At 41.4% G+C, this 215902-nt stretch overlaps 24 protein-coding genes and 3 long non-coding RNA genes across 40 annotated transcripts in view; 14 read left to right on the plus strand and 13 right to left on the minus strand.

Moving 5' to 3' along the window:
* Positions 1 to 698, minus strand: part of LOC116804378 — a 15462-nt gene extending 14764 nt beyond the window's left edge. Inside the window, exon 1 of one of the 2 annotated variants that reach the window (XR_006357642.1) lies at positions 641 to 698. This is a non-coding gene — a long non-coding RNA (uncharacterized LOC116804378). Of the gene's footprint in view, positions 1 to 157; positions 307 to 640 lie in introns of those variants that run through there. The other variant, XR_006357641.1, reaches the window with a different exon arrangement.
* A 17827-nt stretch (positions 699 to 18525) lies between these two features.
* Positions 18526 to 19774, minus strand: LOC6581671 (signal recognition particle receptor subunit beta). The gene is made up of 4 exons (XM_032730966.2): positions 19587 to 19774; positions 19205 to 19511; positions 19023 to 19148; positions 18526 to 18964 (listed from the first exon to the last, which is right to left on the minus strand). The coding sequence occupies exons 1-4, from the start codon at positions 19690 to 19692 to the stop codon at positions 18769 to 18771; spliced, it is 735 nt and encodes a 244-aa protein (XP_032586857.1). The 5' UTR covers positions 19693 to 19774; the 3' UTR covers positions 18526 to 18768.
* A 218-nt stretch (positions 19775 to 19992) lies between these two features.
* LOC6581672 (guided entry of tail-anchored proteins factor 1) lies at positions 19993 to 20870 on the minus strand. The gene is made up of 2 exons (XM_002007358.4): positions 20710 to 20870; positions 19993 to 20648 (listed from the first exon to the last, which is right to left on the minus strand). Exons 1-2 carry the CDS (start codon positions 20779 to 20781, stop codon positions 20199 to 20201), a joined length of 522 nt encoding a protein of 173 aa, XP_002007394.1. The 5' UTR covers positions 20782 to 20870; the 3' UTR covers positions 19993 to 20198.
* Positions 20871 to 20952: 82 nt separating this feature from the next.
* On the plus strand, positions 20953 to 25838 carry LOC6581673 (erythroid differentiation-related factor 1). 2 transcript variants are annotated; one of them, XM_002007359.4, is made up of 6 exons: positions 20953 to 21063; positions 21116 to 23612; positions 23675 to 23942; positions 24002 to 24313; positions 24379 to 24572; positions 24640 to 25838. In XM_002007359.4, exons 1-6 carry the CDS (start codon positions 21043 to 21045, stop codon positions 25023 to 25025), a joined length of 3678 nt encoding a protein of 1225 aa, XP_002007395.1. In that variant the 5' UTR covers positions 20953 to 21042; the 3' UTR covers positions 25026 to 25838. The 2 variants fall into 2 exon arrangements, with proteins under 2 accessions (XP_002007395.1, XP_043865500.1); XM_044009565.1 differs by having other exon boundaries at positions 20958 to 21063; positions 21133 to 23612.
* On the minus strand, positions 25082 to 26017 carry LOC122757463. The gene is made up of 2 exons (XR_006357499.1): positions 25356 to 26017; positions 25082 to 25285 (listed from the first exon to the last, which is right to left on the minus strand). It is a non-coding gene; the product is annotated as an uncharacterized LOC122757463 (long non-coding RNA).
* A 566-nt stretch (positions 26018 to 26583) lies between these two features.
* On the plus strand, positions 26584 to 27365 carry LOC6581674 (chorion protein S18). The gene is made up of 2 exons (XM_002007360.4): positions 26584 to 26688; positions 26763 to 27365. The coding sequence occupies exons 1-2, from the start codon at positions 26674 to 26676 to the stop codon at positions 27258 to 27260; spliced, it is 513 nt and encodes a 170-aa protein (XP_002007396.1). The 5' UTR covers positions 26584 to 26673; the 3' UTR covers positions 27261 to 27365.
* Positions 27366 to 28185: 820 nt separating this feature from the next.
* Positions 28186 to 28781, plus strand: LOC6581675 (chorion protein S15). Its single transcript, XM_002007361.4, has 2 exons — positions 28186 to 28279; positions 28356 to 28781. The coding sequence occupies exons 1-2, from the start codon at positions 28268 to 28270 to the stop codon at positions 28692 to 28694; spliced, it is 351 nt and encodes a 116-aa protein (XP_002007397.1). The 5' UTR covers positions 28186 to 28267; the 3' UTR covers positions 28695 to 28781.
* A 1238-nt stretch (positions 28782 to 30019) lies between these two features.
* Positions 30020 to 30903, plus strand: LOC6581676 (chorion protein S19). The gene is made up of 2 exons (XM_002007362.4): positions 30020 to 30127; positions 30222 to 30903. The coding sequence occupies exons 1-2, from the start codon at positions 30113 to 30115 to the stop codon at positions 30792 to 30794; spliced, it is 588 nt and encodes a 195-aa protein (XP_002007398.1). The 5' UTR covers positions 30020 to 30112; the 3' UTR covers positions 30795 to 30903.
* Positions 30904 to 32842: 1939 nt separating this feature from the next.
* LOC6581677 (chorion protein S16) lies at positions 32843 to 33464 on the plus strand. Its single transcript, XM_002007363.4, has 2 exons — positions 32843 to 33224; positions 33300 to 33464. The coding sequence occupies exons 1-2, from the start codon at positions 32882 to 32884 to the stop codon at positions 33386 to 33388; spliced, it is 432 nt and encodes a 143-aa protein (XP_002007399.3). The 5' UTR covers positions 32843 to 32881; the 3' UTR covers positions 33389 to 33464.
* Positions 33465 to 34171: 707 nt separating this feature from the next.
* LOC6581678 (paramyosin, long form) lies at positions 34172 to 47778 on the minus strand. 3 transcript variants are annotated; one of them, XM_002007364.4, is made up of 9 exons: positions 47411 to 47778; positions 46886 to 46942; positions 44514 to 44600; positions 44281 to 44447; positions 41467 to 42338; positions 41270 to 41397; positions 41085 to 41197; positions 35403 to 36018; positions 34172 to 35335 (listed from the first exon to the last, which is right to left on the minus strand). In XM_002007364.4, the coding sequence occupies exons 1-9, from the start codon at positions 47531 to 47533 to the stop codon at positions 34859 to 34861; spliced, it is 2640 nt and encodes an 879-aa protein (XP_002007400.1). In that variant the 5' UTR covers positions 47534 to 47778; the 3' UTR covers positions 34172 to 34858. The 3 variants fall into 3 exon arrangements, with proteins under 3 accessions (XP_002007400.1, XP_015017472.1, XP_015017471.1); XM_015161986.3 differs by lacking the exons at positions 41085 to 41197; positions 41270 to 41397; positions 41467 to 42338; ... (2 more) ...; positions 46886 to 46942; positions 47411 to 47778 and adding exons at positions 39160 to 40265; positions 40572 to 40678; positions 40734 to 40867; XM_015161985.3 differs by lacking the exons at positions 41085 to 41197; positions 41270 to 41397; positions 41467 to 42338; ... (2 more) ...; positions 46886 to 46942; positions 47411 to 47778 and adding exons at positions 39160 to 40265; positions 40568 to 40678; positions 40734 to 40867.
* Positions 47779 to 52965: 5187 nt separating this feature from the next.
* On the minus strand, positions 52966 to 53506 carry LOC6581679. Of its 2 annotated transcripts, none has more exons than XM_002007365.4 (2): positions 53378 to 53506; positions 52966 to 53285 (listed from the first exon to the last, which is right to left on the minus strand). In XM_002007365.4, the coding sequence occupies exon 2, from the start codon at positions 53277 to 53279 to the stop codon at positions 52998 to 53000; it is 282 nt and encodes a 93-aa protein (XP_002007401.1). In that variant the 5' UTR covers positions 53280 to 53285; positions 53378 to 53506; the 3' UTR covers positions 52966 to 52997. The 2 variants fall into 2 exon arrangements, with proteins under 2 accessions (XP_002007401.1, XP_032587235.1); XM_032731344.2 differs by having other exon boundaries at positions 53345 to 53503.
* Positions 53507 to 59679: 6173 nt separating this feature from the next.
* LOC6581682 (FH1/FH2 domain-containing protein 3) lies at positions 59680 to 105357 on the plus strand. Of its 8 annotated transcripts, none has more exons than XR_006357726.1 (20): positions 59682 to 59842; positions 66208 to 66261; positions 66345 to 69829; positions 69946 to 70024; positions 93874 to 93983; positions 96771 to 96829; positions 96890 to 97074; positions 97251 to 97474; positions 97547 to 97768; positions 97835 to 98097; positions 98156 to 98293; positions 98469 to 99260; positions 99479 to 99674; positions 101375 to 101759; positions 101817 to 101963; positions 102739 to 103077; positions 103133 to 103848; positions 103910 to 104136; positions 104581 to 104701; positions 105087 to 105162. XR_006357726.1 is itself a non-coding variant. In XM_044010386.1 (20 exons), the coding sequence occupies exons 1-19, from the start codon at positions 59822 to 59824 to the stop codon at positions 104634 to 104636; spliced, it is 7701 nt and encodes a 2566-aa protein (XP_043866321.1). In that variant the 5' UTR covers positions 59682 to 59821; the 3' UTR covers positions 104637 to 104680; positions 105087 to 105162. The 8 variants fall into 8 exon arrangements, 6 of the variants coding, with proteins under 6 accessions (XP_043866322.1, XP_043866323.1, XP_043866321.1 ...); XM_044010386.1 differs by having other exon boundaries at positions 101817 to 101964; positions 102737 to 103077; positions 104581 to 104680; XM_044010387.1 differs by lacking the exons at positions 104581 to 104701; positions 105087 to 105162 and adding an exon at positions 104207 to 104496 and having other exon boundaries at positions 59680 to 59842; positions 101817 to 101964; positions 102737 to 103077.
* LOC6581680 lies at positions 61328 to 63127 on the plus strand. The gene has a single exon (XM_002007366.4). The coding sequence runs from the start codon at positions 61477 to 61479 to the stop codon at positions 62548 to 62550; it is 1074 nt and encodes a 357-aa protein (XP_002007402.2). The 5' UTR covers positions 61328 to 61476; the 3' UTR covers positions 62551 to 63127.
* LOC122757631 (acyl-CoA-binding protein homolog) lies at positions 99846 to 100350 on the minus strand. Its single transcript, XM_044010391.1, has 2 exons — positions 100243 to 100350; positions 99846 to 100162 (listed from the first exon to the last, which is right to left on the minus strand). Exons 1-2 carry the CDS (start codon positions 100246 to 100248, stop codon positions 99917 to 99919), a joined length of 252 nt encoding a protein of 83 aa, XP_043866326.1. The 5' UTR covers positions 100249 to 100350; the 3' UTR covers positions 99846 to 99916.
* On the minus strand, positions 100517 to 100979 carry LOC122757632 (acyl-CoA-binding protein). Its single transcript, XM_044010392.1, has 2 exons — positions 100881 to 100979; positions 100517 to 100814 (listed from the first exon to the last, which is right to left on the minus strand). The coding sequence occupies exons 1-2, from the start codon at positions 100884 to 100886 to the stop codon at positions 100575 to 100577; spliced, it is 246 nt and encodes an 81-aa protein (XP_043866327.1). The 5' UTR covers positions 100887 to 100979; the 3' UTR covers positions 100517 to 100574.
* A 256-nt stretch (positions 105358 to 105613) lies between the features above and the next one.
* LOC6581683 lies at positions 105614 to 107740 on the minus strand. The gene is made up of 5 exons (XM_002007369.3): positions 107553 to 107740; positions 107318 to 107470; positions 106522 to 106785; positions 105932 to 106459; positions 105614 to 105872 (listed from the first exon to the last, which is right to left on the minus strand). The coding sequence occupies exons 1-5, from the start codon at positions 107725 to 107727 to the stop codon at positions 105754 to 105756; spliced, it is 1239 nt and encodes a 412-aa protein (XP_002007405.1). The 5' UTR covers positions 107728 to 107740; the 3' UTR covers positions 105614 to 105753.
* A 1322-nt stretch (positions 107741 to 109062) lies between these two features.
* On the minus strand, positions 109063 to 109741 carry LOC6581684. The gene is made up of 2 exons (XM_002007370.4): positions 109633 to 109741; positions 109063 to 109570 (listed from the first exon to the last, which is right to left on the minus strand). Exons 1-2 carry the CDS (start codon positions 109648 to 109650, stop codon positions 109118 to 109120), a joined length of 471 nt encoding a protein of 156 aa, XP_002007406.1. The 5' UTR covers positions 109651 to 109741; the 3' UTR covers positions 109063 to 109117.
* A 220-nt stretch (positions 109742 to 109961) lies between these two features.
* Positions 109962 to 111237, plus strand: LOC6581685. 2 transcript variants are annotated; one of them, XM_044009930.1, is made up of 4 exons: positions 109962 to 110131; positions 110200 to 110570; positions 110607 to 110809; positions 110877 to 111237. In XM_044009930.1, exons 1-4 carry the CDS (start codon positions 109990 to 109992, stop codon positions 111004 to 111006), a joined length of 846 nt encoding a protein of 281 aa, XP_043865865.1. In that variant the 5' UTR covers positions 109962 to 109989; the 3' UTR covers positions 111007 to 111237. The 2 variants fall into 2 exon arrangements, with proteins under 2 accessions (XP_043865865.1, XP_002007407.1); XM_002007371.4 differs by having other exon boundaries at positions 110200 to 110809.
* A 453-nt stretch (positions 111238 to 111690) lies between these two features.
* Positions 111691 to 112803, plus strand: LOC6581686. The gene is made up of 4 exons (XM_002007372.4): positions 111691 to 111799; positions 111872 to 111977; positions 112039 to 112546; positions 112610 to 112803. Exons 1-4 carry the CDS (start codon positions 111770 to 111772, stop codon positions 112743 to 112745), a joined length of 780 nt encoding a protein of 259 aa, XP_002007408.2. The 5' UTR covers positions 111691 to 111769; the 3' UTR covers positions 112746 to 112803.
* A 1177-nt stretch (positions 112804 to 113980) lies between these two features.
* Positions 113981 to 115018, plus strand: LOC6581687. The gene is made up of 2 exons (XM_002007373.3): positions 113981 to 114546; positions 114619 to 115018. Exons 1-2 carry the CDS (start codon positions 113993 to 113995, stop codon positions 114755 to 114757), a joined length of 693 nt encoding a protein of 230 aa, XP_002007409.1. The 5' UTR covers positions 113981 to 113992; the 3' UTR covers positions 114758 to 115018.
* A 282-nt stretch (positions 115019 to 115300) lies between these two features.
* LOC6581688 (mucin-5AC) lies at positions 115301 to 116464 on the minus strand. Its single transcript, XM_002007374.3, has one exon. It carries the CDS (start codon positions 116439 to 116441, stop codon positions 115410 to 115412), a length of 1032 nt encoding a protein of 343 aa, XP_002007410.1. The 5' UTR covers positions 116442 to 116464; the 3' UTR covers positions 115301 to 115409.
* A 6429-nt stretch (positions 116465 to 122893) lies between these two features.
* Positions 122894 to 124068, plus strand: LOC6581689 (cuticle protein 7). Its single transcript, XM_002007375.3, has 3 exons — positions 122894 to 122975; positions 123080 to 123211; positions 123276 to 124068. The coding sequence occupies exons 1-3, from the start codon at positions 122961 to 122963 to the stop codon at positions 123618 to 123620; spliced, it is 492 nt and encodes a 163-aa protein (XP_002007411.1). The 5' UTR covers positions 122894 to 122960; the 3' UTR covers positions 123621 to 124068.
* A 949-nt stretch (positions 124069 to 125017) lies between these two features.
* LOC6581690 lies at positions 125018 to 125806 on the plus strand. Its single transcript, XM_002007376.4, has 2 exons — positions 125018 to 125541; positions 125599 to 125806. The coding sequence occupies exons 1-2, from the start codon at positions 125027 to 125029 to the stop codon at positions 125732 to 125734; spliced, it is 651 nt and encodes a 216-aa protein (XP_002007412.1). The 5' UTR covers positions 125018 to 125026; the 3' UTR covers positions 125735 to 125806.
* Positions 125807 to 144971: 19165 nt separating this feature from the next.
* LOC6581691 (division abnormally delayed protein) lies at positions 144972 to 215430 on the plus strand. The gene is made up of 9 exons (XM_002007377.4): positions 144972 to 146293; positions 201406 to 201549; positions 211523 to 211646; positions 211719 to 212180; positions 212246 to 212435; positions 213880 to 214052; positions 214741 to 214948; positions 215025 to 215181; positions 215246 to 215430. Exons 1-9 carry the CDS (start codon positions 145951 to 145953, stop codon positions 215398 to 215400), a joined length of 1956 nt encoding a protein of 651 aa, XP_002007413.1. The 5' UTR covers positions 144972 to 145950; the 3' UTR covers positions 215401 to 215430.
* Positions 157330 to 159365, plus strand: LOC26527813 (probable isocitrate dehydrogenase [NAD] subunit alpha, mitochondrial). Its single transcript, XM_015161987.3, has one exon. It carries the CDS (start codon positions 157426 to 157428, stop codon positions 159085 to 159087), a length of 1662 nt encoding a protein of 553 aa, XP_015017473.1. The 5' UTR covers positions 157330 to 157425; the 3' UTR covers positions 159088 to 159365.
* On the minus strand, positions 212406 to 213228 carry LOC122757454. The gene is made up of 2 exons (XR_006357494.1): positions 212931 to 213228; positions 212406 to 212870 (listed from the first exon to the last, which is right to left on the minus strand). It is a non-coding gene; the product is annotated as an uncharacterized LOC122757454 (long non-coding RNA).
* On the minus strand, positions 214094 to 214683 carry LOC26527711. Its single transcript, XM_015161988.3, has 2 exons — positions 214466 to 214683; positions 214094 to 214390 (listed from the first exon to the last, which is right to left on the minus strand). The coding sequence occupies exons 1-2, from the start codon at positions 214547 to 214549 to the stop codon at positions 214244 to 214246; spliced, it is 231 nt and encodes a 76-aa protein (XP_015017474.1). The 5' UTR covers positions 214550 to 214683; the 3' UTR covers positions 214094 to 214243.
* Positions 215431 to 215902: the final 472 nt, after the last annotated feature.

Consider the following 215902-nt stretch of genomic DNA (forward strand, 5'->3'; position numbering starts at 1 on the left):
AAGTGACTAGCAAATATTGACAAGATCGTGTGTGTGTGTGTGTGTGATAAAGACATGGCAGACGACAGGCAGCAGCTGAAACGTGCATCTATATGTATGTGTGTGTGTATGTGTATGTATGTATTTATATCAAATTAATAAAGTATCTGCGCCTCACCTGGCGGCCTGGGCAACGCCTTCTTCTCTGCGCACTACGATATGCTGCTATTGACGTAAATGCTGTGCGCTCCTTTTACACGGGCATATTTCAAATGACGCGTGCTGTGCCGGCAACACCACCGCCAGCACCACCGACGCCTGTTGCTATTCCTCTCTGATAAAAGTGTTTAACATTCATTAAGATTAATAAACGCAACGGCACAAAACGAGTTTCAAATACATACATACATATATATATATATATATATATATATATATATATATATATATATATATATATATATATATATATATATATATATATATATATATATGTTGATATATATTTAAGTATATATACATATATATACTTATATATATCTACATTTTGTTCCCTGTTCCTTCTATCTACCGAACCTCTGACAAATATTTACACACAAATACGCTCGCTCTCCTAAAATATATATTATATTATATATTTTTTAAAATGCACGCGACATACCCCATAAAGCACAAAATTGTTGTTGTTGTCCACATTTGTACGGCCCAACTGGTTCTCGTCTCGATTTTAATATGCGCCAGACAAATTTCTGTGCGGGTTATTTATTTCGCTGCGAAAAGCAATTTTATGGAGTTTTCGGGCATTGAATACTTGCGAATATTTAGCATTAGTTGGTTAACTTCAAGTGAATTGAATGGGCTCTACATACATATGTATGGAGATGCATATATAACATATAGACCGATCGCGAAGACTTTACGTGCTTCGCTTTATTTATGCCTGAATTGAGTTTCTTATCTATTTACAGTTATTGATCTCATTTGGAAACTATATATGTATATATATAAAACTATTTAATCAATTAGATTTTTGTTTTGCTGTTTATATAGTCAACTTTCCGCAGCAGAAGCAAAACAAACTCAGTTTACAGTTCTTATCAACTTCCTGACCCAAAATCTGATTTTTTAATTCCATTAACTCGGGTTCGCTGCGATTATATCTACCGAGTATTTGATATAGGTAAATTTAGACTGAAAATTCAAAATAAATTCTGTTTTTAGTTTACCAAAAACTTCCGGCCTTGGGCTTTGCTGTTTTGCTGGTATTTGGTTTGTAATCACAAATGAATTGGAATCGGACAGAAAATACGGTTTCTAGAAGGTTCTCTCTTGCTTGGGCTCGGATTGCGTTGGTTTTTTAAACTGGAGCTACGAGCAAATTGAAGTCAAAAAACAAAGGGAAAACTTTTCATCTTACTTCAATTTATTTAGTCCAACTAAAAATCATATATGTAAGTTCGCCAGCAAACGTAATACATATTCGTAGTTTCTATTATTTATCTCAATTCACATATCTAATATATCCTCTCTCTATTCATTCAATATTGATTCCCATATTTATACATATCTAATTGTTTCTAGTTCTAAATCTAATTTGATCAATAAAATTGTCGCGTACATTCCTTGAATTCTTTAACAACAATCATCATATTGATCGAAAATGTAGGCCAGTAACACCAAGCTGAATGACGCAGGTAAAACCAACAACAACAACAACAACAACAAGAACTGCTAAGCGAATACAACAAGTATTTTGAGGCGCCAATGAATATTCATAAACACTCATCAAGTTTTTCATTTTGTTTTAAAATCACATCACATACATACGTACATATACTATATAGATTTATACATGTACATGTTTTTCATATGTATGTATTTGAATTGAATTTATTCCTCACTTTGAAGCGACAAATCGACGCCCTTCGCTTTACGTTTAGCGACTTAAAATATTGTATGATATTTATCATAAATATGTAAATGAAACTAGTAAAAGCGATGTAAGAGGGATCTTATCAACTACATGATACTTGCTCAGGGCTAAAAAGAGAGCAGGATTGATTACAAAAATTATACCTAAAGTTTTTTATACTGCCTAGATCAATGCTAGGCGTTCCCCGCTCTGAAAACTACGATAGACTTAATCTTTACTGATCTGCTACGGCTTTAGTGGGCGTATCGAAGAAAATTGAGCTATATTATCCGAAGAGTTCACACACGATTAAATATATATTCCATATCAAGAGTCTAGCTTCAGTAGAGACGAACAAACAGTCTGCAAAGCCGATATGCTCTCATTTCTAGCGCACTAGCAAGTATATAGAATAGTAACCAATTTGTGTATTATCATAAATATTTATAAGGGTATTAAGGTAGTAAAATGCTATATAGTTTATAGAAGTCCTCTTCCAGTTCGGCCGTTGATCACCTGGCTAAACGGGCTGCCAGACAGGCGACTTAATATCTCGAGACTTTTTTGTTGTTGTTGCTTTGTTTTCGCGAATTCCATTTCAATTGTTTTGGATGAACCATTTTGGTTTGACGTCAATGGCATTATAAAAACAAATACAACCAGACTATATAATAGATAAACTGGTTCTGGTTCTATTCAACTCAATCCTAGTTCAGGTTCTAGACCTTAGTTAAGAGATCTGCGAGATCTGTTGATTGGCAGCTAATGAGGAATGAGAATCGTGACACTGTTTACAGCACGAACTGTTGCATCTACAACTACAACTATTTTCTCGGATGGGGGGCAATCGGTCCATGTGACTAGATGCGACTATGCGAACTATATATATATATATAAATAAATATATATATACACAGTGTATCGCACTTGTTTGCTTGATTTGATTGCTCTGGCGACGCGATTTCTGTCAGCGTTTCGTTTGGGTAAATTTCCATAGCGTCAAAAATTTTATTTGTTTGTTTGTTGGTTCGTTTGCAGGCACTGTATATATGTATATAGTTCTGTATATACGTGCAGGCGCACTTGATGTGCTAGAGACTCTGTGAGATAGACCTATCTGTGCGACAACGAAACCTAGTTACTCTCCGTGTGTCAAATAGAGCTCGGAAATATGTAAGCGAAATTGCTGAAAGCGAAATTTCAGACAAAGCTCGGGAAGTTGCGATTATCCTCAGGCTATGTTGGTTCTAGATTAGCTAGATTGCATTAAACTATATTTAAATCTCATTTATTTATAGTCATTATTTAGCTTGTAAACTGAAAGCTTTGTTTTAACAGAAGGATAAATATTGTTATTATGGCGACTTCAAGCAGCATTTGCTATACTATTTATATTTGTCTTTGCAGTCATACTAATTTTATTGAAAACAGCCCAATATGTGCTATAATTTTTATATTAGTAATATAGTGCTAATAATATAGTTCAACTGTATTTGCTATAATATTCATATTTATCCTCAAGCTAAGCTCGAGCTGTGAACTTCAGTTTATTTTTACAATAACCATATATTCTTGGTTCATTCGAAGATCTTGGCATATTTAAGTTAAGTTCTTTGTTAATTTGCGATATTATTTTCTTCATAAACTTATCCTTTCCTCTGCTTTCTATGTTCTGTATAATATTCTCTGAGTCCTTAAATTCAACACATATATTTTTCATCATGGTAAATGTTTGATATATTCTTGAATTATCATTTTTAAGACTTTTCGTTTATTCTCTCAGCCTTATATTATCTTCCATACTTATATCTAGCCTCAGCTCAAGTTGCTTTGCTATTCCCTATAATAACGTTTCTCATATGTCCAACTTTTCCATGATTTTCTTCAACAATAGTATCATTATTGAAAGCAGCCTTCACCATCGCTTGGCTGTACTGCTGCTTGATTAGAGTAGAATTGGACCTTGCTATCAGGGCGTACGCCCGATCGCAAGTCCCAAAGCGAACGCGCTGCCTGATTGGTGGCTATAAAAAGCAAATTGTGATATTGCGCTAGTCGCTCGCTCGCTTATCACTAGCTCAACCTCAACTGATGATAGTATGTGGCTATGTGTGCGAGTGTGTGTGTGTGTGTGTGTGTGTGCGTGTGCGGGTGTCTGCGTGTGCCTGTGCTCATACGAATTATGTTATTGTCACGCGACCTTCGTCTGTGCTGGCTTCACGTGCTGCCGTTTGCCACACGATCTGCGCGTGATCCGCAAAGTCGGCCGAGCTCCACTAAAAATGTGCATTGTGGTTGGCTTGGCTGGTTGAGTGTTTGATAAAGGCAATTTGTGAACGCTGATTATAAATTCTGTTTATTTTTTTTTTTCTTTTTATGATTTGTCGCTTTTTGTACTTTAATGATGATATAGACATACAATACATATATATTTTTATAAATATATAAATTTTATTTTATTGAGATAGTGCGTGGTTGGGTTCTCGCTGAATTGAAAATCTTCCATTGTAGAATTGGAAAACGTGACAAACACACGGCTATGAAAATTGTGCGAGATCTTTCGGAAAGCTTCCAAAAACGTTACCGCGATGATGGAAAATTTCTGTAAACGTTGTAGGCCTTTTGATGCTGTTCCATTAGCACATCCAGCCTCAAGTCTCTCTCTCGGCGCGGCGCACTGTATGTCAGCGGTCGAACGGGCCCCATAAACTGTTCGCACAAATTCTAATTTGTGTCATCGTAAATAGCGTTGGGTTATCAATTAAGCTAATGATTTATGTGCCGTAAATCGAAAACAATAACAGCAAAGTGGGCAACCCGGTATAGGCAGCGATACACAACGAGTAGCTTGTTATGACAAGCCGTTAATAGCTTTTCCATTACAGACAAGGCGCAGTGCAGCCCCACCTGTCGCCCTTACCCCTCTCGCACTCTCTCTATCTTGGAGTCTGGACTCTGCGACTTGGACCTTCGCAATTAAGGCTGCAAGGGAAGCAGGTACCGTTGCCTGCCCATGCCTTCGGTATCCTTTAAGGTTTCTTTTTAATTAAATTTTACATGTTCGGCCTTTTTAATTGAAATGTGTTAAAATTACTTTGAAAGTGTGAAGTTGCAGTCCGCACTCCAGTCCGAGCTCCATGCTCCATGCTCCATGGCTCTCCCTTTCGCACCTGCCAACGCCCGCTGTCTCGAACGTTGGCTTTTGCAATTTACGTTGTCAATTTTCACGCCCCAAAACTTCAACGGCTCCAAAGCTAACTTCAAGTCAGACGGCTCCTCTATATGGAGTGTTGCTCCACCGACTCTCCTTCTCTCGCCCTCTCTCTCCTTATCTCACTTTCTGTTTGCTGTTTCCCCCTATTTGGTGTGAAGTCCGAAAGTCAACTGCGGCGGCTGCCTGCAAAGTAAAAGTTTTGCTTAATTGTTATTGCATTTGGCCGTAATGAATATTTTGTGGCTTATATACATAGCTAATCGACATCTGACTAATGTGCATTTACCATTTATAAGATGGGCTTAAGATATGTTTGAGCTTGCAAAATTCATGAAAACTATTCAATTATTGTGTTTTCGAGGCTATTAATATGAAATTTTATTCACTTCTTCACTTCACTTCTTTATGAAAGAGCCATACGCAATATGCTGTGTGGCGCTTGTTTATTTTTTAACAAATTTGTGTATTCCTCGTAGGCATGAGTTTCATAGGTAATGCCCGGAGTTTTGGTTGCTGGGTTTTTACCAAGAGCTTTTTAGGAATTGGTTGGATTTCCCCGAACTATGTATTTTTTGTTTACCAATTTTAGTTCTTGACAAACTTGCAAATATTTAGATTTATGCGTGCATTAAAAGAAATTTAAATTTATGTTTGATATGAAAGTAGCTACTGTTGGTTTTCTTAAGGGGAATATAATCCGTTGACAAGAAGAGACAGATAAACAGAAATTTTGACATAGATCGGTAGTGCACTTTGAATCGCCTTTAGATCTCGATCAAGCGTATATAGCGTATATCATATAAACTGATATCATTTATGAAGTTGATCATGCCTCTATCACACATTAAAAAAAAATTCATTTAATTTAATTATCGCCCTCTTGTAAGGGGTTTCATTGATCTTAATATATATGCTCCACTCTTCATGATATCGCATTTAAATCGGATGATGAACTTCAGTACCAGAAATCATTGTACGAATGACCTAGTTGTGAGCTTGATATTACCTAGTATAGATGTTACTTGTAAATAACTCAAACTCAACTGATAACACAGTATATGTATATACATCGTACCTCGCTTAAAATCATACGATATTTTCATATCAACTGATAGTAAACCCCTACCTATATCTACAGCTACTGCGGCATATTTCTTTTGTTATTCACAATTGATGCCGCTGAGTTCCATTCCTGCTTTCCATTCATAGTTTCTTTGTATACATATGTATATACATACATAAATAATACTGTGTAAATTCCGTGCCAAAATGTTTGTTATTGCATCAAAGCGGACATCCCACTCGTATACAAACATACACAAGCGAACAGAGGGAGGGAGGGAGGTAGAGGAAGATGAGCTAATAAATATGATCATAAACAAATGAAAAATTCCATGCAGCAAAAATTCCAAATTACACAAAAAGCTGCCAATCGCAATTGAGGCAAAATTACAAAAATATTTGCCTTTTGACGCACAGCAAAAAGTAAATTAAAACTAGAAGAAGCAGAGAAACAATAACAATTTGCGCGTTAGTTGGAGCGGGCTAGGGCTTGACAAGGGGGTGGGAGGGGCAGGTGGGCCGGCATGGAGACAAGGTTACAAATATCATATAGTGCTGATAAAAACAGCAGAAAGGCGAGCCCTAAAAAACAATAGAAACTGAATCGAAATTGAAAATGAAAATGAAACCATTCGTCGTTAATAGATAGATATATCGCTATCTCTGACAAATTCTATTGATAAACTTGACCTAGTTAGACGACTTGGCAACAGGCGACCTTGGCGCTGGGAGTGAAATATATAGAAGAACACGATAGACGGATCGCTGCGGGTGCGTGACTAGCAGATACCCTAAACTATATCATATTTATCATAGTCTTAGTATTATATCGTATGTACAATAATATTTGGTGTATTTAGATGAAATGGGTTTAAAAATAATTATTTAAAAAGTGAGAGCTTATAAAAATAGACACTAATACAGAAGAAGGACTAATCAGACCCAAAGAGAATGAAAGATGGACAGACCTAACTACAAAGGAGAATCCAGACGAATCTAAGCAGAGAAGAGAGAGAGAGAGATAGATAGATAGACATACAGAGAAAGAGAGAGAGAGAGATAGAGAGAATGAGATAGAGGGCGAGAGAGACCGAGAGAAAGTCATGTTTTACTAGTTGAATAGACCCGATCATAATATACTTAATGAGATCAAATATTCCTTCTTCTTCTTACAAGTACTCGTCTTTTTCTTGTTTTATCCTTTCTGTCTAAGATCTACTTTAAATATCCATTGATCCTCGCATTGTCAACACAATTCTTGTGTTCCAGATATTTAACTGAAAACTAAAACCAGGATCATCATCAACGTCTCGATTGCGTGACTGTTGCACGTTTGCTGGCTGGAGCCCAACGCAGGTGGGCCAATCGAAACTCTGTGTGAGCTTTCGCTTTGAACTGCTGCTCATTTCCATATTTGGACCATTCCGTTGGCGACCTCGTGTGCGGCGACCGCCAACAGACCAGCATCCAGAGCGACAGCCCCAGCCGCTGCCGCAGAAGCAACCAGATCCAGTCGAGCTCGGGAACCGCTGCCAGTCAGCCACCCAGCACTTGTTCCCCATTTCATGTGCCGCGTTTGGCAGTTGCAGCTTGCAGTTTGCAGCTTCCCATCGCCGCGGCGCACTCAATTACTATAATTTGCCTGCGAGGAGAGTCTTCAGAGAGTCTGTGCCCCCTCTGTAGACTGGGCCATGTTTGAGGCGCTGGCTTGCAGCTACTGATTGAATTTCAAATTGCTCAATTTTTCGGCCGCACAGATTTGCCGGCCATCTTCGTTCCCAAAAAGCGAAATTATGTTATTCCAGCGATAAACTGTTTGTTCCTGCGGCATCCGCCAGCGCCAGCCAGCGACCACCATGTCAGCCCAGCATCCAGCATACAGCATTCACATATCTTACGTGCGCTCTCTCTCCCTGTCTCTCCCTCTCTCTGTCTGTCTCTCTCTCTCGCGCTTTGCGTTGGGTAATTAAACAGGGACCCAAAAAATGTTGCTCTTATCTGGCAGAAAGCTGCCAGCTCTAGATACTCTGCATGAGTGGGCATATTAACGATCGATTAAAGTTGACAACAGCATGAAGTGCTAGAAATAGAGCTCGAACTAAGAGTTTATTCAGTTCTTAATCAAGTTTTCTATTCGTTGTACAATGGGGGGTAAATAATATATAATATATAAGAGATTAGTAGTATGTTCGTATAACAACTTAAAAGAAATTAGTATAGTATGAAAATCTAGTATAGTATTTGAGTATTAAAGTCTAATATAACAGATTGGTAGCTAAGTCAAATTTACAAGTATTAGTATAGTAACAGTTTCGCGTTATATTGTCGTATAACACTTATGTGTTATAGTCTAGTATAACAGATTGGTATTGATGTTATAGTATAAAAGTTTTTAATTCTTATTATAGTATAAAAAATCTAGTGCCATCTTTGATTTAGTATAACAGTTTAGTAGTCTAGTATAACAGTTTAGTATTATCAATTTATTGAATTTCACTATTGCATGAATGCACAGGAGATTAGTTTTATTATACCGTATAATAGTTTAGTATTTGCAATCAATATAACGGATTAGCACATTAGCAGAGTATCCCTTTTGAGACTATCGATATCATAAGCTAATCCTTAATGTTTTCCCTGATTTTGGGGCGCCGGATGTTATTAATTAATGCATGAAGCCAAATCTGGCAACCGGCGGCTGGCAATCGGCAATCGGCGCTTGGCGACTGGCGACTTGCTTTTGGGGATATATGTATATACATACACATATCTGAGAGTCTGGCGTTATATGGAATTTATTTGTTAGAGGCAGCGACTAATCAGCTAACAAGCCGCTCACGCCGCAGACAGCGACGGCCGACGAGAAAGGAGTCCGTGGGGCGGAGTGCCCACACACACACACACACACACAGATAGAGTAAAAGACTTTATAAAGTTGTTGTTCCGCATGCGCCTCGAAAATTGTTTTATTTTTTATTTTTTTTGGCGGCGGTTTTGCTTTGACGCGGTTTTTTCTCATTCATTTGCATACATCGGCATTTGGCTGTGTGCACATGGCGAACAGACGCGGATGCGGAGTCAAAGCTACTCCCATTACTTGGACACACGCTCCAGACGCAATCCGCGAGATGTTGGCCTGTCGGCAGGGGACGGGGGCGGGAAGAAACCCTTTGAAGCTCGTAAATGGCAACCGCAAGTGCATTTGTAGCGTTTTTCGCATATTGTAGCTAATTTTTTTCTGTTTGTCGGTTTCCACACACAAACAGCAAATCAGTAAATTTTTTTTTTTTTTGCAAAAATTTTAATTTTCTTTGTTCGCTCTTAACTGCATTTATGCGAAATATTTTCAATAGTGTGGGAATGAGAGTTGGTTGGAATTCGGATTGGTTGACTGCGCCGACTGCAGTCAGTCGACGAGGGGCACTTAGGCAACTTTGTTAGCATGTAGACATGTATAGATGTATGTATATGATTCATTCATGCATTCAGTGTGATATTGCGGCAGCGGAGTTTTATAAGTGAGAAAAAAAAAAAACCTTTGGACACATATCAAGTAATCAGCAGATGCTTAACAGCTGTTAATAACAGTATCTTCATATACTTAACAGCCATATATTTGTAAGCTAAATATCTCTTGGGTCATCAATCAAATATCAATCTAGGAAATATCTGCTAATTATTGTAATGTATTCACAAATCTAGGAAAACATTTTAACAGCTCTGGGCGCATTTTATTAACAGCTGTATAAAACGTATAATAATAGTCTTCTATAAATAGTCAAGACTATATTTAGTATCAAAAGAGTTTTTCAACCTTTATTGCTGAATATTAACAAACGAAGATTCACCTAAGTAAATACAACCAAATTAATGGAGACAAAAAAAGGAGTGTTTGCCTAACAGCTATGACGTGCTGTTAATAACAGCTGTCTTAGTAAACCTGACATAGAAATGGCCATGACTATATTTAAGCTAAGTTAAGAGTTGCTCCAGCGATTAAAAACTAGCTATAAGAAATCCATAAGCTTTCATTAGAAACATAGAAAGAGAGTGCGTACTCCACAAGTATTAACAGCTGACTGTTATGCCTAACAGACAATGACTATTAAATAGTAATACAAAATAGGGTTTGCTCAAGACCATTTGCTACGTGAAATCAATAAAACAGTGGCTAATAAAATTCAAAAAATTCATTAAAACCAAATAGGGGAAGCGATTTGTTAACAGCTGTTATTAACAGCTGTCTGTTAAGCCTAACAGCTAATTGTTATTCATACAAAAATTCACTTCCCAATTCACTCAAGATCAACTGCCCAAAAAATAAATCCGCATTTAGCCTTCCAGCGTTTTGGCGGGTTTTTAGCGGGTTTTTGGTTTTTCTGAATCACAAATTTGGTTAGCGACGCGACGCGACGCAACGCGTCTTTCATGCTTGGCTGCCAGCTGGCTTGTGGCTCTAAACAAATGCGTTAAAATGTGGTAAACAAACGTGCTCAGATATTTTGCTGGCCTTTGCCTAATAGCACATAGATATAGTATATATATTTGCTTTATTATAAAAATGTGCCCGGACAGCAGCAGTCTGTCAATTAAATGGAGACTTGTATTAGTCAGCGCCTAAAAATTCCACTCTGCGTTGATCGTGTGGATTTGATAAGTCGCGCTGCAAGTGATAATTAGCGAAGCGTGGCACGGCACGCTCTGTAAACAAGGCTGAGCCATAAATTGGTAATTGCCATGGACGTGTATCTATTGTATATTCATATGGAGAGGGAGAGTGCGCACTTGATAATGGATCATCAGCAGAGTTCATCTGCTTCAACTGATTATGACAATTGGCCCTAGCATACTTATTGGGGCACACCACAGCTAGAAATATTCCAATTGGATTTTAGCCTAGGAATATTATAGTTATTAGCATTGAATTTGTTTTGCATACAGAAACTGGATTTATTTCTTATACTCTATCAAATTGTGTTGTTAGGATACTAAATTTGAATGATATAAATTGAACAATTAATAAATGGGTAGAAAAAAGATTTTGTGCAAATATGTTTAACATGCGGAATAATATCTATAATTTCTTGATGATATCTATATATGATATATCTCTTTTCATCTTAGCTAAGCTAACTTTGGAGCATGCCCATATTCCATATTCCCTCTCTGTAGAGATTAGCTAAGACCTTCAGATAGTAAAGCCTGTTTGGCTATGGCCTCAGTCTTTGGCTCTCGCGGCTTTAGTCATATCATCAGGTAGCATCGTCTGCCGCTTGCCTTATGCAATTGGCTCGAACGCAGGGCTCAACCTCGCTGCGCGCTGTCGGCAGAAGGCAAAAGTATAGACCAAAAAAAGAAAAGAAGAAGATGAAGAGAAGCTAACTACATACAACGTGCTACTATTAACGCTCCACTGACAGCAGCAAAACACGCAGCACTCTACCAGATATACACACACACACATATCTGTGTATATGTATTTAGGTATAAAAACCTTAAAGCCGAAACATATACAAATCAGCCGAATGAAACATCGACAGAGAGCCAAAGAAGCAGCCAACGGGCGTAGAACGAAATGCGAATCAGCGATGCGATTTGATGGATATTAAAATGACCGTAAAAAGGAATTAAGGTCTGCCAGACTTGGCGTTCAGTTGCAATTGAGTGAATATGCTGCAAAACGACGATGAAGAAGCAGCAGAGGCAAAGCCGAAGCAGAAGAAGAAGAAAATAAAGAATGATTTTTACATATTAAGAGAACAAATATGCCACATAAAAAGCCAAAAAATGAGCCCCGACTCACGTCTCATGTCTCAATGTCGGCAAAGTTGCAAAGGGCCAAAGAGACGACACAAATCACACGCAAAGCCAGTGACAAGACGAGCCATAGCAAATGGCAACAGTGGCAGAGGCACGAGCAGAGGGGCAGGGGCAGAGCCGGGCACATGCGGCACACAGAAACCGCAGAACTTAATTAGTGTCATGTTGTACGCAGGGCGAGACAACGGAAATCGGCGCAACTAACTGCAGGACGCCAAATGTCCGACGCTGATGACGAGTGCCACACATCATTTTGGGCAAGTGTCAGCGGAGAAAATGCCAGGGTTGGATAACCAAGAAAAACTGGAAAAGAAATATATACATTAAATCAAATATACTCTAGCTTGAGCAAAGTTCGTTAAGTGAGTTATGCAAGTGGACTGAGGCAAGTGAAGTGAAGTTCCTCTCTCCCTCTCTCCTACTCTCTTTCACTGACTCCGTCTTGCTTTATTCCTTTCTCTTTTCCCCCTCTCTTACTCCAAAGCAGCTACTACATTGACTGCTTAATTGATTCAATTCTTTGGAAAGGGTATTCCGTGGTCAGCAAAGTGTAGCCAATTCTCTTGGTCGATAAGATTGCATAGCAGTCGCAGCTGAAGACGTCTGTGCCACGTAGCGAGAGAGAGAGTGATTGCGATTGCAGTCAATTTGACTGATGAGCGAGCGACCCACACAACAGCGCCGCAGGCTGTCAGTCGCTCGTAGATGTGTGCCACAGATAGCCATCATTTGCTTGGCCAGCGAGCAACGTGTGAAGTCCATCAATCGTGTTGTCTGTGGCTGCGGCTCAGGCTGTGGCTGTGGCTGTTGCTGCGGCTGTGTCTGGCGTGCGACTCGACTACCTGTCTCCGTGCCCTGCCTCGGCCGCCTGGTCAGCCAATGCCAAAAGCCGTGTTTACCTGGGTGGGCATGAGTTTCGTTTTCATTTTTATGTTTGCTGTCGTTGCCGCTGCTGCTGCTGCTGCGACTTCTGCTGCGGCTGCCCTTCATACGGAACTCACACGTTGTCGCGGGCGCATTAATCATGGACGGTGGACGTGGCTTTCAAAAAGTAAACAAAAAACCGTATCCCCAATTAGCCGAAGCCCGACTAGAAGCAACAGGACTCCCAATGTCGCTCTCAGTGTGTGTGGTCGCTGCAAATTGTTTTTGACACTGCCAGCTGAAAATTTTCAAGTTTGTGGAATGATTTGCTTTGACTTTGTTAAGGCAAACATGGAGTATCCCTGTCTCTTTCATACACACACTTTACTGTGGCTACTAATAGCCCATAGTAATTGGGTAATTGCTCTCTTAGGCTAGCAGTTAGAAGGAGTGGGATGTCCTCTCTCAAGTTTTTTATTATGCTTCCCCCATTACGCACTCTGTCTTTTTCACACACACACGTTTGCATGCAGATAGCTAGTCGACTAGCTATTCAAATCAAAGCTCTCTCACATTCTCGCTCCCACTCTGCAGCCTTCAGTAAATTATTGTTGTGCTATGTTTGATTTCTATTCTCTTTACACACATACTGTGTCAGCCTGTGCAGGACTCTCTCATTCTCTCTCCAGCTTTTTTCTGCATGTGGTCGCTGCTAATTGTTTTTGTTTTCAATTTTGGGTGCTGCCAACAGAATTTTCGAGGTTTTTGGTTCGCTTTGCTGTAAAATTTGCTGATGCAAAACGTTCGTCTCAATGGTTTGGCATTTGCTTTTGGTTGCGCCTCGCTTGTCGCCTCCTTTATGGCAAGCTGGCCACGCGTGCGCTGCTATTGAAGCCGCTGCTTGCCAACCCCCACCAAGCAACCCTATTTGCTGACTATTATACACACACACACACGCACACTCATATACAATTGCATACACATGACTAATTTTCCAATTGGAAAATCATGTGCTTTACATATGAAAAAAGGCTGTTGCGCGTGTCGCTCGGCCAACCATGTTTAGATATAGACTCTGTGTGTGTGAATGTATGTGAATATATTCACGAAAAACGCAATTATATCGGTCGGTTGCATTTCGATACATTTGGTTGCCTTACGCCGCACACGACTGACCGCGCATGTTTTCGGCTGGTAGAGCAACGATCCAAGCCAAGCCTCAAATTATAGAAAATCAAAAGTGTGACCGACACACATACAAACAGACACACACACAGATAAACACAAATGTACTTGCGCGCCGGCGCTTTGGACATACGAATTACCCCAATAGCCAACCCGCTCGTCTCGAACTTCCTCTCCCTCCTCCTCTTCCCCCTTCGACTGTCCGTCGATTAATTTGCCAAAGTCAAAAGCCTTTTGATAGTCAGTAGCGTGCCGCAACGTTGGACCTCTAACATAACCATATCGTACCCGTTTAGACCCCTCCCCCGCTTGGGCTGCCTGTAAAGCGTGTTTAAGTAATTTTGTTGCGCATTTGCATTTAGATGACGGAGGCCGCACTTGTTTATGGCCCACACGTTAGCAGAGAGATCATCGTTTTTAGCCTAAGGTGGTTCCAACTAAATGCCAGCGATTATGTAGTAGTATTAGAGAGAGAGAACGAGAGAGAGAGAGAGAGCAGGACTTATTCAATAATTTTGTGTAACTCATGGCATTGAGAGAGAAAATGTCTTCGAGTTCGTTTTTGCTTCCTCTCCCTTTCTAGTAACTACTCATCCATGTTTACTGTACCACAGCTTCAGCTTCAGCTGGAACTCCAATCAGATTAAGCAAGTTGGAAGCAGCACTTCACGACGGAGAGAGCTTTCGTCTATGCTCGCATCTCTCACTCGTTCTCTCTCTCTGTCTACACTCTAAGCTAGCACTCTAACTACGACATCTTCCAATTGGACAATATAAGAAATACATTAAACTGCCAAGTCTCATGGTATGCAGCTGAGTAAATCAAAGTTTAACCTTGAAATAACTTTATATCTTTTGCTACTGGCTACTGCAGTGCGCGCCAAGGTTTCATTGTGGAGCACAAATTATTGTATTTAAATATAATTTCGCATATAAAATTAAAGTTAATGAAACAGCGCGCGAGATGTGCTATTGACATGAAGCGCAGGAAGCAGATTTACCAACAGCTACCACATTGCCTGCCTGCATTCCCAGGCCCAAATGCAAACAAAAACTCACCATGGGCGCTGAGCACGCACAGCCAAGAGTTTGCCAAAGATGCGCTGCTCCTGCTGTTGCAGCTTCTGCTTTGGCCTAAACCCATAATTAGGAATTGGAGCTGAGACGATCCTTTAGTTCGGTTCGATGCGGTTCGCTTCGGGTTCGGTTCGGTGTCACGTGAAACGTTTATGGCCAACAAAAGCTTCCACTTTTTGGCCACAAAGGCGCACAGCTGCCGCTGGCTGCTGGGGTTGGAGCCGCATTATAATTAATCAAGAAATTGTATGCACAAAAATCAAAAATGTTGGCTTAAAGCGAACGCACCCGATGAGAAAGTCCAATGGAGGCTGCCAATCTTCTTGCGGGCAACAGCCTCCATCAGCTGCCAGCAGGCGCTATAATTTTTGGCATTACATGAAAATTCAGCTGAAAAAGATGAGCAGGAGGCGAAGCAGAAGTGGAAGAAGAAGAAGCGGAGCTGCATTTAATTAGATGCCGCGCGTCAACAAGGTGCTAAATGGACTGCCATTATACACTCACACACAGACACAGACACACACACATACAGTCACACAGTATATGCAGCTCCACATACGCTTCACACTTGGGCCGCGTGGGTCGAGCCCCAAAAAATGGAAAGGAAAGCTAACAGGAGGCGGCTGTTGTGGCAGCTGTCGCTGCCGTTGCTGCTGCCGCTGCTGATGTTGCTGCTGCCTTCAGTTCTTCAGTTGAAGCTTCGAAGCGGTTTCGGTACCTTGTCGCACGCCCGTGGGGCATGCGTTGCTCTCGTTGTTCGATGCTTGCCTCCTGCCTTGTTGCTCAATTTGCCGCTGATGTTGCTGCTGATGTTGCACTGCTGATTATGCAGAGGTGATAATTGCAGTGTCCGACGCGTCAAGATTTATTTTTGTGAGCTTTAACGATGTGTTAAAATAAATTGCATATGTGCAACACAGCGTTGTCCACTTCGGCCCTGCCAGCCACACCCCCTGCCGCTACCCCTGGCCCCTGCTCCTGCCCGTGCACTCATCTCGTTTGCCAGCTCAAAACCCACAAAACGTCGCAAGCTGTGTACATAAAAAGCAGAAACAACAGAAAATACTTTTAACGGGCGCCCGCTCCAGTCAGCTCCAAGCTCTGCGTAATTGCGGTCTGCGCCTTATTAAAGTATCAAAGTGAGAAGGGAAACTCAATACATTCGTATATGTTCATATGTGTGTAATATTTACAGACATGCGCATACGTATAGATACATATACATACACTCACATATACATATATGTATTTGTAGTAGATTTGTTTGTGTATAACATATTTATATGCTTTCTATAATAAAACCGATTTATTGGCCAGTCAATTTCAGTTAGCTAAGATTTAGTCCACTAACGGTTGGTCTACTACGCTCGTAATTCAATCGCCCAACATAGCTTAAACTCGGCTTGTCTGCTCTTCCAATGAATTTGTTGGCAGCAATCGTCTCTCTTTTTTGCCATTTATTATTATTTTTTTCTTTTCCTGGGTAATCGGAGCCGGGCGTATCGTATTTTTTTGGGCAAACTGTTCACCCCACAAAACACGAGAGCAAAAAAAGAAAAGAGAAGAGAGTAGAGAACGTCGCCTGTTGCATTTGTCTGCCTAATCAGCTGTGCATAATTAACAACAGCTACTGTGTACGCGACGACCAGCCGAGCAGTCGACCGACCAGTCGACCATTCGACCAGACGAGCAGCCGACCAGCCGAGCCGTCGAGCAATCGGTTCTTCCGCTTGGCTAAAGCGTGTCTGAAACATATGGGTCTGTCTGCAGCTGTAAAAAGTACCTTATGCCTCTCTTAAATTTGTTCTTCTTGTCTTTTGTATATGTGTGTAGCACGTGCTCCAATGCACATGACACCGAATCACAGCAGCCACATGTTGCAGCTATAGAGAAAAAGTGGAGGCGGCAACAATGCCAGGAAGTGTGGAAACTGAAGCATGATGCAAGATGAGGAGGCGGCTGTAAGAGAGGCAACAAGTGGTACAAAGTAGACGTAGTATATTTAAGCAATAGAAGCTAGAGAGCTGAAAGCATTATAAAGAGAATTAAATTTCCCTTACCTCTTCAAAGGAAGTGCAGCAGCAATAGAAGCTAGATAGAGAAAGGGAAATGAAGAGATAATTTTCCCTTTCTAATTGTTGAAATGAATAACTGCTACAGCTGCTGCTAGACACGATGAGCGGGTGATTAGGGAGTAAGCGAGCTACAGTTTAGTGTGTTAGACAAGGGACTTATATATATTTCCCTTGAACAAACTCATCTCTCAAGGGAAATCTATACTTTGTATGCCAAATAAAACAATTTAGTCCCGTTTGGTGATCAGTCAGCCAGTGAACAGTCATGGCGCTTGTGTCCTCGCTGAATCCTCGCGCTTTTCCTCGAAATTCATGGCTTCGATCCATCAAGTCGAGCTGCCACCAACGTTGCCCACGAACATCAGGGATGGATGGCAGCTGGCAGCCAACACGAGACTTGGGCCTGGCCTGTGTTAAGCATCCGCCCCGGATCTTTGTTCGGCAAATCTTAAAAGCTAACAATTCTTAGAATTTCTCTTAGCCTAGAAATTCTATCTAGTCAGCGAAGATGAGCGCCAAACGACGAGTTCATTGATTTCTTCATTTTTTATTTTTTAGGGCGGCTGTTTGATCTTTGGCCGGTCAATTGATCGATGGATTAGGCAGCTCATCGACAGCTGCTGCTGCTGCTATGTTCATAAAAGGTTTCAAATCGCTAAAAAGGTTTGAAAGCTTGCGCATGCGCCAAACATTTGGCTAATACGTTAATGGACCAGTTGGCTGTGACTTTTGCTGGAATTGAATTAATAGCTCATTTTCAGATGAATGAGAATCAGAAAGAGGTTGACTTTAGGTTGGGCAGTAAAATAATAGTTAACTTGATAAAGGTATTATTGGAGTATAATAGATAAAGAATTGTAGATTAGTAGAAAAGTGGCTTAGGAGTATAAAAGTAGTAAAGTATTTGTAATATTAATATTAGTAGGAAACAAATATAATATAATAGAAGTACAAAAGTAGTATAGTAATATAATTGGGGATAGGAGAACAGAATAGTAAACAGCAGGAGTATAATATTATAGAATAAGTGTTAAGTTAAAGAGGCCTTACCCACGCCTTCCTTCGCTTTAAAAACAACTTTAGTTCAGCTTTCCTCTTGCTTATTGTTTTCAGGTCAGCATTATACTCTGCTTTTCGTAGCATACTTTCAGGCAGCAATAAAATTTTTTTTTCATGTCAAAAAGCAGTGCAGCAAGCAGATTTCAAGCAGTTGATCTGCCGCGGCCCATAAACAATCTCGTTTTTTAACAATGCGCATAAATTTGAAATATTTAATAGACTTTGATATATAAGCAACCCCTGCTACCCTGAAATTCCATTGTCTTTTCGAAACTCAATTATAAACAATAAAAAACATTTTATTTCGCATGTTAAAATCTTATTGTAAAAAATTCATTATAAGCCTAAATGTGGATTTTCAGGATAAGCGGGAACAATGCAGGATCTATTTGGAAAGGATTTAACAGGTTGTGAGCTTTGAGTCTTGAGACTAAGTAGAAAAATTACATATATAAATGTCAATATCAATTAAATATTTGATGATATTTCAGTGCCCATAGCTAGTCAGTCAGCTAGTATTCCTATAGCATGCGATCTATCCAATCTCTAAGATCATTTAATTGTTTTTCCTTGGCTGAGCTTTCGAAGAACTGTACATTCTGTGAAATGTGCGAAAATTCGAAATCGCGCCCCACTTTGCCCAGTGTAATGGATTTGTTTAGTTCATCGTCGCCAACGGACTGGAGTTTTCGACTCCTCGTGTCACGCACTGTGTTGCTATGGATATCAGAAATTGAACATTAGATGAGGACAGGAAAGATGTGCAGTAACTTACAGTTCCTTCTCAAGCAAGCTCTTGATAACCTGTGAGCTCTTGGCAGTCGTCAGATCCTGCTTGTTGCACAGTATCAGCACTGAGCATGGCTGAGTAGCACTGTCTGCCAGAATGGTGTACAAGGTGCTGTAAGAGCAGTTGATTAGGAGAAAGTGAATGAATATTTTGAGATGTCTACTTACTCAGCCACGTCACGAATGTCCTTTTGGATGGTCACGGAGTCCACCACGAATATTATTCCCTTCGCATTGTGTTTGTACCGCTCAAAACATTTGTCTCTCACGCGATAATGTCCAGGTATGTCCACAAGTCGTCCAGAAACATGTCCCGAGCGGTATTCGCCGACATTCTCTTTCATGGATGTGAATGTGTCGGGAAATTTGTTATGCACCAGCTGCATGAATATGGCGCTTTTACCTGCCTCGGTCAGACCGGTTAGCAGAAAATCATGTCGGGTAGCCGAGCGTCGTCGGAAAATTACAAAAAGTGCTGAAATTTAAATTGATTTTGTAGCATGATCGCAAACTGTTGTTGTTTATCGACGTGGCGTGCTCTCGCTCTTACCAACTGCAATGAATCCAACTATGAGTGCCGCTAATATAGGCGTCACGTCGATATTATCCAACTTAATTTCCTTTTTTTCGCGTGCATTTTGATTTAGTTTGTCCATTTTGTAGCTGAGTTTGGAATAATTCACAATTTTCCACAGCTCAACTAAAACTCAAATAACTTTTAACTAGGGATGATAAACAAATCGATATGCACTTACTCGATTCTTATTCCAGGGATGGAAAGCAAGTTACTCACAAAACAACAAAATTGTTTGTTGAACATGTATAATTTCGCATTATCTAGACATTTTAGATGTGAAAAGCAAAATTATAAAATAGTCCAGCCTTTGTTAGCCCTTTATCTGATTACAAATTTTGCCTAACTTAAATGTGCAACAGTTTGATAAACTATTCGATAATTATCAATTGACGATAAGAAGCGCGTGCTTTTAAATTATATTTTCATATAATATAAAGTACTTTTTTCTTATATGAAAAAATACAATTATTCTGTTAATGCGTTAGATGTTAAAAGGTTGATAAAGCTATGTGAACTATATCGAGCATTTTTACAATTAAATCTTATTGCAATAAATTACAAAATTACAATTCAATTTGTGACACCTTAGTTTTTGACCAGATCGTACAGAAGTCGAAACGTGAAATTACATGACAGTGCCCAGGTAGGCACAGAAATTGCATTGTAAATGCCAGTAGGAAAACTGAGCAGTCCGCTCAGCGGCTGTAGACTAAAACTCTCGTCGAAAATCATCACAGCCGAGTACCGATGGCGGGCACACACAATGATGACGACCAGCGAGAAGACGACCTTCGTCACATAGTAGGCCACCGTATCAATAGTTGACTGTTTAAGCTTCTGCATTTGACTGGCCCTCAAAATTTTGCTCTCAGCATCGGCGACTTTGCGCTCGGCACGCATGGTCTTGATTTTCCTTGCATATTCCCCGGAATGCTCTGCATTTTGTACTTGAGTAAGCTCTTCGCGGGCTGCTTGCAGCGCTGCTTGATCCTCTGGCTTTACCTTGGGTCCTTTCCAAAAACGGGATATTTTAACCTAAGGAGTGAATGTGTTTTTGACTACGGCAGCTCACTGGTGAATAAGATGATCCACTTACCCAGTTGCGAATGATGTCGGGAAGGATTGTGTTGATCAGGCACAGCAGTGCTATTAGTACGAACAATTCCATCTTTTGTTTTGAGTTAATTTTATAAAAATGATCCAATAATTTGTTTTCCTTTGCTGATGAAAAAAAAAAAAACAACTAAATGCAGCCAGCAGCTGATAGCTGCGTGTGATTTTTGTGCTCTTTGGCGAATATGGGCAACCCTGCCGTAACCAGGGATGGCTGCTATTGCACAGCTGTTTGCCGGCATAACAAAAGCCAACCTTGTGGAATATTCGTGAACAATTTGTATTAGTGTGAAAATTGAAATGACTAAACAACGCAATGGAAGATAGCAATGAAGAGGTAAGTGAAAGTGATTTGTAAAGCCAAAAAAATGAATATGCCCGCCTTATAGATTGAACCCTGTCGCAGCATTGGCCCGCATGAGCTGGAAGCTGTGAAAAGCCAAGCCATCATCAAACTTTCGCCCGTTCAAGTGCCTGCGCACTTTAAGCGCTTAGAATGCAACACAAATCTCAATCTACCGCCTCTCAACTGGCTGACCACCTCGCACAGCAGCCATGGACTGCATCAGGCGTTGTATCAGAGCGGCGGCTTCGCCAGCTTCCGTCTGGGGCAAATGTTTCCCGATTGTGTGGGCGAGGTGGACGTTGTCTCGGATGCCGAGAATATCAAACAGCTACTAAAACTGCCATACAGTGCGAAGAGCGCCATCAGCATGGTTGTGCATAAGGTCGGCAACACGTTGTTGCTGGACGAGTTCGATATACAGAAGTATTTGCTGCGCAAGTCGGACGATGATTGGAAATGGTTGCGCAGCTTCATACTCGAGCACATTCTGGCCTACGGCGATGAGCAGCACAATTTCTGTATTAAGGAGCGTTCCCGTGAGGCGCTGCAGACAAAGAACTTGCTCTCGAAGTTTCTGTACCATAGCCTGAAGCCAAGTAGCGATACGGACTACGATGCCAATGAACCTCCATTGCTGACCAGCAGGCGAGCAAGTCTGCCCATTATTGGACCTGTGCTGCCGGAACCGAAGATCGAAGAGAATGTGCCTGATCCCAAATCAAGCCATGCCTTCAACCGCAATGTTGTGTGGACGTTCGAGGATATTCGCATGCTGATTGGCACTGATATGCCCATCTTTGGTGGTCCGAACAGGCCCTGCATTAGTCTACGACTACGTGATGCTGCACAGCCTATCAATGTCCTAACTGGCATCGACTACTGGCTGGACAATCTAATGTGCAATGTGCCGGAGGTAGTGATGTGCTACCATTTGGATGGCATTGTGCAGAAATACGAGATCATTAAGACTGAGGATCTGCCCTATCTGGAGAACTCGCAGTTCTCACCACAGGTGGTGCGTAATGTGGCTCAAAATATTTTAGCATTTCTGAAAGCGAATGCGACCAAGGCGGGTCACACCTATTGGTTGTTCAAGGGTCGCAACGATGATGTGGTCAAGCTCTACGATTTGACCACCCTATATCAGAATCAAAACAAAGCAGCGGAGGAACCGGAGCATCCACAGCAACAGAAGGAAAAGGAAATGAATCCGTTTACGGTGCCTGTGGGCATGTTGCTCTACTCTGTGGCGCGCAACATGAAGAACACGCTGGAACACATAACACCGAAGACAGCGGGCAATATACGCGCTTTGCTGGACAACTGCATCAAGCTGTTGCCGAAGGAGCAGTATCCACAGATTGTCAGCTCATCCCACTATATACTCTCTGATTTGCATGTTCCCGCTGGAATTGACCCAAAGGCTCCCAAATTCAATGAATCGCCAACGCTGTTTAATGACGACGAAGACGAGATTGAGGATGAAGATGAGGAGGAGGAAGACAACTACAATGACGATCCCTTAAATAACTTTGGAAGCGACAAGTACTACCAGAGTGCGGCTGAAAGCGGTGGCAAAGCGAATGTAGCAGTGCGTCACATCTGCGATGCTTTGCGAGACTTCAAATCGCATGCCAAGCAACCCAAGCCGGCGCCTCTGATCGCCAGCACGGTCGATCGCTGCAAAATATCGCTGCAGCACATCAGTGCGGGTCTCTCTTGCCTGCAGTACTTCAATGGCAACCAGGAGGAGAAGCTGAAGGAGTCGGAAATGCACGCCAAGCAGGAGGAGAAGCAGCGCATACTACACGAAGAGCAGAATCCCAACATGGCGAAGCCCTTCAATGCTATACCACTGCCCTACGAGCAGCTAAAGATTGCTCAGCCGCAGGCCCAGGCGCAGGCACAGCAGTCCAAGAAACGTTCCACCAAGACAAAGACTAAACGCAGCAAATCCAAAGATTTGACCAGCAACAACAACACCAAGCCGGCAACCGTGGCTACTCAGAAACTCAGTGCCAAGTTTAATACTCAAAACTTTGGCTCGTGGAATGTGCATTTGAAGCTGCTGCTGCTGGAGAAGGCCTGCCTGACGTATGCCACTCTAGCGGAGTACTACTACGAGGCCCAGGTCTATGGCAGCACGCTGCGCGCCATCGAGCTAGCCTGCCGCTGCCAGCAGGTGCTCAACAAGTACATGGCCAACGTGGTCAGCCAGCAGAGCTGTCTGCTGGGACGCGCCGGGGATTGTTTCTTTCAAATGTCGAAGCACTGGAGCGCCATCGATCAGTATGTGCAGCAATATGAGCAGCTGGATGAGCACTCAAGCTTGATTAACGCTGAGCTGACACAGGAACTGGAGGATGCAGATCTGCTCACGCTAGTGCCCGTTAAGAATGTCGAGCAGGTGATGCTGCACAGCTGCAAATGCTACGAAGATGCACTGGAGCACGCGCAGACCGATGAGAGCAACGAGCTGCTGCGTCGCCTGGGCAATGTGCGCAACGAACTGGGTCTCAAGTATATGTATTCCGCTCAAGGTAAATTTTCTCTCTGTCTCTCTCCGTTCTGAACTACTCTTAACATTTCTCTTGTCTTGCAGAGGAGTACAGCCAAATGAAGCGCAAGAAAGAAGAAGCCGCCAATGGCTCTTCAGAGCAATCGAAAGCTGAATTAGATAATGCAACTGAAACACTAGCCTCTGCAGCAGAGCCTCTATATGTGAAGCTGACAATCAATTCATATGACTGCCTACGCCGTGGCATCGCAGCCTTTACAGCGGTGAAGGATAATGTCAATCTTGCATTCCTCTACTGCAACATGGGCAGATTCATGCGGCTGCGTGCTCATCTGACTATGCCAAATGAGAGGTATGCTGAGCATTCATATTTTACTCCATTTCTAGCTATTAATCTTATATAATCTGCAGCACCATTGGCCTGGATGTACAGAAAACATTTTATAACGAAGCCTTTGACTACTATGAGAAGGCTAAGGATTGCCTGGATACTAGAAAAGCCAATCCCGAACTGTGGGATCTTGTGCAGTGGGAGCTGTCGACAGCCACGTTCACGTTGGCCAAGCAGCTGCAGGATTACAGCGCCGCCGATAAGAGCAGCCTGGCCGAGGCGTCCAAGGAGGTGCTGGACCTGCTGCAGAAATCTCTAAAGCTGTGCGATGTGGAACACGCAGGCGCACGCCAAGTGCTCTATAGCTTTCGCTCTGGCCTTATACACAAACGGTAACAGAATATCGCCTTGACTTATAAATAGATCTTAAAACTGATAAACCGATTTCCATTTTCAGCATTGCATCCTTCCACTATGCGCAGCTGCGTAGCTATAGCGTTTCAGATGCATCTCAGCTGCCCAAAGCGACGCTGCAGCTATGCAAATACCACTATGAGAAGGCGACGCACATCTTGGAAAGCCTGAAGGAGGTGCGCGATTTGCTGGTGGTGCAACTGGAGCGTATATCGTTGTACGAGTTTCTATCGGATGGTGGGTGTCAGAGGGACAACCTAGTAATAATATCTATATAACTTATGGTTTTCTTTTGCTATTGCAGTTTCCAGTCATGCAACGCAGAAGGTGAAGCATATGCAAGCGGCTTTAGACATTTGTTTCCAGTGCCAGCTCATTTTCGGGCACGTCATCGATAGCAACAGCAGCGTGAACGTCGACGACGATGACGAGTTCAAAGCACATTTGACGCTCTACGAGAGCCGATTGCAGAATGCATTAAAAACGCTCATCAAACTGCTGTTAACCACCGGCAAGGATCCAAAACAGCTGTCGGCCTTGTACAAGCGCATGTATATGGAAACCTTGACTGGGAAACATGGCATAGGCGCACAGCAATCGACAGCAGAGTCTGTCGCGCGTTCACACCATTTGCACACGCTGCTTACCCGGCTGAAAGCCATGTGCGGCGCTCAGCTTGCTAGCAACTAGTCGACTAGCTAGCTGGTCAGTACGTGTCGTCTACGAGTTTATGAAAACAGTTCAAATTTTGTATATATGCATCGACATCGACCTGCCCTGTTTATTGATGTGTGCTGCTATATTCGTCTCAATTACACTGCAGTTCAGCTAACCAAAGCTTAGCCCCGCCTCTGGCAGCGACAATCGCTCTCGAATTGCTTGGCATCGGCAACGCTTCCAATATGCTTCTGGTAGACGACCACGGCGAAGAGCAGGGCAAACTGCAAGATCTGTAAAAGGATCACACACACACACCACACACATTAGCATCACACCACACACAAATCTAAATCTACTCACCTTAAAGCACAGACTACGAAGCATTTTGGAGCTGTGTGTGTGTTTGTTGTGAACTAGTTTTCTGTACGGGCTGACGGGCGCGCGTCTCTTATAAGGTCGCGTGGCCGCCAGCCAGACGTGTCGCTCATCAAGATTAGGCTTAGCTCCACACTGTTGAGTGCGCCAATCTTGGTCAGCTTCTGTTAAATATGTTGTTGAACAAGCTGGGCCAGATCGAGAGCGCAAGCCAACACAAATGGGGGATAATACTTAATGATGAATGTTGATTTGAATAATTGCTTTTACCTGCATACATACCTATGTATGTATATGCGACAATATTGATACAATGCTCTATGGCTTTACACAAGTTTATTGATTGCTATCCTAATGTTATTTCAAAATATGATATGCTGAAGTTTTCGACGCGAAGTTAGTCGCTATTAAAATTTGTATTTGTTTAAATGTTGAGTGAATAATAAAGAACTGAACTAATAGACTGTATGTGAGGAGTTACTAGTATAATATATATAATAATAATCATAATAATAAATGTAGCTCCAACTCTTCATGCTAACCAATGTGCCCTGTGCGAATGTGTGTAGCGGATGCAAAGTATTATTATTTTATTTGAGTTATTTAAAGTGCTTGGCATTGCAATTTTGAAAAACTGTTTATAGTTTATTATTTTATTGTAATTTTATCGTAACTTTTTTTGCTTTTGTATATAAATTGTACCAACGCAGCAGAAAGTGGCAGTCAATGCCTTGGCTGAAAAACTGTGTCAAGCTCGCTAGCCACAGTGGTGCAAGCGGTGACGAATCGTGGATCAAAATGACGCCCGCACGGGCGCATCAGACTCACAGCTGGGCACGCACGAGTCAGCTGGCTTGCGTAATGAGTGTGTGGTGGCCGTGGTCGTGGTCGTGGTCGTGGCCGAGGCCATGGTCGTGGGGAGCACTCTCCAGTAGACGATGGCGTAAGCACAGACGCCTGCTATCTGGACCCGCGCCGAATTGAGGTTCAAGTTTGGACGGCCGCCCCATTGGGGTGGGGCAGCGGCCAGTGCAATGTTGTTAGCATGCACGTCGAATCGAGCGGCGAGCGGTGAGCAACGAGCGGTGAGCGGTGAGCGACGTCTTCAGATTGCGGCTGGAACACAAAGAACTTGGCTACATGGAACAGACGATCGTCTAGAGCCCAACTTGCATCATATTCGTCACGTAAGCGAGAAATTTGTTGGCATTGCCTGGATTTTTAGTATATAAGCAAAACGGGTCGCTCCAGTCAGACATTAGTTAGCAGCCCAACTAAACCCAAACCCAACTAAGCCATCAAAATGATGAAGTTCATGGTAAGTGTCTGCGCATCCTGCCCCAGTATCCCTCCAGGCCATTGGCTCATCTTCCCACTATTCTTATTCTGCAGTGCATTTTCGTCTGCGCCCTCGCCGCTGTCTCGGCCAGTTCGTACAATCGCGGCTACGGCAGTGCACCCGTCGGCGGCTATGCCTACCAGGTGCAGCCTGCTCTCACCGTGAAGGCTATCGTCCCCGCTGGCGGTTATGGCAGTGGCGGCTATGGTGGCGGCTATGGCGGCGGCTACGGCAAGAGCATTGAGGTCCCAGTCTCTGCCCACTACACCTACAGCCGCAACTATGGCTATGGCGCCGCACCCGTCGATCGTCAGGCTGTGTCGCTGGCCAAGCTTGGCCTGGCCGCACCCAAGGCTGGTGCTCCTCTGCTCTGGAAGGAGCCCCAGCGCCTGGTGGAGCGCTCTTACGGCCCCCGCCAGAGCTACAACCAGCAGTCCAGCTACGGCTACGGCGAGGAGGCACAGGGTGGCTCAGCTGCCGCCGCCGCCAGCTCCGTGGCTGGCCAGAACAATGGCTACAAGAACTCCGGCTACAAGAGCTCCGGCTACTAAGCGAGCTCAACTACAGTGAAATAAAAGCTACCAAAGCTTAAGACTTATAGGCGAATAAGAAGAAACTAGGAAGTAATAAATGCCACCAAACTTAAGAAACTTAAACAAGAACTTGAATATTTATTCCTAACGGGGTTTTGGGGTACCGTGAAAAACTGCGAGTTTTTGCCATTTTCCAGCTATGTTTAGCTTAAAAGCTGAATGAAGAAGTGAGCTGAAGAACGAACATATATTGTAGACTTATTCTTAAAATAAATTAAATTTTATATAAAATTTGTATATTATATCGTATACTATTGTATATTCTTTTCTACATATATAAAGAATTTCAAGAAAAATTCTTCTATTCTTTACTATGGCAATTTAGCATTTTCCTTTAACTCTACCCTTATAGTATGCCCCATTTTTTTGTAGTCCTTAGCTTTGGCCAGCTTAAAGCTCATGCTAGTAGAGCTCATGTTGACAGCTCCATTTACAGCTATAGACTGTTCTATATTTTTTGTATTTTAACGCGAGGAATGCATACACACATATCGGAAATAAAATATATAAAAAATAACTTATATTTAAACTGGGGCTACGAAAGTCGCGCGCCTTTGCCTAGGGGTGTTTTCATTGAGAGCTCACGAAGTGCTCGTTGTTTTTGCACATGTCGGGGCAAAAGGGGCGGGGCCAGGCATTATCAGAAGTCGGAAACAATGGAACATCGCGTAACCGAACGATTTTATAATTTGTTGTAGACACGACAACGAAATGCGAGTAAATACTAAATGCGAGAATGTACATAATGTTGTCTTATGTACACGAGACACTTATGAAATATCACAGCAATAGAAATTTATTAAATATGAATATATGCATATATACAATATACTTATGTAGATATGTGTGTCTGGGCTGTCACGTAACCATATCCAGTCTAATTTTCGCATATAAAAGCGAACGCTTGTGCCAAGCAAATCATAGTTTGATTGATTTCTACAACTAGCAAAGCCAAATAACTCAACATGAAGTTCCTGGTAAGTGATCCTTCACCAGTACCAGTGCTCTAGACCCAACCAGCTGACTAATCCTTGACCTGTTTCATTTCATCAGATTGCATTCGCTCTGTGCGCTCTGGCTGCCTGCATCAATGCCAATCCCTATGGCAACATCGGTTATGGCAGCGATCTTGGCCAAGTTGCCTACGTTCAGGATATTGGCTATGGCGGCGGCTGGGGCCGTGGTATCGGCGGCGGCCGTGGTCTGATCGGCGGCTATCGCCAGCCCCTGATCTCGCGCTCATCCAATCCCTCGGCTGCTGCCGCCGCTTCCGCTGCCTCTGCTGGCATCCGCCCTGGCAACTACCGCCAGGCTGCCGTCATTGGCTACGATCTGGACGCCAGCTGGCATGGCAACAACTACGGACGTGGCGGTTACGGACGTGGCTACTAATTCCAATCGAACCAACACCAGTTGAAACAGTGAATAAAAAGAAAAAACCGCTGAAAGCCGCGGAGAATGTTGAACAACAAAAAAATACGAAATTCTTTTAATTGACTCAAGTCTAGTGGGCTGAATGGGTGTGAAGAATGTGTGACATACTTTTGAGCGTGGGGCTTAAATGTAGCTGGGACTATGTAGTAGTGACTAGGCCAAGATGGGTGGCAATTGTTCCATGGAACTAGCTTCAAGTTCAAACAATGAAAAATAAGTCAAGAAAAAACTACTTAGCCTAACTTTAGAACTGGCCCGGATGGGTTAAAGCATTGATTGCTGAGGCATGTGGTTTAAATAGTTTAGCAAATGCATAGGCAGCAGAAAAATAAATCAGCATGGGTAGAATAAAATATACTTTAACTTACTTATATTAAGAAAGAAACAAAGAATATTAAGAATACAAAAAAAGAGAGAAAGTTTAATCGTAAAATATATTAAAATAATTATAATAGATCATAAACTATGTTAAGTATGCTCTTGTGTTGTAGGAGCTTTAGAGGATTTAGGTACCGTATTTATATAGATATGATTTATATTCCATCCATTTTCAGGACTTTGCTTTAGAGCACATTTTAAGTTTAGCTCTAGGTTTTAGTCCCACTTCATGTGTTCTAAATAAAAGTTTTATAAAAGTCCTCTAAGGCAAAGTCCTGCAGCTAGCTATTATAGAAGATAGCTAACATATAGCCGAATATCAAATCAAGCAAAGTTGTTTCCACATATTTCCATATATAATATATATCTTCTATATATAAAAAATTGAGCTATTGTATAGCCAATCTTTAAATAGTAAACAACTTTTCAAAAGAGAGAGAGAGAGAGAGAGAGAGAGGCCTAGTTAGCAACAGCTGTTGATGCTGTCGCTGCTGCTGCTGCTGCTGCTGCTGTTGCTTATCCAGCTGCATGCTCACACGAAGCTGCGGCTGTGCGTTTTGAGCCACCCTAAAGTGTGAGCAGCATCCACCCCACATTGTGGGCGGCTGCTGCATTCAAATGTGGGCGATATCAGCGCCAGCAGCAGCTTGAAGTGTGAAGCTGCTCGAGTGGTGATATCGAGCCACGATTTGGACAAGCAGCGGCAGCCGCTTGCTGGACTGAGCCGCCCTCAACGTTGACGAGATGCGAGACGACGCCGTTGAACCTGAGCTGAGCCAAACCAAGCCAAGCTGAGCTGAACTGAACTGAGCTGAGCCAAGCTGAGCTGGGCTGGGGCGAGCTGCAGCCAGCGGCGTGATAAATTCGCAGCGAGATCACGTTTCGAGTGCTTCAATTCTTTTGCTTATATAAAGAAGTGTGCTTGGCATTTGGTTTGTTAATTGTGCCAACTGTTTCGAGCAGCGAGCGCCCCCCAAATACAACACGAAAGTACAGCCATGAACAAGTTCGCCGTAAGTACCATGACGAAGATCACTTCCCGTTCCCGTTACCGTTCCCGTTACCCATTGGCATCGATCTCTGACCCGTCGCATCTTCCACTCACAGACCCTTGCGGTATTCATCTGCGCCTATTTGGCCGTCGGCAGCTGCAGCTACGGCAGCGGACCCATCTACGGCGGACTCCGCAGAGTCTCCAACTACGCTCATCGCTCGGAGGGTGGCGGCGCCGCGGCCGCATCCAGCGCCGCTGCTGCCGGTGGCAATGACAGTCCCGTTGAGATCATTGCCGGTCCCCGTTATGGCGGCAGCGAGCAACTGCGCCCCATCCTGATCGACTCCGGCTATGGTCATGGCGGCATCAGCGGCATCAGCGGACATGGCCGTGGACACGGCAAGATCGGACACATTGGCGGTCTCGGCCTGGGCGGTTTGGGCGGTCTGGGTGGTCTGGGCGGCTGGTCCAGCGGTTACCGCCAGCGCGGCTACAACCAGCCTCGCTACTCGGTGGAGCCCGCTGGCGCCACTCTGCTGTACCCTGGCCGCAACCACTACCGCCGCATCGTCTCGCCCGTCGAGTACTCGAAGGTGGTGCTGCCCGTGCGCGCCGCTCCCCCAGTTGCCAAGCTGTACTTGCCCGAGAACAACTACGGCAGCTACAACGAGGGACTCAGGTACTAAGAGCTTGATCCTCCGTTCCGAGAACTCTTCCCTCAACATCCGTTCGAATCTCAAAGCTGGATGAGTTCGTTGTGCCAAAAGCGCTAAATAAAATTGTGACAAACAGAAAGCCAGAAAATTGTTTTTACTGATAATACGGTCATACTGAAGTGTGTGGCCTTGAGTGGGTTGTCTGAGTCTGAGTGTGTGTATGAGTGTGTGTATGAGTGCGTCTGATAAGTGGTTCCGGTCGCCGCCGATGTTTGGCAGCTGCAGCTGCTGCTGTTTTTGTTTTTGACTTGAAGCTTAGCTTTGATTGTAGCGAAAACGACGGCCGGGAATGCCGTGCGTGCTTAATGCCTATGCCAACGTATAAAGCCAATCGTTGCTTTAAAAGAAGAAGAATATAAATAATATAAAATGTTGTATTTATTTATATTATTTTTGGCAGAATAATCAATAGAGTTGTAGAGTTTTGTTGGGAGCTTTATTATAAAACAAAGTAGTTTTATCATAGAGCCCCTAGATCGATTTGTATTCGAGTAGGTACAAAAGTTTAGTATGAATATTGCATATGTTTTATCTCATATGTTTTGATACTCTAGTAAGTACTGTATATGGACGATAGTATAGCATTCGATACTATACCACACAATATATTGTAATATACTATACTATACCATACTATAATATACTATATTATATTATATTTAATTATACTATATTAATATGTACTGTCCTACACTATGCTGTACTAAATATAGCACAGATGTCATACTGTCCTACCATAATTTAAGTTAGAGTGCAGTGTATATACTCTAACTAGTTCTCAATATATACTCATTCACAAAGCAAAGCGAGTATATTGGCTTTGCTAATATTAGACACAGACTTGACTTTGAAATTGGGGAAATATCATAATGCCTAATCCAATTTATAACTCTCAATCAAATATTTTTCTTCTCATTGAGAGCCAAATTTAGATCATTACATATAAGCTTTTAAGCTTCATATCAGTAGGTACGTGTGACATCTTTAACTACATACCACACACTCCATAAACTGTGTCAGTTGCTGTCATACGAGTACCCACTGTACATTGATTAAAACAAGCTTAAAGCTCTCATATTTCATGGCAGCTCAAGTTGAGCTACAAAAAAAGCAATTCGTTGTGTGGATCACACACACATGGAACTCTCTGTCCCTCTCTCTCTTCCTCTCTTTACTCATCACCCTTTCTCACACAATCTCTCTCTCTCTCTCTCTCTCTGCTCATCCCAAGTTAAGCTCGCTTATCAGTTCAACCACTTTGCATGCAGCCAGATTAAAAGTAACCAGAGCTAGACTCATGGACATGGTTAGACTGCGCTGGAGTCCAAATGCAGCAGAGTCTTGCGCATACCAAGCGCAGACTATCAATGCGCCATTAGAGCTGCTGACTACGTATGCGGCCACATGACACAGAGGTGATGAATGTGCGCTCGAATGCATCCACACAGCCCACATGATGCTGCTGCGACGACGGGGTTCATTGAGCAGCAATGAGAGATGCTGCTGCGGCAGCAGGTAGCCAAGTCAAAGACCTGATACCGCACACGCGAAAAGCGGGCCGAGCGTGCCAAGCAGAGGGGTGCAACCAATTAGATATCAATGGGAGCTACTTGCTCTTTGGCTTGTCGTCATTGTCATTGTTATTGTCATTGTCGTAGTCGTGGTTGTGGTTGTGGTCGTGGTTGTGGCTGAGTTGAATTTACTTTTGGCGCGCAATTTCAAGCGTAAACTGACACCGACTGCCCCAAACTGTAACCCGAAGACAGCATCTCTCTCTCTCCCTCTCCCTCTCTCTCTTTCACTCTCGCTGCCACCTTATCTGTGGCACACGGCAGTGGGATTTTGGTGCAGCGATGCAGCCACCACTCTGGGTTAGCTAGCCGGCCCCCCTAAAGTTTCGTCATGAGTCGTCGGTCTGACTGGGCATTTGGTCACGTAAAGCGCACACACAAATCGCTGGCCAACACAAATAACATGGCTATAAAAGCAATTTGGCCATGCGCAATTGTCAATTAGTTTGGAAAACAGTCGCTTCCTCGCACCATCGAACCAACAAAATGTCCGCCAGCTCAATGCGTTTGCTCTGCCTGATGGCCTGCTGCATCAGCGTCTGCTTGGCCTACAGACCCAACCTGGCCTACCGCAGCAATGACTATAGCCATGGCAGCTATGCCGACTACGTCAAGCCCTCCGATACCGCCGAGGCTCAGGCCGCTGCTCTGACCAATGCCGCTGGCGCCGCCGCCGCCTCAGCCAAATTGGACGGCACCGACTGGTATGCCCTGAACCGTTATGGCTGGGAGCAGGGCAAGCCTCTGCTGGCCAAGCCCTACGGCCCACTGGACAAGCTCTACGCTGCTGCTCTGCCACCACGTTCCTTCGTTGCCGAGATCGATCCAGGTTAGTTACTACTACGAAATCTCTATCAATCTGTGCGGCTTGCTAAAGATCTCTCTCTTCCTATTCTCATTGCAGTCTTCAAGAAGAGCAGCTACGGCGGTCTCTACGGCGATAAGACTGTCATCCTGAACACTGGCTCCAAGCTGGCAGTCTCTGCTGCCTAATTTGTTTGGACACTCAACTTGTCCCCAACCAGTTGAAAGTCTTAATAAATAGTGATTAGTTTAAACAAAACAAAAATTTTTCTTTTGTGTATGTTTTCATGAAGGGAAATGGGGCTAAAGCAGTTACTAGTCTAAGTGTGTTTCTGGAAGTTTCCTCTACAAACTTCCCCGAAATGCTTGTGAATTTCATACTGATATCTTTCTTTATGCACTATTATAGCTCTAAGTTTTTCTTGCCCTCAACATGAGCCAGCTAAATTTCTGTCTGAGATAATTCGAGCTGAGATAATGAAATGTTCTTATAAAAACATTGAATGCTAAAGTTTAATCACGAAATAATACATGAATGAAATTTGCAAAATATTTTGATTTCAACTCAACTCTCAGCATAAGTCATATCAGAGTTCTCTTAAAGCTCTAATTGTGGCAAGAGCAGAAAAACTTTTATCTATATAGTATCTTTGCTCAATTTTATTTGAACTCTTTATGCCTTGTATCTATACAGAACAAAAATTTGTTTTTAATGTAGTTTTGTTTCTAATAACTAAAGTTCTATTCATATTCAGATTTTTATTAAAAATTTTTTTTGATTGGAATTGATATACCTTATTACTGATTGAAAGCAAAGCTAGTACCTGGATTCTCTAACCAATTTCTCATTCTCTAACATACCCCAATTAGTAAAAACTCTTCTAGAGCAAATTCAGTTTTCTTTTTAGTTATTATTATATAAGTAAAATTCAGTTTTTATTGCAAAATACAAAGTAAAAATATGAAAATTGCTCAGTTTTTCTTAATCGTTTTTGTTTTAATCATCGAAAATGAATTCGTTACGAGCACACAGATATTTACCTACTAAACATAAAATGAACTAAAAACAAGTAGAAGCGGTTGTAACTCGGGTAACTCGTTTTCATAGTGTTTTGAATTTATTTTTATTTTATTTTTATATATTTTTGGGGTCGATCATTGATTTGTTTTAGGTCAGCCAAACTCTATAAGTAAACACTCTCTCTCTTTCTCTTTCTCTCTCTCTCTCTCTCTCTCTCTCTTTCGCTGCAAAACCGCTGTAGTTTTACTTTTGTAATTTTATTGGTTTTTTTTTAGGTTTTAGGTTCATTATTTTAATTAAATTACATGAACTTCAAAATATTATTATTATTATAAAATAGATAGGAGATGTGTAGTGTTATGTATTTATAATGTATAACCTATACGAACTCTCGCAAGCTCTGAAAAAAATTTAAATTATAAAAGTTTCTCTCAAGCAAATATTCAATTCAATCTCAAGATCTTCTTCTTCTTCTACATTTTCATTTTCTGCATACTGATGGCTGTTCTTATTGCCTTTTTCATAAATTATAAAATGTTTCTGCTGGGACTGTGTTTGTGTGTGTTTCAGTGTGGGTGTGTATGTGTATTTGTGTGGGTGTGGTGTGTGTGTGTGGGGGGTGGATCAGTGAGATTGATCTATTCGGTGATCGTTCTTGTTGTCTCCTGAATGTACACCTGAGAGCCGGGCACAGTGGAGGTGGTGACGAATGTGCGGTGCTTGGCGCGGATCAGATTCAAATTGGATTCGGCAACATCGGCACGATCCTCGGCCGCCTCCAGTTCGCGCTGGAAACGGCGGACACGGGTGGTCGTCTGCTGGGAGACGCCCTCCTGCTCGCACAGCTGGCGTCTGTAGATGTTGATCTTGGCAGTGGTCTTGTCCAGCGCATCCTGCAGCAAGATGATGTTCTTCTGGTCCTCCTCGCACTGTACCATCACCTCCTTGACGGTGCGCTCCTTCTTGCGCAAGATCTTGATGGTCTCGGCATGACGGCGCTTCTCCTCCTCCAGCTCCAGTTCCAGATCACGAATGCGTGCCTCCAGTTTGCTGATGATGCGCTTGCTACCGGCAACGGCGTTCAGCTCAACTTCCTCCAGGCGAATGGACAAGTTCTGTGCGGAAGATAACGATATACATATATAGTAAGAGAATATTTAAGAGTTTTCGTCTGGCGCCTACCTTGACTTCGACTTCCAAAGACTTCTTGATGGTCTCCAGCTTGACGCAGCGCTCCTGCTCCTCATGCACCTGCTCGACGACATGCTTCAGCTCGACCTGGATCTTCTGGTAGCGCTCGTCGCTGATGCGCAGCTCCTTGGACACCTCCTCGTAGTCGGAAGCGACAACGCTCAATTCCTGTTCCAGCTTCGACTTGAGCGACACCAGGTTCACGTTGGCGCTGGTCAGCTCGTTGATGCGTGTGTTGGCCTCCTCGTACTGGATCTCCACGGTGCGCTTGGCACGGTTGGCGCTATCCAGATGCGAGCGCACCTCCTCCAGCTCGCCATTGAGGCCGGCCAGACGGCGCTGGGCAACGCCGTACTGATCGAGGGTGGCCTGCAGCTGGCGCTGAACATCTTCGTAGTGGGCCTGGAGTTCGGTCAGCTGCAGCGACTGCTTCTTGATCACCTTCTGCAGATCAATGTTGGTCTTGTTGGCCACATCCAGGGACATCTCCAGCTCGGTGATCTGGATCTGCAGCTTCTTCTTGATGCGTGTCACCTCGGTCTTCAGCCGGGTCTCGGCCTCAACGACGCGAGCATTCAGCTGCTCGATCTCAATGCTGGTCTGCTTGCTAAGGAAGTCATATAGAACAGCAATTGCACAATAGAGTTACATATCAATTCATTCATTTAGTTGGTCTCTGTTTGGAAGTTGCCCCCAGAAAAGTCGCTTAAGTTTAACTTAAAGCCGTCACCTCGACGTCGCTTTCATTCGCTTGCTTCAGTCTGCGCTTTATTTTTGGCCCCAATGCTCTGACCCACAAAATTGAATTTTTCTCAACACTCAGCATTCAGCGTTCAGTGTTCAGCTCGCTGGCCGATGTTTTGTGGCATTGTCAAAAATCGCATTGTTCGGCGAAAATTTTTAAATTTATTTATACGCTTGATAAAGACATCGAACTTGTCACAAATAGCGCGTTTACATGCCTAGCATTGCTGCCTGAGTGCCCCATCGTGGGGTACACAGAATCTGCCACTCGCATCATGCGTCTAATTTTAGGCGTAGGTGAATTCTACTTTGGTTTATACTAACATACATATATTTAAATATACATGCATACATCTATTTAAAATCGGCTTGCAAATGCATTTGCTATGTCGCTGAGGGCTGCCAACTAATTGCAATCAAACTGTTGATTCATCTAATAAGGTTTAGTATACGACTAGGAGCTGTAGATCATATTAAGTGAACTGAGAGCTGTAGGTCTTAAGTGAGCTTATTTCTACTGGCCTAAGAACTGTAGATCTACATTAAGCTCTAGTTTATACTTTTGTAGTAGCTTAAAATATATATTATAATTTATGAATGAACTGAATTTATTATGAACTGTACATTTGTATCATTTGAATAGCTCTCAGTTGAGCTAAATCTATTAACAAACTATTTATAGATACTCTTCAGACAATGATTGAGTCTTGAAGAACTCTTTTTAAACGCTCAATGTGTCATAATCGCAATTTCAGCTCTCACTTCAGCTTTTATGCTTTCAATTCTAAAAGTTCTTTGGCTTGAGACAAAGTTAAAGAATCTTAGATCTTTTAGTTCATATGTAAATCATATATCTAATATCTCTATTATAAATGAATATATGCCTATATATCTATATATTATACTTTTTCTATATTTCTATATTCAGCATTTTACTAATTAGCTATATTCTTATCAGCTATGTATTAAGTTTAGTCCATTATAATATTATGTTATCTATATCACCTAATGAATGTACATGTATACCAAAGCTACAAGCATGATCTTAGACTCACTCTTGGGTTATCTTTACATAGCCCTTCAATCAAAATAACATTAACATTGTCAGCTTTATATCTTGCCAGCTGTTATCCAAGCTCTAACTGTCATATCTATAAATGCTTCATAAAATACTCTCTAAGTACCTCTCCACAGTTCTTAAATAATTTTCATTTCTACTAAAACCAATTTATATTTAACTTTTCAGTTTCATGTGATCCCACCTCCTGCCACCTTTGCTACGCATCAATAGTTCATCATCTTTATTTTGCTGTCTTTATTTATATTCTCTGCTCATTTTTCTCGCTGTGTACTAGCCCATTTCTTAGTTACTTAATCTATGTGTGCTCATTGTTGTCGCTTTGCCAAGGTATTTAGCTTGAGTTTCGCTTGCAAACGTAAGTATTTTTTCATTTTAATTTTAATTCTTTTTCATTTCTTTCTTCTTTTTTTTTGTTTGCCTCATTTTGCAATGTTTATTGTCTACGCAGAAATGTGATGAATTTTTTTTCTTTTCATTTATATATACATTTTATTTATTTTTCTGGCTTTTTGCTGTCATGCACATCAATTTTTAGTGCGAGAAAAACAAAGTGAGATATTCGTTCGTGAAGGACACGTCAAACAATGGCCAAACACTTTGCCAAACGCAGCCAACAGAAATACCTGAAAGGTATTTCAACATGTGTGTGGGTGGGATTAGTTTAATGGATCTTACACTAAGTGAATTATAAAGTGCACAAAATGTGTCTATATGAAATGCAGATGTATAGAACACTATAATGCCAAGACAATTTCATTTGGGCTTGGAAATCTAATTGAAAGAGCCAGCAGTTGGCAAATGTCTGATCTGATGGAATCTGCATATGTCAACTGTCTAATTGGATTGAAGTGAACCCAATTGGGAACATATGATAATCATATGTTACAAAGTCAGATATTTTCTTGCTGAACTGCTTATATCATGTATTAAATTCATATAAATGGGAGTCTAATAAGAAATTCTGATTCTGATTCATATACACAATTTCAGTTGGAATCAATGAATATGAGATTCTTGTTTAGCCTCAACAGCTGTTTATAGAATGAAGTTTGGTATGATTTGTATATAGAATGAGTGAGTCTAGTTAAAATTTTTATTTCCCATCTATTCAGCTTAAGGGCTCTTCTTACTTCTTCATATGAACCCCATCAAAAAAACTCTATGACGATTCTCTGCCAATACATATTATCCAATATTTGCTCAATCGTTCATAGATTTAAAAATTCTCAATTCCCATTTACTCATCGGATTGTGACAATTATGATGGTCAGCTGCAAATGGCATTAGCCAAATAGTCTGCGTTGCATTGCAATTAGCCAAGACGAAAATTTGTGGCAGAAAATAATTTCGACACGAGCAAGAAACAATGGACACAATGCCAGAGTTGATCATCGGCGAACGCAGAAAACATTAGACCATAATTCAAGCCAAAAAGCCAAGGGAAATAAGCGAAAAGAAGCGTCTAGAAACGAAAATAAATTTTGTTGCAAAAACCAGACAACATCGTCCCAAGTGAGAGAGAGATATACGATTTGTGTGGGCATTAGAAAAAGAACAAATTATAGAAGAAAATTGAGCTAAACGTTCAAAAAGAAAAATAAAAAATGAAAAGAAAATATTCGCATTTATTCAGAAATTTGTCTGGGGCAGAATCTCAATTGAAATTCACCCGAGATTCGTTCGTAGCAAACTTATTAATGATGCGAAATTTATGAGATGCTGAGATGCAGGATTTGTATGGTTGGACTAGAGACTAGATCAGGTCGTTTGTTATTTAGTGGAATTTATGTGGGCTCTATTTGGGGCTTGGGGCTTTGGGACTTGGGAATTTAGTGCTGCCAATAGACATAGGTATAGTCCTTGAGCTTGGGATGTGTGCGCATCACTTTGCGACAGATCCAACACTTATCCTCTATACCGCACCTGCTATCCGCATAGAATTCGACGGTGCGCTGATTGAGGGTCGACAGCTGACGCTTGACATTGTGCAGCGAGGAGGAGACACGATGGTCGAGCTTGTCGACCAGGCGCTCGTCCATCAGCTCCATGTGCACGGCATGGGCACGTAACGAACCGCCGCCGGTTCCATCGAACGGTGAGGTGGAACGAGCACGAGACGCGGCACGACTCGAACGAATCATGGTTTGGGCTATATAGTCCTCCTCCTCCTTTTTGGCACTTTTGATATTGCGCTCCGATTCGGAGAGCAGCGCCTGGGCGATGGCACTGGCGGACTTGCCGCGTATCGAACGCTTGAAATCGTCGGACATTTTATCGTATTCGTTATCTAGCTCGATTTTTCGTATGCGCTGCAATATCTTTAACGTATCGCGCTTGATTAAATCCTCGAGCTCTTCCTGACGGCGACGACGACGCTGGCGCGATCTCTCAACGACTGTGTCCGGTTCAATGTGCTTGGCCACACGCGTTGCGTCGACGAGCTTCTGCACACTGAACGGCGATCGTTTCTGCGCCCGAAAGCTAAGCAGAATTTCATCAGCCCTCGCGGCGCAGGTGCGCGATAGGCGCACGATCTCATCGGCATTATACTGCCGGACGGCGTTCGAGGAGCGATACTGCTTGAGGCCCCGCTCGCTCACCCACGGCAGATGCGGCTGCTGCACTTTCAGCCCTTTTGCCTTAGCATCCAAATAGTCCAGCATTGGCTGATAGAAATTCATCGTATAGCCATAATTATCATCGTATGTGGTGCCATGACGGAAGCGCGATGGACGCTGCTTCAAGGCGAGCGACATTTTAGCTTATATCAAAGGCAGGCAAATGGGAGATTCAACTAGGGAGTATGGATTAGGAAGAGAGAGTTGATGGATGATGCGTTTGCTTTGCTACTTAGTGTATAAATATCTCTTATTAAAGGTAGTAAAGGAATATGGCCAGTCGCTTTGTCGCTTTGTCGCTGCTGCTGCTTTTGGCTTCCTCAGTTTTGGCAACAGTCGCTGCTGCTGCTGCTGCTGCGGCTCTGCTGCGCCTCTGCTGCCTCGCAAATAAATTTTCAAATTTGTCGAAATCTATAAAAAGATTGCAATTTCTTGTTCAGCTGTTGTTGCGGCAAAAAGGTATCAACATAATGACGACAATGTACGTGCAAAACATCATCATTATCATCATCATGAGCATCGCTGGCGTTGGCAGTCAATGTTTTTTCTTGGTGCTTTTCTCGGGCTATGATTGATCCATTTTGGCAGCCAGCGCATAGACTATGACAAAATGTCACACACTTTTTACGCAATAGCCGAACTTTGGGTGATCAGTCAAAGCCAGCAAAACACCTGCCAAGCTCAACAAATGCTTCACAGAGATCCAGACTCACCTACCTAGCTGGCACTCGACCAGTCCTAGGACTGGCTAACTTTACGTCCGGCAGCTCTCACTCGGACACTAAGTACTTCCGATTATGTAATCACAACAACTGCGCAATTTTCTGTTGAAAATTTCTTTGATTTTTGATGATTAAAGAAAGCGAGGTCTTTGTGTACCTCATTCGGGTTGCTTTTCGTATGCGAACCAACTTCGACTTCAAGCGGCTGGACAGGACTTAAGGATCTGGCAGCGGTCTGTGACGAGAAACTAATGCCGTTGCTTTGGGCGCGACTATTGAATTCGTACTGACTGGCTAAATGGGTCAATTTGATATCAATTGTTGGCAACGGCTAGCCGACGATTGCAAATCAATCGATTGACTTGCATTGACTGCATTGAATCGAATCACTTCCGTTTTGGCAGAGCTAGCCGCAAGGTTTGTGCCAGCGGCGTCGTTCACAGAGGCAACTTCCCCAGGGGGCGAGACGATCGAACCCATTGAATGTATAGGTGGTTAGCACACTTACCGAATAGCCTCAATCTCCTCATCCTTCTCGGACAGACGACGCTCGGCGTCGTGACGGTATTGGTTGAAGTCAGCGGACAGACGCTGTCCACGCTGTTCCTCAGCCTTGCGGCCCTATAGAGTAGATGGTCATTGAGAGGATCAGTAATATATTGTGGTAGAAGATAAAGTTCCTCGAGTACTTACAGCCTCGGCTTCCTTGTAGGCAGAGGTCAGCTCATCACGCTCGTTCTCCAAGCGACGTAGCTCCAGTTCCAGCTCGTGCAGACGACGGTTCAGCTCGTTAATGACGCTCTTGGCCTCATGCAGATCATCTAGTGGAGGGAAGGGGAAAAGTTCAATTGGCTGAGCACTTCAAGTAGATCTGCTGCGCTTCCACTTACCGCCCAGCTTCTTGTTCTCGCGGCCCAGCTGACCGTTGGCATCCTTGACCTTGTCCAGCTCGTGGACGGTGCGCTGCAGATCGGCTTGCTTGTTCTTCAGATCGCGCTGGCTGGTCTCGTACAGTACGATGGTTTCATCCAGACGGCTCTTCAGTTCGACATTGTGCTTCTCGAGGGTGTTGACGGCCTTCTGCAGTTCGCGGCAGCTGTTGTTGGACTTCTCCAGATCGATGATGAGCACCTCAACTTCGCTGGCCAGGCGGGTCTTGGTCTTCTCCAGATTGTTGACCTTGACAATGAGGGTTTCGATATGCTCCTCCAGTTCGGTGATGCGCACTTGGTACTTGCGACGAATCTCCTCAACCTCTTCGGCACGGGCTGCCACTTCGGCATTCCATTTGTTTTGCCACGAAGTGGCATCGGCATTGGCCTTGACCAACTGACGTTCCAAGTCAATGCGCGCCTCAGACTCTTCCTCGAGTTGAGAACGAGTTGAATCCAAATCGATCTCAACCTGATGCAGCGAAGATTCGAGCATTGAGCGACGACGGTCTTCGTCTTCCAGGCGGCGGCGTGCATCTTCCAGCTGGGAGATGACTTGGCTCTTGGAAAACGAGACTGTGTCCAATTGAACTTTGAGATCTTGGACGTCCTTGATCAGCTCAATGTTTTCCTGCGAGAGGCGAGATTTGTGCGAAGTGATATCGATGACGGTGCGATTCAGTTCCTCGATCTTCACATTCAGCTCAGAGATGGAGACTTCCAATTTCTGGATATGTTTCTCCGATACGATTTTCTCCTTGTTGTAGGATTCGATTTGGGAGAGCAGCTCGTAGACTTCGGCCTGGAATTTGGCCTTGTCCTTTTCGGCTCTGTAAGCATTCGATCAAATTTTGTTTGTTTTCGTGTTCAATACTAGCTCAGTTCGCTGAAACTGTCAATACTTAGGCATGGTTTTGTGAGATCGGCATTGGTGATCGACCAAGCTGTGATTTCTTTATATTTATGTATATAGATATTGATTGCATTTAGCGCATAGCCAAGCTGAAAATGTTTTGCTAGGAGCAAGCTAAGGCAGAGATCGGTCCAAGCTCACAGAAAGAACGTGACGCTCGAAAGCTTTTGCTAGTCGATCGATAAAAGCGATCTGTGGCCGTTTTGCCAATTGTTGGCAGGCGAAAGCACAGGCTGGAGCCAAAGCTTTTGCTAGCAACATGTACAGAAAGCTTTTCGATCGACATGCAAAAGCTCTGGAAAGGTTTAAGGTTAAGTGCATGTGCCTGGAAGCAAGCTATTTTAATTTCAATAAAATAATTCGATTTTATAGTAGTTGAAGAAATTCCAAACATTTTTCACTTTTCGCTTGTGAGGAGGAGGCTGGGGCATTTGTTTAAATAATTAGATTAATTAGCAGAAAAACATATATGTACATACATACATATATTGAGGATATATGTACATATGTACATATATATGTATATTGACCAGCTACAAGTTGCAAAAGCGAAAAACGTATCGAATTTCCATAAAATTCAATTGGACGAAAAGAGACAGCAACAACAACAATCATCACATTTTGAATATGATTCAATCAAAGACATATTTGGATCGGGCGTTGGTGCAAATGAGAGAGCAATAACAACAACAACAACAACAACGAAAACAACAACGACAACAACGAAACAAGAGCAATGCGGCTCTCTTCTACTTAACGCTCAAGAATGTAGATGAAAATTAAAAATTTTGTTCTTCTAAAAATAAATGCCGAAATATGCGCTACTCTTCTAAGTTGTTGTAGTAGTAGTGGTTGTAGTTGTTGTTGTTGTTTTTGCTGTTGATGTTGCTGTGGAATAACATATGGTTGCGTGCGTGCGGAAAACGTTGAAAACTTTTCTTCTATTTCTCAATTCGTTCAGTTCTCAAAAAAAGCTTCCTTTAAGCTTCGCGACGAGCGAGCGAGAAAACTGCTTTGTCTGTGGTCGAAAACTGCGCAAACTCGGGCGCACCTCAGCTACTAGAAGAAGAAGAGGAAGAAGCAGCAGCAGCAACATTTGATGTGGATATTCCGAATTTTGGTATACCTGAGCACAACGAACTGTTTAGTTAAGCCCATAAGGGCTAACTGGCTTAGCCAGAAGGGATTAAAAAGCAGTTGACATTACGCATACGCCGCATGCGCCGCTTTGACTTTGATCGTGCGACAGCCTTGAATTTGATTTGATTTTGAAATACGAAAATTCCTTTGCAATTTATTTTTGGATATTTGATTTGGAAATATGAGTAGCGAAAGCAAAAGCAAAAAAAAAATCTCTCTGTGTCAGTGTGTGTGTGTTTGAGTATATATTTTTTTTTGCTTTTGCTTATTTTACATTCGTCTGAGAAATTTGTGTCAATAGAACTTGCAAGCGATGCAAGTTGGAATATTTTCCGTAGCGGCTTTTGCGGCTTTCAGCTTTTCTGCTTGTCATGGCATTTTGATGAATTGTTTATGATCTGATTTCAGTTTTGGTGTCAGCGGGGCAAGCAAGGTTGCTGCTGCTGCTGCTGTTATTGTTGTTGTTGTTGTTTGGTATTTAACATATTACTATTGTGAGAGACATTGAAGAGTCAGCGCCAGCTGATGGCACTTCATCAAACACAGCATCAGAACGATAAACAATCAAACATGGATAGATGTACGTATGTATATGCAATGTTTATGTATGGCCAAAACAAGGTCAAAGCATGAGAGAATGAGGTCGTTAAAGATGAAGTGCATATGCATGTACATGTGTGGTTGCATGTGTGTGTGTGTTTGTGTTTGTGTTTGCCTACCTAGCCTTATTTTTCGTTAGGATTTCAATTTGTTCCTGGAAATCCGAAATAATTTCGTTGTGCTTTTTCTTCAAAAGCGTGGCGGTCTCCTCCGATTCAAGATGAACATCCTCAAGCAGCTTGCGCAGCTTCAACAGCTCAGCATCGCGCTTGCGATTGGCTTCAAACTGCAATGGAGAAGCGTGCTCTAGAGTAGAGTTATTATGGTATATATATGTATATGCTCAACTCACTTGATGTTCAGCACCACCCTCAGCTTCCTCGAGACGCTCGGACATCTGTATGACCTGAACGCTGAGGTCGGCTTTCTCGCGCTCGATCTGCAAAGAGGTAAGAGGATTTATGGATATATATTAATCTATATTTATATCATTATATCATTTTTTAATGCGCTATAATATGTGACTTATTGTGTAATTGATTTGGACATAATTTATAGACACACCTTTCATAATGTTTCATAATTTTCTCTCTCTCTTTCTATATTTCCCTGATTTTTTCATAATTTTCTTTGCATCTATTTCTGATGGCATTTTCAGCCATCCCACACGCAGTGCACAGACCATGATGCATTGCAGCTAATTCAAACGGCCCATAAAATATATAAATCAAATTAATCAGTCAAAAATAATTATGCGCATGTAACACCCAAAATAACAATGGCAAAATGCCAACAGATCGCCAGAGGTAAGCGAGCAACTACCTATAACTGAGTGCAGATATGGATATATCTATATATTATATATATGCATGCTTATACCTATCTATCTATATATATATATACATTGCATTTCCAAATAAAAATTGCATGAAGGAATTTTTATTAGATGCTATTCAGTCGAACTCTAAATATATTTCCAAAAATGAAAGACAAGAAAAACAAAAACGTTCCTTTGCGCTGACCCAATTTAAGATCTGCAAATTTGCGAATAGTTTGCATCTGCTTCTTCTTGGTAATTAAAAAGAATTTTATATATTTTCAGTGTTTTTCTCGGGCAAAACGAAATTGGGTGCTGTCAGATGCAATTTCGTATAGCTGGACGGGCGGATGAGCGCATTTTTTTCATTGGCGAAAAACTTTTGAAAATAATTTTCGTTGCTTTTAGCTGAAACTCAAATAGAATTTCCAGGTGTTTCCAGCTAAGGTAAAAACTAAAGTTATATAGTTTTTCTTTTGCTTTAAACAAAGTGTGTGTATAATGGTGTTTTTTTTTTTTATTATAATAACAAAAAGAAGGCTGGCCAAAGGCCACGTAAGTACAAACGTAAATCCATTTGCGCCATATGTATCTTGTAGATACTTTTGCCGCATAGATACATTTGCATGTGTGTGTATGTGTGTGTGGCAGACTCTGTCTGTGCTGTGAAAACTTTTAATGTGCAAGAAAATTATTTAATTTTCCCACACATTTAAAGGCAACACACATACACACACAGACGCACATACACACTCATATATGAAGGCAGCCCACATAGAAAAATGTTCAGCTGTGCCAGCGAATTTTCTTTTGGTTTTGCTGATGAGCAGGATGATGATCATCATCATGCTCATGATTATCATGTTTTTGTGGCTACTTTATTTTCTATTCTTTTTGTTGTTGTTGTTGCTGCTGCTGTGGCTCATATTTTTGTTGTTTTGCTTCAAGTTAATCATTGCTTATGTATTGAATGTCGTGCGCTAATTTTAGCCATTTTGTTCCATATTGTGAGTGTGTGAGTGAGTGAGAGTATGTGTTGAAGTATGTGTGTAGGCTTGCTGATCCATAAAGCAAAAGTAATTAAAATTATTTCCACAAAATATATGCATAGAGAGAGACAAAGAGTGACAGAGAGAGAGAGAGTGAGAGATATTTACAAATACTTTTGCCCTGGCCATGCCTCTGTCTCTGGCCCTGCCTTTGCCTTTGCCTTTGCCTCGGCCAGGCCGGGCCGGGCGCATTTTCTAAATTTGTAAAGACCCAAACAGGAACAGACTAGGTGTCCAACAACCAAAACAACAACAACAACAACAAGAACGCGTCGCCTGCAACTGAATGAAGTGCGCGCGGCAAATGCAAAAATGCAAAGTTAGAAAAGAGCGAAAGGCGAAAAGCGAAAAGCAAAATGCAATTGCATTTGCTTTTGCTTCTGCCTTTGCAAAGACAGACAAACACACACGACACGAGGCAAAAGCAAATAAAAACCATTTATCAAATGTTATAGAGCCAAGCAGCGATTGAAGTTCAATGCACATCATTATCATTCGGTTCGACGCACAAAACTCTCGAAGGGTAATTTATTCTTAGCCTCTCTCTAAGTGCAACAATTTGTGGTTCTATTCTATTGTTTTTGCCCGCTTTTCTATTTTGACGTCTCTTTTTTCTACTTTTGTTTTCTCTGCCTTTGCTTTTCCACATATTTTGCTGTTTTTAGGGTGACATTTGCGCAGAGCGACAAAAGTGAAATTTCATTTGCATGGCGCTTGCTCGACGCAACAAGGAATTTCCAACTTGCCGCCTTCCAAAGCAGGTGAGAACTGTCCCAATAGACAGTTGTTGTTGTTTTAAGTATTCTATCTTAACTTATGTCTAGCTTATACTAACTGTAGTTAGTAAACCACACTTACCCTTTGGCGCAGCTCACGTTCAACTTCAAGATCATCTTGGAGCAAACGGATCTTATCCTGCAAGAAAATTCATATTTTGTATTCAGTTTTAGCTTCAATTTTTATATTCAATATTTTTCAGCAATTTTTTCTTGAAATATTTTCACACCAATTTTCAGAGTTTTTCGCACAAAATTTAAGTATATATATGTATTTTTTTTATCGCATTTTTCAATGTGTATCTCGAGGTGCTTGTTACATAATTTTCACCGACGCATATATATATGTATGTATAGGTATGTATATCTAGATATTTTTGTTCGCACGAATTTTATTTTTCCACGGCACAGTCACACACACACACAGATACATACATATGCATACTCAGATACACATTTGTACATATCTTAGATAGATTTCGCAGTCACAGATACTTTTCAACTTTTCGAGATACTTTTGCGAGTTTTATTGCACATTTGAATTTTTTCTTTTTTTTTCAGATTTTTGTTAACAGTTGTCTTCCTGGTTTGTTGCCTCGATCCTTACCTCCAAGCGGGAGAGCGAGCTCATGTCGGTAATGTATTCGATGTTCACATCGGCCGCACCGGGTCCGGTGGATGTGGCCCGGTAGGAGTATTTCGAGGAGCGTACAGCTTGCGATGACGACATTTTATGTCAGATTTTCCAAAATTGCGCTAATCGAGATATTTGATTTAGATGCGTTACGCGCTTCTTTCAATTCAATGGATTGATTTTTGGTTGCTTCAAATGAAAATCTCTACAGCACCGCACGCAGTTGTGTAGTTGTCACCGAGTCACCGAATAAATTCGTAATTAACGTCGGAGTAAGGCTGGTGATCTACTGAACAAGAGATCCCGTTGTCGTTCGAATAAAGAGTATTTCGTTTATTTGGTCGCGGGTCGCTAGTGAATTCGTCTATTTCAACGAATCCGAACAGCTTTGGCCGCTCGGCTCGACGATTTTCTAATTTTCTGCTCGTTTCTTTTTTCGTTTTTTTTTTTTTTTTTCTGAGTGTGCTTTTTGCTCGACGCGCTTATTTTCGTCAGTATTTTCCTTTGAGTGAAACTCTGTCGAGTGAGTTTTTCCTCCTCTGTTCTATGCGCGTGTTAATTGCTCAGTTGTGTGGAAAATTCTTTGATTTTGAATTTTCTTTTCGGGTTTTTTGTTTTTGATTTTGTTTTTTTGGCTGCCTGCCGCCCGAGTGTGAACGCATTTTCACGTCAGTTGGCGGAGCAACCAAAATAAACTCCAATGTTGTTTTTGTTCTCTTATTTTTGCTTACCTGTAATTAGCCGATGTCATACACACACACGCGCACACCTTTCCCCGTGCACATGTGTGAGTGCGTGTGTTTGGGCTTTGCGGCTTTCATTTTGTGTATCTGCCTTTCCAATTCTGTGCTTCCTACATGATAGAAATATCGAACAAATTCTTTTATTTTATTTATATATATATATATATTTATATTTTTAAAATTCTCTTTAAGTTTATATATACAGTTTGTTTTTCTAGTTGGAACCTACAGGTGAAATACTAATTTATATATATACAAAACTAATATAGACAAATGAATATATTTATATTTAGATAGTTATATACTTTTTCAATAAATCAGAATATTTTGCAAATATAAAAACAGTGTATATGTATATGTATTTTATTTATTCCCTTAAAATATTTTTAAAAATTTTTCATACCCAATTAATTATTAATTCATATTGTACAATAATTTTTTATTTAGTTTTTTTTTTTTTTAATTCCTATAATTTTATAACATTTTTATTTTATATTTTACATTCTCTGATTTTATTTGTATTTTTATTTTTATTTTTTAGAAATTTGATTGTTCCTATATTATATATTTATTGGTTTAATTTACAGTAAGCTTTCTTTGTTTTTACTTGCATGCATGAATTTTGTATCACACATTTCATCTACTATTAATAAATTTCGACATTTCTTTTTTTTTAATTTGAACTTTTTCATTTGCAAAATTTCTATTCTTTTATTGCAAGGTCTGCTAAAAAACATTTGGCAGCTGATACATTATTTTGTGTGCTTATAAATATTAGATAAAAAACACAAGTACAAAGTTTTATTGACTGAATAATACTCGTTCATAGTTAACCGACAAATGTTAAATATACGATATATGTAATACGATATACGATATTGCGGTTAGTTATTACTACGATGTAAGAAATTTATTCTATACGATATATGTATGTTAATATGTATATGTATGTATGATGTATGATGTAAGATGTAAGATGTAAGATGTAAGATGTAAGATGTAAGATGTAAGATGTAAGATGTAAGATGTAAGATGTAAGATGTAAGATGTAAGATGTAAGATGTAAGATGTAAGATGTAAGATGTAAGATGTAAGATGTAAGATGTATGATGTATGATGTATGATGTATGATGTATGATGTATGATGTAAGATGTATGATGTATGATGTATGATGTATGATGTATGATGTATGATGTATGATGTATGATGTATGATGTATGATGTTTGATGTATGATGTATGATGTATGATGTATGATGTATGATGTATGATGTATGATGAATACATATGATATATATATGATATATTGCGGCTACTATGTATACTTGACGATGTACGACACACGATAAATCATATATGAACTACTACATACAATGTGCGATATACGATATAGAGAGATTTAGAGAGGAGCTCCGCTGATCTACGAATCTCCACTTCTTCTTCATTAGAGTTCGACTTATTTGTGTCGCATACAAATTCAACCAATACGCTCCCATCATCACTCTGCGAGCGGGTATAAGACATGCTGGCATGCTCGCATTGAGCGAATCCTTGGCCATGCTATGCGATCTGTTTGGTCTGGCTCATTAGCTGCTTTTATTGGCCAATATGGCCGAGCAGACAACTGGCTGTCATATTTACAATTGTTATTTAATGGGCAGCCGACAAGATATAGATAATGCACAGATTTATCTATATGTGAATCTAATAGCTACATATATCTTTAGCTATAGCTAGTTCGAGCGACTCGTTGGTTGGCTCAGTTTTCCAAAAAAAGCTTTTCTTTTGAGTTGAATTCGAATTCGACTCAATAAGCAAACTCTCACACCTGTGCAAAGTGTGCTACACACACACGCACGCACGCACACACACACGCTATACTTAAGAATGATTTTTCGCTTATTTTTAGCACTTGAATTTAGCGTTATTTTCAAATATGTTTTTTTTCCTCCCCCTTTTCGCCTTTGCTCATAATCATCTACATTTTCCACACACATTTCACCTGAGTGTATAGATACACAGCAGCAGAGGCCATATAGATACGACTATACTCACATACAAGATGTATGTATGTATTTAGGTATGTGTGTATGTATGTGTGTATATAGAGTTGGCTGGCCATTTCGTATCTTCTAGATACTTAGTGCTGGCCATAATTTTATTTATTTTATGCATGTGTATATACTTTTCTGGGCTCTCGAATAATATTTAAGATTTTGTGCGCTTGCCACATTTTGGAATGTGTAATAATTTAAAAATAACATGGCGAATATGTAGCAAAGCACTAGAAAAAACAAAAAAAGATAAATAACTCAGCTAAATATAGCTGAGTGCTTTATCAAAAAAACTAAAATATTGAGGTGAGAATAACGTGAATTTTGAAGGAAATTGCAGGTAAATACAATAAGTTTTGATAGCGCACACCTGTCTTCGAGTATCCGGCTCATTGCTCAGCATTTTACAGATGCGCTGAGGTCAGTGCTGAGCAGGAGAGCCGATGCAGCAGCAGCAGTAGCAATAGCAGGAGCTGAGGTGTGCAGGAGGTGGAGTGACAGCAGGAGGAGTAGAGGGGGCGTAGCTGTCTCCTCACTCACACTCACACTCACTCGCTTGATCTTCTTTGTGTTTCATGTTTCGTGAGCTACGACAAAATTGGGTCAAAATTGTTATGATCACACACACACACACACACGCACAGGCACGCCTGCTATGCAGTTATATATAGCGAACAGCTTCTATGAGGTGTTTTCCTGATTTATATTGTGTGTGTGTGTGTGTGTGTGTGCGTGAGTGTGTGTGCCCATTTGACGAGTGCTGCACCGCGCTTCGCTTTTATATGCTATTTATTTTTCGACTTTCGACTTTTCGCATGGCTCACTTGAAGTCTCACTCACTCACCTCGGCTGCCGCACCAAGATCACACTTGGGGCATGCCCCATCGAGCCCCATCGTGTGCTAAGTGCCAGCCAACTACCAGCTAACCAGCTCAGCTCAAGTGAGGGGGCGTGCTCCACTCGAAATTCCAACAGAGTTGCCATAAATAAACGCCACTTAATGCATTTGGGAAAACAAACAAAGAGCATTTTCCCAAACGCACCTTAATGCATTTTCCCATTTTCGCGAACAATTTGTTTTGCTCTTCTCTCTCTCTCAGCGTTGACAACTTCAAATCAAAATTCTAGATGATTCACATGCATATAGATACATATGTCGTCTATACAATATATATATACTTATGTCTATATATTTGTTTATTTGATTTTTCAACACATTGTGACGTGTGCCCTGCCAAGGCGAAAGCCTGTGAGTCACTTGCCTGTTTAGTCGTGTCTATATGGCTCAGATACTATATGGTTTAGTGGCTTGGTATAAATATCTAATGTCTATGTGGGTGCTGCTGCTGCTGCTGCTGCTACAAACTTGGCCAAAAGCACATGAAAATGCAATAAACAGCGTTAATTGAAAATTTGTGTATAAATAAATTCGATTTTGTAATTTCAATTTCTTGTATATGATATGATCGATCTTATTGATACATAAAAATATTATAATAAATTTTAAAATGATGTGTACAATAATTACAGAATAAATAGTAAAGTTAATCAAACTCATGATGGAGTCTGCAAAAGTCATCATTGCACAATCTTCAAGCACCTGCTCACACCTGAGCATTGTAGGTGATTTCCCTTAAATAATCTCACCTGCTATCTCAGGTTTTGTAAATTTTTGTATATAATAATCAATCCACAAAAATTTTAGCTCCTGCTGAGACAGCCGAAACAACAACAAGACGAACGTCTCACCAAAGAAATTTCATCTTTTCAGCTCATAAATGTGTATAAAAATTATTTAACTTATGTAAACATTCTATTTTGCTATCTACCTGCGAAGCTGCATGTTTTTCTACACTAAATAAAAAATATATTTATGAAAGTCTATATTTCGCTATATCTCTCTAATTCTATATTTATATAATATCTGTCGGATCGATTTTGTATCTCAGCTGCACACATGTTGGATTATAAATTATATTTTTATGCAATTCGAATTTTCTTTAGCGCTGCACACATTTTCGGACAGCCTGATTAATCATCAAAACATATTTGCGATTGTCAGCGATAAATGCAATGGGAATTTAATTAATGTCAGCGGATTGCATTTTTTCTCTGTCGATTTGAATCAAAATGCAAAAAACTTGCCCAAAGAGTTTGATTTTATTTTTATTTGTTTGCCTTTCTTTTTTTTCGATTGGACATTAGCTTTTGCGTCATTGGATTCTTAAATAGACTATGGCATATAAATTTGGATTTGCATTGCTATAGAATAGGCAGGATACATATCGTATATGTCTGAATCTGTCTGTTTATAAATAGGCAAATCGAATGAATCTTTTGTTTATTTATGCTATAAAAAGCTATTCCAAAAATAGCCATTAGAAATGATTGCTTAATCAAATAGAGAATTATATTGCTCATTTGAATATATATATTATTTTATATTTATTTAGTGTATTTCAAATTCGGTGTTTTGGCGCATTTATTTTATATTTATTTTCATAAGCTTTAGCTCTACAGCTTTAGCAAAGACACAAACCAGCGCCGCTGTCGGCTCACAGCTAAGACAGCAGCCCAACGCAGTTCAAGCATTGACACATAGGTGGCGCTGTGCGTGGCAGCAAGATATTTTGACGTAGCAAAACGATCTTTATTATCTAAGAAATCTGATATCTTTGTAAACATGCATCTTTCTTATAATTAACATGTTCTACTAATAATTTTAATTGCATAAGCACAACAATTTGATATATTTAACTTATGTTAAGTGAAGAAAAACTCAATTAGATTGGTCAAACGTCGCATGCTCACATAGTTGACCAGCACCACGTACGCATAGCAGGTGTAAATGTAGGCCCACCACTGAAAGTGCAACGGATCCTTGGCCCAACGGCCACCGCCAGCCATCAGGCCGCCCAGTCCGTTGGGCTGCAGCACATGGGCATGGTGCCGTTCGGTGAGCAGGCGGCGAAACACGGCGCCGCTCAGGTAGACAACGCTCAGCAGCAGAATGAGGCGACGCAGGTGAATCAGGAGCAGCACCATCGCCAACTGTTAGTGGGCACATTTGTAAATATATATATAGAAAGATCTGTTACTGTCTAATTTACTTAGGATTTTCTCATTCTTTATCTGGCACGCACTTTTCCACACTTGAGATTTTTTTTCGCAATTTCCTCGCCCAGTTGCGTCTGAATCTCGCAATTTTATTTATAATTTTCACGTTCGTTTCAACTTGTTCTTTTCGCTTTGCTTTGTTTTCGTCGCAATTTTCTGATTTCGCTGCTGGCAACGCCTGGGCAAAACTTTTCTTGAATAAATTTTTGTGGCTAAATTTAAACAAAAGTTTGTCAAGCTTTTGGCGGCATATTTGAGGTGCAAAAAAAGCTACTTAAAATAAATCAAAATAATGCACAGAAGTTTGCCCATTAAATCTTTAGGCAGCCAAAGATCTAAAACTCTTTTTTACTGCTCGCCATAAATTTCGAATGCGAATCGAATCCACTTGAGGAAGGGCCATAAGCATAACAAACTTGAAACGCTTCAAATGCCTTTCAGCAGCCTGGTTCATCGCATCAACAAAGAATCGAATAGAATAGAATAGAATAGAGAATAGCATAAACTAGCCATGACTATGTTGCGTATACTTAATGCGTATGCGCAATATTTGAGGCGAGGCACTTCAGCTCCAGCGCACGGCTAACCTTGAACAAATCCAAACAAATTAGACGTCGTCCATTGCAACACAGTGCGTGAGGCTGGTTAAGAACAATATTTAAATTAAATATTGGCACACAGAAGCAGTGGAGGCAGCCGCCAAATGCCATGAAAGATGAAAATGTTGCAATGCCCCACAAGAAAAAAAAAAAAAAGCTGTAAAACCGAATGAAATGTTTGTAGTCCACAAAGAAGAGGAAGATCAAGAAGACTACGTAAATAAAGCAAAGCAGAGCAGAGAGAAGCAAACAAATAAATGGTATTAACTGCATTTCTCGATTTTCATTTATTATTTTTAGCAGTGACACGGATAAATGGAACAATCGACACGCGGCGTTTTATCGGCTAAAAGCCAAAGAGATTTACTCGACCCGCTTCACAATGTGGCACCACCACCGAGTGAGGCAAGACAAAGGCGAAAACAACAACAACAACAGCAACAAGATGAACTGATGGAGCAGCAGCAGCTCTGACTTTTGATGGAATTTAACTAGGTTAAATGCAGTTTGATCTTTGATGACTCTGAATTTCTATGATATTGTGCTATCGATTGGCATAACAGAAATCTAAATCAAATTGGAGAGAATATTTGAAAAGAATATAAACAAGTAAGCAATCTCTAATAGAGACTGCTCGACTGCGAGATTCTCTAAACGCTTTTTACAAATTTGGTTGGCAGAGTGTGGATTTAGGGTGTGGGGATAAATTGTAACAAAATCCGAAATTCTATGAAATAAACACGCCTCTATGCTTAAAATTTAGATACTGCAGTAAATATAATTTTATAAGCAATAATTTTTAATCGATACTAAATGAGCGTGAGTAGTTATCGATTTTTGGAAACAAACTCGATATGCGCACAGTGTATACGGAATTACCAAAAAGAAATTTTAGTTTCTAGTTTTCATATCTTCAGAGATCGACGCATTCAAGAATATGGCCACACGAACAAAAGGACGGACGAATAGATAAACAGAGCTAAGTCGACTTCATTCGTCACCCTTATCAATCATATACATATATAGTTTATGGGTTCTGTCACGCCTCCTTCAGCCTCTTACAAAGATTTTTTCGTTATTCTGTCTATCTGATTTCCCATTTTCCATAGGTTTAGGGTATAGAACGGAGTTTTTTTGAATGCGAACTCATCTGTTCTCAGTATTTCAAACTGCAAAATTGTACAAGCAATGTTACGTCTCTCTATCATTCACCTGTTCTACCTGAAGTTTTCTCAGGCCTCAATCAAATTTGTTTGCCGGCGACAACAACTCCGAGTGTCATTCGGCTGCATTCTGCAGCATTAGTAAAAATGTTACGACATAATATACAACTTGGGGCAACAATTTGATGGTGTTTTATGGGCAGGCAAACAAATTGCTGCAATGCCTCACTCGATGCATCCGATGCAGCCACGCCCCTTCGCCGCCTCACACCCGCCGCGCTATTAGTTTTATTAACTTGTGCGTTGGGTCGCTTGATTGCATAATCTGTTTGCTGTTTGGCTAAGGCCAAGCATAAATTACAAATTCAAAATCGTAGAAATGATTGAAAGGCCTGCCCCTGCCCATTTGTCCCCTCCCCACTCCACCGATCATCTACCAGCCGGCAGATCCCCATGGCCAACAGCTCCCGTTTTCCTCTAGCTTTCCCAGTTCCCAGTTTTCCCCAGTTGCATCTCGATTGCCCACTGGCTGCTCCCGTGGATTGCCGGGTCTGACTTTTATGGCTGTCGGTGTATTTTTTATGGCCTACCCAAAATTCATTTCTCGTTTTGAGGCAAACGATTTTTTTTTCTCGATTTTTTTTTTTTTTTTTTTAATACTTGCTTGCGATTTGAAGCGGGTATATTGGTTTAATGTTGATGCAAAGAGGAGAAATGTGAATGATCTTTTTGTTTGCATTAACGTATATAAAAGGTGAAGGGTTTTGGTTTTTGCATATGAATACTGTGGGCGTGGCAAGAATATAATTTCTTAAGTATTTACATATTATTAAAACTAAAAACTTGAGGTATACAATTTATTCGTATATTCTTAGCATACATAAATCAGGCATACTCATATGTAGGCGTGGCAGATCAGTAAAATAACTAAAATAAATCGATAGAACTTGATACATATATTAAATGTATAATATATATTCGTATATACTAAGGATCCGTAAGGCTTTCAGGATGCTAAAAAGTGGGCGTACTCATTCTTGCAGCTGAAGCTACTCAATGCGGCAGTAGACATACTACTCAGATAGTTATCGCCCTTTGGGGCGTGGCATTTTATGTGAAACTAATTCATCATCATTAAAATTTAGCCTTTTCTATACTCTGAGCGCGCATTATGCAGTCATGCATGCCCGTTTGCAGTGTTCTCACTTGTTTTCTCTTTCTGTATTTTTTTTCCTGCTCAATTTTTCGATTTGTTTGCATTTATTTCTGGGGCTGCGTTGGCGTTGCATTTGTTGTTGTTGTTGTTGTTGTTGGCGTCTCTCACGCACTGTTAAAAAATATTTGTGGAAAGCATGCAAAATGCACGCGCCTTTTTTTTTCTTGTTTTTTTTTTTTCTGTTGACTGCAGCGCTGAAAGCTATTTGTATCTGTCGGTCAGATTAGGTTAAGTTTCCGCAGCCCCGGCGTCAGCATCCATTGCAACCACTGCATGTCTTTCATCAAAGTGTCGAGCCACTTTGCCCCGCCCCCAGCCCATTTACTGGCTACCCTTTCCACTGGCTGGCTATTAGCTATTGATGGCCGCTGGGCCTGACGCTGCCTCAGCTCAACTCTTCTTCGACTTTTCTCAGGCAATTTGGCGTCTTTGTCGCGGCGTTCTCTGATTTATGTGCAGGCCGGGCAGCATTTGCTTACACTCGTTTTTGGCACATATTTAGATATTTAGTATTTAAATGCCCACTAAAATATATATATTTAATATGTATATAACAAAAAGCCAAATACTCGCACGTTCGAGCCGTTCGCCATGTGCAGGCCAAACGGCAATCTTTTGTTTCAGATATACCGAATAGCTAAATTTTTGAATGGACGTCATCTCAGCTAGCCGCATGCTTCCGGTGCCCCATTCAATATATATCTCTGTCTCTATGCGTATGTGTGTGTGTGTGTGTGTGTGGCCGGCAAAAGTGGCACACAGTTCGTTATTTTTAAATGAAGAACAAAATATCAGTGCAGAGAGATGCGATTCTAGTATATGCATGGATGTCTGTCCGTATGTACTTGTTGCTCATATCATATGCACGATATACATACGATATACATACGTGTATATTCACAGCAAATATGTGTAATAAATTAATGACACTTGCTCTAGAGGGGGAGGGCGCTGTGAGTGGATAGGCAGATCTACAAACACATATATACACACATACCAAATATACGAGCAAGTATGCGCTTATGAAGCAGAGTTGTTGATGGAGGCAAGAGTTTATAATGGGAATTGTAGGAGCATAGAACTGACTTATGAGAACTAATGTATATAGAGAGACTGTGTAATTAGCAGCAGCATACTCGGAGAAAGTCTATAAGTCTGGTATTGCAATAGCTTGAATTGAGCTTTAGTTTCAGGCAGTTGGTCAAAGGCGGCTTAAGTTACAGTTCTATCTAATACTTAATGGGTTTAGTTTATCACCTATATTGATAACACTTGGCAGTAATTATATTATAAATAAAATATATATATTATTTGCCTCGTTACAGATCAAATCTTAGTCGCCTGATGCCTTAGAGCCTTAGACAATATAGTTTAACTGAAAGCTAACTAAGGGAAATAGTTAATGATTAAGATTTTTTTACTTTTTATTTTTTCTATAATTATTAACTATAATTAAAATAAATACTAAGTAGAGCTACAGCGTCAGCTGCTGGGGTCTTTGGCTTGGTTGAACTAATTAAATAAAAGAAGAACTTGACATTTATTTAAATTAAATACTGAATTAATACTGAATACTCTTAGAATTTATCTAATTTCAGGCTACTTTTAGAGCTTGAATACTTAGTATTAATGCAGCTTTTAAGGAAGGACCTGATTTTTTTTTTTTTAAAATTAAGTACTGAATTATAACTGAATAAACAAGCCTCAAATGTTTTGTCTGTAGCCTGACAATACAAAAAGTTGAGGCATCTGACGAAGTAGCAAAAAATTCTGTTAAAATAAAGTATATAGATTATATCATAGTCGGGATCTTAATTCGGCTCAAATTAATATCCCAAAAATAAACATGAATTTTTCTATTATTTCTTATGATTAAGATTTTTGTTCATAGTTCAAAAGTTTCCCTGCTTAAATCCCGAATACAACCTATATTAACGAGGCCAAATGCGATGGCATAAACATATAAACAAATATCATATATCTAATCAAGATCTTCCAGTAAATTATTGTGCCTCATGCTCTCTCTATATATAAATAAATATAAATATGTAATATATAAATAAATATAAATATGTAATATATACATATTTAAATATAAATATATATATATATATATATATATATATATATATATATATATATATATATATATATATATATATATATATATATATATGTATTTCTTATTCACTCTCGCCCACTCATATGATTACTCACAATTTTAAATATACCCAAAATCATATTTAGAATAAAATTTATTAAAGCCCAAAATATTTATTTTATTCTATTTTAAGGCATATTTCGATGCTAATCAGAATCGAAAATTAAGGCAAAATTTGTACTTTCAATTCGATTTCAGAAATCGTTTGCAACTAAATAAACTCTAACAGATGTCGAAAGACGAACCTCATTACGTACGAATTTTGTGAATTTTTTTTTTTTGCCAGATCTACGCGTGGCTATATACAACAACAACAGCAACAACAACAACCACTGAAATTTGTATTTATTTGTTTCATTATTGCAATTTACAAACGCAACTAAGAGAGAGACAGAGAGAGAGAGAGAGAGAGAGGGAGAGAGGACTGCCTGAGCGCGAGAGGGCAATGGGCGATCTCTCGATACCAAAATACACACACGCACAACTCAAACACAAAAGAAGAAAAACACACAGAAATTTTTGTTGTCGGGCTAAAAATCTCAGCGCAAGATTTTCCACAACAGTTTTCCTTTGACAACGCGCCGAGTCGCACACGAATTTAACGCAAACGCGCGACAATTTCTGTGCTGCGTTTTTTGCTAAATTTAAAAATAATCGAGAGAAAAAAAAAAAACACAAAACAAAAAAGTTAAATTTGTATTAAAAAAAAAAAAAAAGAAAGGGAAATCGAAGCGACTCCGCGCCACAGAATATATATCAGCGCATAAATAAAACGAGCCCGTGACGTGCGTTGCATTTCGCCGTGTTGCGCCGCTGCCTCAGCTGACGTCTCTGCCTCCTGCCACTGCCTCTGCCGGCTGCAGTCAATGCTGCTCCTAGGGCATGGCTGCCACACGCTCTCCTTTAGCTGCCACCGATGCTGCTGCGTGCCGGCGGATTATGTAAAGTGTAATACGCTTGCTCACAGTGCCTGCGAAAATGCAGCCGACACAATGCTTAGCCCGCAGTAAATTGATCGAGTTTATTTTGCATCTCTGGCAATTGCGAGGCCAGCACTAATTGTCAAACGGCAGTTAATTTATCGCGCGCGCGCCTGTGTGTGTGTGTGAGTGAGTGTAAGTGTGCACAATCAAACAAAAAGAAAATATATATAAATATATATGTATAGATACAAATATCTATGCAAATCTATCGAGCTGTGTTAAATGTCATGAATCGCTGAATAAACAAAGGCAGAGAAAACGAAACGTTGAATAAAAAAGAATCGAAGGAATTGAAAAGCAAACGCAATTGCTGCCAGCAGCGGCAGATGCCAAAATAACGTAATCAGCATGTCATCCTATCGCAGTTATGTAAGTCAATTTGTATCTGTATCTGTGTATCTGTATCTGTGTATCTGCATCTGTATCTGTTGCTTTGCAATTTTGTTTGTTTCTAATTGTTGCAGCAGCTCATGTATTTAGTATCTAGTTTTTGCGTCGCACACACCAGCACACCCACACACTCACACCAACACTCCCACACACACACACACACACATTTGCTGGCATATTACGTATACGTATGGCCAAACACTCGCCTAATTGTATCCGCAACAAAAATTTAGTTTTTCCTTTGGGCAACTTTTGTTTTCGCCAACTTTTGTTGTTGTTGCCTTTAGTTGTTGTTGCTGCTTTGCGTTGGGGCGTGTTAATGGCCCAGTTCCATGATAAACAATTCCCTCTCCCCCCAGCCCGCACAACTTTTTGCATAGCTGTTTTTTTTTTTTTTTTTTCTTTTATTGGTAATTGATATTTTCTGTTCTGTTTTCCTTTACTCAACGAATCATGGAAAATTGCTTGGGAAAATTATTTGAAAATGTTTCGATGTATCGAAAACATGAATTGTAATTGTATATCATTTAGAGATATTCCAGTGATTTATGATTGATGTTTGTTAGATTTGATGAGACTTGTAGAGGGAGCTGTGTAGATTTTAGATATTGGATATTGTTTATTGAATACAGAATTAAAAGCAACTTGGTATTTTTTGTATTTATTTGATCTTATTTTTGCTGTGTTTACTTATTGCATAATATAATGACTGCCAGCTGCTTAGAACAGTATTTGGTTAGATTTTCATAATGTTTAAGATTAGCAAAGGCATTTTATGGGAGACTAAGGTGAGAGAAGACTACAGACCTATCTAGCATATGAATTTACTTTTTCAAATATGGTACACGAGTTGGATAATTCTGAATTTTACTCTCTTTTTCTCTCTCTCTCATCCCCTCTCTCTTTCTCCATTGCCTGCGATTATGGCAAGGGACGAAAGAGAGAAAAATGAGCTTTGGAGACAAAAATTTTTATCACATATAAAAATCAATAATAAGCCTGCTTGATATCACAGATGACAATCGATAACAATTCTATTTTACATCACTGATAATAATCGATACTAATTGTATTTGATATCACAGATAAAATCGATACATAACAAGTAAACAGATCGATAGCACTATACCCTATCTCATGCAATATGCAATCATGTATCAATAGCTAGATCTATATAAACATGTACCACTACAATCAACTACTAGAACTTGGTATTCCACGCTCTCCACTTCTATGGCTCCAGTTTATGCGCCTCTTTTCACACTTTCAATCCATTTGAAGCAGCCTCCTATTATCGCATCAGCTTCTGTAGTCTTAAATGTCTTTGTTCACGACTTTATGTGACCTTTTGATGCTGGCTAAGCTCCTGAGCCATAAATCAATTAAAGATTGCGCCCCGACAACTGTGTTTCGATTGATGGGGCACCGACAAGTTTACCGAGTCGGAGTCGAAATACTGGAGGCTGTTTATTTTTAGACAGTTTCGTTTCGAAAAATGCTCGAAAAAGGGAAAAAAATTCGTTTTTTATTATTGTCGTGTCGTTTGTGCGTTGAGGAGTCGTCGTCAACTGTCCAGCTGCAGTGCGACTTTTATGGCCCGAAGGAAGCTGTAAATGCGAACGCGTGCCCCATCAAGCGGAAAGTGGATTGCGGCAAGTGGGTGGCGCATTGGCCACCTAATTGATAAGCCAAAGTGTGAATATATGCATATGCATATATCTGAATATATTATATATATATACATATATATATACATTATACATCTGATATCTGCTGCCCCGGGCGTAGGCATGTGTATGGGGGGAGGCTGGGCGACAGTTAACAATTGTTTCTCAAGTCTATTTGAAAGTCGGTTTTTAGTACACAATATGCCCAGACGACGACGACCCCGTTGCAAGGTGAAACCGTTGTTAGCGCTGCACGAGGATCCAGCCGGCGACAGCGAGGCCAGTCAGGAGGAGCAGATCGAGAGCAAGAGCGACGATGTGGATATGCCCACCGAGACGCATGATGTGCCGGTCAGTGTGTCGCCCAACGACTGGGAGTATCGCCTATTCCCGGAGCTGCACAATCAGCTGCCGCCGTTGCCCACGTTCACGGACATCTTTGGCCAGCACTCGGATGTGATGTATCAGGAGAATGGGCCAGCGCTGCTGCCCGATGCCGAGCAGAGGCAGGCAACAGGGCAGCAGCAACAGCAGCAACAGCAACAGCAGCAGCAGCAGGAGCAGCAGGAGGCGGATTCCGCTCCGGCTGCGGTTCCGGCACCGGCCAGCCAGCTGAACGGAACGACGCGCACATTGCAGCCGGACATCTTCGGCTTGGGCGGCCTCGTGGCCAATTTGCGTGCCTCGCGCAGCAGCACTGCCAATGCCATCCAGATGGTCACCGGCGAGGATCTGACCACGTATGGCCTGGACCTGGCCAGCCAGGGCGACATCTACGTCCACTTCAATGGCCCGTTCACCCAGCAGCCGGCCGGCCGCAGCTCGGCCAACTGCGCCCTGGAGCTGGGCATGCGAGGCATGCGCGATGCCATGGACAAGTATCCATCGCGGCCGCCCATCTGGGATCCCTTTGTGCCGGAGACACGCAACCTGGGCCTGATCATGCCGCTCAACTCCCAGGCGCCCAAGCTATCCGTAACGAAGTTGTCGCAGCCGTCGTCACACGAGAAATCTGCCTAGTTTTGATATCAATGATTTGGCAAACATTCAAATTGCTGTTCGCTTGTATTCGGTTTCTTGTCAACAACAACAGCAACAACAACAATCACCATGAACAACAACAACAACGACATCGCTTAAACTTAGCTCACTTATATACTAGACACGACTGCATCTATATATATATGTGTATATATATATTTCAATTGTATCTATATCCATATATATATGTGTGTATGCATATAGATAACGGTATATATGTCTGAACGAACTGCAATGCTGACGATAACTGAAACAATCCAAAGAACTGAGTGCAATATAGAAGAATTTTAATTTTAATTCACTGAATGAATATGTATGTATACGTATATATATATGTGTGTGTATATATGCATGTATATGTACGTATAGTTCTGGGTACCTTTTGCTACATATATATTTTATACGATCCCAATCACTCTATTTTTCACTCCATCCCTTTTCTACTATCTCGCTTTTGGATACTTAATTCATACTCCTCTCAAATGTATCTCAACTTTCCTTTAAATTCAACTTTGTCAACTACTTTTTCAAATAATAAACCCTAAACAGATAATAATTGTCTATCGTTTCTTTAAGTTGATTTTATTCAGGAATTTTACAGTCATCTATGTATTATAATACACTACTATTACTTACTACTTATTTTTTAGAGAGCTAATATAGATTTAACTAAGCTTATTAGAGTTCAGCTTATCGAAAATGGTATTTTATTTGGAAATATTTAGGTTTTTATTTATTTTTAAGTTCCCTTATTTTATATAAAATACCTAAGAAATTTTTGTTGAGGAATGTCACCTAAAAAATCGAGGGAACCAAGCATTTTTTAGAGACACGATTATTTGGCAGACACTCAAACAGGGGATGAGTAGTACCTGTTGGCTTAAAATATGTTGACAATAATCATTTATGTAGGCCAATTTGAAAGTGCAATTTTATTTACCGGTTTTCTGTATTATTTTCTCTCTATGTTTCTATTTCAATTTTCTATTTTTTTTTTTTTTCATATCTGGGTTTGGGATAGATAGATGATATTTCATTTATGATATTTCCTAATTGATTCACATACCTGGGTCTTTCACTATTTTAACTCTTCTACATTAATCTCTCATTCTCTCTTCCCTCTTTCTCCTTTACACATATTTCTATATCGTTTACTTCTTTATTCATTGCTATGTCTGTACCCCTGCAGCCTCTCTCTCTTTCAAAGCAGACCCTGCCTGTTTTACCCATTTCTGTCTCTCCTCTCTCTGTCTCTCTCTATCTTGTTCTATAATAACTTTATATATATAATAATTCTACATATTAAGAATCAACTTAATCAATCATTCCTCGCATTCATTTCCGTTTACAGGGTATTTCCCAGGCTATCACACATGCTCGCACTTTTGCTTTATTACTTGTTCGCGATTGCGTTTATTCAACTTTTATAGCACTTTGTAAAATTTCTATGCCGCTGGCATCCAAGCAGATTGCGTATATACATATATCTGAGGCGTATATACATACATACATACATACATATATATATATGCTCTATGCATTTCTATCAGATACGCGCGTATATATATGTATAAATTTTTGACACCAAAACTAAAAATATTTTGAGAAACAGAAGAGAAAATAAATCATATGTCTGCTGCGATGGCACGCGAATGTTTTTGTTTTTTTTTTCTCAATTTATTTTTTGCCTTCAAGTAATTTGATTTCGTTGGCCGCATTTGCTGCAGTTGCTGCCACATTTTGTTGCATTTCGCTAAATGCACATTTGCTCGATCTCTTCGACTTTATGGGCATTACCGACTGACAGATAGGGCCGACGTTTTATATCCTGCCTGGGCAGCGCCTAATTGAGTTCGCATAATAACGCTGTCAAATGAGAGAGAGTGAGACGAGGAGAGAGTGAGAGCAGGAGAGAGAGAGATCGATTTAGAGTGGAAGAGACTGGCTGAGACAGCACTCTCTGTTTTGTGGCATGCCACATGGCAAAAATCAGCCGCCTCTACCGCCTCCTGCTCCCCAGCTTCCTCCTCTCCCACTTCTTCGTTTACTTTGCACATTGTTGCGCTATTTGCGTTTGGCATTCCATTTCGCTAACAGCAACAACAACAACAACAACAGCAGCTAAAACAATTAAATGCCTCACTATCCCACCCTCCTGTCACGCCCCTGCTCTCAACGCCCACCTCATGCTGGGCGGGCGGTACTTAGGCACTGGAGAAATATGCACTTTTTATGGCACATGTCATTTGTGTAGGCAACGCAGGCGCCAGCCCAGCGCTCAAAGGGGAGCTAACAGAGGGGCAACAGAGGGGTAACAGAGGCAGAGCCTAGCGCCAGGTAGAGCGGGAGCCGTAACAGCGGGATAGCAAAGGGACAACGTAAGCGCCAGTCGAGCGAGGGCGAGAGGTAACAGAGGCATAGCAGAGCTCTAACAGAGGAGGAGGCAAAGGGGCGAGGGTAAGGTAGAACTAGAGTAGGGGTATTCCAATAGTCATCTAGACTGGAATTTCATGCACGATTCAGAGTCGAGCATTCGCTGTGGCATTCAGGTAAATCGTTGATTTTTATGGCCACTTTAACTGCGACTTCATTTGCCCTCAGATTTCCAATTTGGAATTTTCATTCGAGCATTTTCCCCTCGACATTCCTCGACATTTAATAGCTCAGGCATATCTAGAACCTAAGTACTATTAATATTAATTGGGGATTCGCTTGCCAAATTTCTATAAAAAGCTGACATGGATTTCGCAATATGAATTCGCTGTCTGCCAGATCGAAAGAGATATGCAAAGAGACAAAGAGAGAGAGAGAGATATATAGAGAGAGAAAGAGTGAGGGAGAGGGTAAAAGGCAAGGGTTTTTCTAATGCACGTAGATGTTGAAATTTCGATAAACGAATCTGTTTACACGTCGAAATTTATTGAAATGAAATGAGAAAATAGAATAAAATGCGTGCCGCAGCGCCATTTAATTGAAATTGAAATTGAAAAGAAAATGCGAACGAGTTCAAAGCAAGCCAAAAGCCATATGGGGGAACGCCGCTCTGCCCTATCGAGGGGGACTGGGGCCAGTTGATGGCGTTGATGTGTCTGGGATGCCTGCCGCCCTCTGTCAGAGTCCGTTGCAGATAATGAAATGAGCTGGCGAATAATTGTCGAACGCATCTCGAGTTTGCAGCGATTGCCTTCCATGTGGAAAATCTGAGTGCGCCTATCAATCAAACTGAGCTGCAGCTCGATTTTCTGCTCTTTGTATTTTCGTTGCAGTGAAATGATCTGTGGAGTAAATATTATAGGAAATTTATAGCAACTTCGTTTTGAGTGAGTGGGATGATATCTTAGATGAAGTATGGGTTTAAATGGGAACTAAGGAGTTCGAAAATGGTGGAAAGCTAGAAAGTCTCTACATCTATGATATATGAAGCCTCAACCTATACAAGATATCATTAGGAATTACATTAAATTTCGTTTATGTTTTTCCTTTTTTCTCTCCCTTTCTCTCTTTCTTCACCTGCCTCTCTTTCTCACTGTCACTAAAAAGCTAACTCACTCATATATCTCGAGCCGTTATTTACTACCATACGACATTCATCTATATCCAAATTTCTAATACAATCATTTCCTCTATATATTACAGGCGCCCTGGAAATCGAACTTGGGCAGTTCTTCATACAAGCCGACCAGCTCAGCAGTAAGTTCGAAACTCTCTCTCTCTCTCTCTCTCTCTCTCTCTCTCTCTCGGCAAGCCAACTAATTCTCCTTTCCATTTCGCAGTATACGCTGGGATCCGATTTGGGCGGGGGTGCCACATCGCGCTACAGTTCGCTGGCCACGCCCAGCTCCTACAGACCGTCGTTCTCTGGCGGCACATATCGCATCAAGCGTGATCCTCCTGCCCCGACGCCCGTCACCAGCTACGTGAGTCGCTATGCCAAGACGGAGCCCAGCAAGCCAGAAGTCGCCAGCAGCGATCGCAGCAGTCCCATCAAGCGGTACACGGGAGCCAGCACAAAGCTGAGCAAGTATGGACGCTCGCGGGATCCCAGTCCTGTGGCGCTGGAGCACACGAATCGAGCGACGTCCAAGTCGCGAGATCCCAGTCCACAGCTAAGCGGAGCTGGTTATCGGAGCAGCGTCTCGAGGAATGGCTACAACAGTCGCTATGCGCCGAGTGGAACGAGACTGAATGGAGCGCTGGACAAGTCCATCTCCTATTTGACCACGAGTGACTTCCATGCGAGGACCGCCAGTCGCAAGGCGAGCAGGGAGAAGGAGGTGGAGGAGCAGCAGCAGCAGCAGCCAAAGGCGGAAAATGTGAAGGAAATAGAAGATGAGCTGAACACCAATGAGGGGCAGCCGAAAGAGCAGCAGAAGGAGGAACAGGAGCAGCAGGAGGCGGAAGAGCCAGAAGAGACCTTCGTCTCTGTGCTGGTGGTGACCAGAGCCACCTCGCCCACACCGCCAGGCAGCACCACCGTACAACGCACACGACGCATCGACATAGCCAAGACCATCGAGAAGACCATTCAGCGATCCACAAGGAAGCGTCAAACGCTGGAGAAGGAGATTCAGTCGGATCGGCTGGACGACTCCACACGCTATCTGCGCTACAGCGCCGGCGGCAGCAGCTCCATCAGCTCCAACTACAGCACGCACAGGGATCGCATTAGCAGTCTGCGCTACAGCGCCAGTCCCCAAGCCAGCAGCTCCCCCAAGTCCAGCTCCCCCAGCGTGGAGAGCAAGAGCAACGGAGCCGTGAGCCTGGCTAGCAGCAAGTCCTCAAGCAAGTCCAAGCTATCGCCGCCTAAGGCAGTTCGCCTGAACTCACGGCAATCCTCAGTGGAGAATCTGGTGAATAAGCCGCCGGCGGTGCCCGCCAAGGCGGAGTCACCCACCAAGAGCTGCAACGGCAGCAGCAGCTCGGGCAGCTCCTTGGCCAAGTGGCCCTGGCCCAACAAGGACTTCCGCAAGAGCTCCCTGAATGTGGGTCCCACGGACAGGCCCAGGCAGTCCCGGACGCCCAGTAGCGGCGGCGAGTCGGAGGAGGCGGTCCTGGAACGCTCACCCAGCGCAGGATCCGACTGTGCTGCCTCCAAGCCGGCCAAGCTGGCCAATGGCAAGACAGCGGCTCGACAGCTCAAGGCGCACAAGTCGTGCAACGGGAGCAAGGAGAGCAGTGAGAGCAACGGGAGCAAGGAGAGCAGCCTATGCAATGGCAGCAATAGGAGCAACCGAAGCAATGGGAGCAATGGAAGCAATGGCAGCAGTGAGAGCAAGGAGAGCAGCAAATGCAATGCCAATGGATACAGTGGCAGCAAGGAGAGCAGCGTCAGCTGTTCGACTACCTCCGCCTGCTCCTCCTCCGATAGCGAACAGCGGGCGAAGACAACCAAGAAACAGGGCAAGAAGAAGTCGCCAGCGAATGGCAGCCAAAACAAAGTGAAAGAGAAGGCAAAGGCAAAGGCAATGCAGAGAGAGGAGCAGCCGACGCCAGAGAGCGAGAGCCAGAGCCAGAACCAGAGAGAGGCAGAGAGCGAGAGCGTCGAATTGGCATTGGGCAACCAAAATAGCAACAAGTCGTCGCTTGACTCACCCGAAGAGGGGGCCGTGGGGGTGGAGGTGGCCGTGGGGGTGTCAGTGGGTGCGGATCGGTCGCAGTCGCGTCTGCAGAAGCTGTCGAAGGTATCGAATTTTTTGGCCACTCGTCAGCACGACGCAAATAGTGAGCCGATCTTCCTCGAAAGCTCCGAGAGCGCTGGCAGCGAAGCGGAATCCCAACCAGCTTTGGCCAGTCTCTTGCTAGACACGCAAACGAACGAACCAGCGACAACGACAACGACAACGACGACGCCAGCCACGTCGACGACGACAACGACGAATCCTACGACAAGTCCCAATCAAACGACCACGAGGCAGGAGAGCCTGACCAGCGAGGCGCAGCAGGAGGATACGGAGGAGCCCAGTTGGTGGCAGGATACGAGCTTACAGATCAATACGGCGTCCGCCTTGGACAACAACAATCGCAGCGAAATGCCCTACAGGCTGAGGCACATCGATTCGGGCGAGGATCACGCCTGGTGGCTGCGTCCCGATGAGGATGATACGCTGGCGGAGACCACGCTGAATGCGCTGGATGATGAGCAGGATGCGAGTGTGGCGACCATCTCGCAGGGAGAATCTGCTTACAGATGGAGCAGCAGCAAAGACGAACACGAACGAGAGCGGGAGGAGGAGCAGGAGTCGAGAGTGGAGGAGTTTGAGCAGGAGGAGCAAGTGAAGCGCATGCCGCGCAGTCGCATCTCACCCGAGCAGGATGCCTGGTGGCTAGACGAGGAGCAGCAGCAGCCGCAGGAGCCGCAGGAGCCCACGTCGAATGGCTACCACGAGGACTGCAACAATGTGGAGGTGACCTTGAAACTGCCCAGCAGCAGCGGCAACAGCAGCAGCAACAAGAGCAGCCAATCATCCGCAGCAAAGTCACCTTCCTGGTGGCAAGCGGGACCCGCCAAGAAGCTCTTCAATGTGCAGCGCGTGGAGTCCGGGGAGCGCGCCTGGTGGCAGGAACAGGAACAGGTGGAGCCACAACCGCAACCGCAGCTGCAGCCGCCGTCAGTGAAACTGCCAACGCCGCCGCCGACACCGCCGCCGCGCATCATCAAGCCCTGGGATTCAGGCGAGCGAGCCTGGTGGTTGGAGGAGGAGCAGCCAGAGCAGCCGGAGCAACCACAGGCAACAAGTGGCGACCAGGTCGACGCACAGGTGCTTAGTCAGCCCTGTGAGATGAGCACCTCCTTCGACTTTGCCTACTCGGTGCGCCCAAATCCGTTAGGCCAATGCGCCAGTCCGCTGCCGGCAGAGCAAATCGAGCAGATTGATCAGCGAAAGCTTTGCACGTCACCTTACGATAACATTCCAATGTCAAAAGTTCAAATGGCAGCGCCGCCGTTGCAGTTGCAGTCGACGTCGCAGTCGCCGCCAATGCCGCCAACACCGCCGCCGCGTTACTCTTATACGCCGCCCACGTGCCGTGTGGGCGATAAGCTTTTCATTTCGCGTCATCAAAACATTGACGAGCTTTTGGGTGGCGCATGCCGGCCGCTCAGTCCGCTCTTCTACAGCGGTGGCGGCGCAGCTGAGAGCGATGCGACAGCGCTGCCGCTGGCGAGCAAAAATATGTTTCTGCTGGAAGAGATAACGCCGGATCAAGTGCGCATTCACGACAGCACCGCACAGTTGCCGGTTATACAGCGCATGCAGCGGTGAGTACGATGAGCACGAAGAGAGCGCGAGAGCGCTGGCTTTTGTTTGTTGTGTGGTGAATTTCGTTCAACATGTGGTTGATTACGTTCCCTCTCTCTCTCATTTGATCTTGTAGCGATGTGGAATGGCTAGGGAACGGCAGCAGCAGCAGCAACTTTTACGAGCAGCAGAAGCAGCAACCGCAGCAGCGCAGGGTAAGTGGCATGTCTATCTCCTCCTCACTCCCCCACCCTTTCCACAGCTCTTTTTCTTTTACACACCCTCGACATATTGCAACAATTTTGATTTTGGCAACCTGCCCGGCTCGTTACGTTATCGACTGCGCGTCGCCAGAGACGCCCACGCGTGTGTTTATTTACCAAAGCAATGTACTAACTAGTGGCGGGAGTCTCTTGGCTATGCCAAGGAATTTGAGACAAAGAAATTTTGTCACATCTAGCGTCCGTTTTCATTTTGTGACTAATGTCAAGTATATATTCTAAATTTATTTATAAATCTCTCAAATATGACGAAGAACCCAACTGTATGCCAGGTACGCCAGGTGAGCTATGCCATACCATTTGCGAATGTGTTACACAGCGTAAGCGATCTGCGATCTGTAAGTGGGATATGCCAAAGGGCACACCCAATTCCTTATCTCCTGCATCTTCGACGAGCTGCCAAGTCTCAAGTGTGGCCCTCACTCCGTGAGTCACAAAGCGCAGTACACGAAATGCGGAAGAGTCGAAAACGTTATCTTAATTACATGCAGGCGGGCGGGCAGGCAGCAGCTCGAACTTGAAGTCGAACTGGAAGTTGAAGTCGAATTCGGTTACAGAATTCTTGCTTCTGCTCCAGTTACGAACTCTTTTTTTCGGCGAAATGGGTCAGAAGGCAATTAGCATGTAATCACAGAGCGCAGAGAGCAACGAGCTGAGCTTTAACTGTAAAGCCGACAAAGGTTAGCGCCGGCAGCGGCGGCGTCGGCTTCGTCGGCGACTTCATTAACTTTGCCTTGGCACGAAACAAAAGAAAACGAAAAAAAAAACTCATAATGATTGCAAATATTTATTTTGTTTACGCTCTTGCGCAATTGTCTTGACCATAAAAAAAAGAATGAATAAAACTGAAAGTGCATTCAACTCACAGAATCGTCGCCTCTCCACTGATTGAGTCAGTGAAATCATTTCGGCCATAAAAATAGATAGCTGGCATTGATGCGTGAAAACAAATACCCAAATTACATTATAAAAGACATTTTGTTTCAGCTCGCACAGCTGCCATTTGCAAAAGCTAAACAACAAAAGTTCGTGTGTAAATACGCAATTGTCTCTTTCAATGACATCAACAGTCGTAGTTGTCTATCTCGCTCACACTAGCTAGATGAGTCACACGGCCTGAACTTCTTTCTGTACTGCGGCTCAAGGCTATTTATTTATTTCCCAACGCCAGAGAAAAAAGACTTACTTGTACAATTGCATATCTTCATTTATGATAAATATTTCCCATTTGAGTAAACAACTGTTTAAAAATTTGTCCGATAAGACGTCAAGGGAATTTCTGAAAATTGAATTTTTGTCATACACTTAAGTCAGTCAAATATAAATTTAAGCTGCATACATATGCATATGCATATTTTATACTGCTTCCTCTCTTCACTTTCCTTTGCTCTCTTATAAAAATGCAGCAGTTAATAATAAATAAATATTTGATTAAGGCTTTTAAAGAGTCTATAACAATTAAGCTTAACATACATGTACGTATACATATGTACATTACTTCTTTTTTATTTCGCTTTATTGCATATCATATTCCTCTCAACATTTCCCTCTGCTCTCTTCTAAAATCACATCACTTAATCCACACCATAAGCATGCAAGCAGCCACCCTTGTAATGTAAAACTCAATTGCCAATTCAAACACTTCACTCTCATACAGACACACTCACACACACATAAGCGCACACAATTTAAAGAGCAAAATGTCCAGCTAATGATAGGCTAACGCTCAATCAACGATAAAACTAAATTGTGGCACACGCGCCTCCAAAGCTCCGAGGCGCAGCTATTTATAGCTCAGCTGCCAGTGCGAGTGCGAATGCGAGTGCGGGTTCGCCTATCAGCTGCAGTCTCAATGCACGTTCAATTAAAAAAGAGCAACAACAAGAACAACAACAGAAAGAACAAGAATAGAGTCTTGCAGAAGGTGCAGCGAACGCAAACTCACCTGGCCACTAAACACGCATCGCTGAGAGACAAACAGCCTGCAAATCTCACCACAGCGTTCCAACCTGCCTCAAGCAGCCTAACGTCACGTTAGCGCTGGCGTCATCTACCTTTTGGCTAGCCAAGGTGGCTACGCATTACGTTACGTTACATTACGTTACGTTTGCTCGCTTCTCACTTGTGCCTCTTGCACATTTGTCGCTGCGCCGACGTCTTCTTCTTTGCCGCCGTGGTGTATTGTTGCTTTGACGATTTTGGCGCTTCGTGGGGCCCACAAGCCGCACGACAATATTTGTGGCTTTCAGTTGCTAGCCGAACGCGCTTATGTGTGGACGTGTGTTTCGGAGAGAGTTGAAGTCGTGTATAACAGTCTAACGGATATTCCAGCTGCCGCTCAGCTGCGCGCGTCGCGCTCTCGTCTGTGTGTTCGTCTTAACGCGTGTGTTTGTTTGTGTATATTTATTGTTGTTGCTACCATTGGCAACAGCGTTTATTAAGTATTTAAACTGCATTAGTGGCTAAGCAAATTGGTAATTATTTGCGTGAAGAAAAAATAAAACGAAAAGAAAAATAAATCGAAATATATACAAATATTTATTTCGTCAAATGGCGTTAAATAGACAACATTAGCAGCCAAATGAATTTGTTTAATTGCAATTTATTTTCAATATTGATTTTTTGCGTGTCACTGTGTCAGTGTCAATGGACAACGAGTTAAATGAAGTGCTTAAAACTTTAAAGTCTTCATGGATGGCTCGATGTGGGCGCCTCTTAAGGTTTCAGTGTCAGTGTTTCTGCATGAAAAGCAAAAACAACAAAATAATGGGAAATAACTGAGGAGAAGAGGCAATGCAACAACAAACAGCTGTCATCGATTTGGTTGTTTTGTCTGCACTTCCTCTTTGTCAACTGTTTCGCCTTGTTATCATATGCAGCACTCCTGCAAGTCTCTCTCTTTCTCCCTCTCGCTTGCTGTCTCTTTTTCGCTTGCTCCTTAGCGATGAGCTCGTTCTTTCGTAGGAGACATAGAGCAAATGTTAAAAATTGAAATAAAAAGCCAAACGAAAATCCCAAAACCGGAATTGTGCAAATAAATCTCGATATAAGACTTGGATGGGCCACTCTGTCTGCGTTTCCTGCTGTTTCGTTTCGTGTTGTGACTGGAAGATGAAGAAGAAGAAGAGAAAAAAAAAGCAGCACCATCAGCAACTGCATTGGCTATGAGCCTCGTACAAGGAAGCAAATCTTGATTTGGCATATTACGAGCACAGAAATATTATTTATTTTCACCCATTAACGAAATTGCCGTTTGCCTAGGGGAACAGTTCGATCGAGCACCGTCTCCCCGCCCTCTATTAGCATCTCGCTCTCTCTCTCCCACTCTAACGTGTTGGCAATTTGCTAGACAACGCGAAAGTTTTGCAGCTCCTAAATGGACTGAGTAGAGCTGGGAACTGCAGCAAAAGCGTCGCCTCGTAACCTACAAAGAGTAAATTAGATATGGATGTATGTATTTGCCAGCAAATTACCGAAGTACCTAAACAAGAGCAAGCACTGTTCCAAATTCCACTGACTTTCAATTAGACATAATTGCATTATCAGGCACATGACCAACTGTGCTACACAGGGAACTTCCGCTCTCTTCCCCCTATTCTATCCAGGCGCTGCTCTCTTAAGCCAAATCTTCTGCCAGCTGCACACACGAGCTCCAGCACTTACTTTAATATGCAAATAATGTTGTGGAATTTATAATGGCAAGCAAAATAAAACAACAAACTGAATTTGCTGAAGAGAGTCGACGGCAAAGCGAAACAGTGTGAAGCAAGGGGCGGGGGCACAAGGGCATAAACCCCATTTCAGCGCTAAGTACGTACATAGTGAGTGCCACTAAAAAAAAAAGTGCTTCTATTTAGTTATAAAGAGACGGCGAGCGAGGAGAGTGGTAGAGAGAGACAGCAATAATTTAACAGTCCGTTAAGTTAGTATGCGTGCAGAGCAAAGCTGTAAGTGCAACAAAAACTAATTTGATGGCATTTGAGACAAGTGAAATCTTTCTCTCATAATTTTTGTCTTTTCTTTTATGGCGACAATAATAAAGTGCGAAAATTTATTGAGTGGGAGAGGGAAGGCGACATGGCAGTTGAATAAAGCTTCGAAATGGGAAATCTTTCAAAAGAAAGACATTTAACAAAGATTTGCCAAGCTTTCGCATGCACATACTTCTAGCAGGCACTGCACCCAAAACGTAGTTACAATTTTAATTATCTGTCAGCGTAATCTCTGCCCAGGCGTTCGTCGCGACGCCGACTGCGCTGCTGACGTGCCAACGGCGAAACACTTCAGCTTTAGCTGCAGCCGCAAAGGCAAAAGCAAACTCTTCTTATTTTTTTTTTTTTTTACTTTTTACTTTTATTTTATTTTTATTTTCTTTTGCTTTGCTGTGCTTCAGCAGCGCTAATCCAATTTTTTTAATTGTGCAAAGAGCGGCGAGGTGAAAGAAGGACAGAGAGCGCAAGAGTGATAGAGAGAGGAGCGTGTGGTGGAGAGCGGGGTTGCATTGAACTAAGGAACAGTGAAGAGCACTTGGCTTACACTAACTACGGCAAGCCGAGTGTAAGAGTGGGAGAGGGAGAGGAGCAGAGTGCGAAGCAAGTAGAATTCGCAGTGTGCATTATTATTGCGCTCTACTGTATTTGAAGCACATTTTCGTTTCTCTTCTTTTTCTTTTCTGTTTGTTTGTTTGTTTGGTTAGTTTTGAACGTTATCTGTGCTGCGCTTATCTTTCAACTGGGTTTCTTACTTAGGCTACAGTTGTTGTTGTTGTTCTATAGACAAAGTCAAGGTGAGACGCGTTCTAATCTCGTAACTCCGGTTCTCGAACCCCATGTCAAATTAACTTGAATGACGAACTTTATGGCTCGCAGAGTTGTTGTTGGTTTTTCGTGTATATTTTTTGTTGTTTTTTCCAATTTGTAAGCCGATTTTCGGCCCTTTTCAATTGTGCGTGGGAAATCGTTAGTAGCTTACATAAGTTTAATCTATGCGAAATAGCCAAACTTCATTTGTTTTTCTCTTTTTCGGCTCATTAGCCAACAATGAAGGCGCTTGCAAAAGCGCATTAGCGTGTAATTTGCTTTTTGCATTTCTTTCTTCACATATTATATATATAAATGTATATATATTAAGCCATTATATATCATATATAGTATGTGTGCTAATAATGAAAGTGTTAGTGTGTGGCTGTATATATGCCACGCCCCTTCGCAATAGTTGCTGCCTTGCGTTCACAGCTTGAACACCCTGCTAAATGGTATTGAGGTCAGTTGTTGCTTGTTGCACGCCACCACTAAAGCAGCAGAGCCATATCATAGGCCATATCTTTCCATGTGGTATATCCATGTCGGGTATTCGCTACAGTGAAAATAGAAATAAAAATAAATAACCTATTAGCACGAAGGTTTTTCTACTGTTTATTGATTTTTCCACCACTGCATGCAATTTTCTTTCTTCTTACTTTCGTTTGACATAGATCGTCTCAAGAAATTTTCTAGTTCTTTAACATTGAAAAAAACTTAAGTATTTCCACTTATAGCTTATGTATATATTTCTATATATGTACTTAACGATTATTCATATGTTGCTCCATCTCTATTATTCATATATATTTTTTCTTGTTGTTTCGAGCTCATTTGCGTACCTTATGCTTCTTCTTCTTCTTCAAAATGTGGGTCAAGTGCCCGCTGGGCGGCGGCGGCGAGTACTTAGAATATTTGTGTCTTGTAATTTGTCAATGTTAAGAATCGTTCTTGATTCTCTCTGCTGCCCTAAGCCAAAATTCTAGTTTCCAAAATGACATTAAGTATCGGAAATCGAAAAAGAACGTACAAGAATTGTATTGTAGATAAAAGATATTTTTACTAATTAGATATAATGAGTTTTGTGACATATATAGATAAATTTAATGTGTTCATGTCAAAGATGTACTATATAGATAGATATAATGATATATATTTGTATCAAATACATATATTATATTCAATACATATAAAATATTTACATATATATATTCCTATAATATACTCCTCATTTTAGTAACTCTTACTTCTACTTTATGCTTATCTTATTAACCCATAAATAGAATCCATCAAATGTTTTAGCATCTTGTTTTTGCCTTTCTAAAATATTTATGGCTGCTGCTTGGATTTCTAGTTCCTAATGCTGTTAATTATATATCATCAAGACTTCTTAGCACCCAGCCCAGACATTTGAGGGGCTCCCTCTTTCTCTCTCTTTCTTAGAACGTCTTAGCTTTGGCTAATGAAGTGATAATTCGACATTTGTTGGCTTTCATGGCTTATCAGTAAACTTCAACAAATTTCTGTGATTTTTATCGCCTGTAAAAATGCCTTCTTCAATACTTGTAATAAAAGTTGATTATGCTACGTTGTTGTTGCAGTTTGAAACTGTGGAAAAGACAACATAAAACGCAAAGCAGTTTGATTGTGCGGTCAATAAAAAAGTTTATGGCAAGAAAAGTGACCGTAAAAACAATTAAGTCAAACGAAGTTGTTCGTTCGGCTCCAAATCGATAGATATCGAAAACTTAGGAACACGGGCCTTACTCATCTGCCTTAAAGCTGAAACAAAACTGAAATTGGTTTCGGCCAATCAACGAAGCTATTTCAAAACGATTTTGCGGTTTTTCTCCGCTTTACGCAAAAAAGCAATAAAAATTATTACAATGCATTGAGTATCATCGAGTATCGAATATCGAGTATCGAGTATTATGCGAATATAATGGAGCATTGCGTTTATTGATCCGCATTGCAAAATTGCTGCGACCTTGAGACCGGGGGAAAAACTGGAAGATATTCGAGTATAGAGTGAAACGCTTCATAATGAAAGAAATTTTGTATAAGCATGCAAATTGAAATATCGTGAGGTTGAATAAGGTCGAGATCAATCAGAGAGCTTTAACGTCTTTGTATTGGGTGTCAAGATGATGGGCATATTGTAAGGGACAAAGAGAGGTGTCAAAATGTGTTAAAGGGAGGTCACTGAGCGAAGAGAGCCAAATGAATGGTATATCCCATTACATATAATATACTTTATAGATAAGGAAACACGCTCTGCATGGACTTGCATTACCAATAATTCATTGAACTACTTGTAAGAACCCTTATCATATAATATTTCATTTTCTAGATTAGGAATACGATTAGAAATTTGAACTGTGTGCTATACATCAAACCTTATCGTCAATTATCATCATGAATCAGCATCATAAACCATAATTATCAGTGGGTCATTTTGGACAAACACCTCCATACATAAGCATACATTTCGAACAGTTATTATCTACCGTTATATATTCAGTATGAGAAGCGTTCCAGTCACAGTCTTTGTGCTGAAGTCGAGCATATCAATCAAAAGTCCATCAATCTCCTGCTCCCATATAATTTAAGACTCTCCTCGGCGCAATCAACTCCATTTGAATACGTGCACAAAGTTCGTATGCGTTTCGAATTTGTAAACGATAAAATTGCATTTCAAATCAATCAACCTCAACTTGACCTTGCCAACGTAGCTGGGCCATAAATTTGTGAACGGTCTCTAATCAAGTGGCAGCTGTCAGGTTGCCAAGTTGCTGCAACACCAGCAGCAGCTACCTCCACTTGCAACTCGTACAAATTGCAACACATTTTTCGCACTCCTCCAAGAAAAATGAAAAACGTTCGAGAAATACCCAAATGCCATGGCGATTTATCAAATGCTTTGCAACATTTGTGAACGCCTGGGCATGAAATCTGCATAAAATTAACGCCGCGTCACATTAGGCGCCTGACCATTGACCACGGCCCATTGACAGGCCAGCGGGATGGTTTAACTGACTGAATGGCGCATCGTATCAGGTCTGGCTCCAGCAGTCTCTGGTCGAGTCGGCGATCGAGTCTGGCCAGCTCTCTGGTCTGTCTCTAAATATTTATCATAAAATTCAATAAATATATTATGTGTGTGTGTGTGTGCGTTTATATTATGAGTCGTCAGCATTTGATTTATGTCCGAAAATGCAATGCTGCTGTTTGATAAGAGATTATACGGGGGAGTGATGGACTAGCAGATGCTCTGTAGAGCATTGAATATACATATTTTGAGAGTTACTGTTTGAGTAAGTTGTATTTGAGGTAGGGTTGAAATATCTTAACTGAATATCGATATTTATCGATAATATCATTTATCTATAATATTATTTAACTGTTTGCTGCTGAAGAGCAAAATCTGTAATAACTCAGGGATATCGATATCTATAATAAAATCTACAAAATATTAATCCTCTAATGAGCAGAGATTTCTTATAGTAAAATCGAAAGAAAAGATCGATATTAGAATTATAGATTAACCGATATACTGCATCAAAGATTTTCTAAAAATCAGTATACCCGCATCATCAATGATCCTACAGGGTATATGTATACAAATTTCCAAGCTTTTCATTTCTTGTCTTCTGTTCACTGAAGATGCAATCGAAATGGAAAGACCAACATTCAAGCTGGCAACAACCCGCAATCAACAATCAACAATAAACATGTGCAATTTATCATGGCTTAAAGTGAAAACACGCTCAAAGAAGAAGAAGAAGAAGAAGAAGCAGCAGAGAGAAGAGACGCATTAGATTTATAAATGATATAGAAAATGATGCTGGCCGAGGCATTAGCTGGCTCATTAGGTCAGCAAATTATAAAGAAATTCCGAAATTTGGCTTTTAGTTGCAGCTGCAGTCGAGTGTTAAGCCAACAGTTTCTGATATTCCTATAAATTACCACACTTTTTACGTATCTTCCTCCTCTTCTCTTTCGTGTTCACACTGCGTATGATTAATGCGCTGCGATTTCGTCATAGAAAACTATCTAAAAAAAGAGAACAAAACAAAATAGCTATTTGCTAAAAATAACAGGGGGGAAACATTCTACAAATATTCCAATTCAGAAATGTGAAAACTGTCACACATAAAAATTGAAAATTGTAAGGGGGTGGAGGGGGTTAATGGGGGAAATGTAGGTCATTTACCCAAAAGTTTTGTCAAACACTGCCAAAAACAAAACATCACAAAACACAAACAACAAATAAGTGAAATAAATGTGAAACCGATTTTTGCTTTGCCTTTATTATTACGTTGATTAGCGGGCCTTAAGATTGTTGTTATTGCTGTTGTTGTTGTCATTCATTGTTGTTGCCTTTTTTGATTTCACAATCGTTTGCATCGTGGCCAAGTTTTTTGGCCCAATGCAATCAAAATATTAGTCACGCACTCACACACCGTCAACAACAACAACACACACACACACACACATTTGCTCCACTAATTTGTTGTGTGTGTGTGATATTTTGTAAGAATTCATGTCGCCTGCATTAAAAATAACCACAAAATGTCCAAGAGCAGATGAGTTGCAAGCGAGAGCAGAAAGATCGAAGACGGAGACCTGTGAACTGGGCTAAATAACGAGCTATTATAAATACATACATATATCTATATCTATCAAGAAACACATATAAAACAAGCTGGCAGATCTATCAAAATGACCAAATATTTAACAGGTAGACGATGTTTCTTTTAATATTATTATATGACTTTGCCCATCAAAATTGTCAGCTAAAAATATTTCGTCACATATTTTTCTTTCTTGCTTTCCTGAAATGCTCGTAAATATATTTTGAGTGCGTTTATACACTTGCAGTGGGCATTAAAAAATTTGAATGTTGCATTTAAGAAGCCATCGTGTGGGTCATAAAAAGATATTATATATACGAAATTAAACCACAAATTGATTTTGCGTATCATTAATGCAGATATTGTATAGGTAGAAAAACTTATACAAAGGTATACCAAATCTGCGGTTCAGATGTGCAAAATTAAATTGCGGTTAACGATTTGGCTACCTGTGCGAAAACATTTCTCTGTGGCCTGATTTTTTCTTTGAAATTGAATTGTTTTTAACAAATCGCATCAGTTTTTTCCTCGAAGAGGAATGAAGCTAGTTGTGTTTGGTGTGTGATAAAATTCGATTGAAGATTTAATTATTCACCATTAATTTAATAATATAATATTCATGACTAAAAACTGCGTGTTCTTTTCCATGAACCAGTTTAAGAAACCGATCTAGCTCGTCTTATGTGTTTATTCCGTTTATTGGCTAAATAAAATGATAAAACGAAACTAATACGTAAGGCGAACTAGTTCATAGATATTTCCAGATCTTTCTATAGGAAAAATCTGGAACTAGCTAAGAACTTGATAAACAAACTTATAATATTTACTCTAAATTTGATGAACTACTTTTTGTCTTTAAATACACATTTCTGACTAGTTCCCTTAACCGTGTTTTTTTTTATTTTTATTTTATTTATATATACCATAACCTTCCTGTGTTTTATATCTCTTTTTCCAGTTTTTTGTTAACTCTTAAGACCCATTTTCAATCTCGACTCCAATTGTTTAGGCACATATGTATTTCTGTTGACTGTTATAATCTATTCTTGCTAATGAATTATTTACACTATCTCACATTTGATATCTTCTAACCTAATTTGGCTTTATTTTTCTTTCTGCCCATTTTTCATGGATTTTTCTATACGTGAAACACTTTCATCTTTAAGCTGCATAATTTATACAATTTTTTCGTTTGAGTGCCACATGCTCCACAATGCTATTGTGATGCTTAAGTGCTACCGTTTTATGCATATTGTGAATGCAGTTTCGCCCTCTTCAACTCTATCCCTTTCTCTCTCGCTCACTGTTTGTCTCCCTCTCTTTTGTTACGCTTCCTGCATCTGTGCAGCATTAGCATATTTCTATTTACTTATGTTTGCCTTTATATATATATCGAGTGTTCTGCTCTTGCTGACCCCAATCCCACAGCCTTTGCAATTATCACTTTGACACTTACTTTGACAATAGCCTTAACATTAGCTTTAAGCCTAGGAAGTGACATTTCAACACGTCGCACTCATCGTTTCCGTTTGACAATTTGCTATAATTAACTGTGAACCGTTTTAACTGCTTAGCCAAGCTTCTTCTACCTCTTCAGGTCTCTTGAAATTCTTGGCTCATAGCACGCATACGAAATCAGTTAGCTCTCCCTTTCTCACTCTCTCTCTCTCTCTCTGTCTGTCTCACTCTATAATAAATCAAATGTCCAAGTCCAGCTGGGCACACGCACATTATGCATTGGCATGCCGAGGCATGAGGCGGTCGGTTGGGTGGGGGGAATATGGGACTTTGGGATCTATCTATATAGCGCGCTGCAACTGCGTCTGTGGCAGCAACAACGTGACACAATTTTCTAGCACTCCGTGCCGCACAAACTCGTTTCGAGCCCTATTAGACGAGCTGTTGTTGTTGTCGTTGTTGCTGTTGTTGTTATCCACTTTTATTGGCAGCTGAAATTATTTTTAAATGCAGCCGCTTAACAATTTTATGTGCTGCATTCGTTCAATCGTCATTCAGTCAGTCAGTCAAGAGGTCAAACAACTTTTTGTGGTCACAAATTGTTAACCCAACTCCCCCAACCACGACTCTCCCAGCGTCTGTCTTTCTCTCTCTCTCTCTCTCTCGCTCGCTGTCTCTCAATCTGTCCCTTTTCTTAGACTTCTCTAATTATTTAGTCATTTGTTTTGTTTGTTTGTTTGCTCCTTTGGTAAGGTAAAAATGCATATGCTTTACTTGGAACTGCCTCCCTTTCTGTTTCTATCTCTCTCTCTCTCTCTCTCTCTCTCTCTGTGCACCTTCTAGCTGCTGCTGCTGCCGCAAGCATGACAAATTGTCTTGGAATGTGCCTCGTTTTCAACTGACTCTCAGTTATTGTTATATTTCTTTACGCTCTCTGTCTCCTTCTCATTCCCTTGCCTTCTCTTTCTATATATACATTCTGTTCTGCCTGATATATGTGGTTCATTTCAAGTTCATATCTTCCTCAAAAATATTTGCTAATCGCTCAAGCGCAACTCGTCTTCTTCCAAATGTGATTTTTTACTGTTTTCTGCGAATATTTTAAGCCTATTTTAGGCTGCTGTTGTTTTTATACCCTGAACCCATTGAAAATGGGAAATCAGGGTATAATGGTTTTGTTAAAAGTATGTAACAGGCAGAAGGAGGCGTGGCAGACCCCACAAAGTATATATATTCTTGATCAGGGCGACGAGCTAAATTTTTTTTCCTAGGTCCGTGTATATCACGCGCATATCAAGTTTTTCTTTAAATATCGATAACTACTCCCGATATTTTATTATCGATCAAAAACCTTATCGAATGCTAGTTATTTAATTATATCTCCTACACCTTTAGAGCTAGAGCTTCCAAATTTTAAATGTAGACTTATATATATTTTATATAATTTCGATTTTTGTTGTAATTTTCCTCCACCCTTATATCCACCCCCTCACCCTCACCTTTGTAAAAGACGTATTTCAAGTACTAGAGACTTGTGCTTTGGAATGTACATACATTGGAACATTATGATTATGTTCTGAAAGTTTCATTAAGATTGTACGTCTAGAAATTAAATTATTCAACAAAGAAATTCTTATAATGTTGCCCACACTACAGCGCAGCCCAAGCGCAGTCGCTGCTTACTGCGCAGTTGGCAGAGCGCGTTCTAATACGTGCGTGTGTATGTATGTGTGCCGAAAAGAAGTGCAGAGTGAATATCAGATTAGAGGGTTTAGGGTATCTCCTAGTCGAGCAGTCTCGACTAGAGTCCTCTTACTTGTTTTTTTATGTCTTTATTTGCGAAATCGATAAATATCGAAAATTGTTTGTTTTATTTGTATGTTATTTATGTCTATATCTGAACTCTTGTCCATTTGTGTAGACATTTGATTGCAGATAAGACAAGCCCAGTACAAGAATTCTAATGAAATTTAACTGGAAATCAAATTTAACTTGAAAATCCAACCAGAGACAAGACACACGTGTGTCTCATGTTGCGTATTATATAATAGGGACAGCATGCTGAGGTACTAGAAATTCCTTAGATAAGCCTTAGAGTGTCATAAAATAGCTTATCAAATAAATTTTCAGACTTAAGCTAAATCTTATACTTATTTAACTAGAATTTGTTAGAATTATGCTTAAATGAGATTTTCTGGCTAACAAATATTTGTTAAAACTATTTGCATACTTATTCCTAGATTAGAGTGTCACAAAATGTTGGTATTTGTTTTTCGAGAGTGGCTCAGAATACGATTTGCTTCTAGCTAAATTTGAGAGTTTCTTAGGCTGTTTTTTTAGCCAATTAGTTTAGTTTAGGAGTTTCATTAAGATACAAAAATCTGACTGGCTATCATAAAAAAAGACATCAAAATTATTTGTATTAAATACATATTTCTCTTGCCTGGTTGAATCAGATGGGGAAACAAAGCAAAGCTATTTGCTGATAAAAACTTCCTGTTGTCATTTCCTATCAGAAAATGGCAAAACAAAAAAGAGAGACAGGTAACAATGTGAATGTTATGTTTGCTATTATCAAATCAACATCTATTGTCTATGGACCAATTGTGGGCGTGGTCACACACAGTAGCTGTCAATTAGTTTGGCTTGTTGTAAACTTATTAGCCAAAAGCAAGAAAAGCAATATGAACAAAAATTTACATAATTGATGGCACACAATCAGGAGCTGCCAGAAGAAGAGGAAGAGGCAGCAGCAGCAGCAGAAGAAGAGTAAGCCAGCCAGCCAGGTAGCCAGGCAGGCAGCCAGCCAGCCAGCCAGCTGTAATATTGCAACATGCAACACAAGAAGAAAAAAAGTGAAAGTTCATTTGGCCAAGTCAAGGCGAACAGACAAAGAGGAGACCAAAGAGCCGTAGCCAAAATGTTTCCTTGAGCCAGCGGGCGGGTTTCATTAACTGACAAGTACCGTTAACTTTTTGGTTGTGGGTGCCACCAGTCTGTGTGTTGCAAGCAGTGCTGCTGCTGCTGCTGCTGCTTGCAACATTTGCATAAATTATTTACCATTTAATATGGCCAACAGAAATTGTCGTCATTTGTAACTAAATATGCGACATTCAACTGCAACAACAACAGCAACAACAACAACTTACAGCAACGTTTACTCGCCACAACTATCAAAATTTATTTAATTTAATTAAATTTTTGCACGTTGCCCATGAGGAAGTTGGCCAAATATTCAAAAAGCGTTTGCCACTTAACGATTTTTTTTGGCCACGTTTCAAAGCCCTACAAATTGGCCCAGGCAAGTTCCGCTGCTGTCCATATGCGTGTTGGCCCTTCTGTCTCCCTACCTTTCACTCTTTCTCGCTCTTTCACTCTCTCGCTGCCTCTGTGAAAGTAAAACTTCCTCCATTGAAAACTTATTTTCAATTTCATTTGGCAAAAATGCCGAAGCCAAGAAAAATGCTGAAATACAAATTGAGCTGCTTCTGACTTTCGCATGATGAGAACAAGTTGTTGTTGTTGTTGTTGTTGTTGCTGTTACCTCCTGTAAACCACTTTTGACACACCTGCCCACAGCCAGCAGAAACCTGGCAGCAGCAGGAAGAAGAGTTTTAAAAAGTTATTCAGATAGAATGTGAAGAGCGAAGCTAGAATACCCTATAAAAAAAGAATACCTTGATGTAGTGAAAGCTTTTGTGATAACTACGAGGCTCTTCAATCTGGCTATTTGATATATGTATAAATTTGAATTATTCAAGAAAGAACAAATTCAGTTCTATTTGAAGAATAATTCCTTTACACTGAATTTTTGTAATGTTAATCACAACTTCTTCCACAAATTCTCTCTTGGATATGTCACATATTTAGTAACATAATCAAACTACCCCATGGCTCTCGGTTAAAAGCGTTAAATACCGCAACGGCAGCTGCCTCTTTTGGCCGCTTGCCCTGCCTTCATTTTAGCTTTAAACTTGGCTTTTTGTTGCGTGTTTTGCGCGCACTTCCTTTGCCTTTTCTCTCTTTTTTCCTTTTTCTTGCCCTTTTCTCCTTCGTTGTTTTCCTGTTTCTGCTTTGAGAACCCTCGACACTTAATGACGCGCTTTTTTTTTTTTTTTTTAATTTTTTTAGTTTTTTTATTATTATTATTATTATTTTTTTAAATCGCATTTCTCAAGAATTTCTCAGCTCCAACAGCTGTTTACGTTTGTTCAACTCTTTATTTCATTTTTTGTTCTTCTCTCTGCTTCCCTCTCACTCTCTCCCTCTGTCGTGTTCTCTCTTTGTTGCGTAGAGTACTTTATTAGCTTTTTATGGTTTTCGTTTTAATTTGTGTTTCGTATTCGCTTCGCAATGAATTATTGCAATTAAGCGCAGTTTGTTGCCTTTTCTCTCTCTTTCTCTTTATTTTGTGGTTTTTTAAATGCCGCCTTTACAGTTTTTTTGTTTTGCTATCCAAGTCAACAAGTGGCAAGAGTTAGTGGCAAATATTTATGAAATTATACGTTAGCATACAAAAATTACAAAGCGTTTGGCTTTAATAAGCGGGCCAAAACTACTCGAACTGGTAATAAAGGCCATAAAAAAGATTTAAAGCTTTCTGTATAGAATTCCAATTTGGAATTTGATTTATTGTTTATGAATATTTGTGGTACTTAACCAAGAGCCAACAAGTTAATTGTAGCTAAGCTTTAATTAGCTTCCATTTCAGCTCCGGCAATGACTCATGCATAAAGTTGTTTATGGCAATTCAAGTAGTTTTGATTGGGGCTCAGGAAATAAAAGAGCCAAAAGTAGTTTAGCAGAAAAGTATTAAAACATACACAGCCCAGAGTAATCTTTGTGAAAGCTCGTTAAGATATCATTGAAACCGAGAAAAGCTGTTAAAAGTTTATGTCGTAAACTAATTAGTAAGATAGTTTTATGCTGTAGCTTTTCAGTTGGAATAAGCAGAGGAAAGCACTGAAGAAAATTTTAATGGAAATATTTATTAATAAAGCTCGCTGGGCTAAGAACGTTCAAAAAATATTCATATTGCTCGAATATTATATATATATAATTAAATAAATAATATATATATTCATTAAGACTGTCTTTTCTGCCTCTTACTATTTCCTATATACTCTCTAAACTTCCTGGTTCTTCATTTCTTTCAATGCATTCGCTTGCAGCGCTAGTTATTTGCCTGGCTGTAACCCTTTGGCCAAGTTGTGTTGCCCAACCATTTTTAGACCCGCCACGAGTTCAATGTCAGTTAGACAAGTGCTCGGTGTCTTTGGGGGGCAGTTGGAGCAGAGCTCATTAGAGTCACGTTATAAGCAATTATGTGGCACAAAGAAGCCAACACGGCAGTCAGCCGGGCAGCCAGGCAGCCAGGCAACTGGTCATAAACCACAGACGAGCAGCAACGCCAATTCAAAGCCAGACTACAATACATAACGAAAGACTAACAACAGCAACAACAGCAACAACAAGAAGAAGAGCAAGAGCAACTAGTACATTTGCATAAACAACTTACGCACATTCCGACAGCCATTTAGCGGTACATGAAGAGCGCTTCAAGCCGCTGACTTTTGTCTGCTTCTGCTCTTTTCTCTTTGTCATGTTTTTGGTATTTTTCTTCTTCTTTCTTTTTTGTTTTTGATTTGCTTTTGATTTTGATTGGAAGTCAATGGGCTATGCCAGCTGAATGTATAAGAGCAGGAGTGGGAGAGGTAGAGGTCGATGTAGAGGGAGCGGGGAAGTGGGGTTTGTTTGGCGAACAGCAACAGGCGAGGCTGTTAACTGACATTGAATTGAAAGTTACACAACCGTTAGTCGTCGCTGAAGGCGATGGTGGAGGAGGAGGAGGTGGAGTAGTAGAGCAAAAGCGAACCAGAAATCAAGGCAAATATTTACAGAGAGCGATCCGGTTCGCATAGCAATTATATATGCCACATGTGTGTATATTACGATTAGTTGTTGTGTGAGAAGTGGGCGTGGCTGGAGCCAGCAATTTGCAGCGTTTAGCATAAGATTGCGCAATGTGCGTGTGTGAGTGAGTGAGAGCGACAATTATGCAACGGATTTATAAATTCCATTTTGGTCTGCACAGACATCAAAATCAAAATTAAAATAAATTGCAAGCAAACAAATCAAAATGTGAAATGTTCATTCCAGCTGAAGATAACTACAAAAAAAAAAAAAAAAAAACATAAAAAAAAAAAAAAAAAAACAACTCAGTGAAAATGTGAATAAAAGTGAATATTTAAAGTCAAATCAGCAACGTATCGCATTTGCCTAAAGAGAGAGAGAGCAAGAGAGCAGAAAGTACCAAGAGCTGATAAATCTCAGTTGAACATTTTCGTGCCGCAAAATGATTGTGAAAATGGAACCCGACGAACTAATCACCCTTCGTGTGCAGTATCTGCTGGACAGCGATCCGCTGTCGGCAACCACCGCCTTCCCGATACCAGTGCGTGCCCCGACGTATGCCTTCGCCACCACCATGCCCCTCTCAACGCAGCTGGCCACCATCTTGAGGCTGCTCAATGCACCGCAAAGCGTAAGGATCACAATAAACAATCAGCCAAAAATTTCCCATTATTCCAGCAAATATCCCATTACACACATACTTAGTAAGCCAGCAAAACAAAGCAAAACACACACACACACACACAAAAAGTACTCTGCTTGATTTATCTTATCTGCATCTTCCACGTTTCTCTTTTGTTTTGAGTTAGCTTAAACGCTATTTGACTTTACTTATTTTTTTCTTTCGACTTCGACTTCGAGGGAACAATACTTTGTTTTTTATATACTTTTTTTTAATAGCTACTTATGAGACACATGCCTAGAGCTTATCTACAGATATATAGTATATATGTATAGAGCTTATAGAGATTAAATTTTTTGCATAGTTTCTGGGTTTTTTTTTTTTTTTTTTTTTTTTTCTTATATGTGGTGCTGTAGAAGGTCTTTTATATACTGTTATAAGACTAGATCGCGTTTATCGTTTATTTTGACTACTAGTCTAAAACTGGATATGATATGCAACACTAGTTATTGGGAAAAGTATATGAACGTTGATTAAAACAAAAAATTAAATAAAAATATATGAGAAAAAAATAATTTAAAATAATTTAATTATAAAATATAAATATTTTTATGAATATTATTCAGTATATATATATGCCATACCTTATCTGATACGTTTATAAATATTTCTTATGTGTGTCGACTTTTTAAAGTCAGTATTTCTTAGACTTCCCTTTGTTTTATAAATTTTTGTTTCGCCTATTTTGCTTCCCAGATCACACAATTTACATAGCTTGTCTGAGCGCATTTGTCGATTATATTAGATATAAATATTAATGTATATATATTATGTGAGTTTAAATTTTGCATAAGACACAAGTTCAAAGTCATAAATTTCGCATGAAAAGCAAAGATCAAAGAGCTACAACATATGAACATAAACAATAGTTTAAAATTGAGCTAAAAATATAAATGGCAACGATTTTGAAGGTCAAAAGCAACACTATTTGCGCTCAGTGTACTCGTTTCCATGTGATGGAAAAACCATAATGAATACGTTTTCAGAATAACAGCTGATCTATTTACATAGCAATAATTGATAAGTATAAACATTGTCTGACACATGGCAGATGAACAAATACTAAAGATGAGATAATAGGAAAAGACAGCGGAGAGTAGTCAGAATTTCCGGAAAAGTTTCTCGAATATAAAGTCATTGCTCTAACTGAAAGTTGAAATGTGACTAACTTTAACAATACCTATGCCTAGATTACAGGGTATATCAAGTTGGTTTGCCCAAGACTCTAGTTCAGTGATCGATATGCTGCAGTTCTAGCTGCCACTTATTATATTTTATTGTTCTTAATATTTAACAAATGATGCATTGCAAGCAGCTGAGCTGAGTTGAGGTTGAAGCTGAAGCTGTGGCTTAGACTGAGGCTAAGACTGAAGCTGCACTTCACTTCAGCTTCAACTTCGGCGTCAGCGTCAGAGACAATGGCCAATGGACAGGCTTGGCTTTGAAGATGGGGCCAATGCAGCCGGCATTGTGGGCCTGCGGCTAACTTATTGCTATCGCACAATCTGTTGCAGCTAATAGGAAGTTGGGGCACAGAGCAAAATAAAAAGCGCAGAGGGATAAAAACAACTTGCAGCACTTTTCATTGGCATTGTGAAAGCCTTGGTCAGCAATTATCTAAGTCGAGGCATTGTTTGTACCGCCGATCTTTGACTTTGACTAATTTGCAAAAGGCAAGCAGCGAGCAGCTTGCAGCTTGCAGCTTGCAGCTAGCAGCATGCCACATGCAACCCCATTGCCATTGCCTGTCATCTGTCATGTGCAGCGCTGTGGCAAGGATACGTAAATCTTGACAAGCGGCAGCAATAAATTCTAATGAGCAAATCGCAAAAGGAAATGCAACGTTCTCGTTCTCTTTTTTTTCTCCATAAATACCCTGTAACTATTGGTAGTGACTGAGGCGGGTATATGGGCTTTTGTATATGCAAATAAATATCGTTAAAATATTCATTGTATTCAGAACTTGCTCAGCTTAGTGAACCACCAAATAGAGGATACTTCCTAGTCGAGCACTTCCTCGAGCTTGAGCACTCTGGGCTATCTTGCCTTTGCAGTTCGCTGTTTGCTCTCGGCAGGCAGATTTATGTGGCAGGCGCGGCAGCTGTGAATGCCATTTGTCCAATTAGTCAGCGACTAGAGTCGAACACCAAAGCAGAGAGCCAGGGCTACGAGAGGCCGTCGCAGTGCCCGGTAGAGGCAGCGGTAGCTGCAGAGGGAGTGCGCCATATGTATGTAGAGGGAGACTTCGCTTGCAACTTGTTAAATTTAGCGCATTACAATGGGTTCATAAATTTTCGCCTCTCAATTGCTGATTTCTAATCTTTTGGGTGATGTCATGTCCGATTCTCCATTCTACAAACTACATCTAAAAATACAAAAAATAAATAAATACACAATAATATAAATAATCAGTTTTCGTTGCGGTCAATCGGCGCAGCGGTTTTTCTTGTTTTTTTTTTATTTTTATTTTTTTTTTTTTTATTTCAGTTTTTATTCATGCTCTCTCGCTCTCTTTTTTGCCAATTGTTTTCGTTGTTGTGGTGCTTATTTTTGCACGTCACCTCATTTTTATTTAGATAAGCTACAAAAGTGTGTGCGCCAATCAATTTTAAATACAAATATACATATATACATGTACGATATAAAATCAAATCGAACGAAACAAATAAATTAAAGGCGAAACAAAGCGATTTGTCTGTGGCCCAGTAAACAGTAACAAAAGGCAAAGTGTTGGCCCTAGTCTAGAACATATATCTGCATATATATAAAGTGTATATAGTATATAGTATATCGTGTATATCTCATCTATATAGCATTTCAGTATTGCGTCATTTACCTATGTCATTCTCACATTTAAAATCAATATTAATTTAATTTACGTTGCCTGCAATTGTGAAATCAAAGTTCCATACAACTAAATATCTAAATATATATACCATATAAGCACATATACATATTAATATAAATATTAATACATATATTAAGCATACGCACTGCCAGCTGACGCATCATTTTCTATTTACTTAAGTCATTTGCATAGATTGGCGAAACTTTTGAAGTTTTTGTTTTGGTTTTTTTTCTTTTTCTTTTTTTGTTGAGGAAGGTTTTCAACCTCAATTAGCATGTCACACTTTGTGGTCAGTCGGTGGGGTCAATTAACCCTTGGGCAGCGGGGCCATTGATTGGAAAGCAAAAGTGTGAGCCATTCATCAAGATCACGTTTCCCAGAGGCGAGCACAAGGAATTTGCCTCATAAAAGAAAACAATTCATCTGTCAAATAAGCCCTGGAGTCAATTTATTTTATAGTTTTCATTAGCCTATATGGTTAACTAATATGTGATATATGATGGCTTAGCTCTTTATGCTGTGCTTTCTATTGGTATTTAGATTGAATTAGCTTTGAATATATGTAGCTATAATTTTCTTTTTTTTCAAATCTCTTTTTCTATTTATTTATTTTTTAAATATATTTTTTTATGCTATTAATATTATATATTCTTATTTAAAAATCATTTTATTTTATGAAATATAATTTTGTAAATCATTTTCCTATTTCTCTTCAATTTGTTTTTTATTTTTAATTATTTTTAATTTATGTGTAAAATTTAATTTCTAATTAGTTTTCACTTACTTTTACTATTTATTTGCTTTCGCATTTTATTACCATGCCAAATAAATATTATTCCCAATTTGTTTGCCTAGGCATAGTAGTTTTTTAATTTTTAGGCTCACATTTTCTCCCCACCAAAAAAATAATTATGCTCGTTTGCCTTAACTGTGTCAATAGCCGAATTTTATGTGTGTGGCACTCGCTTGAATGGACAACACAAAAAAAAAAAAAAAAAAATATCAAAGACCAATGCGAAATTCAATTTGATTAAAAATCTTGTCATGCTTCACTCAAAAATCAACAGCGGCAAAGCAAAAAAAAACTATAAAATTTGCATAGAGCTGTGAATGAATATTCGCATGTAAAAATAAAAAACAAAATATGAATAAATAAATATAAAGAAAAGTTTATGAAAATAAATATTACAAACGAGTCGATATAGTTTTTGGTCAACAGCCGGCGTTACCTGGGGCTATTTACGATTTCTTTTGTAGGCAAACACTTGGATCGCTTTTGATTGCTGGCGAGCTCTAAGCCTAATGCGAACGCTTACATAAAAGTCCATAGGAAATTGTTTGTCACACATAATTTCAATAAATATCGCGCATTAGCTATTCCATAAAGAGAATTACCAATGTTCCATATTATTTCGGTTGATTCAGGCTCTGCCGCGTCGTCATTCAGTCTAAAAAATAACATTTTCCTCATTGACTACATGCGAAATTTGATATACTCGTATATAGAGCAATTCGAGAGATAAGCAGGGAGCCGGCTCCATATGACGAAGCTCTCAGCCAGACGGCTTGGTTCCACTTCTCAGACGTTTGATTTCCTGCTATTTAAAATCATATGGTTTACCTGTGCGCATTGGTCGACTCATCCCAGAGCTGAGCTGAGCGTGTGACTAAACTATGAGAATTATTGTTATTAGTCAGCTGCAGTATGCCAATGCAGTATGTTAGCTGGAAGCTAAAGTTTACCACTGATAAAGTATTTTTAGATGCTTGACTCTTGAAATACATTTTGAGTGTTGTTGTCGTTGTTGGGTTAAGTACTGACCAGAAGAATATGATGTGATATACTATATAGTCTAATACAATGCACTATTATATATACTATTATACCTGATATACTATGCCAAACTCTAGTATTTATGTTATGTCTTTGCTCCGACATTATATATTATGCAATAGTTCGCTCATAGCATTCTTTATATTATCAGACGAAATTCTTTACTACTATAAAGTGCTGCATTTCATTAGAGATTTTACTTGGAAGAATTTTCTTATTATCTTGGTATTCTTTAAATATTTAATAGAATATAATATAATATATATACATTTTTTTTTTTTAGTTTATTAAATTAATTGTATATCGAAAACTCAATGAATTTCTTTGATTTTCAAATTTTATATTTTCTCTGTGATGAATTACACTACTATTGCTACGTCGATCTTAAAGCTCGTCTCAAATATTCCCTATATTATATTTAGTCAAATATACCTTAACTATTTACTACTCCACTCAACAATAAACTATTCGCGTAACCATATGGGACTCTCTTATTCTACATGCCCTGCTGCCATATTCCATGCCCAGTTCTCTATTTCAAGCTCATAGTTTTCCTGCTGCCTGCATGTGTTGCGGAAAAGAAATAAAATAGTTTCTATTCTTTATTCTATTCTTTTTGGGGCTCGCCCTACACAAAGAGTCATTGGCCATGCATTGGCTGGCAGCTTTTAATTTGCCAAATGGCCTCTGGGTGCAGCGTCAAAAGTTATGAAAGACAAGAACCTTGGGGCACGCGATGTGGCTGTTGCTCTCCTTGTTGTTGTTTCTATTGCTATTGTTGGGGGTGTGTCTGACCAGACTTGGGAGCAGCTCTAGCTACGACTGTGGCTACTCCTCTGCAGCGTTAATTCCCTTTTGGTCTGGGCGTGCCATGGCTACAAACGGGGCGTATGTGTAATCTTTACCCGGATGAGCGCTGGCCAAATGATTTCTTTAGCTGCTGCTGCTGCTATTGCTGCGACTGCATTTTCTTATATTTCTTTCATTTTCACACATTAAGCAAGCGCCGACACACATAATTCCATGTTGTCCGGTAATTGTTCTGTAAATGCACAAATAATTACTTTCAATGCGCCAATAAAAAAAACGTAAACACAGACGAGAGACGGACAGAGACGGACAGATAGCAGTTGGTGTGCGTGGAACGCAGCAGGAGCTGAACCAAACCAAGTCGGCGCTGAGCTCAAGATTTGATCAATCAAGCGCTTGGCCATGGCAATCAACGGCTTGAAAACTGAAAGCAGCCCGGTGAAAAGTAGGTGACCAGCAGTCGCAGCAGACGACAACATCATCAGCAGCATCAACATCATCATCATCATCATCAGCAGCAGCAGCAGCAGCTGCTGCAGCTTCTTTGCGGCAATCATGTCTGCCAACTTTCAATGCAACCGTCACTCACAAAAATGTTCTATTCCCCGCTGTGGCATCTGCATCTTTCTCTTTTGTTGCCCCAGCCCCAAAGTCCGGGCCATAAACAACTTTTACTGCGTAGCTCGGTAGTCTTACTTACTTTTGCTTTAATTATAATTGCCTGAACTGTGTTTTATTTGATTTCTGTTTTTCGTCTTCTTTCTCTTACAATCTGCCTTTCTTCTGCTTCTTCGTTTACTTGCAGATTGATGACGCAGCTATTCAGGTGTACAAGGATGGCGACTTTGGCGCTTATCTGGATCTGGAATCATCGCTGGCTGAGCAGAGCGAGGAAATTGAGGGGCTACAAGCCAGGTAAGCAGACAGACGCCCACAGCTTCTAATCCAGCACACACCTGAGTGCACCCACACACCTTTAATTGGCCAAAGCTGCCTTTTGATTTATGCTCTAAAGGCGATTTTCACTTTTTTTTTCGTACGGCACGCGCTTACCTTGAACCCATTTAAACGGGAAAGCTCTGGCTGTGGTTCAGGCTCAGGCTGTGGCTCTGGGTTTCTGGGGCAGCTGCTCGTGGGTGGCATGTGGCACTTGGGAGCCTTTCACCACACACACACACACACACACACATACACTCACACATATGCTTGCACACCTAGGCGGCCGCCTTTTCCCATTCGCTAATAAAGATATTGGCGGTTGGCGGCTGTCAGGCTCTGGCCATAAAAAATGTCGCTATCTGTGGCACAGGAAACAGCGCGTCGGCCGACTACCTGGCTAACAGCTTAGCTTGACTACCTGGCCAAATGCCTGCCACTTGCACAGTTGCTCACGCTGCCAGACATGAGGCATTTGCATTTGCCACAGCCATCGTCAACATCTCACGTACGTGCAACTTGTTGCGATTTCATTCGTATTTCTCTCGTTTTATTTCGGCTGCAACTCATTTGCATTGCAGCAACAAAAGGCTTAAGTGCATAAACGTAGGCCGTCATATTTTGGCTCAGTTGCACAGATATAATATATATATACATATATATATATAGACAGTCGTGTATACAGCTCATAATTCCCATAAGTGAGATCGGACCTGATTCTGGTCTAGCCCGTCAGTTTGGTATGCACGGCATGATCTCTAGTGGCATGCAGCCAACTGCAGTGGGCAGCAGACACACGCTCTTAACTGATTATGAACCATTCGCAGACATCAAGTTTTTTATGTTGATTATGTCATAGACAGGAATTAGAATGAGTGCAGAGCCGTGAGAGTGAATATGAATAGAAAATGGAAGTCTTTAGGAGAACGTTATGTGAAAGGAAATGGAAATAAGATGACTTCTAATAGGATTTGAGGAAAGCGACTGTCGATTACACACACACACATACACAGCTAACGGTTTTAGCATTGCATAGAAATTGAAACGGGAAATATAAGTGTTTATAATAGCAAATGAATGGGAGATGGAAGAAGCGATATATCGATTACTTAGAATATTAATAATGCAAGAGTTAATCGAATTACTGTGAGTCTTTCAAATGTGGGAAGCAGCAATATTTGCATTCATTATAATTGTTACTTAATATAGATATACATAAATTGAAACTATTTCTTTTAAAGTTAAAGATTGCATAGGTAGCAATAATTTTGTATGAGCTTTATATAGACATTAATAGAATATAGATATAGGTAGAAGCATAAATAAGTAAAAATAAATACTAAAAAAACTATTTTCATAAACTCAACTTTATGTTATCTCTTAGTAATGAGACAAAAAAATTAAAAAAAGAAATTATTTATTTTTATGTTTTTTTTTTTTTAGCTTCTACATACATCTAAGATAATACAAAAATTATATATAATTTATTATTAACATTTAGTTTCTCTAAAATTCGACAATTTGTAATATATTCAGCGAAAGAAATCTGAACAAAATTCCATATTTACCAATCAATGCATGTCTCTATACTTTAACTGTATCATCAGGTAAAATATATCTAACAACTCTTATGCTTATTCACATATTCGCTCATGCCCCGTCTATACGTTAGAGTATGTCGTTTCTTTATATTTATTTTGTTTTGGTTGCCCAGCGACTGGGCAAGGAACGTGATGTCAGCTCCGCGATCAGCGATCCAAAGTAACTGACGAACGCGTCAGGCCATGGGCCAAGCTCGGTAGCTGTTAGCTGGGAGCCAGCTGCTCTTTGGCCATGATGCCAAGTCAGGCAGAGCTCAAATAATGGGATTAATATAAGCAAGGCGTGCACAGAGAACCTGTCGGTCGGCGAGGGGAGCGAGGCAGGGATGGGAGGGCAGTTAGTTTGTAGTGTCGTGTGTCTATTTCTGACTTTCACTGGCTGCCTGGCCAGATCCTTGAGCATTATAAAATTATAATGTATATGTCGCCGGGGCAGTTAGCGTTCCAGCACTCCAGTTGATGGCGCCAATGAGTGTGTGTTCTAGGCGGAGGAGGAGGAGGAGATGGTGGTGGTGGTGGTGAATCTGGTTGGGTCTGGCCACTAATCATGCTTATCGTATTAGTCATGGAAGCGCGCTCGCATGCAAATCATTCGCTTCACTACGCATCAAAATTCCGCAGCAGGCACGGGGCCCGCATGGGTCGATGGCTTGTTGTTAGCTTGTCAATCTGCAACTGAGTCCACAGCCAAAGACACTTGAGTAACACACACACACACATGCACACAGCCACATGCCACACCTGTGTGTGTATGCATTCTGAGTCGAGTCTAGAGTCTCGAGCCGAACCGAGTCGAGCAGAGTCGAGACCACATTTCATTATGAATTCTTGGCTCGACTTATTGGCGGCTACGTTCATTCCCCAGATGCTTCATAGTCCATTTTCAATTATCTGCGTCGTTTGTTATTACTTTTATTATGGCCAACAACTGGGCAGCAAACAGCGGGTAATCAATGTTCTTAACTGGTCAATGAACCACCACACGGTGCTAACCCATTGTGTTTTACTTTTAGTTTTCTTTTTGCCCGTGTCTTTGTCTTGCTGCCATTGCTAATGAAATTACATACAAAATTAATATCAATTTTTGTTCCACTACCTCGCTCTAACTCTGTCTACCTCTCTGTCTCTCTCTCTCTCTCTCTCTCTCTCTCTTTCTCTTTTGCAGTCGCAAAAATTCTTTGGTTATTCGCACACAGCTGAGCGTTCGCGTTCATGCGATCATAGGTAAGTTGGCTGGTTAAAAATTGTGTTGTATATACGCCTCATTGACCCGGACTCTTGCAGAGAAACTTCTATCATCGGAGGGCAGCGATCTGCGACGTGCTCTGTTCTCACTCAAGCAGGTGTTCCAGGAGGATAAGGATCTGGTGCATGCCTTTGTCGCACTGGGCGGTCTCAATTGCCTCGTGCGCGTCGGCAACTGCGCCGATCAAAACTATCAGAACTATATACTGCGTGCCCTAGGCCAGGTAAGCAATGATCGCCGATCACGAATCAGTGTTCACTTATTCAGCAATCGATCACCGATCACCGGATTTCTGATCACTGATCACTGTTCACTCTTCAGCGATCACCGATCACCGATCACTGATCATTGATCAGCACTCACCACTCAAAGCTAATCATTGTCTTTTCAATGCGACAGGTCATGCTCTATGTGGATGGCATGAATGGCGTTATGAAGCATCAGCCCACCATGGAGTGGCTCTACTCATTGATCGCCTCCAATTACCGTTCAGTGGTCAAGACGGCGCTCAAGCTGTTACTCGTGTTTGTGGAATATGCCGAGACCAATTGCTATGTGTTAGTGAGCGCCATTCATGCAGTGGACGCCGCTCAAGGCACTTTGCCATGGGCCAATATAATGAGGTAAGCGATCGCCGTCGATCGTTGCTCGTTTAGATTTAGATCACTCACACTTGATGTGCTCGCTATTCACAGACTGCTTAAGGACTATGATAATGCGGATGCAGAGCTAGTGATCTATGCCACATCGTTGATAAACAAGACACTGGCCGGTCTGACGGATCAGGATAGTTTCTATGATGAGAGTGATCTGCTGGAGCAGCAGGGCATGGAGACGGTTATACAGCGCTATATGTCCAAGCCAGGCACAGATCTGGATCTGCTGGATCAACTGCAGCTGTACGAGGCGGTGTTGAAGTAGGCCTATAACTTAGTTATATTATGGATTTATATATTTAACTGATTGCTAAATTTGCTTAACAGATTCGAGGATGGCGAATCGGATGGGCAGCGCTTGCCGCAGAACTCAATGCGTAAGACTCAGCGCTATCGTCCGGGCGCCAACACCACGGAGCGACGCAAATCGCGTCGCCACAGCACAGACAACAGTCCGGCGCCCCTGACCAAGGTGCTGCCCACACAGGTGCTGCGCATGACACCCACGCAGGCGACGGTCGATGAGGACGATAGCTCTGGGTCGACAAATTCTACAGAGTTTAGCAACGGCATATTTCAGGAGAAGAAACGTAGGCTCGTATGATCTATAACTCCTTTAAAATATAACTAATTGTGATCCATTTCCAGCACGTGATGGCGCTGGTGTCACACCTGGTCTGCGGCGTCGACGTGAACGCGCCGAGCGGCACAAGAGCTTCCTCAAGGAGCAGGAGGAGGCGGCAGCCAATGGCATCTTTGCGGCACGTGAGCTGCGCGAAAGCTATGGTAAGTGCTTGGTGGGTTAGCTCCACATGCGAATCGCTTACTGCTGGCGCTGCTGCTTTAAAACCGAAACTAACTATGATTCTCTCTCCATGCTAATCGCTGTGTATATCTATGTCTGTCTGCCTCATTGTCACCCGCTAACCAAATATGTCACCCACAATTGTCATATGCCAAGGCCAAATCGTAACCGCCATTCCTGCAACCATACAAAGCGGCGACAGTCCGCCGCAATCGCTGCAATCTGAGCTGCCAGTGGCTCCACAGTCGCCCACGCCCTGCAACAACAACAGCAACAGCAACATCAACAACAACAACAACAGCAGCAGCAACCACATTAACAACAACAGCAACAACAACATCAACAACAATAGCAATAGCAATTGCCATCACACCCACAACATCCACATTGACACGCCCAACAACAGCTTGCTGCTGAGTCCCACGAAGCAGCTGCTAAGTGGCAGCCAGAGCATCTCGATCATCAACAACAGCTTCGACAAGGCCAACAACAATATGAACAACCAGAATGAGTTCCTTACCAAAAAGAATCTCTTTCGGGAGCGCAACGCAACTGTGATCAACGGCATCATGAAGAACATACAGCAGACGGACAGTGCCTACAAAAAGTATGAGAACGATGCCAATCGACTGAACAACTATTACACACAACTCAGCCAATCGCCCAAGCATCTGGCCCACCACCCAGTCCAGGAGAAGTCACTGAATGGCAACGGCTTCGAGTTTGTGCCCGATAGCTCAACGCCGCTGAAGGCGGATGCTTTGCCTCCGCCCGAACCGCTGAGTCCCATACATAAGCCAGCGGGAGTGGCGCCACCACCGCCGCCGCCGCCGCCTCCACCACCACCACCACCTGGCTGGTGGCACATACCCATAGCCACCAATGCAAATGCAACTAGAACCCTAACCAGTACTAACCAAGAGCCTCCAACAGCCATGGAAGCAACAGGTAGGTGCAGCTTCTATTTGAACTAAAAAAAATTGTAGCATACTTTTCAGAGCCGCAAAAAGCCAGCGCTTCTCACATTCTATATCAAATATGTTGCATACTTTCAAGCGCTGCAAATAAATCGAATATTGCATTTGCTGCTGTTGCATGCCTCAAGGCAGCTTTTTGTACCAAATTTCTAACTGAATTTTATTTACTTCAATTTCGCTTTTCCACAGATCTGGAAGACAAGGAAATGCTAATGCAACTGAAACGTGATCACACCGTCAAAGATCTGACACAGAAACTATGCAATCTGCCCACGAGCCCCACACAGGAGCCAGGCAGCCGCGCCATTGTGGGCGACATGTCTGGGCTGATTTCGAAAGCCAAAGAGGGGCTTGCCAAGAGCAAGAGCAAAGGTGAAATTTCACGGTGAGCAACTCTCAATCAATATAATAATATTCCACTCGATATATATCTTATCAGCGGCGGACTATCAGTAAAAGTTGCATAATCTCTTAGTTTAAAGGCCAGCCCAAATTTGGCCTTGTTGATATCACAAAATGTCTATCGGAATCTAGAAAGTTGAGAGCTCTTGAGAAATTAGTTTTGTTCTTTTCCTTTTTATCAATTTATCAATTTATCATTTATTTAAGTCCAACCGGTAAATAGATTTAAGCGTATTTGGGTGCATATTTCTCATAGGTGGCAACGTAGGCAGCCTTGGCCGCATCCTGGGACATGCCCTTGTTTTTGGTCCATGCGTTCCACTTGGCCTTGGCCTTCACATCCAGTGCGCCGGGCTCTGGCGTGGTATTGTCGCCGACTGTGGCCTGCTTGTAGAGGCCGTAGAACTCCAGGAACTCGTCGTTGGTGGGGCTCTTGGTGAATGCCTTGGCTTTCTCGGCGGCGGTGTTGAACTGTCGAGATAGATCGATAGATAGATTTACAGTTGCCGTTTAGAATCAGAATCAAATGACAACTGCTGCTGTATACTCACATCCATTATGTCTTATGCTGCGGCTGCTAATGAGTGCCAACCGTGACACTGGGGAGTCTATTTATACTAGACCCGGGCAGCTGATAGCGATTTATGACATTAGAAGCCGTTTTTAGATATCGACATGTGTGATAAGCGCCAGTTGCCTGAGTCGGCACACTGTGTGCCACATAAAATTTTAATTGCTAATTATTAAATCGAACACATCAAAGGTCTTCCCACTTGGAGGGCTGACTAAGCAGCGAGAGCAAACAGTAGATCGTTGCCTGGGCCATTTCTTCTTTACTTTCTTTTATTATGCCAAAATGCAATTTACAGAGTATTAAACGAGCTTATGCATAGATGGGGGCGTACTTCTCATAGAGCGCAATGTAAGCAGCCTTGGCGGCCTCTGTGGACATGCCCTTGCGGCTCAGCCAGGCCTCGTATTTGGCCGCACCCTCGGCATCGGCGGGCTTCTCGATGTTCACGTCGCCGGAGTGGACCTGCTTGTAGAGTCCGTAGAACTCCAGGTAGACCTCTGGTGGTGGCTTGCTGCTGAAGGCCTTAGACTTTTCGCAAATCGTCTCGAACTGCAGGGCAATAAAAGTTCTTAGATTAGCCGATGCTACCTATAGGGAGCCCATTGCACAACTTACATCCATTTTGCTCGGGATTTAATGATAGACTATGATTTGTGTTGCTCAAATGGCGCTTTTTATAGCCAGCTCGGGCAATATAAGTAAATCTTATCAATTAGAAAAGCAGTAAAACCAAATAACTGTGGCAGCACAATGAAAAGATCACAGTGTTATGGCTTTTCGTTTCCTTCATTAATGACTTTTATTCGCTAGGCAAGTGTTAGCCATTTCTGCAAAAGTATAGCTGAAATCTGATGCCATATCTAGGGGATCTTCCAATCTAGAAAGTTTTTTGTATGTTGCTTCTCTTTCGTTTCACTTTTTTTTTTTTTTTTTTTTTTTTACCACGGTTTGGGGTCTTGTTATCTTGCTACCAGGCCAAAAGTTGATAAGACTACTTTTATGGTGCGCTCATTGCAATCGAACGATCGTAAAAGCGCCGCAGAGTACAGCTCAGTTGATCGGCAGTGCAATAATTGTGATACTTTGTATTATCTCTAATCCGATGACAGCTCATCGAGCGTCGACCAGGAACTGAAGAAGGCTGAGCCGAAGAAATCGGAGAATGAGCTGCACTGGGAGGAGCTGGTGCGCAACATGACGCGACCATTGAACCTATGTGATCTGGACTTTACCGATCTGCACTCGGATGATGAGAAGGATGTGCTGGCACCGCGTGGCCTTGGCGCCGGCATACCGCCACCACCGCCGCCACTGGGCGGAGGCATGGTGATGCCGCCGCCCATGATGCCGCCCTGCCTGATGCCGCCGCCCATGTTCAGCTATGCGGGCTACGGGGCGAGCAGCCTGACGAACAGCGTGAATAGCTCGCTGAATGGCTCGATCAACGGCGAGCTGGCCAATGGCAACAATACCATCAAGAAGAACAAGAAGACGGTGGGTAGAGAAACCGATAACAGGGCATATTCAAGTCTAACTTTGTCCGCCTTTCAGGTCAAGCTCTTCTGGAAGGAAGTGCGCGAGGACATGATTCCCCAGGTGATTGGTAAAACCATCTGGGACGAGCTGCCCAGTGCGAATGTGGACACCCAGAAGCTGGAGCACTTGTTCGAGTCGCGCGCCAAAGACTTAATGACCAAGGTGCGTATTTAAGATACACATTTGACTCATATTAGGGGTATTCCCTGGCAGCTACTGGCTGCCATCGATGAAAATGACATTTAATAAGTCTCTTAGCTATTATTTTAGTCTAAACTGTTGCATAACCCAAAAAGAAAACTCTTTGCGAATGATATTTGTTTTATTTTCCCCTTTTATCTCTGGACATGTTTGCAATAATATTAATTCTATATGTCAACGGTCTCTGTTATGCGGATATATCTACAAAAAAAAAAAACATAAATGTTGTGCTAAAACCGAATCTATATCAAAATCAATTTCTCAATATCAATAAATATATATTTATATATATATATGTATCAAATAAATGTTCTATAGGAGGTGAGTGCAAATAATATGTTTAATACACTTTAACTCGCTCTCTCTTTGTCTATCTGTCTCTCTCTCACTCTCACTCTGACTCTGTCTCTGTTTTACTCTTTTTCATTGTTTCTCAGTCGGTTTAAGTTTAGTTTTCAATGTTTTACATGCGTTGGTGTTGGTTAATTACACACTCACACACAGACACAGACACAGACACATGCAAACGCACACACACAGACACATGCACACTCACAGTAACAGGAGTCGGAATCACTAGTTGCTAACAGTTAGATACATTGCGTATACGCCCCGCTCCCACCCCCTTCTACCCTACAACCTCAACAACATAAACAAAACTCCCACTCTCTATCTCTCTCTCTCACTCTCTCTCTCACTCTCCCACTTCTTAACTAATTCGACTTGGCACTTGCAGAAGCAACAGGAGCTGAACAAGAGCAAGGAGATCATCGTGCTGGACCACAAGCGCTCGAATGCCATCAACATTGCGATGACCAAGCTGCCGCCGCCGCGCGCCATCAAGGCGGCCATTCTGAAGATGGATGCCACTGTGGTGACGCGCGAGGGCATTGACAAGCTGCTGAACATGCTGCCCACGGACGAGGAGCGCGGCAAGATCCAGGAGGCGCAGCTGTCCAATCCGGAACTGCCCCTGGGCAGCGCCGAGCAGTTTCTGCTCACGCTGGCCTCCATCACAGAGCTGGGCGCACGCCTGAAGCTCTGGGCCTTCCGCCTGGACTTTGACAACTGCGAGGTAGGTGAAAGCGTCAGCCAACTAAACTAGCTCTCATCGAATGCTCATTCCACAGAAAGAGATTGCCGAGCCGCTGATGGATCTCAAGCAAGGCATTGAGATACTGCGCCACAATCGCACCTTCCGCAGCATCCTCGCCACGCTGCTCTCCGTGGGCATCTTCCTGAACGGGGCGCCGGTGAAGGGCTTTCAGATCGAGTATCTGGCCAAGGTGCCGGAGGTGAAGGACACCGTGCACAAGCATTCGCTGCTGCACCATCTCTGCCACATGGTCATGGAGTCGAATAGCGATACCACGGATTTGTATTCCGAAATCGGACCCATTACACGTGCCTCCAAGGCCGACTTCGCCGACCTCGCCCACAATCTCACCCAGCTGGAGTCGGAGTGCAAGGCGTCGTGGGATCGCCTCAAGCTCATTGCCAAGCACGACTGTGCGCCGCCCCTGAAGCAGAAGCTGGTGGACTTTCTGGCCGACTGCGCCGAGCGCATCATCAGCCTGCAGACCGTGCATCGGCGCGTCATGAATCGCTACCGCAAGTTCCTGCTCTGGCTGGGCATGCCGCAGCACAGTGTGGCCGAGTCGCGGCCGAACGAATTCTGTCGCACGCTCTCCGAGTTCGCGCTGGAGTACCGGACGACGCGCGAGCGTGTGCAGCAGCAGCTGGAGAAGAAGGCCAATCATCGGGAGCGCAACAAGACGCGCGGCAAGCTGATCATTGACATAGTCAAGTTCAAGACCAAAGAGGATGTGGCTGATGCCGAACTAAAGTATGTCAAGCTGCTCAAGGCCACGCACAAACATTTTTATTGATTCTCTGCCTCTTTGCAGACAACTGCTTGGCACTCCCAGCCCCGATCAGACGGATGGCACGCTCACCTGGCGTCGGCGCCGCGCCGAGCAGCTGCGCTCGCCCATTGCCCGACAGAGCGAGGAGCAGTTCACCGACGGCGATGACGAAATACTCGAGTCCCTGGTCAAGACGGCGACCAAGGCGTCCGGCACACGGACCACGCCACGTGAACGCAAGCGCACCCGCCATGCGGATCGCAAGTCCTGTAAGTTGCACAAGCGAATGATCGCTCTGATTGAGATCGATTTTAATCTTTTGGAATACACCACGCACAGCGCGCTATGTTTAGGCACACCCACCCACACACGCACACGCACAAACACACACACCTCTGCAAACTCGAGGCTACAGCAACAATTCCAAAAGATGAAATGAAATGAAATGAAATGAAAAATGAATATGAAAAACTAAAAATGCTGATTTTTCCCGTACTTAAATTTGATGAGTTCCCCTCGAACCCAGACTCAAAAGCTTTGGCACTTAATTTCTTTTTAGTTCTTTGCTAGCTTTACATATCGGTTTGCCCATATTCGGTTGTTATTTTATAATTTTATGTTTTCTTACCATTAACGCACCCAACAACAACTACAACTACAACTACTACAACAACAACAAATAATAAAACCAATCAAACAATCGCATACTGAAGTGAAGCGCAGCCGCACGCGCGAGGGATTCACAGTTGAAAGAGCACCGTCGCCCTAGAGCCGTTTGCGCAACTGTTGCGCAAACAATCCAAACTGTTTTAGGTTTTTACCTGTCTTTTTTTGGTTAGTGTTGAAATTGTGATGCACAAACTATATATGTATATATACCAAATATATATGTATGTATATGTGTGTGTGCATATACAATATTTTGATTTTTGTTCAAATTTTTTATTTGTTGCGTTTTGTTTTTTGTTGGGCGGAGCAACATTTGCTGGCATCTTTCACATATTTTGTTCACTAGTGTTGCAATTTCAAATTTCCGAGGAGATGTTGGCAAATGGCTCTGGCCAAGTTTTGTTTATGCGCCTGGCTGAAATCCCAGTCGATTTTATTTATAAGCATTTACTAAGCATGCGCCTAACTCTGATTGCATGAGAGAGAAATCTGAAGATTTAATCATTTTACCTAAACAATTTCATTAATTTTTGCTTTTGTGTTTTTGCAGTGCGCCGCACGCTGAAGAACGGCCTCAGCGAGGAGGAGAAACAGCACGTGGCTGCGTTGATACAAACCTATTAGAGCTAAGTTCGAACCGGGCAAAACTGTTTACCCAACCCACACTCAATCCAACCCAGTGACGTCACAAGTCGGGCTATGCACAGACTGAAATTGGCGATCTCACGTGCAGCAAATCAAATCTGGATACAGCGCGTATCTCTTTCTCTTTCTCACTCACTCATGCACCCCACGCAACCCAAATCTCCCCGCAAAGTGAAGCTGAAAACGACGCAGTCCTACAAAAAGCAAAATCTAAACAAGTTCTCTTAATTAATTTTCCTGTTATTCGATATATTTGGATTTTGTTTGTTTTTACTTCGTCTAAGTATTACAATTGAGAATGGAAATGTTTTTGATTGTGAGACAGCAACTGTATTAATAGCCAAACAAATTTTATAGATATATATGAATATATATAAATAATATATATTTTAGAATTGCAAATTCAACTTTAGTTAACCCAAGATTTTAATTTGTACCGATCTGCGAGCTTACGAAATTAACTTAAACTTTAATTTTAGCCTTAGCCTTAGACTTAACTACAAGAATAAATAAAATACATACTGAATATTTATTAAAAAATAAAACAACTCGAGTCGAAGTGCAAATCTCATTCAGAAGCCATTCGTGCAGGGCTGCTGCACGTAGTCGAGGCAGAAGCCGCGATTGTCGATGTCATTGGGCGCCTCGACGCCATCCGTGTGGAAATACAGGCGAAAGGGACGCACGCTGGCTGCAAGAAGAAACAAGAATTAATGAAGCTGTTCAGTTAGTGTCGATTTGGCTACCCACATTGCACTGTCTTGGCCAACATGCCCGCCTCGGCGCTGAAGGTGCCGCCGCACACGCGATCCTCGCAGCCTGGCAGCGGGGGTATGCGATCCGCGGAGCGTATGCAGCCGATGAGCAGCCAATCGCTGGTGCAGCCACTGGTGGGCGAGCCGCCGTTCGCACCACCACCACCGCCCACCAGAGTGGGCACCGGATTGTTCGAGTTGCCGCTTATGGTGAAAGCACGCGAGCGATTGTTCTCCAGATCGGGGCACGCGTTGTACTGAATGCCGCAGAAGTTGCGCTCGTTGCGTATGCAGATGCTGTAGTCCTGATTGGAGAGCTGTCGCCCGGCCACCGTGTTGTAGTTGAAGCTGCGCACACGCCCACTGATGGCTGTGAAGTACTGCAGGCAGCCCTGATCCGCACGGCTGATGCTGCCGCAGTGGATCTGGCTGACGCGCACGCGCCACAGACGCGGAAAACTGGCGCTGGTTATCACGGACAGCACAATGGGATTGCTCTGCCCCAGGCCAGCGTCAATGTACACTGCGAGAAAAGCGCGTATGATAAGTAACTCGAGTCAGCGTTCTCTCCTCAATACCACTCACTGTGATCCCCTGTGGAGCTGCCGCAGATGGTGGGCGTGGGACTGCCGCCCGATATTAGCAGCTGATCCTGATTGCACAGATGATTGGCCGGCTCGGGTGGCGCTATGGAGAACATGTCCAGGTCCAGGCGCAGCTGGCATATATCCGGATGCATCTTCTGCACGGTCACCTGACAGCTGCCGGTGCCGTCATAGACATCCGGATGATTCGGATTCACAAAGTAGGTGGAGTTCTCGCGTATAATACCGCCGCAGGTCTGCAGAACTGCATGGGAGAAAGGAGTTGGTGTCAGTGTTGGAAAATTGATTAGTTTCAAGTCAGTTCTAGTCCTGAGCTGCTAGCGGTATTTATAGCTGTCTTGAATCGGTTGGTCTCTTGGTTTTGGCTTTTCTCTAGCTTTAACAGCGCAATCGATCGATATATATATTATCATAATCAAGGTATGGTAATGTAATGAACTAGCTTGAGAACTATAACTCACAAGCCAAAAAATTCAGAGATATCTGAACATTTTTTAATTAAAAAGTATTTAACACTTGATGCAGCAGATGTAGAGAAATGCTCTTGGGGAATGCTCCAGCATTAATGCAAAAATAGTACAAAAACCTATCATGATTATCTCAGCTCAGCTTCATTCTAGCTTTTCACTCAACATACAACAGTAATTTCACTCTAACTCTTTAAATAAAACAGTTCTCACATATTCTCTCTTTCACAACCTTTGTTGATTAATTGATCTCCACTTGCCGACCTCTGGTAGTTATGCCTATATAGGCAGAGCGGGTATATCACTTACATACGCAGCAGACGCCGTAGCCACCGCCGCAGGGTCCTGCTGGTATGCCGTTGCGCAGTAGGCAATCCTTGCTGGCCATGCAATTGCCCAGCTCACCGGACGGCGCCGCGCAGCTGCTCGTGCCATAGGGCATAAGTGTGAATATGGGCAAAACTGAAATTTGTTTTTGGATTTGTTTGTTGTTTGTTTTAGATCAACTTGGTTAAAGGAAAATTCACAGTTTTGGCACACCCACATTTGGATTCTCTGAGGCGCGAGGACGAGGGCGCGGGCGTCAGCCACTTGTTGCCGAAGAACAGATCGCGCCAGCTATTCGTATGCGCAGCTGTGGGCACTTTGCCTGCAGCCAGGACGAAAAGGCTGCAGGAGATGACGTATACGCAGCGTAGCGGCAGCTGCGAGTAGACCATGTTAGCTGTTGAGTTGCGCACGCGTTGCGCTTTGTCACTGTTGTGGCACGCAGCTGCGGCGAGGCGACAATTTATCTAACTTGCCATGGAAATAGGTTTAATGACCGCAATTTGCGAGCGAGAAATAGAAATACTTAAAAATTTAGTTGTTTATTAATTGCAATAACAAAATGTGGCAGCGGCAGCCGCAGCAGCGGCAGTGGTAAACAGCAATTAGTTGCGCCACAATCAGCCAGCAATGCAGTCAATGACATGGGTGGGTGGTGCACATACAAACAAATATATATATATATGTATACAGATTATTTATTCACGTTTCGTCAGCTTTTTTGTGTGTGCGCTTCCTGTTGCGAATTTGTTTTTCCACACCTTCGCATCGATTATATGTTGGGCAAGGCCTGTGGGCGCAACAAAAAACTCGAGCATGAAAGTGCCACAGGCAATTGGCCTGTTGCGACATAAAAGAAAACTCAGCCACATAATAGAATAATAGTAAAAGCTATGACAACACCGGGCCCAGCTCAGCATTTTGTCTAATTTGATTAAAGCTGCGCTGAAATTGGGTCAATGTTAGCCTAATTTAATAAATTTATTTACTTTCAACAGTTTGGTTCGCTGCTGCAAGCCACGCAAACCACGCAAACCACGCGAACCACCCCAAGCTAGTTTATTGGCCGAAAACTAGAAAAGAAAATAAAACAGCTGACATGTCTGATAAGAGCTTTATTTATAAGGGTTTTTAACCATATTCAAAATTCAGGGTCGACTCATTTTTCACGCGAATTGTTTTGAATGAACTGAGAAGAGAATTACATGATATGACTGTATTATATAAGGAGCTTAGACTAATTGAGTTGCATGAAAATGTATATGATATTATTAATATCTATATACTGTGTTATTATAAATTATGATATATTATATATTATCTCGCTGCATGCAGTGCTCAAGTTTAATAGTCCAATTTGTTTTCTTAAGCACAAGCCTCAATAAATTTGATATTTGCTAGGTAAAGATACATAGGAATATATTTTTAAATATATAGACAATCACAATATTATTAATCAAGAGAACTTGGAACCACTGAGAAGTATATTAAGTAAATATTATTTGTATTATAATTCATTTGATAATCAGAATTCGTTTGCTGTTTCGCATATAATATATATAGTCAATATATCCACCTATTGTTAATGATCATCGGACAATTTAATCGATTAAAATCGATATCCATTTCGATTATAATCGACATATATATAATTATATATATACAATATCTAGTAAGTTATAAGTGTACCCAAATTAATCTTAAATATTCCAATTTTGTCAATATTATATATTTTATTATTTATTGCATCCCATTTAAAAAACATTAGGAAATTGACAAAAACTAATTAACGGGCTCTAGCCTATCACACTCGTATCTGCCATACGGAAGCTTGCAGGGCTTCACGCAGAAGTCGCCGGAATCGATGGAGCAGACGGTGCCCTCTGGACAGTAATTGACCTGGGGGCTCATCTCGTAGCCGGTGCACAACTGGAAGGTGGTGCGGCTGGTGCAGACGAACATCTGGTTGTAATCGCACTTTCTGCAGTTCACTTTGTACTCGTCACAAACTGGCTCAATTCCATCGTTAGGGAGCGATTGCCAGCAGAAATCCATCATATCGGTGCAGATCTTGCCGTCGCCACAGTAGAGAAGGCCGCCGCCCTCAATGGGCGCATTGTTGACGCACACCCTGTAGTGGGTGCGGTTATAGCAGGCCACCTTGCTTTCCATGCAACCGCCACAATAAGCAGCATCACCCACAGCCAGAAGGAAGCTGAGCGCCACGAGGAGGATCTTCGGAAGAGACGGCAAGCAGTTGAGGAATGAAATTAGCTTTCCCTTTGACGCCAACTTACCAAATAGCTCTGCTGCATTGTGAATATCTAGGCAGAGCATTCAGCTGACTAATGAGACCTTTCAACATACGCCACACATTTATATCGGACGATCGCTCAGATAATGATGTAGGCAAAACCAAGAAGCTGGCAGAGATAATTTTCTGGTTTTATGTTGGGCTTAGTATGTTTACAGGAGATTGCAGTCGCACGGTAGCTAGCATATTTATGGATGCTCTAGCATTGAGAGATAAGGCAAAAGGCAGCTGCCTTCGCCTGTACCGCTGTCATAAAGATAGTGCTCCAGGCTGATCTGCAGCATTTCAGCATTTAAAAGGCATGGCAACGGCATTCGGGCAGCTCATTTAGAAACCGAAGATGTCCCAGCTTCTACGCGTTGGGCTTTTGGCTCTGCTGGCCGCCTTGCTGGCACCGCCAGCACTCGTGGATGCCACCTGCGGCTTTTGCTACGGCTCGCACACCTGCATCAACACCACCACCTTCCGGGTGTGCTACGAAAGTAAGTTGACACTGGCCATTGGCAAAAGCTGCTGCCGATCTCTAACCAGAATGCGGCGCCGCCCACAGAAAAGCCCGTTCCATCGTTGACCTTCACCTGCCCGGAGGAAACGCCAATTTGCACGCAATACGGCAGCATTTGTCAGAGGGACTTCGAGCCGGCCTGCCCCTACACCGTGAAATGTGGCAAATGCGACGCTGGGCAGATTTTCGCCTGCACCTCCCTCACCACCTTCGGCGCATGCCATGCCGGCCAGCTGTTGCCCGAGCGAAGCATCTGCCCCAAAGATTATTACTGCAGCGTGAGAGGTGCGGCAAATGGAAATCCCTGCAATTTGGTATGCGAGCCGGACGTGGAAGACTCCTGTGATCGCGTTGAGGATGATATAGTGACGCCAACACCTACTCCAAGCACTTCAAGCCCAGACCCTACCCCAGACCCCACCGCTGGGTCTACCGCAGGCTCTACCCCAGACCCCACCGCTGGCTCTACCGCAGGCTCTACCCCAGACCCTACCGCAGGCTCTACATCTGACGTCACCACGCCAACCACCATCGCCACCACCACCATAGCCACCACCACAACTACAGCTGAGCCGACCTTTGATCCGACTGCCTATTGCCAGGGCATTCAAAAAATTGGCAATTTCGCCATACCAAACGACACCGTTTGCACCAGGTAATACGCAGATTTCGATCTATCTATAATGATATGCATCTATATCATAATTGATATTCCCTTACAGCTTCATCTACTGCTTCTACCGGGGCAATGTGTGGAACGGCTCCATACGCAACTGCAATGCAAATAATCCGTACTTCAATGCCGTCTCCGGTTGTGGTGCAACACGACCGAGCGGCGTGGGTTGTCTGTAATGAAATTGCCATAGTAAATTTTTATATTTGAATATCGATATATAACAATATTTACATAACACTAAATGTATAATAAAGAGTGGTTAATACCCGTTAGCTATAGGCAAATAATAAATTCAAGGAAAAAATTAAAAACAAATATATTATAAACTAACTAAAGAGATAATCCGGATATAAAATGTTTATCAAAATAAAATTATATTCCAGGGCTACTGTTAGTCGACTACTCTAGAATATTTGCTATCAATTGTCGCATCCTAGGGTATAATCGTTCTTTTTTTAACTCATAGCTAAGCCTTTAATGATATAGCTCTTACATTACTTAATCGTATTCTTGGAATTTACTTTGAAATTTCCTAGTTTTCCTCTAATTTCCGCAGCTCTTTTTACCTCAAGCGAAACTCTTCTAAGCTGACTCTGAAGATTTGGTCAATGGCCCGGCTGCAGCTCAGGTGTATCATTATGATGATGAGTGCTATTCAGCTCATTATCGCAGTGTTAGGTTTTTTCGTCTTCTTCTTCTTCTTTCGGCTCTTATGCTGGGATCATAAAACAGCGCCAGGCAATCAAGTGGAAAGCCAAAGCAAATAAAACAATTAGCATGTCCAAAATGATATCTATATATACGCATATGAAGAGTAGTAGATAAACACTGAAAATTTCACTAAGACAACGTTTATAATGCAGCGAACAAGAGATTAATGTTCTTTAGTAGAGGCAAAACCTTGACAGTGAACACAACGCCGGAGTACAAGGTGAAACCATGGCCAAGGATCTACAAATTGTCTTGGCGGTAAGGCAGAAAATACATAAATATATACCAAACATATTGCATATATATATATATTTTTTTTTTCTATTCAAGCTCTTCTTTGTCTGTCTGGTGGGTCATGTGGTAACGGATTGCAATGTTTGCCAGACGAATCAGGCTGCCTGCATTAACTCCACCTCCTTCTACCTGTGCTTCGGAGGTATTTATAAGACTCTCGAATGTTGATTGCGGCTTTGATCGCGACATGTCTTACCATCTAGATGGCATGCCGCATACGGATCGCATCTACAACTGTCTGGAGGGCACCGTTTGCACCGCCCGCACCGCAATCTGTGTGCAGAGCAACGCACAGTGGCCGCCCAGCTGCGGCGATACCAGCAAATGTGGACAGTGTAGCGCGCATCGCAATCACAAGTTTGCCTGCCAGAGCCGAAGGACGTTTCAGATGTGCTATGGAGCGACGCGGCCGACGGGAGCGCTGGGCTTCTGCCCGCCGGGCTACGCCTGCGATGCCAGCAGCGATGTGGTCTGTACGCCCGAGCGGGTGGGACAGACTTTCACCTGTGACCTGCACGATGATCTGGTGAGCACCAGCACAACTACGCCGACGACAACTGTCACCACAGCTAGCCCCACGCCGAGTCCCACGCCTACCCCAACGCCTAGCCCCTCACCGACACCCAACTCCATGACAGCGCAGCAGCTCTGCCAGCTGAAGGCATATACAGGACTCTACGAGACCCAGCCACGTGACATCTACTGTAGACGGTGCGTAATATTAGACAGCCAAGTGCCAAATGCTCTCCCGCTAATCTTACCTTATCTTTACAGCTACATCAGCTGCTACTTCAACAAGGCAGGCCAAATAAGAGGCGTGGAATATGAGTGCTCTGCGAATGCCTATTTCGACGCGCCTACACAGCGCTGCGTTTACGTAGCGCCAGTTAATTGTACAGCTAGAGTTTAGGGTTATATGAATGTATAAATTATAATTATAAATGCAATAAAAAACATAATTAAACTAATAATGAGTATAACAATAACAACATTAATAACAAATAATAATGATAGTGATATATATAAAATAATGTATGATTATAATGACGATTACAGTGATAATTATAATATTAGAATCAGGACCTTATCAAAAAACGCGATTTAATTATATTTTGTCTCCCCATCCCTCTTTCCTCTAATAGTTTCCTGTAAATATTTCTTCTGAGTATTTGCTCTATTTCCTCCAAGTCTTTAGTACTTAGCTGAACGATCATTAAATTTACACCCAATTCCCTTCGCTTCACTGTACTGTACTGCACGACTGACCCCTACCAGGCCTGAGCGACTGAAGAAATGCTGCAGCTGCTGCCCTTTATATATAGGGAGACATTCACTCACTCGCTAAGTCGCGCTCAAATGTTGAGCCCGACGGCAGGTAGAGGTCGTGCCGGTCGAACTCTAAGTGACCAATGGGAACACCCTCTGCAGCATTGTGGCTTCGCTTTACCCGAATGAAAACTGCTGCATACATATAAACAACTTAAGTGATCTTCTGTAGTTATTCTTCGTCTCTTGATTTTGATAGGTGGACTGACTGAGAAACTGACTGTGTGGTAGAATGTAGACAGGCAGAGTCTCTCTCTCTCTCTTTCTCTCTCTCTATCACTCTTACACTCTCGCTTTCTGTCTCTCTATCACTCTCTCTCTCTTTCTCTCTCTCTATCACTCTTACACTCTCGCTTTCTGTATCTCTATCACTCTCTCTCTCTCTCTCTCTCAGTTTCTTTCTCACTCTCTCTGTCTCTCACTCTCTCACTCTCTCACTCTCTCTCTCTCTCACTCTCTCACTCTCTCTGTGTCTCACTCCCTCTTTCTCTCTCTCTCTCTCTCTCTCTCTCTCTCTCTTTCTCTCTCTCTCTCTCTCTCACTCTCCCTCTCTGTCTCTCACACACACTCTCTCTCTCACACACAATCTCTCTCTCTCTCTCACACACACACACACTCTCTCTCTCTCGCTCCCTTGCTCATTTTCAATGAGTTTAATACCAATAGCCTAGATCTAGCCTGAAATTGGCTAAACTGGCAGCACTGCTTATCAGCAGGCCATAAAGATCAACTAGATTTTACACTGATATTTATTCCCCCAATTAGATTGCAATTGCCTTCTGACTTTTAAGAGCTGCTGCATTTTAGTTTGCATTGCAGTTGCAATTCGAGATGCGGCGTCTACTCTTCGTCGTCTTCCTTGGGATTTCGCTGTGCAGCCGAGACGCTGGGGCTGCTTGCTACGTCTGCAACTCGGTCAGCAATGTGGCTTGCATCTCGGAAAGCCAGTTTCAGTTCTGTGCAAACAATCAGCCAATTGGACCCATCAACTCCTGCCCGGCGGGCAGCTACTGCACCAGCCAGTCGACGATTTGCAACCAGAGCCCAGCACTTAGAGCCTGTGGCAGCTGTGGCGAGTGCAATGAGCAAGGCGTCTTTGCCTGCACTGGGCCACGCACCTTTGCCCTGTGCCTGGGCGGTCGTCGGCCCTCGAACATGACGTCCAGCTGCACTGGCGATCTGGTGTGCAACATGTATCTGCCGCAGATATGCGGCAATGCAGCAGTGACAAGTGCCACATGCGCTGAGCAGGCAACAACCACAGAGCCAATCACCACAGCTAGCACCACAACGGAGAGCACCGCCCTGTCCCCAGACGCCTTCTGCCGTGCTTCCTTCAAGGGTATTCCCATCCATGCCATTCCCAATGACACCGTTTGCACCAGGTGAGCTTACTTTCCATAAATATATATGCTTACATGTGTATATATATGTTCCTTCTATTTGCTCTTCTTTAGCTACATCTACTGTCGTTTCTATATAAATACATGGGTGGGTCGCATTATGGATTGTCCTGCAGCGAATCCCTACTTCAATGGCTGGACTCGGTGCTGCGGCACTGTAAAAGCCACTCGTCCCGGCTGTCTGCAAGGATAAATGTGCAGCGTTAACAAGTTGAACTTGTTTTTAAACAAAATTAATACCAAACAGGGTATACAAAATACTTTTATATGCCCACTCACTAGTTCTACGAATTTCACTTCTATTAAGATAAGATATTTTCAGCTTGTGATAGCCATTAAGTTTATAGCTTATGAAGGTATGCATTATACATATATACATTATACCTTACTATAGATCTCTTGTTTACGTTTAACTCGTATTTATCTAAATACACACAATATATATACAAATATATATTTATATATTTTGTTTATAATTATGCTGATATATTTAAATACAGACCTATATAGGGTGCTGTCGCGAAGAATTAAGTATACGCACTGATGTTTTTTTTTTTTTTTATTTTGCGCCATAGACAAATGGAATCGAAGAAAAATTTCACTGCATACTTTCAGGCGGCAAATTAAAAATGACTGCCTGGCTAAGATCATTCAGGAAAGAGTTTAATGAAAGAGAAAATTATGATAATAATTATAACGTTGTGCAGCTCAAGGACAATGATAACGATAAGAATGATTATAGCTCTTATTCATTTTATTTTGATTCTTTTTATAATAAAACTAACATAAAAATAAGCAATGGAAACTGGGGCCTTCACTTCTATAAGCATTTCATATGCTAATTCTTACTCCAGGTCTACACCGTTTAGACTAAGGCTGGCTATGCCACTCGTACAGGTGGCGGGCAGCGCTGTAACGCACTTCTTGGTGGCACTGCTGTAGTAGGTGTTGCCCGGACAGGTGTACAGCTGGCCCAGCCAGTTGTTGCCCAGCCGGAAGCAGCTGACGTACTGGCGACAAGTGCTGCTGGCAATGGTGCCAACGGGAAAAGTGTCCTGGACCTGCATCTTGGCGCAATAGGCGTCCGGATTGCTAGTGGTTGGAGCCACGGTGGTGGTTGTGGTGGTGAAGGTGGGTGTATAGCAGTTCGCAGGCATTGCGGTAACGCACGTTCGCATCGTTGGGCTGAAGTACGTGCGGCCTGGGCAGTTGTATCTTTGTCCTCGCCAAACGCCACCTGACAGGTAGCAATAGATGTACTGCCGACAAGTTGTCTCCGCGTAATCGCCAGCTGGATAGTAGCCCTGGGCTCGGATAGCCGAGCAGTAGGTGTTGGGATTTTCTGGCGAGGGCGTGGCTGGTGCGGTTGTTGTTGTTGCTGCTGTTGTCGCCGGTGTTGTCGTTGTCGTTGTTGTTGTTGTTGTGGGATCATCTGCATATGAGCAGGTGGGCGTCACCTGCGTCTCCAGTCCACAGATCTGTGTGGCATTCATGTTGCACACATAGCCGGCCGCACAGCTGCCGCTTGAATTCTGGGGCGTGGTCGTGCCCAGGCAGAGGGCAAAGGTGCTAGTCGAGGTGCAGGCAAAGGTCAGGTTAGCATCGCACTTGTTGCAGTCCTGGCAATCGGCTATGGTGGTGCTGTTATTCGGCAGGCAGAGCACACCACTCGCACCACTCACGCACGAGTAGCCGGCGGGACAGCTGGTGGGTAGGCGAGAGGGCAAACCATTTGCATCACAAGCTTGAAATTGGCTAGACGAATAGCAGGTCATGTTGTTGACCGGATTGCACACGTTACAGGTTGCCTTGGCTATGGCGACCAGGCAGAGCAGCTGCAGCAGGCAGCCAAATAGTTTCACCTCAGTCGTAGACATTTTCACATTGCTTCATTCTTGGACTTCAGTTGCTTAAATATGAAATTCGGCAGCAATTTTCGACTTAACCTTGCCGAAACTTCAATTTAGATAAGCCAGAGGCAGCATCAACGTTTGCTTGTCTTATCACCTGCCCATAAAAAAGGTACTCCAACTAGATCTCATGCTCACTTTCTTAGTGCCATTCATCCGAGCTGTCTACAAGGAGAAATGCTTAGTTCCAAGAATTTGACCTCTGTTCAAATAGAAATAATACATGTATGTGACTCTTAAGGCATTTAAATATAACCTCTCCTTGACTTTCTTCTAGGGTTATTATTATGCTTAATTCAGATTATTCACATTTATTATATTGTTTATAATTTAACAACATTTTTGTCAATATAGATTATTTAATGTAACCGCAATTGCTGCTTTTTTTTTTTTTTTTTTTTTTTTTGTATATTTATTTTAAGCGCTGAATCTGTACAATGCAAGTTTAGTACCTTAACAACACAATTAGATTATTTATATAGAACCTAACCTTCTGATGTATTCAGGAGGACTTACAAATATATATTTACAAGTATCCTTAAACTAAACTTATCTAATATTTTTGGCAAAACCCAAGCGTTTTAATCGCCTTAGTGGTCTCGCAGGAAGCAATCTTCTCGCTAGTCTGCTCCGGTGTCTAGCCAGTCTGTCACTATATCGGCTAGTGTGTCTCCCAATCTGTTCCTCCACAGTAAACAGTTTCAGATCTCGATGTAGAGTTGAGCCGCGCACATACCATGGGCAGTTTGTAATTTGCCGCAATACACGATTTTGCAGGACCTGTATGCAATTGCTGCTGCCATTAGCGAAAATGAATCGTAAGTAAATATTTTGTTGCATACTTTCAGGCGGCGCCGTTTATTTCCAGTTTTATTTTTGGGTTTTGCCAAAAATATTAGATAAGTTTAGTTTAAGGATACTTGTAAATATATATTTGTAAGTCCTCCTGAATACATCAGAAGGTTAGGTTCTATATAAATATCTAATTGTGTTGTTAAGGTACTAAACTTGCATTGTACAGATTCAGCGCTTAAAATAAATATACAAAATAAATAAAATACATTTTATTTATATTTTGAACTTTTATGAAGCCATACGGGGAACACCAGTATAAAGTATGTGTAAAAGTTTTGATAAAGTTTTTTTTTTGCATACATACATATGTATATATTTTTTCATTTAAATTCATTGAAGCCTTTTTTAGACACTGTAGGGCATTTAGACCAATTCCAGACCAATTTTAACCTCATTTCATCCTATTTCTAGCTAATCATATCCCTCTGCTGTTCAGAGAATGCAGTCCTTCTGCCTTCGGCTGTTTTTATGGACCGGTTTCTCAGCATATCAGATCCTTTTTTTTTATCTAGCACAGAGCTCCTCAGTAACCAGTCGCCTGCAGCTTATATTTAATCTGCTAAATTGCTAGTATTTTATTAAGCTAAACTAATGCAATGCTCACCTCAGTCAAAATTTAATCTCTAATTAAAACATATGTACAGCACTCCATATGAAATCAGTTGCACTGCCAGAGAGATTGCGTTTGCCTTGACTGTGAACGAGAGGGGCCATGGCCAATAATAAAATGCGACAAGCCATGCTCTCAGCCAACCACACTTCATTCATATAACGGCACCGTGCGTAAGCGTGCGTAACTCGTTTCGGTCATGTTGCAAAATGTCAACGGGGCTTGGCAACTGAGGAGACTTGACTAAACAGCTGCTTAACCAGGTTGACAAATGAAATGAGAAACTTCGCATACTCTAACATGCGCAACTAATATAACAGCGAGCAGCCACGTTGATCCGACTGTTAAGTAACAGTTCTGTGTGAGCTCTGTTATCAGTTATCTGTTTGAGCGAATTCGAGTGAATATCCTAAGCTATAACTAAATTACTTTTAACTTCTTCTCTTTCAACTATTTCATGTTTAATCTGGAAACCAATATACCCGCTTTTTGTCACTGACTTCCCATTGAGTAGTAAAGCATATGATAGCTATAGAAATACCAAGACATAAGTCAATTCTATTGGCCAGCTGCTGGCCCAGAAACGAGTTCGTTTCGTGTTTTTCTTTTATGGATGAGTTTTTGACTGCGAAATGCCAACTTGATGCCACAGCAGTTGAACTGAACTTGACACGATTTGCGACGCTGCTTGCCACAGCGGGTTACGGATTGTTGCTGCAATTGTTGTAGTTAGTTTGAACTAATTGAGGGCAGTGCAAGTGCCAAAGTGACAGAGCTTAAGTCATTACATTATGTCATTGGTCATTAGCTATGGCCCATTAATCATGCAATCCGTTCATGCCCAAGTTTCTCACAGTGCTGCGATTTTTTTTTTTTTGCATGCAAACATCATAAAATTTGAAAGTGTAGCTCGAAATTATAGCGTAGAACTGCAGCTCAGCACGGCATCAATTTGGGGCCAACGCCTCGAGAACGTGAACAAAACTAAAAGATCATTTTTTTGAGGTGTGTGGCTTGGTCTAGTGTCTATTGTTTGATTTTAGAATTTTATTAATAATAAAAAAAAATAAATGAAGCAAAAACAGTTTGAATTGGCACTCAACTTCCTCATGCTACTATTTTAAAACTCATTAATTTTTTACAGTCTATGTATGTGTATATAATTATATATTTACTAGATGGAAACATATGTGGATATGTATAATAATTAATTTTATTTTTAATTATTTATTTTTATTTTTTTTTAATATATTAATTAGATAAAATACAGACAACAAATTAATTTTACTACAAAGTGTCGATGGGAACGATGTAAAAATGTAATACTTAATTTTATTTTTAATTATTTAAATTTTTTTTTCGGAATTTGAAATTTGTTGTCCAAGTCTTTTGTTTTGTCCGCCAACCAGTTCATGGCAAGCATATAATGCAATTGCTACGTCACAGCGACTCTAGCGACAGCAACTGTTGCTGGCATGCATTGTTGTTCATTTACCCACTAACCCACAATTGCATTGGATAGGCGCTTTTGCTCTCAACTGGCTTTGCCTAGTTTTCCCATTTTCATTCACTGAATCTCTGAGGCTGCAGCCACACCCAAAACTGATCGAGTTTACCAGAAGGCAAATGCAAGAAAGCGAATTCAAATTGACTCACGATTGTTTGTTTTTTGTTTCTTTCCCCCTTTTCAAAGCTCCTTGCAGGGGGCGATGTGTTACGTGATGCAGTTAGATTGAATTCATGATACTTGCGAGGAGTATAAAAAAAACTAGAGTTGCCTTTTAGACAAATTTAAATATACATATATATTTTTAGTTCACCTCAATTGCTCAATATTAATATGCCATGCCGGAAGCAATTTACAGTCACAGTCTGGGAGAACAGCAGCAGGTAGCCAGTATTGCGAGAGAAATACATATGACTAACTCTTGTTGCTTACTATGAGTCATTTTGGGAGCATATACTGTTACAAATTGCTGAGGCTCTCAAGGCATCTCTAACCGCGCCTTGTGCTGGACTGAACCCTAGTTAAGATTATAATAATTCGCAGCCCATTAGAGTTTATTCTTTCTTATCAATGGCGCACTGTAGAGCACCCTGAAAGTCCCCGCTGGCTGTCAGCTAGCTAGCCAAACAGAAGAGAGCAACTCAAACTTGGCCAATTCTCCAGGGCGTTTTACGCACTGGACAGGCCAACTTCAGCTTGTTGCTGTGCTTGGGCAAACTAAATACAGCCAGGCTGACTGCTGTTGGTGTTGACACCCACCCACACACACACACATTCACACGCACACACACATAGAGGCAGCATAACTTCAAGTGGTGTCAAAGTACACCCAGAGAGCCCTCAATCTGTGATTATGGCTGCAGCCGCAGCCACACGTCAGTTGTGTAAGCGATTGCCAACAATTGTTGCTGTGGTTAACGAAACGAGAACGTCAACAGTGGTGTAGTGGTGCAGTGGTGCACTGGTGTCACAGATCATAAGAAGCGGCATGCCACAAAAACCCAACAATTGAGACATGGCAAATATACATTTGCCTGCCTGCTCAGATTCATTTACATTTTCACTTTCATTTTCACATCATCAGCAACAACAACAACAACAACAACCAGAACAATGAGTCAAAACAATTATGTATGAAATGATTTTGATACGGATATACGTACTAACACACCCATAAGGCGTTTTGTTATTGACCCGTAAAACACCTCTGAAAACGATTAAGCTTTAATCTTGTCGGCACTGTGGTCAATCTCTGTGGCATTTCAATTCGTCCAAATCGTTTCACTTCCATTCGTAGCCGCAGCTCAAGGTCACTGCGTAGTAGACCAAATAATCAATTTTAAAATTCCCAGCAACTAATTGGAAATAAAACGAAGAACAATTGTTAAATTCAAATTGAAGAAATCAAATGAAATAAAATAACATTTTAATGCCCCAATAAGTTACCCATTATAATTTATACATAATTATTTGAATTCATAGCCCGCCGGCTCAGACTACCTGAGTGATCTGATACAATTGCTCAAAAGGCCATAAACCATTTCTATGCTCGCCGAGAGAACGAGTCACAGGCAACGATCTGTGTTTGCTTTGTGTGCACTCGGCATCAACTTGGAGCTCTGCTGGAGCTTCTGTGGAGATGATGAACCCGCCAGGTAGGCGAAGAGCCTAGGTTGCCATGCAATCGCAATCGTAACTAAGTCAACAATTGTTAGCGTGAAGCACCCGCAGCTAGAAAAGTGTATATGACCAAGCTTGAAGTGTTTACAACCAACACCCAATCGCAGACAGCATCCAGCATCTGTCTTAGACAAAATCACGAGGGAGTCGATTCGCTTTCAGGTAGGTCTTTTCCACGAATCCGGTTGCAGCTGTGGGGCGCGTTTATTCTCAGCCTCTAACTTGATGCATTTCGCATAGACCGGATCTAATGCGAAGCGAGACGCAAGCGATTACTGCACGGCCTGCATAATTAAATGAAAAGGAAACGAACAATATGGCTAGACTCGAATACCAATTGGAGCAACGGCAGCAAGAATAAACACGTTGTTTGCGCAAAATTTGTAATTGTCATTGTTGGGTCTCTCGTTGCTGTCAGACCGTCCAGTCTAGCCGTCACACTGTCCAGCTACAACAGCTGCTGCAGCGGCTGTAAAGCTATCTACATATATATTAAGTGTTGCATATGGTTATTTTTATGATATACACAATATTTTCTTATAGTTATTCCAAAATCCGGATTGGTTTTTTATTCATATTTTGAGTATGGAGTATTGCCATTCCTGGCAACATGAGTATATAAAAGTGTTTTTAAATGGTTTTATGTATGTACAGTGTCGGCCAAAAGTATTCACCCAATATTTGTTTGCTACAACTTAATACTAAGGCTGCAAATGGCGCCAAATTTCAATTTGAATATTACATTTGTGATGGAAACAAAGTGAAAATCAGCTCGTGGATTTAAACATATCATATGTATTATTATATATTTTATATAATTTTTTAAATTTACTTTAATTGATCAAAATGTAAATAAGTATAACTTATGTAACAAGTATTCCTTGTAAATAATAATTATAAATATTTTAAATTTTATATTTAAATAAAAAATATATAAAACAATGAACATTTAGTCGTATTTCCTGTGCATTAACTAACAAACATTCATTAATGTGCAATGCAGAGCAAAGCTAAGATAGAAACCACAATAACAGCAACAACAAGAGCAACAACAAGAACAACAACAACAACAATAACAGTTGCAGCAGCAGTATCAACAGCATCAGCATAAGTTACAGCAGCAACAACAACAACAACAGCACTAATAACAGCAACAGCATCAACTGCAACTACAACAACAACGACAACAACAGCAATAGCAACAGCAATAGCAACAGTAACAGTAACTACAACAACAGCAACAACAGCTACTAAAACTACAACAACTACAACAACAGTGACAACAACAACAGCAACAACTACTACTACAACATCAGCAGCAACAGCAACAGCAATAGCAACAGTAACAGCAACAACACGTTGGCAACTGTAACAGTAACAACAACAACAACAACAACAACAATGCATACACTAGTTACTTAACTCAAAGCGCTGACAGAACTTCACTCTCGTTTTCAAAAAGAGCATAAAATAATTGCTAGACAGACAAACGTCGGCGTTGACGTTGCTATCGTCATCACAGTTGTTGTTGTTGTTGTTGCTGTTGCTGCTATATCAACTTCTTGAGCTTCACTTGCAAATAGCAATTGTTGCTGCCAACGCTGCCGTCGTCGCTGCTGCTGCTGCTGCTGCCGCTGTTGACCGTTCGCTCACTCGCTCGCTCGCTCGTTAACTCGTTCGGCTTGACGTTGCTCGTGTGTCGTTTGGCTTGATCGCTCGGGCGTTGTCTGGTGTATTATAAAAGCGGCTTTCGTCTTGGTTCTAGTCATCAGTTGAATCCAGCTCAACGTCTCGCATACACGCAACAAACCACTCGGACTTTCGTATCCTTAAAATGGCTTTTATCAAAGTGAGTCCGAGGGAGAGTGCTTGCACAGTGCCAGCCCGCAGTATTGTGCCCAGTGTCTTTATGTCTATGCTATAATAATTGTGCTCTATTTGTATGTATGACAGTCTTTGATCTGCTTGGCTGTCGTCAGCGCCGCCTCCGCCGGTGTCCTGCATGGCGGTCATGGTCTCTATGCCGCCGGTCCTGCTCTGGCCTACGCCTCACACGGACACCCTGATGAGGGCATCGACTATCATGTAAGTGCTTCGCAGTAGCTGTGCGAGAGGACTCTTATTCATGATCTGGCACCTCTCTTGGCAGGCCTATCCCAAGTATCACTACAACTATGGCGTCGCCGATACGCACACTGGCGATGTGAAGTCGCAGCATGAGGTGCGCGACGGTGATGTTGTGAAGGGCTCGTACTCTCTGGTGGAGCCTGATGGTTCCGTGCGCACCGTGGAGTACACCGCTGACGATCACAACGGCTTCAACGCAGTCGTTCACAAGACCGCACCCACTATCCATGCTGCCCCATTGGTTGCCCACGCTCCTGCCATCACTCACCATGTGTCCGCTGCCCCAGCTGTGGCTTATGGTGGCTCTCTGGCCGCTGCTGTGCCCGCTTACGGCTACAATGCGCATGCGCATCTCGGCCACTACTAAGGAAACCACATAGAGAATGCAATCGACCACCCCCACCTCCCGCCACACGCCACACCACGCGCCCCATTTGTCACGCCTTTTCTTTCATATTTATTAAACACACGTGGACACCGGCCTACAGCATCGCCTGCTCAATACTCAAGTTACTTAGTAAATGACTATGAAACGCGCATACGTAACCATCAAATTGCATGCCTCTTGCTCGCACATGCGCCGTCTCTGTCTCACGCATACACCCATAGACACTCACGCACGAAAGATGATCATGAACTGGAAGATGATGATGATGAACAGTTGAGCTCCACTAGGAATATCCATACACAAATATAAATTGGGAATTTATATTTTGTAACATGTCTCATAATTTCTGCCTTAATACTTAAGTTTTCATTGAAACTGCGATAAAATGCTATAAATATAAAATGTACTGAATTACAAAAATCCAAAACAACTAGTTTTACTATATCAAAATTTATATTTATATCATTTGCGAGAGGCTTTCAAAAGCTGAATGTAGGAGGAAACCTATAGAGATTTTCGTATTACTAAACACTTTGAGAGCTAGAATAAAAATTCGATTATACATGAATTCATAGAAATAATATAATAAATCATGTTTCATAAAAGTTCGAAAGCTTTTATCTAGTACATATGATTAGGAATGTTGCCAGCTGCAGTCTCAGAAAAAGGTTTAAATATAAATGTTTAAGTCCATTTTTGCAGGGATTAACTTTTCAACTTTTAGTCTACTTGTAGGCTACAGTGTGGATTTCATAATCTTTAAATATTTATCTTCCACATTTTACAATGTTTAATTATGTATACGTAATAACTCAATGAAGAAGGCAAGCGAATTTCGAGTAAAATTTTCATTGCATACTCTCAGGCGGCGGATTTTATTGCCAGCTCTTGCTGCAATGAAACGATGATTGCTTTCCATTGCAATTAAAGGCACATATTTTAATAAAATTCTGTATGCAGTCAACAAGTTAAATGAATTTTAAATCATGGACAAATAATTGCAGTCTCTTAATTAAAAATTAAATTTACTTAAATATCTAATTGTGTTGTTAAGGTACTAAACTTGCATTGTACAGATTCAGCGCTTAAAATAAATATACAAAAAAAAAAAAAAAAAAAAAAAAAAAAACTTAATAATAATTCACTCATGAGCCAAAAATCTTCAGAGTAAAATTTTCATTGCATGCTTTTAGGCGGCAACTTTTATTAACAGCGCTTGTAGTTGAGCAACTTAAACTAATCTTTTGCAACTAAGCAATAAGAACTGCAGATTTGCAAAAAAAGAAGACTTCTCTAATGCCTTTATGATTATGAGATAAGATAATTGAGTTCTTAAATGCTCTGACGTTGCCTTGCAATGCTGCAGTTGTGTTCGAGCTTCGAAGATGTTGCGCGTGTTGCTGCTGCTGCTGGCTTTGGGTGTCCTGGATTGTCGGGCCGATTGCAATGTGTGCTCCACATTATCCAATGCGGCCTGTGTGTCGCAGACACAGTTCATGTTCTGTGTAAATAACGTACTAGCTCAGCCAGTGAATAGCTGTCCGTCGGGTACTTTCTGCACGGCTCAGGCGGCCATTTGCCAGAGTAACAGTTCGTTAGTGTCGTGCACTGAATGTGGCATATGCAGTGATAACCTCGTCTTTGCCTGCCTGGGTGTTCGCACCTATGCCCTGTGCCTCGGCACGCAGCAGCCATCACAAATCACAGGCAGCTGCGCCCCCTCCTTGGTGTGCAACAGGGAGAATCCCAACATTTGCGGCTTTGCTTTGACTGGTGGCCAGGTGGCCTCCTGCCCCCTGATGGATGATGAATTGTACATCGATGCGAATACTTATTGCCGATCTGTCCAAAGAGCTGGCCGCTATCCCTATGGCAACAGGCTCGAAACCACCTGCAAACAGTGCGTATGATGAACTAACTGCAATATGAGCCAACTATCGACCATTTTCCATTTTAGATACGTCAATTGTTATGTGTACAACACCATTTGGTATGGCGCCCTGTACGAATGCCCGGGCTCAACCTATTTCCAGCCCAGCTCACAAATGTGCAACACCACAGTGCCATCTGCCTGTCGCACGAAAACTAATTGAAAATGTTCCAATTGGTAGACTGTTCCAATTGGAAAATAAGTAATAAACTTTGTGGCTCATTAAAATATTAAATATTGTGTGATTTTTGAATATATTTAGTCTTATAAATACAGCGCCTGCACTCACTTAATGGCCTATTCTTGGATAGCTAATGAGTTCTTTAGCCCACTTTATTAATAGGTATTATTCATAATTCTTAGCCTTGGCTAAAGTGTTTCCATAATGCCTAAGAGATCTTTACACGCCTCGATATGCCTGACATTATAAATCACTGCGAAAAAAAAGTGTTTGGTGGGCAAAAAGCAAACGCCTACAGCCAGATTAACACATTGTCCGACTAGATATACATATACATATATCCCTCTCTCTCTCTCACTCTCCATACATATACATTATGTATCCTATAAATACGCACATTAGGCGTTGTTGTCCACAGGCCGAGGCCTAAAATTAAATTCAACGCGAATATTTTTTGTTTTCAACTTTTTTCGTGTGTGTGTGTGTGTGTGCGACGACCGCAAACAACTGCCACATGGGGCATGTCCCGCCCAGTCAATTGAGATGCGCATTGTGCACGTGTAGCTGGAGCCGAGCTATGCTGATGCGTGTTGGGCTGCGGGCTATTGGGTTTCGCATTCGAGGCGTGTGAAATCGAAACCATCGAAATTGAAAACACTCAATGAAAAGTTCTGCGGCTCAGCCTTGCTTTCAATTGCATTTCCCTAGCCCAGGCCCAGGCCCAGGTCCAGGCCAGAGCCAGCTAGACCCCGACCAAACTTCTGTGGCCCCTGTGGCCACGTAACTGACCCACATCAACTGCAACACAGAGAGAGCGAGAGAGCAAGCCAACTGGCACTCTCTCTCTCTCTCTGTCTCTCCCTTGCTCTCTGGTTGCTGCCAAACAATTTTTATGGCATGTGGCAAAAAAGTTTTGCCTGAGCCAAAAAAAAAAAAAGAAAACAAGAAAAAAGATTGAGAGCACATTTCATAATTGTGCACGAGCAGCTGGTTGTTGGGGCAGGGCCAAAAGTTTCCAGGGCCAGGCCAGGGCAGGCCGGCAGTGCTGAATTTTCAAGGTGCAGCGCGGCAAACGCGGCGTATGCGTCATAAATGCCATAACTGGCAGACGCTTGTCGCCCAGCAGGAGCCCAGCCGAAAATTCTAAAGGAATACAATTAAGTGAAAATACTAAATTTTTGCGGGAAATTCCATTCGCGTGCCTCGCACTATTCACCAACATTGAAAACTGCGAGTGAATGGGCGAAAGTTTCAAGTGACTTCGAGCGAGTTAAGTCTTGGAAACTCCAACTAAAGCAAGCAAACAGCTTTAAGAGTGCATACATGACTATATATATGTATATGTATAGAGTAGGATGACTGGATGTGTGTATATAATCTAAAGGAAAAATTGTGGCTACAGCCATCTCTCAAGCTCACTCTTTCTCTTTCTTCGATTCTATTCCGTCCTAGTTCATTTCTCTCTCTCTCTCTCTCTCTTCTTATCTTCCCAGAAAAAGACATTGTTTCTGCGTTTCTCTCTCTCTCTCCCACTCTCTATCTCTTTCTATTTCAATTCGTTACCTTCTCTCGCTCAATCTCTCTATTTCTTTTTATTTTCTTGGTCTTCCTCTCATTTTCTGACTCTGTGCCTCTCACTCTTTCTCTCTTACTTTCTCTCTTTCTCTGTGTCTCTCTTTGTCATTCTCTCTCTCTCCCTCTCTCTGTCTCGTCGGATCTTTCTTCCTTTTCTTTTTCACTCTCTGTATTTTTTCTTGGTCTTTCTCGTTGTTTGTATTTTTGCTATGCATCTCTATTAATCTCTGGCTCATTCTCTTCGCTCCGTCTCTTTCCGTCTTCCGCACCCGCACATTCTCTATCTTTGTCTCCACTAATCCCTTCTCCTTCTCCCTCTCTCTCTCTCTTTTTCTGAAAAATAAATATATTTTTATTCAAGTCAAACATTGCCATCCAAATGCAATTCAAAGTGCAGCACTTGCAGCATCGCCACGCCCACTTGAGCGATTCGTGCATGGCTTAATATCAGTTAAAGTGCCCGAGTTAGTTTTGGCCAACTTTATGGACTTGTGGCAACTAGATAACTGGGCCGTCAGACCACCCACCCACTCGACTGCACTCAGCACTCAGCTGATGAATTCATTAATTATATTATTTTTTTTTTTTTTTTTTTTTCTAATAGACTCCGTCAGTCGCTCAGATGCGGCTGTCCTTCGTCGTTAGAGCCGTGCTGTCTGCACTAATTAAATTACAAGCATAGAGTCCTGCTGCTACTCCTCCTCCCACTCCAGCTGTCTGCCAAATTCGATTAATTCCTGGCATAATCTTAAAGTTATATAAAATAAATATATATGAGAGACAGCTATTTCTGTGAAGTTCCGAGCTGTTCAGGCTCTTCAAGTTCTTGCTATGTGCAGAGCTTTCATTGTTATTTTTATTTCTGTTATCATTAGCTTATGGAACATGCATATGTGTGAGTGTGTGCGTGTGCGTGTGTGTGTGTGTGTGTGTGTTGAGACTATTAAATGCAGGCAACGTTCTGGCTCAGTGTGTAAGCCACGACAAGAACAACTACAAGAACCTTAGATCCAAGGCAGCCTCTGGGCTATCAACTGTCATATTCTCAGCTCGTCCTGGCTTAAAGCAGCCGCCCCTACCCTCCCTCCACACTGCGCTTTCTTATACACTATTTGTTTGTAGAATGAGGGCAACAGCAGACCGAGAAAGAGCGAAAGAGAGAGAGAGAGCAAGAACAAGAGAGAGCGTCTTTAAATAGTTGCAGACAACCCGCTGTTTTGCATATGAACATATCTGGGCTGGCTGGCGGTGCTGGTGGTGCGGGTGGTGCAACAAATGCTCTCTTCGACCATTTCCCCTTCGCTAGGCACTGCGTTTAATTAAAGTTCTATTTTCATTTGTTGTTTTGGCTTTGGGCAACAAAAAACAACAGCAACAACAACAACAAATGCGAGAGAGTGGCGCCTGCCTGGGCGGCCCATCACAGCCACCCGGAGCCACCGCCCCCCACTGCCCGCCCACTGCTTTGACCACCTGCCGGGCAGCGCTGCCCCGCTGCAACTGTCGTTGGCGGCTGCAATTAATTAACTTCGCTTCGTTTTATTCATTGCGCCAACTTTATAAACAATACCCAAATACCCAAATGGCCAAAGCCTACTGCCTGCTGCTGCCCCTGCTGCCCCTGCTACTCCTGCTGCTGCTATTTTGTTTATGCATCAATTGGGTTAATCACTTGAACACTCTGCATTAGATGGGAGTTTGGCTCTGTTTACTTCGGCTGCCTCCCGCCATTAGCCATAATTATAGAGCTAGATAGTTTATATAACGGACATGGAAAAGTTGTATTTTAGTGCGCTTTGGGCAGTTCAATGGAATTCATGCTGTTTATCAATTGAAATATGGGAAAACATGCCGGAAGGAAAATATTCGCATCGAATTATTTGAAATTTTACAATTCACAGCTTTTGCATAGCTCATTGCTGTGATATTATTATGATATATAAAATATAATTAGTTGTGTAAGTTGTCTAAGATTTAGTATAAGAATTAGTAGCGATGCAAGCACTAATCAAAGTTAGACTATTTATAGGTAAAAGTACCAACATGGCTCTGATTACGTATGAGTGCGAGTGCGTCATTCCGTATAATACTCGGGTACTCCCGCTCGCTATCTCATTATTCAAATTCAATTTGCAGCTGCTGCCCCTTGGCTCCGTTTAGCACGTGATATGTGTAAACAGTCTGAACTTTTAATTATAAAGGTGTCAAAATTAGAACACGGTTTAATAGCCGCCCCAAGCGAAATGAGGCGTGGCGGGGCGTGGCGGAGCGAGGCCCAGTACCAGCAATACCAGCAATCCAGCAATAACAATGCCAACCATTAGGGGGCTGCAGCCTGGGCGGCAGGTCAAGTACACGAGCATGTCAAAAACTTTTGACATAGCTATAAGTGTATGTGTGTGTGTGTGTGTGTGTGTGTGTGTGTGTGTGTGTGTGATGGGGTCAACGGAGCCACTGGCGCTGCCGCCCATCGGGAAGCCAAAACACTCACTATTATTATTCTATAGTGCGGCATTGTTGTGGCATGTGAACTCACCGAGCTCGACGCCCACAAGAATGCAGGGGCAGAGAATGCCAGGCATGTGTCGGCCGACCTGTGCCAGCTGCAGCAGGTGCAAGAAAGGAAGCAAGGAAAGCTGTGTGGGGAAGGTAGGATGAAGTCAACAGGAAATGCGCATAATGAAGCGCTGTGGAAACTGTGCCAGCATGCAGCACCGCATGGCAAAGGACAGGGACTGACTGACTGACAGAATATCAGACTGACTGACTGACTGACTGACAGACTGCTTGACTTATTGATGTGCAGACGGATAAACTGATATGCAGAGGCTGTCGCTCACATTGCGGCATGTTGCATCCTGCCAACAGCTCGACACAAACTCTAATGATTGCGGCTATTGTCAACAAATTAAAGAGCTTGCCACAAATTGCGGCAGCAAAATGATTATGAATGAATGCCATACAAATAAAATCAATTGTAAATAATCCAAGCCATAACTAACGATTGTTCAGATAAACAAATTGTCGCACTCTCTCTCGCTCTCCATCTCTCTCACTCTCACTCTATTGGTTCATATGTGGGTTAATGCGCTTTAAAAACTTTGTCAATTTCCGAATTGAATTTAATTGCTCATAATAATAACAATGATTGTTGCGCGGCGTGCGATAAGCAGCTGGCAATCGGTTTAACGCATAATACAAATGCTTAACTTTAAAATTTAAATGAGCCAACGATTCAATAAACGTGGCTTTAAAATTCAATTTGCATTTTGCATATTGCGTGCAGCCTTAAAGCAGTCGAAAATGTGTGCTGAATGGAGTTGTGGCTGTTGAAATGGAAATGGAAATGGAAATATACAAAATGTATATGTATGCGAATATTGGGTGGGGGAAAGCTTGAATAATTCATTGATAGATGGGTAATTACTGATATTGATACTGCACCAGGAGTTTTGGGTTACTTAAGCTTGGTTTCTACTTACCAATCAGCAAATAATACGAGCAGAGCATCAATTGCATTTGCTTATGCATGAGAAGCAGCCTCGGGTGCTCATTAAAGTCATATTATTTGTGTAAAGTTTAAGTTTATTTACATTGGATGTAATTGTAATACAAATAAAAGGGTGAGTCTAACTGACAATTCAAATGCATTTCATTACCCCATCAATCATTAATGCATCAGGCTGTGAGTTAGATAAACGTAAACATATATGCAATTAACATATTTACTCGTACATGAGTTGCTTACTAAATAAATAGACTCTAATCTCTGTCTGTCGCATAGTAAAAATTTTTATAGTTTTATAGTGAACAGCTTCAAGCGCCAATGCATTAGATTGTCGACTCATGACGTACAAAAATATTTGATATGCTCTATGTTAAGTGAACAAATATACATTATAATGTCTCCTAAATATTACATTTATAAATAATACATATATTCAAAAAATCTATTTAAATAAGACTAATTTTATTGCATCAATCAATAATTAATTAGACTGTAGACTGCTTAAATACACACTCATCAGTATCTAAAAAACTTTTAAATTACCTAAACTATATAATCTATATTGTTGTATACAAAACATAATTAGACATCTCCAACAACTGTATTTAGTAAAGCATCAATCATTAATTCATTACTCTATGAGATGTTGCAGATGAGGTGGAGAGATGAGAATACCAAAGACAAGATGACTTACTAGCAATAATAAATTATATAATATTATAATAATATAATAGTAAATCACGTGTGCTAGAAAACTCTTCGATCATAAACCATCAAACATCATCAATCACTAATGCATTACTCTGTCAGCCATGCACATACGCATTACAAGTATTCTTAATATTAAGCTTTGCTTTAACTACGCTTGCCTTTCTTTTATAGAATTTTAATAATCAATAACTTGTCAAGTCATACTAATTTATTACTGCATAAAGTGCTAATGCATTACTCAGCCGACTGACTTGACTTTGTATCATCAATTGTAACTCTCTTAGCTCACTGAGCAACTCATTTGATAACTTAATAAATGAACTCCCTGTCAAGCTGGAAAATAAATCTATATGAATGAACGACAATGCTCTGCCTGGACAGTCAGCTCCGCAATTCCTCTATGGAGTGTTGTCTAAACAATAATTGATAGTTGCATCTAAGCCCTAATCAATGCGGCAACTGATGCGCTTTAAGTGGCCATAAAGTGTCAAAGTCAAAGCTCAATCAGCGATGCGCATAAATAAGAGAACGTTTATGGAATGCGGAAAAACAGCTGGCAGCGCATCTCTCTTTCACTCTCTCTCTCTCTCTCTCTCTCTTTGTCTCACTCACTCACTGTTTCAATGAACCCTCAAGCAAACCGACTAGTGACTAGTGTTAGTCGCAGACGATCGAGAGTTGTTTTAATTTGATTGACGTGTGTAAATTTGTTAGCCAAACATTTTGACAAGCGCTTATCGAAATTGTCTTATCAATTAGGTTGACCGAAAAAATGAGTATATATATCACTATATGTATGTATGTATATGTCTGTGGGCTGATCCTGCTTATATAAATTCTATTAGCGTGCGAGTTTGTCTGTTTGATAAATCATGCCATGCTGTGCCAAAGCATGTGGGCAGCGTCCAATGCTCGACGCAATAATTTTGCAATTTTATTGCACCTGTCAAGTGGTTGGGCTGCCACGCTGCCCCGCCTCCCGCCTACCGCCTCTCGCCTCGTGCCTTCTTGCTCCACAGGCTGGGCAAATAAAGCCATTAAGTGCAGCGCCGACTGAGCTGTGAGAGTGAGCTACTTTCGCTGCTCACAGGCCGCGGCATGTGGCAAACTGTCTATGGCACTTACTTTCATTAAGCAAACAACTGCAACTGCAACTGCAACTGCAACTGCAACTGTTTGCCCAGTAGGTCACTCAGTCAGTCTTTGTCAGGCCATTTCACTTGATATATACAAATATATATGTATATATACATATATGTCTATATGTATAGCTGTCACGATGCAAATGCGCTCGAATTGCCGCTAATTGCAATTTGCACGGCAATTTGCAATGCAATAAAAACATTTGCAATATACGACTGTAAACACTCTTCTTTTTTTTTTAACAAGCAAAAGCTTATCAGCTGGGCATAACCGTCTTTTCACTACTCGCTGTATATATTGGTCTGAATCTGTATAATGTCTGTCTCGGTGATCAAAACCAGCTGAATTTAGCTATAAAACTATAGAGGCTATAATTGACTTTGACATTGGTTTGACCTTCAAACTTTGCATATTAATTTTTGATCGATATGTAGAGAGGATCACACACACTTTCTCTCAGAAGCTACACACAGACAGACATACATATATTCCACATGTCATAAGTCTAGCCCCAATCCCATATACTCTCCCTTGCAACACCTGAATGAACGAGTATGAAGAATTGTTCTCAAATACCTTTGGGCTATAATGTTGAATCGAATGTGATTACAATCGCAATTCATTAAACGACAGTTCTACGCCGACGGCTGTTGGCGCCACATTTTATAAACAAATAAGCAAAAAATATTTTATACAAGTTTTATGCGGTATATATGGGGTATATTAGCTAGAAAAGAAATATCGAATACATATCTATATTCTACTACAAAATTTATAACAATTATTTACATCTTAGCTTAAAGTATGCAGATTTATACTACATCAGCTATTACTATTTTTACAGCGTATCTATAGAGCAATGGCCAACGTTTAATTTACCCAGACATATCGCTTACTCAATTGAATTGCACGCTTGCATTTTGATTAATGTTTTACTTTTGCATAACGTGACGCAATTAAACACAATTTGCAACAAGACTCATCTGTAAGCTCGTAAATTAATCAAGTCATAGATCACATAGGCTACACTGTACTGCAGGGTATTGTTGTGAAAGTCTATGAGATTACATTTTAATATTTTGAGCAACAGTGTAGTAGTTTAAACTACCCTAGACTACGTGGAACTATAAAAAATATCATGTTTAAATTGAGTACTCGGAATTACACTATACTACAAAGTTTGAAGTTGGAGTTTGAACTTATCACACTAAGCCACACAACACTACACCACAGAATTCAACACTACAACAGACTATACTGCACTACCTGACTTTACACAACATTATAATATGCTATCCAACACTATTCTGCTAGACAGCACTACATGACTCTACACAACACTCTTCCACACTAAACTTAATTCACTACACAACACTATACTGCACAACATTATACTATGCTACACTTAATACACTACACTAAAACTACAATACGATACTGCACTACACTACACTACACCAGGCTACGCTACACAACACTACTCTATACCATACTACATTATACTCCTGTAAACTAAGCCACATAGCATTCATTCATTACACTGCCCTACATATCAAAACAACATACAACACTCTAATAAAACTACACTAAACTTCTCTAGCTCACACTAAGCTACACTAAATGGCACAACAATTTGCAGCACAATGCATAAAATAACACTGTACTACATGGCATTGCTCCACACAGCACTGCTCCACACAGGACTACACCACTGTATCTTCCACGACGCAGTACGACACTTGACTGCAAAAAAAAAAAAACAACACTAAGGCACTTGGCAGAGCTAAAGCTAAAACCGAATAAGAAAAGAATAACAAAATAAAAAATTAAAAAAAAAAAAAAAACATTTATCACTCAGAAAGTGCAGCTCAACTAGGAAGTTGACGTCAGTTGTTCAGCTTTTGGGGCATCCTTGTCTGCCACATGACGCAATTGGATTTGCGGCGCCTGTCGCAGCTTCAAGGTTTGTTGTCTGCCAATTCGGTGACCATTTGTCGGCACTTGTGCACGACCTTGGCAGCAGCAGCAGCAGCAGCAGCAGCAGCAGCAATCGTGTCAGCTATCGATTGGCGAACGTATACGTAATAAATGCGCATTGCACGTGCAAAGGTGCGACATTTAATATGAAAGAGACGATTTAAATGTAAGTAAGATATACTGAAGGGGCAGCAGCTGCTGTGTGTGGCGGTGCTTAATCAATATGCAATTGCAATCAGTGGCCGCACTCAGTGTGGCATGAACCTAAGCTGCCACCTCCACAGCCTCCGCCAACGCCTCCTCCTGCTCCTGCTCCTGCTCCTACTCCTTTGGGCAATTTCGTGGTCATTTAGCTGGAGCTGCGGTTGCCAATGATTATGTTGTTTTGGCCTTTGATGCAAGGATGCCGCCATTGTTTCGGTTAATTAAAATTTGTGGTGCACACATCTTCCCTCTCTCTCTTGCACACTCTCTCTCCCTCAATCTGTCTGTTGCTTGCGTGGATTATGCCGTCTTCGCAGCTTTGTGTAATATTAAATATGCAGAGCTTCGAGCGGTTCACTTGAAGCTCAATCGAAAGCCAAACACAAACGGCCAAGAAGTTATCTGCATTCCAGTGCCAAAAACCAGTTTAGCTCCATCTCTCTCTCACACACACACTCTCTCTCTCACCCTCTCTGCTCTGTTCTGGCAGGCAAATGCAGGCGCTCTGATGATTCATGCCCAGCTCCCCCAGACGAAGCAGCGTCCGTTGCGTTGTTCTGTTGCTTTCTTTGTTTCGCGTTTGCTTTTTGTGGCTTTTGCTTTAATTTGTGCTTCTTTCATTCAACAGCATGTCGCGCATTTTTTGCCGCTGTTTCCCACGCCATAAATGTGCATTACACACACAGATAGAGAGTTTCTTTTGCTTCTTTTTCTGGTTCTTTTTTTTTCCTTTTTTTTTTGGTTGCTTCACATTTGATTATTATGCGCATTCCTTGTTCGACTGCTGCCACGCGGCGTATGCGTAATCAGGCAACTGCAGTCATCAGCTATAGTTGGCCTAACAAGTTTTCACACGCACACACACACATGTGCACACTCGCTCATTTTATGACAAACTTAAAGTTTATTCTGCGCGCAGTCAGTTTCTTGCGGCTTCTTCGACTGCAGCTGGCAGCTAAAACTCAAAATGTTGTTAAGCTCCAACTGCTGCTCAGCTCCGCCTGCATTTCCCCAACTCCCAGAATGGTCCTACATAATCCTCTGCTGCTGCTGCTGCTGTTGCCGTTGCTGCTGCTGCCATTGGTGGCAACTACTATTAAACTTGTTTCCGTTGTTTTTCTATACGTTTCTTTTTTCTCTCAGTTCTTTTTTTTTTTTTTTTTTTTTTTTTTGCGCAGTAATTTTCATAGAATTTATGACCGTCTTTTTCGCAGGGATCACAAAGTTTTCGCTACAAACTTCTAGCATCAAGTTTATGGCGACTTTTGACAGCTTCGACAGACGAAACTGCTGCCAGTTCCTTCTGTCCCCCCACCCCTCCCACACTCTTCGATTTGGCGATTGGCGGCTAGTTTCAATATTTATGCATTTAAAGCGAGTTCAAGTGGTAAATAAATAAACAACATTTTGCTGAAACATTCAAAGATTTTTAAATATTTTGGAAACACCACAAAGAAATGTAAATAACCGAATGTATATGAAGGTTTTTATTTATGTTGGTTCTGGAACATGTTAAGACTTATGCATAGATGGGTTTCTTGCGATAAAGTATTTATAATAAATTGTGCGGGGCCCTGTTGATCGAGCAAGTCGCATATGAAATACGCTTATAAAAGACCATCGAAGATATAAAAATATATACATATATATATATTAAAATAAATCCTAAATAAATTAAACATTTTATAATAGAAAAACAATAATAATGTTATGTCATAAATTTATGATTTATTTGCTTATTATTATTATTATTATTTTTTTTTTTTAGTTAACCCTTTTTAGATTAGGAAAAAATAAATTTAAAATTTATAAATATAATATATAATATTTACTTGCAAATATTCTGTCTAGTTATTTTAAACAAATATATATTTTTTATATAAATGTGAAGGAATCTTTTTTTAACATTTCTTATTTCAAATGTGCAGCATAAAAAAATTTCCAGCTGAAAGTCGTTAATTTCATAAAATTTCTATTTATTTAACCCACAAGCTTAAGCAATCATTGTACCCAATACTCTAAGCAGTAGTGTATAAATAAATCGCACAATGCGAAATTTCAGCATAAATAAAACAATGGATCACAAAATGCTCTCTGTGTGTGTGCGTGTGTGTGTGTGTGTGTGAGCTCAGAGCTCAAGCGATCTACCTACAAAATGCTTTGGGCTTTCACAACGCACGCCTGGAAAGTGAAGTGCATTAAGCATACACACACACTCACACACACAGTCGTACATATGTGTTATACACTGTACAACATAAACATTGTGAGGCCTTTTGGCACGACAACTTTCACGCGCTGCGCTACCAAAACTTGAACTCGAACTCGAAGACAATGTTATCATAGGCCCACATTTGTGTGGCATGTCGAAAAGGGGCAGCAACAGCCATAACAACAACAACAACAACAACAAACAAAAACAACAAGATGCCGCAAAAATATTTAGGCACACAACATGGCGAAATAAAAGCAAAAATAAACGCAGAACCAATGCTCGATGTACCAAATTCCATGCCGCGGCAAAAGAAGAAGCCGCCGCCGTCGCTGCTGCTGCTGCTGCTGCCGTCGTCGTCGTCGCCAAGGCAGAGATACAGATACAGATCCGCAAGATTCGCAAGATCCACGAGATCTGTGAAGAGCGTTGCACGAATTCGCAAAATTGGCCACCACAGCAGCAGCAGCAGCAGCAACAGCAGCAACAACAACAATACGACAACAACAACAACAACAACAGAAGCCAAAGACTGAGCCCAAATCAGAAGAAAAAGGACACATATTGAATTTCAGTGCAGGCTGACCTTTTGGGGCAGCGGAACAGTGGTGCGAGTTTAGTTATTAAAATGAATGCACCACTGGCTGCAGTTATGCGACTGACTTAATTACAGGTAAAACTGAGCTGGCCTCACCTAGCCGACGAGACGACGACGAACGAGTCGCGGAACCATGTAAATTGTTGGGCTGCGGCCGTCTGTCGTTTATTTATAGAAAATAATGAATTGAACAGGTGAGATCCTGCAAATGATAAGCATAGAGAAAATTCCAGCATGCAACAAACACACACACACACACACAGAGACAGAGAGAGGAAGAGTGAGAGAGAGGGAGGGAGAGATGACTTGAAGTCCAACTGCAGTTTGCCATTGCAAAATTCAGCGAACGAGCGCAGCGCAAAAAAGCAATCCAATTTACTGATTTATTTCTTATTTTACTTTGACTATGCAACGGCAACAACAACAACAACAACAAGAAAAGCTGCTGCTGCTGCTGCTACAACCACAACGGAGGCAGCTACCGAGTCCCTGCCCCAGCCTCGGCAACGGCAACAGCAACAACATCAGCTACGGTTTGAGCATCTCCTCTGATGTAGTTAGTGGGCTTTGCTTTGATCTTGATTCTTGATGCTGGCCTGCGACGCCTGACAATGATGACGAGGCAAACAGCATCGAGCCACAGCCGATACAAAAGGTATGCCAAAACCAAAAAAATAAATAAAAAGGAAGAGAAAAACTTAAAACTGAAACAGATGTTTAAGACGACGCTGGAATGCTCTACAAGTGCAAAGAAAGTTAGAAAAGCTGTGAGTGTAAATATGCAAGTCGTTGTATAGAAGGGTATACAAAGCAAAATATAAATATAAAACGCAATATATATCAATAAAAAATAAATAAATAAAAAAAAAAAACTATTTAAAAATGCATATAAAATAATGAATAAAAAATAATTTAAATAAAATAAATTATATAGATAAATATATAAATAAATAAATTTGTTTTAATTAAAATAAAATGACCTTAAATGAAATATTCAAAAAATACCAATATAAGAAAATAAATAAAATATTTAAAAATATATATATAAAAAAATTAAATAAAAAATAATTTCAATAAAATACAATATATAAATAGATATATAAATAAAAAGATTTGTTTTAATAAAAATACAATGACATTAAATAAAATATTTAAAAAAATAGCAATATAAGAAAAGAAATGTAATATTAAAAAATAAAAAATGATTTAGATTAAATACAGCATAGAAGATTTTATTAAGTATTTATTTGATATTTTGTAAAATAAAACCGAAAATCGAAAAATATTTTTGATAATCCTAAAGCCTCTAAAAAATATATACATAATTTTTTAAATATTTTAGGCTTTTCTTTTATCAGTAGAACAATCTCGAGCTTACGTAATTTAGCAATTTTTTGTCCGCTCTATTTTCCCTGTTTCACTCGCGAAAGAGCATCAAATAGTTGCACAGATAAAAAGCAAAATAAATAAAAAATTTGTTGCATTGGCCAACGACAGTTTTTTATTTTTCCAATTCGTGTAGGCAAAAGCTGCTGCTGCAGATGCAGATGCCACGACATTATTTTTGCCACTTGGCCTGGGAGCTGAAGCTAGCGGCCACGACAGCAGCAGCAGCAGCGGCAGCAGCAGCAGCAGCAACCGGCAAACTGGCAACCGGCATGGGGCATGGGGCATGCGGCATGAGGCATGGGGCAAGCGGCCAACGGCGACAACTTGGTTCGCATCTTTGTCGCTCATGCTTTATTTAGGGTTTCATGTATAAATATTTTTATTTATTGTGCAACACATTCGCACACGTTGCTGCAACGTCTTGGCGAGCTGCAGGATGTGCAGCACGACAACAACAACAACAACAACAACAACAATAATGATGATGATGTGTAAACTCGCGGTTGGACGCTTAATTTCTGCCTTGGCCAAGACCCGGATTGCAGCCGATTGTTGGCCCGAGGATCGAGAGAATCGATATGTGCACACATACATACAGACATGCCTATATAGATATGTATATACACATACATATAGTTATACATTTAGTGGCCTACAGCAAGTTCTGTTGCCAAGCGGCATTTGCAAGCCAAAACGCGCTTAGTCATTCGAGAGCTGCAATCAAAAGTGGTGCAGAAATTATGAGCTGATCGTTAAAGAGCAAACTTATCTAGGCTTGAGATAAGACACTGGAACTGAGTGTATATCTTTAATTATGGCAGCCAGATATGTACATCTCTGGTCATAGCTAGGTTTAATTGCTGAACTCGCATCGAGCTGTGGGGCGTGGACAAAAATCGATTTCATTCATGCGCATTTCTGTTGAAATCTGTCAATGACACGTTGTCATGTTGCCCCATTGCCTGCAAAGCCATGCCACATGCTCCATGCCACATGCCCCATGCGCCCATGATAGATGTGAGTGGAGCAGGCAGAGGGCCAAACGAGCTAGGTCTATGACGCCGGCGGCAGGTGCGGCAAGGGGGAATGAGGCTGCGCTTCGCTTTGCTTTGCTTGGCTTGGCTTGGCTTGGCTTGTGCGGCGCTCACTCATCACGGCCATTGACAAGTAGCTGTCAGACGCAAAAAGAAAAGAAAATGAAAGAAGCGGCATCAGCGAGACGATGTACCACTTTTGATATGCCCTTGGCCATGCAGCGCTACATGGCTGCGCGGGCAGGTGGGGCAGATGGGGCAGGTGGGCAAACTGACTGCCTCACCGCCTCGCTGCTGGCACAATGTGCCAAATCAAGCGTAAAGATCCAATATCCTGCAATGAAATAGAATTACAATTACACGTTGTAGCAGTTGCTTTGTAATTGGCATGCACACTCACACTCACTCACACAGACACACACACACACACGCACACATGTGTTCCTCTCGGTGTTGCCTGTCTTTGGCATTGATTGTTACAATGACTTATATGGGCGCCGCTTGAGGGCGTGCCCAAAACAAGTTAATAATTTTTTCGAAATTCATAAATACCTTGACGAACATTTTAGTCGAATCTTAATACTCTATCTTTATTTTATGTTTTTAAGTTTATGCCAAAAGTAACTCAATTAAAGCCACTGTAGTCTCTTGATCAATTATAGTTGCAATGTTTAATAGGGGTAGTAGCTGAAGGCGTGTTGGAAATATGTAAATAATTTATTCGAAAATCAGAAATAATATGAAAAAAAACATATGTCGAATTTTAATGCCCTATCTTTTTTTTAATAAAAGTTTAGGCGCTAAAATGTCAATGAAAACCACTGTAGGTCCTTTAATATGGATTAATGCAATGTTTTATATAGGCGAAGGCAGAAGGCGTTATCAATAGAGCAAAACAATTTATTCGAAATTCGTACATATCTTAATAAGCATCTACGTAAAATTTCAATACTCTATCTAATTTTTAAAAAAGTTGATGCACGAACAAAAGCCACATTAATTTTTCAAATTTTTTCTTAAAATTCTTATTAAGAATTTTGGTTGAAGACGTCGTCAAAATCAGTTAATAATTTTTTCGGAATTCAAAAAGGCATCAGTTAACACATATGCCAAATTGCAATACCCTATCTTTTAGGTAAACATTTTTATGGCAAATAAACAAGAAGCAGACTGCGGCCCTCTCTCTAACAATGATTGCAACAATGTTGCTGCAGTTGCCATGGCCGTCTGTCTGTCTGTCTCTCTGTCTGTCTGCTTGTCTGTTTGACTGATTTTTCAGTTTTCGCTGGAAAAGCGAGACGCCCTCAAAGTGTGGCAGCAGGAATGCGAAGGCATTGCCAGCGCTGCCTCTGCCTCAGTCGCGACTCGCGACTGCAAGTGCCGCCCAGGTCTTTAAAAATCTAAGAGCTCAGCTCGCTGGCATTCAAATGCAAGAGTGTGTATATACACATATACCACACTCTCTATCTGTGTGTGTGTGTGTGTGTGCTGCTCGATGACTTCACACATTCCAGCGGGCAAACAAGAACTTCCTTGAGACCAAACAATGTCTTGAGCCACGGCTCCAGCAGCCCCAACAGCTCGAAAAAGAACTTGCAAAACGTCGAACCAGTTTTTGGTGAATGAAAAATCAACAAAACGAAAAAAAAAAGCACACACACACACACAGAAAAACAAAAAGAGAAGAAAACGTTGCCCGGTTCTAGGGTACGGGCAAAACTAAAATACTTATAATAAAAAGAAATTAAAATAAAATTCAAAAATGTGCAAAACGAGCGAGAAACGAGTAATGCTGCATGCCACAAACATTGCCACAGCCAGCGGCTGACGCTGAGGCTGAGGCAGAGACAGAGTCCAAGTCAGAGTCAGAGTCAGGGCCAGGGTCTGCTCAAGAATCTCGCACGCTCTCTGTCGCTCTCTCTCTATCTCTCTCTCTCTCGCTGTCGCTCTCCCTCTCTGTTCGTCTTAGGCCTGGAACCTGTTGAACCAGTCGGCGGCTCACAAACACAGAAAATGCCACCAACGTGTTTTTTTTTTCGGCTGCAGTCCCGCAGGATAAAAGCAGCCACTCGGTTCCGCTCTCAGCTCCCTCGCGCTCTCTCTCTCTCTCCCGCTCACACACACCCTTTCCCTCCCTCTCCCACTCGCGCCGTTCAATTCAAGTGTAAAACGCTGGAATGCGTTCGGCATTGGCCATATTTGCTGCACTAAATCAAGCGTTTAAACGAAATTTGAGTTGCTCCCCTTTTTCGAGCCCCCCTCCCCCACCACAAATCGAATAAGAAGAAGAGCAAACAACAACAACAACAACATAATTCTGTTTGCCTAACTTTCGGCCTCTCAGATATCAACATTTGTTTTCTTTTTCGCCAGGCAACATAATTTATAGATGCCGTTTGCCTAAATTCGTTTAATTTCAGCTCTACACACACACGCACACACACACATAGTTTACCTTTACCTGTTGTACCTTTTTGCTGCTGTGTGTGGGTTGAGCCTGAAATTTCAAAACTGTTCACTCAAAGGGTTTTCAGCTGGAGCCAGTGTTGTCCTTTTGGGCCTTTTGGGCAGCGCACGAAAAAAAGCTAGAAGGTAACAATAAGTGGGAAATTAAAAAAATAAAATAAAAAAAATTAATAATAATAGTAATAAATAAAATAAAACCTGTCTACAAAATAGATAAACTAAAAATATAAAAATTAGTTTGAAGCTCACAGAAATAAAAAAAAAATATAAATTATATATTAAATTATATATTAAATTATATGTTTTGAAGATCAGACGATTATTAATATTGAAATCAAATTGCTTGACATATTTTTATAAATTAATAGAAATACCAAATTGTAAAAAAAATAAATGCATAAAAAATAAAAAAAAAAAAAGTATAATCATTAAACTAAAAAAAAAAATATATTTTAAGGCCCATAATACAATATATAGCCCATAGACAAAATATCAAAAAAATATCTATCTATCTATATATAAACACAACAAGTAAATAACTAACTTTCATAAACACAAAAGCTTTAAAATAAGACAAAAATCTTAGAGCAAGCTAAATTGTTATATCTAGAAAAAAGCTAGCGGATAAAAGGCTCCACAGCGCAACACTGACACAGACTTTGACTGTTTCTTTCTCCGCCCCCTCTCTCTCAACATCACGAGTTCTTGCTCTCTCACTCTCTCTCTGCTCTCTTCCTGATCATTCGTACATTATAATTTATAACTTTATCTAAACGATGTGCTGGTGTTTAATTTTCGACTTCACCTTTTCGATCTCGTTTTTTTTTCCTTCAGTTTTGAATCGTGAAACGTTTTCTGTTTCCGCTTCGCATGACTCATGCCAGGATTATTTGAATATAGATATATATGTATATGTATTTGTGTATATAGCGCCACTTTGAGTTGAAAATATCTAAATTTCTTACCGTACCATTGGCATTGCTTAACAAGGCCAATGAAGGCGTTTGCCTAACAGCTGGAGATAAATTTTTGACCACCATGAAGTTTTCTTTGTTTTTCGGATTTCTTGTTAATGAAGAAATAGATCGGGACCAAAATGTGCTGACTAACAGGCCAACATGGTTTGGCCTGAGTGAAAGTCTTGCCAAAAATGAAAACAACAACAACAACAATATATCTCGCATTGTTGTTTCTGAACAATAGAAAAATCTCTTCGTAGACGCGTGCTGTGCGGCTAAGGGCAATAGTTCAGGCATTTAAGAGCAATTGACGAATGACAGGCTCTTAACAAAATTAACATGGATTGAACAGTTAACACAGGCTTAAGCCTGTCGAGCTGTGAGAGAGAAACCCTCGCATATTTAAGCAGGCTTAAGGATAACAGTTCACACACACAATTAAGAGACAAGATGAAAGAGCTGATTAAATAGCAGCAGAGATTTAGTTAACATTATTTCAATACGCTCCAAAGGTGTCAAATTAAACTACACCTGCTTAGACCTTATATAGAGATAACAGCTCAAAGAGCTCATCGTTGAATCTATAAATATTTTGTATATACGAATTCAATCAAACGTCAATTTAGATTGATTTTCGATTTGAGTGCATGCAAATTTATAGCGGCATGGATGAAAGGAAATATTTTAGCTACATACATACATACATATGTATGTGTATATAAACAAAATCAGATTCATAGATTGATTTGGTAGCCGATCAAAGCTCAATTTGCCTTCTTTATTTCTATGCTAATTAGCTACATACATAAAAGTGTCGTGCAAATCGATTAAAATATTCATCAAATTTAATGCCTAGAAGCCGTTTCTTAACCCAAGAAAATTTGATAGAAATGTGTTAGGTCTTACATATATTTAGTTTATTTTTATTTGTTATTTCTTTTGTTATTTTTTACATTTTTCTTTCGCAACATATCAAATGATTTGCTTTCAGTGTTGTCGCTGCCTTGCACCACTGTTCGGCTAACAGTTTCATATTGCTTACATTAGCAGCGCACGCTCGTGCGCTCTTCTTGCTAAGAGCGCACAACAGTGCCATTTTGAGTTTAACAGTCAGAAGCAAGACAGCAAAGCATTTCAAATACTTGTCGCAAGCATCCACAAAAGCCAAAGCAATAGCAACAACAACTTAATTTACTCCCAACTGTACAACAATATTTATTGATAAATATTTGCCAGTGATAAATATGTAATTATTAATTAAGAAAATATTTAATATATAAGCAGTCAGATCAGTGGGAGATATCTGGATCAGATGCTGTCGTTGCCCGCCAAACGGAAAGAGAGTCAACCACTAAAGAGAGCCCACCAGCCACAAGAGAGCGCTCGTATGCGTGTGACTGCGCTGCCTATGTGTGCGTGACTTAAATGGTGTCCGTGCATTTGGAAAGAAACAGTTAGTTGTGAACGAAACGTCGCCGTGTTTAAACGTGTCGCCGCGCAGCAGCGTCCACCGTAACGAAATCCCAAATCGAATTCACGTCTTAACGTATTTAAAATACTTGGCCAAGAGCCGCCAAACGCGAGTGGAATTGAAACGTTCAAATTGCTCAAAGCAACAAGCAAATACAAAGCAATTCAAATAGATGCAATTAATTTCAGCTTTGAGCGAATGCAATATAAAGAAAAAAAATAATAGAGCAAATAAATGAAAATCGAATTCTATAGCCAAGTTGTGCATTATCTTTAACTTTAAACTGCTGCTATTGATGATAAGCGGAATCTATGTCTACATACATATGTGTGCATGTAGATTGCCTTAATTACGGTTATGTCATGAAGCATTTGTAGGCGCACTTCCCTAAAAAAAAATCTTTAACCACACGCAAAAATCTTGGCAAAGTAAAAAAGCAATAGCAAAGAGAGAGAAAGAAAGAGAAAGAGTGTGTGACGTGCGTGTATTTTAGTTTAAAACAAAACGCTACAGTGACAACAACCACAACAACAACGACAATATTCGCAACTGTTATTACAACAACAGCAACAACAACAGCGAGAAGAGCAGGCGAGACGCAGACAGCCCTCTCTGCGTGTGCTTTGCTTGTGTGCGTGTTTTGTTTCGGCCTAACCGGCAAGTGCAAAACAACAACAACAACAACAACAACAAAAAGAAAATAAGAAAAAGTGCCGCTCTCTTGCGCTCTGTCGCTCTTTGTCGTCGCTCTTCGTTGTGTGTGTGAGTGTATTGGTGTTCGCACAGCTGTTTGGTGCAACATGCAGCAGAGCTGCCTAAAATCGTAGACACACACGCACACCCAAGCAAACACACACACACACACGCACACGCACATACACAGGTGTCACACTCAGGTGTCCAGTTTGCATTTTCTCGCCAAATACCGTAAAGAATTTACCAACCACAAACATGTCCGGCAATCCTTTCAATCAGCCGCTGCAGCTCAGTCTCTGCCTCTGCCTCTGCCTCGGCCTGTGCCTCAGCCTGGCTGTGGCCAAGCATCTGGCCGCCGGCATCGACGCCGACGGCGACAACTCGCTCGTGCACCACCAACAGCAGCAGCAGCACAACCTGCATCAGCAACACCAGCATCAACACCAGCCGCATCAGCATCAACACAGCGCTGCAACGCATCATCGGCGTCGCCTGCAGCGGGACTCGCGCGCCAAGGATTTAGCGCAGCAGTGCGAATCAGTCAAGAGTTACTTCGAATCCATCGACATCAGGTCGAGTGGCGTATTTAATGAAAAAGGTAGGCAGCCACTCATAGAATCACACTGCAGATACTCTTTCATATGTCTTAAATCAACAGAGATTCGAAACACAATGAAAATATTATCTAAAAGAACTCTTAAGAATTAAACATATACTCTAATCTTTACTTAAAATAAGGAATAAGCACTTTTAGATAATTTTTTTTTATAGATATAAAAACAAACAAACCAAATCCGAAATTTAAATCAAATTAGTTTACCTTCATTCGGCAAGTCAGGAAGAAATCTATATTTATTACAGTGTAGTGAAACAATTCTTTGGCTCAAGTCTATAAATATTCTTATATAAACAACAGTCAAGCCATAAATAACCAGATTAAAGAGGAAGGTATTGAAAGTCAGTTTTACATAAAAAGCGCATTTAAGATCCATAAATATAGAAACATTTTAATTTTAACTTGTATGAATTTCAGATCAACTTTTCACCAAGCTGTTAAAAAATATTTATTCACAGTTTAAGAATTTTAAAGTAAAGCAAATAAATTAAAATCGTTTATGAAGCAAATTTATTTAATATTTACGGACGACTTTAATTTAAATCGTTTCCATTAAAGATAAGACAAGATAACACAATAATTTTAGAATTTTATGACGCTATCTAGACATATTCAAATATGGCAATAATCTAGCAGATAAAACAAACATTTGCAATTGAATTTTTATATATGATGTTTACAGAAACATAACATTTCTGTTCTCAGCAAATCGGAATTCCTTAATGTTGTTAACAGAACTGTAATGAAAGTTCATTGTTTTAATCAAAGCCATTAGACTAATCTAACTAAAGTAGCGCATATAATATACCCATATATACATATATAATAATGCTAAGTAAATCGCTCTACACATTTAATCTTTAATCAGCCATTTAATATACCCTGTAATTGTGCCACGCCTCAGAATCAGCCTGCCTGTCTGTCCGCTTAAGTCTCGTAAATCACTTGCAGTCAAAGTTTAGCTACTACTTAACATTGCTTGCCCTCTTGCTCCCGCACTCTTTATCTGTCTAGGTCTCTCTCTCTCTCTCTCTCTCTCACACTTGACTGACTTAATGAAGGCGCATCTGTAACTATATGCAAATTCATTGAGCTGACTTCGACTCTCGAGTAAGCAGCTCCGACTGTCTAGCTGTCCACCCTGTCCACCCTGTCCCTCCCGTCCGTCCGTCCGTCTGTCACTCGAGCAGTCAGCCGAAGGCAAAAGAAAACTATGAGCAAGTGCCTTGCGTCCGCAATTAGAAGCGTATTGAGCAATGCCTCGAAAACTTTTGCTCGGCCTGGATGGGATGTCTGGCCCCTCCGTCTGGCCCCTTTCGCAGCAGCCCACGCTGCAGCTTCATTTATAATATTTCGCATCTGTATCTATAGTTTTAGGTGCTGTAGCTGTAGCTGTATCTGTATCTGGTATCTTGATGTGTCGGCAGCGTCGTCATTTATTATTCTGGTTTTCTGGGCATATCAAGTGGCACGCATCTAACTGTGTGAAGGCTGTGGCGCATGAAAATTCATATTGTATATATATACAAATCAGCATCCATGAGATACTCGAAAATCGCGTTGGCATATTTTGTTTATGCATATTTCACACATGAATCTGGCTCGGCGCTAAGCCAAACAAAAAGATAACAACGAAATGACACGAGAAGAGCCAAGAAAACAACGAAAAAAAAAAAAAAATAACAACAAAAAAACAATAAGAAATACCAAGTTTGTATCTTGAGCATAATGTATCTATGTATAGCTAGCTATCTATGGCAATATGTAACTCGAGCATAATGTATCTTCAGCTCTATGGTTTGTATCTGAGGAATGCGAACTAAAGCAGCTCACGCAGCGCGGCGCGTAATTGAGTGAAAAATAATTATTATTGATTAACCGACCTTGACTTGGTATTTACACGTTTACGCACAATTACAAAGCATAGATACTCAGATACTTTGCGTGTGTGTGTGTGTGCATGGCATGATGTTGCAGTTCTTCGTGCTGTGCTGCGCTGTGCTGTTACCTGCCTGCCTGGCGAACAGTTTTTCTCACACGCAGGTAGTTAACAAATAAACACAAGTACAAATACAAAGGGAAAAGTATCTGTAAGACACAGCGCCCGCATCACCGTCCACCGTCGACGGTCGACTGTCTACTGACTTTTCCAAGAGATTTATCCACATGAGCGCCTGCTCAATGGAGCTCACTTCACGGACTTTGACTTTGTCTTAGTTGTTATTAGCGTTTTGGCAATTCAGGAACCTTAATTTGTAACATAAGTAGCAAAGTATCTGTGTATCTGCTTGGCATTTGGCGGGAGATGTGTATCTGTAGATCGATGTGCCTTTGTATCTAAAAGATATAATTATACTGAATATAGTATCTATATATGTAACTAAATATATCTCTCGTCTATCTATATCTGAGTAAAGTATCTATGTATCTGAGCACTTAACTTGTTCACTGAATAAATGTATCTGTATCTGAAAAGTCATTCTCTCTCTCTCTATATATATAGTCGTGCCATATAGTCATGTAGCTAAATCTCTACGCTTAGTCTATAGCCTATGTGTCTAAAGAATCCATATATCTGACTATGGTATCTATGTATTTGTATCTGTATCTCTAGTATCTAAAAGCCATCTGTCATACATAGTGTATCTATATATCGTGTATAAGTGTAGCAAAGTATCTTTGTGTCTGCAAATCAAAAGCACAGCCTCTGCGTACGTGTAGTGTCACTTAATATCGATGTATTTATGTATCTCGGTATCTGTGTATCTGTATCTCTTCCTGTGGTCGTTGCTCTTAATGACTCGCCTAAGTGTGTGCCGAACTTCATTTGGTTCTTTAGCTCTAGCAATGAATTTGACTCGGACTCTGGCTTTGGCTCTGGCTCTGGCTCTGGCGCTGCCTGTGTCTCGTTCTGTCGTCTATTTACTGTTTACATAGTTCAACTTCTGCCACGCCCTGCGCCTTGTATTCATGCCCCGTCGTCCTCAAACAGTTTGTGTGTTACTTTTACGTTTATGTGCTGTTTGTGATGCTAATCTGATGTCTGTGTCATGCATACGATAAATGTTGTTGGATTTCTTCCTTTTTTTTTTTCTTTTTGTTGTCTTCAGGTATTTACGAGTGCGCACACAATATGTATCTGTAGCTATGTTTATGTATCCGTATCCGTATCTGTGTATCTGTGTCTGTTTGGTATGTAAACGTGGCCACGCACTTGGGCGCAATACACATAAAATTCAATTTCATTTTAATTGCGCGCACTATGCGACTGCTAATTGAGCTGTAGCTGCCTAGTATAAACATAACCAGAGCGCAAGATATGTAGGTACGTATGAGCTGGAAATAGCTTTAGCTGTTCAGCTCTTCAGGGTTTTGGCCGGTACGTAAACACGGCCCATTAGCATTAACACGTTACATGCTCGAGACAATGCCTCAAAGCAAACAGGAAGTCCTCCTATCTAATCATATCTCTAGCTGTATCTCTCTGTATCTCTCTGTATGTTCTGTAAGGCGATGAGCATGTTACTAAATATTTAAGCAACTCGAAATTGGAGCAAACTATGAACTACAAGCTACTACCTCCTTCTCTCTGTCTATCTCTGTTCCTTTCTCTCTCTCTCTCTCCCTCTATCGTCGTGTTTGTGTAGATAGAAGCCAAAAACGTGAGCAACTCTTGCGCTTGTTTGTCTGCCAGGCACGAGATAAAACCAAAATAAAAGTGAAATAAAATAATCCACACTAAATCCAAACAGCAAATGTGATAAAAGATACTTAATAAAGTTTCTTGTGCTTGTCATAATTTTTTCAGGCCTCTCTAGATTAAAAGGCTAACAAATTGCAGCAATTTATTTGGTTGCTACGTCAAACATTTTTTTTACTGACTTATATAGTTTTTGTACATTTCATATAAATGATTTAAGACATCCGCATTTTTTTTTTTTTTTTTTTTTTGCTAGATTTTTTGTTAATGCTAATTAGCTTGCCAAATTTTTCGCTCAACTCTAATTATGGCTTAACTGCTGCATTAATCTTAAAAGCAAATACATCAAAAGCAAAACAAAAAAAACATACAAATAATCTGTCCAAAATAAAATTCACAAATATTATATTCCACAACATTTTCTGTGCATGTGCAGCTCATTAAAATCGAACAAAGCCAAATATTTCAATATTTGCAAATGCTGTGCCAAATGCGATACGACTTTAAATTTCAATAGTCTTTCATGTAGCTAATGAGTGTATATAGTATATAATATCATATTAATTATAATCAAATATGTAATATTTTATGTGTAGGAATATAATATATAATATTGTCTTTCTGTTTAAGAACTACATAGAAAATATTATATTTAGTGTTAAAAAAAAATGGTATAGATTTATGCTTTGATTGTTGGTTATTCAATTTATGGAAAAGAAATATTAATAATAAATAGTAACACAGTAAATCATAAATAATTTAAATAAATAAATAAATTTAGATTTATTCATCCATCATCAGATCCTCCTCAGATCCTCATCAGATCCTCAGATGGCCATCTCTCACTGAGTAATCCTTAAAATATTTAAAAAACCCCATAATCTTGTAATCTTGTTCAATGTCATCTTTATCTCCTCAATCCTCATCCTGTACCTCCTTTATCTCCTCGTCCTTTCATGCAGCTCTTCTTTATAAATAGTTAAAAGAGGCGGCGGCATACTTTTTGAGCAAACCTCGTATATGCATATGGTAATTCATAAATGACACCATTTAATATATAGTTAATTTCATATTACAAAATTCCTACAGCTTCGCTTTTACGAGCTGTCACACTTGATAAGCCATCTCTGACTCTAAACTCGTTTTGCTTCGCTTGCCTCAAAAATCAACTTGAGCCTAATCCATTAATTAAGTTGAACATTAAGCCCAATTGAATTGCCCTCTCGCTCTCGCTCTCTCTCTTGCGCTGCTCTGTCTCCCTTGCTCGCTTGGTAAAGGTTATCAATTAAGCTCAGAGCCAAAACAGTTTTTAATTGATCGATAGCCAAAAATATAAGGTTTTAATCAAGTGCACTTTAAGAGTTTTGCTTGGCCCAAGGGAGACAAATTGAATGAAGTTTTGTTTCTCTTTTTTTTTGCTAGTAGAAATGGGGCTACTCTCCCCCTCCCCCCCCTCTCTCTCTCTCTCTCTTCCATAAGCATAAATACATTTACACCATTTGATTGATTATCGTGAACGTTGCATTTGTATCGAAGCTCCAAACATTTTGTTGAGCTCTTTCGCTTATGTCAGAGTCCAAAAGTTCGTTTGGCCAGTCTCTAATTTTCTTCCTCTTCTTCTGTTTGTATGCTTTTATTTATATAGTTGTGTGTTAATTAGTTTCAATTAAAATTAACGATGCCTGGGCCTGTGCGTCCATCGATTTCACACGCACTTAAAAAGAGAAGCAGCAACAACAACAATGAGGAAATCTTAGCAGTGTCTGCTTTATGTTTTTTGCTTTTTGTTTTTATTTTTATTTGTATTTTATTTCTTTAATTTGCTGTCTGCTCTTCTTATTTTACACTTTTGACCTCAATACGACGGCCGAAATCCGGAGTTCTGGCATCTGCTGATGTCATCGACATGATTGAAGATTGAAGATTGCTGATTGACATCGGACGATTGTTTTAACTAAGCTAAATTATTTCGGCATTTGAATTCATTCACAATTTGCAGACTGTCGACACTCGACACTCGACGCTCGACTGCTACATTCATTCATTAAGACACTTTATTCATCTCGTGGCGGATTCTAAGAATTCGGGCAGCGACAATTGTTGGCAACGACAGAAAAATGTGTAGCTTAGCTTTTTACTTGTTTCATTCATACCTCTGGGTTAAAGGTAAGCCGTTGCCTGAGCCAGATTTCATGTTCGGCAATTAAAAAGCCGAGCTACAAGTGTGTCCAAAAGGAAGTTGTCAACGGGCTGTTGTTGTACCTGGCCAGGTGCTGTGGCAGATAGCAGCAGCAGAGATAGCGCGGCTGCATTGATAAGAGCAGCACAGACAGACAGACAGACAGATAGATAAAGTTGAAGTCATAAAGCGCAGTAAACATAAGTTATAGATACGACTACGTCGACGGCTGATTGTGCGTATACGTAATTAAATATTTAGTGCTCACATAACAAAGATATAAGCATATTGCATATATGTATGTGTATGTATGTGCAGGTATATACGGGAGATGCTCAGGTACACAGAGCATATAAAACGTGTGAATTGTGCAGAGGCAGCGGCAGCGGCGGCAATAGCTAACTGACAGGTAGTAGATACATTTGTATCTCACGCTTGTACCTGCAGCGTCTGCCGAGACTCGCTGTGTCGGTGTGCGTGTGTGTGTGTGTGTTTGCTTGTAGCTATTTTTAAGCATTTCACAAGTAAATTTATCAAACAAACAAATGCAAGAACTTGCAGACAGCAATTGAGTTGCTTGCAAGTGTAGCTGAAGACGCTGTCTCTCTCTCCCTCTCTCTGGCTCTCCCCTCTCTTTCTATCTCTCACATTGTTTGATACAATTTTCCAGTCATTTTAGCCGATTCGGTTTGGTCAATGTCTCTCGCTTATGCAATGCCACACCCCTTGCGCCTACTCTGATGGCGATGATGCAGCTCCAGTTGTGTTACCTACACGGCTTGGCTTCATTGTTTGTTCATGGTCTTTTGTGCCGCGTAATCGTCGTTTTCCAATGAACTCGGGTATGTGGAGTGGGCATGAGAGTTATACAAGCGTCAACGGATTCTTTCATTCTTTTTTTTTTTTTTGGGGTTCTTCACTGGCTTTTGATTCATACTCATGAAAAGGTTAATGCCTACTGAAGTGTGTGTGTTTGTCTGTGTGTGGACAGCATCGTCGGCACCTACAGTCAAGCATTTCCGCTTCAACTCTATCTGTATTAGTTATGCCTCACTGTAGATTACAGCTCGCATTATTAGTGTTATACTTATAGCTGCATTCCCAGTTGTCATATCGGACACATTCGGATTCAGATGGGCCAGCTTGAAGGTGTCTTTAACTGCCAGCCAGTTGGTCGGTTATCTATCGGTTCAGTTCGCTTTATCTTTATCTAATTACTTTCTAGCACCTCGTACTATGTTGTCTTTGCCTCTAAGTGCTTTGGCATATTTGCTTTCACATTTGCCATTTACAGATAGAGTTCCCATTTCTGTTGTTATCAGCTGAGTGTGTACCTGGGCGGTCAGGTGTGTATGTGTGTGTGTGTGTGTTGGTGTGTGTTTGCTCTGCATGCGTCGTATTGCACAATCAACGCGACGCATAAATCAATTATTTGCCACCTAAGGGCACATAAATCAACTTCTGACGAGATACAACAATGAGAATAACAAAAAGTCAAACATTGAATTGGTCAGCACAAAAGAGCGACATGAAAAGGCAGAAAGACGGAAAGACGGCAAGACGGCAAGACAGAAAGGCAGCAAGGCGAGCAAATTGTATTTGGCTTCATAAATGGCCAGCAAAGCCAGTGTTAATATGGCGTTGGTGGCGTCTTGTTACCACAACAGCAACAACAACAACAACAATAATAACAGCAACAATAACATAAACAACAACAATCACAAATATTTGAATGATTTCGTTCGTTCTTCATTTCGTTTCTTTTTTTCTCCTTTTTTTTTTTTGAACAACATGAAACTCAAGCAGATTTCAATTTTTTGCCCAGCCAAGTCATAGCTGTGTGTGTGTGTGTGTGTGTGCTGTTTGCTTGTCTAACTTAATTCCAAAGCATCCACCTACCAAATGCCACACACGCACCACACAACACACAACACGCACACACACCCCACTTGCAAACTCTCGGCACCTCAATTTTCAGCAGCTCCACCCTTAAAGCATATACACTCGACTTTATATGTTATATATACACTTATATATATTTATATATATTTTTTTCGCTTTTTTTCCTTTTTTCCTTTTTTTTTTTTTTTTTTTTTTTTTTTTTTGCTGTATATTTAGACGGTTTATTGACTTTGGTTTCTTTTTCGCACACTAAGCGCAAATCTAAACATTAAATGAAGTAAATGTAAACAGAAAACAAAAACTGTTAAAAATACTTTTGTGCGTCGTCTTTGAGATATACACACTAAACTGATTTTTTAACACGAGCATGGCGAACATGAAAACGAAGAAGAGCAGCCAGATATATGTACTTCTACATATAGATTTCTTATATAAGTTTGACCAGAATGTGCTAAGAAATGCAAATTTACCCAAGTGTAGTTTCTCATGTGTACTTGCTGTTTTCTGTCTATATAACAGCTGTCAATATAGTATATATAACAGTGTATAACATATATAATATGAGAACTCTTGTTTCAAATAAATACCACATTTATATTGGAAAAGTTAGAATCACTGTACGTAATATAATAATAATCAGAGAAGCACATATAACGCTTCATAATAGAGTATAACAGTGTATAATAGATACCACATAAATCATGATAAATTTATTAAATATTTTGATTATAAAAAAAGAAATAAATTTTAGTAGATTTGAGATATGTTTATGATAAGTAGATATAACAATAGAGTATAACAGTGTATAACATTTATATAATTATAGGCCGCACATACAACATATTAGTGTGTCACTCAAACAGAAGATATATTACATTGTTTTCTCCTAGAAGTATTCCCCGAACTATTTTTCCTTTGCCAACCACTAATTTCTTTCTTCTGTTTGCTCTATGTTTTGCAGGTGCGTATTTAGACCAATTTCGTATGTATTTCCCTTATCGCTGGAACAAACAACAACGAATAATTATCTATGCCGAGTGGCTATCGGATCGGTTCAGTGGTTAGTTAACGCCCAGCTAGACAGCCTGGCGTTGCGCCTCAGCTGACAGCGATATACATATTTATACATATCGTATAATATATTGTTTAAGTAATGTGTATCTCGGTGTGTGTGGGAGCGACCTTTACAAGAGACCATCAATCATTTAACAACAATTGCGAGGCGCTCAACGCCAACACCAACACTAACACCAACACCAACACCAGCAACAACTAAAAGGCAAATACAATAAAAAAGCTACCCCCACGCTAGAGAAGAAATAAAAAGCAAAACATGCAAAGCGGGAGCGTCAGATATATTACCAAATATGAATATAAATGCTTTTAAACAAAAAATACAGCGCAGCTTGTAATCATGGCATGTAGTGTGGGAAAGATGGAATACCCTTACTGTGCCAGAGTTAGATCAAAGATAAGAAAGAAACTGGCATAAGGAAATATGCGTTTTATAGCCTTAAGTGAGGCACATACTAGAAAAGCTTAGATGTGTCTCAGATAGGTTGATTCAACTGTCATATATCTAGTGATATATTGGTATAACAGTATATAACAGTTAGTCAAGTGAGTAATGCACTCTAAAAGATCATCTAAGCAATGCTTGTGTACATTACAATTCATTCTAATCTCATATATTAGTCAAGTGAGTAGTATAACAGTACACATATATAACAAGTGGAAGTTTAGTAATCCCTGCTTTATAGTCATATAAATGTTTTTTCTTCATCTTAGAGGATATATGGTAGCTTCTTCATAGGCCCATATAACAGCAGACAACAAAGTATAACAGTGTATAACAACTAGTTTAATAGTTTAATAGTTTATCTTAGTGCAAGCCAACACAGAACAGACACAGACATGTAACATTTTTAATATATTATATAACAGCTGCGAACATAGTATAACAATATATAACAGATACTGAAAAAGTGTTGTATTAAGCTAAATATATTATAGATTGGCCATTGACAGTTTTATAGCCATGCCATATAACAGCTGGATATACAGTATAACAGTGTATGACAGACACTCTGTAGAGGGATACCCTCTATAAGGGCATACGAATAAAACAAATAAAAACCCAGGGGCACTTAATGTTTGCCCCCCTCAAAGCATCGAGCGGGGCTAACGCAGAACAGTAGGAAAAATTTTAATATTATTGTCAACGTGGTTGGGGGCGTGGCTGCTTGTTGTGTGTATGTGTGTGTTGGTGTTGGTGTGTGTTGAACTCGACGCCGACAGCCATTCACTTTTCATTATTAATATTTTGTATGCTTAAATTATGCTAATCCGTTGAAATATGATTATGCCAAATGACAACAGCTTGAAAAATGAAAACTTTGCCGGTCATAGCCCATTGGGCGTTGGGGCGTGGCGTGCACGTTTGCAGGTGCGCCCCGCAGGTAGCTATGCATAATTTGATTACCTTTCGCAGCTAATTTCATGCTATAATTAAATGCCACCAAAATTGTGGCAATCCCTTAACCCACTAACGCCCCCATTCCCCTTTCCATTCCCGTGCCCGTGCCCGTTCCCTGAGCTGCTTTCCATTTCGCGCAAGTTTTTCAATTAAAAGCAAAGGCAATGGCAAAGGCAACGGTAAAGCAAATACGCGACCTTCAAAGCCAAAAGCAATTGGGCAAATGGCAAATGGAATTGCAGTTGCAAAAAGTAATTTAATTAGCTAACTCTTAACCCAAAAACGAATCACAGCAACAGCAACAGCAGCAGCAGGAGTAGCTGTGGCAGCAGCTGCTAGAGTCTCTATAATATTTTCACTTAAATGAAAATAATTTCCGTGCTAGAACGAAAGGGTTACCAGGCGACGCTCCTCCTGTCTGTCCTTGTCGCGTGTTTGCATTTGTGAAAGTTTTTCTTTCATTTTTCTTGCCATTTTCTGCTTCTTCTTCTTCTTCTTCTTCTTCTTCTTCATTTTATTGGCGGTGCCAGTCGCCAAAGTTTTGAGGCGCCAAACAAAAGCGAAACTAGCCAGCGAATGCATAAGACGTTTGGCTAAAAGCTATGCAAATTGCTTGGCCAAGTGTTGACTGCCACCATGAAATGAATTATTTAAAATGTCGTCCTCAGCACCGTGGCAGGGGTATTCCCGCAAAGCAAATAAAATGTTGCTGCTTTAAATCCTGGCTAGCTTCAATCATTTTGTCGATCAAACTCTGTTGTCAGTCAAAACTTGTTATTTAAACAGTCGGAATTTTTTTTTATATATTTTTTTTTTTATTGAAAAAATTTCCTATTAAATTATAAATTGTTTTGGACATGTTTCGTCAATTGTTTGACTGCTCTAAATTATATGGTGAGCGCCTGTTAGTCAGCAGCAAGTCGGGCCTGAGCTACTACGACCGTAGATCAGCCGTGATTGCAGCAAGGTCTAGTTATTTCAAGAGACATCTAGCCCTACTAACATGCCAGAGTCGCTTCGAGGCCAACCCGAATCGAAACTCGCGCCGATGTGCTGCCAATGACAGCCAGCTGCCCGCGCGGCGACCTCCAACTGCCTGCCGACGACTGCAGCGCGAAAGGCGACTCCTGGCGATTGCCCCAGTTGAAATTCAGAGTCACATCGGTGTATCCGATCAATATCCCGTTCAGACGCCACTTGCGCTCTCGGAAGCTGCCAGCAGCCAGCCGAGCGAGCCTTGGGCACCCGAAGTGCTGCTCAGTGTGGCCAACCAGCCAGAAGTGCGCGAGCAAAGCGAGCCACTGAAAGATGAAGTGCTTTACGGCTTGGTCACACAGGCTCAGGCATCCAAGTCGGATATATGTAACAAAAAGCCAGGAAGTGGCGGCGGGGGCGGAGGAGGTGGCGGTGGCGGTGCCAGCGGCGGTAAAGCTGCCAGTGGTGGTGGCGGTGCCGCTGGTGCCGGTGCTGCTGGTGCGGATGGTGGAAAAGCTGGTAGTGGCGAGCGTGTTATAACTCTGATGCCCGGCGATGGCATCGGCCCGGAGATAGCGGCGTCCGTGATCGAGGTGCTCAAGGCAGCTGGAGCACCGTTGAAATTCGAGGCCGTCGATGTGACGCCCACGCTCGATAAAGACGGCAAGCAATCGATACCGCAAGAGGTGATTGACAGCATGCAGCGCACCAAGCTGGGCCTCAAGGGTCCGCTGATGACGCCCGTGGGCAAGGGCTTTCGTTCGCTGAATCTAATCCTGCGTGTGCTCTTCAACCTGTACGCAAATGTACGGCCGTGCAAGTCGCTGGATGGCGTCGAAACGGTCTACGGCAAGGTGGACGTGATAACCATACGCGAGAACACCGAGGGCGAGTACTCGGGCATTGAGCATCAGCTGGTCAATGGCGTGGTCCAGAGCATCAAGCTGATAACGCGGCCCGCCTCGATGCGTGTCGCCGACTACTGCTTCAAGTACGCCCTGGCCATGAAGCGCAAAAAGATCACCGCGGTGCACAAGCGCTCCAGCATGCGCATGTCGGACGGCCTGTTCATCCATTGTGTGCGCGAGGTGTACGAGAAGTACAAGGATCAGCTCGACAAGAATGGCATCGAGTACGAGGAGGCGGCGATCAGTAAAGTCTGTCTGAAGATCGTCGACGATCCCACACAGTTTGATGTGCTGGTCATGCCTAATCTGTATGGCGATATCATGTCGGACACCTGCGCCGGCTTGATCGGTGGATTGGGGCTGACGCCCTCTGGCAACATTGGCATCAATGGCGCCATCTTTGAGGCTGTCCATGGCACAGCGCCCACCATCGCTGGCAAGGATCTGGCCAATCCGACAGCCCTGCTGCTGTCCGCCGTGATGATGCTGCGCTACATTGACTTGGGCGCCCACGCGGACAAGATCGAGCGTGCGGTCATCAAGACCATCAAGGAGGACAATGTGCGCACCATCGATCTGGGTGGCAAGGCCAAATGTTCGGAGTACACCAAGGCCCTCATCAAGAATATCAAGTGAGCACTCGATATCGCTTAACTGACAATGCCAGAAGGAGGCACTCCTCAGTACATCAATCTGAAGACGGCACATCTAGTATATATCTGTATTTTTTATGTCAACTATTTTGCTACAGGCTGTCCTTGAAACATTTATCGTTCTTGAGTCCCAATTCACGAATTTCACACAAAAATTTTGCGCCTCGAAATTTGCTTTGATATATGATCGCGACTATTTCATTATAAGCTGCCTTGCAATGAAATTGATGTTTAAATAAAATGGAAATTACGCATAACTGACAATTTGATTTTCAATAATATTGTATCAACGGTTCGGCTTCAGCTTTAAGCGACCTGCAACGCAATAGTAAACCAGGCGAACATCACAGAAAACACCGACCGACACTCGAAAGTCAAAGAGCGCGAACGCAGAGAGACTGCAACTGAGAGGGGGCTCACGGGGGTTTCAGGTGCCCCTAATCCAGACCCAGTTTAGCCAGAAGGCCAGCTAGCGAGCCAGCCAGCCAGCCAGCCAGTCTAACCAGTGCCAAAGTCAAAGTCAGCGCCAGAGTCAGTCAGTCTCTGCGGGCCCGAAAGCGAGAGCCAAACGCAAGTCATCAACCGCACTGGGCTGCCCTTTCCTTGCCTCTCCTCTGCTTTCCTCTCATTTCGCCTCCTACCCAACTTCAACTTCTACATTCAACATCAACTTCAATCCCTGCCCCTATCCATGGCCTGGCCCCTATGTGCAGCTCCCTTTGCTCTAGGGGCCGGCTTACGTTGCATTTTTACATGCATGCTTGGACCATTTCCACTTCAAAACTGGCTGCGTTTAAAAGCACCGACCAAAACTCTAAACAAACCCAGCTACTAGCCAACAGCGAAAGAGCGAGAGAGCAAGAGAGGGAGAGAGGGTGATGGAGCCGTTCCTTTTGCGCTGAGTGCAACCGAGCGGAGCAGGAAGAAAATGCCACAGAGCCAACTAAAAAGCCATATAAAAAATTAAAATGAAAAAAAATGAGCGAGGGACGGGGAGAGGCGGAGAATGTGTGTGTGTGTGAGAGAGAGAGAGAGGGAGAATGTAATTTTGTGTGTGTGGGAGATTCTTTGTGTGCATTTCAAAGAATTTTTATAAACAAGCAGCAGCAGCACAGAGCAGAGAACCAGAGAACCAGAGAGCCAAAAGATAAACTTCGTTCTGTGTGCATATATATATGTGAAACAAAAGTAAAGAATTTTTTACGTATTTTTTTTATCACATTTTTTTTTTTTCTTCTTTGCTGTTGTAACCGGTTTTTTGGGTTGCATTGCGGAGAAGCGGAGCTAAGAAAAGCAAAAGACGGCTCGATTCTAACAGCTACCAGGTTGAAGCTGACAGCAGCTTTCGGATGAGGAAGAGAGGAGGGGGGCGTGGCATGTTAGTGCTCTGAGTCGGCCTAGTTGTCGCTGCAGTCGCTTCATTCATAAATCTATATTCGCATAGCGCAAGCTACAGTGGAACACCCCAACCAATCGAGGCTCATTTGAATTGGCCAACACGCAAAGGCCAAAGCGCCAGACAGCGAATGGTCATGTCTGTTCCCCAGAAATGTTGTGCAGTGCAGTACAGTAAATAGAGGAGAGGCGTAAGGGGCCCATAGACAAAAGGCGGCTCCATAATTGTCATGCCATGCCATGGGCCATGGCCCGAGGGCCGCTCATTAGAATGCTAATTTGTAAATGCAATCGGTTGACGTGCAGAGCGCCAAGCTGTGAACATTTGTGCCTCGTTAATTGTTTCAAAGTAATTTATTTTTTATTCTGACTTCAGAGAATTTTCCAAAAACCAAAACGAAGAAAAAATCTCTGAAAATACGCGGAATTAAACGAACGTATTTCCCCGTAAAAATAGGAACATTTTCAACAATCTATAATTAATTATTTATGCATCATTTTAGAGGTCAGATATATAAATAGTATTTAGTAAGTAAAAAGTACCTGGGATTACCTTTTTTTCAATGATTAAAGATGATACTTAAAATTGCCAGCTGAGCACTTTGCCGGTCTCCGCTGAACGAGAGAAAAAAGACAGCTGGACCGGCTAACAGATACCCGTACCGAAAAAGTATAGAGGCGTGCTTATTATAAATAGCTGAGCTAATATATGAAATAAGTTGCGATATGATATGTATATGATATCAGTCTGTCAATCAAAGCATAAGATTAACTTAGCCTAAGCTCTTATATTTGGTAGGAAAAGCATTCCTAGATACAGAAAGTCAAACAAACTCAACTAAGCACAGATCTAAATCGATATATAAGTGATAGATTCATCTCTAAAAGAGATCAATCTTAATCCAACTTGTACAGCCAAGTTCTAAAACTGTAAAAGTTATTGTAATTCCCCGCAAGACGAACGGCTGGCCATATACTATCCTTTTAAGCTGGCGAACGTGTATTGGCATCATGCAGAACTACATATTTCACTCTTCATTTGCAATTTTACGAGTGCTTGACAGCACGTTTTAAATCGTTTTTAACTGATTTTCCGGCTCAAACTCGAGCACACAAATTTTAGCTCGCTTGCCCCGCTCGTCTGCCCTGTGGCCCTTTTTCGACCGGGTCTCCACTTGACAAGGGTTGCAGCGCACTCTGCTTGGCTCTCCTCCACACTTTTAGCCAAGATTTACGACCGCCGTCAATAGTGCTTTGCATGACACGACCCCTCGACTCCAGCTCCACTCGGCTGGGCCCACCTCTCCAATTGAATTGGCGCCGTGAAAAAATAGCGACAAACAAAAAGCATTTTCGAATTTAAATCTATTTGTCACTTGCCAAAGTTTGTGTGCTACCTTTTTGCCAGCCAAGTGGCAACATTTTTTTTTCCGTCTGCTTTTTTTTTTTACCTATTTCCTGTACGCACAAAGTTCAGCGTAAGCCGAACCGGTTCCACAATGAGCCGGAACATACAGATTTCTATGCCTATCAAGCAAATGGAGCCGGGGTCCAAGTGACAGTTACAAATTTGCTGAAATAAATGGATGGTGGCGGGGGAGGGGGAGGGGCAGTGGTAGGAGACCGACAGGAAAAACCACCCGCCAAAAAAAGGAAAACAAGAAGCAAATTCAAATGAATTGTGAGTGGCTGTGTCCAGCTACTTATTAGGTCTGTCCAGGACTTGTTGTCGCTGTCCTTAAGGCTTTAAGCGAAAGAGGCCATCAGTCGCTCAACACTAGACAACATGGTTGGGGAGCGGGCAAATGATTTGCATTTATTTATTTGTGTGTTTCTTCTAGCGTGTTCTCTCTCCCACTCGCCCAATCTCTCTCGCTCTGCCAGAGCTTAAGTAGCTGTTTGCTTTCCTTGTGTCTCTTTAGGTTCGCTTCGCTTCGTTTTGTTTTCTTTTATTTTGTGCTTTTACATCTCTTTGGTCTGCTGATAAAAATAATCCCATTTATTGTTTAATGCTTAATAAATAAAGCAATTTTTATTTATTTGCTGCGTTTTGTTTCTTGCTTCTTCTTCATACTCTTTGTGGCGTGCTTTGTTTTTGTTTTTGTTATTTTTTTTATTGATTTTCTGTGGCTTGCTTCTATTTTCTATTTGCTGGCGCTGCCGCTGTTGTTGTTGTTGGTTTAAGTAAAATGCCATCAATTGTTTATTGTTTTGATAATGCGTTTTGTTATAGTATTTTATTGTTTGTACTTGAGCTCTGAGCTCTGAGCTGTGCTCGCTGCTGTACATGGCGTATGCGTGATATTTTTTGATGCATATGCAAAATTTGTATTTGGTTGATTTGCTATTTATTTTGAGTTGACCCAGTGATTGTGTTTGATTAATTGTTCCATTTAAATAATGTAGAGCATAAATTGAAACATCAATCAAATATTTTATGCAAAAAAAAAAAAAAAAAAATGAAACAAACAAGCAAAAACGAATGAAAACCATCAATTAATAAATAATAATAATTGACAAACCGTTGGAGTGGCTGCCACTGGCTCTGCCACTGGTAATTGCCACTGCACACACGCACACACACACACACACACACACACACACAGTCGGATCCACTCATATGCTCTTTGGCTTCATGCATTCGCACAGCTCGCACGTGGACTTCACTGTATTCAATTAACGCCGGAAATGCAGCAGCAGAGCAGAAAGGAGGCAAGTGCCACTGATAAGGATGCAGCTGGGCTGCTGGATGCCATAAAATGTGCGCGCACAGAAAGTAATGAATGTTAAGCATCTCGTGTTGGTTTAATTAATGCAATTAAACGGCAAGCGAAGATAATTGAAATTGCCCATAAAACCGAATGCGACACATGTGCGGCAAAATCTTGGGGTGCCGCAATTTGTCGTCGATAAGGTGGCACATAAATAAGCAGCAGCAGGACACTTGCATACCCTATAGATAGCCTATAGATTGACAATCATTTGCTCGTTCTGTCTGAGCATCAATTAATTGAATAGTGGAAAGTGTGGAAAGTTTTCCTATTATTGTAAATACCCAAGTTGCGGGCTTAAATAAAGCTGTAAACACTGTGGGGCAACACGAGCCGTGGCAACACGAGCTCCGGCCACATGGCAACTTGTGAGCCACTCTCAAGTACATATCTAAGCAATTTCTTGGTCAGCTATCAGCTTTCGTGGTCTTGTTGCTGTGGGTGTGGCCGAGACACTAATTGCAGTTTGTTACCTGGCCCCAGAGCTGGATGGGTGGGTTGAGGTGGGGCCACTTCCGGTAATTAAGAGTCGAGCAACGATTCCGCAACGTGACACCAACACCGAGGCCAGAAGCAGGAGACCTAGACCAAGTGCCAGACCACGCCAAGGCACAAAGGCAGAAACTGACGCAGTCACTTGTTGATTTAATGTCCTGCAGTTGCAAGTGCAATATATATAGAGTGAGATAGAGATGGAGAGAGTGGTGAGTGAGTGAGTGAGTGAGGCAGTGCACAAATCCCACTTAGTGTTTTTTTCAATTAAAACTTGTAAATTTGAAATGAGCCCCAAAAAAGTTGGGCAAACAGCAGCAGCAGCAGCGGCAGTGGCAGAATTTATGTGGCAGAGCCTTTGGGCCTCGACGGCTCCTCGAATTCATAAACATTGCATAAAATTTTAACTAGTCGACAACGGCTAGAACTCCACCTGGGCCGGGGCTTCAACAATGGCCACGCGGCGGCTGCTGGCCGCCAATGGCCAATGAACCTTTTGTATATGGCCGGGCCAAGCTAAGGTCAACATGTGCCCAATGCTCTGCGCCATGTTGACTCCATTGAAATCTATTATGCATTGGGGCAGGCAAGGCAGCTCAGGCTAGCGGCAAGGCGAGGCAGGCCGAGGCGGGCAGGCAGCGTGGATAAGTGCAAGCGCATTATGCAAAAGTTTTGCCTTAGCTTTACAATTTTTCTGGTATTATATATAAAGAGAGTGTGAGAGAGAGTGAGAGAGTCATGTGTGGAGGCACTTGAGTGCGAAGTGCTTAACTGGGTCGAGCAGCAGAGGGCTCCAGTTCCGCTAGCAGCCGTGTGAAATGCAATCAACTTTTTGTTTGCTGCACAATTGGGCGCAAACGGATGAGCAGGCGAGCAGGTGAATATGATAGACAAAGGGAACAATGAATAACGTCGATATAAAGAGCACAAGATGAAAAGGCGAAAAAGTTCAGCGAATGAGCAAAACTTTTAAAGCTCCGATTGAATTGCATGAGAAAAGGCAAAAGAGATTTGAAGGTTTACGGACTTGCAGCAGCAGATTTTCGAGCTGCTCTGTGCAATAATTCTTTGGCAGCACTTCAGCTCAGCGGCCCATCAGAGGACAATGCCACGTGGCATCATTTCTGTCAGACGCACGACCAATAAATTATTTATCAAACAAAGAGCATGCTCAATGGCAACAATGACACTTTGAACGACAACAGCAGGAGAAGCAGCAGGAGCAGCAACAGCAGCAGCAGCAGCAGGAGGAGTTGGGCGTATGTTGGCACAACCCTTGGCCTACAGCCAGCCCACTTCAGCCCAGACATCCGGCTCTTATTGTTGCCCTGCCCACTCAGCAAATGGCAACAACAACGAGAATAAACAACAATAATAAACCATATAAATAAATGATAAGCCTCGCACATGTACAATGACATCTCGTGAAAAGGTAGATGTAGATGTGATTGTAGATGTGTGTGTGTGTGGTATTTTGCTCTCTGCGAGTGTCTGTGTGTGTGTGTGTGGAGAGTTGGCACAATTGACGTAGGTGTGCCTTAGCCCTAATGAAAATGTCAAGCGGACTGCCGCAGTTAAACTATCCGTCTGACCATTACCAACACTTATCATCAAGCATCATCATTAACTTTTATTCAGTTTTCTTTTTTGGCCCGATGTGGCTGACAAAACGTGAGCTTGTCATAGTATGATTGCTGTTTGCATATAGCATGGAGTATACCTATATATATATATATATATATATATATATGTAATATACAGCGCTGTCGGCAGACTGATTAACATATTTATAACTATAAATCGAAGCCATTTTCCAAATTAAACCGAATTCGATTTCTGTTTGTGATTGCTGATTAAAAACTGTTTGATTTATATGGAAATTTTCGCGCTCTGCTCACGGCAGATATCATTGTATAATAAACCTAAAGTGCAAAGTGGCATAACCTTTAAAGTGACTGTGGGGCTTTTTTTTAATAAACTGAAACTATTTGCAGAATGTGCAATATTTAAGAATTTGAATTTAAATTTAATTTAAGAATCGCAATTTCAAGTTTTCTTAGTCCTCTCTTTGGGATAACTACCCTAATTGCTGCTAAAATTGCAAAATAACTGTCATGGAATTCATAATATATCAAATATCTCTGCCTCATGCTTCCACCTCCTGCAGTTTCTCCTTGCTTTATTTTCAGCCGTTGCTTGATTAGTTTCCAATTTATTTGCAGCTCAATTAAGTACGCATAATTCGCAAACAAAAATAGAAGCTAGCTGCCATAGGCCCCTCCTCAGTCGCTCTCCCTCATTAGCACTCCCTCTCTCTCATTAGCACTCTCTCTCTCTCTCTCTCTCTCTCTCTGTCTCTGTCTCTGTCAGCCACATTAAGCTGGCAACAACTTAATGTACTCGAATCGAGCATGGCGGCACGGCAAGCGTTGGCCGCTTCCGCTTCCGTTTGGCTATCTTTGCCAAATCCCTGCACTAAATAACTGTCAGACAGGCAGTCGCCATCTGCCTAAGCTGCTCAAATCCAGCCGCCAAAAATTTTTGTCTCATTCAAAAAAACAAAAAACAGCCACAACAACAACAACAAGAACAAAACTTTGTCAATTTCGTAGCGAAACTTGCGACGCTTATTAAAGCAGTCGACAACTTGCAAAAGTTTTAGCATTTTGCAAAACTCTCTTGCTCTCACTCTTACATTATCTCTCGCTCTCGCTCTCGCCCTCCCTCTGCTCTGCTCTGAAAGGCAAATAGAGCTGGCCAAACGTAAACTCTCTGGCTGTTGGCTGTATTTTACATAACTCTGCGAGCAATAAAAATTAATTTGCTGCCCATTTGGAAGTGCTTAATTTGTAAACGAGACCATTGGGGTCTCCGCATGGTAAGCCCCCCCGAAAAATGGTTGGAGGTGGCTCGGGCTGGAGTTGGCGTTTGGGTAGGGGTTGAATTGTTGACTTTAGCATATTGTACAAACTGTGCCCGATTGCCTTATTTCACTTACTTACATTGAGGGGCTATGTTGGCTAGCTAATGTACTTGAAGGTAGAAAGAGAGAGAAACAGAGCCAAGAAGTTAGCCTCAACTGTTGTAGGTGATGAAGATCTAGAAGAAATAGAATAGAAGAAGAAGACAGATAATGTTTATAAATCTTACAAGAAAGAAGCAGCAAATAAAGATAAGTTTCCTATCTTAAATTAGAATTTTTAATAATAATAATAATATATATAATCAAAAAATTCTATAAATACAGAAATATATTTATATATATTTTGTAATATCTGAATTAAATTTATGTAAAATTCCTCTTGAAAATAAGTAACTTATCTTTAATTGCAGCTTCTTTCTGTTCAGATTTTATTGATATTTTCTGTTTATCCTTGACATTTGCGTCTTTCTTATATGATTGCCTTGGGTAAGGGCATTCAGCTTTCGTTTTATGCCTTTTGGCTGCTGTCTTGCTGTTGTTTCACAGATTTTTATCGCTCTACAACAATAACAACAACTACAACAACAAGAACAACCACAATAACATGGACGACATTTATATGGCCAAAAACGCAAATGGCGTTGAATGTTTGCAATAAAACAAAAATTTAACAATGCTGCTCGTTTGTTGTTGTTGTTGCTGTTAGTTGTTGGCTGTTAGTTGTCGGTTGTCGGTTGTTGCTTGTCATGCCTGACCCCGAGTGCTATATGTAGACTCTTGGGCAGCCCCCGTAGTGGATTACATGTTTGTTTGCCAGCGCAAATTTATGGTTTGTTTTTGTTTTAAGTGAGAGAATTAGAATTGGAATTGGAATTGACCAACAGGCTGTGTCTCAAGTAGCTATTTCCTATATACTATATATATATATAGTCTGATTAATAATTGGTGAAATAACTGAAAAAACAGCCAGAGCTTGACTTTGACCTGTGGGTTGGGGTGGCTGGCTGAAAGAGACAGCTAGAGAGGGAGAGAGCGAGTGAGACTGCGGCACGATTGAAGCATCCGCTGATGCTGTGGGCGTACACGGACACACAGGGCGACAGATAAACCCGGCCCCCAGTCGTGGGCAGCGCTTGACAAATGTCAAGCAAAACGCGTCGACTGTACAGCACTGGAATCAGCAAACGACCTCGACAGCCAGCCAGGCAGCCAGCCAAGGGTGAATCTGAATCCGTAACTGTGGCTGGGGCTGCTGCTGGGGCTGCAGCTGTGTGGGAGGGGTCTGCCTGCGCTGTTGTCTGTCAGTGGGTGGGCGGGCATTACGTAAATCTTGACGCAGTGAAATGTCTCTCTGCATTTAATGCATACAAATTGCTCTGATTTAAAAAATACCAAACCAAAATGCTGTACAAATTTGCTAAGGCTTGCTTACGAAATCAAGGGGAGGGGTTGGGGGGAGACACATGCTCGTACTCGCTCGTAGGCTGCACAAAATCATAAAATGCATATTATGCGTTCAAAGTGCGCTACTCAATATAGAAGCTGAAACCAGCTGCTGCAGCAGGCACTTGCGAGTGCGAGAATCTGAAGAGATTCTCTGCACTTCACACACACACACACAGACGTACGCAAGCACACACACAGCTCACACGGATAGCAAAAGCTTTTTGCATAATTAAAGCAAACATCAAGTTTTTGAAGCAGCTTTCAAAAGCTCACTAATACACAGACAGACAGAGAGACAGACAGACAGAGAGCATTTTGGCTTTTTGAAAATATAATTGGATGCTGTAAATGATTCTTAGATATTAATTAACAGACTCGCCTGGCTGTCATCAATGCCAGACGTGCAACATGCAACATGCAGCATGCAACATATGCTTTGGAAAAGTGGCCATCAGCACTGAGCGCATTACGTAGACGAGTAAAAATTTACACATATTTCTTTTACGTTTCTCTCCAATTTTCCAGCTTCAGCTCGTGGCAGCTGCGTGTCAACATGTTGGGGGCAACAGGCTGGCAACCACTTGCCACAGCCGACGCGTTATTTGTCTTTCAACACGACGCAGCGCATCCACATCAGATCCTGCAGCCTGTCAGCGTCATATTTTATTCAAGCCAAGTGCAAGCGCCCTTCCACTTGGCCAAAGCAGCTGCTTGAGCTCTTGACTCCAGCTCGCCAGACTTTACAATCTTAATGCCTTGCCAATTTAACTTTCTAGTTTTGTTTTTTTGTTTTTTGGTTTTTGCATGCCAAATAGCTTAGTTGGGCTCCAGCTGTTGGACGGGTGTTAACTAAAGGCGACGAACGGGCGCAACGTTTGCAGTCAATAAACTTTCTCAAAATAGACGCCGGCGTGTGTTGAACTATGACACGCTGGCAAACAAACAAATTAACTCAGACCCGTTGCACCATCAAAATCTATTCAATGTTAAAACAATAACATGCACACATGCAGACATGCACACATGCAGACATGCTGACACATGCACATTCATCTGACGCACAACTTTTTCTCTAAACAAATCCATTTAAATCAGTCGGAACGGCAGCGCCTGTCAGTTAGAGCATCAGAGCATGGCAGAGTTTTGTGGTGGGGAGTGCACGACTTGGGGATGCCCTAGCACATGCAATGAGCTGCTATGATGTGATATGATATATGATATGATATATGATGTGATGTGGTAGGATATTTAAATTTAATCATCTCTTCGAGTTCGTTCAGATGATGAATCATCGGAAGTTCTTCCAGTCAATCTTTAAGAGAATGAGACAAATATATGTATACCCCATATACCCATCTTCAATGAGCCACAGGGCATTCGAGCAAGCAGCAGCAGCACAGGAGAAACCTATGAAAACTTATTGTAAAGAGCCGCCTGCTCCCCTGCTTCACAGTTGAACTGCGCTTGTTGCCACATAATTAAATCTCAATTCAAACAAAATGCTAAACATTTCCAACTATTTTATGAGCGTCGGAGATGCGAGGCGGAGTCCATAGTCTGAATGTGTGAATGGCAATAGTATTTTAATAAAATAAGAACTCTTCTTTTCCCCAACACCCTCTGCTTCTACTTATTGATTTGTGTTTTACCTTGCTTTTTTTGTATCGTTGCAGGTAAGCGCACAGTTTGACAAGGATTTGGCACAGTTGCTGAGGCATTGATGAACGGTTGACTAGTTGGCTTGCCAGGCACGCAGCGTGTAATAAGTGCAAGTGCTGCTGAATATGGCTGTTGTTGCCCCAATGCCCCAACTGCAATGGAAAAGGCAATGGCAACGACAACGGCAACGGCAACAAAACTAGAATCACAGCAATTGCAAACGATGTCTTCGAGCGACAATAGACAGACAGCTGGATAGATGCACAGATCAAGAGAGGGTGAGATGGAGGAGTAGGTTGCAGGCAACTGGGAGCTACTCGGACAGTGAATGGAGAGCAACAATTGTTGCAGACACATTGACGACGACGTCGACGACAGCGACAACGACAACGACAACGACAGCAACAGCAGCAGCAGCTGTAGGGGCACTGGGGTTGGGGGGGCAGCAGAATGCGGACAATGCCTAGTTTGTTAGCTGTGCTGCCAGTGGCAGATGCGACTGCCGCAGCACGACTGCACGCACATTTCTCTGACTCTGTGCAACATGGAAAATTGATAATGAGCCGCAGCAGCAGCAGCAGCAGCAGCAACGAAGTTGCCTTCAGCCATCGCGCCTTATTGGGCGGACCACAGAATGGCTTGCAGTATGAATGAAATGCTAGCCATGAATGGAAGCAGCCGGAATGATTGAATGACTGACTGACCAAATGAGCAGCGCAGCTCGCAGCGCAATGTGTTTGGCAAGCAATCAAGCGAACGATAAGATAAGCGCAAAGCCCCTGGCTGTTCAGCCAGAAAAACCAAACCGAAAACTTCTCCCTCTCTCGCTGCCAGCCTGACTGAGAGAACTTTTAATTATGATTGACATGCGGTTGCGACGTTGACACCGGCAACGGCTGCTGCCCACCCACAACAACTGGCGCATCGATTTCAACACGACTTAATTTCTGAAGAGGGTTGCTGATTGACGCCGCTGCCAGCGTGCGGAGCTGCGTAGCTCATCAGTCAGGCGGCTCGACACGAGACAATTGCAACTCAAACTCTGTGGCCCGACCCCTAACCGGGCCGCGCCGGGCCAGGTCGAGCCGAGTCGAGCCAAGGGCTGATCTATTTAAGGGTTGCAGCAAACAGCAATTGTAACAGCTTTGCCGAAAGCAGCGACAAAAATATTAAATTATATTCGCATTAACTGCGAACACGCAACATGACAAAGTCACTTCTGTTTCTTGCCTGTGCTTTGCGTGCTGCACAAATCCGACACGCAACAGCACAAAAAAAGATGTGAAACAACAACAACAACAACAACAATAAGTGTTGTACATAAGCTGAGCATATTGAGGGGTGAAAATATATTTATCTCTGATATTGATTTTCCCTGTGAGCGAATAGAAAACCTGCATTGGACACCCTGTATATTCCAGTACACTTGGCTTGAAATGTGTGAAAGGGCAACTGAGTTGCTTATATAGCTAATCTGAAATGTGAAGAGTGCCCCTTTGCTTTGTTACAGATATGTCGGCTTAACATATGAGTCGGGTAATTTTAATTAAAAAACACCCTGTATATAATCTGTAGAGGTGGCTGCTGGGGTTGGACTATATAGCTATTATAATTGTAGCAGAAATAGCATTGATTATTAGCTAGTGCAATAATCAGTTAATATTCCCTGTGATGTAATCGAAATACTAGCCTACACACCCTGTACTGGGGCAGTTTTGGCTTAAGCTAAGCAAACGTGGGCTAGCTTAATGTAAAGCGAGTCTCAAATATGTAGAGAGTGCTTAATATTCGTTATATGATCTGAAAGAAGTAAGTGTAGGAAGTAGGGTAGTATTCATTTTTATATCGAAGACACCCTGTATAGGCTGCTTAGAATGCTTAGAAACAAGTTTAGGCTATTTACGAATCAATTCTAAATGGAAAAGAAGTATTAGGGAGTATTTTATAGCCCAAGTGGCAAAGAATTTTCATTATAAAACCAGTACGGGACAACCTGAACGGAGCACCCTGTATTTGAGCATTATTAAAAGTGTTTAATTTGCATTTCGACTGATCCTAAGTGTGTTAAATCAAAGAGAAAACTAAGAGCAAGCACTTACAGCACTTCCCTATGCTGTAGACTTCCTATATATTTATAGCTAAAGCCACCCTGTATTTGAGCTGTACGCATAGGGCATTGATGCTTAGTAAAGCTGATCAATGAAGCTTGTTTGCACTTCGTGCTCTATATATATAAAAACCGAGAAAGACAAATTGAAAGTTAATTGATTTCCATTTGCAGATTGGCCTGAGCAATGAAAACAAAAATCAGACACAAATTTGCGTTTATTAAAGTAAAATTCCTGTTGCTGTCTCTTTAAATTGGCAGAACTTTGTCAGCTGATAAATGCGTTATTAATCAAATGCGCGCATATCTCCAAAAATATAAAATACAAAGAGGAAAACAAAAAAAGAGTTTGCGCAACTTTTTGCTTACATAATGTGAACGAGCAACCCTTTAGCTTCTGGCCAATTCTCCAAGCGGCTTATTTGAATATTAGAGCTTATATATTTGTGTATATAGAGCGGCGAGCACAGCAGGGGGACTTTCATGCGTATCAGGTCCTTTGACAGTCCGAAAAGTAAACAACATTCCATACACTGCAAGAAAACTATCAGCGAGTAGCAGCGCATGCATGCCCAATTAAACTGACTCATCGGGGCGAAACTTCCATATCATTTAAGCTGCTAAATGCCCGACGCATTCATCTTAATTAGCAGAGGGCTACCTGGGCAGGTGTGCGTCGCCGGGACGGAGGGGCCGGGCCCGGACCCAGACAGACGAAAAGTTTTGTGCGGCAATGCATGCATGCAGCCAAAAATACAATTAAAAAAAAGTAAAAAAAGGATTCGTGTCGAGACTTGGGGGCAGGATACACACAACAATGACGACGGCACTATGAATGATTGCCGCGGTGCGCTTTGTTCATGTACATTTGAAATTTCGACGGCTACGCTGGGAGCGAAGAGGTCCAGACACTGCGGAAGTGAGGCAACAGCGGAAGCGCTCATACGCCGCGTTGGCCGCCGGCGTCGATGGCAGCTGAAAATTGAATAAGCGCAAGTTTTCGCGTGCCAAAAATGTTGGCGTTGTTGTTGTTGTTGTCGCTGGCATTTGCCTGTGGGTCTGCGTTGTGTGGGCGGTGCGCAGCCCTTATTCATTACCCAAGACCGCCGCCACACGAAAATGACTTGAGCCGGCAGCGACTGCTGAGACTTGGCGACTTTGTAGATACTTGGCGGGCGATAAAAAGGTCGGCAGTAAAAACAGCAACAACAACGACAACAACAACAATGGCAACAACAACAGCAACAGCAGTAATAATATTGTCGAGGAAGGCTGCACAACTCAATAAGCCAAGTTAACAGTCTATTGAGTCGGTTTGCCTGCCTTCAGGCCCCTTCCCACCCCCAACTGCCTCTCTCCATCTCTCTATCTGTCCTTGCTGAACTGACAGTTACCTAATGGCAAACATACACAGATAAAGCATTAAGTTTTTGGCCCACGAACTGGAGAAATGCCATGGAAATCGATCGATAATTCGTGCTAAAAGATAAATTACCGTTATGCGGCGACTTTGGCAACAAATTTTTTCTCTTTTCATGCTCGCTCGGTTAGCTAGATGAAGAGGCTATAGGTTTTCAGTGGGGAATATCTCTTTGACTTGAAACTGTAAAGATTGTTCTATAGGCTGCATAGATCATTTTGAGTGTGGAAAATCAGAAAAAGACCCAATATAAAGGTTATATAGAGCTCCTTCCGACTGACTTTAGAGTTAGAGCCTAGACTAGCCTGGAGCTCGTGTGCGGGTATTTTGCAGTCAGTTACGCCCGCTGGCAACGTTCTGGCTTGTTTTTGGTTGTAGTCCTCATTTTTCTCCTCTTTTTCTTTTTTTTTTTTTTGCTGATAATATCATTGGCCGCGGCTCGGCTAATAGCTGCGCTGATTCCATTAATTTGCCAAATGACAGCCAAGCAGGAAGCAGGCCACTGGAACCAGACGAAGTGGATCCGAGTGGCAGTGGCGTGCGCTATGGAACAGCGGCTACTCCTGCTGTTTCTCCTGCTGCCCCTGCTGTTGCTTCTGCTGCCTCTGCTGCGGCTGTTGCCTACAGCTCGCGCCATTTTGACACTAATTAATTAAGTTTTATTCTCTTTCGCTAGCAATTTCTATTGTTTTTCTTTTCTTAGCGACTTATCGCAAGCAAATCAAGCTTAGCCATTTATACGAAGTAAATTGAATACTTACAAAGAAAGAAGCAGAGACAGAGACAGACAGAGAGAGGTACAATCTTAAGTAAAATAAATCCATGCTTAGTTTTCATCAGCTGCAACTGCCTCAGTTCAGTTCTGTGCTCATTTATGCTTTATGGCAACTATATATAATATATATAGATTGCATAGATTTGTGGCCAGATGTCACGCACACACACACACACAGCTACGCCACATAAAATATATCAAGTTGTGGCACAAGTTCTCTATGGGGTATCAAAAGGGCCCCATGCAACAACTCAACAGCACATCAAATAAACTTGGGCGAGCGACAGACAGACAGACAGACAGACAGACGGACGGAGGGAGGGATAGCGAGCGTATGCAAAGCAGTCGAGGCATTGCACAAATAATCATCGCAACAAATATATCGATTACAAGTGTCACCACAACGAAAACCAAAAATCCAGATCGCATCATAAATAAATATTAATTAAAGCTCTGAAAGCCAAGCATAAATCTCAACACGAACAAAAACAACATTTTGATTTTTCCGTTATTTATGAAGAGCATATTTTTGTCTACATTTTTTTGTACGTTGGGGATATTCTTTGTGTCTCTGATTTATTAAACAAATATTTGCCGCATACAATAATTGACGAAAATATTTTGCCAGCCTGGCACAAATCTAAATAAAACTAACTTTGCGTAACGAATTCGAGACAAAATAGTAAAAAATAAAAGAACGAAAGGCAGAGCTGTCTGGGAGTGAAGCCGAATTGGAAATACTCTTATATATGGACTATTAGATAAACAAATATTGAATTACATAGATCAATTTATAGAGAGTATCTCTCTGTACAGACCATAGCCGAAGAAGAAATAACTGTTATAGGGTTAGAGAATACATGATGTGAATTAACTGCCAAAGCAGACTGTTTCTTCTCTATATTTACCATTTTTTACTGACTATTTCAAGACTCTCGTTCGTGCCTGCATTACATAAATCCCCATAAAAATGCTAGTACACCTCTCTAAATCATACATGAATGCCAAGCTCTATATACATATTTGATTTCGAGCGTTTCAAAAGGCACCAACTAAAAAAAAAAAAAACACAAGTCACGCGTTTATCATTTCGAATGCTTAATTTATGCGCGTCTACAGAATTTTGGCAGCTACACTTTACACCAAACAGCAGCGAAAAAACAAACAAAAATTGAGGAAAAAACCAAACGCAAAGCGTAAATGAAAATGTTTAGAAAACGGGCAGAGTGAAGTGTTCAAATCGAGCGAACCGGCGCTTTTTATGTATTTTGACGCGTCGCTAAATTTAGCAGGCAAATATTTTTTGCGCCCCAAGCAGCTGAAAGGCCGACAATTTGATGCGCAGCTTATGCAATGCATCCGGGAATCATATAGACAAACATATTCACAAACTAACTGTACAACTATATGCAGATATATAACATATACATGTGTATATAATCTCTGTGATGCAGAGCTATTTAATTGCCCTCGCCGCGTGCAGCAAGTGTCAAAGACCCCGTGACCGAGTGTACCAGAGAGCCAGAGCCGCGAGACCACATCGAGGAACTACGAAAAATGTCGCCAGATGCCTGAACACCCTGAACGCCCGCCTCATCGTCGTTGTCGTCGATTCGTATAAAAAGCGCAACTGTCAACTTGGCAACTAGCCGCAAAACAAAAAAAAGCCGAAAAAAGCCGAAAAACCGAATACAAAATTTATCACGCTCTGCCCCATTGCGTCAACAGTCATTCAATGCCTGCGCGTATATGGGGTATAGGGTATATCATTCACAAGAGACAAAGCTTAAAAGAACATGATACACGATAGCTTCGTCTAAATTAAATAATGATGCTTGAGAATATACTGAATAAGAAAGGCCATGGATATACTTATTTGAGAGAGTATATCAAATTTGAAGAACTTGAGCTTAGGATGTGAAAAAGGAGATTGTGGAAGGCTAGGTAAGACTTTCCTATGAGCCATATTGAGTGAGAGCTGAAAGGATACTGTAGGAACTATATAATAACCTAAATTCCTTATGCTCTGATCAATTTTGCTGCTCTATCTAGCCAGCTAATACACTCTTATATACACATAGCTCATTTACAGAGTATGGCTGACCGCAGGGCACAGAACCCAGCGTAAAACAGTTTCATTAAATGCAGAAAAAAGAGAAGAAAAATAATAGAAATAATATAAAAGCAGCCAAAAGCTAAAAGCCACAATAACAAAATGCAAAAAAAAAAGCTGAAAAAAGTCAGACAAACTGCGAGGCCTTCGAGCTGATTGCCAAATTAGCGGAACGCAAACTTATGGCACACACTGTCGTCGAACTGGCTGCCAACTGTGGCGATGAGTCAGTTGCACTCGGCGAGCAAATGCAGTTTGCTGTTTGCAGTTTTCAGTTTGCAGTTTGCAGTTTGCAATTGCCCTCGCATCTGGCACATCCCATCTGCCTGCGCATTTGGCTGAGCGAATCGCTCGAGAAATCTATTTTAGTATTTTCTTTTTATCTTTTTATGAGTTTGCATTTAAATTTGATTGTAAATAGAAAATGCGCTCAATGGGCATTGTTTTGTTCACAGTCAAGTGATCAGCTGGTAAATGTTAAATGGAAAATGGAAGACGGAAAATGCAGCTGGAAATTGTTAAACAAAACACGCAATGCACATAGAGTCATAGTCGGGGAAACAAATAGCTAAATAGTTAAAAAAAAAAAAAAAAAAAAAAAACAAAAAAGACAAACACAAATCAATTGTTGTAAATGAATTATATAAGCTTGGCTCAGGCACAGTGAGGCTCAGATAAAGAAGATGGCATAAGAATTTAAATAGAAAGTAGATACAGTAGATAAAGCAGATTAACTAAAATTATAAACTAAAATTACATATTCTAAAGAATTATGACCAGAAGTTTAACTATCTAGAAAATATTATTCTTCTACATTAAAAAAAAAAAGTTTCAATATCTATTGAAAATGGCTTTTAGATTGTTAAAATATGTTTATTGCTTGCTCATTTCGGTTCGTTGGAAATTGATAAGATAAGAATGAGCTGTATATAAAATGTGCGAGCTGTATATAAGTGCAACACGATAATCAGATTGACAACATAGCCGGGCTCCACTGTAATCGCATTTGAGACTTTGTTGCTGCTGCTGGCAAAGCCAAAACCGTTTAGCTATGCACTCGCGGCAGACAATGCGACGACAACAGCAGCGACGCCCACTGTGTCAGCAGCGGCAGCAGCAACAACAACAACAACAACAGCAACAACATTGGCAGCAACTGCAGCCAAAGCCAGTTTATTGCCATTGTATTGTGCGACAAGGCTAAACAACTGGCAAAGAGGCGAACCCCCTCCAACTGCAGCTCCTTGGGGGCTGCTGCAACTACTGCCTGGTGTTGCTGCTGTTGGTGTTGGTGTTGCTGTTGCTGCTGTGGCAGTGACATCATCCCCAAGACAGGCAATTAAAACTAATGTATTTGCCAGATTTGTTGGATGCAATTTTCCAAACATATTGCCAACTCATTGCCCACATTGCCTCAGCGTTTCAAATGACCTAAAAATGACTTAACATTTGTGGCAGCCAGTCTCCCCCTGCCTCCTGCTCTGCCGCTGCCTCCCCTGCTGCCTCTCCTGCTGCTGTCGTTTGTCTGTTGATTGATGCAATTTTATGACATTCGCGTGGGCGCTGACTGAAATGTGTTTGTAATTGTTTTTAAATAGCCAAAATGCAACGACTGAACTTGGCCAATAGCCGCTTAAAACACATTCATTAATGACGTTTGCCAACACTGAACAAACTTTCGCTTAATTAATGCACATTTCAATAGCTGAACTGAAGGCGACTTGGCTCATTTGACTAGCTGGCGGCGGCTTTGACTCTTTGTTGTTGTTGTTGTTGTTGTTGCTTTGACAGAACCTGTCATTTTGCATTTACCTCAAAATGTTGTAAAATATATACCATTATCACTTCATTATAATTATTCTTCAGTTTTTCCTCTCCACTTTTGCCCGTCTTCGGCGGGCTTTTTGTTTCTGTATTTTTTCTTTTTCTTTTTATTTGGTTTCTTCTGCCTTATCAGCGGGTTTTTTGTTACCCGAGAAACATTTGCTGAAATGTCATAAATTTACTAATTTATTGTTAATGTTCTTTTAAGTTAATTACGCAAAAAAAAAAGAAGGGAAAAGCCTCTTAAGCCACACAAATTGCGGTTGAGCTGCTTTATTACATTGTTGAAACAGCGTGTATTTAGTAAATATTAATGTATATAAATGTTTCTTTGAGCGTGTATATATATACTATGGAAGGGTATATGGCAAGAGCTAAGCTCAGTTAATGAACTCGAAATTCAAGCAGCCTTAAGTGTAATTGACACTTTATTTATATTTAGATTTATTTATATTTAATTTTGGAAATCAAATTATGTAGCATATTTTAACAAATCAGACATTTCCCAAATTCTTTTAAAATTTTTATAAATATAAAAAAAAAAAAAAAATTTCGATTTATTTTTATACAAAAATTTTAAAATAATTTGGTTTCCATAACTCACAAGAGTTTCTCTATAATTATTTGTTTTTTCTTTCCATTTCTTTCCATTCTGATTAAGTTAATTATAGGTTGGCGTAGCTTGGCAGGCAGCCCAGAAGGCAATTTATTAATGGCAATTAGTTGATTTATGTTAATTTAATTAAATGGCTTTTGACCCAACATTATGCATGGGTCGCATTTAATCGAAAGTCTTTATATGAATTGTAAATAATGAAAAATGTATGAAATTTGATATGCGACACATGACACAAGGCAATTGCTGTTTGTTGTTGTTTTAGTTGTTGCTGTCGAGCTGCCTGCTGACAATTTCGTGACAATTTATTCGACATATCAATGACAAAAAAGGCCAAAAATGCAATTGCCGCAATTGCAATATATATATATAATTTTTTTTTTGTTTGTTTGTATAGATTTTTGCGGCACTTTGACAATCGCTGTAAATCCGTTGCAAAGCCAAATCCGAATCACTGCAGCTCGTGTTGTTGTTTTTGTGGCTTTTTTGGCTAATTCTAAAACTGTTCGTTTATATAACTGACAACGACAACGATTTCTGCTTTAGACTGCAACTAACCGAAAATGGTCAGCAGCCAAAGGCTGTCAGTTGCTTCAATGCAAATTATTAATTGAAGAACCGAATTTCGCATGAATTTTCATAGAATTTAGATAGATATTTAAAATACAGATATACATCGGCTTAGGCCTGCTGTTGGCCAACTTATGTGCCTGTCATCCTTGGCCAGGCTATAACAATAACAGTTAGCAGGCAAAAGAAGTCGCAGATACTATGACAGCTAATCAGCAACGAGTCGAACAACTTCATTTGGCTCATATTACACGCACCGTGGCGGCATATGGCATATGGTTCCAGCTCTGTCGACCCTCCTCCCAACGCTCGAGAGGCGCCCGTGTCGAACTCATGCACAATTAGTCACTTGCAAGTCAATTAAGTTCCCAGCGCTTAACCACAACAGACGCCGGGACAGCCCGCTTGCCCCACTGGCCCCACTGGCCCCACTGGCCCCGCTTACCCGACTCCAGCCCAGACAGGCACGTATTGGGTGGGATGGGTTCGAGTCTACCTGTGGCCGGGTCTCGGAATGTGACGGAGGACACGACCACGACTGCGGCCTGGTGGGACTGCGTCACGTTGTTGTAATGCTCTGGCGCTTATTTGCAGTAAAAAGCAATGACAACGGCGGTGACAACGACTGCGACGCGAGAAAATTATACAGAGACAGAGAGCAAGAGAGAGGGAGAGCGAGCGAGATAGAGTAAGAGTGAGAGTGAGGGAAAGAGTGTGGCAAGACTACGCACATGGACAGAGGTTCAAGCGAAGGTGCCGGCTAGGGTAAAAGTAAAACAAAACCATATTATTAACGCCTCATTAAACTTTTAACGATTTTAAATTACAGACTGCAAACGAGACCAGCCTAATGAATACAAATTAGCCGCACAAGAGCTGTTGACTCTGACTTGGCAAAAAGATACGAAACATGCATTAGACGTACAATTGAAACTCTAACTGTGTGTGTGTGTGTTGCGTGCATGTGAGACAGCGAGGCCTACGGCAATATTACGTGTTGTTCAGCTGAAGAAAGAAAGCAAAGCTGGCAATAGACACAGATACAAATGTATCTGCAGCTATAGGTCCTAGGACAATAACGAAGGCAGTCTCGAAAACATGTAGGACAGCAGATAGGCATAGCAGCATTTAGTATAGTGTAAGATACATGAATGTCATATGCATAGATACAAATGTATCTGCATGTTTATAGATACAATTGTGGCTCCATTTGACACAAATTTGACATGGACTATAGAGGCGCATATATTGACAATTGACTACTGATTGCATATGTATCTTTGTATATGTGTATATAGATACAAATGTATCTGCAGATGAGTACAAATTGTATCTGTATCTATTTATAGGTATATTGATTATGTCTGTATATGAAAATAGATGAATATTATCAAATGTCTTTCTGCATATGGCAGCAATTGTATCTGTATCTATCTACAGATACATTTGTATCTGCAGTCATGTAACAATTCTAACTGTGTCTATGTTTAGATACAATTCTTATATCTTTAATTGTAAGACCTATGCCAATAGTACTTACAGCACATTAGATTCACAGATACTAGTGTATCTATGTCTGTCTGTGTGTTTGTATCTGTGCGAGCGTGTGATAACTGAGCTCGGCGACAATAATACGTGCGGGTCTGGCATTCCGTCTCGCACTGTCTGCAAATGACTTTTCAATGTAGCAACATTTGACACGCGTTATAGCTAATTGTCATTAATTGTTCGAGGAGAGCTAAAATTGGCGCTCTCGCACCTTCCCTCTGAACGGCCAGGCCATGAGATTATTAATCAGGCATTGGACATTTGACAGCTGACAGTTGGCTCGTTCGTTGGCTTGTTTAATTGTAAACACTTGTTAAATGCAAATGAGTATAGATGAAATTTATATACACGTATACACATACATATATGTACGTAGGAGATATATACACACGATTCGCACGACAGACAGGTCAGGGCCTCGACTCGAACGACATTTCAAATATATCACGACTTGGCTCCGAATTTTTTTTTGCCAAACCAAACTAATGCATATTCAAAGTGTTTTTGGTCGTTCGTTAGGCCTAGCCACACTTTAGCATAGTTTTTTGTTGTTGCTTATTTATTTATACATATATTTACAAAGATATATATACATATATATTGCCATTAAGTTGAGTTCGCATGGCAAATTAAATGTATATAATTAAAAAATTAACTGCTTCCGTTCATGCCAACATACACACATACATATATATATATATGTACATATATATCTTTGTTTTTAGGCTCGCAACGGAGAAAGAAATTAACAAGAATTTGGACAACAAAATGCTGAAATGAGTCGTAAATTAAAATTTTCTTTTCAACTATGATGTATCTGTTAATTGTTGCGAAACTCAGACACAGACGCATAGCTACGACTATTTAAAATTCTTCTATATATATATACATGTACATATATATTTATGATTTTTGAAAGACATAAAAACGCGCTTCGCTCATAAATCATGCACAACAAAAATGTGCTAAAAACTAATGTAGTTCTTTGTTGGCCACAGAGACAACCAAAAGCAAACAAGTAAATATATATATATACATATGAATATATATATATAGATATGCATTAAAAATTCATTAAAAAATTATGAAATTAGATTTCCGCGTGAGCTCAGAATAACTTAATTATAAACATATCAGGCAGTCGAAAATATAGTTTTCCTTATTTATGTTGTATAAATTAAAATTCTATATAGTTAAAAAGCAATTTATAAACTATATGAGCTCCAAATAATTTTATAAAAATAATTAAATGGAATCGCAACTATTATTTTTTTTTTTTTTTTTTTTTTTCTGGCATCTTTTCAGTTTAGTTTTCGTTCGTTGTTGTTGTTGTTGCTTTCTGCTTTTCGCCTCGATTTAATATCAAAGCAAAGCCGACAAAGCACAAAAGATACAGATACAGCACTCTCCGTCTCTCCCCCTCTCCCCCGGTCTCGCTCTGTCCGTTTGTCTGCCGCTGCACATCCTACGCGGTCTTCCACTTTGTTAGTTTTTGGCATTTTGGCAAGCAACCAGAATATACAACAACAACAACAACATCGACAACAACAACTCATGTTGTACGTAACATAAACTTTGTGCCGGCTTCTGGCTGTTGTTTGAATATAAATTCCTTGTGGAATTTATTTAAGGTCTGTTTGCACTTGCAGAAAACATTTGCGAGTGCAGAAGACAAAGCAAAGGGCAGGCGCAGACGACAAATTTCAAATCGAAGCAAAATCACAATAGATAGAGGAGAAGAAGGCCAAAGAGATGATCAAAATTTATGCAAAGACTCGTGCGCTGAGCTTAAGCCAAAATGAACTGTGACGAGCTAAGCTCCAGCAGCAGTTGGCCAAGAGTGAGAATGAGAGAGAGAGAGAGAGGGCGGGGAGGTGTGCCGCTTTGGAAACTGGTAAACGGTCAGACACTGTGTGGGCGCGCGTGAGAGTCGCCATTAAATGGCCAAATATAAAAAACAAATAATTTAGTCACACTGAAAGAGACGAGAACAGGTTGTCCGCACGATCGATGAAACGTTTGTCGCGTTTGTCTCAGCCACTTGGTTATTTCTCCAAATATTTGTATATATATGCATATATGTATGTATATCGAAAATAGATTTCATTTTTATTGAAATTATGACATTCATCTTAATTTGCGCCAACACATAACTTATTCAATTTTATCTCTTACTTGCAGGTGTGTATCTCTGCGAACTGGTTTTCTAGGCGCTCATCCAGCGTACGCAAATAAATGGATATCCCGGCAAAATATTAAGACGATTAAGCGGATGCCAAACGAAACTCTAAGACGATTAAGAGGTTGCCAGAGCAAAAGAGAAATAAACATATATGCATATATGTATATCCATTAGTAGCAAACATAATTTATAGAGAACTAGTTCTATTATTTTTATTTCACCAAATTCCATTGCAATCATCTGCCATTTGGCTTGATTAAAATGCAAGTGTATCAAGGCCTTTGCGCCTCATTTGCAGCCTGAAGTCTCTCCATATCTAGCCATTCATATCATATCCAGCCAGGTCCATGCGCATGGACATGTGTGCGCCCGATGTTTGTGCTGTCATTAATCTTTCGACAGGCGCTGCCTCATGCCTCATGCCTCATGCTTCATGCGGCTCTTCTGCAGCTCTTCAGCTACGGCAACTGTGAAAATTGTTTAGCTGCGCATTTTCAATGGCAAGGCTTTGTTTTTGTTGTTGTTGTTGTTGTTTCTGTTTCTATTTCAGCTGTAGTCTAATGATCGCGTGCAGTTTTTCTCTCATAATGGGGCCAGGCGTCGTCATATATCATAATTGTGCCAAACTATGTGAGCAGATACAAACGAGCAGTCGTTGTCTATCTGTGACTTGGACTTGGACTTGAGGCCGGCTTTGGGCCAGATGCAGATTTAAGCCGCTTGATTAATGTGTTCAATGTGCGCACTTGTCAGTTGTTATAAATGTACTTCGGTCTCTGTTAATCACAGCAGCTAAACGGGGGCTGGGGTGGGTCACAATGAGCCATGAACCGAACTGATGATGCCTTAGATAGAAAAAGCTTTGTTTAATTAAATTCAGACATCCAGCTGGAGCTTAGCTGCCATATGCCAGGCATTCCACAAATAATTGCATGCCACCCACTGTGCTGTGACAATTGAATCTTAACATATTCATAAGCGAATTATAATCAACTGTGCAGAATAAGAAAAACAACAACAACAACAACAAAAACAAACTGTAACAGAAGTGTTGAGATCGCACTAATTACATGTCAAGCGACCCACACACGGAGCGCGCGCGCGCACAGCCAACACCTTGGCGCATAAATTTACAGCAAACGACGCATGTCGCCCGCCGCGCCCCCCTGCTGCCCGTTGCATGTGGCACTTTGTATATATATTTTTTTTTGCGGCTGAAAAGTGTCAAATGTGAAATTTATGCCCACAGACAGACTGGCAGACAGACAGAGACAGGCAGACAGACAGCTAGGCAGACAGACGCATTGGCAGTCACATTCACAGCGCACGCGCAGCCACCACAACCGCAGTGAAGCCCCGCAGTCCCCGCTCCCCTTGCTCGCATAGGAAATTAGCGCATGCTGTCACACACACACACACGCAGAGTAAACAAAAACAGATTTAAATGAAAGCCCAAACAAGTTGTTAACTTTATTAGCGTTCACTTTTGAGCTTTGTGCGCAGAGAGAGACAGAGAGAGAGAGAGAGGGGGAGATATCAGGAGAGAGAGCGAGCGAGACTGACAATGCGATTTGCATAAAACGCGACTCGCAATTAGTTGGCATGCAAATCGCATATGGACAAATGGGCCGGCCTATGGGCCTAGGCGGGCCTCCGGTCTTCGGGTCATAACTCAAAAGTCCCAACCGTAGGGCAAACCATGTATTTAAACAGACAAAATGTAACTACGAATTCGCTACGTGCTCGTCTTGACTGAAAAATAGGAATGAGAAAAAAATCTCTTGCAAATCGTTTCTTGTTAATGGCTAAGCGAGGGGGCTCAGTTGTGTAGTTAAGTGTATTCGGTTTCTGCTGAAATACAACTATGCTTGATTACCTGTCTCTTCTTCTTCTTGTTTTTTGCTTTTAACTTAAGCAATTGCTCAGAGAGAGAGATAGATACGAGATATATGTACTTGAGGCAGATCTTAGAGCTGCAACAACTTCTCTTGAAATTTTTGGATTCTTTAACAAGATTTTGCGAAGTAAAATTCTTGTTTGCTCTAAGTTTTCATATAGTAGATATAGACAGTTAAGTGAGCGCGTTTATATGCTCGGACTCTCGCTAGATCCTGATCCAGAACTATCTCTGTTGGCAGTACTCGAATTCTTGTTCGATTACTTAGTGAATCTGAAATCTAAATTTAAAATCTTTATCGAAAATCTAAAATCTAAATCTCAAATTCTAATCGTAAATCTAAATATGAAATCTTAATCAAAAATCTAAATAAAAATATTTATTTACTTATTTTCGTACTCTATATCCAAGGCCTTCTCTATTAAATCTTTTGTTAGCTCTGCTAACATATATATTTTCTCTATCACAATCCTCAACAACTTCTCATCCCTTTCAGTTCCCCCTTTTGCTTCCACTTTGATTTCGAACAAGGCATCATTAGCCTTATTTATTCCTCATTCGCTGCAGCTTTGTCCCAGCTGTAGAGCTGTAATTTCAGTTGCAAATGCATTGCGTGCCATGCAGTCACACACACGCACACACACACACACAATCATTACAATTCATATGTATTGTTGCCTGCTGCTGTTCGTGTTGTTTATTAAATGTTGCTTGGTTGTTAAATGACAAACATTGTCGTTGTCGCTGCTGTCGCTGTTGTTGCTGCTGCTGCTGCTGCTGCTGGTAAAAACAAATTGTTTACGCTTTTATGTGCATTCGAATATGAAGAAAATTCTTGTCATTCAAATGAGCATAAAACAATTCACGCACACGCGCACGCACTCGCCCATGGGAACAGCAGCGGCAACAAAATATATTCATAGCTTGTTTCTGTCAATTTTTATAGATATTTCATGAATGCTGCGTGTGCCTATGCTCTATATATGTATACACACACACTCATGAGTACTCACACTCATACGCATATTCTTATTCATATGCTCGCCTGTCACAGTCAGTTCAAGGCTACTTTGATTGATGGCCTTGTGGGGTGTCCGTGTGTGTGTGTGTGTCTATGTGTGTGTGTGAGTCACACAGTTGCTTTGCTAGTTTCTCTCTAGACTAGTCAGCTACTTAATGCTTGCCTTTTTTCTATCCGCCTCATTAGTGCAATTGAAGAGTTTTTAGCTGAGCATTAAGCAAAGACAGAGAGAGAGAGAGAGAGAGAGAGAGAGAGTGGGATAGTGAGAGAGGGATAAAAAAGTGCTGAAGCCGTTTGCTCATTTCCTGTGGCACTGCGTGGGAATCGTTGCCCTGAGCGGCTGGAATACACGCTTTAGTTTAATACATTTTTAATTGCCAACAATGAGGAGAAAAAAAAAAAACATTAAAGGTAAATGAAACGGAAGAATTGTTTGTTTGTTACGTGCAACCTGCAATTGGCAGCTTCAACTTTCACTCGCACTCGCTTTTCGATTCGGAGGAAATCTGTCCCCCGGGAGAATTCTCTGCAATTACAGGCGGCGAGCGATAATAAAAAGCCAACGCATAAATTACGGCCCAAATATTGCTGGAGTCACTCGCTGCTAAGAAAAACATAAACAAAATCAAGCGCACCAACAAAAAGTCAACAACAACATCAACAACAGCAGCAAAAAGACTTTATAAGGAAGTCGAGAGTGCGGCACTCTCGAAAATGCGAATGCGAGTGCTTAATTGAAAACAACGCACAAAAAGCGTCTCGTCGGCGACCTACTTGGCGTATACGTAATTATAAATTTATGTGAACGTCACTCGATATGCGCTTACAACAACAACAACAACAAACAATCGCAGCTTAACTAACTTGGCACGAATGCATAATTCATACAAGCTGAAGCTGAGCTGCAGTTGGAGTTGAAGTTGGAGCTGGAGCTGGAGCTGCCACGTTGCCACAGGAGTCGCCAGTCGCTGGCAATAAGGTGCTCCACTCCGAAATTGGACTGGACATAAATGTAAAATTCCAGTTGTAATATTTAATGACTGTGGAATTGCGGTGCAATGGAGAGGGTAGAAAGGGACGGAGCGGGCTTGAAATGAGCTAGATGAGCAGTCGGCATTTGGTTGAGTTCTATTGATATATTACATATATTTAAGATCTGAGAACTCTCCATTGGGCTACACTTCAGTTAAGTTCTTCAAATGCTTTTCAAAAACTAGGAATTAATAGCTTTATGTCAATCTAAAAAAGACAAAAAGGAATTTATGTGAATGTAAAAAGAAAATAAGGCTAAGATCTACATAGGCTTAAGGTTAAGACATGAATTGCTTACCAACACATAGTATTTACAGCTATTTATAGTTCCTTTAATAAGTTAACTGCCTGCCTCAGAGCGCCTTACAATCATTAAAAGCTCAAACACAGTCCATTACCAATACAGATACGCATCAATCCTCAGCTTACGTCCAATTCAATTGCAACTGCAATTGCGCCTGCGCATCGTGTGCTTGCCACACACACACACACGCACACACATGCAAAAGTAATGTCTGGAGGCTAACTGGAATCAATAAGCGCGCACACGCTACAAATTGTGGCAGGCCCACGGCTGTTGCAGAATACGATTTCGCAACTAACGTATCTAATGAGGCGCAAAAGTGGGCGTGACAGCCGCCTGTTTGTGGCAGCGCAGATGTCAGCAGCTTTGCTTACAACACTTTGCACTTACATGCAGCACAGCCTTCGTCAGTTTTTTGTTGGTTTCTGTTTCGTTTTTTTTTTTTTTTTTTTTTTTTAGGCGGGCCAAGTGGGCCGCAAACCCGCTTCGACTGGCGACATTACGATGAAGCCATTAAATGGAAAAAATTGAAAAAAAAAAATAATAATAATAATAATAGTAATATGCTTGCATTTGTTAATTGGGCAAGTCCATTGAAATTCCATTTTTAGTCTTTTCAGAGTCGCAGGTAACAAGGAAATTACATTAGTCCATGCAATCCATTGAAAAAGTAGCTGCAACTGTCTTAAAATGCTTTATTTTCGCTCTCTCTTTCTCCCTCTCTCTCTCGCTCTGGCATTTGTCATCAGAGAATCACAATTCAGCGTAATTATTTATTTATGCAAATAAAAATGATGTGTAGAGACTTGGCCAATTCCCATGAATGAATGCTTAAGCATTCTGAGTATGTCAGCCACAAGTCTCAGCTAATTGCTTCCGGGAAGAGTGTGTGAGAGAGAGAGGGGGAGAGGTAGTGAGGGGGAGCTAGCTAAAAATATAAAATCTCTGCACACAGAGATAGGCAAATACCTGCGAGATATGAGCGATTATTCACCAGAATATTCTCAACGATGATGCGAAGAAATGCCATGAGAGCAGATTATCAAATGCAAAAATAGAAAGCGAGAAACGAAAAAGAAATTAGAATTAGAGCTGCTGCTGCTGCTGTTGCTGCTGTTGTTGGGAAAGCTGAGCACGCATTTGAAAATTGTGAAATCATCACGAAAAACGGCTGCAAAAATTCAAGCAACCCGAGAGCGAACTACGTGCGCCGCATGGCCAACCAGGCAAAGACAAGCAGCCACAATGGATGAACGAGTGAATGAATGAATGAATGTCGTGTGTGAGTGAGTGAGTAAGTCGGTGAGTCGGTGAGTCGGTGAGTGATGCAATGACTAACTACCGAGGCAAAAGACAACAGGCGCTGCCAAAAACAAAAGCCCAATGGAAACAAACTAAAGGAAAAGCAGAGGCAGAGGCAAAGGCAAGGCGGAAAATCTGTGCATTGTTTGCTCTCGCGCTTGCTTGCTCTCGCGCACTGCCTGCGCCTGCCCCTGCCCCTGCTGCTGCCCGTACTCCTGCTCCAATTCAACATTCAGTCGGCATCTTTTGTTTGGCATTCTGCTTGCTTTTGCGGCTTTAACGTAAACACTCAATATTTATTCCTTTGTATTTGCACCGCCGCCCCACTGTTCCACCGTCCCGGCCACACCTCGGCGCAGTCGCAGCCACAGCGTGAATCCTTTTGCATTAACTCTGATTTTTTATGGCCAGAGCCATTTTACGCTTTGCCTTCGACTTGAGCACACGAATTTCGTGGGCGTAATTGAAAGCCGCCCCCTCCACACACACACACACACACACACACACGCAGACTTCAGCAGCACACCCGCACACCCACACACCCACAGTGGTGCATAACAAATTTGTAAGCCAACTATTTAGTGGCCAAATCAAAGGCAGAGCTACGTTGCGATAAATCGCAGTCGGCCCATGCGGCGTATGCGCAATTGCTGTAAAAGCAAAAGCAAAGGCAGCCGCCGGGGCTAAGCTTCCCTCTTGCGAGTGGGTGGGCGCACTTGTCGGCTATCCCAATGCCCACACGCCCACTTTCTCTCTCGCTCTCTCACCCTCTCTGTCTCTGTCTGTCTCTCTGTCTGATTGCTGTATTGGCAGTAATAAAAATGTCGAAACGAAGGCTTGCGGGCATTTGCCGAATACTTTGCAATTGTTAAGCTTCATGCGATTTCAATGGCTTTATCTGACTGTGTGTTTTGTATGTGTGTGTGTGTGTGTATTGTAAACGAAGCAGTGGCCAGCGTTAGGCAAATATTGAGGCATTGAACACGTTTCAGCTAAATTGCATTTTTATTGCCCCCGACTGCAGTCGTTGTGGGATTCGTTAAAGCAGATGAATTGAGCTACTGCTACGGCTAGTATAATAATGGGCCTATACTAAGTCTAATATGATAATTAAAAGATTTAAATTGTATATACAGAAGTCATTCTTAATAAGATTTTTATAACCCAATACAATTTGCCTCAATAACTGAAAGCAATACACTTTAGTGCTGGATATTCCAACTAATTTATAGACAAAGCAATTGAGTTGCGATTGAATTAATATAACATTATACTATATACTATACTCTTTATGAAGTATTATAAATTTTAATTGAGACTTGCTTTAAACTCTATATGCCATTGCAATTTTAGATATCTGTCATAGTCCCCCCCAGTTTGCTGTGTATGTAAACTCTTGGGTACTCGAAGAGCTCCAGATATCATCTATATATGGCTTTCCAACTAGATCACCTTTATTTGTCTTTATAGAGAAACTTATCCACTTGCTATCTTACTTTTCTATTGCATTCACACTCATCAATTGAGTTAGGCACGGATAATAATGAGTGTCAGGTCTTCAGGTCTTACTCTTCATGATGTCTTCTAATCTTATACAGGGTATCTTCTACTGCCGCATTACTTCTCCAGCTCCACTTCAACTCCCCCATACAATCTTAAGCAATTGAATCTGCTTGTTAAACACATCCAGTATTCTTATTAAAAACTTTTGGCAACTCTTAAGATTTCTTTAACCTACAAATTTTCTATGCCACATTCGAGCTTAATTTTCTATATAGTTGAATCCTTTTTGTGCTTTTCATTTGCACTTTTCAGCGCTATTTTGTGCCTGTTACGTGCCTGAGCTGAAAATTGTCATTGTTGGCTGTGAAAAGGTTTTCTTTTCTTGGGCATCCTTTATTGAGAACTCTGTCCATTTTACATTTTCCATTTGCTACGAGCTTAAATCGCCTTCGGTCTGGGCCCCTCCCCTCCCCCTCATCTATTCCGTCTATTTCAGCTGCATTCAAAAGGTTGCGAAAATTCATTTGCATGCACAGCGCTTGTTGGAGTTTATCGATTGGGCTCTTAGACGACAGAGAGAGAGAGGGAGAGGGAGAGAGAGAGAGAGAAAGAGTGAGAGTAAGAAATCTTTGCAGCAGTCAACAAGTGCTGTGTGAGTGAGTGTCGCTGTGATTGCACAGTTACCTATAAGTTAGGTAAGCCACACGCAGAGCGCGATGCTGCTGCTTCTTCTTCTTCTTCTTCTTCTGCAATGCCATTTATATGGGAACTAACTAGATATTTGCATGTTGTCTATCTAATCGCTGCTTGTTTAAGCCAAGCTCATCGCTGTTTCCAGCTGACACCTACAAAACGAAGCTCACACGCTCCATATCGCAGGAGCAGCAGCAGCAGTAGTAGTTGCCTTTATTTAATAAACATTTACGAGCCCATGTTAGCATATGGAGTGGGAAAAAGAGAGAGGGAGTCAAAGAGAAAGAGAGAGGGAGGGCAGCAGTCAGACGAAGGGATTTGTTGTCATGCAATGCGCAAACACAAAACTAATTGAATTTTTCGTAGCTCTTGCTCTGTTCTTATTGCTTTCCCTATCTCCCTCTCCCTCTCTCTTTCTCTCTGTCTGTCCAGCTCTTTGGCATTTTGTGCAAGTCAGCAATAGGAAAAGCCAGCCATTGTCTGCCTGCCTTGGCCCGGCCAGTACGTGCCACATTTTTAGCTGCTCACAGCATTGTTGTGTGTGTGTTTGTGGGTGTGGTCTATTTCGCCTTTGTTTCCGTGCTGCCAAAAAAACATAATCAGCATATAATTAAAAGCAACTAACATGCAACAAATTACACGCAAAGTAGTTTGTAGTCTGGCAACGTCAAGGTTGCTGGCCGATAGTGCTTCGATTGGACATCCTTCTGGGCGTGCCACGATTGACCCAAAAATCCATTTAGCAAAAAAACAAAACAAAACAGCCAAAGCAGCAACAACAACAGCAACAACAACATCAACAACAAACACCGACAGCAGCATTTTTTTCATTGTTCCGAATGTCGTTTTTCTTTATTTATGCTGAGGCAACAACTGGCACCATTTGTATGGCCCGGAGTGTGCCTTTGCTGCCATGCAATTATGCTCTCGAGTACATCAAGTTTTTTTTTTCTTTTTCAAGTGCTCAAGACCCAGACGCAGACGCATTTTCATTGTCCAAAAATGTGACCCAATTAACTCGAGCTGGCCATTGTATTCAATTTAATTATAGTTATATATATATATATATGTACATGCATATACATTTATATTTTTTCTAGTAATTATTTTGACGGCTTTGAAATAGTTTTTTTGGCACCAATTTAAGTGCAAGCATTGCAGTAATTGTAGCTAGTTTTTTCTTCACGTTCTCGTTATTCGTTTTTTCCTCTTGTAAGTACGTAATACGATGCCAATAGCGTTCATTGGCTTAGTTTGGGATTCCATTCAGAGAGTCAGCAAGTCGGAAACCTTACGAATTGTGCCGCGGCTGCGTAATTGTAGTGGACAGACCCAAAGTGCTCAGATAATGCAGCCGACACAGGCCACCGACTTGGCCCACTTTTGCGGCTGTTATCAGCCACCGAAATGAAAGTAATTAAAATGCTCATAATTTATTAAATTACATTTCATGCCATAAATCAGTGAGCTCTATTGAATACCAAATAGCAGCTTGAACAGGAAATTGGGAGTAGGAGCTGCTGTTGGGGTCGGAGGCGGCAATATCTGCATGTTGCTGTCGTCTGCAACAGATGAAAAGTTTATTGAAACCATTAGATAGTATCAAGTAGCCTCAGGTGAGCGCCTAATTGTGGCTTAGCCAACAGACATTGCCTAAGGGCAGCAGCAATAACAGCATGTTGCTGGTGTCATAATCGAATGCAATATCTGCATATTGTTTGCATTTAATAGAAGCTGAAACTTGATAAAATCAATATAATACGAGCTAATGCACTTTAATGTCTGCTTTACAGCAATGCACACAGCAATTGCTTCTGGCTAGCAGCAACAACAACAACATGTTGCTGGTGTAACCGTAGTTAGTTAAATCAGTTTAAATCTCTATAGAGACAATTAAAATAAAGTTTGAATAATTGACAAACATTTGCTGCACAAACTTTATCAAGCTGCAGCTGCAACAGCAGCATGTTGCTGCTGTGCCAGCAATATGTGCGCAGACACTAATGTCATCTATAACAAACTTAAAGCTTAGGAACACTTAAAAGTAAACAAAATAATGCAGCTTGTACGGCACTCAATATGTAGCAATATGTTGCTGCTGTGCTTAGTATTGCAGGTACAACATCTAGATATTGCTGTCGTACAACCTGTCTAAAACTTTTATAGAAAGAAAAAGAAGGCTGAAAGTTATTATTAAGACTACTCAAACGTAGCTTATTTGTAATTGGAACTACAAATATTTGCCAGCAATAGCAACATGTTGCTGCTGTGTTACCCATGAGCAACATGTGCTTATTGCTGCCATGCAAAGCAGCTTAAGACTCGAAAGTACAAACTATTCTTCAGCTTCGACTGCGATACAGACAGTTTGTAGCTATTGCTGCCAATTCGCATGGCTCTTGCTGATAATTAAGCAGCTTATTGCCGGCAGCAACTGGCGATATTTTGCTCACATTAGGCATACAATCGTTAGTGAGAGGAAGGTGAGCGGGAAGGGGGAGAGGGAGCGAGGCGGACACAGTGGACTGTGAATGCGAGGTAATTATATTGCGCATTCGCTGGGATAAACCTGAACCCCATTGTCCCTCTGGTATGCTCCCCTTATTATTGTTGCTGCTGCTGCTTCTGCTGTCGTTATATTTTTGATGTTGTTTTGCTGCATATTTTGCCATTGGCATAATCTCATAAAAATGCTTTTGCTCTGCGGCGTCGATTTATGCGGGATCTGTGTTGCTGCTGGTTTTGCCAGTTGGTTGGCCGTCGTTGCGTCGCTTGGCATCGCTCGTTGATGCGTTAATTTGCATGCAACATGCACTATGATTACCCGCAGCAATTTGCAGCCGCAGCAGACAGAAAGAGAGAGAGAGAGAGAAAGAGAGAGAGAGAGAGAGAGAGAGAGCGAGCGCAACAGCAGCTGCTGCTGTTGCTATCGTCACGGGACAACAGCTGTCCAGCCTCTATTCGCCTACTGGGCGCACAGAATTCGTCTGCCAACAGTAGGCAGCCCAGGAGCGGGAGCTGAAGAGGCAGCAGAGCATTCAACTGGCTATTGGTTTATTTGTTTGGCTCTTTTGTTTGCCTGCTTGCTGTTTGTATAACCGTTTGCCCATCTGCAATGTTGCCAATCGCTGGCCAAACGGTATATCGTTTGCTGTGCGCCCAGTTGTATAATTTGCAATTGTTTGTTGTTATTATTGCTCGGCTACGCTACTTCACTCTGCTCTTGCTCATCAACAGCCGCAGCAGCAGCAGCAACAGCAACAGCAACATCATATAGTTATTGCAGCTGCTGTTGTTGTTGCTACAGTTTTTAATTATTAAAATGCTGCTGTTGCTGCTGCTGCTGCTGTTTTGTACGTTGTCAGCAATTTCCGCAATTGTTTGTTGTTGCTGCTTGTGCTCGACTTGAGTTATTCTTATATTACAGCAGGAGCAAAAAAAAGAAAGCTGCAAGATTTACCATTGCTGCTGCTGCTGTTGCTGCTGCTGTTGTTGTTGACTTATTGCGCATATTGTTTATTTTTGATTTGTTGAACATTTGTTTAACATTTGCCACAGCCTTTGTTTTTGCCAGCTTTATGCAATTTTTTGTTGTTGCTGTTGCTTTTAATATTATTATTATTGCTGCTGCTGCTGCTGCTGCTGCTGTTGCTGGTTTGTCTTTCACATCAGCTGGGCAGCAGGGCAGCTGTGACTCACTTGAATCACAGCGATGTACTTTTATTTATAGATTTGCAGTTTTATGTTCTTTGCGCTTGGCATTCTCATGCATGCTCGACTGCCACTTGAGAGCGACTCAGCAGGAGGAGCCTTTGCACTGGAATCAATTGGCCGGCTGACCGCTGTCGGCTGTTGCAGATCTTTAGAGTGCGCATTCTTTTTGGCACAAATTCATGGAATGCTTTGCAGCCGGACATCATAAACTAGTTGCAGTTGTAGCTGTGGCTCAGTGTTCTGTCTGGCATTTGCATTTACATTTGCAATTCGCAAATTTGCATTTGCATTTGCTTTCTCGCCAAATTTCTTTCGCAGATCTCTCGCCTAGATATGTCCAACAGGGGCATATTTGCATATAGATAGGCTTTGCTTGTGCAGCATCATAAATCTTAATAATTAATATAGACCAGGCCGCAAACACAGCCACATACACACACACACACAGTCTAAACAGAAGCCAGCCCACATATTGCAAAATATTTTCAATTAAATTTTTAATATGCTTTTCGAGGCAGACAATTTTTACGAATTGCTGACTTCTTTTTTTGGTGAGCTTGGTGTGGCGTCTGCCTGGCGCCTAGGCCAGCCACTCTGTGCGAAAGTGTGGCACGCTGCTGTCCAAAAAGAGGCATGCAACTTGGCAGCGTGTCGGCAGCTTTGGGGCTGAACTCTCGCCCTGGCAGTCGCATAATCGCAGTTGACATTTTCATTGCAAAATTAGCACAAAGTGCATGCGTGGCACACGGCGAGAGAGACAGAGAGAGAGACAGAGAGGGAGAGAGAGGTTGAAGCAGTATCTTGTAGTTACATATATGGAGCTTACATTGAAATGGGCGAATGCAAATAAATGGCAAGGAGATTGTCGCTGTTGCAGCAACCGCAATAAATTTAACATGCAAACGCAGACGTGGCGCCAAAATCTGCCAGCTTCGATGTCAGCGTCGCGTTGCATGTTGCAAGCTGCATCTCTGTACATATATTTGTGTGTGTGTGTGCGTGTTTGCCACGCGGTATTTGCCACACAAATTGAAAACTTATGCGCGCATTAACAATTTATCAGCTGAATTGCTGGGATTCTCGCCTCGTCGTGTGGCAGCTGCAATGCAAATGTGCCACAACAACAACAACAAGAATCGACTATATATATGTATATATGTATGTACATTGTAAATAAATAAAAAGTTCACTAGAGAGAAAACAAATAATTGGAAATAAAACAAATAAATATATGCAATGCAAATGCGTAAACGAATACGAAATTTGAGTGCGTCTCAGCTTCCTGAAAGCTCGCATCAATATGTAAAATATATGTATATAAAATATACGAAACAATGAAACTCACCCAGAGAAACAGTGAAGCCCAGATATGAAAGTCTTTTAATGAAACGAAAATAGAAATTTGCTGCTATCAAAGCAGCCAAAGCTGATAGAGCATTTTTAAGAACATTTGCGATAACAAAAACAAGAACTAAGCCAAGCAAGAATGCAGGCCAGTTAGATTAGGTAGCTGGCAGAATGAGTTGTATAAACAAATTATATTTAAATTGCTTGAAATTGCTTAAAATTTCAATTTTATAGAGCTAGACCTGAGTTGATTCGGTGCAGGTTGAAAAACTTTACTCACAAAAAACTTGGCTATAAATAAAAACGTTATAAATACTACTAAAATAATAAAATAGTTTTTGAAATTACTCGAGCTACCTCGAAAATTGTATTTAATACATTAATATTAGTTTTTTTGTTTTTAAATATTTTCAGTAGTCAAAAAAGCGAAAACTTTTATAGCGAGATATAAAAAAATGTTATACTAAAAATTATATTAAATTATGTTTATAAAACAGAAACTTGTGTTTATAAATTTTTTGTTATTGTACATCACAAAATTTATTTCAATGCAAACGGAGTTTGCAATTAAAAGATATAGCATCTCAAACTTTTGAAAAAGTTAATCCTATTTAGATTTGAGTCATACTGTATATAACAATATTAAATAGTTGATCGATGTGACTTAGCTTTGTTATATAAACTTCATTTTATTAATTTCATATTTCATTATATAACTATATACTTCAAATGACAGCCATAGATATAGGAACTGATTTGATATAAAACTCCGCTCAAGTTTAGCTGACATATTTTCCCCTAAGCGGCTCATTTTCCCCATGTTCAGCTATCAAATAGTAAACGGACTATAGTAAACTGATCAAACAACTTACATATAAGTGACTGATAGACGATCGGCGTCATATCAATTTGTCTACATTAAAGCAGCTCATATATCTTTGTAACACATATCATATATCTTCGTGGCTTATCTATGTGAGTCTCAAACATGCCAGGGCAGCGCATTGGAACCTTTCACAAAAAAAAATTAGAAGAAAAAAAAGAAAAAAACGTTATTAAAAGTATTGCAAAAACAAATTTCCATGCTAGTCATTATGTTTAACTGGACTAGAACCGGGTCAATGAACTGGTTTTGGTTTCTTTTTTATTAGAGTTGCGGCAGATCTCAGCCAGAGCAGATGACGATCTATGTGCCACAAACGTGTCATAATAATAACCGAACTCAACGAACCATAAAACCCGCTGGCAGTTCAAGCATATCGATGGGATCTACCGAGCACCCTCCCATCGACCTGTGCTCTATGCCCACTTCTTGGTCGTAATGTGCTATCGGACTTGTGTGTCTGTAGCTGTGTCTGTGTGTGTGCTCTTCCTCTTCTACTTCGATGTCGACGGCTGCTTGAGCATTTCTTTTTGGCCGCATTTTGTTGACTTAAACGTTATCGCTGTGGCCGCTGCACAAATTGTTGGTGTTTGACAAGTAGTCAACAATTTTCTTTATTTTGTTGATAACAATTATTGAACGCCCCTTGACACGCAGTCAACTTGAGCATGGGGCGGATGTTTTTGTTTTATTTGTGGACCTTTCGCCCGCTCCACCGAATGTGGAGTAGTTGTTGTTCATTAAAAATTTCATTCAGAATTTATGACCCTAGCCAATAGTTGATTTCTTGGCCCCCGCTCGGCGATCGCATTGAGTGCAGTCTCTCTCTCTCTCTCTCTCTCTCTCTCACTCTCCCTCTCACTCTCTCCCTCTCTGTGTTCATTCGAATTGATTTTCTATCAGAGCCATAAATTTCTGTGGAAAAACTGATATTATTACAAAAAATATTTATGATACACTTACTATGTACAGCCCCCCTCCCAATCTCTGGAACTTTGTGCTACAACACTTATTTGAAGCACAGCTCATACATTTCTATCTAAACATATTTGCAGGGAGACAAACACAAGTCAGTCTGAAGCTAGCAGAAGTTTGCACTCTGCACTTAGTCAGCATTTTCTTTAATTAGAACTAAAAGTTCTGCCCCTCGCTTCGGTTCGCCTCGTTGGCAGCTCCAATTTCCAACGCCTGACAAATTCATGAATTTCAACAAGATTTACAGCAAATTTTGCAAATTGAAAACGCATATAACATATGTGCTGTGTGTGTGTGTGTGTGTGTGGCGGGAGGGAGTGTGAAGCTAGGGGCAGTGGTGCGCTGTGCCAGTGCCAAATTATGTCAAGGTATGTTAAGCCACGCCTCCGCTGCCCTCCCCCCGACACACCCGCCCGAGTCGTGCATTTTGCGAGCTAAGCGTTTTCTTGGCTCACAGCCAAGTCTGATAATGCCAGCGAAAATCGGTATAGGCTGTAAGCAGCAACACAATGGCATTGCACCACTGCAGCACCACCAACAAGAGCAGCAGCAGCAACAGCAGCAGCAGCTACAACAGTTTCTCTTCCGCCATGCCTGTAGACAATTACAGTAAACAAATTCGCACACGTTTGCTAGCTTTTGCCTGCTGCGGTGACAGGCTGCAAAACAAGAGACAAAAATAGACAGCAGCAACAGCAACAGCAGCAACAGCAGCAACAGCAGCAGCAACAGCAACAGCAACAGCAACAACAGCAACAGCAGCAACAACAGCAGCAGCAACAGCAGCAGCATATATAACTCTAAGAAAAAAAATGCATAAAAGCTTTTCAGTTTGTGTGTGTGTGTGTGTGTGTGAGGGGCGTTGATGGCACGCCCACATGCCTTGCGGTCATGGCCATGCCCAGGCCCAAGCAGCTCGCATGTATTTTTGGCACAGGCACAGTTTTTGGCCATGCAAGAGATTTGCATTTTTTATGCCACGCCCCAACAGTGCCTACCATACGTATGGCCCTAGCATACTTTTCTGGGCCATGCAACTATGTGCATGTGTGCATGTGTGTGTGTGTGTGTGTGTGTGTCTCTGACAATTCAATTGAATTTGTGGTGCTGGCTCTTGAGGAAGCTGCTGCCGTTTACAGGTTTAAGTTGCAGCCAGTCGCCCAGGGCCAGACTGACTGACTCCAGCAGCAGCCTGACGAGGCAGCAGCAGTTGGCGAGTTGCCCATGTGGTCGAGTCCTTGCCGCACGCTGCTTGATTTATGAGCGGCAATTCAGCAAGGCAACGCATCAAAACGGCTTTTCGCATTGGATTGTAATGCATTTGCCATCAAATGATTCGCTTTATGAGTCAGCCTTTGTTTGCCTGTTTACTCTAGCATTTAAACCAGCCTCTCACACTCTCCATCTCCCTCACGCTCTCTCTGTCTCTGTCTCTGTTTCGGTCTTGTTTTGGCCTTGTTTTCTATTTAGCTGCAACACTTGTGTCATTTTCAATTTTCCATTTCATTTTGCTTGTTGAATTCGCATTGCCTGACATGGAAAATATGTGTCACGGCGACGTGCAGTCGGCCATGTTTCTCCAGTTGTGGCACATGCAACAACAACAGCAACAACAACAGCAACAACAACAGCAACAACAACAACGCACACAGTAGCTGCTTAAATTTAGCTGCTGATGTATGATCCGCGTCTGTTTACAGTTTTGTCAAGCTCATTTCGCTTGATTTTGCTTATTTTTTATTTCATTTGGCAACAACATCTGGCTCGACTTATACTATATGCTAATACGCCAAATGTAGGTGCAGCGCCGAACACATAAACATCATGTAAAAGCCATTAATTTAAATTATAAACCATAAAAGACAAAATAGGCAAGCTAAACACAGAAACAGATATACGAAGAGTGATAGAGAGGGTAGTAGAGGGAGAGGAATTGAGGCAGAGCTGTGTGCCTATGCCTTATATGTCGATTGCTTAAATTGTCGAGGTTGATGTTATTGTTGTTGCTGTTGCTGTTGTTGTTGCTGTTGTTGCTGTTGCTGCTGTTGTTTTTGTTGCTGCTGTTGTTTTTGTTGCTGTTGTCATTGTCATTGCAGTTGTCATAAAATGCGTGTCATCACGCCCACGCCACACAACACCCACTCTTACCCCTCTCTCTACCTCCCTCTCCCTCTCTCTCTCTCTCTCTCTCTCTCTCCAGCTTGCCTTGACAGCCTCTTAGCGAGTCGGCTGCACTTTGCTATCTACCCCTGGCTCAATTGTCACATGTGTGCTGACAACAGCGGCAGCCGCTATTAACACATGCATGCACACACACACACACACACACGCACACATGCATGCAGACATGCACACACGTGTGCATTGGCTTTAAATTTATGTGAATTATTATTGTCAAGTTACAAATGAGACAATTAGCTAAGGATGATCCAAAATAGCTTTCAAACAACCTGTTGACAGCTGCGTCTATATTATTTTTTGTTTAAAGTGAGCATAAAATAAGGAATGTGCTTAAATATGAGCTGCGACTGAGTTGGCAAATGGAAATTTGGAATGTCAATTAAATGTAGAAAGTGTGAAAAACCAAGTGCCAAATAACAATAAACAACTATTAAACAACAATGATGTGAATTCAGGGTTTATAGAGCAATGAGAGATTGAGAGTACATGAAAAAGAAGGAATTTCTGTATTCCTTTATATTTAGTAAAAATTTATGAAAAAAATAAAAAAATATAAAACTCTGCACCTAAATGTTAACAAGAACATTTTTAATGTTAAGTATACAAAATAAATAAATAAAATATATTTTTACTTTATTTTATTTTTTATTTTATATGTACTTAAAAACAAAAAAATATATAATATTAAATATTAAAAACAATATATATATATATATATATATATATATATATTTTTTTTTTTTTTTTTTTTTTTCAATTCTAACGCAAAAAATAAGTAAATTAAAATATAATAATAATATTTTTTTTTTTAATTTTAATTTTTTTAAATTATAACTAAAATAATTAGAGTCTCATTTATTGTTAAATCTTCAAACCGAACTAATGAATCTCCAATATTATTCCTTTATTTTACCATATGATATTATATATGATACAAGTTGTAAGCATGGGATTCTCAACTAGTTTAGGCTTAGCTTAGAGCAGCTCTACTCCACTCTGGCAAGGCAACTTGATGCTTCTAGTCAATGGCAAAGTCAGAGTCGGACGATTCTTGATAACGATCGACAGCTTATATCTTATTTATTGTTGACTAGCCAAGCATGACCTCGAGTCTGATAACTGGCTGAATTAAAACTGAATTTATAACAATAAGAGCATTGTCTTGGGCTTTATAGAGCCAACAGCTAAATTGTCAATTATGAGCAATTTCAGAGTTATAAACGCGCCCCGTTGTCGATAAAAAGCATTAAAAATAGTTTGAGCGAAACGAAAGAATGTAGAAAAACAAATATATGTCTTTTTATATATAATATATACATACATTCATATATATATATCTATATATATATCTATAAAGACAAATTTGGCGCCAATCAGCAACCACACAAAGGCCTTTGAGCCATAAACAATTAAGCGAAACACACGCCCACACACATAGAAATGATAATTTGAAGATGATTGAAACAGACGCAGATCGCAGATGACGAAAGAGTTAAAGCAGAGCTGCTCGAATATTTTGTTGCAGTGTATAATTTATAGTATTTAGATCATATATGATTCTAATGCAATTCGAATTATTATTCTCTTCTTCTTCTTCTTCCATTGCAGGCGCCACTTGCGGCGGCAGCTGTTGCAGCAACGCCACAGAGCTGGAACTGCGCCACAAGGCAGCTGGCAAATTCGAGCAGTTGCTGCATCATCATACGAGCAGCCTGCGCGGCATACTGGAGACCACGGCCAGTCAATTTCAAAGTGAGTGCAGCACACAGATATATACCACAATACACATACATATACAAATATATATATATATGAATCTATGAATCGCATTCGAAATGAGTGCAGCAAATGGCAAATGGAAAGCGACAAGGCGAAAAAACTGGGCAAATGGCAAACGCTTTTATGCAAATCAGTCAGTCTGAGGCAGTCGGAGTCGAGTCGCTTACTCAGACTCTGAAAAGTTTCAAGTAACAGATAAAAAACACAGACACACTCACACACACATACATGCACAAGCACACACATTTTCGTGAGCAATAAATTATTTATAATATGCAAATGCAAAAGCGTGGGCAGCTCCAAAATAAAAATGATGATGATAACTTTTGAGTTTAACAAAAATTAAACTTGAAATGCGAAATTGATTTGTAATTTGCATTTGTATGCAGATCAAAGCGACTCACGGCTATATACCTGTCCACACATAAACATACACATGCATATCATTATGTCTGTGTGTGTGTGTATGTATGTGGTAAAAGCATATCCATAACAAAGTCTTTGGCTGTTCCATATCCGCTGCGCGCTGTTTGGAATGCAACAAAGTGTCTGCATCTAATTAAAAAGGCATTAAATATTGATGTTGTTTGCGTGGCTGTCGCTTGTTGTTGCCATTGTTGTTGCTCTTTGGGGTTTTTGGACAATTTGCAAAGTTTGTTTGGGTCACGTTTTAGGACAACAGCAGCGGCAGCAGGAGCAGCAGCAGCAGGAGAACTTTTCAATGCCTGCAAATTGTTGTCGTACATGTTGTAAATCTCGCTTTAAAGGCGTGCCCTCCTCACCAGCTCAATATATGTATAGAAATATATGTATATATATATATATACATTTATATATTTTGCAGCTCTTGGAAATGGGCGCGCATTTGAAATTGAAAAGTTTTGTTTGCTGTGGCTGCACCCGACTTTTGCTTTGCAAATATATAAAAATATGCATATACATGTATATGCACATACATATACGTATATATACATACATATATATTTATACATATCAACTTATCCATTGTTTGCATTTTATGCTTAGCGCAATTCATTTAAATAAATTATTTTTGGCTCTTAAAACTCATGCAAAAAACGGGCATATTCGCTTGCTTATGATTATGTGACTGATTATGTGGCTTCTGTCAGCTAAGGCTGGATATGATAGCACTTGCTGAGACTTGAGACTTTATTAATACTGCAGACTTGTATAAAACTCGCCATATATAGCTACTGCTCGAATATGAATATTGCTTTCACTTTACAGCTTTCAGAAGAGTGAACTATAGCAATCTATGCTAAACAGACTGACGTTCCAAAGAGCAACAAATTTAATCTGAAATTTCAGTTAGTATCCCTTTTCTCAAAAACACCTTCAATATTATCTCAAAGGCGAGGAGTTCATTAATAAATTTCTGCAAATTTAGTCAAGAATCTAATCAGCTACACTATAGATATTGTATATATAGTTTTGTTATTACATTAAATTAATTATTATCTATATTCATAATTATATATATATTCATATTTATATTATATATATTCATTATTATATGTATTCTACGCGCAAGCCATATTTCTCCTTCTGATTATGGATTAACAAATTCTTGCAGCTGAATGCGTGTTTGACTTTTCTACATTTTTAATAAATTATGCCAAATTATTAGTCTTCAACCAAATACAATTAATGAGTATATTGCAGTCGGTTGCGCTCAGCTGCAAAGTTCTTAGTTGCTTTTGTCTGTTTGATTTAAGTGGCTTTCATTAGGGCATAATGCATGCCCTGCCTTATATGATATGCATTATATGCACACAAACTTATATATATATATATGTATACATATATAAAACATGCCCAGCCACATGCCCTTTAAGCTCTGCTGCTGCTGCTGCTCTTCGGTTCATTTTCTACATATTTAAAATGCGCAATGCATTGGCTGCCCTCGCCTGATGTCACATTAGAGCGCTGCGAGTCTCCCACGTTCGATGCAAAAATAAATTAATATGCAATCAGCGTGTTCATTTAGCATTGCAATCAAATTACATTTCAAATTACAATTTATTTAATACTTTTTTTTAAATGTGCTATGAAAAATAAATATGAATGTGAATGTGCGAATAAAAGCGAACGTGTGTAGGTTTTTATTTTATTTTTTTATTTTATTATATTATTAATTGAATAGCTGACTGCAAATTATGCTTCATTCTCGGAAATGATATATGATTTATGCTTGTCAAACAATAAGTTTGAGCCTTTGAGCCTTTTCTGCTTGTTTCAGATTGTGGGTATTTACCAAGCCGTAAAAGTTGTTGTTGCTTCTCCTGCTTCTCCTGCTGCTGCTGCTGCTGCTGCTGCTGCTGTTCCTTGTGCTTTTATGTCTTCACACACTGCTCATAAAAATTGATTTACCTCGTGCCAGCTGGTGCGACCGTGCGTATGCGTAATATTTGAGCGCTCAACACTCGGCGAATTGCCGCAACTATAAAGTTTTATGCATATTTCCATGCAAGTTTTGCTTTCTTGTTGTGCTTATTTGGTTTATTGTCGCCTTGCAGTGCTTACGCATTTAATATATATTTTATTGCTGGAGACTTGAGCACCAACAGCAACAACAATTGCTGCAGCAACAGCAGCAGCAAAAACAACAACAATTGCAGCTTGCAGCTTTTCCTGTCGTTTTTCCTGTTACTTTTTCCTCTCGCCCTGTATCACTTCAGTTGCGTCTTTCCGTTTCCTCTCGGATTGCTGTTTGCATTTTGTTTTGTTTTGTCTCGTTGCTTGGGCTTACATTGTTGCTGTTTCTGTTGCTATTGTTGTTGTTGCTGTTGCTGTTGCTCATGCTCATGCTCGTTCTGCTCTGTGCGTATGCATGTTTCGCATTATTTTTAAGCAAGCATTTGCGTGTGTAAACACGTTTCGCAGCTTACGAATTATGCCACGCCCCGTCTCCCTCCCCATCACTCTTTTGCGAGCCAACGCCCCATTCTGCAAAGTCTGCGGGCGCAATATGTCTCCATTGCATTTCGCACGTCGCACTTTTCCCATCTTCAGCTTAGTCTTGCCAGCCTCCTGCTCTTGCAGTCTCCTGGCTACCTCCCCGTAGCCCCATCTTGCCTCCTGCTCTATCTGCTGCCCCTCTCTCTCTTGTCTTCTGCTACCTCCATCTGCCCCTGATCCACTTTCAGCTCCGCTGCCATCTCTCGCCTTCTCCTCCCTTCCTCTTTCCTTATCTCCTGCTACTCCAGCCCCTCCCCCCGCCCATCTCTCTGCGTGCGCCTGCATAAAAGTTCCAAATGCTGACTTACTGATCAGCTCGCTTGGCTGCCAGCCTGACTGCCACAGACAAAAACTTTTGGCACTTTGTGGTAGCTAAAAAATAACAGAAAAAAAAAAAAAAAAATCGTTTTTCTTTTTATAAATTCTCGTATTTTTACAATGCAACAACAACAACAACAACAGCAGCAGCTAGAGCTGTGCGTGCACTTTCATAAGTCGCAACTTTCGTGGCACATTCCACTTGGCACTCGCCTCACTCGCTGCCCCCTTGCCTGCTCCCTGCTCCCTGCTCCCTGCATCTACCATGCCCACTCTCTGACTCACTCGAGCTGTTTGGCTGCCACAGCAAAATGTTTTTTTGGCCGTCAACGTTTGTTAACTGCTTTTGTTAGCTCAGCCACAAAGTGAAGCTGTTAGCCAAAGCCCAAGCTTGACTCCAAATGTGTTATCATTATCTCTTACTATGCAACTGCTACTGCAACTGCAACAATGTGGCAGCAACTTCAGCTAAGCCTGACCAAATCTGACTCATGATATTGAATAAAAAAAGTGCCGCCTGTCCAACTCGTTTGCCCAAACGGGAAAGAAAAAACTCCGCTTAATTCGTATATAAATTACACTACAAGTGCCGACCTTGAGAGTGCAGCTAAATTTACTGAATGAATCTCTCATCGCTTTTGGCATTAAAAATAAAAACCAGCTTATATTCAATTATTTATTTATTTATTAGTGAAACAAAGCAACATATTAATGGAGTCAGTTGTGGTTAGTCACAAAAATAAATATATATATATATATTTTTTTTTTATATTCTATACGTATGTAAATATGTATATCTATATGTATATTCAATTAATAAAACAAATGCGCAACAGGTTTCATTAATTACCAAAGCCAGCTGCGGCGCCATTTTGTCTGCCCTGCCTACAGTCTGCCTGTCTATCCGTCCCTCTGTGTGTCTATCTCTCAACCTCTCACAGTCTCTCCAATAATGTTAATAATCATTATAATTAGTTGCTAACCAATGCAGAACGCTTCAAGCGCTCACTTTTAATTGGCGGCACAAGTGAAAGAGCTAAGAACAGGTAAAAGTCTAGCCAAAAACGAATGCCAAATACACTAGAGGTGAATGATAAATAGAGCTATAAGGTGGTCAGTAAACAGTATAGGATAAGCATACCATATAAGCTAAAAGTCTAGCCAAAGTCGAATGCCTCTAGAGGTGAATGCTGGGAGGCGCTAAAGGGTAACGGATAATCATATCATATTATGAATCATATCATTATCATATCATATCACTTAAACTTGGTATCATTCCACAAACCCCATGCTATATGCAAGAGAGCTTGCTCTGAGGAAGAGTAAAGAAAGTTCCCTGGCGAAAGCTCAGCCAAACAGAGAGACAGAGCTACTCAGTCTTTTTCCCTGTGGATGCTGAAAGATCTAAGGGCAGCTCTGCCTCTCGCCTCAAATAGAGCTTAGAAGTCTGCTGCGGACTTGAAAGACAGCCAGATGGAACAGCTACAGCAGACAATTAATGCGTATGCTCTGAAGCACCTCAATATGACAGAAATACAAACCTATATATACAGTTACGTATATATACTGTATCCATGTAAAACCAAGTCGCGAGCCAAGCGCCCAGAGCCCAGAGTCAAGGAGACGTTGCTCGGCAAAAGTCATCCAATTATTTTGACATTGTGCAAGGCTCGAAGCCAGGCCAACGCAGCCAACACGTAGCCCACAGCTGTTGAAGTGGCTTGAGTCAAGTTGTTGTTGCTCGCATCTGGAATGGGGCGTGGCAGTGGCAGCGGCGGCGGCAGCGGCAGCGGCATCGGCACGCCTGCCCCACAGATAGCTAGTTACAAGCGAAGCACTTAAGCGCACTGTGCACCAAGCGCACAGTGTCTCGCATATCGATGCGCACGGGTCGGAATGAAATAGCGAATAGCAGATGCCAGCAATTATCATAGAGCAGATAGCAGATAGCAGCGGCATCGAGCATCGAGCATCGCAAGGCTTGCTGTAATTATGTCTGCTCCACCTTAGAGTCAACCAATCGAAAGCAAAGTAATATAAAGATGGCAAACACCTGGACTGGCGGCAATTCCCAGGGCCCACTGTGCCCAGGCTCTGACACTGGAGACTGCGCTGCGAGTCTAGCATAAAGCGATAGTAGCTAGAAGCAGATAGAAAGAGAGAGAGGTGGAAAGGGAGAGGGAGAGGGAGAGGAATAGAGCAAAATACATGCATATAAAATGCAAATAAAAAAGCAGATACTAAAATTGTAATATCCGCACAGGAACGCAGTGAGCGCTGGCAAACGGGCGGCGAATATAAAATATACAACAGAAAAAAAAAAAGAGAAGCTAAAAAAAACAAAAAAAAAAAAAAAAAAAGAAGGAAACCTTTTGGCCTATCCCTGCACACACACACACACACATGCATATGTCTATCTGTATGTGTATTTGCCCTGGCGTGGGAAACAACAAAGAATTGTGAAACGCGGTCGCCTCTGCCGACAGTTGGCGTTCTTTTTGGGGCTGGGCCCCGAGGTATGGAACCGGTCCAGCCGGGAGTTGGACCTGAACCTGGACTTGGACCTGGGTCTGTGCCTGAGCGCTCTGTCTGCTTGCCTGCCCACCATGCTCACCCGTGCTTAATCCCGCTTCAGCGCCAGCTCTGCTGGCTAATGAAGCAATGAAGCCTAGCGCTGATATTTGTTCTATGCATGCGAGAAGCGCTTGAATGGACCACCGGCTGACTGAGTCACTCAATCTGCCTCTCTCTCTCGCTCTCCCTGAAATAACATTGGCCACACTTGGCTGGAGCTCTGTCTAGTTCAATCAGCATGTCCGCTTTAGACATTCGAGTTGTCAAAGCTTGATGTGTGACTGTGAAAAACCTTAGACTAATGAAATTTTCATGTTACATTGGCCAAAAGCATTTGCCAAGTCCCACACAATAATCAGGTGCCCTATTAATGCTACCAAAAAGCAGAGACATGGGGAGAGAGGCGGGAAGAGAGGGAGAGAGCTGTGTGAGCGGAAGAGACCCAAATTGCAATTAGTTTTGCACAGCATATGAAACAACAAACAGTGTGTGTGTGTGTGTGTTTGTGTGTGTGTGTGTGTGTAAGCTGTGTTGTAGTTTTGAATATGCCCTCAGGCAGAGATATATCATTATACACACATACATGTACATATATATACTAGATATACATATGTGTGTGTGTGTATGCACACCAGCCCGTGGCTGACTCTGTTGCGTGTGGGCTGTATATATGTCTGTATGTATGTGTGTGTGTGTGTGTCTATGAAAACCTCAACTTAATTGCTCGCATTAGGCCAACAAAGCAGCTGCAATAATATTAAGTATACGCAGCGTTAACTCAGTCAAAGTCTCTTCGTCACAGTCACAGAAATTTCTTGCCAACTTGTTGCTAAGCATTTTATAACAATATTAATAGAAGAACATTTACATTTCAATTAGCATTTTCATTCTTCATTTTTAATTCATCTCTCTGCGAAAGAGCAGACGACTTGAAACTTGACTCATAGAGGCAAATAAGATAGAATAGTTGAGGCATAGCATCTGCTTCTTAAACTTATTCATTTCATACATAAGCGTTAATCAATTAATGATATTTTTGTATCTACAAAGTTAACTCATTGTATTACTTAGCTGCAGATAGTGCAGTAATTAGCGTGTCTACAGTATAAAGTTTAAAAACTCGTTTCTACTTGAGTGTTTTATATTAATTCATTAATGCACAATTATCATTAAGTCATAAATTGTGGAAATATTAAATGTGAATTTTAGAGCATATTGTTTTTGCTAAAATGAATGTAACAGAGCGAAGTGGGCAGGTGAATATGTATATATATATATATATATTTTGGAGAAACTCTAACTCTAACATAAATTGGGCAAATGGTATGTTTAGCTTTAGTTCTGTACTTTTTCAATATCTGTGCTATTTCCCTGCAAAAGCAAAGCATGCAGTTCAAACAGGGCATCTATAAGTCGTGCACTCCCAACTAGAGCACTTTTACTTTGCCACTTCTTTAGGCTATCTACAGCTGCTACAAGTAACTTACGAATTGACTAATGCCTAGCATCTGCACAACTAATAGCAGCATGTTAGCATATCATATAACACACTTATATATATTTATATACATACATATATATATATATATATACTCCCCGATATATATCTGCCTCATGTGCACTCTGGCGAACAATTTCGCCGCTCAATTAGCAATTAATGTGCGAATATCTGCGGCCATCAACGCATTTGCTAGCCGCTGTGTGTTAATTATTAAATGCAGACAGAGAGACAGAGACAGAAAGAGAGAGAGAGAGAGAGAGAGAGAGAGCGTGAAGCGGGGACAGTGGAGGGTCGATGGCCCATTCCAAAGGCGTCATTCAGCCACATTTCGAAGTGGATTAGCGGAAAGGATAATGGTTGAAGGGCTGCGCCGTTTCCTACTGTTAAGTGCATTCCCTCTGTGCTGTCTGCTGGCATACGAATTGCAGGCACTGTTCATAATTAATTGATCAATAACAAGGTTATTGTTCTATGGCAATTGATTAGCTCGCTCACACTCCGCTGCCGCATATCCTGCGCAATTATCGGCGGCAATTGACAAATGATTAGCTGGCCAAATACGCAGCTTGTTCCTGTTGCTATTGTTGATGTTGTTGTTGTTGTAGCTGTTGTTGTTATGGCAGCTGTTGGCAATGTTTATTTGCAGCGCAGCCAACAAAATCGCAAGAAAGCTAATTAAAAAGGGGTAAGCTCTGACGCATCAAAGGCCATTAGCCGATAAAGAGCCAGTGAGTTGGACAGCGAGACAGAGGGAAGGCAGAGCAAGACAGTCAGCCGAAGCCAAGCCCAAAAATGAACCCAAGGCTGAGAACGGAAATGCTTTGCACAGCAACAACAATAGCGGGAGCAAGAGGAAGAGCAAGAGCAACTCGCGTGTTGCGATGAGTATTAAAAAAAAAAAAAAAAATGAACTGAGTGAGTGCTTAGGCTGAGCATGCTCGAGTGGCAACTGCCCTGCACTGAGCTGCTGTTGGCATGAGTAGTTGTTGAGAGGCGCAGCTAATGATATTTTATGAGCTATCAGAGATGGCAACAATTTGGGTGGAGTGAGAAGCTCTTTAAATCATAATATAATAAACAAAAAAAAATAATATTCTCTAAATCAAAGCTAAAAAGAGAAACGAGCCAACGAATAGAGAAAGCGGAACTAGATATATAGACAATGGCAAAGAGAAAATAATATATATCTGAAATATGCACATTATTAATAATACATATTTATATAGCTCAAATAGTAAACGAGACTGACAAATTTATGCAGGCAGACAAAGGATAGGATGAACAGCTGAGCATGGTTAGAGCTATTCACCTACAGCTGCTGATCAGACATATATAGTATACATAACCTACATCCTACCCACGCCTACTTCAGCCTGTTACACAAAACCCATATACCCTCTTCAAGCACGTTCAGTGTATGTAGGGTATCATAAAAAAATATAAAACACTACCCAGGCTGAAATGTTTTTCGCCTTTGTGGTTTCTTGTTGTCGTTGTTGTTGTTGCTGTTGTTTGGCCAATTAACAAAAAGATTGACACTTTTATTTAAAAACCAAGTCGTTGGCCATAGAAAACAACAGATTGCAATTTAGAATTTGCCACGCTCTGCGAGCAGCTGGCAGAAGCGAGGCTAACAATCGGCAGATGAGATGAGACACAGGCAGAGGTCAAATTCTATAGAAGCTTAAATGTATATATATATATAGAGTGGGGATTTGTAAGCTGCGATAATAACGTGCCACCAGCTCGTGTTGCAAGTGTGTCTCTCTCTGCATGTGTGTGTGTGTGTGTGTGTGTCTCTGTCAGGTGTATCGCTTGCCAATCAATAATCTAATGCCTCACAATATCCACTCAGACAGCTCGCGCTGACACTTTGACAGATTATTTTGAGCAATGCTGTGATTAGCATACGAGTCGAGGTAGCTCAGAGGGGGGGATCGCAAAATACAACGATTTGATTGTTGATTGGCTCAACGATTCGATACGATTGATTGATCGGAAAATTGAGCATGGAGACTGACGATAAATGAAACAAAATAAGTTCAAATTAAGCATTTGTCAGGCTGGCTAAAAAGTAGACAGATTATTTTTTTTGTGAATGGAATTGACAATGGAAGTCGAGTCGAGTGCAATGAGTCAAGCGAATGAATGCGGCAAAGTTTTCCCAGCTAAGATGATTTCCATTGAGAATAAAAGCAACTATTTTATTGATTTGATTTGGCAAATATCAAACAAATAATAGAAAATCTGTTAGCTCTCTCTCTCTCTCTCTCTCTCTGTCTCACTCTCTACCTGCACATAATTTTGATTTAATTAACTAAAAGCATCATGAAACAATAGCAGCAACTTTTGCCTTAACGACCAACAGCAGCCAAATGGTAACAAATCCCAGGCAGCCCATTAAGTCAGCATTGCCAAATCCCAGCAGGGAGAGAGAGAGAGAGACAGAGAGAGAGAAAGGACTTATAGCTAGGCAGCACTCCAATAACAGAGTGATTAAATTTTACTACCATGTCGAACAAACAAATAATAAGAACACTTCTCCCCCCTCTGCGCTCCTCTGTGCCTTTGCAGGTCACGTCGTGGAGCTGGCCGAGCAGTCGGAGAACAAGACATTGAATGTTTTCTCGCAGGTTTACAGGCGCATGGAGCCGCTGTCCCGGATGCTCATACAGCAGCTCTACACGGAAATCATCAAGTATGTTGTGTTTGTGTGTGGTGCCTGAACTATTTACTCAACTTTCTCCCCCATCCCCTGCTCCCTCTGCAGCCACTTGAAGTACACGTCGAACTACAGCAGCAATAATGGCCAGGGCAATAGCATTTTGAATAGCCAGAGCAGCCTGGAGAGCGCACTGCACAAGTTCTTTGAGAATCTGTTCCCCGTTGCCTACCACCAGGCGGTGCATCTGACCAAGGACAATTATGGCGAGCTGCACGATGACTACACCAACTGCCTGAAGCACAACTATGATGATTTGCAGCCCTTCGGCCAGATACCCAAGGAAATTCAGACCAATCTGGTGCACAGCGTTCACATGTCCAACATCTTTATGAGCGCCCTGCTCCAGAGCGCCAAGGTGCTCAGCGAAACGGATGCTCTGTACGGCAAGCAGCTGACGGAGACCTGCAAGCTGCATCTGCTCAAGATGCACTACTGCCCCAACTGCAACGGGCACACGGAGCACAACAGGCCAAAGGTCTGCTACAGCTACTGCATGAACGTGATGCGGTAAGTGTGGGTGCAAAACTCTCAATCCTCGCCTGTTGCTCATGGTCCGCATGTTTGCTTTACAGCGGCTGCTCGGCTCAGTACTCGGGCTTGCTGGACGGTCCCTGGGCCAGTGTGGTCGAGGGCCTCGACAATCTGGTGGCTGGCCACATACGCTCCGAGAGCGGCATCATGAACACCATCAAGCAGCTGGACACCAAGCTCTCGGAGGCCATCATGAGAGCCATGGAAAATGGACCAGAGCTGGAGAAGAAGGTGAGTGGGTTGAACTGGGGTAGTGCTGTATAGGTGAGATGTTTGCTAGAGGATAAGGAAGGACTTTGTAATTGGGAAAGAGTTTCTTTATTGAATGGAACTATATTCATCTTTATCAAATTGAGAGTGTATTGATTATGATTATGATAGCCTGCAAACTACTTTTGAGCGCTTCATCATGTCTGCATATGAATGTCTGGGAGAAAACTGAGTGAGCAACCGATTGCATCGGCTCTTCAACAAGCTAGTTCCAGATTAGACAGAAACCTTTTATGAAGCGAATCATCTCTTGCGTATGTATTGGTATTGCATGAGAAGGTTACTCAGTCTCACTGAGAGAAAGTCGAACGTATCTCTCCCTAAATGATGTTCGGTAAAGGCGTGTCCGACCCGAATAGTTCGTCAGTAGAAGTAGAAAATAACCGAAGTCCCTTGCTGAGAGAGAGAGAGCGAGTGAGCATGTTCGGCTGACGAACAGAGCGTAAAGAAACGAACGATCAGCTGTTATTTGTAGAGTTCGCAGCTAGGAGAAGACTCAGTCGACACCATCCTCAAGGTTTTTTATTTTTTGTATATTTAGATTAAGTTGCCTAAGAGGTAGCAGAACATTGAACTTTAAATATTTCATCACAGAAAAAACTAAAAATAAAAGTCGAATAAATTCTTATAACTAGATCTTAAACGAGTTTCCAGTAATCTGACATATCAAATGTAGAGTCACTTCGAATATGAAATTTAAAAAGTTTATAGGACTTCAGTTGCCACTAAAATCTGGTATGCGTCCTCAGTAATCATTGCCTTTACTTCACATCTGATCCAGGACATGTACAGACATATCTGCCTCGCTTATGAACTCTGAGTGGCATTCAGAAATCAACTTGAATGCACTGCAGCTGCAAAATGATCCCATGTCAAGTTTCAATTAAATTCATACCCATTCTCTCACATAAATACACACATACATGCGCACACGTTCGACTTGTATTAAATTTAAACCATAATTACAATATTTAACATGTGAAGTGCTCGCATTACGAAAAGTATTTCCTCTTTGATGTGACAAGAGCGTGCGTGTTGCGCTGCAGCACAAGGACGTTAATTGCGGCTTAATTTATGAACATTTTAAATTAATTTTATGAGCGGCCTTCGGGCGGATGCCCCAATAGCAAATACCGAATGCCAAATGCCGCCAATGCAGCGTGCAACCAGTTTCTGGAGTGCTGCGAGTTCGAAACGGATTTAAACTGCTCAATTAGATGACATTTATTCAGCGAGTCGGCAGCGTGCAGCAAGTTGCAATTGACATGCAACGGCACGAGTTGCAGCTGGGCCCTGCTGGGGCATGGGGCAGACGATTAGCGTGGGGTACAGGAAATGCAGCTGAGCATGCGAACCAAGCTAAACCCATTCTCCACTCTATCTCTTTCTCCCTCTCTCTTTGCAGGTGAAGAAGACTTGTGGCACGCCCAATCTGCTGCCCTCGCTGACCGCCGCCGAGACGCAGCCGCTGCAGCAGCATGTGAGCATCAAGTGGGCAATGTCGCCAGAGGCTAGCATTCTGCACTTCCTGTCAACCATACAGAAGTCCAAGGACTTCTTCACCAACATCGTCTTCAAGTAAGTCAACTAACAATAACAACAACAACAGCAACACACAATTTGAATGCCACACACACGTAAGCGAGAAATGATATAAATATATTTGGAGTTTAATGTGTGCGGATGTCTGTACGCTGCATCTGGTTTTCCATACGGTAAAATCTGCCCAACGACTGCTTCAAAGAGCTGGCAACGTCTCCGAGGCCGATTCACTTGCCAATGGTGAACTTATTGTTAACGTCGCGCAGCATCTTGAGGACATCCTTAAGCAGGCACACGTAAAGCGGCGTGAAAATCGCAATAAAGAATATAATATTGGACAAAATACAATTCTTCACAATGGGACGACAGCCGGTCTAAGAAAGACAGAGATAGATAGAGAGAGAGAAGACAATTATTTAATAACATTTATGTAAAGGACTTGCACTTACTCCACGTGCTGCAACGGCCAAAGGACGAACAAGACAAAAGTTATGCGCAACATTGTGCACATATGTAACAAGTTCCTTGAACATTTTCAGGCTCCGAGCTTTAAAATATTTGATGTCAATGGATTTTATTGAGACTTGATGGAAATTCAAAATTTTTGTAGTTTCGATAAATGTTGCTTTAAGTTTGACGTGCCAAATGGGATTGAGCGCAGCTAGCTCAGTGGGGGAATTTCTCTCCAGATGTGAAGTCAAAGCTAACTGAGTTTTCGTTTCAGCTTCTGTGACGAGGACTACACACAGAGCAACGATCATCTCTGCTGGACCGGAGATCGGGTTGGCGACTACACACAGCTGTTGATAATGCCCGGCGAGGACAGGCAGCGCTACAATCCCGAGGTGCCCTGGGAGAACCAATCGCAGCTGACCAAGCTCAACGAGCTGGTGGACAAACTGCAGAAGATACGCAAAACCATCGGCGTGACGGTGAGTGTAGAGTCGAGTCGATAGAGCAGAGAGATCAGAGAGCCTATATGAATATTCATTATAATCGTGCTTATAGGCGCCTGTGAGCAACAATCATGACATTCAGAGCGACATGGGTCACGAGGGCTCCGGCGGCGGTGGTGGCGGCGGCGGCGTTGGCGTCGGCGGTCACATCAGCGACGACGAGGAGGAGTACAGCAGCATGCACGGCTCGGGCGATGGCTCCGGTGATGGTAGGTTTATTGCACAGCCCCGATGATTCCCTTAGAAATTACTGAAAATCTATTGCCCTTTCAGGTCCCATCTCGCACACCGACGACCCACTGGGCAGCACGCCCAACACCTTCGATGGCGAGTCGCGCGACAACTCAAAGGGCGCGTCGAGCGCGCTGACGGCCACTGCGACAAGCCTGCTTCTCACACTAGTCACACTCTATAGTAGTTGTAGTTAAAGCAGCACCCAAATCCCAAAAAGAAGAAAACAATGAGAAATATATATAAATAAAAAAAAAATATATATATATAAATATAATACGAAGGCAACGGTAGCAGTAGCAGCAGCAGCGCAATTAAAAATCTAATTATTATTATTATTATTAATATTATTATTTTCATTTTGATTATTATCTTTATTATTATTATTTGTGTAATGCCTAAGTTGTTACAATTAATTTATTAGTGTCTAAGCTAATTCGATTCTGCAAATTCAAAATCCGATTGGAGTTGCGTTACGTTACTCTGTTTGGCGTTGCCACCCCCTTCTATTTTGTTTTTTCTTTGTGTTTCCTCTTCTAGCTTTTCCCAACGCCTGAGCACTTAGCACCTCAACGCTGAATCCAATTAGACTTTTGTGCCATATAAATAAATGTGTTGCGAGGTTTGCACAAACAAAACACAAGAAACACACAAATATATTAAAGCAGAAACAAAATAGGCTCAACTTTGAAACAAACA

This window comes from Drosophila mojavensis, unplaced genomic scaffold, assembly GCF_018153725.1.
Source record: "Drosophila mojavensis isolate 15081-1352.22 unplaced genomic scaffold, ASM1815372v1 contig_74, whole genome shotgun sequence".
NCBI classification, from domain to species: Eukaryota; Metazoa; Arthropoda; class Insecta; order Diptera; family Drosophilidae; genus Drosophila; species Drosophila mojavensis.

What these genes read in the sequence shown, in the direction of transcription:
- LOC6581685 (XM_002007371.4), top strand. Translation starts at nt 109,990, where the DNA reads ATGTCCCAGCTTCTACGCGTTGGGCTTTTGGCTCTGCTGGCCGCCTTG. An exon ending in CTTCCGGGTGTGCTACGAAA is followed by an intron (nt 110,132 to 110,199) that starts GTAAGTTGACAC and finishes CGCCGCCCACAG; the next exon opens with AAAAGCCCGTTCCATCGTTG. An exon ending in AACGACACCGTTTGCACCAG is followed by an intron (nt 110,810 to 110,876) that starts GTAATACGCAGA and finishes ATTCCCTTACAG; the next exon opens with CTTCATCTACTGCTTCTACC.
- LOC6581678 (XM_002007364.4), bottom strand. Translation starts at nt 47,533, where the DNA reads ATGTCGTCATCGCAAGCTGTACGCTCCTCGAAATACTCCTACCGGGCC. An exon ending in AACGTGAGCTGCGCCAAAGG is followed by an intron (nt 44,601 to 46,885) that starts GTAAGTGTGGTT and finishes ACCTCTTTGCAG; the next exon opens with ATCGAGCGCGAGAAAGCCGA. An exon ending in CGAGAACAAGAAGCTGGGCG is followed by an intron (nt 41,398 to 41,466) that starts GTAAGTGGAAGC and finishes TCCCTCCACTAG; the next exon opens with ATGATCTGCATGAGGCCAAG.
- LOC26527711 (XM_015161988.3), bottom strand. Translation starts at nt 214,549, where the DNA reads ATGTTCAAGGAACTTGTTACATATGTGCACAATGTTGCGCATAACTTT. An exon ending in TGGCCGTTGCAGCACGTGGA is followed by an intron (nt 214,391 to 214,465) that starts GTAAGTGCAAGT and finishes TGTCTTTCTTAG; the next exon opens with ACCGGCTGTCGTCCCATTGT.
- LOC26527813 (XM_015161987.3), top strand. Translation starts at nt 157,426, where the DNA reads ATGTTTCGTCAATTGTTTGACTGCTCTAAATTATATGGTGAGCGCCTG.
- LOC6581672 (XM_002007358.4), bottom strand. Translation starts at nt 20,781, where the DNA reads ATGGAATTGTTCGTACTAATAGCACTGCTGTGCCTGATCAACACAATC. An exon ending in CCGACATCATTCGCAACTGG is followed by an intron (nt 20,649 to 20,709) that starts GTAAGTGGATCA and finishes TTCACTCCTTAG; the next exon opens with GTTAAAATATCCCGTTTTTG.
- LOC6581686 (XM_002007372.4), top strand. Translation starts at nt 111,770, where the DNA reads ATGGCCAAGGATCTACAAATTGTCTTGGCG. An exon ending in ATCTACAAATTGTCTTGGCG is followed by an intron (nt 111,800 to 111,871) that starts GTAAGGCAGAAA and finishes TTTCTATTCAAG; the next exon opens with CTCTTCTTTGTCTGTCTGGT. An exon ending in CGTGACATCTACTGTAGACG is followed by an intron (nt 112,547 to 112,609) that starts GTGCGTAATATT and finishes TTATCTTTACAG; the next exon opens with CTACATCAGCTGCTACTTCA.
- LOC6581689 (XM_002007375.3), top strand. An exon ending in ATGAGGGCATCGACTATCAT is followed by an intron (nt 123,212 to 123,275) that starts GTAAGTGCTTCG and finishes CTCTCTTGGCAG; the next exon opens with GCCTATCCCAAGTATCACTA.
- LOC6581683 (XM_002007369.3), bottom strand. Translation starts at nt 107,727, where the DNA reads ATGGTCTACTCGCAGCTGCCGCTACGCTGCGTATACGTCATCTCCTGC. An exon ending in CTACGGCGTCTGCTGCGTAT is followed by an intron (nt 106,786 to 107,317) that starts GTAAGTGATATA and finishes TCTCCCATGCAG; the next exon opens with TTCTGCAGACCTGCGGCGGT. An exon ending in CAGCTCCACAGGGGATCACA is followed by an intron (nt 106,460 to 106,521) that starts GTGAGTGGTATT and finishes CTTTTCTCGCAG; the next exon opens with TGTACATTGACGCTGGCCTG.
- LOC6581671 (XM_032730966.2), bottom strand. Translation starts at nt 19,692, where the DNA reads ATGGACAAACTAAATCAAAATGCACGCGAAAAAAAGGAAATTAAGTTG. An exon ending in GACATTCGTGACGTGGCTGA is followed by an intron (nt 19,149 to 19,204) that starts GTAAGTAGACAT and finishes CTGCTCTTACAG; the next exon opens with CACCTTGTACACCATTCTGG. An exon ending in AGCTTGCTTGAGAAGGAACT is followed by an intron (nt 18,965 to 19,022) that starts GTAAGTTACTGC and finishes TGATATCCATAG; the next exon opens with CAACACAGTGCGTGACACGA.
- LOC6581677 (XM_002007363.4), top strand. Translation starts at nt 32,882, where the DNA reads ATGTCCGCCAGCTCAATGCGTTTGCTCTGCCTGATGGCCTGCTGCATC. An exon ending in CGTTGCCGAGATCGATCCAG is followed by an intron (nt 33,225 to 33,299) that starts GTTAGTTACTAC and finishes TTCTCATTGCAG; the next exon opens with TCTTCAAGAAGAGCAGCTAC.
- LOC6581687 (XM_002007373.3), top strand. Translation starts at nt 113,993, where the DNA reads ATGCGGCGTCTACTCTTCGTCGTCTTCCTTGGGATTTCGCTGTGCAGC. An exon ending in AATGACACCGTTTGCACCAG is followed by an intron (nt 114,547 to 114,618) that starts GTGAGCTTACTT and finishes GCTCTTCTTTAG; the next exon opens with CTACATCTACTGTCGTTTCT.
- LOC6581682 (XM_044010385.1), top strand. Translation starts at nt 59,822, where the DNA reads ATGTCATCCTATCGCAGTTAT. An exon ending in TGAGCTGCGCGAAAGCTATG is followed by an intron (nt 98,294 to 98,468) that starts GTAAGTGCTTGG and finishes TCATATGCCAAG; the next exon opens with GCCAAATCGTAACCGCCATT. An exon ending in AACAGCCATGGAAGCAACAG is followed by an intron (nt 99,261 to 99,478) that starts GTAGGTGCAGCT and finishes GCTTTTCCACAG; the next exon opens with ATCTGGAAGACAAGGAAATG.
- LOC6581688 (XM_002007374.3), bottom strand. Translation starts at nt 116,441, where the DNA reads ATGTCTACGACTGAGGTGAAACTATTTGGCTGCCTGCTGCAGCTGCTC.
- LOC6581691 (XM_002007377.4), top strand. Translation starts at nt 145,951, where the DNA reads ATGTCCGGCAATCCTTTCAATCAGCCGCTGCAGCTCAGTCTCTGCCTC. An exon ending in TGGCGTATTTAATGAAAAAG is followed by an intron (nt 146,294 to 201,405) that starts GTAGGCAGCCAC and finishes CTTCCATTGCAG; the next exon opens with GCGCCACTTGCGGCGGCAGC. An exon ending in GGGCGATGGCTCCGGTGATG is followed by an intron (nt 215,182 to 215,245) that starts GTAGGTTTATTG and finishes TTGCCCTTTCAG; the next exon opens with GTCCCATCTCGCACACCGAC.
- LOC6581690 (XM_002007376.4), top strand. Translation starts at nt 125,027, where the DNA reads ATGTTGCGCGTGTTGCTGCTGCTGCTGGCTTTGGGTGTCCTGGATTGT. An exon ending in CTCGAAACCACCTGCAAACA is followed by an intron (nt 125,542 to 125,598) that starts GTGCGTATGATG and finishes TTTCCATTTTAG; the next exon opens with ATACGTCAATTGTTATGTGT.
- LOC6581673 (XM_002007359.4), top strand. Translation starts at nt 21,043, where the DNA reads ATGGAAGATAGCAATGAAGAG. An exon ending in TGGAAGATAGCAATGAAGAG is followed by an intron (nt 21,064 to 21,115) that starts GTAAGTGAAAGT and finishes CCCGCCTTATAG; the next exon opens with ATTGAACCCTGTCGCAGCAT. An exon ending in GTATATGTATTCCGCTCAAG is followed by an intron (nt 23,613 to 23,674) that starts GTAAATTTTCTC and finishes CTTGTCTTGCAG; the next exon opens with AGGAGTACAGCCAAATGAAG.
- LOC6581680 (XM_002007366.4), top strand. Translation starts at nt 61,477, where the DNA reads ATGCGAACGCGTGCCCCATCAAGCGGAAAGTGGATTGCGGCAAGTGGG.
- LOC6581679 (XM_002007365.4), bottom strand. Translation starts at nt 53,279, where the DNA reads ATGGTGCTGCTCCTGATTCACCTGCGTCGCCTCATTCTGCTGCTGAGC.